The following is a 288,358-nucleotide window of genomic DNA, read 5'->3' as shown; positions in this document are numbered from 1 at the left end:
CAGCTAGATTTTTGCTTGTGAAAGACTTATATGTTCGCCGAAAACAGTTTCCTGTTTCTTTGGCATATGCAGTGACAATTCATAAATCTCAAGGTTTAAGTGTAGATAGTGCTTTGGTGAACATTGGAAGTTCTGTGTTTAAAGAGGGTATGGCATATGTGGCATTATCACGAGTCAGAACTTTATCAGGATTGTACTTGATTGAGTGTGATGAAACAAAGATTTCTGCTGATCTAGATTGTGTTAAAGAATACAATAGGTTAAGAAGAGAGTATGCTCCACATTTGCCTCAATATCCTCTGTTTGAAAAACGTGTGGTAGGCCGCAAAAGAAGAAATGAGATTAATTGCAGTGAGGTACTAGCAAAAAGGCAAAAAGTAGATAAAAGTGTAATTGTAAAGAGAAAGAAAAAGGATTCTGTTGAAGATGTTGTTGGATTTCAGTTTGAAAACAGTTCTGGTGTCAACTGCTATGCTAATGTAGTAGTTAATGTTGTTTTTTTCTTCAAAATTTACAAAAACAGATTGTTGAAAATCGGGATCAAACATTGTGCTGTTTATTGAATTCTGTGTTAGAGAAATGTAGCAGTGATAGAGCAAAAATAGAAAGTGTTTCAGAAATTAGAAATCTTCTAGACATATGTTCTGGTCAAAATCAATTTTCACAGATAATTCAGCAGGATTGTCAGGAATTTTTTATGTATATGTTTGATGTATTGCAAGATGAAGGAGTAGATATAAAAAAGATTTTTAACCTTTCTTATCAATGGCAACATGACTGTGATAACTGTACTTCATCAAGTACTACTAGAATAGACACTGAAAGATTTATATATTTGACTTTACCAGACTGCAAATCAGTGTCTTTCAATAATCTAGTTAAAGCAGCTGATCACAATATGGTGTGTACCCAATGTAAGTCTGCAATGCTGTCCACATTATTTCTACAAAGTTACGGTCACTATGTCATTTCAATGTTCCAACGATGTAGACCTGATGGAACGAAATTGACAACTTCTATTAAAAATGTTGTGGCTTCTCAGTTATCCATTTCAGGAAGAACATTTGGAACTGTAGCTATTATTTATCATGACGGTCCTTCAACAACATCAGGGCATTACACATGCTATTTAAAAAGTTGCAAAGGTTGGACCCTTTGTAACGATACTCATTTGACTTTTAAACAACGTTTGCCTTTTGACTTAAAAAATTCATATCTAGTGTTTTTAGATCCGAAATTTAAGTAAAGGTAATTGGCGTATGAAGACAGGAGCAGTTAATAAAGGTTAGTTTGCTATTTAAAATTATATTCAGAGTAAAAGTGATCAAGATAATATAAATAATTGATTTGTCATATAGGTACTGTAAGTGGATCTTATAGGAAGTGATATTAGTATTATTGGAAATGATGAACATGAGTAAGTCACAGATGGAATTAGGTAAATTTAAATATTATGAAAATGTTGTTTGAGCCTTTTTTTCAGAACGTCGGAAAAACGGTAATTTTAGAGTTTGTTTTAATTCATTTGAAAATATAATGATACATCTGACACTATTTGGCCTTAAGGAATGGTGAAGGAATGAGCAAAGAGTTATGACTGAAACGAAGGAGTATATGAAAATAATGAAAATATTTCAGATGTTCTTCAAGGTTGTCTTCTAGAAAGTCGATGAAATGGAATTTTTATAGAACAGCAGAGTATTTTCCAACGAAAAGGAACTTCATGATATACTATTTGGCCTAAAGGAAAAGTAAGTAAATCAAAGATTAGTGTACGTTTGTTATTTATAACTTTAGATGTTTTTTTTTAAAACACAATCTTTTTGATTGTGTTTTTTTTCCCGCTGTAATATGATGAGTAGTTTGAACTCACTTTTTTAAGTGAAATTCAATATATTCTGAGAACAGCAAAAATAAACTATGTAACATGTTGTACAAGTTAATCTATAGTTTGTATTCTGTAATTTAAATTGTATTTCCATTGTCTCACACTCACTTTTCTTTTTCCACCCTCTTTCAGCTCTTTTTACTCACTTATAATGTCTTTCTTTCACTCTCTTTCAACCCTGTTGTTTTTCTCCACTTCTTTCACAACCCCTCATTCTCATTTCAACTGTCTGCATCCCCTCTCTCCCTTGCATTACTATTCAGCTTTCAGTCTGTCTGCTTTACTTTCCTTTTCCGTGTTTTCCTCCTTTGCTCTTTTAGTAATTCCTCTTTACTCACTCACCAGTATTGTCGCACTCTATCACTATAAATCATCCACTCTCCCTCGTTTATCTTTGTTTCCTCCTTTCTTTTGACCTCTTCTCTCTATTTTCCGTTCACTACCTCTATGTACTCAGTCCCTCACTCTCCTTGTGTTATGTTCACTTGTGTTTATCTACCTTCTATCATTTCTCTTACAACAACTTCACTGCTCCTCTCTCATCGTTCTTCAACCTATTTCTTTTAGTCCGGTTCCATTACTACCCCTCATTTCCTTTCTTTCAATGTCCTTCTCTTTACTTTCATCACCAAATTAGTTTCTCTCATTACCACTGTTTTAGTAGTTTTCTCCTCTGTTTTCTTTTTTTGCTCCCTTACTCATTTCCTATGCTCACTCATTGTACTCCACCTCACTCAGTATTTCTCTTAGTGTGTCTCTTTACTAACTTCCTCACTCCATTTCCCTCAATCATTGTATATTATTATCTCTCTCTTCATCCCTTCACTCTATGACTGTTCTTCACTTACTCTCAGTTATCTTCTATTCCTCATTCTTCTAAATGCATTCTTAATTAGACTCTTTTCCATCTCTGTCATTATCTTTTTACTTACTACTGTTTCTTGACTTAGTTTTACTAACTCACATTGTTTTAGTATCTTTCTTACCTTCAGTTCATTTCTCTGTTCTTCTCTTCCTCTCTGTCAGTGAATCTATATGCCTTACTCTTAGTAATTTGCTCTGCTTCTATTTCTTTTTCTCTCTTTTTTTCATTCTACTTTACTTCATTTCCCTTTCTATGTCCTTCACTCTTACTTTATTTCTAAATACACTGTTATGATTTTTAACGTCTTCATTTGTATCTTTTAATTTAAAATACATATTTTACTAAATATAACTTATTTTTTCTTCTCTCTTTCACAGATACAAAGTCTAGTAAAAAAATGTAATTACAGTTACATTTATTATATGGTAAGTGTCACTACAAAAATGTAGTTTGTCATCACCCTTTGCTTTAAGCTCACTAATATTTTCTCAACCAACCTCACTCCTGTTTCTTTACTCTGCTTCCCTCACTCATTCCTATTCTCCATGTTTACTCCCCTTTCCCTATTTCCCCTCTCATATTCAACTTCTTTCAGTCCCTATTCTTTATTTCACTTACCCTCTGTTCCCTTCCTTTGCTTTTTCACTCATTCTGTTTTTCTTAATTATTTACTTCACTCCTACAAACACACCTCATCCCCCTCCCAACACATACACATACCTCTGACATACACCCCACATACACACCCCACACACACCTCATACATACACACACCTCCCCCACATAGACTACTCTCACACACACACACATTCCATACACACACATACATCCCACACACATACCCCCACACCCATACACCTCACAATATCTCACACACCCTCACCTCCACTCACACCGAAATACCCCACACACCCACACCCATATACACACCTTACACACCCACACCCCGACCTACACCCACTGACTCCCTATAAGTCACACATACTGCATTACTTACCTTTCTTTGCTGTGTCACTCAGACCCATTCTGACAGTCTTTCCTTTACTGTCTCTGTCCTTTCTTTTTATCACTCCCCATTTGTTATTCAAATTCGAATTTTTAATCCCCTTTTCACTCCTCTTTACTTATACTCACTGCTCTTTCCTTACCCTCTCTCACCGTTGTTCATTTATCCTGGATCCGTCACTACTCTTCATTCCCCATTTTTTACTGTTCTTTCTTTGTCTTTCAACACCCATTCACATTCTCTCACTATGTCTACTTTAGTCTTCTTCCTCTCTCTTCCCTTCTTTTGCTTCCTTATTCATTTTCCTTTTCTCACTTTCACCCTATTACACCTTTTCTGTTTTTTACTATGTGATAAACAATCCCTCTGTGTTTCTCCCTCTAGCTCTCTTTCTCTTAACATTACTCTCTTTGTGTTCTTCCCTCATGCTAACTTCTTCACACATTTTTTTTTTCTTTTTTTTTTTGGTGCGCTCCCCGGTGCGCGCCCCGGTGCACGTACCGATACGCGTACCCTGCAGAAAAAAGATTGACACAGATTCATTAAAAATATTGGTTTATTTTTATAAAGTAAAGGTAGTTCTAAAAAGAACTGTTTTTTTTCTTCTTTTTGTTGTTTTATATTTCTTTTATGTTTTTTTGAACATTTTGTACTTTTTTTGGCTTTTCTGAACACTTTTATATTTTTTTTGTATTTTTTATGGGGAGAAACAAAAAACAGGGAATTGTAAATGGCTCAACTGGAGCATAAAAAAAATCTGGAAAAATTAGTTTTTTTTTGGACACTTATGGTTATCACCAGCAACCATGATAAGTTCGATGCTTTGCTCACCATAGCAAAGTGTCTTGTTACAAAATTTGCATAAAATTTTGTAATCGCCAAACTTAGGTTGGATAGTAGCCAATGTGTCTCTTGCCCCCGAACCCGATGGAGTGGGTTGTTTTGATGTTGAGCGTCTAGACGTTGATGGGGGTAGCTTACTGCAGAGGTCCCTTAACTCTGCATTAGAATAATTGTTTGGATGCCAACGCATCATGTGGCGAATCATAGTATGATTCCCGAAGGAATACTTTTTGTTAGGGTTCCCCCTAGACAGTTCATCACCACAAATTAAACAAGTCACCTTTGCAGTGTTGACTTTCTTAAAACCCCTTGGGATTTTATAGAACTCACATATAAAGTGTTCTTTCGGTTTGTAGGGCTGTTTATCTTCAGGCAGGAACTCCCTTGACTGTGCCTCCTCTTCATCATCCTCCTCCTCTTCTCTTGACCACCAATGTAATCTTCTGGTGGTCTTTTAGATGGTGGTGGTGGTGGTGGTGGGGCAGATGCTCCAGCTGTTGCTGCTACTGTAGCCATGTTATACAAGTAAAGAGTACAGATAGAACTCCAAACAGGTCTTCCTCAGTCAAAGGACAAAGTCAGAATAAGGAAAAAAGGTGGGGCTTTCAGTATTTGGAAAACAAAACTGTTCTGAACCAATGAAAAGTGTTATTTTCAAGTCACATGATCCAGGCTTTAATCATTTGGAAACCAAAACTGATTTGCACCAATGAAAAGTGTTATTTTCAGATCACATGACCCGAAGCGCTTACGCTACGCGTCCCGGGGCGCACCCGTAGGCGCGCCCCGGGGCGCGTGGCGTAAGCGCGTCGAGACATTGCGCGATCGTATGCGATCACGTGCTTCCGGGTGCGCTTACGCAGTGCGTCATATGACGCAGCACGCGACTGCGCGAAACGTCACGATGTTGTTTTTGTTCGCGGGAATAGCGCTAACGGGACGCTCCCCGGTACGCGCCCCGGGGCGCTGCGTAACATTGCGCTTACCCGTGCGTTCACCGGTACACACCCCGGGAGCGCTCCGGGCAAAAAATATTTAAAAAAAATAAAAAAATTAAAAAATTTTAAAAAATTACATATTTATACAATATAAAATTCGTTATAAAAAATATTACTTTTCATACCTATAGAGATTTGCTATTAAAAAAACATTGAAATTCACTGAAAAAAACATAGGTTTCACATCAGTTATAGTTAGGAATTAGCATTAAAAAAAACTATTAAATTCCCTGAAAAAACCATAGGTTTCACACCAGTTATAGTTAGCTGGAAATTTTACTGGCATAAAACCATTGAAATTCCCACGTTATGGTTAGTTGGACTCACTATAACTTGCGCGTGCAATGCACTGCTGATGACGTCACATATTACATCACTCATGACATGGTCAGCGACATCACTCATGACATCACTGATGACACCATCCTTGTGACAGAGGGACAGACCTCCTTTCACTGTAATGTAACCCTTGAAACACATATTCAAAAATAGAAACTAAAATTTTCCAAAAAATGGAGATACCCATACCAGTTACAACAACCAATTAGGTAATTCCACCATCTATATACACATCCACTCATTCACCAACAGTTCTATATAGTCACTCATACATATACTCACTCATCATATGTAGTGATACACCTATACATCCTGTTACACACCGACAGTTATCCATAAGTTACTCACACACATACTCACACATGCAAATAAACTATTGAACATCCATTTATTTGCATATACAGCTATACACACACTACCACTTTACTTCTAAGGAATCTTACACATACTTACTCTTTTAAACAATCACTTATAGAAACACATACTGATTTAAACAAGAACTCTTACCATCCCTCACTCTCACATATACTCACTTATATACATCAATATTCACATATACTAGATTAAAACATATGTAGTTACTGATAAAAACACTAGTGAGACAGTCATTCACTCACTAACACACACATATACACACTCATCCACCCATACAGTCCTGCACATATGCTGTCTTCAAAACACATACAAAGAGAGTCAGTCATTCATGCATCTATGTGCTAAGTAATACCCCCACCAAACCATAGAAACACTCATACTGATACTAAGAAAAACATCTAATAACCCATATACATACACATGTAGCTACTCACCAACCCATGCAGCCACTAATACACAAAGTGAAACACTAATACATATATTTAAATATTTAAACATTACTCACTAATATTTATTTTTCAGAAAGACACACATTCACTGGATGGTGTCATCAGTGATGTCACTGACCATGTCATGAGTGATGTAATATGTGACGTCATCAGCAGTGCATTGCACGCGCAAGTTATAGTGAGTCCAACTAACTATAACGTGGGAATTTCAATGGCTTTATGCCAGTAAAATTTCCAGCTAACTATAACTGGTGTGAAACCTATGGGTTTTTCAGTGCATTTAATAGGTTTTTTTAATGCTAATTCCTAACTATAACTGATGTGAAACCTATGGTTTTTTCAGTGAATATATATATATATATATATATATATATATATATATATATATATGTATACACACATATAGATAGATAGATAGATATATAGATAGACTATTTTCAAATACATTTAATTTGAAACATTAATTGTAAAAGGAAGTCAAAATTAGCAACAATATATACAATGAAAAATATATAAATCTGTTACATTTTAAAAGAAACATACACATAATTGTTTTAATACTCTACACTAAATCTAGAAATAATGTATGCATATATATTTTTACAATTAAAACATATTTTAACAATGTAATACATTTACAACAATAATATTAATAATATATATATATGTATATATACATATATTTAAAGTCATATATGAAAAATTATAAAAACATGTTTCTAAAAACAATATAAACCTTTAAAGGACAAAACTTTAAATAATAAAATATAATCAATGGCTTGACACTGCAGTGTAAGGAACGTCTGGGGTAGATGCACTATGTTCTCAATGATCCTCTGTTCCAAGCTACCTCACAGCCTTACATTGGATTTTGAAAGAGAGTACAGCTCGAAAACGTCTTCAGGTAGTCGTGTTAGATGCATATTCAACCAGGTGTTAGCTTGCCTGTGATTAGTCAAATAAAAGATAAGGATGAGGAAGGGGAGCAGTACCTTTAGAGGTGACTCTCTGAAAAATAACCATCATTGGTAGAATTAATGTTCAGTAACATGCACATTGCTGTTCTATTTTGTCAGCACATTCATTGGTACTCCAGTGCTAAAAATGATATACACCTATTCTGGACCGCAAGGTGGCACAGCGATTTCACTGCGAAAATACCAAAATATCATCTCACACCAAACATCTCTTTTATATCTTTATGTATGCTTTTTACACAAGATTTACATTGGCAACAGTTGCTGTCAGTAATGTGACACGTAGATCCTAAGTGTTCATACAGGTTAACAGCAATTATAAAAATGTACATTCATTGAGAATGTAAATATAAGAATCTATTTATATGACCGTAGTGATGGGTCTGCAAATTAAAATAAACTTGACGGTACGTGTTGGAATAATTAATGTCAATTATCTCAGCAAAACAACTCAGTGAGGCAGATATATAACAGCTGGAGCATAGTTCAGGCCATGTCTATACCACAACATACAGTTATTTACGTTTCTTTTGTAAATATCAATGCAGGGGATAACAGATTACATTTAAACTTAGGAGACTTAGAAAAACGATCATGACACTTATGAGAGAAAATTAATAAACGAGCACCAACCACACATTATACAAAAAATAACGAAAACAAATAAATTCATGTTACTGCATTAATAAAAGCATGCAGAAAAAGTGTAGTTTAGATGATATCATTCATATAATTAATATAGATTGTTATATATTAATTAAACAAACAACATTTTATTAACGTGTGCTAGAAAATATATTAAATGGTGAACTCTCACATTATGGAGCTTATCTGTAATCATACTTAAGTGTCATTAATATGTGTGTAAAACTAATAGAAATTAGTTAATCATCAAGATTGAACCCAAATATGATAATAAATTTGATTTAAATATATTTTTCATATGTAAACGTGCGCACAGTTTTATGTCCTATGATCCTTTATGAGACGTTTATAGATTGTATTTCATACATGTACTAATACAGTGCGCTCAGAACACATTTAATTAATTAATGATTTAAATGTAAAAAACACTCTAATACATTTGAAAGTATAGAAGTCTGTCGTACTAACGTATTATTTGTGAATCATACTAAATGATTTCAAGTGCATCAAAGTCATACTAGAATCATGACATCTTATTGTCTCTTATAAATGTATGCTAAATAATTCAATAATTGTTACATTATATTAGCATGATTTAATATAGGTCAAACTGAATATGTAAAGTCTTTTGCCTTACTGCATCCACTCTTCATGATAGAATTCTTCAGTATAACAAGTAATGTGCAACAGTGTTGTCTTTCCTGAGTGCTCATGTACTTTACGAGATACATTGCTACATCTTAGTGATATAACTCTGCCTGCAAAACTGTCCTCTTGAACTTGCCTATGTGTTCTTGCTAAAGTAGAATTGTTCTAACGTTCTTCACACTGGATTGCTTAAGGACTGTGTAATGGCCCCACCTATGTTTCTGCATTTTGTGTCTTCTTTTTGTCACCTGACATCAATCCTATATGAAATGACAATGGACTGAGTGGTCTGACCAGATGAGGTGGCTCCAGGAAGTGTCACCCCTGGAACTTCAGGAATATAATATTGCCTGATTTAATGGAGAGGAAAGCTATTGGTTCCTCTTGCTGTCTGTACTGGACTTAGCACTCTTGATGGTGACAAATTCTTTGTGAAACTTTCCTTGGCAATCTTGACTTGCCCATTGCAGACTCTCCTGGCTTCTTTTACGAACTGACATATATGCCGTGTGTGATGAGTGGTCTCTTCCTTTTTGGGAGTCTGCTTGAAATGGCAGGTTTCATGTCACTTCCTGAACTCTTGAGCTTTGCTATCTTATTTCAATGTCTTATTAGTATCTGATTAACTGTCTATAAATGTGAGATTTTGATACACTTGCGTACCTTAAATTTCTGATAAACTAAACTAAATCATCATAACAACTCAGCTATCATGATTGTCTCTCTTTATTTGGGTGTGGTGTACATTCCTAATCTTTAACCAGTGACCAGAGGATATCATATTAGAGAGATCTCAGAACACCAAATACTAATGCTGTTATTTTGCATTGCTTCAATAGAACTTTCAGGCCCTCCTTAAGATGCGGGTCGGAACACAACCGACGACTTGTCATTTGCATCCACTGTTGCGGTCAAATGGACGCAGTTGGAGGCAGCAGTCGGAGGGACTGAACAATGCTTTCCGACGGGCTCATGGAGTAGAAAACTCCTCATAATCGCTGAGGAACTGTGTTTATGCTGTTGGTATTATGATGTTGGTTTCTGACAGCCTTTCCATGTCGGTCTTTCTGACATGAAAAGACTATCGGAAAATGACATTGGGGGCCCCTAGCAGGGCACCTTTCCTCCCCTGGCCCTCAGCTACTGGGTTTGGGGGGCATTGGTGGTGCCCCCTGTAAATTCCTGCAACATGTGGCAGGCACCATTAGGTGCCTGACACATGGTGCAGGGATTTTCACAAACTCCCTTTTCTCAATGGGAGCTTATTCCAAGAAAAACTGCCGCACCGTCGAGAAAGCCTGGCTCCTCGAACAGACCACAGACAACATGACCGCCCTCAAACACGCCACCCGCAAGCACCACCAGCTTATCTGCACCACCAAGAAGAAATCACTGAAGGAACGACTGGACAACAACACCCACGACAGCAAGGAACTCTTCAGCATCGTCAAGGAGTTCTCTAACCCCAGCACCGGCAACAACGACATCACTCCTTCACAAGATCTCTGCGACTCTCTCGCCTCGTTCTTCCACCGCAAGATCGCCGACATCCACAACAGCTTCAGCGCACCATCCACGCACCCAACCGTCGAACCAACGCCCCCCACCGCCACCCTCCGCACCTGGACCACGGTGACCACCGAAGACACAGCCCACACGATGAACACCATCCACTCCGGATCTCCAACCGACCCCTGCCCCCACCACGTCTTCAACAAGGCCGACTCCATCATCGCACCCCAACTCCGGGATGTCATCAACACCTCCTTCAACACCACCACCTTCCCGGAGAGCTGGAAGCATGCCGAGCTCAACGCCCTACTGAAGAAACCAACAGCGGACCCCACCGACCTCAAGAACTTCCGCCCCATCTCGCTCCTCCCTTTTCCTGCCAAAGTCATCGATAAGACCGTCAACAGACAGCTTACAGCCTTCCTCGAGACGAACGGATCCCTCGACCCCTCGCAGTCCGGTTTCCGAGCCAACCACAGCACCGAGACCGCCCTCATCGCAGCCACCGACGACATCAGAACCCTGCTCGACAATGGGGAAACAGCGGCCCTCATCCTCCTGGACCTCTCTGCAGCGTTCAACACTGTATGCCGCCGCACCCTAGTTCAACGCCTCAGCAACATCGGTATTTAAGAGAAGGCACTGGAGTGGATCATCTAGTTCCTCGCCGGAAGAACACAGAGAGTTCGCCTCCCCCCGTTTCGATCCGAGGCCACAGAAGTCATCTGCGGCGTACCGCAAGGATCATCACTCAGCCCCACCCTCTTCAATGTCTACATGAGACCCCTTGCAGCCATCGCACGCCAACACAACATCAACATTATCTCCTACGCCGACGACACCCAACTGATCCTCTCCCTCACCAGAGACCCCGCCACCGCCAGAACGAGCCTACACGAAGGGATGAAAGACGTCGCCGAGCGGATGAAGAGCAGCCGCCTGAAACTGAACTCAGACAAGACAGAAGTCCTCATCCTGGGACCATCGCCCTCCGCCTGGGACGACTCTTGGTGGCCCCCCGCCCTGGGCACCACTCCCAAGCCAACAGACCATGCACGCAACCTGGGCTTCATCCTGGACTCCTCCCTCTCGATGACCAGACAAGTCAACACCGTCTCCTCATCATGCTTCAACACCCTACGAATGCTCCGCAAGATCTTCCGATGGATCCCGACCGAAACCAGGAAGACGGTCACCCAGGCACTCGTCACCAGCCGACTGGACTACGGAAACACCCTCTATGCTGGAACCACAGCCAATCTACAGAAAAGATTCCAACGCATCCAGAACGCCTCCGCCGACTCATCCTGGACATCCCCCGACGCAGCCACATCTCCAGCCACCTGAGGGACCTGCACTGGCTCCCCGTCAGCAAGAGGATCACGTTCAGGCTCCTCACCCATGCACACAAGTCTCTCCACGACCTGGGCCCCAAGTACCGCAACGACCGCCTGACCTTCTACACGCCCACCCGCCAGCTACGTTCTACAAGCCTCGCCCTCGCCGCCGTACCACGCATCCGAAGAGCCACCGCCGGAGGTAGATCCTTCTCCTACCTGGCGGCCAAGACATGGAACTCCCTCCCCATCCATCTCCGGCTGACCCAGGACCATCTCGCCTTCAGGAGACAACTTAAGACCTGGCTGTTCGAGCAATAGCGGACCCCTTCCCCCAAGCGCCTTGAGACCCTGCCGGGTGATTAGTGCGCTATATAAATGTTATGATTGATTGATTGATTGATTGATTCTGTAGGTGGTTGCCACCCGCCAAACAATGTCCCATTGAGAAATTGGTGTTTCCAACCACACTATTAGGCCGATTATGATGGTGGTCGGAAAGGCTGCCACCGACAGTCAGATTCTCCTAGACTGTAACGGAACCCTTCCAACTGACTCAGTGGGTTTACATTCCGATCGACCGATCACAATATTTGTGGTCGGAAGATAAACCATGTTGTCATTCTGAATCAGTTCCGACGGGCTCCCGGAGTATCCTTGTCAGTCGGAACGGCATGGTACAGGCATATGGACAGTGTTTCCGATCTCGGGATTGCGATGTCAATTTCCAACAGCCTTTCCGAGTCGGCCTGTCTGACATGAAAAGGCTGTCAGAAAGTGACTTTGGGGGCCTCTATTTCATCCTGCAGCCTCCGGTTGGGGGCTGAGGGGTCTAAAACCATGCACTGTGTGGCAGGCACCATGGTTTGCCTGCAACAGGGTGCAGGGTTTTCCACACACCCCCATGTCCCCATAGCAGCCTGTGTTATGCTCGGTTGTTGGGTGGAACACAAGGTCCCATAGGAAACAATGGCAATCCGACCAAACAGTGTACAGTCGCATCATAATCGGTCGGTTGGAACCACCGACCGCGAGTCGGTGAGTCCCGATTCCGAGATGGTGTCGGTCAGAGCCTTTTGGACAGACATCATACTTGGCCCCTTAGTGCGGTCGGATTGTAATTCAGTGTGCAGAACCGCCGACCTATGGTTGGGCAGTTCCTTTACCGAAACGGTCTCAGTCGGAGGCAACTCCGACCCACATCGTAATCAGGGCCTTAGTGTGCATGATTTTGGCTCACCTCGGTTTCTTCAGGAGATTTGGACAATCTGTAATAATCCTCTATCTTTATTGTATCGTATTGAGAGAAATCTATTAGAGTCTAATTTCCAGTCAGTAGTTCAGTTATCCAATTCCTGGTCCTCATTAGATGACTGCTGGGACCCTTTTTACCCAACCCCTCTGGGCACAGAGCAAGATCGTGAGAGGATCAAGAGTAAGATAGAGGTATGAAACTCAGACAGGGAAACTAAATGACAATTATCTGATATGGACCTTGTAACGCTGCGACAATTCTGGTAGTTTGATGGATGGTTTCCTGTCCAACGTAGTTAGGATATAAGGGGGAATCCCTACTGAGATCCCTATTGAGACCCTGATTATAATTTGACCAAATCCAAAGCTCTATGTTCAGTTGAAGGTGACCAAGTGCCAGTGTTGGAGGAGTATTACGAAGACAATGAAACAGTGTTGTGAGTATTATTAGGGTTGCGTGTTGCTTTTGCTTAAGCTTAGATTGCTGTAATATGTTTGTGTGAGGTCATGCGAAGTATTTAGAGTTATGGATCAGTGAAGCGCTTTGTGTAGTACAGTTGAACTTGTTATCAGGTCCGAAGTGGCCTAATATTCCAGGATATACACCCACAGGTGGTGTCAGTGTGGCATATACTGTGTAAAACTGTCTGCTGTGGCTTTGAAGGTGCTGTGCCTGGGACGTCATCGGCACTAAGTGAAGGTAACTTTTACTTGTGAGGCTGAAGAATTACAATTGCTCTCAGTGCATAGGGAACAGTTGTAATGATTAGAGTGAGGTCAAGCTTGTCAAGACTTCACTTAGAGTGGTGTTAAAGATAGGTAGATTGGTGTGTTTATTGAACATTATGAGTGAGTGGATTCCATCTTTCCTTTAGTAGAGAAGACAGAAGCTTTTTGAAAACGCATGCATTTTTGTGAATATTGTTAGAAGAGAATGCGTAGGGAGGCTTGAGAATTGGATGAAATACACTTAAAAAGATGGACCGTTAACTTTTCCACCGTATGGAACATTTAACATTCAAATTCTTGAGAACTTACTAAGGCATTTATATGAGATCAAACCACCACCCAGACCCATGCAATTCAAACCCATAAATGAATCGGATCATAAAGCACACCAGAAAGAGACACAAAAGTTTCATGGATGATACAGAAATACATTTAATTGATATGTCCAGGCTAGATAGGAAGCACAGCAGAAAGCTTGGTGAAAAGACATAACTGAGGGAACTTGTATATATCCTGTATTTGTTGCAGAGAAAGAAGGAGGGAGGAAGTGTGAGGAAAAGAAAAAACATCTTGAGGATTCACTGACACAGGTTAACAATTATGAGAATGAGATTGATGATGACATTTTACATGAATTATTATTAAATCATCCTTCACCCTATAATGAGGATCAACCACAGAGTGTAGTAAATTCTTACGGGGGGAAACTCCAAGTGCACCTGCCATGCTGTTCAAAATTCCAAATTCGCCCAATTCTTTCCTGTCTGCGAACGATATTGCAGAAAGACCCACAATAAATAAACACACTGTGCTAAATGCTCCAGATGCTTTGACTGTCCCTGTGAATGAAGGCCTTGTAGTTCTGTTATACTAGTCTGAGAATAGGGGCCAAAATATACATACTTTGGCCATGCCTACTGGAATAAATGGTTCAGTCCCTATCACTACTGATCCAAGACCGGACAGATAAATCAATAGTCAGTGATTTAGACTTCAGCTGTATTTCCCAGTGGAATGAACACAGGTCCAAATAGAGAGTCAACTGTAACCTCTTCGAGTGGGAGGATTGGCAATGGATTAGAAACCTCAGTTAGGATCCTGGACTCTGGTGTGCCCCTTTTACCGCCCACTTCTATAACAGGTACTGAAGGACAAAGCGAAGATTTGCTTGGAAATACTCCTGAAAGACAGGCAGGCCCTACACCCAGAGAACTTGATGATTAGATCAAAGAAATAGCTCCTATGGTAGTAGTGGAGGGGCCCAAGCAACCAGTGCTTCAAAGGCAATAACGGATAAGACCTTAGATGTAGTAAGCCTCAAGGTAGTATTAGAAGAAATGATAATGCAAACTCTAAGACAAAGACTTTTAGAATGTGAGACCGCCTGGAATGAGATAGCAGATTAAAGATTTATTGACTACACTTAGAATTGGAAAAATGGGAAGGAAGATGGGCTAAAATAATGAGGCAATACAAAACCAGTTACCAAGGTTTTCAGTCTTTGAGGATGATAGAGGTTAGGGAGTGAGGATGCTTCCTATAAGAGAGATACCTGGTAGAGGGTATTCAGATGGTCCATGGACAAGACCATATATAATGTCCTTTACAAATTATTTCCCAAGGTTGGGAGAAATCCAGTTGAGTGGTACAAGCGAGTGGAGAGATTTGTGAAGGTTTCAAAAGTTCTGTTGCAGGATTTGGATACTCTATATGATTTTCTAGTTTTTGGTGCCTTATGGGTAGAATGCATAATTGCTATTGATTGGCCTGAAACTGAACCACCTTGACATCCACATACAGGTGCACCATCACCCGAGGTAATATAAAAGTACAATCAAGCTATTATCTATTTGAAAGGGAAAATGTCTCCTAAGGATATCCATTGGGTGAAAATTGACAGGACAACACAGGAATTAAAAGAAACAGTGCAGGCCTACTATGAACAGCTGTTGCAAGCAGTTAAACAATACAGTGGAATGGAAAATGTATCAGAGAAGGATATGGGACATTTCGTCTACCATAAATGGATTGAGGTCTGGAATCAGTAACATGATACAACAACATTTGATGTGCTGGCAAAGCAAGCCCATAGAATAATTTGTCCGATATGCCAAGTATTGCACGCACAAGCTCGATTCTAAAAATAAGAAGCTGAAAGTGAAGCTGATCATAGCTCAAATGAAAGCTGTCAAGATGGATTACAGTGGTATTGATGGTACTTTCACAAATATCATACATGGAGGTTGTCTGTTGAAATTCAGAATGAGAGTTGTAGAGGAGGACAACAGCAGGGTATTCCACTGCAAGGTAGAGGTAGAAGTGTTTCAATCGAGATGATAAAAAATGCTAATTTGTGTCACGTTTGCGGCAGATTTGGGCATTGGAAGCAGGAGTGTCAGTTTAATCTCCTTAGTCAGGTGAATGGACAGGTTCAACAGATTGGGAGTACGCATTCACAAGGAGGCAATATGGTACAGGTTCAGCAAAATCAAAGACAAAGAAATCAGAATCCAAATATGTCTCAAGCCTTGATGCCTTAAATTAATGGCCAGACGCAGAAATGCAGTTCAAACAAAAGGTTTCACGCAGATGCTCAAGCAGATTCGAATCGGAATGTAGCTCAACAATTTTTGATCCAAATTGATGATACGGATGCAGATATTTCCCAATGAGGGTGCCTGACGGGGAAGAGAAATGCATGCTTTGCGTATCCTTAGAGGTAGACCAGAGTGGTCCCTATGTGGATGGCATGGTAAATGGGTCTCTAAATCTCATTCCTTGTTGACACTGGTGCCACCCTTTCCACTGTGAGAACAACAGAAGTTCCAAACCTACCCCTCTCGGGAGAAAGAATCCAATATTTAGGAGTTTCAAATAAATTAATGTCTATCCCACTAACAAACCCTGTACCCATTTGAATTGGGTCCTTTGAGGCTTTACATCATTTTGTGGTGTGTGATTCAAGTCTGGTAAATCTATTAGGATGTGACTTGATGCGCAAGCTCAATTGCTCAATGTATTGTACACCAAAAGGAGTAGAATTCCATACTAATGATGAAGACATTGTTTTGACATTTTAAATTGGCTAAACAAAAATCTGAAGTTGAAGGGTTGTTTCATTTATTGACAAGTGACGATTTGTCCCTAGAATTTAGACATACTATGTCCATACTAATGATGAAGCCATTGTTTTAAAATTTTAAATTGGCTAAACAAAAATCTGAAGTTGAAGGGTTGTTTCATTTATTGACAAGTGACGATTTGCCCCTAGAATTCAGACATACCATGTCACCAGAAGTTTGGCATTACACAGGAAAAGACATTGGTCTGATCAGAGGAGTGGCTCTAGTATTGATTAAAGGGAAGCTTAATGTTGAATTTCATCATATTCATCGATACATTCTGAGTGCAGGAAGGATTGCTGGGATTACACCATTAATTAAATCATTAATTCAGCAGTGAATTCTAAAGGAAATCATTGGAAGTCCATGCAACTCTCCTATTATGGGTTACAGAATCCCAATGGGAAGTATCAGATAGTACAAACCTACACTGAGTTAACCAGATTGTAGTTCCATGCTGTCCTGTTGTACCAAATCCAGCCGTGATCATTTTTCAGATCCCTTGTAAAGCTGAATGGTTTTCTGTCATTTATTTGTATAAAGCCTTCTTTTCTATCCTGTTGCAGGATGACAGTCAATTTGTTTTTGCTTTCCAGTTTGACAATCGAGTCTTGCATAATGCTGAGCCCCTCTAGGGTATACAGAAAGCCCTTCAATTTTTACCAGATCTTGAAAAAGAATCTGGAGTCATTAGTGATGCCTAAACACTCTGTCCTCATCCAGAGCACCGACGACCTGCAGGTATCGTTAAGCATACAGGAAGCTTGCATATGTGACACCATCGCACTACTGAATCATTTGGCTGGGAATGGGCATAAAGTGTCACCATCTAAACTGCAGTTCTGCAAGAGAGATGTTCTATATTTACGACAGCACATTGAGAAGGGAGCCAGAAATGCACTGTAAGACAGTATAACTTCAATTCTAAAAATGAACCCACCAACAACATAAAAGGAAGTCCACATGATTTTGGGAATGTTTGGATATTGTGGACAAAGGATTCCCAACTTCTCTTGACAGCAAAGCCTCTTCAAAGGCTTATCCACAAATATGTGTCAGATCTAGTTCCTTGGAATGATGAATGCATGTGCTCTTTCACTGAACTGCAACATAGCCTTTGTAAAGCTCCAGCTTTGGGAATGCCTGACTGCAACAAAAGCTTTACCCAGTTTTGCAGTGAGCGCATAGGGTGCACATTGTCAGTGCTAGCTCAAATGCATGGCACTGCGCGTGGACTTGTGGCACATTTTTCAGCTACGCTTGATCCTGTAGCTACTGCCTTGCCTGGGTGACTTAAATCTATTGCTGCGACTTGTGTGAGTTTGGAACAGAGTGAGAACATTGTGATGGGACATCTGTAGAAAGTGATGTGCCTCATTCTCTCGAGATCTTGCTAACTTGTACTCGAATGCAACATCTCACTAGCAGCCATCTCACAAAGTATGAACAAGCAATTTTGAGAGCAGAGTATGTGACTCTGATGAGATGTACGAGTCTGAATCCTGCAACTTTGATGTCCTTGCCTGGAAATGAGATTGTGGTTGTGAAGCAGATCATGATTGCCTGGATGTGACTAAGTTGTGCACAAAGCCTAGACCAGACAGCCTAGATACTCCGTTATCTGAATCTAATTGCCTACTATTTGGGGATGGATCTTGCTTGCCTGATGCAGAGGGAAATCTTAAATCTGCATATGCTGTATGCACAGTTGCAGGTGTGATTGAAGATTCTTGGTTGCAGTGTGTATATTCAGCACAAGTTGACAAGTTGGTTGACTTGTCGCAAGCGTGCAATTTATCTGGCAAATTGAGAGTTACTATCTTTACTGTCAGCATGTTTTTGGCATTGTGCTAACTTCAGACAGTTATGGTCACAGCATGGGTTCATGACATCGTCAGGATCGGCCAATTGTAATGGGGAAAGTGTGTGGGACATCCTGCTGTCATTACAATTGCCTGCCCAAATTGCCTTAGTGAAGTGCAGTGCTCATTGGCAGGGCAATCATTAAGTCACAGTTGACAACTGCTATGTGGATGAGATCGTGCTCCTGCGGTCTAAGTTCTTACACCTTTAAAAGAGATCCCCTACGAGAGAAATCTGATACCATCCAGTGTATACTGTTCTTGTCAATAGTAGAGACCTGGGAGGAAGTGAAGGCATTACAAGATAAGGTACCAGAAGCATAGAGACAGTGATGGATAAGAGCAGGTTGTACACAAAGACAGGAAGATGAGGTTTGGATATTCACAGATGGGAGACCAGTACTGACAGATAGTTTGCTGCCACCCATGACACACCACTATGATGGTCCTTTATATGTTGGAAGGGATGCTATGTTGTGTCTCTTTTGCCAGACATGGTTCAATCCCTGATTCAGAACTGTAGCAGAGTCATTGGGTAATCGGTGACAGTGCTTAATTTGTATAATATAAGTGCCAGAGCCCTGACCAGGAGGCAACTGCAGCTTGCACCACCCATTGCCCCATTGCTGCCAGACCGTACCAAAACATCTACTAAAATCTGTCTAGCTTGCAAGTGCAACAGTTCAGATTATTTGAGGTCCCCAAAATGGCTAGGGAGTCAGGTATTAGTCATTTTTTATGTATATTGTATTCATAAATAACCTTCTTTTTACTTATCTCTAAATTATATGAGCAGTGCTACAATGTGGCAGACTGCCATAAGTACAGTGTTATACTGTTGAACATTGGTGTGTTTGTCTTTTGGCTCCACATGGAAGCAACTTATCTGTATTTGTAAATCGGACTAATAGGCGATTGACCATCACTTTGATCCCACAAAACCCTCCATCCTTGCATGCAATCACACCAACTCGCACCCCTTACCTCTCCCTCACCCCTTGGGGCACCAATTTGTGTTCTTGCAAATAAGCAATGTATTATTCATGCAATGTCCATTGTGATTAAATAAGAGTGTACCTGCATTATTACCTGACTTGGCTTATCTTTATGTTTTGAAAATTTCTAGTTTATCTTTTTCTTATAAGTAAACGTGTACTGGGACCCCGTCTCAATGTACATTCATACACCCAGGTCCCAGTGACATTAATTGGGTTTACCCTTTTCAGTAACGTACTAATCTAAGTGCAGTGTTGACAATTAAGTGCCGGTGTGAGCACTGGAAACCAATTAAGGGTTGGTGCCAAGCACTGGGAACCACCAACTCAAATTATGCACTGTTGGTGCATATTATCTCAACAACAAAATGTAGGCAAAAGAACACCAGTTGTAATGAATCATACAGGAGGGAGGACTCTTTAACAGGATGTAGCTTGATTTCATTGAGATGCCTATATGCCATGGACTGAGGTACATTAAAGGCAAGTCAATACAACGTTTATTGTGTAGATTACTTAAAACCAAGACAATTGAAAACATTTAAAAAGATGAAACATGATTATGCAAAGGCAGAAGAGAATAATGGTTCCTTACAAGACCATATAGTGTAGATGGCTTATTATGCATGAAAAAGGAAAACTCTTGGTGTACAGGCTTTCTCTCTACCTTCTTCCCTTTCTCTTATCTGTTATGGAAATAACAATTAAAAATGAGTTCAAAATCCACCATAAAATGGATTAAAAGTTTCAACTAAAAAGAGAACTCCGTTACAGCAAGGTCAAACTCTACTGTGCATCAATGTCCGTGATCCAAGAGCTAAGAGTTAACGGTTAATGATCATCTCAGTGCTTTGTTGGGAGTTTTTAAGGAAGTTCTGCACTGCAGTTCATTGCATGGTTACATGTTCTTATACCATGAATTAAGAAGAGTGGCTTTAATAAGGTTCAGCTGCAGTCGAGCAACGTCGGACAGCTGCACAGTAGATGTAAAAGAGTTTCCGATTTGTAGAGACTACACTTGACTACTTTAGAGAGTAACAACCAGTTCGGATTAAAGTCTTTGATTTGTAATGCCAGCATCCTTACTGCCAGGATTTAAGTCAGGCAAGCTTTCCCTATTGTGCAGTTAAGGTAAGGTTGTGCCCTAAGTCCAACTTGGCTGTCATTGTTGTATGACCCTGCCAGCGCCCTTAATGGTGATGTAGATCGAATTTTTTGCTGGTCTGTGGTCTTGGAAAGTAGTTTAGTCTGTTTTTTTAGTATAGTTTCTGTTGCAGTGGACGTAAGTGAAGAAGTGTTTAGAGTGGTCAGGTCGATTTGTGAAGTTTCTGCTGCCGTCCTTAAGTAAGTGGACCACAGGTTGATTTTATATTTGAAAATGTCTTGAAAAGTGAATTTCAAGGTACCGGGCATTGTCGTAATGTATCTAAGGTAGTACTTTATGAAAGACCCGATACTAGACCATACGATGCCCTCCAGGCCAAATTCAAGTCTCACCAAGGGTCAATGAGGTACATTCTTGTAATTGTATGTATGTTCTCCCGGTGGTGGAAGCTTACTCCACCCGCAGGAATGACAAATTGACAGTGGCCAAGTTGCTACTTAGAGAGCTTATAACGTGTTTTGGATTTCCAACTTCTTTAGAATCAGACTGAGGGAAGCAGTTTAATGAGGAGGTCCTAAAGATGTTATGTGCAGTATTACAAATTGATCATAAACTACATTATGCTTATTGTCCGGGAAGCCTCAGGCATAGTAGAGCAAGTGAAAGGAACATTAAAGTTCAGGTTGACAAAAGTGTATACTTCAACATCTCTGAAATGGCCTGATGCTATGCCTGTTGTGTTGGTGAGTTTGAGAAGTACTCCAGACAGAAGGACAGGTCTGTCCCCCATTGACATTATTATGGGGAGGTCTATGAGACAGCCTGCATTTCCTGTCACTAGACTGCTGAAAATTGCAGATGGTTTGGTGTTAGATTATTGCAAAGGACTGGCTGATGTGGTATGTCCAGTATCTCAGCAGGTTCGGGAAGCTGAAACTTCGCCTCAACCGGAGCAGTGCCACGACCTCCATCCCAGAGACTGTGTCCTGGTGAAGAAGCATGTACACAAGTCGTGCCTGGAACCTCATTGGTGTGGGACATTCCAAGTAATTCTGGTAACCACACCTGCTGTCAAATGTGGTGGTCTTCCAAACTGGTACATGCTGCCCACATGCGTCAAGTCCCATCTTCCCTCGAAGATACAGTGCCTGTTTCAGATGTGCTATTGGTTACAATGAGACACCTGTCTCAGGTTAGCCAAACTGTAGAGGGGGCGCCAGCTAATGGGACCCAGCCTAGACACCCCAGGGTAGTTGTCGCTCTTAATAAGTTCATCATCATCATTATCATCATCTTAGCACTGGTTCTGAAAAGGGTCTGAGAAAGTCAGCTCTTGTAGGTACAGAAGGGTCACGAGAAGAAGTGCTTGCTAGGTGAGAAATTGACCCTGCACTGTTGCAGTTGAAAAGCAAGAGGTAAATGGAAACCATTGGCCCAAAAGAAAAGACAGATTGAGATGCATCATAACTGAATGCCACGTACCACACACCATCACTTAAGCCTCTAGACAGTCCGAGACAAGAGTAGAAGCGAAGTATGAAACTCAGACAGCTAAACCAAATGTAATTATCTGATATGGGCCTAGTAACACCACACCAATATCAATGCAGGGGATACCAGATATCCTTGGGTCAGGAGGTTGGAGGTAATAGGAGAAAAAAGATGTCAGTCACATCATTGCCGAATATGAAGTAATTTATTCAAGCTGTTATTGTTGGGATTTGTTTCTGTCCTCACTTCAGTTCCACTCTACCTTTTACTAATGACAGCTGCATTACAACATATTTATGGTGGGATACTGGGAGGTCTAGGTCCAGATTTAGATAGATCACACACATGGTAGCAAGTAAAGTTGCTGCAATGAGTTGCAAGAACAGGAAAGAGCAGAACGACACCATTACTACTTAGATGTGGTGCTGTTCTGCTCTCCCTTCTTTGATGCGTTTTTGGCTGCCATGCACCAATGCAGAAACCCCATCACCATAGTGCAAAGGTGTCTGTTTTATGGGAACAATAGGTTTTGTAGTGAAAGACTTCCTTCTAGTAAAAAAAAACTATGCGTGAGGTTGTATTCCACTTTGTATGTGTGTTGTATAATTAAGCACACATGCAAACAATAAGGAGAAAGGAAAACATTTCTGCTCATATTGCCTGCCTGAAACAGGTCAAGGATTTTCACATTAATCCCTGGCTCCAATTCTTTACAGATATTGATTTGTGTAAAGATTCGTAGGTGTTTGCATTGGAACACTCACGCACCACAAATGGAACGCCCCCTTGATGCAAAGTAAAAACAAGGCAGCGCATCGCTCAGCTTTGTGTTACAGACCTACACAAATCAGGATTTGTGTTTTATTGTAATTCTCACCATAACACTTGCATCTGCGCTGCATAAAAAAGTAAAGCAAACCCAGTACAAGGAGTTTGTAAATCTGGGCCCCTCTACATATCCTATTAGTGCCACAAGTGAGGAACACTGAAATGTGATATCTGACATCTCCAATAAAGTAAAGAAAATAGTGGTCCAATATGTTGGCATTTCAGATTACAACCATGGTTAGACCTTGCATCCTTGGAATGGTTTTCCCCCTAACATTTTGCCTTCAACCCACCTATTTTTCTGACTTTTTTTTGCTGGATTTAGTACTGTGCACACTTTACCACTGCTAACAGCGCTAAAGTGCTAGTGCTCTCTCTTTAAAATAGAGTAGAATTGGTTTCTACCAAATTGGCATATTTAATTTACTAGTAAATTCCTAGTAAAATGGCACTGCCTGTGGCCAGGGCCTGTAAATTAAATGCTACTAGTGGGCCTGTGCACTTCAAAAGGGAACCTCTAGATTTGTCTCTCACTTTAAAGGAAGGCACAGGTATAAATATTGGCTCCAGCAATCTTGAGCCCAACACCTGGACTCTGCCATCTGTGAGTTTTACCCTGCCAAGTGGTGCTGCCCTTGTTGTGGACCCTTGAAGTGGACTTAAATGTGCTCTGCCAGCCCATCTGTGACTATACCTATACAGACACATCTCATCTGCTGTGCAGCACAATCCCGAGCAGAACAAATGCATCTTCTCTGCGGCAAGGTTTCTCCCAGCTCAAGGACTCTAAATCGACCTTGCAACCCGGATCCGAACGACTGTTGTGTGAAGCCTCGCATCGCACATGTCTTGATGACGATGCAGGTTATGGCATCACAGTCTCGCAGCTCTTCGGAACTGGCATTAAGCATCACAAGATCTCGTTGACAGGATCCTCTGCTACGCAGGACCTCACACCAGATTCATTGCCTCAGCTGCATGACGTGTTCTTGGCGTAGGACCTCACAACATTCCCCAACTATGATTTAAGGTAGTCTTGTTCAGCAGGTTTAACTGGGGCCCTGTAGCCAGCTTGTGCTCGAATGTGGCCAGCCTGAACTTGTGACTTTGTCCTGGTCCAGTGCGACCAGATGTCCACAGCTGGCACATTGTGCTTTTGCCGTTATTTTTCCTGGAATCTTTAAACTTGCATATCTCCGGTTCTACTGATTGGATTTTTCTTGGTTGTGTTTTAACTTTATTACTGTTTGAAGTGCTGCATAAATACTTTACATATTGCCTCTAAGTTAAGCCTGGCTGCTTTGTGCCAATTACCTAGGGTTGAGCATACCTTAATTTGGGGGTTTTTCATGCTGCACCATGACAAGGAATGTGGTTACTGCTTGAGTATGGTTGCACCCCCCTCAACCAGTGACCCAATTTCTCACAACCATGCAATGTGATTACAGTCTGCGTCTGGGCAGCAACATCATCTGCCCTCTGTCACAACTGCCATTCCAAATGGACAAAGCTTCATAGGTGTGTAGTAAGATCTTATGATGTGGCAGTTTATGTCTGCTGTAAGGTGACGGAGATGCGTCACATGAACGGAGATGCAACGGAATGGGGCTGCACAAGATTCGTCTGCGTCGCGTAAGTATTAGGATATACAAGGTAGGCGTTCCTATACCAAAACCAACGCATTTCCGATGCATGCATATTTACATAATTCCCCCGCGTCAACGCATCTATGAAATGCGTTATGCAAATGGGAAAAGGCGCTCGCAAGCCTACGCCTCATAAACCCAGGAGCAGGAAATGACGCAAATACCACATAAATTGAAAAAAAAAGTGCAGCAGACCAGTTTTGAAGCAGAGCAAGCAACACGAACCTCCTAATCCTGCAGCTGGGAGTTGCACCAAGAAGAAGACAACCACCCCCACAACAAATCCTACAACCTCACCCTCCACCATCATTACAAATGCAGCGCAGGAGAAGGTAGTGCATCTACCGTCCAAGGACAACCCTCATTGGACTCCGGGACGAACAAGTAATCAAAATGTATCGCCTTAGGAAAACATCTATTGTGACCCTGCTGTGGCAGATCACACCACAGTTACAGACTCCAAATGAAAGGGGCACCAACATCCCACAGCTGACAAAGCTACTGGCGGTTTTACACATGTTGGCCTCCGGATCATTTCAAACAACAGCAGCACAAGTGGCAGGGGTCTCACAGGCATCTTTCTCCCCCTTCCTTCCTTCGGTCTTGGATGCCATCATTCAGCTCACACCATGGCACATCTATTTCCCAAACACACACCAGCAGCAGATGGACATTAAACAAGGCTACTTTGCCATTGCTGGCTTCCCACATGTGCTTGGAGCAATGGACTGCATGCATATTCAGCTTGTACCACCTGCAGCAGCACACCTGTACCGCAACTGAAAGCACACACACTCCATCATGTCCAGGCCATTGTGGACCATCGAGGACTATACATCAATGTACTTGCCAAATACCCTGGGAGTGTGCATGATTCATATATTTTCAGAAACAGCATTGTCAATGACCGTTTCCAAAATGGACAATATTGTAATGGGCTCCTTGTAGGTAAGCAAAAGTTAATGTACCTACAAATATACTCCGCAACGATAGCTGGCACTCTGCCACATTAGATGCCCTCAGGTCAGAAAGATGCAAGAAGTCAATGTGAAAATGCAGAACCACATATATACTATAACCGCATAACATACAGTACAAAGCTGCATACACACAAAGTAGCATAACCTAAAGTTCCAAGGGACACCAGATAGGAATGCATGCAAATATCCTACATAAACGTTTGTAGATCAATAAGTCACACTGTTGACATATGCACACATGGCATCTAACACAAATTAACTTTTGAAAGGTGCAATGCATTGTAAGAAATGCATGGAAATAGCAAAAAAAATCTTAATATAATGGGCATAGGCATGTATGTGTATATAAGTGTACATATCAATTACACACAGGAAGCATGTATTGGTGCACCATGTGACAAACCTGTTCAGGGGCATCTCAAGCCTAATGAGTGACAATGCAGGGCCATTGACATCAAAGCATTGTATCAACAAAATGTGTCAGACCACTATGCCAGGCTACTGACTCTCTTTTGCACAAAATAAACTTCAGCCATACCCACATATTTAAATGTGCCCAGATGTGAAATGCACAATGTTTGAGAGTGTGCCACTAACCAAAACATTATAGGGAAGATTCACAAGGAAGTGCTGCAGCGCAGCAATGCAAGCCCTTAGGCAGTGCCATGCTTTGGCACTTCCAAAGCACAGGAATGCAACATATTTACAATGATGTGTTGCATGCCAGTGCTCTCCCCTGCACTTGTGCAAAAACAGATGCCATGAGCTGGTGCAGGCACACTCGCACCATAGGGCAAGGATGCCTGTGTCATGGGGAGATTGTTTTTGTGCACAAAGGGGCACCTTTCTGTCCAAAAATAATCACTACAGGCATTTACCTCTTCCAATGTGTGCTGTAGAATGCAGCACGCATTAAAATAGAAAGAACAAGGAGAAATGAAAACATTTCTCCTCATTGCACCACGCTACGGCACCCCTACGGTGGTGAAGCATTCAGACGCATTTCCTGATCTACGATTCCTACTAAATCAAGAAATGTGTCTTGTGTTATGTGTGTTGTGTGAGAACACCCACAGCAACACCCATGTCAGCACTATCAACGGAAAGTGCTGCGTGTGAAGGAGCTGAATTAACAAGGACAGGACCTGCCCCTGTACATTTGGGGCAGTGTAATGCGCTGCCAGTATGTCACTAAAAGTGATGTAATGTCAGTGTCAGGACCATGGAAAGCTGAGCAGCAACCTCAAACACAACATGTAATTGACACAGACGTAATTCACCATTACAATCTCCACAAACTTGACATACAAAACATGTCATTTATACTGATGTCACCCTAAAGTAACAAATTTCTACTTACTTTACAATTACAGCTGATCAAGGATATGGTCGTGGTTGATGACACCATTTGGAAATCCACAAAGTGCATCCTTCACTTTCACGAGCGCAATCCCTGTGCAGTTCCTGTGACCAGGAGCTTATTTCTCCTCGTCTGCTGCTCTGATCGGTCTCTGACCTTTTATACACACATGAGGCATATGAACTCGCATAGAAGCCCCCCCCCCGTTTGGCCCCGCCCACACACGGTATGGGGAGAAAGCACACCTGCCCAGCCTTGACAAAGCTCACGGTTGTTTTTGGGCTGATAATTTTTGTGACAGGAGCATTGTGCCAGAATGAACCAGGCCCTTCATATTTATCCAAGAAGACGCCATCGTATTGTGCGATACCTCTACTCAACTGGAGTACTTTCTACTGGCTAATCAGTAAGTGCTACCTCGTTGGGTAAATGTATAGGGCCTCATTTATGAAAAGTGACGCATCGCTGCGCGAAAACAGCGATGCGTCACTTTTCACTGCGCTCTCCCTGCGACATGATTGATGCGTCATATTTATAATATGACGCATCATGTCGCAAGGAGTTACAGATACGTCAGTATTTCTGACGTATCTGTAGGCACAAAAGTGACGCATTGCTGGAGTGTGTCACAAAAGTGACGCAACTCCAGCAATGCTTCCTTTCACATGGGGAAAGCCCCATGTGAAAGGGCTTGCGTCAGTCTTACGCCTGCTGTGAGGCAGGCGTAAGATTTTGACGCAACAGCATCCTAAAAGTGACGCAGTGAAATCTCATAGATTTCACTGCGTCACTTTTACGAGGCTTTTTGCGGGTGAACGCCCCCTCTGCATACATTATACCTGACGCAGGTATAATGTAGCGCAGGGGTTTACAAAGTGACGCATCTGCTTAGATGCGTCACTTTGTAAATAGTGCGCATCAGGAGGCATGTTTTACGCCGCCGATGCGTCACACAAAGTGATGCATCGGAAGCGCAAAACTCACGCAAGGCCTCATAAATGAGGCCCCTAGAGCTTTTCCTACACTACAGGTGCGTAAAGTGCCAGAAGAGTTGTCTCCAGTGACCATGTGTGTGTTACTGCCATCGCCCCGAAGGGCGCAGGGATCCCTTGAGTGAGCTGGCCATCCAAAGAAATAAGAAAATCCGCCCGCGTGCAAATTTGCGAATTTTCGTCAATTTCGTGAGATTCGCAGATCGCAAAATTGCCGAAAATCCACAAATTTCGCGTGCGGAACGGATATGAATATGTACACTTATCCCATTACGTACGGAAATGTTGGTAACAGAGCACAACACAACTCAACATTCAATCATGCAACATGTTGAGAAGGAATACACACAAGTACTATATGTGACACATCCCTTGCACAACACCTCAGGCAGATTTACAAGCCCCCTGCGCCACCAGTACGTCACTTTTCGTGATGACTGGTGGTGCATGGGGCTCCTCCATATTTACAAGGAGTGGAAAAGCCAACCTGCATGACTTTTCCTCTCCTTGTAAATACGGCCTCTTCACACGCAGCACTTTGGTTTGAAGGGGCGTTCCATGGTTGTTGCGGTGGGTGTTCCCATGCAACACCCATGGAACAAGACACGTCTCCAGGAGATGGGTCTGAATGCTACGCCACCCTAGAGGTGTTGTAGTGAGGCACAACAAGCTCCTCGTCTTATTCCTCTTTCAACGCATGCTGCATTCTACAGCACGCATTGGAAGAGGAAAATGCCTATAGTGATTGTTTTTGTGCAGGAAGGTGCCCCTTCCTGCACAGAACAATCTCCCCATGACGCAGTCATCCTTGCACCATGGTGCAAGAGTGCCTGCCCCAGCGCATGGCTGCAGTCTGTGCGGCGGTGCAGTGGGAAGCACAGAGATGCGACATTTTCTTGTGAATATGTCGCATCCCTGTGCTTCGGAAGTTCCGCAGCGTGGCGCAGCCAAAGGGCTTGCCAAGCCATGCTGCGGCACTTCCTTGTAGGTCTGCCCCCACATATATACATCTATTCAGTAACAAATCTGGGTTGAGTCACTCAGACCACAGAAAAGTGTTGCATCCAACCGTAAAGTGTCACACAGACCCAAGAGTAAAGCATCTACTAATCTGCCTTCACTCCCTCAGACCCCCTGAAACGTGTCACAACCAACCGTAAAGTGTTGCAAACTCTCAAGCGTAAAGCATCTACTAATCTGCCTTCACTCACCTGGTCCCCTTGAAATGTGTCGCACCCAACCGTAAAGTGTCGCAAATTTCTACACGTAAAGCATCTACTAATCTGCCTCCACTCACTCAGCCCCCCCGAAACGTGTCACATCCACCCGTAAAGTGTCGCAAATTTCCCTAGCATAAAGCATCTACAAATCTGCCTCCAATCACTTAGCCCCTCTGAAACTTGTCGCATCCACCTGTAAATTGTCGAAAATTCCCAAGCGTAACTATCAAAAACGGTTAGCCTCTGACCAAAGTGCGACGCAAAGTGAAAACCGTTACGCTTTGTAATGACAAATGCATGTTAACTCATGATGCTAAATGCAACTAACAGGAAACACAAGCAAAACATCATGCATGCAGATGTGAAATGAAGTGCAATTGAGTCAAATAAAAGACGCATCGTCTGAAACGTGACATGAAACGTCAAAACGTGTCACATCTAAGCAGGAAATAATGCAATGATTCTAGAATGTCCTAAACCAGGAAGTAAACAGTTACTTTCACATTCTCTTATTATCTCTAGGTATGTGCTTTGTGGAGGAGGCTGTTGGAGATTGTGGAGCTTGAGGGATGTGTTTTGCAGTGTGTTTTGTTAGTCCTCTGTGTATTTTGAAGGTTATTAGTCTGTCTTTTGTCACTTGTCAGTTGTGTGTGTGTCATTAATAGTTGCATATAGGGGTGTGTGTGTTTATAGGGGTAGTTAGTTGTAGTGTCAATATACGAGTGGGGTAAATCATTTTTATTTAGTCTATCTTCCTATAAGTTTCCTTTATAACTTTTTGTAAGTTTCCTTTTTTTTTTTAAATACACAGACCTGAGCATGTCTGGCAGGTCCAAGAACCTGACCAACAGGGAGTTTGGTAGCCTCATATGGCTGATCTTTCATTACCTGCCACGGATGATCAGCACAGGGGGCCAGGTGAGCCAGGGCTACACAGCAGCTGAGCACAAGCAGAGGTAGGGCCTGGTCCAGCAACATCTTGGCAGGATTTCTGATGTCCAACGGACACCCCACCAAATTAAGCACCGCTGGCAGGACATCATCAACTGGGAGGCTGACTTGCTGGACTATCTGGGCCTGGATGTTGGTGGGCCAGCTGGTAAATGTATATTAGTACTCACATTGTTTTTGTCAGAGGTGCACAGCTACACCATATCTTGCTATGTCCATAATTTCAGATAGATTCATTGGTGTTGCAATGGTGTTGGTGAAAATACATATGACCTCACCACCGCTGAACACCTGCACTTCCAGATCCACACCAACCCGAAGACCACCCTCAGAGGCACCCTGATCTACCGACCCCCGGGACCGCGCACACGATTCAGCGAAGACATCGCCGACTTCGTCAGCCCGCACGCTCTCCCCTCCGCCGACTACATCCTCCTGGGGGACCTCAACTTCCACCTGGAGAACAACAACGACCGCAACACCATCACCCTGCTCGACAACCTCGACAACCTCGGACTCAAGCAACTAGTGACCACCCCCACCCACCTCGCCGGACACACACTCGACGCCGTCTTCTCATCCAGCAAAGACGTCACCTTCAGCCACGCAACAGGACTCCACTGGACGGACCACAGCTGCGTCCACTTCACCTTCAGAAGAACGACGATCCACCACCTCCAGCAACAGGTTGCTCGAAGAAGCTGGAACAAGATCACAGCCGACCAGCTCACCGCCTCCCTGAGCCAGCACCCTCCCGCCAACTCAGCGAACCCCAGCCAGGCCGCCGACAACCTCACGAAGTGGATCAGCAACTGCGCGGACGAACTCGCCCCTCTGAGGACCCCGCCCAGCAGATCCTGCAGCAGAAAAACACCATGGTTCACCGACGAACTCAAGTGCTCCAAGAAGAACTGTCGAGCCCTCGAGAAAGCCTGGAGAAGGGAACCAACGACGGACAACATGACCACCCTCAAGCTCGCCACCCGGAAACACCACCAACTGATCCGCGCCACCAAGAAAAATGCATACAAGGACCGGCTGGACAACAACGCACACAACTGCAAGGAACTCTTCAACATCGTGAAAGAGCTCTCCAACCCCAACGCCGGAAACAACGACATCACCCCGTCGCAAGACCTCTGCAACTCCCTCGCGTCCTACTTCCACAACAAGATCACGGACATACACAACAGCTTCAACAACCAACCAACGCAAGCCACAACCGCAACGACGCCACCATCCACCACCCTCCGCACCTGGACCCCGATCAGCACCAAAGACACCATCCGCACCATGAACTCCATCCATTCCGGATCTCCGACTGACCCCTGCCCTCACCACGTCTTCAACAAGGCCGACGCTGTCCTCGCACCCCACCTGCGGGACATCATCAACACCTCCTTCGACTCCGCCACCTTCCCTGAGAGCTGGAAGCACGCCGAACTCAGCGCTCTCCTCAAGAAACCCACAGCAGACCCCACCGACCTCAAGAACTACCGTCCCATCTCGCTCCTCCCGTTCCCGGCCAAAGTCATCGAGAAGACCGTCAACAAACAGCTGGCCGCCTTCCTCGAGACGAATGGATCCCTCGACCCCTCACAGTCCGGCTTCCGAGCGAACCACAGCACCGAGACCGCCCTCATCGCCGCCACCGACGACCTTCGAACTCTGATGGACAACGGAGAAACAGCGGCCCTCATCCTCCTGGACCTCTCCGCGGCTTTCGACACTGTCTGCCACCGCACCCTAGTACAGCGCCTCAGCAACATCGGAATCCAGGAGAAGGCACTGGAATGGATCACCTCCTTCCTCGACGGAAGAACACAAAGAGTCCGCCTACCACCGTACAAGTCAGAGGCCACCAAAGTCATCTGCGGCGTACCCCAAGGATCCTCGCTGAGCCCAACCCTCTTCAACGTCTACATGAGCCCCCTCGCGGCCATCGCACGCCAACACAACCTGAACATCATCTCCTACGCCGACGACACCCAGCTGATCCTCTCCCTGACCAACGACCCCGCCACCGCCAGAGCCAACCTGCACGAAGGGATGAGAGACGTAGCCGAATGGATGACGACCAGCCGCCTGAAACTGAACTCAGACAAGACGGAGGTCCTCATCCTGGGCTCCACGCCCTCCGCCTGGGACGACTCCTGGTGGCCCCCCGCCCTGGGCACCGCACCCAAACCGACGGACCACGCACGCAACCTGGGCTTCATCCTGGACTCCTCCCTCTCCATGACCAGACAAGTCAACGCCGTCTCCTCGTCATGCTTCAACATCCTGCGCATGTTACGTAAGATCTTCCGGTGGATCCCCACCGAGACGAGGAAGACGGTCACCCAAGCCCTCGTCACCAGCCGACTGGACTACGGCAACGCCCTCTACGCCGGAACCACTGCCAAACTCCAGAAGAGACTCCAGCGGATCCAGAACGCCTCGGCGAGACTCATCCTCGACATCCCCCGACGCAGCCACATCTCCGGACACCTGAGAGATCTGCACTGGCTCCCGGTCAACAAGAGAATCACCTTCCGGCTCCTCACCCACGCGCACAAAGCCCTACACGACCAAGGCCCGAGCTACCTCAACAACCGGATCAACTTCTACACTCCCAAGCGCCTCCTCAGATCAACCAACCACGCCCTCGCCGCCGTCCCCCGCATCCGAAGAGCGACAACAGGAGGAAGATCCTTCTCCTACCTGGCCGCCAAGACCTGGAACTCACTTCCGACCAATCTGCGCCTGACCCAAGACCACCTCTCCTTCAGGAAGAAGCTCAAGACCTGGCTGTTCGAGCAGTAGCGGCACCCCCCCCCTCCCAGCGCCTTGAGACCCTACGGGTGAGTAGTGCGCTCTACAAATGACCTGATTGATTGATTGACCTCAAGGAAAAAATTGCATGTTGTGTGGTCACAGACACATATGTTGTTACCAATATATGTGATGTTGACATAGAAATGGTATGTTTTCACATACACAAGCACCAGTGCCAAAGGTAGAAATATTTATGTGATGCTTAATACTGTGGGGCTGATCTGTAAGAAACAAATGCAGCGCGGTGCTGCAAGTCATTTATCTACGCAAAGCAGCATTATCTTTGAAGTGCAGGCATGCAACAGATTTTCCACATTATGTAGCATCTCTGTGCTAACCCCTGTGCTGCCACACAAACTGCTGCCATGTTCTGGCGCAGGCAACCTTGCACAAAGGTGCAAGCCTGCCTGCATCATGGGGAGATTGTGTATGTGCTGGAAGGGGCGCCTTCCGGCACCCAAAACTAAGAATTGAGGTGAATTCCTCTTCCGATTTGAGCGATGGAAAAGGAAAAGGAAAAATCAAAACATTTCTCCTTGTTGCACCACGCTACACCACCCCTAGGATGGCGTCGCATCTTGATGCTTTTACAGATTTACGCGTTTTTGTAAGTCTAACAATGCATCAGTGGATATGCGTGTTGTGTGTGAACATCCACAGCAACCAACATGGAACATCCCTTTCACACAAACTACTGCGTTTAAAGGTGGCATAAACACAAGGAATAGAAAGTCACGCAGGCTGGATTTTCAGGTCATTGGAAATATTGAGCATGACCCAGCACCACCAGTACATCAAAAACAGTGAAGTACTGGTGGCACAGGGATTCTGGAAAATGTCCACATTGTATTCAAGTGCTCGAAAAGTTACACAGTTTGGTGCAGACAAAGGGCTTGTGGTGCCTCACTGCTGCACACTCTTGGATTTCAGGCAATATCCTGAGAAAATCTCATGATATACATAAGTCTGGATGTGTATGTAAGCATGAGGCATCAATCGACAAACCAACAAAGCATTGAAACCATAAGTGGGCTTCTCACATGTGAGGGTCTGAATGCTTGTGCAGTTTAAGAGTTGGGTCTTTACAGTTGCAATTGAGATGTGCAGGGTGGGGTCTGCGCAGGATGATTATTGTTAGCTCATTGAATGTGCGTTTGAATCATGCGCACATCCACTTGACGTGGAAAATGCCACTATTTGTATGCAGGTGTTTATTGTAAACTTTTAATGCTGGAGTGATGGCTGTAGCAGTTTGGTGGAAGAGGTTTGGGACAGGGGTCCATTTGTGATCATGAGTGGATGCCTCTCATGGTTGATGCGTTGTCTTGGGTGCTGATTTCCGTCTTTGATGAGATGGAGGGGTAGCTGAGGTTGCATGAGGATTGTGAGGTTTCATAGACCTGTATCTTGTATTGGAACTTATCCTAGACGCAAAAGACATCCGTGTAAAAGTATGAGCAGAGCTTGTTGTAGTGGTCCTGGGAGGTTGAGATGTCTGTATTACCAATGCGAGTTTGGCAAGTATAACTGATGATGCTGAATTTTAACTTTGCATTTCTGGAGTTTGTGAGGATTGAGTGTGGGATTCAGTTGCTTATTTGTAAGTACAATGTGTGGGTGGAATTTTGATGTGGTGTTCTTGCATTTGGATCCTTCTTCAAGGGATTTGCTGTTATCCAGCTTCGCCACAAAGTGTCTGCATGTGCATCACAATTTATGTGGGATGTATGGGAGCAATGTTGCCTTTCTGTGCTGCTGTGTGTTGGTGTCAAAGACTGGTGCAAGTTCATCTGCACATTTTGATAACTATCTGTGGGGTCTATTTAGAACAAAGTTTGCGTTGTGCAAGGTGTTGGTGGTATTTTGGTGTGTGGCTCATTAAAGTTGTTCCATGTTAATCTTCTGTCAGTTCCTTTGTGGTGTGCGTTTTGGTTTTTCATATGCAGATGTTGAGTTGACGTGGAGGTGTACACCGTGCTGGTCAGTCCATGGGGGTACGTGGTCTGGGTATGGTGGATGTGTTGATGTTCTGACCTGGCTTGTGGTTGTGGGTGGTGACAAGTTTTTACTGTCAGACGTTTTCAAGGTTGCCCTTGCAGTTGGCAAATCTGTTGGCACTGATGTTGTCAAGATGTGAGTTGAGGTATGTTACAAGTATGTAGTACATGTATGTGATGGCATGTTGTGCAATAATATTTGTGATGTATGTGGTGTACTTAGTTCAAGGACGGGATGGTCTGTAGCCAGGGGTCCCTCACAGGGTTGTCCTTGGGCTGGCCTGTATCTGGAAGCGAAGGTGTTTGGTGTCCAGCTTGTTGTGCTTGAGCTTGAGTTTGTGATTCAGAGGTAGCTCTTAAGTGCAATGGCATGGCCTCATACTGGACAGTTCTTCCAGGCCTTTCCTAAAATTTTAATATTAATTGGTGATGCAGTTGGCAATGTTGTTGGCAAAGGTTGCATTTTCCATGCTTGCTGTGAGTAACGCTACATCTGGTGCAAGGTTGTCGAGGATGATACAGCTCTCCATGGCTAGTCTTTGCAGGGTGGACACTTTGAGGAGGATGCATTTCAGGGATCCTCAATCAATCAATCAATCACAATACTTGTATAGCGCGCTACTCACCCGGAAGGGTCTCAAGGCGCTTAGGGGAAGGGGGCCGCTACTGCTCGAACAGCCAGGTCTTGAGTTGTCTCCTGAAGGCGAGGTGGTCCTGGGTTAGCCGAAGGTGGATGGGGAGGGAATTCCACGTCTTGGTCGCCAGGTAGGAGAAGGATCTGCCTCCGGCGGTGGCTCTTCGGATGCGTGATACGGCGGCGAGGACGAGGCTAGCGGACCGTAGCTGGCGGGTGGGTGTGTGCAAGGTCAGGCGGTCGTTGAGGTACTTGGGGCCCAAGTTGTGGAGAGACTTGTGTGCGTGGGTGAGGAGCCTGAATGTGATCCTCTTGTTGACGGGGAGCCAGTGCAGGTTCCTCAGGAGGCTGCGTCGAGGGATGTCCAGGATGAGTCGGGCGGCGGCGTTCTGGATGCGTTGTAGTCTTTTCTGTAGTCCTGAGTTGGGGCAGTTTGGTGTGTATGTATTGTGTGTGCAGTTGGTGGTAAAGGCCTGGGGGCAGTGTTGTCTAGATTACTGTCCAATGTTGTTGCTCTTTGTGTACAGGTAGTACTTTTGAGATTTCCCACTGGTACAGTGCATTGAAATTAATCTGAGTCATAGCTTATGGATTGTGGAGAACCATGATCTGTGGTGCTGGTTGTGTTTGTTATTTTTGAGGGCTGCAGAGGGTTTGGCTGTTGAGCAAATACTGTGCATGCCCATTGTGTGGATAAGCATCAAACACCATAATATTGTGAATGGTTTACGGATGCGGGGACGGAAGTCTGGAATCTTCATGGCGGAGGCACTTCGGGTGAATCGGCATCTGGAACGGAGGGGGAAGCAGGGAGCCAAAAGAACCACAAGACATGTGCAAGAAACAATGCAAAACTCACAAGCAAGGTCAAATCAGTGTGCAATCAGGCAACAAGATAGAGTTTTACATGCTTATGAATCTATTGAAGGACATGCAAACTCACAGGGATGCCACACATGTTTGTTTCACACTCAGTGAACAGTGATTTGGAATTTACCCAGAATTTACAGTGTCCAGGTGAGGGTGACAAAACATTGCTGTACCTAATGTAAAATGAGTTACATGGTCTGGTAATTACATGCATGTGTCACGCTAACTAATATTGTTTCCCTAGAATGTACATATGTCCGGAATTTATACATGATTGTACATCTGTTCATGTTTCTTATTTGGACCACTGCTGTATACACAGGGGGAGGTCGATACCTTTGAAGACCCCAACGCTACCAGTGAGTATCTAATATCATTGATTGTGATGTTGGTAATGTGCACGGATGGAAGCTAGACTCTGTATGTTGGCGCCTATAGTATGATCACTACTTCCAGCTGTAGTCTGAAATTTGCAAACACTCTAAAAGTCCAAAAACCATGATGAAACACAATGTGAATGTTGTACTTCGTGGAGACATGCGTGGACACATCAAAATCCATGACAGTGTCAGACAGGCCTTCGCTCTATCCACAATGCAAAATTGGTGTGCCAATTACCACTTAGACTGGAGTAGCAGAAGCCAAGTGGAGAAAGCAGTATCAAATGGCTGACATATGGAGAGGAAGGCATGCTGAACACAGTGCGCACTACATGTGGGTAGTGGTGTCATGCCCAATCGTTGGACAGGGAGTTGTTCTTGGTTTGCAGTGTGGGTGCAAGGTCGAAGTCAGCTGGTCTGGAGAAGTACATGGGTTGCAAGCTTTTTCATATTGATTTAATGTGATAACACAGAGAACTACGAAGCACAAATTGGCCATGCTCAGTGTCCATCATTTTCTCATGTCTCGTCACGTAATTGACGTTTTAATTGTGAACATGTTTAGTTCTGTGACTGATTTATATCATCCCTCCCCAAATGTCTGATGTATCATACTAGGAATATATAAACAATGATGAACTTTCAACTGACCATACTGCAGTCTGCCTTTTGTATTTGGATGGGGAAATCCTTGTGCTGTGTCAGTAACAATATTAAATTGTAATATATACAAATGACCCGTAGTTATGCCTTGCGATCTGCACATCGATATGTCAGTGAGTCATGTAATTAGCATTCAATTTGTAGCTCATCACATTTATCGGGTGCGCCTATGGTGCTAGAATACCTTCCCACCTTGGGTATATATCCACTAGTCATAGAACGTAGTCAATATGAAACTATCTACCATATGCACCGAAGTACATGAAAGCAATGTCACTATTATCCTTAATTAGTTATATGTTGAAAAAGGCAGGCACAATCAGTACAGTTTCAAGGATGATATTCAAATATGTAATCCACAGCTGTTAAAGTGACCAGTCATTCACTTTTATTCCATAAAAGACAACAAACGGCAGCCAACGCGTGTTTTGGACTCCAGGACTTTATCAAGGCTTCTCTCAAGAGTATTTTGAGAGAAGCAGGCAGTTTTATTTGAATATACGGAGCGAGTCGTTTGTGAGACAGGAATCTCCTTCAAAGTTGATTATATGTCTAACAGACTTGATTTGATATATTGAAGTATCACAGACCCACGGTCAAATTTGCTGTCTGTACTTGAGTTCCCAAAGAATTCCCAAAGATGATCGGATATGTAGATAACAATGATTCAAAGGCGCTTGTACCATGATGATCCTGCGCAGCATTTTTGCGTACCCGAGTAATGTCTGGACTGTAGAGAAGCATTTCTGAAATACAGACACTTCAACACATCCTTAAAACTGCACTGATTGATTGTCCCTTTTGCGCCATAGGACCAATTAGGGATAATAGTGGCATTGCTTTGGTGCATATGGTAGATAACAATATTAAATTGTGTCATCACACAAGTGTGGCACATCCTGTAATCCGAAATTACATTCACTGTCATGACAACGTAAGACTTATGTCATGATGCTGTATTGCATCCTTGATCCTTTATCATGAGGACTAAGTGGCTGTGATCAAACAGTATGTATGTTTGTGTGTCGTAGATTGAACAATATACTCAAAAACTAGAGTCAACATTTTGAAGCTAGGTGTTGGGACAACAAGCACATCTCTGTTTCCCAAAAAAAGAAATTGCAAGTACAGTACAATACTCTGCCATTGCCGATTAAGGATCACAAGACTCCATGACTTGTACATGGGGAGCCAGATAATGTGATGTTTATGATGATATGATCAAATGCCCTGATATCTGTTAACTGGTTAGTCATTCTGAAGGATTCAAAATTAATTCTAACAGGCTATACTAACCAATAGCCCATATGCATTTACTCTGTAATAATAAGTCAGTCGGCAATGGAGAAAGTTCAATCGTTTATTCAGCAAATACAAGCCCTGACAGGGGAGCCTCGGTCTACACGACCCTCGGAGGTGCGCAGAGGAGACTGATTACATGTTCGAAATACAAAGGATATATACGTTTCATGCGTTCAAGATGACACCCTACAAGGAAAGATACAACTTGTCTGAACGCCAAGAGGAATACCCATATAAGGCACAATTGATTGCTAGTAGCCTAGGCCTAAGCTATTCCGGGGGCAGGTCAGCAAGGTGCCTCCCGTCTATCTGTAGCCCGGGGAGTACAGGAACGGGCTCTGCTAGAATGTGCGCATCCCACAAGAAAGGCAGATGTGACCTTGGGTCTCCTTGAGCTACCAACAACTATGATAAGCGATCTGACTGCCGTCATAGTTTAGAGCAGCAAACGTGATCACGTGATTTCAGGGAAACAACGCGAGCACATAGGGAAACAAAACAAAATAGTTCTGGTTATATCAATAGGAACAAGCGAGTGAAAAGTGAATCAACGGTCACTCAAAGTTCATAGTGTATTCAAACTATGCAATGCAACTATGCGATTATATAATTAAGAGGTTACATTGAATATATCAGGCCAATAATGCATGGTATCGAAAACCCAACAATTCCTATGGCTCTACATAAATTGACTAGTATATTAAGTGTGGAAATGATTTATGTGCAATCATGACATTCAGCATACTGCACAGTATGTGATGAACAAAATCAGTTGTATTGTATTGGTTTGTGTCGGCCTCACAGTTACCAGATAATTGGCCCGAATTTTGGAATCATCACACATGATAGCATGCATTACCTATAAACTTCTGCCTGTCATGTACTGATTGACTGACACATGTTACCCTCTTTTCATATAGATTACATGAATGCGGAAGAGGAAGGGGTTTTCCGCATACGGTAGACCCGATACGCGCACATTTCCCAGGTAGCTAAGGGTTTCAGATGGGCCTGCCTGCAGTACGAAAAGCAGGAGGCAGCCAATACGTGGCTCACCAACGCCCCAGCCAAAAATGGCCAGACTAAAAGCCTGCATCCTGTAGCCACAAAAGCCCCAACCCCAGCACCAGGAGCTGTTGGACACCCCCCCTCCACATCTGGACAGTCAAGTGGACGCAGCATGGACCCTTTAGTAAAAAGGATGGATGGTTTGGAGCAAAAATTAGAGAATATGTCCCAGAAAATGGACATAATGAAGCAGACCCTGGACCATATAATCACCCTGATTTGAGGGCTGCTTGTATATATTGTGTATTATTTTTATATTTAAGATTCCTTTTATTGTACCTTTATAATTATTGATATAGGTAGCCATAGTTAGTTTAGTTAGGTGTTCATTATTAATAATGTCATACTTTTTTACCATAGGGTATTTTATTAATATTTACGGGTGGTGGGTCATTTAATGTGTGTTTACAAGTATATATTAAAAATAAATACTCCAAAAATCTATTTGTGTTTTTCTACATTTCTATTTAGTTCATGTATAGAATAAGTATGTGTATGTCTATTGTGCATTGATGTGTTAAGGGGGGTTGGGGATGATGTTTAGTGGTTCAGTGTGAATATAATTTAGCTTAGGATAATCAAGTTAAGTTAGGTAGGTTAAACATAGTTAGTTTAGATAGGTTTTAATATTTTAACAATAGTTTTTAAGGTAATTTAGGCAGTGTTTAATATTAATGTAGATTTAACTTCCAATCATGTTATTTACCAAGCTTGGACTATATTCTTGATGGTCAGCATTTAGTATGTTGTATGTGTGAGTAAGTGGGCACATGGACTGTGAACACAGATTAGTGTTTGAGTGCATTATATTTGTTCACTCTAGCAAGTTGGTGTTCCATGTCTGATTATATGTTCATGCTCATGCAACATCTGTGCTTCGATGTTTTGGGGTACCCACTCTTGGTCCGTCACATACATATGTTTTGGATTCTAATCATGAGTCTTTGGACAACCTCTGCATGAGCATCTATCACAAATCGGTCTCAGCTGGGTATGATGTTGCTATATGTAAGTAACATATGGGTTGTCTCATAAACAGATGTACAGAATGTACCCACCACACATTATCTCTCTCAGTGTTGTCATAGCTATAACATGTTAATGGACAAGTAGTCATTGTGTTACGAGTGGCTAATTCATATGACTGGACAACCCAATGTCTGTACACAGGCAGAGTTGAGTGGCAATGCTGGTGCATGTAGTACCCTGGTCACACCTTCACCACATCTTGCTTGCTGGTGTGTTTAAATTCTTTGGTCATACCAGTCATATTTTTGACACAACATCATCAATGTTGGATGTGCAGATTCTATGTCTACTTCCACTGCTATACGTGATTTTTTGTGACACACTAGCAGCGCTTTTTCTCTGCCCCGTATTTACAAGGACTTACCTAGACACCCTGCATTGACTTTGTTATGTTATGCTATGTTATGTTAAGACGTCTTGTATAGCACACAGCTGCCCCAGCAAAGGGGTGTCCCAGCACTGATAGCAGACAAAAAAGGAGGCAGGTGACAGAAGGAGGCCTAAATTGAAGAGGTGGGTCTTGATAGCCTTATGAAAGGCCAGGTAATTATCTGTGCTTCGAATGTGTACGGGAAGTGAGTTCCAGAGTTTAGCTGCTAGGGTGCGGAAAGAGTGCCCCCCAGCTCGAACCCTCCTTACCCGGGGAACAACCGCCAGGTGATGCCCTATCAAGCGGAGTTGGGGGTGTATGGTGAGAGCAGGTTGGGCAAGATGCAAGGAGTGGAGAAATTCAAGATCTTAAATGCATTGCAGAGGGACTTAAACTCCACTCATCTGGCCACCTGCAGCCAGTGATGCCGAAAAATGGAGCTGGTGGTGGAGCAGGTTCTAGGAAGACCAAGAAGAGTTCTGCCAGCTGCATTTTGGACCCTCTGCAGTCTCACAATCTCAGACATGTTTGCCCCCAGGTAGAGCGATCTGGTGTAATCCAGTCTTGACAAAACGGAGGACTGGAAAATAACCTGCCTGATGGATGGATCGAAAAAACCCAACTGCGGTTTGAGCCCCGTACTATACCAAAACACGTCCCTGCCACTTTCTTATTTTGGGCCTGGAAGCTGAGGGCTGAGTCAACCCAGGCACCTAGGGTTTTCACCACCTGTTTGGGGACGGTTGCACAACCAAGGGTAGCAGGTCACCAGCATTCACTCCATAGCTCAGGATCTTTCCCCACCAGCAAGACCTCAGACCTGTTGGCATTGAGCTGGAGGCTGTTGGCAGTTGTCCACCCCCCGACAGCAGCAAGATAGCTCTGAAACTTATGGGCGTCCTGCACACAGTTATCGGAGAGTGCAACTACTAACTGCATCTCATCTGTATATGATACTACTGTTTAGTTTAGTTCAGTTATTTAATTTGTAATGCGCAACAGATACCCAAAAAGGGTTTCCCGGCGCAAGGGACGGAAAGGTCGGAGAGCACAAACGGTCATGGTGGTTATTTATTGAAGAGCCAAGTTTTTAAAGCCTTTCGGAACTGAGCATAGTTGAGTTCATTTCGAAGAGTTGTGGGTATAGAGTTCCATGTTGCGGGGCCCAGGTGGGAAAAGGCTTTTCCACCCATCCTAGCTCGCTTGACTTTAGATACAATGAATCTCCCTTGGGTGGCAGAGCGGAGATTGCGAGAGGGTAGGTATGGGCTGACCAGGGATTGAAGATAACGGGGGGCGTAGTTGTTTTTGATTTTATGCATGAAACTCAATGCCTTGATTTGATTCTATTTTCTATTCTGAGCCAATGTAATTTACGTCTGTGAATTGAGACAGAGGAGGCTATCGGAACCTTACATAGGAGTCTGATTGCTGCGTTTTGTACTAATTGTAGTCTGTGGATAATGGATTTGTTTGCTCCTAAGTATAGGATGTTACCATAGCCGAGTCTGGATGTTATTAAATCTTTGACTACTGTTTTTCTGGTAGATTCTGGTAGCATCTAGCAGATTTTTTTTAACCATTTCAGAATGGTGAAACAAGTAGCTGCAACTTTGACGGATTGTGGGTGCATGCTACGTGAGTCGTCTATTATAAAACCTAGATTTTTTACTTGGGAAGACGGAGGAGGGAGGCAGCCCATTTCGGGGGGCCAGTTTATGGGATTCCAAAGTTCTTTTTCTTTTCCTAGAAATATAACCTCAGTTTTTTCACCGTTTAGTTTAAGGAAGTTTTGCTGCATCCAGTGTGCTATGTTGGTAAGACCAGTTTTGAGTTTTGAGGTGTCGCTTTTATTGTGAGAGGACAGGGAGATGATGATTCGGGAATCATCGGCATATGAGAAGAGAGAGAGTCCTGACTTTTCGGCGACTTCTGCCAGAGGTGAAACATATAGGTTGAACAGTAGGGGGCTCAGGATAGAGCCCTGAGGAACTCCATGAGTGAAGGAGAGTGTTTCTGAACAGACTGAATGTGAAAAAACTTGAAAAGTACGCTGATCAAGAAAAGAAGTGAGCCAGTGCAGAGCGGAGTCCCTTATGCCTAGTGAGTGTAGTGTATCTATGAGCACTTCATGGGATATGGTATCAAAAGCAGCGCTCAGGTCTAGCAAAATGAGCGCTACCGTGTCCCCGTTGTCCAGATGTTTACGTATCTTTTCTGTGACTCCTAGTAGGGTGGTCTCGGTCGAGAACCATGCTCTGAAGCCCGACTGGGAAGGGTGGAGGAGCCCATGTGTTGTTGTAAAAAGGTTGAGATGTTTATGTTCATGTCTTTCTAAAATCTTAGAAAAGATGGGGAGCAATGATATGGGGCGGTAATTGCTTGGTTCATCAGGGTCAGCATTAGCTTTTTTCAGGAATGGGTGAATCATGGCATGTTTCCAATCAGGTGGGATAGTCGCTTCCTTTAAAGAGGTGTTCAAGAGATTGACTATTACTGATAGTGAAGGGCCACTTAGCTGTTTGAGTATCAGAGCAGGAAGGGGATTCTTTGGTGATCCTGATTTGATGTTTTTCAGGTGTGTTGTTAGATCTTCAGCTATAAGTGCGGGCCAATTTGTCAGGGTGTGTTTGAGAGATGTCATTTTTCCCTCTGGGTTATGGGGAGAGCTGATGTTTGGCAGTGTGCTGGTGAATTGTGTGGGGACCGGACAGGCGGCCTGGGTTAGTTTGACCTGATTGAGTACAATATCTTGGTATTGGTACTGTGACCCCTCTACTCCTGGCCACCGCTGCTAATGGTTGGACATATAGATTGAAAAGTATTGAGCTCAGAGCTGGGCCCTGTAGCCCACCCTGTTTAATAGTGTAAACCATGGAGGTGATAGGGGGGCCGTTACCTGGAAGGTCCTCTCAGGAAGAAAAGAGGCAAACCAGCCCAGTGCAATGCCTGCAATGCTTGCCTCCTCCAACCTTTGCACTAAGATCTGGTGGGAGACCGTGTCGAATGCGGCACTGAGATCCATAGGATCAGTGTCGAAGTGTGTCCCTCATCCAGTGCTGTCCTTGTCCCTACAGCCACTTTTCACAAAGCTTTATTTGTGAATGGTGTGTTCCATGTGTGTTGCTGTTGATCTTCACACCTCACAACCCTGGAAGTAGACACATTTCCAGCTTTACAAGGAATCCTAAACTTGCCAATGTAACAGTATACTCCGCCACACTAGGGGTGGCAGAGAGAGGCACATTGATGAGCAAGCTTTTTTTTCTCCACGTTTCTGGACGTTTGAAGGTGTGCTGCAGTCTACAGCATGCATTAATTTAGCCAAAAGCCAGTTGTGACCATTTTTCTGTGAGGAGGTGCCCCTTCCTGCACAACTAATAATCTCACCATGACACAGGCATCCTTGAGCCATGCTGCAAGGGTGCATGCACAGGTGCATGGCAGCTGTATCAGCAACCGCCCGGGGAAGAGCACAGGAATGCCACATTTTATTGGATGTGTGTGGCATTCCTGTGTTTAGAACGTTACACAGAGTGGCACAGTCAAAGGGGTTGTTGTGATGCGCTGCAGCACATTCTTGAAAAACAGCACCTTATGACAGCATGTATTTTCACATTTGCATTGTCATGCTAACAGACATTGAGCAAGTACTTAGCCACTCTTTCACGCGAGTCTGGATTTCACAACAAACATTATACCCAGTGATATTGTGAAATGGTACAAACCTGACACAAGGGCACATTGTTCTTGGCACACAAGTAGTGAAGCAGCACTCGTTGACATGTTTGAGAGCGTTCAGTGAGAAAAAAAAAGATATATGGCACAGGTGATCTTGTCTGTCCGAATTTGTTAACAAACAAAAAACACAGGAGAGAGAAAGGGTTTTTTAAAGGGAATACTCCTGGTCCCCTTGGGTAAAGTAGGAGAAGTACACCCAGGAGACACCTCAATGTCTCCGAGGTACTGGGAGATGTGCACAGAAAGGAAAATGACTCCTTTCTTAAGAAGACCCCTCACTCAGCAACCTAGTTGGTGACATGCTTCATCATTGGGTCCCACCCAAATAGCCGAATGCTATCCAGGTGGGCTTCAACACCCGATTACAGTGGAGCAGGTTATTTTTCGTGGTGCGTGTCAATAGTGGTTTAAAAATTGGCCAGATTTAACTCACTACATTTTTTTATTCTGGAGCAACTGGACAATATTAAAAATTGTTGGTAAGATGCCGTTCTTGGTTAAATTGGCCTCCAGTATCTTCATACTGAGAAAAAGTGAATAAAAAAGTGGTCTACATGTTTCAACCTGATGGCGATAATACCAGGTTTTTGTCAGGACCAGTGAACGTGACCCGGGCGTTATACACTCGCTAAGGTGTACCCTACCCTTGGTCACTGCAACCCAACCATGTACTCACAGTCAGGTGTCCTTTAGTTCGATTGTTGAAAGGAAGAAATCTGAAAAGACAAACAGATAATCACACGTAAAACATAATACGTAGCTGTAATGTTGTCTAGAAGAATAAGTGCTCCTTTTGCTCCCAATCATGTGTATTTGAAAGTGAAAATACACGTGACGTGCGCCTCATGGAGTGTGAGGCATTGAATAGTGGTATTCACCTTACGCAAAATCACTTGAGTGCAATGACCAGCCGCTAAGTAATGAAGTACACCCCACTGTCAGCATTCATTCACGTAGGTGTTTGCGCACTCAGGCTAACGTGTGAAGCCGGTAGAGTGCGTATATTCCACTCACACAGTCAATCGGGGTATGTATTCAGCCCGTGAGTATATATTTAATCACCACTTTCATCAGTTGTTAAAAGTGGATGTCTACGTGCTCATTCAAATAAGTGAAGGCATAAAAGTAGATGCCTACATGCTTGTTTTTATAGCGTCATAATGGAGGTGCCGCGAATCACAGTTGTGGGAAAAATTGGGGCTTACTAGAAACGTGATGTGGCGTGCCACATGGAAGCCGGGGTTAAGGTGCTTGCTTTGTTACACGATCTGAAACAATGGACGTGGTATGCAATTGAGATAATCGCTATGCTCATGAAATGAGTTATGAGAGAGAGGGACACAGCGGAGCCCACCCGCGTCGGGTCTTGGTACTTACTGTGTGAAGCACAGTCACCAGCTGGTGCGCCTAACCTAACAACCCGTCTCAGCTTCCCGAGAATCACTGGAGCGGAGGACCATCACTAATTTAATGCGAGGTGCTTCCGGGTCCGTGACCCGGGGGCGTGGTGATGTGGTCACATGACCAACGTTAGCACGCTGGAAGGGGCGTGGTGCGTGACTCCCCTAGGAGGACCATGGAATGTGTCACTAGTAATGCTGGGGTCTAGCTGCAAAGGACTATGGTACTTGTAGGAATTGAATAAAGGCACGTACATTGGGCCATCTTTGGGCATTCGACCACTGAAATGTAATGAATGTGTGACCTTCTGACAGGACTATAAAAAAGGATAAACTGACTCACAAGGTTGGTAGTAAATGGAAAGTGAAATGTTATCCAAATATGGTTCCATAGATGCAAAACGTGCAGTGCTGCAATCAGATTAACTGCACTAAACTCGGGCCCCTAGGGCCAGGCTGGGGCTTCTTACTACGTTGGAAATTGTTGAAGCCCACTAGTTAATAGTCATTACTGCCTCATTGCGGTTATTAGCAGGAGGGGAGGACCAATGGGCATAGGTGTCGTCCCAAAATGAGCAGTACCAAGGGTATGAAAAATGCACTTGACTCTGGCCCCTAGGGTTCGGCTGGGAGTTATGGCTGGATGGGAGTGGTTACAACCCACTGGTTAATATTCAATAGTACCTCAATGCAGTTTAGAGGGAGAGGGAGACTGCAAGAGGAGCAGGGCAAGGGGACTTGTCACAACTTAACCAAGAGCAGGCTTATTTGGGAATGACTGAGGGGCATATTACCAACAAATAGCGATATTTATCGCTAAGTAGGCTTAGCGGCTTTTTTTTTATCGCCGCGCATCACCGGATTTTATCGCTGAGATAACGTGCTATTAGCAATGTTTATCTCAAAAGCGATCAAATTCCTGGCGATAGCGGCAAAATGCGTGAAATTCGCTGAGAATACAGCGATATTCATGCATTATCGCTAAAAGGGTATTATCCATTATATCCACCTACCATTGGATATAATGGCTAAGAACTGGTCTGAGCAGGTGTTAGTTTTTGGAGATATTCGCACTTAGCGAGAATATTTCCATCGCTATGCCTGTGTTGGTAATAGGTGATAGCGATGTTAGCGACTGCTTTCAGTCGCTAACAGGTTGGGTACGCCCACTTTGCATGTCATTAGCGATAAATATCGCTGAAATGCAAAGCGGGCCCCAAACCGCTCGCTATCGCCTACAAGCTGTCGCTAACTGCTGTTAGCGACAGCTTGCTAATAAGGCGATAGAATTATTGCCACTTAGCGGCCGAAAACGGCCGCTGAAGCGGTGATAATTCCCTGTCGGCCCCCTAGATAATATGCCCCTGAGTTACACAGAATGTTTTCATTTAACCCATATTTGTGAGTGGATAGCCTGTTAATCCACCGCTGTTCCTTCTCAAAAAGGTGTTGTTAGATTCTTTCTCCTGTTTTTATCTGTTCCATCTCATATCATTGGTTGTGTGATTGTTCCAGAGAAAATGCTCAGTGAGTTTTGTTGTAGTTTTTTGCACTTGATTGTGCTACGATGTTCACAAATTCTCTGTTTGACTTTCTTGCAGATCATATCCACATACTGTAGGTCGCATGGACACTTTATCAAATATACAACGTTGGTGCTGTTGCAGTTAGTGTGTGCACGTTAGTTCCATACTTTCCCGGGTTCAAGTGCTAGTGTTTTTGCATTGCTGGTTAAGTGGCACACGCTGCAGTTTCCAAACTGATAGTGACCTACCATGTTGGGTAGGCCCCATGCATTGGGGACAGTGGGTGTGGTCTCCTGTCTGGTTTCCTTTGGGCGGGTGCTCACTAAGGAGTCCTTCAAACTCCTCACTTTTTTAAAGTAGAACAGTGGTTTTTCCCAATTAAAATTGCCTGTATTGAGGATGGACCAGTGATTGTTAATGAATTGTGTCACTTGATTTGATGCTGTTCTGTATGTGGTTACACATGTCAATGGTATTTCCTCATTATTCTGCATTTTGTCTTCCAAGAGGGCCTAATTTTTCTCATTAAAGTACATTTTTGATGGTTGTCATACAACACCTGTGACGCAATGTCATTTTTGTGACCGGTCTTCCACCAAATCATCAGATTGTGGCTTGGTTGGTTCGGTAGCTGCAGGGTGGGTTGTCCCACTGCTACCACCAGCAGTGGCAAAGGAGGTGTGATGGAAAACATGTTCAGGTGAGATTAAGTTAGCCATTAGGGCATTCAGCATCAGTTGCTAATCACAGTCAGCAACTCCCCATGAAAAGCAGTCATGGTTGCCATGTAGAGGTCTTGCCGTTGCTGCATGTCTCTCATTCTCTCATCAATGTTTTGGAGGTGCTGGGTTACATCCCTGGTGGCACTTAGTGGTGGCATTTGAACATGCCTCTGATTCATTATATTTGAGATGTTTGCCAGAGATTGAGCTTGTCCTGGTGTTTGGGAGTAGCTGGCTTGGTCAGTACCAATGTTAGCCAAATCCAGATTCATGCTTCGCAGTATGGCTTGCAGGCTGCCACCCGTAATCTCCACAGAAACATGTACCTCTCTGAGGAGTTCCCGCTGTAGAAATACGGGGGTTCTGTGGAACTCTAGCTATGTATTCTCCCACTTTGTGCTGTTTCTGGTGGCTTATTCTGGTGGTGGTGGTGGTTGGGGTTCTGCTGGAGCAGCACCATACCGTTGTCATGCTCTGGAGGTGGTGTAGGTGAGTGTATAGTGGTAATTAGCTCTTCCAGTATGTCAGTGTCAATGGAGGGCAGGTTGTCGTCCATTTCATCAAACAGATAGATGTCATTCACCTATTGTGATGTTGAAGAAGCATTCTCTGAAAAATAAGGTGCAAATCTGTTAGTTGTGTTTGCATGTTCAATTGTAGTGCGGTTTAATAAGAGGCATCACATGTGGCTTATCAAAGCTGATCTTTGTGTCAAAGTCAAGCCATATATGTCCTGATGCAGACTGATGCTCAAGACTCATACCCACTTGCATGGACATTACACCACTCATTTTTAGCACAAATTGGTCCAGCACACTAATTCCTGTCGCAATTATTCAAAAGTAACCACAATTAAGTACAAATATAAATCATTCATAGCAGAATCAGTGGTCTTGTTTGAGTTAATTCTTTATTTATTCTTTAATAAAGACTGTAGCCGTAGCCAATGCGTTTCGTCCTTCACGGACTTGTTCAGGGCTACAAATAACATATACACATACAAAAATTATTAGACAAAATAAGTATACATTGTTTACAATTAAAACAACTTTGCATTTGGTACATTATCACACACTTATTTTCAGTATATACAATTTATACAATATTTACAATGACCTGTTGGTCCATTGATTACCAGATCATAACACATTATTGGACTTCTCCACTGATGCTGCTTCGCTTATATTTACAAATTACTCACATATAAATTATTACAAAATGATTGTAATGACTCATTGTTACAGTAGTGGTGCTGGTCATTGGTATTCATTGATACTGATCTGTGTACATACACTGCATTTGAAATGTTGCTCTTAGTGGTAGGTACAATTTTTGGGCAACTTCAATGCCAATTGTGAATTGGTGTGTGATACCAGGGGGTTGGCCTCTTTTCAAGCCAAACATACTGCCAACCTAAAGAGATGTGTCCATGCACATTTTGGAGACATTAGGGCCCATAGGTACAGGTACTCACTCAAACTACAACAAACAGTAGTTAGCGGAAGTTTGGGATGTGCCAGCCTATCGCCCACAAAGAACGAACTGTTAGTGATGTTATTGCAATACGTTGTGACATGGCAATATTTGCAGATGTCTGCAATAAAGACTGCCAGAAACACTGCAGTTAAAGCGCTAGTAATTACAGCATTAGTAAGCAATGACTGACAAAAGGCACATTAGCATCAAATGAAATCAAATTATTCAGCACTATTTATTATGGCATCAACAGTGTAAACAATGACTATGAGTCAATCTACAGTGATAACTAGGTAACTGACATTGTTTATCATGCAGAATGGATTAGCCTGGCCCCAGTACCTCACAGATTAACAAACCCCCCAAATGCCATGATGACCACCCAGAGACTAAAGGAAAGGCAGAAATCTGGGCTACACTACTGAGTACATGCACTTTGCTGAGCAATACCAGTGTGCATCACATCTCATTGGGCACTCTAGCTATGTGTTCTCCCACTCTGTGCTGTTTCTGGTGGCAGATTCTGGTGGTGGTGGTGGTCGGGGTTCCGCTGGAGCAGCACCATACCGTTATCATGCTCTGGAGGTGGTGTAGGTGAGCGTATAGTGGTAATTAGCTCTTCCAGTGTGTCAGTGTCAATAAAGGGCAGGTTGTCGTCCATTTCATCAAACAGATGGATGTCATTCACCTCTTGTGATGTTGAAGCAGCATCCTCTGAAAAATAAGGTGCAAATCTGTTAGTTGTGTTTGCATGTTCAATTGTAGAGAGGTTTAATAGGAGGCATCACATGTGGCTTATCAAAGCTGATCTTTGGGTCAAAGTCAAGCCATCTATGTCCTGATGCAGACTGATTCTCAAGACTCATTCCCACTTGCATGGACATTACACCACTCATTGTTCCAGTAGTGGTGCTGGTCATTGGTATTCATTGATACTGACCTGTGTACATACACTGCATTTGAAATGTTGCTCTTAGTGGTTGGTGCAATTGTTGGGCAACACTGCAATGGCAATTGTGAATTGGTGTGTGACACCAGGGTGTTGGCCTCTTTTCAAGCCATAGGACAAAGTTGGAATCCCTGGCTTTGTGTGATCACTATCACCAATAACCGAGAGTTTTCTTAGTGGGCCAGGTCTAGTTTCAGGCAAACAATAATATATGTTTTTCGCATATTGGACTAATTATTTCACTTTAGGCAAGATCTAAAAATAAACAGTTGAACCCATAAACTTTTCTACACAGACGAAATTATCAATCAAACAATTTTTTAAGTGATAAAAAAAGATCTTAAATTTTATTATTACACTCCCAAATTGGGTTACAATCTAAAAGGTTATACCACACATATAAAAACCATAATGAAATTCATAAGTCAAAGTTAAAACAGTAGTCGACGCAGCGTTTCGGTGCTTTTTTTCTTTGTGACACCTTCTTCAGGACTTTTAAAAAACAATTGACTCCAATATCTCTACAAATAAAATAAAGATATTTCAGTTTCATTTCTGTGCACAAAATTCAACCTACTTGCCTAGTCTCAAATGCCAGTTCATTATGTAGATATAATCTACTTGGCCACATTCATCAAAATTAGAACTATTACTTTATCTTCAAGAACACCAAATTACAAATATCTTGTGAATGCCCTGTGTAAAGTTGTACTTATATAAAGACTCAATAACAAAGTATTCCATTACGCTTCATGGTACATATATAAGGACCAACTGTATGGCCTATTCACTCTACCTGTTTTGTGTGAGCGATTGGTTGCAAAAAGAATTGCTTTCCACGAAGTTTCAGCATATATTGTTAGTAGCCCAGGCACCTCAGGTTTCCTTGAGCTCTGTAATTAGTCAATATAGAACCATGGTTCAGTAATGGTATTCTAAATATCATTTCTAGTGCTACTAATGACCGGATCTACATTAGTATCCTGTTACCTTTCTTTTGGAACAATGTGCTCTTCTGGTTACACGGAGGAGCCACCGTAAAATGATGATAAAAAGGAGCTTTTATGATTTATGAGCCTGGAATATGCAAAGAATATTTATTAAGTAAAATAACCAGTCTGAGTAATTGTTATTCTACTCAGTGCATGATGCAGTATACTAACCTTTTTTGTAGATAAAGGTTACTTCATTGGCAGAGCTTAACTTCTGCTCGTTTGGTCTATAAAGGTTTCTTCACGTTTTGTTATGGAAGCCACTCTGTACCGGAGATAAAAGGACCATATCTGGTTTTAATTTTCTAACGTTTTAAGCATGAGGATATAAACATACTCATTTGTTTTGTTTACATTGCACGGGTGCGCAGATTATTATTCAATAAATAAAACCACTATCCCGAATTGTCATTGTTAATGCGTGTACCCCTTCTTTCTATTGAGTCCGATTATATAGACTTGCTTGTTCCCTTTCACGCAGGCTGTTAGAGTTTAAAGGCTAAGGGTTTAAGTGCTCGATCCCTGCCTCGTGCTCAATCCCTAAGGTTGGGGTCTTTTAGTTGTAATTCCCTGTCGCTGGGTTTGTTCTTACCTTTAGGTCGGATTTCGGCCTCCCTGCTCCTCCGTGTTCGCGTCTTCTTTGGGATTCGAAGAGTCCCGTTTGGACGCTCTACCGGTACTTTTAAAGGTCTATGGTCACTTTTAACCCGGAAGTGCTTTTCTTATTAATGATATCGAGTCTTGTAAAATCATGAAAAATAAAAAATATGTAAGTTTTATTAATTGTTAACATTGTTAAGTGTTAAGACAACATCATTTTTTATATATAACGATGCTTGACACTAAAACGAGCACGAAGAAAACCGGAAGTTAATATCTCTCGGTATTCTCATAAGTATACATTCATTTTTCGCGCCCCCCAATTATTTAGATTTATTATACATGGACCGTAACGTTTGATCTTCGCTTTCTAATTTAACCAAGCTCTATATTTATCATCTATGGTATTAATGAATACATTTTACGTATCGGCCATCTTGGAATGGGCTAATGTTACCGAGTCGATCTCGAAGTGTCGGTTTGAATTTAGTTTTTAAATAACATTCCATGTATTCTCTGAATTATACTCATGTTTCTATTGGTGCCTCTCTACTCACTTGCAAAACATACACATGCTCAAATAAATAAACACATTTTTAACAAAGTAATTCTCCGTATATTGACATTTAAAGATCTTAATACTTTTACAATGTCTGTTACTGGTACACGTCATCAATTTCCGAGTATCAGGAAAGAAATACATTTACATATAGTCACAATGCAGTGTTTCATCATTATTCAGTGTATACACATTATATTATCACGTGCTTCATTTCAGCTTCATATTTGTACTGTGTATCATATTAATTTTCCTAACCACAGATCTTTATTAGTTTATACACATGTGAAGATAGAGCCTCTATCTAGGTGTTTTTATGTTCTAACTCCCTGTTATGTTGCGACATCGTATTCTTCAATATTTGACCCATGACATACAGATTTCTCCAATCCTGGGTTCTGTGCCATGAGGAGAAAACCCCTCGCAGTCTACTTTTGAAGACTGACCCTGTATTTGTCATGGTGAAGAGTGGAAATCAAACAGAATCTGACACCAATACAGAAGTTCTAAATACTCAGAGGATTAATCTTTAATTTATAGAATTAATCTCTCCCATTCCTCCCTATTGTTTAAACCGGTGCGGAAAGAGTTGAATAGGGACATGTAAAACTGTTCTCTTTTCTTTCTTTTGTTATCTACATTCCCGCCTCGGGTGTTGTGTGTGATGGCCTCTAATACACACCATTTTAGATCTTCTATTTTATGTTTGTGTGTTAGCCAATGTTCTACCAGGGGGGCCGATTTCTTTTGGGTTCTGATGGCAGATTTATGTTCAGTAATTCTGGTTCTCACTTCTCTCGCAGTTTCACCTACATATGCTTTATTACATGGGCATAGGATCATATAAATGAGATTTTTAGTTCTACAGTTCACAAAGTTTTTAATTTTGTGTTCTACTCCATTGTACCGGACAATTTTGTCTTTAATTAACGATTCACAGTTTGAACACATATTGCAGGCAAAGTTCCCAACGGGGAACGGAGTATTATTAATGGTATTTTGATTGTTCCGGGTCTGTTCTTTGAACGTGTGGACCAAGCTGTTTCTGATTGTTTTATTTCTCCTGAAGCTAAACATAGGTTTAGGGATCTTTTCACCTGGTCTATCATTCAGTAACATCCAGTTCCTATTTATAATGTTTTTAATTTTATTGCTGGCTGTGCTATAATTGGTTACGAAAATGAGTTTATCTCGAGTCTTGTCTTTGGTGTTTTTGTCATCACATTTCTCAAACAGTGAATCTCTATTAAAATATTTTGCGCGCTTGTATGCTCGTTTGATAAGGCTCTTTGGATAGCCTCTCTGTCTAAGTTTGTCTGATAGGACATCCGCATGTTTATTAAAATCTCGCATACTTGTGCAGTTTCTTCTGATGCGCAAATACTGCCCAAAGGGTATATTATCCTTTTGGCTGCTAGGGTGGTTACTTCTATAGTGTAATAGTGTGTTTCGATTGGTAGGTTTTGTATAGAGATCAACTTCTAAGGTACCACCATTTGATCTTATATTGATGTCCAGGAATTCTATTACCTCTTTGTTATAATTAGATGTAAACCTCAGGTTTTTGTCTCCTAGGTTTAACCATGTAATGAAATCGTTGAGCAACTCTATCGTGCCAGACCAGATAAAAAAAATATCATCGATAAATCTCGACCAGTGTGTAATATTTTCGCTAAACGGAGCCAATTCATTAAAAATATGCTTGTCTTCGAATGCCGCTACATAAAGGCAAGCTAGACTCGGGGCACAGGTGGCCCCCATGCTGGTGCCTTTGGTTTGTTTATAAAAATCATTTTTGAATAAAAAAATATTATTTTTTAAAATAATTTTAGCACAGTCTACAATAAATGTAGCATGATGATTTAAATCTGCCGAATCTGTTTTTAGGAGGCCCTCTAACATCTCGATGGTGTCGTCTTGCGGGATATTTGTATAGAGGGCCCCTATATCTAGAGTCACCAGCCATTGTGTGGTCCTATCGTATGCTAAGCCTTCAATTTTCTGAATCATACAGGTTGTATCTTTTATGTAAGCTTTCTGCCTAGTTACGATAGGTTGCAAAAATCTATCAATATATTTGCTCAAAGGTTCAGTCACAGAATTGATTGATGACACTATGGGCCTCATGGGTGGATTGATCATACTCTTGTGAACTTTTGGAAGCCCATATAGGGCAGGAATTATTGGTGCTTCGTTCTTTAAAAATTTATATTCATCTGTGCAGATGATCTCATCTTCTCTGGCGTAATCAAGGAGAGTATTAACCTTCTTCACCAGGGTGTTCCATTCAGATCTACTTGAGGAACAATAGTGTTCTTTATTGTTAAGTAGAGCCCTCATTTTATTGTCATAATCGTCAGAATTCATAAGGACAATACTCCCTCCTTTGTCTCCTGGTTTGACTGTTAGGAGATCATTATTTTCAAGGTTTTTTAAGGCCGTTCTTTCAAGTGGACTTAAATTATTTACGCCCCTTAAGGGGTGGGTTAAAAGTTCTGCAATATTGCTTTCAACTACTTTTTCAAAAAGGTCTACCTGTTTATTGACCATCCCGATATTGGGAGTCCAAGTGGATTTTGCTTTAAGCCCAGACTTGTTCAGTACATTCTCCTTTGGAGGTTTATCTCTAAAAAAGTCTTGTAATCTGATTTTCCTAAAAAACCCCTGTAGGTCTCTTTCTAGGTTATATTTATTGATTTTACTACTGATTGCGAAACCTAAGCCCTTCTCTAAGACTTCTTTCTCTGTTTCTGTCAGGACAGTGTCAGAGAGATTAATAATAGCGGCCTTGTGGTTTAGTCCCATTTCGGTTGGCTTCTGGTATAGTACCTCTTCTGTTGTTGAGGTTGAGGGAAGGACTTCCCTCTCCCCCTGCCTCTCGATTGGTTGTGCTGATTTTGGTGGTTCCCTCGACCACGTTGGCCTAAAAAAGATAGTGATTCTCTACTCGGTGTTGATGTGGATTCACCTCCTTTTGTTCTATCTGTTGTTTTGTCTTGTTCAGAATCTGTACTCGTGTACGAAGAATCTGACCAAGTTACGCGTTTTTTTGGGTATGTGCGCCAAGCTTGTTGCCCCTGCTTTCTATATGGGTAGTTTTCTCTTGGTCGGTCAAAGAAATCTTTCTGGGTGTAAGGATAAACAGTTTCAGTGTTATAATTAGTAACATCTTTGTTGAATTTGGTCATTTTCTTGCTAAATAGGTAATCCTTATAACCTGAGACATCCCTTTGAATTTCTTCTAATTTTTTCTTGGCGTCTTCTAATACTGTAGTGTCTAATTTGGCTTCTAAATCTGCTATTTCTTGTCTCTCAATGATTAAGATGGAGTTAGCTGTTTCGATTATTAGCAACATCCAATCCCTGCTGCATCTATTGGCAATCAGGGTCCAATTTTCTATAAACCCTGGGTGTCGAATAAATACACCGGGTTCATTCCTCACTTGGAGCCCACTGGGAATTATACCCTTTCTTAGGTAATCAATCAGAAAGTCAGCGTGTAACTCTGTACGTATCAGTTTCTTCTTGTTATTCCATAATTCCCTCCATTGTTCCTCATCATTATTGGTACTTGAGGTTGCAGTGTAATTTTTAGATGTGCCATTCACAATCTTATTAAACTCTTCTTCTGAGAACCCTTTGGTTTTTAAGGCATCCATATTTGAAAATTAATTGGATGCACTCAGTGGGCTAGTACCCAAGACGGATAGGTCTGTAATCAGAACGAAGCCTCCCAGCTAACAAGCTGTACAGTAAATGTGTCCAAACAAATTGGAGGTACCCCTGTAATCTGTGGCAGGGAGGGGGGTATAGCAATAGGACAAAGTTGGAATCCCTGGCTTTGTGTGATCACTATCACCAATAACCGAGAGTTTTCTTAGTGGGCCAGGTCTAGTTTCAGGCAAACAATAATATATGTTTTTCGCATATTGGACTAATTATTTCACTTTAGGCAAGATCTAAAAATAAACAGTTGAACCCATAAACTTTTCTACACAGACGAAATTATCAATCAAACAATTTTTTAAGTGATAAAAAAAGATCTTAAATTTTATTATTACACTCCCAAATTGGGTTACAATCTAAAAGGTTATACCACACATATAAAAACCATAATGAAATTCATAAGTCAAAGTTAAAACAGTAGTCGACGCAGCGTTTCGGTGCTTTTTTTCTTTGTGACACCTTCTTCAGGACTTTTAAAAAACAATTGACTCCAATAGCTCTACAAATAAAATAAAGATATTTCAGTTTCATTTCTGTGCACAAAATTCAACCTACTTGCCTAGTCTCAAATGCCAGTTCATTATGTAGATATAATCTACTTGGCCACATTCATCAAAATTAGAACTATTACTTTATCTTCAAGAACACCAAATTACAAATATCTTGTGAATGCCCTGTGTAAAGTTGTACTTATATAAAGACTCAATAACAAAGTATTCCATTACGCTTCATGGTACATATATATGGACCAACTGTATGGCCTATTCACTCTACCTGTTTTGTGTGAGCGATTGGTTGCAAAAAGAATTGCTTTCCACGAAGTTTCAGCATATATTGTTAGTAGCCCAGGCACCTCAGGTTTCCTTGAGCTCTGTAATTAGTCAATATAGAACCATGGTTCAGTAATGGTATTCTAAATATCATTTCTAGTGCTACTAATGACCGGATCTACATTAGTATCCTGTTACCTTTCTTTTGGAACAATGTGCTCTTCTGGTTACACGGAGGAGCCACCGTAAAATGATGATAAAAAGGAGCTTTTATGATTTATGAGCCTGGAATATGCAAAGAATATTTATTAAGTAAAATAACCAGTCTGAGTAATTGTTATTCTACTCAGTGCATGATGCAGACACTTCGAGATCGACTCAGTAACATTAGCCCATTCCAAGATGGCCGATACGTAAAATGTATTCATTAATACCATAGATGATAAATATAGAGCTTGGTTAAATTAGAAAGCGAAGATCAAACGTTACGGTCCATGTATAATAAATCTAAATAATTGGGGGGCGCGAAAAATGAATGTATACTTATGAGAATACCGAGAGATATTAACTTCCGGTTTTCTTCGTGCTCGTTTTAGTGTCAAGCATCGTTATATATAAAAAATGATGTTGTCTTAACACTTAACAATGTTAACAATTAATAAAACTTACATATTTTTTATTTTTCATGATTTTACAAGACTCGATATCATTAATAAGAAAAGCACTTCCGGGTTAAAAGTGACCATAGACCTTTAAAAGTACCGGTAGAGCGTCCAAACGGGACTCTTCGAATCCCAAAGAAGACGCGAACACGGAGGAGCAGGGAGGCCGAAATCCGACCTAAAGGTAAGAACAAACCCAGCGACAGGGAATTACAACTAAAAGACCCCAACCTTAGGGATTGAGCACGAGGCAGGGATCGAGCACTTAAACCCTTAGCCTTTAAACTCTAACAGCCTGCGTGAAAGGGAACAAGCAAGTCTATATAATCGGACTCAATAGAAAGAAGGGGTACACGCATTAACAATGACAATTCGGGATAGTGGTTTTATTTATTGAATAATAATCTGCGCACCCGTGCAATGTAAACGAAACAAATGAGTATGTTTATATCCTCATGCTTAAAACGTTAGAAAATTAAAACCAGATATGGTCCTTTTATCTCCGGTACAGAGTGGCTTCCATAACAAAACGTGAAGAAACCTTTATAGACCAAACGAGCAGAAGTTAAGCTCTGCCAATGAAGTAACCTTTATCTACAAAAAAGGTTAGTATACTGCATCATGCACTGAGTAGAATAACAATTACTCAGACTGGTTATTTTACTTAATAAATATTCTTTGCATATTCCAGGCTCATAAATCATAAAAGCTCCTTTTTATCATCATTTTACGGTGGCTCCTCCGTGTAACCAGAAGAGCACATTGTTCCAAAAGAAAGGTAACAGGATACTAATGTAGATCCGGTCATTAGTAGCACTAGAAATTATATTTAGAATACCATTACTGAACCATGGTTCTATATTGACTAATTACAGAGCTCAAGGAAACCTGAGGTGCCTGGGCTACTAACAATATATGCTGAAACTTCGTGGAAAGCAATTCTTTTTGCAACCAATCGCTCACACAAAACAGGTAGAGTGAATAGGCCATACAGTTGGTCCTTATATATGTACCATGAAGCGTAATGGAATACTTTGTTATTGAGTCTTTATATAAGTACAACTTTACACAGGGCATTCACAAGATATTTGTAATTTGGTGTTCTTGAAGATAAAGTAATAGTTCTAATTTTGATGAATGTGGCCAAGTAGATTATATCTACATAATGAACTGGCATTTGAGACTAGGCAAGTAGGTTGAATTTTGTGCACAGAAATGAAACTGAAATATCTTTATTTTATTTGTAGAGCTATTGGAGTCAATTGTTTTTTAAAAGTCCTGAAGAAGGTGTCACAAAGAAAAAAAGCACCGAAACGCTGCGTCGACTACTGTTTTAACTTTGACTTATGAATTTCATTATGGTTTTTATATGTGTGGTATAACCTTTTAGATTGTAACCCAATTTGGGAGTGTAATAATAAAATTTAAGATCTTTTTTTATCACTTAAAAAATTGTTTGATTGATAATTTCGTCTGTGTAGAAAAGTTTATGGGTTCAACTGTTTATTTTTAGATCTTGCCTAAAGTGAAATAATTAGTCCAATATGCGAAAAACATATATTATTGTTTGCCTGAAACTAGACCTGGCCCACTAAGAAAACTCTCGGTTATTGGTGATAGTGATCACACAAAGCCAGGGATTCCAACTTTGTCCTATTGCTATACCCCCCTCCCTGCCACAGATTACAGGGGTACCTCCAATTTGTTTGGACACATTTACTGTACAGCTTGTTAGCTGGGAGGCTTCGTTCTGATTACAGACCTATCCGTCTTGGGTACTAGCCCACTGAGTGCATCCAATTAATTTTCAAATATGGATGCCTTAAAAACCAAAGGGTTCTCAGAAGAAGAGTTTAATAAGATTGTGAATGGCACATCTAAAAATTACACTGCAACCTCAAGTACCAATAATGATGAGGAACAATGGAGGGAATTATGGAATAACAAGAAGAAACTGATACGTACAGAGTTACACGCTGACTTTCTGATTGATTACCTAAGAAAGGGTATAATTCCCAGTGGGCTCCAAGTGAGGAATGAACCCGGTGTATTTATTCGACACCCAGGGTTTATAGAAAATTGGACCCTGATTGCCAATAGATGCAGCAGGGATTGGATGTTGCTAATAATCGAAACAGCTAACTCCACCTTAATCATTGAGAGACAAGAAATAGCAGATTTAGAAGCCAAATTAGACACTACAGTATTAGAAGACGCCAAGAAAAAATTAGAAGAAATTCAAAGGGATGTCTCAGGTTATAAGGATTACCTATTTAGCAAGAAAATGACCAAATTCAACAAAGATGTTACTAATTATAACACTGAAACTGTTTATCCTTACACCCAGAAAGATTTCTTTGACCGACCAAGAGAAAACTACCCATATAGAAAGCAGGGGCAACAAGCTTGGCGCACATACCCAAAAAAACGCGTAACTTGGTCAGATTCTTCGTACACGAGTACAGATTCTGAACAAGACAAAACAACAGATAGAACAAAAGGAGGTGAATCCACATCAACACCGAGTAGAGAATCACTATCTTTTTTAGGCCAACGTGGTCGAGGGAACCACCAAAATCAGCACAACCAATCGAGAGGCAGGGGGAGAGGGAAGTCCTTCCCTCAACCTCAACAACAGAAGAGGTACTATACCAGAAGCCAACCGAAATGGGACTAAACCACAAGGCCGCTATTATTAATCTCTCTGACACTGTCCTGACAGAAACAGAGAAAGAAGTCTTAGAGAAGGGCTTAGGTTTCGCAATCAGTAGTAAAATCAATAAATATAACCTAGAAAGAGACCTACAGGGGTTTTTTAGGAAAATCAGATTACAAGATTTTTTTAGAGATAAACCTCCAAAGGAGAATGTACTGAACAAGTCTGGGCTTAAAGCAAAATCCACTTGGACTCCCAATATCGGGATGGTCAATAAACAGGTAGACCTTTTTGAAAAAGTAGTTGAAAGCAATATTGCAGAACTTTTAACCCACCCCTTAAGGGGCGTAAATAATTTAAGTCCACTTGAAAGAACGGCCTTAAAAAACCTTGAAAATAATGATCTCCTAACAGTCAAACCAGGAGACAAAGGAGGGAGTATTGTCCTTATGAATTCTGACGATTATGACAATAAAATGAGGGCTCTACTTAACAATAAAGAACACTATTGTTCCTCAAGTAGATCTGAATGGAACACCCTGGTGAAGAAGGTTAATACTCTCCTTGATTACGCCAGAGAAGATGAGATCATCTGCACAGATGAATATAAATTTTTAAAGAACGAAGCACCAATAATTCCTGCCCTATATGGGCTTCCAAAAGTTCACAAGAGTATGATCAATCCACCCATGAGGCCCATAGTGTCATCAATCAATTCTGTGACTGAACCTTTGAGCAAATATATTGATAGATTTTTGCAACCTATCGTAACTAGGCAGAAAGCTTACATAAAAGATACAACCTGTATGATTCAGAAAATTGAAGGCTTAGCATACGATAGGACCACACAATGGCTGGTGACTCTAGATATAGAGGCCCTCTATACAAATATCCCGCAAGACGACACCATCGAGATGTTAGAGGGCCTCCTAAAAACAGATTCGGCAGATTTAAATCATCATGCTACATTTATTGTAGACTGTGCTAAAATTATTTTAAAAAATAATATTTTTTTATTCAAAAATGATTTTTATAAACAAACCAAAGGCACCAGCATGGGGGCCACCTGTGCCCCGAGTCTAGCTTGCCTTTATGTAGCGGCATTCGAAGACAAGCATATTTTTAATGAATTGGCTCCGTTTAGCGAAAATATTACACACTGGTCGAGATTTATCGATGATATTTTTTTTATCTGGTCTGGCACGATAGAGTTGCTCAACGATTTCATTACATGGTTAAACCTAGGAGACAAAAACCTGAGGTTTACATCTAATTATAACAAAGAGGTAATAGAATTCCTGGACATCAATATAAGATCAAATGGTGGTACCTTAGAAGTTGATCTCTATACAAAACCTACCGATCGAAACACACTATTACACTATAGAAGTAACCACCCTAGCAGCCAAAAGGATAATATACCCTTTGGGCAGTATTTGCGCATCAGAAGAAACTGCACAAGTATGCGAGATTTTAATAAACATGCGGATGTCCTATCAGACAAACTTAGACAGAGAGGCTATCCAAAGAGCCTTATCAAACGAGCATACAAGCGCGCAAAATATTTTAATAGAGATTCACTGTTTGAGAAATGTGATGACAAAAACACCAAAGACAAGACTCGAGATAAACTCATTTTCGTAACCAATTATAGCACAGCCAGCAATAAAATTAAAAACATTATAAATAGGAACTGGATGTTACTGAATGATAGACCAGGTGAAAAGATCCCTAAACCTATGTTTAGCTTCAGGAGAAATAAAACAATCAGAAACAGCTTGGTCCACACGTTCAAAGAACAGACCCGGAACAATCAAAATACCATTAATAATACTCCGTTCCCCGTTGGGAACTTTGCCTGCAATATGTGTTCAAACTGTGAATCGTTAATTAAAGACAAAATTGTCCGGTACAATGGAGTAGAACACAAAATTAAAAACTTTGTGAACTGTAGAACTAAAAATCTCATTTATATGATCCTATGCCCATGTAATAAAGCATATGTAGGTGAAACTGCGAGAGAAGTGAGAACCAGAATTACTGAACATAAATCTGCCATCAGAACCCAAAAGAAATCGGCCCCCCTGGTAGAACATTGGCTAACACACAAACATAAAATAGAAGATCTAAAATGGTGTGTATTAGAGGCCATCACACACAACACCCGAGGCGGGAATGTAGATAACAAAAGAAAGAAAAGAGAACAGTTTTACATGTCCCTATTCAACTCTTTCCGCACCGGTTTAAACAATAGGGAGGAATGGGAGAGATTAATTCTATAAATTAAAGATTAATCCTCTGAGTATTTAGAACTTCTGTATTGGTGTCAGATTCTGTTTGATTTCCACTCTTCACCATGACAAATACAGGGTCAGTCTTCAAAAGTAGACTGCGAGGGGTTTTCTCCTCATGGCACAGAACCCAGGATTGGAGAAATCTGTATGTCATGGGTCAAATATTGAAGAATACGATGTCGCAACATAACAGGGAGTTAGAACATAAAAACACCTAGATAGAGGCTCTATCTTCACATGTGTATAAACTAATAAAGATCTGTGGTTAGGAAAATTAATATGATACACAGTACAAATATGAAGCTGAAATGAAGCACGTGATAATATAATGTGTATACACTGAATAATGATGAAACACTGCATTGTGACTATATGTAAATGTATTTCTTTCCTGATACTCGGAAATTGATGACGTGTACCAGTAACAGACATTGTAAAAGTATTAAGATCTTTAAATGTCAATATACGGAGAATTACTTTGTTAAAAATGTGTTTATTTATTTGAGCATGTGTATGTTTTGCAAGTGAGTAGAGAGGCACCAATAGAAACATGAGTATAATTCAGAGAATACATGGAATGTTATTTAAAAACTAAATTCAAACCGACACTTCGAGATCGACTCGGTAACATTAGCCCATTCCAAGATGGCCGATACGTAAAATGTATTCATTAATACCATAGATGATAAATATAGAGCTTGGTTAAATTAGAAAGCGAAGATCAAACGTTACGGTCCATGTATAATAAATCTAAATAATTGGGGGGCGCGAAAAATGAATGTATACTTATGAGAATACCGAGAGATATTAACTTTCGGTTTTCTTCATGCTCGTTTTAGTGTCAAGCATCGTTATATATAAAAAATGATGTTGTCTTAACACTTAACAATGTTAACAATTAATAAAACTTACATATTTTTTATTTTTCATGATTTTACAAGACTCGATATCATTAATAAGAAAAGCACTTCCGGGTTAAAAGTGACCATAGACCTTTAAAAGTACCGGTAGAGCGTCCAAACGGGACTCTTCGAATCCCAAAGAAGACGCGAACACGGAGGAGCAGGGAGGCCGAAATCCGACCTAAAGGTAAGAACAAACCCAGCGACAGGGAATTACAACTAAAAGACCCCAACCTTAGGGATTGAGCACGAGGCAGGGATCGAGCACTTAAACCCTTAGCCTTTAAACTCTAACAGCCTGCGTGAAAGGGAACAAGCAAGTCTATATAATCGGACTCAATAGAAAGAAGGGGTACACGCATTAACAATGACAATTCGGGATAGTGGTTTTATTTATTGAATAATAATCTGCGCACCCGTGCAATGTAAACGAAACAAATGAGTATGTTTATATCCTCATGCTTAAAACGTTAGAAAATTAAAACCAGATATGGTCCTTTTATCTCCGGTACAGAGTGGCTTCCATAACAAAACGTGAAGAAACCTTTATAGACCAAACGAGCAGAAGTTAAGCTCTGCCAATGAAGTAACCTTTATCTACAAAAAAGGTTAGTATACTGCATCATGCACTGAGTAGAATAACAATTACTCAGACTGGTTATTTTACTTAATAAATATTCTTTGCATATTCCAGGCTCATAAATCATAAAAGCTCCTTTTTATCATCATTTTACGGTGGCTCCTCCGTGTAACCAGAAGAGCACATTGTTCCAAAAGAAAGGTAACAGGATACTAATGTAGATCCGGTCATTAGTAGCACTAGAAATGATATTTAGAATACCATTACTGAACCATGGTTCTATATTGACTAATTACAGAGCTCAAGGAAACCTGAGGTGCCTGGGCTACTAACAATATATGCTGAAACTTCGTGGAAAGCAATTCTTTTTGCAACCAATCGCTCACACAAAACAGGTAGAGTGAATAGGCCATACAGTTGGTCCTTATATATGTACCATGAAGCGTAATGGAATACTTTGTTATTGAGTCTTTATATAAGTACAACTTTACACAGGGCATTCACAAGATATTTGTAATTTGGTGTTCTTGAAGATAAAGTAATAGTTCTAATTTTGATGAATGTGGCCAAGTAGATTATATCTACATAATGAACTGGCATTTGAGACTAGGCAAGTAGGTTGAATTTTGTGCACAGAAATGAAACTGAAATATCTTTATTTTATTTGTAGAGCTATTGGAGTCAATTGTTTTTTAAAAGTCCTGAAGAAGGTGTCACAAAGAAAAAAAGCACCGAAACGCTGCGTCGACTACTGTTTTAACTTTGACTTATGAATTTCATTATGGTTTTTATATGTGTGGTATAACCTTTTAGATTGTAACCCAATTTGGGAGTGTAATAATAAAATTTAAGATCTTTTTTTGATCACTTAAAAAATTGTTTGATTGATAATTTCGTCTGTGTAGAAAAGTTTATGGGTTCAACTGTTTATTTTTAGATCTTGCCTAAAGTGAAATAATTAGTCCAATATGCGAAAAACATATATTATTGTTTGCCTGAAACTAGACCTGGCCCACTAAGAAAACTCTCGGTTATTGGTGATAGTGATCACACAAAGCCAGGGATTCCAACTTTGTCCTATTGCTATACCCCCCTCCCTGCCACAGATTACAGGGGTACCTCCAATTTGTTTGGACACTCTTTTCAAGCCAAACATACTGCCAACCTAAAGAGATGTGTCAATGCACATTTTGGAGACAATACGGCCCATAGGTACAAGTACTCACTCAAACTACAACAAACACTAGTTAGCAGAAGTTTGGGATGTGCAGCCTATCGCCCACTAAGAACGAACTTTTATGTTATTGCAATATGTTGTGACATGGCAAGATTTGCAGATGTCTGCAATAAAGACTGCCAGAAACACTGCAGTTAAAGCGTTAGTAATTACACCATTAGCAAGCAATGACTGACAAAAGGCACATTAGCAACAATGAAATCAAATTATTCAGCACTATTTATTATGGCATCAACAGTGTAAACAATGACTATGAGTCAACCTACAATGATAACTAGGTAACTAACATTGTTTATCATGCAGAATGGATTAGCCTGGCCCAGTACCTCACAGATCAACAAATCCCCCAAATGCCATGATGACCACCCAGAGAATAAGGGAAAGGCAAAAATCTGGGCTACACTACTGAGTACATGCACCTTGCTGAGCAAAACCAGTGTGCATCACATCTCATTGGGCACGCCTACTACACAATGGCATACAAACCCATCTAAGCACCAATGAATTTCCGGCTCAGGGTGCCATTTGTGGCTTACCATTTGTGAGTCAACCTGGGATGCGGAGGTGCTGTGTAGTTGCTGGGCTGTGTTGTTGGGCATTGAAGCATTGGTGGTTTAGCCAGCCAGGCTGCATGGACGCATGTTGCAGACTTGTGTGAGAATACACCCTGGTCCCCCTTGTAGTTGTGAATGGTACCTGTCCTCCTGAGTGACAACGTAGGGAGGTACACATTGCATACCATGCACCAACAGTACACTGTGCTGCACAAAGGATATTGCCAATGGAGGCCAACACATATGTGCATCAGAGGCTGGAGGATAGTTCACTGGCCCTATGCTGTGGAGGGTGTGGACCCTGAGATGATGCTAACTTATGTTGCACAAGCACTCAAACTACACACATAATGGATGCATGTTGCATCTCCTTCATCGCGTGATTTCCCATCTGTCTTGGCAGTGAATGCTGCACCCAGGCTTGGGTATGCCCAGAAAGCTGAGGATCATGCTGGCTGAGTCATTGACTTTGTGAGAGTGCATCAGATAACACCCCTGTGTGGATGTTCAAGGGAGTGGAAGGTGTGATGTGTAGTGGAGGATGCCCATGGTATAGTGGTGCACAGGGGTAGCACATGTGGGTAGCACATGTTTCCTTTCTGGGTGGGAGGGTGATTGGGGCTTCTCTACTCACAACTAGGCCCAGGGCTCAGTGGTATGCCTACTGAAGTGCACATTGTCTGTTTATTTGTCCTCTCAGTCCACCCAGAACAGTCATGTGCACTTCCCTGTTTAAAATGCGGCCAGCATCACAGCGTGCATATAGTACATGTCCACCCCTCAAGCCTCTGTCCAAACGCACTGTCCCTGCGCGCATGAGCAATCACAACACCACATTGCAGCCCTGTGATTGACTTAGGTGAGGGAGCCTGGATGCTTCATGTCCCTTGAAGCAGACTCAGAGGCGCAGGTGCACAGATTAAAAGGGACCAGGCCTTGTTGCACATTTCCATTTGAATGTGATGTCAATTCCCTGCTCACACCCACCCTCACATCCATGCCCCCTCCAGTGTCTTTATGTGTGTTTACCTTCACCCAGCTGTCCAGTGCCCCCTACATCATCTCTCAATGCCAAATGCTGTGCAGCCATGCGAAGCAGGCAGACCAGTGATAAACAAAATGAATCTCTTTTGTTGCAAGGCATACCATTACATTGCATTCCAATATGATACATACCAATAGGTCTCATATTACAACAGTGTAGTGAGAGCTGGACAGGGTAGTATTGTAAATTACAGTGCCCACTACAGTGAGTGCAACCCTAAAATGAACACTTGTAACACATTACAACCCCAGATACCTGAGATTCATCTCAGACTCCCAGGACCACACTAGGTGTCACATTAGGTGCAGAAAACACCCTATTTTCAGTTTCCACCCCTAAAGACACCCTATTTTCATAATTGTACCCAAATGACACCCTTTTTTCATACATTGCCCCCAAATGATACCCTATGTTCATAATGTGCCCCAAAAGACATCCTAATTTCAATTTCTTGCCCCAAAAGACAACATATTTTCTAATGTTGACCCCAAAAGACACCCAAATTGCAATGTTTCCCCCAGAATACACACTATTGTACATGCTTTATCCCAAATGAAATCCTGTTTTGATTTTGTCAAAACAAAAATATGACACTATTGTCCATTATTTCTCCACAAGACAGCCTATATGTTAGATTTGATCACAAAGAAACTCCCTTACATTGTTACGTCACACCATGACTTATTACCTAAGCTGGAACTGATGAAACTCCATTAATTGCTTCACAATGTGTTGATATGACATGCAATATGAAGGCAACTGCATGCCTGTGGTTACTTGGAATTGACATTCCAATGTGATAACTGTTGTAATGTACATCTACCATGATGGAGGAAAGCCATAGATGAGACCGTATGCTACCATTTGCTTCTGGACCACACTAACCAGCTAGGACCATTCCTCTTCTACACGCCTCTACTGCAACACAAACACTCTCCTCGCAATCCACCCTGTATGCAACCACACCTGCCAACTTGCAGGACTGTATGCTTATCATGGACTCTGCGCAAATCGAATCTCAGAACAAACCTTCTTCCACATCAATACAACAGTTCCTTGTTCCACCCAGCAAAACAACACTCCACACATCCAGCTCAACTCCATCCTCCACAACATGCAGGCACTACACATGCACACTACAGATATGTCGCACAACCTTGCTGCTAACTCTTCATATGTCACCTACTTCACAAACACATGGACCCACCTTAGTTCTGGACCAGAAATCACCATCACCATCAGTGACGGCTATTTAATAACCCATGAGGCCCACCACGTCCATCAAGGAAGAGGCATTGCCATCTCCTATGTGGAAGTAAAACACTCTGACTAACCGTGCACTTTAATGACCCAGCAGTGACCATGGTATTACACAACGTAAAAAGCTGTACCAGGCAGAAAAACATCACTTTGGCACCTTCATTTGCAGGCCCCTGGTCCATGAACACCCATTCACCAATGCCATTGTAGCCACCATTGCACACCAAGCACACACACCCCCAACGACATTCCTACTTTGAGAACTCTAGATCCACCCGAACTACCCACTGACAAGAACACCACCGCCTCATGTGGGAAATGTCTGACATCAAACTAAGGCAGCTATTGGCAACACCAAGCTACATTGCAGGAGACACAGTCAAGCACATCTCCTCCACCAGTAGACAGATTCAGTTCAGTTCACAAACTTTATTCAGATAAACATTGTATCCATAAAAGTGTGACAATAAAATAACAGAAAAGAATAACAATACATAATAGTAGGAATTACAGTTGTATAGACACAGTGTCATAAAATGTAGATGGCAAATTGAGGCGAAAAATCATCAATAAGTAAATCACTAATATATAAAACCAATCCATTCGATAATTAAAAACTGTCCGTGCATAATTCAAACTCAGTGATTAGTGATTAAGCATTGTCTTGGGTGCCTTGGTGGCAATTCTCAAAAATGTGCTTAGACGAAAAGCAAGCTCTTCATCAGCCAGGGCAAGCATACATGAATAAGCAGAATCCAAACTAGTTGGCCTTTTCTTAGTAAAAAATGGGAGAAGTAGCCACTTAATATTCTTCATGTAGTATTTGCAGAAAAACAAAAAGTGTTGGATTGATTGACTACTCACCCCGTCACATGGGGCAGGGTAGTGAATCAAGTTTCGAGTGATAACCCAAAGAGGAAAACAATGCAAATGTAACTGTCCCAGCCCTCAGGTGGAATAAGAGGCTCCTTTCCCAACGACTCATAGGTAGGGTCAGATAATTTGGTAAGGGGTAGCAGAGCCGTTCGTAAGCGATATAACTGGAAACAGAGGGTTTCTTTGATTCCGGCACAATTGTCGCATTGCTGTATGAGGAGTAGAGAGCACTTCTAAGTTTTGTTTTATGTAGAGTTTCTGCTTCGCTTGGATTTAAGAAAATGCAGCCTTTATTGATGCTGCATAGGCTCTGATACACTCCAGATAACCAGGGAATGTCCATTCCCTTCTCACACTGCAAACAGTCTGTTATAATATTTTTAGTTAAGGTAGCTGCCTGGTTCTTCCAAACTGATAGCCAAAAAAGAGCTGGGCGGGCACGTATAAAATCCGATATATAATTTAAGTTCAGTTCCTTGTGGCAGATGTATTGTGGGGTAGAGATTGGAATACTCATCAGCTTTCTGCAGAACCTGTTTTCTTCCTGCTGAATATAGGAGCTATCTGCAGTGCCCCAAATCTCAGCACCCTACGTAGCCACAGGAACACATTGTAATTTAAAAAAAATGTAAATGGCTAAAATAGCACCTGTGTTCTTTGGGTGAGGAAAACTAAAAATAGAGTTAATGGTCTTGGAGAACTTGCTCCTGGAATGAGTAAGGTGCTCAGTACAGGAGCCATTGGCTGCGAAGACATCTCCAAGGTAAGGGAATTTACAGGTACTTGTCAACTTTTGATTGCCGGCAACAATAGAACTGAGCTGTCACAGGTCCAAACTATCAATATATTTGACAAAGGACTGTACTAGGATGCGTAGAGAATTAGGAGTGTGGACTATACAGATTCAATTACAGCCACACCACTATATTCACCTGGAACAACCATCATTGTGAATGTCACATATACCCCTTGCCCACCTGACACCACCACCATCATTGATCTACATCACAAAGGGATCCTGGACATCTAATCAGTTATCATTGAGTCCCTTGGCCCCAGCACTCTGCCTACGCTTACATACAATGACCCAGCTGCACATGTCCTCCACCTCCACCCATTGATCGCAACCAGCCCAAACACACTGGCACACCTCATGGGCGGACAGGCAAGATGTAGCACCATGTTGCATCTTATGACCTACGTTATGCATGTAGGCATATGCATGACCTGGTGCATATCTTTTATGTAGTCCTTGCACCAACTGGTCTTCACTTTGGACATTCACAAAAGTGAGGTACAGGTGGTGCAAGGCCCTACATAAATGATGTCCAGTATGTCTGCTCCATCAAGGATGGACATGGCAGCATTTTTCTGACTTTTCAAATGTGTTATTGACATATGTGTTTGACTTACATTGAGAATAGTTGTGATTGAGGACAAGTATAAGGAAAACAAGATGCACACATCAGACTGTGGCACAGGGACATTTCTAGCTGTAATAACCACCATAAACCATTACTGACGGCTGTGCACTTATTTTGACTTACCCGTTGTCTGCTATTCAGTTTCCCTGGTGGCACTGCCCTGTCCAGAGATTCCTGTTACAATTTCTTTTTGAATGATAGCTGTCACCAGCTCCTCCAGGTCATCCAGGACCTCCTGATCTGCTGGGCTGCCGCCTCCAGTTTGTGAGGCTGCCTTACAGTTTGCTGAAAGCTTTTCTTTTGTCTGGCGATTGCAGTCATGCCACTTTTTTTTGCAGTCGAGGCCGGTCCTCTTGGCTGGGCCCAGGCTTTTGATTTTCTGGACAATTCGCTGCCATATTGCCTCTTTTTTCACAAAAGGCAGCTTGGAACTAATGAACAGCTGGTGCTGGTAGTTGGTGACCTCCATCACCAGGATTTCATTGTCCTCATGGCTGAAGTTGGACTTATATTTTCTTTAAGCCCCAGGCTCAGCCTGGGCATCTGGACTTCTGCTAGCGGGGTTTGCCTGAGGATCCTGGCTACTGGTATGGCCTTCCTGGTCCATTGTTGGGTCCTCTGTGGTCCACAAATGTCTTTAATGGCTTTTGCGTCGCTTTCCCGGTTGCCTTTTGCCACTTCTTGCAGTGTACGCTGTTGCAGAGTCGTCGAAATGGCATTGCGTGTCGCAAATCAGTCTAATGTGACTTTTTCTGCAGTTGAGTCGGGCTGACTTGCGGCACCTACGTCAGTTTCTCTGAGTCAGGTTGCCGCGTTGCACTACGCTCCGGCACCTTGTAGATTTGGAGCATCTGCATTGACTTGCGTTGTTGCAGCGGCGAAACAAGATCTCTGACGCATCGCTGCATTACGGCAGCGATTCAGCACTTTTTGTAAATATGCCCCTTTGTTTTTAACCAGGTTAATTAATACATTTAAAATTCCATGACACCATACATAGGTTACTCATGAGGAAAAGGATAAGAACATTTCCAAGACAAAAACTGGAGAACTTTTAACTTGACATAAGTGAGTACTAGAAAATATAGTAGACAATACAGATCTGAATATACGTAAAAAATGACACACATGAGGCTGATATTTAAGTATAAGAGTCGAGAAAATGTGAGGAAAGAAATAAAAAAGTGAACAAAATATCCAACTAACTTATCCGTACTGATATGGTCAAATAGGGAAAGGTAAAAGACAACGAGAACCAAACTAGAAATGAAAAAATTCGATTGTAAAATGGGGGAGAAGGAAAGAAGAAATAGAGCAGGAGTAAGAATTGGGAAAAAATAGGAGAGAAAAAGGAGAACATAGTCTCCTATGAGAAATATATACAAAGAAGATGACAAGAAGCCAAAAGACTTTAGCCATAGTGATCAGAGACAGAAAGGACAATACAGATGAAAGGGGGGACAGAAAGGACAGATACTCCTCCAATAAGCAGCACCACGAATAAACTACTGAAATATGAGTATACAATGGAGGGACAATATTGGTGAAAAGGAAGCTGAACAAACACAGCGCAAGGGGACTTACTATACATTCGGGAGACACTGCAACCAAATGAAACATGGACGACAGAACTGATGTACGATGAGAACAGAGACAACATCAGCCACAATACGAATGGGAACTCGTGGAAAAAAAGCAAGAGAGAGGAGCAATTAGGTTTTACTTAGTTCCATTTCCTCTGCTTTATGCAAATGTATAAAGTTCTTAAGTTACGCAGGGTCTTCAAAAGTCATTGTTCTTTCTTTGCATGTAACTTTGAAAAACATGGGTGAATAAAACCATAACGAGCATTCATGGATCAAAGCATAGGTCTGAGGTCCAGAAATTCTTACCGGCGATTGGCTGTGGGTTTTGAAGCATCTTGACTAAAGAAGATTTTATGTCCCGACCAAAGCATCTCTTTACATTGTTTGGCTGCAGCAAGTGTCGCCATAAATTCAGAATATAGAAGAAAGTAGGAAATGATTCTTAATGGTCTGTTTGAGGCTTCTGCAATGCAAGGACCTATCCTGAGTGCTCTCTGGATATTAAGGTCAACAGTTTTTGATAAACCAACGATTTGTGTGATATGGATCTTCAAAAAAGAAATCATGTCATTGCCTTCAGATACTTCCGGAATACCATAATTCATAGATTGTTACGCCGATTTAGATTTTCAAAATCCTCTGTTTTTTCAAGAGAGCAACCTCTTTGGATAAAACATTCACTTTAGCGACAACATCTTGCGCATCACTAATTCTTTGTTCGACGTCAGTGAGTCTTAAACCCAAACCATACCATTTCTCTTCAATTCTTTGAAGTGTCGCAGTGGTATCTAATAGGCCTGGGTGTCAAATTCCGCTCCGCTTACGGAATTTTTGAAGTTTAGGCAATTTTGCGTTCCGCGGAGAACGCGAAATTGCCAACAATTCAGCAATTCGTGGCGTAGCGGAATAATTTTCTTGTTTGCGCTTTAAAAATGTGTTCTAGCACGTGCAATAACAGCTTACCGGGGTTCTGCGTTTGCCGACGAGCTTTCCTATCTGTTCACGTATGCCACGAGACTTTGGTAGCCGGTCGCGCAATCCCGCAAGAGTTTGTATTCGCGAACACCTATTTCTCCACGCCATGGGACACCACGAGAGTGTGCGATCGCGAACACATCATTTGCCGCGCCATCGTGCTCCGTGAGAGAGATTGCGATCGCGAGCACGTCACTCGGGTGCGTCATCAGACATCCGGTGGAATGTTACTGGAGCTCGCGATCCCGAACACGCACAATTTTCAATCTGGCGTAAAATAATATCTTGAGCGGCATTAAAACCTTCTATAAAATGATGATTTGGATGAAAAAACTCCTCAGATTGACATTTGCTGTCCTTTTTTCCCAAATTTGTTTAGGGGGAGAGGGAGGAAGTGCCACAGAGTCTCCGACTTCCTGTTCCTGTCCAGCAGGGTCCTTCAAGTGCTTTGTCCATCTCCTGGTCATTTTTCATTTGTATTGAAGGTGGAAGGAACACTCTTTGTGTCTGCTCCATCATTATCATTGGATTTGAGTACTTTTGGAGTTGAGATGTTACAAGTAAGTTGGTGTTGTTTTTTGTTTGATTTGGGGCATTGCAGTTCCTTCAACTACAATTTTGGTACTTTTCATCATTTTTTAAAACAAATAATTGTGGGTAGCCAGTAGGCCCAGAGCTAGGCACGGGTGGGTGCATGATGAAACAACTGTTCCTTTGCTGTGTGATGTATTTATTTATTTCAAACATAATTTAGGGCATGGATAGCATTGGATTGAATTGCAAAATGTGTATTCTTTGGTGTATTTCATTTTTTGGGTGTGTGTTAAGTAAATGCCTTAGTTGTGTGTGGTGTGTTGCAGACCTTGTTTAGCATTGTGGATTTTCATTTTTGCATTTTATTGCATTACAGGCAAAGCAGTGTAGTTTAGCATGCAGCCTTTGCCTGGCTATTATAGGCCTGTTTTCAGTACATTGTTTTCCAGGCCTCCTGCTTGTTGCTTGTGATTTGTGAGTGTTCATGTGGCTGGTGGCCATTTCTGATGGGAGTAATAAGTGTGCTGTTTTCGCCATTCAGGCCTGCATGGTTTTCCTATTGGCTTACTGCTTCCAGCCATCCCCTGTGCCAGCTGCAGCTCCCTGAATGATGTGAAGAGCAAATAATGTATTGCCAAACAGGGTTCACTTCCATTGCATTTGTATGTTTGTTGTTCTTCCTCTTCTTTCCTATCCTTCCTGAGAGTGTACACAGTATACCATGAAAGCCCTTGTTGACAAAGTCTCATAAATGGCTACACTAAGTTATATATTTTATTTCTTTGTTTGTACTAGTAGTAATTGAACCAAAACAACAAATGCAACATTTCACTAATGTTCTTCTCCTGGCTTCTTTGCTTTTAGGTGCACCAGAAGTCAGAGGAGGAGGTGTCATCATCATCATCATCACCCATTGTACTGCCAGACAGACGTCCTGCAGCGCACCACATCGCGTCCAAGTGGGACCACAGACATCTCTGCAACTTGTGCACCTATGTCCTGCTGACATCTGAAGAAGAAGATGGTACCAGGTCCTCCAGTACCAAGAAAGTTGCCAGTGAGAAGAAGAAGGAACAGAAGAAGGAGGTGGCAGTTGCCAAGACTAGTGTTTTGCCTTAGTTGTTTTTTGGGGGGAAAAATGTATGCCTGCAGCAGTGGTGTCTGGCGGGGATCTGCTGGGAGCAACACCTCCGCATCAGTGGGCCCACCCCACCAACCTAGGCCCAAGCCCATGAGTGTGGCAGAGGCAGCCAGTCTACTAAGGAGCAGTGATGTTAAAATGTCATATTCGCAAAGAAATACCCAATCAACGCACTCGCAGGTGGAAACTCAGCAGATAAGTGGGCAACAACAGCAGCAACCACAGCTGCAACCACAGCCACAACCACAGCCCACAATAGTAGTTGTTCCACCTGAAGTAGGGGCAGTTCAGGAAATCGAGCTTTTTGCAGACGAAGAGGAGCAAGCCACTGTTTCAGAAGATCCATTGTCTTCCAGACCCCCAGCAAGGAAAAGGAGGGTTAGTCCATCCACTTCTTCTTCAAGCCCCACTTCTGATGATCAAGATGCCACTTGAAAGCCACCAGCTCAGTCTGAGAGTGATGCACGCCACAAGACAAGGCTAGTGAAAAGGAAGGTTCCAGAAAGCCTTAGAGTTATGGAGGTAGATGTAAACAAGGGGGAGATGATTATGACGAGCTAGTCATCATGAACATCACTCCCGGCCCACAGAAGAAGGACACCAATATTATTAGACTTTCCAAAATTCCTGCAAGGGATGTAGCACGGGTACCACCAACACAAGTAACACCAACACGACCTCCGGCTTCCATATTTGCCTATGCAAAGGCCCGGCAGAGACCTACATCCAGCTCAACCATCACCTCAGTAGGTAGTGGTAGTGTAACTGCACAGAGTCAAATTCCAGGCACCCCCTCCTGTTCATCTGGTATTGAAAGTGGCACCTCCAGCAGCGCCAGAAAGTTCTCCTCCCCAGTTTTGGACTTCTTTTAGGTTAGCAGTAAGGAGGAGAATATTGCTCTATGCTCAATTTGTCGGCAGGCTGTTAGGTGGGGTAAGCTTCGTACAAACTTTGGTACCGGAGGCCAAACAAGTCATCTAAAAAAATACCACATTATCCAGCGGGAGGCTCACCTACTTCGCTTAGAAGAAATTAAAACTGAACCCATTGCTGTTTTTGGGGATGAAGAAGTAGGAAGGTAAGGGAAGGTATGATCGCGGTGGAAGGTCAACAAGAGGGAGACATTTCTAGCGCTGTCCCCACCAGTGTAGTGGAACGGCCCACATCCTCAGCAACCATCACAGTGGTACCCTAGTAAGTGTCAGGCTGAGACACCAATGCAACCGAGCACTGCAATGAGAAAAAGTGCGTCGTAGTTGAGCCTAACTGGGTATTAGAAGACACTGACAGGTGCGCCACAAAGGAAAATAATCCAGCCTATCATTGACAGCATGCTTAAGTCGGAGTGCAGTACCAACGCAACCACCCAACGGCAGGGTTGTAAAATGCAAAGCTGGCTAAAATGTTAGAGCTGGACCTTCTCCCTTTTTCATTTGTGAAAGGGATGGGTTTCCTTGAATTTGTGTCATCCATCTGCCCTAAATGGAAAGTTCCCAGCCGGTCCTATTTTGCCAGAGTTGCTGTTCCAGCACTACATCACAATGTGTTGGAATTAGTTGGACAAGCTTTGCAGCAGAGTGCTGTTCACAATATCCACCTGACAATAGACATATGGACCAGTTGTCAAGCCACTGATTACATGTGCATCACTGCACACTGTGTCTCTTTTGTGGGGGTTAGAGAAAAGCAATCTGAAGTATGTGCTGTTGACACAGCTGAGACTTTTAATGCTACTCGGAAACATGCAACTGTAGCCATGTTTGCCATGGAGAAATCTCATACTGCTGCAAACATTTTGGAAGAGTTTACCAGCAAGGTCTTTGAATTGCTGCGCCCAAGAGGGCTTAACATTGGTTTTGTTGCCACAGATAATGTCAGTAATGTACTTAAGGCCAAGGAGGTTGGTGCTTATTTCAGGGTTCCATGTTTGGCGCACTGCATTAACATTATAGTTCAATACTTTCTGAAAAAGAACCCATAGTCAGCAACTTACTGACCACCTGCCGCAGAATATGCACTCATTTCAGCCATTCTTTTAAAGCCCGGAAGCAGCTGAGGATCATTCAACATGGCTATAGAATTCCAGTCAAAGCACTCATTCAGGAGGTGGCAACATGTTGGAACTCAACGTATTACAGGCTTGACCGTCTGTTTGAGCAGTAGAGACCAATCAATGAATATGTCATGCGAAGGTTGGATGCTACTGTGAAAGGCATGACCCTTCAGATGGACCAATGGTGCCTAGTTAAATGCCTGAGGGAGATGCTTCTTCCTTTTGAGGTCTTCACACATGAAGTCAGCAAGGAGGACTGTACTATGGGCAAAGCTATCCCATTGTTGCACATGCTAGAGCAACACTGTAAGGAGGTGTCTAAAGCATACATAGGTGTGGAGGGAAAAAAGAAGCATATGAGTTGGTGGAGAGCTTATCATGTCACTTAACTGAAAATGGAAGGATGTAAACTAATATTTCGTCACAAGAACTTTACATTTGTGCCACAATTCTCAATCCACGGTACAAATCGGCACTGAACAGTAGGACATTACTCCCTTTTTCATAAGTGGATGTTGCCCGGTACAAAACTTGGATAGCTGAGGCAGCCAATAAATGGGAAAATGAACGGCTGGTAATTAAAGGCACGCTACTCAAACCCACAACAACAAGTACTGCAGCAGGGCATCAAGCGTCAAGTTCAACTTTAGAGCCTGAGGGCAGTGCGTTTGGCTCACAGCTGTCACCAACACCAACACTATCAACTACAGCAAGAACCGGATCATCAGCCCCAGTAAAAACGGCACAGGATTGGTATTAACAGAAAGGACTTGCTAGGTCCAGTGCTGTTGCAAAGACAAAAGAGGCCGAACAAAGTTTAACATCCCTGAACATTGAGCGGATGGTCCAGGCCTATATGGATCACCCAACATAGGACTACATTGATCAAAACCCATTGCGGTATTGGTATGGCAAAAGGGGTCAATGGCCAGTGCTCGGCAGGCTGGCGATAAACTATCTGGCTTGCCCTGTTGCAAGTGTCTCTTCTGAACGTGTTTTCAGTGCTGCTGGTTCCATTGTAACAGTGAAAAGGACCAGTCTCTCACCCAAAAACGTGGAGAGGTTAACCATGATCAAAATGAATCAGCAATTTAACCACTGAATTACACAATACATGAATCAACACAGGAAAAGGAGGACTGCGGCTCAGGTGACAGAAGTAGCGTGTAAGATGATAATTATCTACTTCTGGTTGAACCCCCAGAGTTTGAGAACGAGCTATACTTCCCTGAGAACCAGGCTTCAACTTCTCACTGTCTTCCTCCCTTATTCACTTTTATTTGTGTGTCTGTCTTTCTGGTTGAAAACGTTGAAATTCTAATTACAACATATCCATCAACACGTCTTCTAGTCTTTTATTGCCATATATGAGTTTCAGTTGTCTGCATTTCAGTCCACTCCTCCGAGTCCTGCTCCCTCATCCTCCTGAATTGCCCTAAATCTATTGCCCTCAAGCCAGTTGATGATTGGATGTTGCATAATAGAAGAAAAAAGAAAATCTTGCCTCGTTGACTCCCTCCAAAAGAAGTGGAACATGATGATTGATGACTACTATAGCTATCCTCCTTTCCGAGCCGAGAGAGACTTTCCATTAACTGAAGATGAGAAGGAACAGGTAATGAATGATGACATGCATTGGACGCTGACTAAGTGATTTGTGTTGTTGTTGTTTATAGTGCATGAAGTTAATTCATTGTGTATTATTATGTAATCTACACACTAAAAGTAACTCAAGGCAATGTTTGTTTCCCTTGTTTTTGAATAACAAATTTGCACTTCTACTGCAGGCCGATCCATTGCATTTTGAAAATGGAAAGGGGACTCAATCTATTCTGTAAACTGCACACTAAGTTGGACAACACCATGATGATGACCACAGTGACATAATATCTTCGCAGTCACTCAGTAGGATCCAAGATGATTGATGGAATAACTCAGGGCGTTTCATGAGTGTCATGAAGTCAACAACAACCACTACAGACCTACATGTCTTTGAAGTGGTGGAGTCGAGTGTGGTGGTATGACTGAGAGTGGTGCATTGATAAAGTCACTTAATTTGTAAAATGCTATGTTGCTGTGTATGTACTTTGTCTGTCTCTGTCAAAAAATGTACGCTAAATGGAGGATGGGTCACAGGTGGAGTGGGCCTGCTCTGTCCTGGTGTTAGAAGTTAATGCTGAAAACAGACTAGAGTAGACATGATGTATCCATGCCGCCTCTAACGGCGTTCTTGTTGCACACCATCATAATTTATGCCTTTTTTGTCTACTGATTTTTCAATATCACTTTTGTTTTTCCATCTACAATTACAGGCTGGCCTTTACCCTGTGCTATACTGGGAAAACCAGCTCACACTTACCTTACCAAAAAATCTACATCTGCAAGGCAGGCAGTGGTGTCACCCAAGATTGATGGCTGGCGCGTCCATGGAAGGGAGGACCAAGAGGAATGCCGAGATGCAACTTCCCATTTTGACCAGGATAACTTACAGTAACAGTATCAACTTTCAACATCTTTTAAATAATTTGATTCATTTTATGTCTTCAATCATTACTACGGTGTATTGTTGTTATTATTATGTTTGCTCTCTGCTTATATAATTCAATTCATCACTACAGCTATTTTTGAATGTATTTGTTATTTTTAATAGTAAGCTCGGGCCGGTACAACAGAACAGAAACTGTATGTAATTCGGGTCTCTCGGAGGGCAGACAAGCAAGGCAATTTGCATAATATACTGCTGCCCTGTACTGTCTAATTGTCTAGTAGTAGTTAGTAAGTACTACTTTTCATTAACCATCAAGTTATCATCACAATCATGCATGCATTTCCTTTTTCTCCCTTAACAGATTTATGGAGATGGTCATCTGCCAAGATTGTGTTTTCTTTTGTTGATGTCCATGCGTACTGTTTTTCTTTGTCAAACCTTTCCCCAAACCCCTCTTCCCAAACATTCATCAATACCCCGGGCTCTGTGACTTATTGAGGTGTGACTAAATTAAATGTACACCAGTCATTTATTACACCCTTGCTGGGGCGGATGTGGCAAAAGCAACACTAATTCAATTTCAAGGCAGGGCAATGATTTCTTCTGCTTGCCCACCCATGAGCAGTATATTTGCAAGGTATTTTTTATCAAAGGAACCTAAACCATTAGCATTAATTGCAGGCATTGATTGGATTTGTTGTCATCCTCCTACACAGCACTAACAGTTACGCTTGTGTGGAGTGTACTGTAGGCCTAGTTGAATGACTCGTGACACAACTAGAGTTTGTTGTAACTCTATGTACAAGGCTATCCACCCACAATTAAGTTTTATTATATTTTGGCATATTATTGTTTGGCAGTAAGTTCTGTACTGTGCTTCATTCTATTACTCCTCTCACAGTCTCTCTCAGGCGACTGACTGTCTTATTTTCTTTTTTTGCACATGCTACTGCCAGTGTGTATTTACTACTACCACCACAACCATGGCTTGTTTGGAAAGAAAACCATCATCACCATGCAGCCATCGCTGTGTCTAGGTTAAACATCAGTAAACAAAGAATCAAAAGGGGGGAGTGAAGAGGTAGCGCTAGAAATCACTCAGGTGGGCGCACCCTCCTCCCGTTAATGGTATAAATAAACAACAAGGTCCACCTCTAGAAGGTTTCCTGTGAGCCAGAGTATATCAGGCATACACAGTATTTGTTAAAATACCCCTCACACACCAAAAGGGCCCTAGGTGTCATGCTTCATCATCGGGGTCTTCCCGCCCGACTAGCGACTACGATGGAGCACTTAGATATTGTAAGTGCTATGTGAAGTATATTGAGTGAGTGTGAGTAGGGTCAGGAGTGATATGGAAAAGTGAGATTTAAAAGAATATCTGGCGTTATGAAAGCAAAGAATTCTTTAATAGTCATAGGCTGGTATCTTTAAAAATAGTATGGCGGAGACAATCTAGCTTAACAATGGGCTAGTTCTCCTGGTGTTGTCAACATGTTTCGAGGCTGACTGCCTCTTCGTCAGGACGGGGTCAGATCCCTCTGTCACTCACTAAGGTTGGCAACAATGTGTGCTATGTGTATATACAAGTGGATAGAATATAGATTATAATACAACTGCAATATGGCATTCAATTTTGAACAGTTATAGCCCTGTCAGTATTTCTGAGCCGTGGGCCTGCAAAGATAAAGTAAGAGCACTTAAGTATTTACTGCGCATCCCAGTGCGCGTTCATATATCACCTGTGGAAGGAAAGACATGGTGACATACATGGTGACTTTGCGATTGCCGGTAAAATACACTTAGGTGCTGTGACCTGTAGGTGGAAGAAAAAACACTACAAGACAAAACCAACACTTAACATAAAACACACTCACTATGTCGTGAAGTTCTGTACAAGTCCATACAATACAATATCTAAGTGCTCCAGCATAGTAAGGGAAGGGAAGAAGTTTGGGGAGCCATAATTTATCATTAAAATGTTTTCATTAATTCAATGTCACACACCCCTTTGAGTCCGGTTGCAGAATGCATAGACTAGTAGGAGAGAATGACAGTACTAGTAGGACAGGTCACTCAGTGAGGGGTACCGCATCTATCTGTTTGTGTGTTACAAAATCGGCAGATTATTAAATCCAACTCTGGGTGCGGCCCTGCCTGCAGCAGCAAGGAAATCATGTTTGTGACGTAAAACAGTACCCCCCACATTACATTAACAACGTATTGCTATGTTTAAGTAGAAATATATTTTAACCCGTAACAAGAAATAAACTATGTACAAAAATCCCACAACACCTAACCTGACCCTCCCCTCTCCCTAACCCCAACCAATGTCCAAAATGATAAAGTCCAACAAATGTCCAAAATGTCTATATACCCCAATGCAACGCTCAATTCCCACCCAAAAAAAGGATTGAAAAAGGGGCAATGCAACAGGGTCAAGAGTTTGGCAGGATCTTCGCTCTGCCTTCTCCACGACCTTTAGCCACTTCTTCACCTCCTCTAACTGCTCCTCTAGGCGCGCATTCCGGAGGAGCATGCGGCACGCATATGCCCCCCAGTTGCATCCACAGGTAGGGCAGCAGTGGTGGATATTGAAGGGCAGCGGCGGGAGGCTGCCTGACCGTGACACCACACACACCTGGAGGGGCCTGGCCGGGGCATTGGAGGAGGTTACAGTTGCCGCCGCCTCCTCCTCCGCCAGAGCCACCAGCCGTCGTATTTTCCAGCTTCTGGCGCCGGGACTTGCATGGGAAGGAGTATCTATATCAAGAAAAAAAAACAACTATTAACCAATACTCTTAGCAAAACAGTAACCCAAATTAATTAATTACACATAGTGGCACAGTTGCACTAGCAAGCATAGTACATAACATTTGTGGTATGTATCTATCCTCCCACTTCCTCAGCCTCTAACATTTGTGGGAGTTTCTGGCATTATACCAGCACTATGTATGAACTCGAGTACACAGTACAACAGTTTTCTTCTTCTCTCTTGTTTTGCCAAATTAACGTAACTTTGTTGTAGCTGGCATGCCAGCTGAGTCAGCCTGCGCCCAAGAAAAACATACTAGAGTCATGACACAGACTCACGTTAGTTTTATTTACTACTGTCTGCAGGTGGGGAAGCTCGTAGTGTTCTATTAAAGGTGGCACTGGCCATACTCTGTTACATCATGGCCAACTGCTTAATTTCACTTTCACCCTGCCCTGACTACCAGATCCAATGATCATTGCTTACATATGGGACAACATGAAGTACTTTGTTTTGATTGATTGTGTAACCAGCCGATAGGCTAACCATGGCAGGCTGGCTGACACAATCGAAATTAATTTAATATAGGTAGGGAGTTGTCCTCTGAGTCAGAGGAAGGCCCTTGATGATAACTACTACATACATACACAATATATATGCTGTGCTTGAAAACGACTGTGGGTCAAGGAAGTATTCTGAAAAAAAACCTTCGATTCTCCTCATCTTTGCTACTCTGGCGCAGTTTCTTTCATAGTCTCTTCAAACTAAGACTCTTCCTCCAGTGACAGTCTCCACCCATGCTATCTATGATGATACCATCCAGGGATCCATCCGTTCAAAGTAAACGTCTATCATTCTTCTTAGTCTCTCAACAAACCTTAGTTTGTTTCACCAACAAACATTTATTCTTTTTTTTAAACCACCCCCATGCGTTCTTACCTTACTTGCTTGCCTTGGCCCAGAGTTTGACCCAAACACCACTGAGTACTCTTTATATCCTCCCCCGTACAGTTTCACCCACCCAGGCAGGCATCTTTTCTTTCACCTTCCACTCATCCTTCAACCACCCATGCATCTGATTCCTATTAGCCACCTATGCATGCATCCCATGTATCCTTCTCTGCCAGTCATACATATTACATCTCGCCCATCCTTCCTCCTTCCACCCTTCTTTCCCTTTTCATTCAAAACACCCCTCAAGGTCATCTGATCTGACTTTTAGTCTTCTCCATAAAACTTTCACAGCTGAGTTGAAGTCAGATAGAAGAGGCCATAGGTTACTCAACTCCTGCCACTATTGCTAATGCTAAATAAAGGGTGTCTTCTTCAACCATTGTTCACAACAACTTCTTATTTACTAAGTACTTACTAAGTCTCAACAGTATAGTGTTCTGTACACCCTTGCAGTGCGTGTAATGTCAATAAGTACGGATAACTTACCACTGCCCACCACTGCTGATATCTCACCCCCTGCAGCCCCTGCAGCCCCTGCAGGTGCCGCATCCCCTGCCCCCTCCGGAATGGCCATGTCACCATCGCCACTGGCCCCGGCACTGATGGTTGGTAGTATGCCTAGAAAAAACATCAAAACATTTTTAGATGCCATAAATACCCCCCTATTTATTAGATACTAGTAGACACTAGTAGACACTAGTAGCTTTATGGTCTCTAGGGTCATGCTAGTCTCTTTGATAAGTTAGCCTGAGCCGCGCATCCTTTTTAGCTTTGTGTCTTTTATTTTTGCACACGGTACCCCGCAGATTGTTGTGTATGGAACTAAGAAGCCTTAGAGCCCACATGAGCTCATACTGCTACTGACTGAGCGCCGTGTATAAGTTTGAAAAACAATCACTTTGTTATAGAGTTCTGGTGGTCAGTCCATATTGCTTAGCCATAACATGCTACACTTTTGGCAGGATTAAGAAATGCTTGCACTAAACTAATACATACCATTTTTCTCATTACAGACGGAAGATTCCTTTCTACGAAACAGAGCTTTGCAGATCTTATGATGTAACCCGTACTTCTAGGTTCTTCTAAGGTGAGGGGTCCCCCAGAATTCGCTCAGAGATCTTAATTTATCATTTTATATAAACTATATTCCTGCCAAGGGGAGGGTGGTTCTTCAACCACTGTTCAGTTATCATGATTTCCCCTTTTGTCTTCTCTGGACTTGTAGTTTTAACAATGTTTATTGTTTTAATCTTATGCATTTTGCTGTTAGTGCTGGCCTGGCTCTTATAATTAGTATACTGTATTATAGAACAACATACAGAGCTTGTTATTTGAAAATTAACCTCTTTTGAACTTACATAGACTTTGTGGCATTTGGTGTGATGTGGATTGTGTACTTAAATTGCTTCCACGACTCTGAGAGGTCGGGAGTGTAGTGTTATGTTCTGGGCTGTCTAATCATTGGGTTTCTTCAGAGGGTTCGGGGAGCCAATGAGACACTATAGCTAGTCGGTCAGGGGATTGTGGGTGAGGTATGAGGAATTTCTAACCTCCTATCAACAACGTGCATAGTTCTGTATGTGCAGAATCCCTACAACAGTAGTAGAATGTACTAGTATCCTATAGAAAATAGTTAAATATGTGGTTGGGCATTTTATTCGTGGGAATTTTCGAAAAAGCCTCAAGATTAAGAATACTAGAAGAGGACAACCCAAAGGACTGGTTAGAGAAATTGGTGAATCTGAGTTTTATTTAAAATGTTTAAAATAAAGAGTGGCCACCTGGGCAAGCTTAGCTGCAGACAGACTAATAGTAGTAGTAGTAGAGTCATAGCAGAGGCAGTTAGAGGCAGGGATAACAAGAATTTAGAAACTGGTTGTCTAGATTGAACATTGAAGAAGATTTTGTAAAAAATAGAATTAGGAAATCGAAAAATATTTTAAAAAAATAAGGTGCTGGTGCAGTAAAAGTTAGGGAAGTACAATTATCAATATTAATAACAGGAGGACTTACTTGGGCCAGCTGCAGAGTCCTCGTTAGAGGAACGTTCCTGGCCCTGTGAGGCATCTTCCCCAGCTCCCGCCGACTTCGACCCTGTCTTCCTGCCCCTGGGTACTGATCATGAAAGAAGTAAGAAAGAAAGAGACAAACATGGATGATTGGTGTGAAAAAAATAAAATATTTGTTAAAACGCTCGAAAAAACATTTCTGGAAACAACAATTGCAATAAAATCGACCTATCTAAATCTGGTCGATTAGTATTGCGGGATTTGCGGTCCGTCCTGTTATTATTTAATATATTTATGAAAACTATTCCAGTGTTCCATTCTGATTCCAACATAGTAACTAAGCCTAAGTACCACCCGACCTGACCTAGCCCACCTATTCCAGACGGACCAATTGTTCGTTCACCAGGGGCCCGATGTAGGTAAATCTTTTTTACCACTTCTTAAATACCGATTCATACCGAATCGGTATTTAAGAAGTGGTAAAAAAGAGGAGGGCAGATGTAGGTAAATAATTACCGAATCGGAAGGAATCGGTATTTACCGATTCAGTAAATACCGATTCGGTAATGCCCATTGATTCCTACGGGCATTGAAGCCCATAGGAATCAATGGGCATTACCGATTCGGTATTTACCAAATCGGTAAATACCGAATTTTGCAAGGGTGCAGGGGGTGTCACTTTGACACCCTCTGGCACCCTATTTACAGCCATGTGTGCCATGTGGCACACAGACATGCCCTAAGGGCATGTCTGTCTGTCACATGGCATAGGCTAAGAATCTAAGATGGCCGCCTGGTAGGAGCTCCCGTTAAGAGCTCCCAGTGCTCGGGATCCCATTTAGGGCTTTATCCCTGTCAGCACCCATCAGCCCTCACGAAAAGTAACTGGAAAAACAATAAAAGTAACTGGAAAACAACAAAAGTAACTGGATTGCCCGTACTGCATGCTTACCTGATCGATGGAGGTTTGGAACCTGCAAAGCTACTGAACACTCGCCTTCAGGCACCCACATCGCGCTGCGGGACTGTGCGGCTGAAAATCCGGGAGCCGGGAGCCTGCTGAGCCTACACTTCCCCACGGATCATCGCTGCAGCAGAGGAATCCCTGCGGAATCGGAGGGTTTAGAGAGACACCCCCTCCCGACCGTTCCATGGCAGAAGACGCTGGTAGCTATGCCGGGACTGCAAAGAGGCGAGACCACGACAACGGACCCGCCCGCCCGCCCGCTCCACTGCACCGGAGCACAGGCGGTCTGATACTGGACTGAGCGGATGAGGTTTCAGAGAGCCTGCCTGCACTGGCTCCTACCCTGCGGATCACCACTGCGGCTGGACACGGCAAGCCCCCCAACGCGCTGCCGGGACTGAGCGGCTGAGGGTCCGGGAGCCTGCCTGCACCGGTGCGCGGAGCTTCGCAGGAGAAGACGAGCCATCCCCACTTGCCTATTCGGTTCCTGGCTCCCCCTGGCCAGAGGTAGAGCACGACAACACGGATGCCTGTTGCCTGGAGTCCGCTGCGATCGACCTGTGCACAACCACATTGTGGTTGCCTGTGAGCCAGTGTCCTCCTGCTAGACGAGTTGGGGCTGAGCACCAGAGGTATCCGACCCGCCTGAAAAACATGCCCGGAAGCGCCGGTCATAGTGGAGTCGGACCCGGACCGGGACCATCGCTGGCGCCGAACAGATGACGGGAACCCCACTGCGGAATGCTCCTGCCTGCCTGCAAGCACAGCCGAGACCCCTGGTGTCCCGTACACGGCGGGAGCCTTGCTGTCCTGCTGGCTGGTTGCCGGACTTCTGCTCCTGCCTGCCTGCAACTACCGCTGCAGTTCAACTGCAATCACCGCCGCAAACACCGCTGGTGCCCCGTTCAAGCAGGGTGCCGGGCTGACCTGCGCGGCGCCTGACTGTTGCTCCGGGGCTGAATCTGCACAACACGGCGACATTAGAGGAAGGTGAGCTCTGTGTCCACCCCCACTCCACAAACTAAGCTCTGCGTCCCCCCCTCTCAACCCCTTGTGGTATTATAGAGCCGCGACCGGGAACTAACTGTGTAGAGGGGAGGCAAAGCGCAGAGGAGTGAGAGCGACCCCATACCCGTGGGTACTCTCGGGGACAACGCAGAACTTTGTTCGCGAGCCCCTCAGCCGGATGCACCCCGTCACCCCCTCCCCCCTCCAATATAGAAAGTGAGAAAAGAGAGAGACCATCCCCATTGTCGCGCCTGCACAGGCGAGCTGGGCGACAAGGGCGTCCTCGGTGAGGCGCTTGCTGTGAGCAACAGTGGTGTAGCCTATATACATGATGAACACAAGGTTCATGAAGGTTTTTGCACGCAAATAATTATATTGAATGTGCAAAACCGACTACTACAGGGGTCCTTTGCATACTTTGCATGCAAGATTTTATGCCTGCAAGATTTTATTTCTCCGGACAAAGCAGTCCTGCTCTCTCCACCAACTAAAATGGCGGGGGCCATAAAGAAGAGCTATAAATCGCCTCCACTGCCCACCAGATGTCCATGAGGCTACATACCAAAGGGGCAGGGGTCACCAAAAAAGAGATAAGACGCTATCCTCTCCTCCCTGCAACACAGGAGCTGTTCTCTCTCCTCCCCACCAACAAACATAGATGAGGGACTAACCCGATCGGCCCCAGAGAAGAAAGGGAAACAAAACTCTCTAAAAGACATCCACAACAGACAAAGGACTACTACAAAGGATGCTTGTTTCTGTATAGAATACTCGGGCGGCCATCTTTGACTAGTCCTCCATTGAGGTGGCCTGCTTAGTCTAGTGGCCTCTTTAGTCTATTCTCAATTAGCGAATGTCTGCCTTTTATTGCAGTAGTACACTGCTAATGTATTTAATGCACCGATTGTTACCTCCTATATTCTTGGCCGCTCTCTAGTCGCAATTTTTGACTCATTTGGCGCTGTGTTTGCACCTGTATTTTGTTTCGATATTTCATTAATACTATATTTCTACTTGTATACTGTACATTCTTATAAGACTGCTATCGAACCGATTGCTACCTCATATTTTTGTAGATTTTTTGCTTAGGCTAGTGGCCTTTTAGCCGATTCTCATTAGCGAATGTCTGCCTTTTACTGCAGTATTACACTTCTACTTGTATTTAATGCATCGATGGTTATCTCATATATTTCTGACCGTTCTCTAGTCACATTTTTGAATCATATGGATCTGTGTTTGCACATGTGTCTTGCACCAGTATTTCATTAGTATTTTACTCCTACTCGTATACTGGACACTTCTAAAAGCTGCACCCATTTCACTTTCAATTTATTTATGTATCGCACCGATTGCTATCGCACCGATTGCTACCTCATATTTTGATATATCGCACCGATTGCTATCGCACCGATTGCTACCTCATATTTGTAAGCTGCACCCATCTCACTTTTATTATTGGACTGCACCAATTGCTACCTCCTATATTTGGATTGTCGCTGCCTACTAGTGTCACTTTTTGTTCCCATGTAATTTACTGCTTGCATTTGTTTATTGCACACGGGCACCACCCTTGTTCTTCCAACCATATCCACCTAAACCGCCATCCCAACATGGATCTCATCGGCAGGCACACATATAAAATCAACTATCCACCCGTACTCACCAAGAAAGCCGCTAAACGCTTCAAACACAACTGCTTGAGGTCTCACCCGGAAACTCCCTTTGCCGACGCTTACTTTTCACCGGTCAACGGATCCCAGAACACCGATATCATCTTCCACACCACACGCAGAGCGCAGTGGAGAAAAGCGTTCCTCTCCTTACTCACCGTTTCCTCCGCCAGGAAATCAGCATATGGCCTTACACTATCCATCATACCATCCCAACTCTTCCAAGGCAGGGCCACCATTACTATCTACAACAACGGGATTGTACTAATGCAATCCAGAGACAGGAACCTGGAACTACTAGACAACCTGTTCCCCGCCTTCAAAGAGCACCTCTCCAATGCTCGGACCGCCACTCTTAGCACCGCCAGTCCCACCACCCTTCACCACACAACACCCACACACAACACCTCTAACATAGTTCAGCTCCAGAACGACACGCACCTCACATTTACCCCCAGCACCCTAGTCAATATCCCTCCGGCTGTAACTACCACACACTCCGTAATCACAGACAGAGATCTCGCCCCACAATACATCGACGCACCCACCCTCCCTACCTCCCTGCGGACCACCATTCACACTACTCTTACCACACCCACTCCTACCACCCCTGACATCACAGCTCCCACACACAACAAGCATAACTTAGCTCAGCAACAGCCCGACGCTCACAACGACAAATCCCACCCTTTATCCCCACACCCCTTACCCCCCATCCTCAGCCCCCACTACCACCCACTAACGAAACACGCAAAACACGCCACCGTCTCAAATTCAACACCTTCTCCCCACAACAGGACCAGCTCGAACCACATCTCCCCCCCCATTCTCAGCCCCCATTACCCCTCTTGCACCCCCGCCACCATTAATATGCAATCATCCCCCGCCCGGCTCTCGCCGCCTACAACCAAGGTCCTCACCTATACCTCAAACCTCCTCCCTGCTCCAACAACACCACTCCCTACCTCAATGACTCCCTACCTCAATGACACCCCCGCCAAAAAAACTTTCCTTGGGGCCCATTCCACGGTGCCTAGCACGGATACCAGCCCCCCCCCGACCCGCATGTCATCTCCCAGACTTTGAACTCACCCCTGACGCACCCACCCCCCACCACCAGCACCTATCCCACGTTGGACTTGATTATGTCCACCCTCACCCAGATCAAAGAAGACATTCACAACATCAAAGAACTACTCGCCACACACCCCAAACACCCTTTACCTTCTACCACCTTCCCTCCCAACAGGTCTCCCTTCCCTCCGGACGACTCCCACACTCATCACTCCACACACCATGCTTCAATTCCTACTCGCAATCGCAGCAACCGCCCCAACAGGCCCCCCACCCTTCCTGTTGATCCTCTCACTCTACACTCCCCTCACTGGACCTCAATCCCTGTTCGCAATCGCAACAACCGCCCTTATCGCCCACGCAACCCTCTTACGGAACTCAAAACCCACACCCTCCTCAGCTCCTATGACCCAGCTCCCATACACCACTCATCCGCCACACACCTCACTATTCCCACGATAAACTCCAATCCCCTCAGATCCCCTACACTAAAGAACAGAAGCTCGATACCCAATAACCTTAGAAAAGTCCCCCTCTCTCTAGTACCCTCTACCTCCCTCGACACACCACGTCTCAAATGCACTCTCCTCAACTGCAGATCGGCCTCTAGACACTCCTCCGCCATCGCTGATCTCATCTTATCATTGGACCTTGACCTAATCATCATGACTGAAACATGGCTAACTGAATCCTCTACACCTATAATGGACATCCTGGTCCCGCCAAACTATCACATCATTAGACTTGACAGGCCCGGCAAAATAGGTGGTGGAATCGCATGCATACACAGGAGCAACCTCTCTGTTCTGAAAGTCACCTCCTCCTCCCTACCCTCCCCAACTTCATGTGAATACATATGCCTCGATATCATTAGTGAGGGAAAACCGATATGCTCTCTTCACGGCATTTCCATCCACCCGGGGACAACGCTATCTTCTCCCAACAAATCATGGATATGATCTCAACCAATTCCGGACGGCAGCTCACCCAAATATACCTCGGTGACTTCAACCTCCGCTGGAACGATAACAAGGACGCGGTGGTACATAGTCTTAAAAATTTCCTCAAGGCCCTTGACCTAACCCAAATATGCAACAGCCCGACCCACGAGAAAGGCTCTATCCTCGACCTTATCATCTCCAAAGAAGACTCTATCCAACTCGAATCGATCCAACCCTGCGACTGGTCAGATCATCATATTGTCACATTCTACATCAATGAAAAAGTCAAAGTTAACCCGGCTCAAACCATTAAGCCCAAAATTTGGAAAAGAGACCTGAAAAAACTCAAACCAAACTCTCTACCCCCTAACAGCTGCAATCTCCTAGCTCCCCCTGCCGGCATCTCGGACGTTCAATCCTTGACTGACCACTATCTCAACGCAATGACCACAATAATTGATGAGGCTGCACCTTTGCAACTAAAAAGAGTATCTTCCAAAATTTCCAACCCATGGTACGACGGGAGTCTCAACGAGGACCGACGAGCCATGCGAATGGCAGAGCGCACCTGGAGATCAGCTCCCTCTGCACTGCATCTAAAAACACTGAAGAAAAAGAGAAACGCCTACTTCAGGAAAATTAAGCGCGCAAAAACAGTTTTCTTCAGCCACCAGCTCGACCAAGCAAGGAACAGGCCGAGGAAACTGTTTGAACTAATTAGAACTCAATGCAAGGAACAACCCCAGCCACACAGCAATATGCACGAGGCACCCTCCTGTGAAGACTTCTCCACTTTCTTTATCCAAAAGACTGACAACATAAAGAGCGATCTCATCATTGACGCAAGCCTCTACTCCAAGCCTCATTGCATAGCGCCCACTGAACGGAAAAACAATGCCACATGGTCATCCTTTGTCACCTACTCTGAAGATGAAATAGAGAAACTGCTCAGCACCATTAAACCATCCAATCATCTCACGGACCCCCTCCCTACTAACGCTGTAAAGGACTTTATCCCTCTGCTCCTCCCACTCTGGACTAAAATTATCAACAGTTCACTTCAACAAGGAACAATCCCTGACTCCCTCAAAGTAGGACAAGTCACGCCTTTACTAAAGAAACCAACAGCCGACCCCTCTGATTTAAACAACTATCGTCCCATTACCAATATCCCCACTCTCGCCAAACTGTTGGAAAAATGCGCACAACTACAATTGACTAAACACATTGACCAGTTTGGCCTCCTCAATCCGCATCAATCAGGCTTCCGAGCGGGGCACAGCACTGAAACGGCTATGACTCACATAATTGACGACGCCCTTCAAATGTTAGATCAAAACGATACCTGTCTCCTCATCCTTCTTGATCTCTCTTCAGCTTTTGACACCGTTAAGCATGAGAAATTACTCGAACTACTAAACACAAGAATGGGGCTATCTGGGACAGTCCTCAAATGGTTTACTTCCTTTCTACACAACAGGTCGCAGAAATTTAAGAGTAACAACCTGATGTCCTCGCCTATACCTGTTTCGTTAGGCGTCCCACAAGGTTCCTCCCTATCCCCAACTTTGTTCAACCTAGTCATGGAACCCCTCACCACCTTGTTACAAGAGTCCAATATACACTTTCACATGTACGCTGATGATACCCAACTATATCTCAAATTACAATCCCCCAAAGACATTTTGCTCCTGAACTCAACGATCAGAAGCACCCAATCCTGGCTTGCCGATAATCATCTCAAACTCAATGCTCTGCAAACAGAGTTCCTTCTTATCTCACCTCCCACCAAGATCTCTACCACACAACTCTGGCTTAAAGACCTAACTGCACTCAATGTCCAACCCACTATCGTAGACTCAGCAAAATCCTTAGGCATTACACTTGACACCAATCTCAACATGCAGCAACATATCAGCAAGGCAACCAAGGGAGCGAACTTCCAAATAAATACCCTGAGGAAACTTAAACCCTTCCTCCCTGCCAATGACTTCCGAACTGCAGTACAAGCACTAGTCATCCCTCGAATAGAATATGGCAGCATCGCCCTCTGCGGACTCCCCCTAACTACTACTGCTCCACTAAGAGCTTCTCTAAACGCTGCAGCGAGACTCATCACTGGTTCAAGAAAACACTCACATATCTCCCCTGACTTTAAAAACCTGAACTGGCTGCCTTTCGAAGCCAGAATACATCTGAAAATCGCCTGCATGACGCATAAAGCTGTCCACATGAGCGCACCAAGCTATCTCACTCAGAAGCTGACAATCTCTGGTGGCTCTAGAAACACCAGAGGCACAAACAATCTTCTGCTGAAGCTTCGAAGATTCCGGAAGGAAAAAACTTATAAACGCTACTTCTCAGGAATGGCACCCAGGATCTGGAACTCCCTCCCCCCTGAAACGAGGCTTATCTCCTCCACTGCACTGTTTAAGAAAGAAGTAAAAGCTATATTCATGGCTAAATACACCTGAACTGCTATTCTGAACTTTGTTAAGACTCCGCGCTGCTCGGTACTCCTTGTTCGACCCCGTGGCTTATTTGTTTTATATGTATTAATGTTTTATTTGATTTTCTTGGTTGCCACGTGTTTGTACTACTAGCATTTTTACTTACCTGTTTGACTATGTTCCCTCATGCTCCCCTTTCCTATGTGAAGTGCTCTGATATCTGTAAAGATCTTGTTCGCGCTATACAAAACTTTCAAAATAAAATAAATAAAATAGGTGTGCATGCACACCTGGATTCGGTATTTCACCACCCAATTGGATTGGGTGGTAAAATACCGAATTCTGAAGGCCTGTAGCACTGTGAACAGTGCCACCTACATCTGGGATTTACCGAATCGGTAACATTACCGATTCGGTATTTTACAGAATCGGTAATTTTACCGATTCGCTAAATTTACCGATTCAGTGTAATAATGGCCCCTACATCTCAATGACCCATTTACCGGTCGGTAACGGCCGAATTCGGCCGTTACCGACCGGTAATGGCCACCTACATCGGGCCCTAAGTCTGCAAAAATGCAATGAAGGACACATGCATGCATTTTTGCTTACACCAAATTGTACATTTGTTTAGTTCCTGCTGATGTTCTGCTATGATAATAAGCCTATATTACCACCACTCAATAAACAAACCACCAAAGGTTCTACTAAGGACTGGGGTAAGCAGCACTCAGCAAGACATGATGTGACAGAGGATGTGTCACGCAGACCACTAAAAACCGTACCTAATAATGACAAGTAACTAAAATAAACCTATCAATTCACCACTATCTCTTCTTAGTGGCAGGAGGACAACGGAAGGACTACAGTGCCTCTAGCATTACCTAACTTAAGTTCTCTAAAGTAAACTCTTACATAATAATGCCAAGCTGCCTCACAGTTGCAAAGAAGTAAGATTAGTAGCACCTTGCACCTGTGTCATAACAATCACAGAAGATTTTAAACGTAATTTACCTGCAATGTAAGCAGAAGCATTCTTGCTGTTCGGGGAAAAATATGTATTCACAATATATAACACAGAGCAGAAGAACACAAAGTAGTAATGTTAAATAGCTACTCACCGAGCCCCGGGACCTCCACTCCTAGCAGGTCCAGCAGATCCTGCTTCCGGTCCAGGATATCGGACCATTGGTGCATCAGCTGGTTATTGGTGCGCCGGACTTTAGAGCAGCGAAACACTGCCCGGCGCACCTTTCCCCACTGCTGCCGACACTCCCGGAGCCAGTACCCAGACCCAGGTCTGCCCCCTGCTGCCAGGGTTAAGGGGAGGTGGTGCTGGACAAACAAATAGTGCGGCTACCTACGCCTCACCAAATAAGGCTGGTACATGCACCCCTTGTGGGTGCCGCCTTCTGCAGGGAAGGCGGTCATGGCTGTGGCTGTGAGCAGCCCTGCCCTTGCCCTTGGGCTTGCCCTCTCCCTTGGCCATGGCTCCGGGACTCTGGGGGGCGGGCGGAAAAGAAAAGGGAGGAATTAGAAAAGTAGGTAAAAGAAAAAGCAAATCATAGCAAAAGAGAAAAAAAAGTAGTAGAAAAAGTAACAAAAAGTAGTAAAAAACTCAAAATATAGATTCAGGAAAATAGAGAGATAGATAATAAATAACAAAGATGAAAAAAGTGTACAGAAAGGATTGCAAAGATAGAGGGAGGATAGAAAACTAGGCCCAGAACCATGCAATAGAATGAAAAACAAGATGGCCGCGCTCGTGGCGACCACGTGGGAAAGTTTGCGCGATATTTCCCACCCGGACACGCAAATAACATTGCAAACACGTAATACGCATTCCCGAACAGGAAATAGGCATCACGAATGGGCGGGAGAAGTAAAAAACAAGATGGCCACACCCATTAGCATAAATTTATAGAAAATGAGATGCACTCTGATTAATCCAGTCTGAGAATGTTGTTAGTTAAGAGCAAGCTTTAAAAGACTTATGAACATGGGAGGGGTTTTGAATCATGTTGTAAAAGAATTTATCGATTTTCTCTAGGATTTTGAGGTATACAGAGGCATGTTTAAATTTGTAAGAAGCATATTAGACAGAGCGTGTTCCTCTAATATAGTGAATACACCTTGCCTTTCATCACTGGGAAAGTTAACAGAAGTTATGGTTCTATACCGGGTAAAGCAGGTTGCAAATCGGGTGAAAAATGATTGCGGAAATGCACTCTGGGATATTGAGTAATTTAAGCTTAACTATTTAGCTTCTGTAGCTTTAACAAATGTTGGTTTATGTCATTAACAGACAGAATTGATCACCTGCAGTCACTTAATAAGGATCGCGATAGTGCGCTCAGGAAAGCATAATATGCTTGCAGTTAAATGAAACAGGCTTGCGAAGGCACGTTATGAAATGGAGAGAATGAGTCACTGTTTTTATTCGACTGAGGTTGTACGGCAAATGTTTACCTGATGTTTTCAAGATCTATCAGTACGCCATGGTAAGCGAAAGTTATTTTTGAATTGGTGGTGTATTTCTTCTAAAGACCAACAGGACTCGTAATGAAATTATGGGGAGCACTGCCATTTTTTGCAACGTGGAGTTACTCAGTATTGTTTTAGAGATGAGAATAACATAGGGATGTTAATATTCACCAGCTTTAAATGTTTGATATAAAGACGGGTCAGCACTGTTTTTTCTGATGTATGTACTTCGTTGTGTGACTATTATATACCTTGGCAGTACATTTGAATTAAATAAAACATTTTTTTGTTTTCCTACATGCCCCTGAAGAAGGGAGTGATATTTCCTGAAATGCATTGGGCCTTTTGAAAATAAATCATGGCATGAAATTCACCCTTTGCTCATGAGCTTTTTTGAGAATGGACGACATAATGGATTGAATAAAATGAATTGAATCAATAAGTGTGAAAAAAACGAAATGAAAAAATGACCGGATAAAATTGTGAAAAAGCATGAATATGGATATGAACTTCATTCATTGGATTCAATGGGCTGTGCAGCTTTGTGGGACCACAGGTGGTTCCCTCCGTGGTGGCGCACGCATTAGCAACCACATGAGCAAGTTGGCGACATATTTCAACGCGATCACGCAAAAACACATCGCGAGCAGGCGGGCCAAGCAATTCCGCAGGTTCACGGAATTTCCACGTGCTCACGGAGATTTTGTGCGGTTTCACAGAGATTTGCGAAGCGCGACTACGCAAGTTCCGCCCACCCCTAGTATCTACCATAAATGGACGAATATTTCTCAATTCTTCCATAATATCCTTTAAGGTCGAAGGTAGAGGTGATATATTCCGGGACGGAGGATCCTTTTTTGCCCTTATTAGTTTTACTAGCAGTTTCTTTATGAGCGGTAGCACTGGAACAAGAATTAGCAAAATCCATTTTCAAGGCAGAGAGGAATAACTCAGCCACTTAATAAAGATATTCTTGAACAGAAAAAGAAGAAGCTTATTTCTGAGCATATAAGAATAAGCTCTAAGTGTAGAGAAAGGTCTTAGGAAAGTTATAATTTTATCAGACTTGAGGTAAAAAAAAATCTCCCTATCGAGGCAGCTCTTGAAGTGAAAACAAAATGGTGGCCAAAAATAGAACTTTCCAGAAGTGAGAGGCAAAGCTCCACAAGCTGTCAGTTTGGATATATACTAGTTATGTAGGAGCCTTCCCATTTTTGGTGCTTCAGATTAGCTCAAATCTGCTTACAGACTCCTTCACAAATACAGAGCACATTTCAAGTAGGGGCAGCTCTCCTCAAAAAATAAGAAGGATTCCTCAAAGCACAAAATAACAATATTTGGCCATTCAAAAATGCCACAGTCAACCAATGCTGAATAAATCCAAGGAAACTCCCCTATTACAAAAAAAAAATGAAGCTCCATCAGGTGAGGAAAATGAGAGTTCAGGCTCTCAAAATGGAGGCCGGGACACTGAGCACCCCATGAGAAAAGGAGAATAAAGCCAAAAAATTAGACCGGTTTAAGGCCTAAAAACTTGCCTCTCCGCTCCCGGGAGCTTCCGGTGTCCATTACCGTTCCCGGCTTGCCACTTGTCATCAATTGAGCGCCCCTCTGTAACCAGCAATGTTCTGGGTGCCGCAGAGGATTTTACGGAATGCCCATCTTGTTTCGTCGTCGATTCCCTTTTGCCACGTTGACTCCAGGTTTTCCCTGGTCTTAATTTGGCACTGCCTCCTATTTATGCTGCCCTTTTAAATAGGGGGCAGCGTCAAAATCAATGGGTATTGCTTGCGGTGGAACGCCCACCGCAACACCCACTGCCCACTCCTTTCACACTAAACATTGCTTGAAAGGGGGCCTTATTTACAAGGCAGCATTAAGCCATGTTAAGTGGCTTAATGCTGCCTTGTAAATAAGGCAAGGCACCTATCTCCACAGGAACATCGAAAAAAGTGATGTTCCAGTGGCGATAGAGGCCAGCCGTGGTCGGTAGTGGGAGTACCTGCTGGGCGGTGACGTGGGGAGGGGGAGGGGCAGGGTGGGGGTATAGTAATCTATGGATTACGGAGGTTTACAGGTAAGTAAATATATAAATAAATAAAACGATCGCATTTGGGGATGCAGTGCACGCAACGAAATTCGTTTTATTTATTTATATGTTTACTTATCTGTAAACCTCCGTAATCCATAGATTACTACCCCCCACCCTGCCCCACCCCTCCCCACGTCACCACCTGGCAGGTACCTCCACAACCGACCGTGGCTGATAGAGGCTTGTACAAATGCCCCATTGATTCTAGCTCAAACAGATCAAAAGTTTCTAAAAACACTGCAACAAGTATGTCGTGTTGAGGAAAGCCATTTGAAAAAATAGACGGGCCACTTTTCAATTGCATATTTCTGTATTTGTGTGTTAACATGTTACACGTGAGGTGAACCTTTGCCCAGACATTGTTAATGTGTCAACAAGACAAAATAGTGTCACAAAATGTGCAGTAGTATGCTGCATAATTTTGCTTTCTCTTTATACATATTTAGTCAACCCTGGCTCATAATGTGATCCTAGGCTGTCACATTATTGCACTTGCCCTGCTTATACTCCCTCACTTCCCCATTTATGCCCATGAGGCATCTTTAACCTGGGTTGTACATCCACTGATATTCTAATACTGAGAGATTCACAGAACACTAATAATGCATGTCAAACCTAATCAGAAATACACACTACCTGTTCCCAGGACTGAGCCCCTTCACATAGCATTAAAACTCTTTGGTGCTAACAGTAGCCTAACACATGTATTTGGTTCAGCCCATTCCTGCAGAGAGTTGATGCAAATCCTGTTTTCTGCTGAAATGGCTCAGAAAAATAATGCTGATCAGTTTAACCAGCAAGCTGACTGCTTCAAATCCGAAGAACTAACTTCCACCAATCTTCATATTTGCAAGGTCAAGAAAAAGAGGAGCATTTACGTTAGTATGAATACGGCCGTATTTATATATACGTCACACATCCTATTTTAAACTGTCTAGAGAAGCATGGTAACTTTCATTAAGACCTACACTAGGACCAGGCCATGGCAGGTAACGTTCTAGTCATTTATTAATTTCACAGTAAAAATACGCCCCCTACAAAACCTGTTTTTCTATGCAGGTTACATGCTTCATCCCCTGTACAATAACTATAGCCGGTTGGGGGTACAAATATGGAGGGGTGTTGCTTCAGGGTTGTTGTTTGGGGTCTGACACCACCAAACAAATACATGCTTGGCTTAATAGATGAGTTTGGGGACTCTGAGTCGGGTCTCCTAATTCTATGTTGTTTTTCTTGTTAAACTAAGTTAACTAGTATATTTCAGCTTGCTCATTTGTTGGGTCAGGAATTTAAATATAGTTAGTGGCCAGTGTACAAAAAAGTAGCAAATATGCACCCATAGAAATACTCTTTGAATGGATACATATTTACTACTTTTTTGAATTCACAACCTTTGCCCATAGTAGGCTTGGAATACTACACCAGTCTCAGTTTTCCAGGCATACACTAGCAATCAAACACCCGAAAGGTGATGGGACAAAAGCTTGCACTGGTTTTACCACTGGCAATCCATGGCGGCAGCATTCTAAACTATTGTTTTTTTGCCCACTGTGCCACTCTAGATAGAGGTCGATGTCTTGCAGCTCTGCGGTTATCTCTGTACATTAGCAGGAATCCCCATCATGGTGGCCATCGCCAGTGTAGGAACATTTTGGTGGATGCCTCCATCAAGCATGACATTTTTATGTTTCAAAATCAAACTCCCAAAGTGGATGTATTCTTTTGAAATGTTTTAATAATACTGAGTTTTCTCCCATGGTGTAGTAGTAATTTGTATAATTAATACTGTCCCTAGCTGTCTGGATATACATTACGGTGAGGCACAGTAAAAAAGCCATATGACCATCCAATGATAATGTAGCTTACTTCTGATGACACCTACTCGATCGGGCCATCGGAGGAAGTTTTAAACTGATGGAGTCAATTTTATTCTGTCTTCATAAAATAGTGGCCCGTACAGCTCAAAATTGGGGGCTTTGGGGCAGACTTTGAGTTTGACAGACAGAGTAATCCTTTATTATTGCAACAGAATACCTGTCCACCACACTCTGTCTGCACCTCATGTGAACATTCAATTCCAAGCCTTGTTTTGATGGAAAATTTGAGATGTGCACCCCTGAATCTCATTAACTTAGCTACACTCCTGCTAATATGCCTTTTACCTACAGAGACCTGTAAACCTTTAAGTCGCTAGTTCAAACGAAAATATAATATATGTTTGTATTTTCTGGCTCTTCCTGTTCTCAATCTGTGGGTATCCCTTTCACCCAATGGTGGGAGTGGAAAGTGCTTCTATGGTTGTTTTAAAACTTTGTTTTTAGCACTGGTGCCACAAATAGCTATGCACATTACCTAAATGCCTTCATGCTTTTGTGCATGGTTACTCTCGCTTTTATCTTTTTTCCACTGAATAGTGTGGACTGAATCCTGCTTCTCTCAACCTCAGTGAAGTCCTTACATTCCCGTCCCAGTGGCCATTTGCAGCAGATCACCTGCATAACAAAAGCATCTTGTATTTGGTAACCAATAATTATGTGCAGGCCCCAGCTCTTTGTGTGATTACTGTCTTGCTTGCAGAGTGAGTTTTACAACAATCCCAAAAGAGATGCAGGATTGATATCTTTACTACAAAGAAGAGTCAAGAGCTATCTAAAGAGTCTCAGACACTGGGGCCTAGATGTACTAATGGGTTATGCAATGCAACACAGTGCAGCAAGGCAAGTTGCTGTGTTGCGTGAAGAGTAGAAAGATGAACTCAGCCATATGTACAAAGATATGGTGCTGGTCAACTCTCTCCCTGTGCTGGCAGATTCGTGGCTTCCCAGCGCAACTCAGGCACCCTTGCAGAATGGTGCAAGAGTGGCTACATTGTGGTCAGGATTTTTTTTTGTGCCAGAAGGGATACCTTGCTGCACTAAAACCGCCCTAAGAGGCTTATTCCCTTTTGTATGTGTACTGTAGAGTGCAGGACACATGCAAAGAGGAAGTAATGAGGAGAATTTTCTCCATATTTTGCCAAGGCTGTGTAGGCGCACTATTCAGACGCATACCTAGGTTTACTGACTTTAGTAAATCTGGGTTAGTGTCAAAATAAGGGGATGGCTTTATGGGACCGCCCATGCCTCACCCATGTAATGCCTCCCCAATACTGGATAACACAAGGCAGCCCAATGAGCTGTCTTGCGTTACTGTGTGGATGCAAAAAGACACATACCCACGCAAATATGGATTTGCCTAGCTTAGTAAATGTCACTTTAAGACTTGCATTACTTGCACCAACTTGCGCGGTGCAAGGACAACACAAGTGCTTAGTAAATCTGTGCCCAGGCGCATTATTGAGTACCTATCCGCGTGGGAGACCGCAAAGAAGGATTTTTGAACAGTGCACTTTGGCTCGAATCCCTGCCCTGCTCCAAATGCACCCAGCACTTGTCAGACAGTCTCTGGAGGGGCTTGAAAGAACCGGCGGCGGTCCCGCCACGCGGGAGACCGCAAAGAAGGATTTTTGCACAACGCACTTTGGCCCGTATCCCTGCCCTGCCCCAAACGCACTCAGCACTTGACAGACAATCCCTGGAGGGGATTGAAAGCACCGTCAGCAGTCCCGCCAGATAGAGTCTGGGCTGGGCCACCCCTTTTAGCTCTGCATAACTGGCCTCAGATCAACACCTTAGACTTCCTGACTGTGGTCATTTCACTGACTGCTCATTGACTGTTTTAACCATAGTATCACATAAACGGGGGCATGTATTAAAGTGAAGGAGGTGCACTGCCTACAAACTAATCGGATTCTGGGGCCTTGACAACTTTGCTTGGGTTGGGGGTGCTTATGATTTATGACATGGGAAAGAGAAAGCCACATAATTTAGTTGCTGGGTAACTAGTACATAAGGCTAAAGATACTAATATGTCATTGATGAAATATCTAACGGGGGCAGTGGGCGCGCTCGGAAAATAAATCTCAAATGCAGAGGAGGCCCTGAAGAAAGATCCACATGGTTCATCCTAAAACAGCAAGGACAAAACTCCTCCTCCTGGTGCGCTGGGAAGGGGGGGGGGTGGTACATCCACGCAACATGTCTGTGGAACCCCAAAATGGCTTGGCTCCAGATATTGTCCGATGAGTTTTCTCTGAATGATCCGGATGCCGAACCATTGCCACCGCCAAAAAGAGTGTGTACTTCTAAAAAGAAAGAAGTCCCCATAACCCTACTACTCCTGCCTCTAACATTAAAAAAATCGGCTCCCAAGTTACAAAAGGGGAAAGATTGTATACCCACCAACAAAGGTAAAGAACGACCAACAAGTTCCAAAAATAAAAGTAAAGGTAAAGGCCACCCCGCTAACGACCTGATAGGGATGATGAGTTTACCAACTGACCTTACCAAATGTATTAAAGAATCCATCGGCACTCTGGAGAAGAGATTGGATAAAATAGAAACAGGTCTGGAATCCATCAGAGAGTGTATAAAGGAAGTGATAACCACACATCCTGAAACCTGCGGGGCCGAAAGAAGCCATATACAGCCATCATTAGCTAGTTCCCTTGGATGCAGTAAGCAGATCTTTGAGACGGAGAGAACTAGTAGAGCTGTAGGACCCACAAAAATAAAGGATTCTCCATTCAGTAACCCACTCAACAAATCTGTGGAGGCGAGAGGGGGTGTGAGAGACACTAATGATGTAAGACAGGGTAATTTATTTCAACCTGACTCACATCCTAGTACAGGAACTCAAGCGGTAAATAATCAGGAATTTTCTCCAAAACATTTTAATTTAAATCTTCCCCCTGCTGCGGTTCCTTACACCCTGGTTTTGGTTAACGTCCCTCCTTCTCCCGAGGGTGAAAAAGAATCTTGGGTCACCCTGAGGAACAAAGCTATACATTGTATAGGGATTAAAACAGGCTTGACACAAGAGATGTTCGCCTCTTTTAAAATGGTGAGACGTGTCCCCTGGGTGGGAACTAGTAGAAAAAATCTTAAAGGGGATTGTGTTGTTCTCTCTCTGGGTTCCGCAGCCCTAGTTAACAAAATTCTTGTTCGAACTGGTGTGAATAATTTCATGCAAGAGGGTATTAACGTTCTTCCTCTAGGTTATTTCTATCAGCCCAGAATTTTTAATAAGAATACAGCCCTGCACCCAAGATCACCGTCTAATAGTAACTTGACTTATAAACTTGAGGTTACAAACAGATTTGGGCCCCTACAATTTCTTGAGGAGGTTGACTGACTCTAGGCCACAAAGGATAAGTATAATTCTGTAGCAAGCATGGTCCCAAAAGCCTATATGAGGATACGTTCTATGGAACCCTCTGGGGATTTGTATGTAGCACAGAGCGATGTTACTTGAACTAAGGACTCCTGAGGCGGAAGCCGGGAGTTTAGGGCTCCGATATTTTAAATAATCACTATTGTTACTAAGATAGCACTGCTTCTTTTTTAAATCACGCACTGGCACATATGTTCCTTTAATTGTTTCCCCCTCTCGCCGCACTCTCCCTACCTGTGGCTTTCCCTCCTGGGACTTTTGTGGCCTTAGGGAGCCGATTTCGGGCTCCTGCTGATCACCAGCCTCAATTCTTCTCGGCGCCGATTTCGGGCGCCATCTTGGGGGAGGACGATGACAGCGCTCTAGTGTTGCGGTCAATTTGGGGCCTATACACTATAAATTGGGCATAGAAAACCTGTCCCTCTGTTAGAACTAAGGACTCCTGAGGCGGAAGCCGGGAGTTTAGGGCTCCGATATTTTTAAATAATCACTATTGTTACTAAGATAGCACTGCTTCTTTTTTAAATCACGCACTGGCACATATGTTCCTTTAATTGTTTCCCCCCCTCGCCGCACTCTCCCTACCTGTGGCTTTCCCTCCTGGGACTTTTGTGGCCTTAGGGAGCCGATTTCGGGCTCCTGCTGATCACCAGCCTCAATTCTTCTCGGCGCCGATTTTGGGCGCCATCTTGGGGGAGGACGAGGACAGCGCTCTAGTGTTGCGGCCGATTTGGGGCCTATACACTATAAATTGGGCATAGAAAACCTGTCCCTCTGTTAGAACTAAGGATTCCTGAGGCGGAAGCAGGGAGTTTAGGGCTCCGATATTTTAAATAATCACTAGTGTTACTAAGATAGCACTGCTTCTTTTTTAAATCACGCACTGGCACATATGTTCCTTTAATTGTTCCCCCCCTCGCCGCACTCTCCCTACCTGTGGCTTTCCCTCCTGGGACTTTTGTGGCCTTAGGGAGCCGATTTCGGGCTCCTGCAGATCACCAGCCTCAATTCTTCTTGGCGCCGATTTCGGCCGCCATCTTGGGGGAGGACGAGGACAGCGCTCTAGTGTTGCGGCCGATTTGGGGCCTATACACTATAAAATGAACGCCACCTCCCGTCCGCGCAGCGGGCGCGCCGATGGCACGCCGGAGGCGCGCAAGAGGCAAGCCCGTCTGTGCCCGTCCGTGCCGGACTGGGCCGTGGGCCAGAAACTCTGGCCGTTTCCCCGGGACATCGTATCATCTATACACGGGAAAAACTTCTGCAATTAAAACCTACGAATAACCCCGTGGAACAGGTGAAATTCAGCCCGGATGACCCTTGGCTGAGACGCTATGGTTGGGCGGGACCCATGCATGAGAAGAGAAACGCCGGAAAAACTATGGCTCTCCTCAACATGGCACTTTTAAACTGTAGGTCCCATCCAAAGCATGCCGTTGAAATCAATCTACTGATCCAAGATTTGAAACTGGATCTATTGTTTCTAACGGAGACATGGCTGTCACCGAATTCAGGAGCAGATATTGTCACGGCACTCCCAGGGGGCTTCAGTATGCAATGCCAACATAGGCCTTACGGGAAAGGGGGTGGACTTGCGATAATACATAGAGACAAATTCATCTGTAGATTATCAGAGGGTGGTGTCAATGACTGCGAAAGCACTCTTTTTAGTTTGCAGATCACTCCGAATAAATCACTTTCAGGCCTACTAATATATCGCCCTCCGGGCAGTCCTGGTCAATTTACAGGATCACTTTTAGAGAACTCAATCGCCTTAGCCTCGGTTGCACCCAATTTTATCCTACTGGGGGATTTAAATTTTCATTTTAATGACCCAAGTGATAAGGGGGCTATGGATTCTAATCTTGAGTTGAAATCCCTTGAGCTGGAGCAAAAAAATAAAGACGCCACTCATATTAAAGGGCATCTTCTTGACCCCATATTCACAAATTTCTTACATTTGGTATCAAGGCCCCCCCCCCTCCCTCTACCTTGGTCTGACCATTTCTTGGTCCTATTTGAATGGCAAATTAATACCGACCTTCCACAGATTCAGGCGCCACGCACTTTAGAGAGAGTGTGGTCCAAACTCCCTATGGAAAGCTGGACTCACAGATTGGAGCAGACAATTCCCCTTTCGGATCCTGACCCCGTAGAGGCGTATAAAAACCTCTCAAACTGGCTCAATAGCTCCCTTGACTTCGTTCTTCCTAAAACAAATTGGAAAAAAAGAGCAGGATTTTTAAAACTCCATGGTACACCTCTGAACTTCGAGAACTAAGGAAAATTTGCAAAAAAGCAGAACGCACTTGGAGAAAAGACTGGGCCTCTCACAATAAATCCGAGTATAGAGCAGCAATGAGGACCTACAAATTATCCCGGAAATTGGCTCAAGCTGCTTACTATGAGTAGAAAATTAGAATTTCTTCTAATTCGTCTAGAGAGACATTTAAGATTGTTAAAGATCTCCTTAAAGCACCAAGTCCCCCGACCGTGCAAGAGGCATCGGAAGCTGGGTGCAATCAATTTGCCGCTTTCTTTGAAAATAAAATTCAAAATATACTAAAAACTCTGCTGCAGAACGACCAATCCTTTGACCTAGCTCACTCCTTGGCCTCTCCTTCCGCCCCTTGCCTTGACTCATTTGCTCCAATTTCTAAGGACGACCTCCTAAAAATTCTGCATACCGTAAAGAGTGGCTCTTCGAATGACCCTGCTCCTATGCATATTTTGAATCGGGTAACTGCCACCATTGCCCCAACAATCGCAGACCTTCTTAATGCCTCCTTTACTCAGGGAATAGTCCCGCCCAGCTGGAAGCGGGCCATGGTCAAAGCACTCCTTACAAAACCAGAGCTCGATCCCGCCGAGCTGACTAACTTCCGACCAATTTCAGCAAGTTGGCGGAGAAAACAGCTAATCAGCAACTTTCATCTTTCTTAGAAAATAATAAGCTGCTTCGCAACTCCCAGGGCAGGGAACAGTGTCTGCTCTTTTAGCAGTCAGGGAAGAGGCAAGACGCATCTTGGATCCAGGGGGATCAACGATGGTGATCCTCCTGGATCTAAGCGCAGTCTTCGATACGGTGGACCATAAGATCTTAATCCATCGTTTGAGCAACATGGGAGTGTCAGGTACAGCGCGGCAATGGCTCACATCTTTTTGGGAGAATCGAACCTTCCAGGTTTGGGAAGGGGCAGCACGCTCCAAACTAACCCCCCTCGAGTGCGGGGTCCCACAGGGCTCTTCATTGAGCCCTACCTTGTTCAATGCTTATATGGCCCCCCTGGAGGATGTGGTGAATCGATTTGGGATCAAAGTAGTCACCTACGCTGACGACACCCAACTGGTCGTCTCACTCTCCCAAGAAAAACACTGCATAGAAAATCTTCATTCTTGCCTCTCAGAAATCCACTCTTGGATGAATGGCTCACGTCTCAAATTGAATGGAGCTAAAACAGAGCTCATGCTGCTAGGCCACCATATAACATCCCTACCTAATTCCATCTGGCCTGCCTGTCTGGGACCTGTACCCACCCCAAAGAATGAATTAAAAAGTCTGGGGGTATGGTTGGAGCAGGATCTCACATTTAGGACCCAAGCAAAAAAGACAGCAGGCACTTGTATAGGGTTACTTCGTTCTGCTCGTAAGATTCTTCCCTTACTGCCAGAGCACTCGAGGAGACTACTTATTCAGGGACTGATCCTATCAAGACTGGATTATAGTAACGCCCTCTTCTTGGCTGCCCCCGAATCTACAATCCACACTCTCCAATGAGTCCAGAACTCTGCAGCGAGACTGCTCACTGGCACTTCCCGCAGATCGTCAGCCAGACCCGCACTCAAAGCCCTTCACTGGTTACCAATTCGTGAAAGGGTCAAATTCAAGTCCTTATGTATCGCTCACAAGTCCCTGCAGGGGACCGGACACCCACTTTAGGGCAGCTTGTCCGTTCATACAAGGCCACTAGATCGCTTCGTTCCGATCATGGCAATCTGGCCATTGTGCAGAGGATTCATACTGGGGGATGCCGTTTTTCAGTGAACGCAGCGACCCTGTAGAATGCTCTCCCACCCAGGATCCGGATAGAACGAGCTACTCGAAGTTCCGAAAGCTCCTTAAAACTTTTCTATTCCCCCAGGACTCCTAGACGCTGGTACTGTCCTTGGTATTCCTTGTTCTATAGCGCTGGGACGCTCTCGGGCAGCCATGCGCTCTACAAATCTATGTTCATTTCATTCAATTCACTTGTGGGGGTGCTGCAGTAGCTGATCCGCTCAATATAACCAACAATCACTATAATTATAATGATTTCCTGGTTCCTCATAATTTGAGTGAATTATCACTAGTAGGATCACTAAATGATGATCAGAACGACACATTAAGTAGGGAAGAATCTAAAGACTCATCACCCAGTGTAGTTGCTTACTCTAGTATGGTTGCAGATATGCAGAGGGAGGGGTGCCAAAGCCAGGGTGCAAGTTGTCAGGGGATTAATATTCCAGCCGTATCGGTCCCAGGGATTGTCAGAGTGGCTTTTTGGAACACTGCTGGCCTCCAATCTAAGGTGAATAATCCAGTATGGACAGATTTCATTAACAACTTTGATATCCTTTGTCTCCAGGAGACGTGGTTGCTGAATGAGTTACATATCAATGGCTTTAAGACGTTTCATATCCCAGCTATGCAGTCAGCCCACAGGAGACAAAAAGGGGGGATTTTTGTTTATATTTCTAATGTGTTAAGGGTCCAAAATATTAAAATGACAAAGTCAACCTCTTTTTATCAAATTGTCACTATTCAATTGCTTTTGCGAGTAGTTATGTTATATTATGTTAAAATAATTTTGTATAGCGCACAGCTACCCAACAAGGGTTTCCCAGTGCTGAACCTAACAAAAGAACAAGAAAAAGAAGAACAAAGACTGCAAAGAAAATGCAAACTATTGGTTAAATGACCATGTTTTTACCAGTTTACGAAAATTCATATATGAAGTTTCATTGTGAAGTGCATTAGGAAGAGAATTCCACATAGATGGACCAAGAAAGGGAAAGGAATGACCTCCCATTCTAGAAAGTTTAATCCTAGGCACCATAAATTTTCCTTGAGTGGTCGATCGTAATAGGCGGAAAGGTTGGTAGGGTTGGACTAGGGTTTGAAAGTATTTAGGAGTGGAACCAACCTTAATTTTATACATATAGCTCAGGGCCTCAAACTTAACGCGGTTTTCAACACTGAGCCAATGGAGGTTGCGCAAAACACTGGAGGTGGTAGATGTTTTATAAAGCTAACAGAGCAGCCTGGCAGCAGAGTTCTGTACCACCTGCAGCCTCTGCATAACAAGTTGAGGTGGTGGTTGTCAATTTTTACAATAATATAGATAGGGTCAACTAGGTGATGTTTTAAAAGGCCTTAACGATGATTTGTGCAAAATAGCAGTACCAAAAGGGATGGAAGTCATTATGATCTGGGGCGGGGATTTCAATACGAGCATATGTTCCCAGGTTGAATGTGGGTCATGTGGCACGGAAACAGAAGATAACGGCCATGTGGTCCACTTCGCTCACTCAGATTGGGGTGAAAGATTTAATGAAGTTATGGCATCTTTTGATCTTGGTTTCGCCAATTTGTTGTGTTCCCCATCAGTAGACTTTGGTTCTATGTTCATTGATCGAGGTTTTAATTCATTGATAGATTTTATCATTGTCCCAAACCGCTACGCAAATTGGTTCGATAAATTTACCACCCACACCAATGCTCTGAGTGATCACCTTCCATTAAGTATCAACATGGTGCTTCCCTCTACGAGTACCCAACCAACTTTAAATAGTCTGGTTTGGACCCAAGATATTGCCCTGGTTCGTCAAAATGGTTACTCTCTTCACTGGGGTAAGAAAGACCCAGAGGTGCTGAATAAAAAGATCATCACTGAGGCTATGGTCCCTATTATAGAGTGCCTGGAAGAAGGCACTCCTCATACCGATATACTGAGTGTGTTCTCCCTAATTTAACCAGCCGTACAAAATATGCTGAGTCTCCCCCACAAGGGCTCATCTAAAACGAATAATGGATGGTTCGACACTATGTGCACCAAAACATATTCCTCTCTAAAGGCTTCACTTCACAGAATAGTGAGAGATTACAAGGAAATTAGAGTGTGCAGGAAGGCTTACAATCTCGCCAGGAAAATTCAGAAGAAAGAAATTAAAGATCCCGCCTGGAACCACCTTTATAAGGCACCACTACGCAGGGATTGTACTTCCTTCTGGCAGGCAGTAAATGCTCAGTTTTTTGCTAACAATGAGGGAGCAAAGAGAGAGGTAGCTATCGATGAGAAATCGTGGATTTATTTTTTCTCCAAGGTTTATAGCAATTAGGCGAATGAGGATATTACCAAAGACCCATACTTACAACTATGTGGGGATTCCACTGTTTGTTCGCCTATTGATATCTATTTCACTCACGTGGAAGTATTGGCGGCCATTAATGCAAGTAAAGGAGGTAAGGCCCCAGGCCCAGATCGGATTCCGATAGATTTGTATAAAAGCACAACAGAGCTTTGGTCTCCCCTGTTAACTCGAGTCTTAGAAACATGCTGAGCAAAGGGTTTCATTAAAACATGGTTTGAGTCAGTGATAATACCCATCTTTAAAAAAGGGGACAGCGAAAACCCTGCCTGCTATCCACCCATATCCCTTTTAGACTCGCTTATGAAAATTGCAGGAAGGGTCGTTCTGAAAAAACTCCAATTGTGGGCCGTAGATAATAACATCCTAAGCCTGGTTCAATATGGTTTTAGGGAGGGGATGGGCACAATTGAGCAGGTTTTAAACTTTTCTATTTTACTGGGGAAGTACACCCAAGCAAAGGCAGGGAAGTTATTTGCGGTATTCGTTGATCTTATCGCCGCCTTTGATTGTGTTGACCATAGCAGATTATGGATAATTTTAGAGGACTTAAAAGTTGAGCCCGCACTGGTACAATTTTTGAGGCAATTATATGCGAGGGCCTCAGCTAATTTGAGATACGGATTAAGGGGAGAGTGCACAAAGTATTACCGTGTGGAGAGGGGTGAAAGACAAGGCTGGGTTCTGGCCCTGTTCCTTTTCTCATTATATACCAACACATTGTAAGAGGATCTGGTGGCCAGGGCGAGAGATCCTCCGCAAATTAACCACAAGCAGATTGTCTCTCTTCTCTACGCGGACAACGCTTTACAGAGAGCCCTCGCCAATTACATTGATTTTATGGATAATCGAGGTCTTAAACTCAATGTAAAGAAAACATTTGTGATGTCATGTGGGAAGGGGAAGAATAAATGTAGTAGTTTATCAGCCGGGAGTGGTAGAATAGAATCCACCGAAACGTTCTCTTATCTTGGTGTTTTGTTTGAGGACACAGGTTCCTGCGGATCGGCAGTCAAGAGCAGGTCCCTTCTGTTTAAGAGGTCGACCGTGGAGGTGATGAATTTCTAAAAAAAATGGGTAAAAGGCCCCCGGGATCCTACTCAAAATTTACCAAGCAAAATGCTTAAGCATCGCAATATATGGGGCGGGAGTCTGGGGTTTTTATGATGTCTCCCTAATTCAAGTTATAGAAAATGCTTTTTTAAGGTTTATCTTGGCTGTTCCCAAGAGCTCATCTGTATTTAATTGCCACAGTGAATTGGGGATTTCTCATATGTCCGACATAATTAAAATGCAACCAATTTTGCTCTGGCACAGAGTCTGGACCTCCTCCAGTCTAGGGTTGAATTTCGAAATCATTAAGGATTCAATTAGATTGGATCAGGTTAAAAAAAATCCCCTGGCTGAACTATGTTAGAACATTTTTAAATGTCTTGAGTAGACAAGATTATTACATAATTCCAGAAACCATGTGCTCTATTTCCAGGAACGAGTTTAAAGACTTATGCCTGACCCATCTTGAGTCTCTTAGAATGGCAGTGGAATTCAAAAAAAGCTCAGTGATCCAGCACCAACTGACCCTGGCCAGCTACTCCATTCAACCCTACCTAGTGTGGTGCACAGGGGGGTTCGATAGATATATTCTAACTAGGTTCAGGTTTGACAGTTTCCATCATTTCGGTACATTTCCAGTTGTCAACGACTGGTCCAGGGTTCTCTGTCATTGCACATGCAATAAAATATCCTCACAATCAACAATGCATGTAATCCTTTTTTGTAAATATTATTCTAAGGAACGTGCTAGATGGATTATGCCTATTTTGAAGCCGTAAGCTTGCGGCAATGTCGCCCGGCCTTCCTATTCCTACAACTATTGGATAACGTGTATTGTACTGGCATTATGACTGGACTTTTGAAAAGCATTTTGAGGAAAAAGAAAAGCATAACTGGTTAAATTTTAAATTGCAAATTACGTATTGTGGGGTCAGCTGTTTTTATGCTGTGTTGTTAATTTTTATTTGTATGAATTGTTTTTTAAACTCTGCTTTTATGATTTTACCAACTGTCTAAAATCAAATAAAGCATTTTCTGATTCTGATTCTGATTACCTATCCTAACAAAGAGGCACCTACTGACCTCCCAATGTGGAATACAATAGTAAGGCGTGGACTCTTGTACAGCAATTTGTTTTTTTTCCTATTTTATAATAGTTGTAATGTCTGTGATATAACATGCTCCTGTCATTGGCATATCCTTTGCAAACATAAGTGTATAGGAATTTAGCTAAAGGCCCTGAGTGACATTATCACTATGCTTAACTTAGGGTGAACAGTAGATGTTCACAAACATGTATCATAATTTAAGAATGGTGTATGCAAAACAGAGAATTAGTGCTTTATCCTGCTCTTCCTTTGTTTCATCTACTCTGGGGGAATACATATATGGGCATATTAGCAAGAACCTCGTTAAAATGAGTGTCGTTTTAGTGGCAGGAAACTGATGCTAAAACGGCGATAATGGGCTTGCTAATATGCATTATAGAATTTCAATAGAAGCCCAGGTTAGGTGTGCAGGACATCTAACCTGGGCTTCTATTGGAATTCTATAACGCATATTAGCAAGCCCATTAATGCCGTTTTAGCAGCAGTTTCCTGCCGCTAAAACGGCGATGATTTTAACGAGGTTCTTGCTAATATGCCCCATAGTTCACTAACAGGGCACCAAATGGATAGTTTACCTAAGTCCCTGTGAAAAGCAGAGCCTTCTGGAATCACAGATTCCATTCCCAGATTAGAAATTCTCACCCAGTAATTTTCCGGACCTTCACATTTGTAAAGAAGCACTGGACACTGAAAGGCAGTGGACATCAGCTCAAATGTCTGGCTTTGCATGTAAACGCTGGAGGTGCATGATAGCTCAAAGAACACTTTGTCACTTAGACCAGCGTAGAAGCTCGCTGTTGAAGTACAGTGAGAGTGTTGAGCCAGCATGCTGCCAATCCCGCCTGGCTGGAACTAGCTCTGCGGCCCGCCTTGCTAAAGCTCTCCTTGCCTGTTATTCAGCTGGGATTGTACTGCATGTAAACCCTCCAGGCAGCCCATGGAAGCAAGCGAGCCAGAAGAGAGCCAGAGCCAACTGTACTGCTCAGCATCAGACAGTGCTGGACTCCCTATGATTCACTGCTAATGACCATAGGTGATAGCAAACATCCCTAGACCCCTGCATATTATTCGACACAAAGCAGATTAGGGCTCCTTGAAAGGCTTCTGCAAGTGTAGGTGCCAAGAATGGCAAATCAGACAGATAGGCACATCCATCCCTTCCCCAACATTTATTATTTTTTGCATCATTTTGCCACTTCTTTTTGACTCATTTAAGGTAGATTCTGAACTTTGTGAATAATAAATCTTCAGGAACATTACAAGTGATAGCACATATTGTATCGTTTTTAGACAAGGACTAAGCTGTTTTTACTTTATTGTGTCTATATCTGCTCTACCTGCTGACATCTAGCCTCACATGAGATTATCCCTTTCATTGTCGATTTTAGGGTCTTTGTAGCAGTTTCGTGTTGAATTTGATATTGTGTTTTAGTGTTTTCAATTTATTTGAGTTGTTTATAGTTCAATATATTTTGATACATGAAATATTGCTGAAAGTATTGTGAGTACACAACTTTTTTTTTAAAGTTTGATTTTATTGAAGTATATGGAAAACAAAAAGAAAAAAGAAATCAGGGAATCAGAAAATCAGGGAAAACAGGAAACTGAAGAGAACAATCAAAGGTGGATCAATCAAAATATTATCGAGGGGGGTGGGGGAGGAATCAGGATGGAAATCATGTAGCATTGTAAGTATTACGGAACAATATAACCAATAGCATTCAAAATATCAAGGTAAGCAGTAAAAACATAAATAGTATAAACATTGTATGAACATTCAAGGAAAAAGGTTCAAGGTGGTTTACGGACCTCAAGAGAGTGGTATCAAAGGTGATGGAGGAAGGGGCATTGGAAGAGAGGTATTCAGATAATGGTAGCCAGAGGAGATCTCGCTTTATGGCCAAAGAGACAAGGGAGACAAAATTAGTGTCCAATCTATGATGGGTGAGTACACAACTTTGACTGGACAGTAGTAATACTTTACTGTTGATTTGACAAAGTATTACTCTGTGCCTAGGCACGTGGCCCACCCACGCCCTTGCGTTAAGCCTTGGACTTCTCGCACACCTGTACATTTCTGCTTTTATTTTCTAGCTGGGAATACAGAACAGGGCCGAGACCAACAAGGTTTTGCTTCCAGAAAACAAGTGTCTATGTTTCTTGTCAAAGCGGGATTGACTTCAAGGCTTTTGTCTCAAGCATCTGGTTTGACACAGGCCTTCACTCTGGCACCCCACATAATTGTAAATTACCCATCATTCCAGGGGCTGGTCAGATGTGTGTACCTGTCTGGGCAGCAGTATGCTTAAATTATTCTTTTTCCATACCCAGGCTTGTAATGTTCAGCCCAACCCTCATAGGGCTTGACGAAATGTTTCCTTTGGCCAAATTCACTCCCCATATTAGAGGCAGAGGTTCTTAAAAAATAACAGCTGTGTGTCTGACACAAGCTGCCTGTGTTGCTTCAACAGAAGTAGCCTTTCTGTCAGCTTCCTTCAGCTGCGGGCCACTGGATGTCTTCCCTGCAACGTAATACAGAGTAATGCTGAGCTTGAGGTGAAGGGGCACCCCTAAACATACGCAAGTTTTATTGTATGCACCACAACTTCCAGTTTGTCAGCAAGTATGTGGAAGCTGAATCTGTAAACCGCACAGTATCTTTGATCAGAACTGCCCACACCCTGTCTTAATTCTTGAGGAACAACTAATCTGAACACACTATTCAGCTGTGATTGTAGAAGCTTGAGGGCCTTGTTTACAGTTTGAGAGAGTGTTACTGCGTCGTAAACGTGACAGGTACCACTCGTGCCATATTACAAGTGCCACAGGATATAATACAGATGTATTAAGGCAGAAAGGATATTGGCCACATTTGTGACGGAGTGACCCATCCACCAAACTCTAATCCAAGCCATTTCTCACTTCACATTTAATGTTGACAAGCAGTTCTCAGTTCAACGAAAAGTCGGAATTTGTGGGTGAGTAATTTGCAAGTGGCTCTCCAAATCTTCCCGCTCACATGTTCTCTCCTCTTTAGCCCAACATTCTATTCGCTGTCCCGCATTTCCCCCATCTTCACCACCATCTTCTCATCCTCTGTCCGGAATGTTTATTAGTACTCACATTTTTTCCTCTCCTGCTCTTCTCGTAATCCCTCTTCCTTCAATCACTCTAATTTGCAATGCCACTGTCACACGCCCTAGTTCACACTCTATCACATCTCATGTAGTTGGCCCTTCGTCTCTTCTTCCCAGTTATCCAATTCTGTTTGAAAGCCCTAGCTCTGTATTCTCTTAGGCCCAGTTGTAAAAAGCATTTTTCAGGTCGAAAATGGCCCGATTAGCAGAATCAGTCAGTTAGCGACTGGAAAAATGCTTTTTTAAATGTACAAAATGCAAAATGCAATTTTGCATTTGTCATTCGGTATTTTTAAGGGGCATGTTTAGGGTGTCCCTTCCAAATACCAAACCAGTATGGTATGTATTACTGTTTTGCGACCATATTTCGGTTGCAAAACAGTAATACTACACAATCGCAAAGGAGAAGGGTTCCCAAAGGACCACTTCCCGATGCACAATTCAAATACAAAGATTTTAGGAGCAGGCAGTAGTCCCAAGGAACACTGCCTACTATTAAACATTGAAACTACAAAGTTTCTATGATCTTTTTTAATGTATTCTGTTTTCCTTTAAGGAACATGGGGGCATATTACCAAGCAATAGCGATAATTATCGCTATTGCTTGGTTAGAGACAAAAATTTACCGCTGAGCTGCGGCGATTTTTATCGCAAATAAACCTTGGTATTACCAAGGTTTATCGCAAATGCGATAAAAATCGGCCGCAATGCATGAATATCGCTGAAATGTCAGCGATATTCATGCATTATCGAGCTAATGCTCTTAGCCATGTTATCCACCTCCCATTGGATAACATGGCTAAGAACTGCTCAGGGCAGGTGTTAGCTTTTGAAGATATTCGCGCTTAGCGCGAATATCTCCATAAGTTGGTAATAGGAGATAGCGATGTTAGCGACTGTTTCCAGTCACTAACATCTTGGCACGCCCACTTTGCATGTCATTAGTGATAAATATCACTGACATGCAAAGTGGGGCCCAAGATGGTCGCTATCTCCTACTAGCTGTCGCTAACTGGTGTTAGCGACAGCTAGGTAATAGGGAGATCATTTTATCTCCGCTTTCTTGGCTTTTAAAGCCAAAAAAGCGGAGATAACCCCCCTTGATAATATGCCCCCTGGATTGCAAAAAAAGAAAGATTACTATTTCACTTTATAAAAAAAGCAACCACAGACATAGTGGTCTGCTGACCTACCTAATATGCATGATGTACGTCTAATTGCAACACACTAGGAAGGGCTAATGGATCTCAAAAGAGTGAGTTTCATACAATAGGAGTACCAATTTCCTAATTGCGATTCGGACAGAATTGCAATTAGGAAATCAGTATTCCCAATGTTAGTACAGCTAGCCCTTAGCTCCTTCTCCTTTACCTTGTGGACAGGGGCCGCTTTGCTGTGCCAAGACAAGAATATTCCAATAGCTCACCTCTTACATGCTAGGGCAGCAGGAGGGCACTCACTCAAGATTCAGGCATGAAGGAAATATTACTTAGAAAACTGTCCTCTTTGGTCGGCCCTTTTCAAATATTAACTGGTCACTTTTTAGTTGCTCATTGTTAGATTAGCTGTCAAACTGTAACTAATGAGGCAAAAACTTCATACAGCATCAGTGTTGTAAAAAGGCAAAATAGTGCAATAAAACTGTCACATAATGTGACATACTAAGCTGCATTATTTGTTTTTTGTTTTTTACATAATTTACTCGACCCTGTTCTATAATTTGGACCTCAATGCCTCATAATTCCACTGCTTAGCTCAGGAATCAGATGTGAAGACTTTATTTTGTCAGCTGACTACCGTATACTAGCTGAAATAGATATAAACATTTTAGTGTTCATCCTCTAGTAAAGCGTTTATTCTTCAGTAGCATCTTAGCTGCTTCTGTGTTTCGTCTCGCTAATAACCAGAGAATTCTTGACCAGAAAAATAATAATAATAATAATACTAATAATAATTGTCCTCATAAAATTCAATTTCTTTCTAAGATAAGTATGCCAGTGTGATCTCTGTCATATATTCATGCCAGCGCTTCTTATTAGATACAATCAAGAATAAACATTGACAGCACTTAGTTACTGGTCAGGAACGTGAATTATTAAGTAGGCACAATATACCACCATTGCTCTTTCCGAGTGAAGCAAACACACAAAAGTGATCAGAGGCTGCTTACAATCAGTCTAACTACTGGCAATCGCTTAGGGTAGCAATCGCTTAGGGTAGCACTTCAACCCATGGTTCCTTTGCCCACCAATCCACCTTAATTTAGACTTAGTCATTTGCAAATCAGTCTTGGCCCTGCTCCAATGGGAAAAGTCCAGTACAAATTGGCAGTCAAGGCCCTTCCTGAATCAGAACGCAAGCAATGCAGGATTGTTTTCTTCCTGATTGAGGGTTCTAAGTCGAATGTAGCTTAGTTGCAGGGGCACAGTAAGCACTATACACACACATCTGGGAATATCCTTGGCTACTTAAGGTGCTACATGAAACACACAAATGGCGCTGGAGCGAATGCTTGCAACAATTCTTACCACAGGTAATCACTCAGGCTGTCATTCCAACAGATCATTCTTTTGCCCACAATGCCACCGCAGTTTGGCCACATGCATGTGCAAATCAGTCTTTACTCTGCTCCAATCGTTTTCCTCCCATTTCGTTTGTGTGACTCATGTAACGCCCTAAGTGGCCAAGGGTATGCCATTGCTCACTGAGCACAATCCAAGCTACAGCTCACTGACGAGCCCTAACAAGGGTGAAACCAGCCTGATGTTGCATGTGTCCACTTCTGGAGGGGGCCTCGCCTGGTATTTCGGGATGAACTATTCCCATGACAAGCCCGATATGGAGAGGGGGTGAAAAACAATGGGCTGGAATCCCACACCTAGCGATTGCTAGCGGTTAGACTGTGTGCAAACCTTCCTTCCATCACTTTTGGGAGATTGATAATTCAGAATGGGCACCATAAAATAGGTCACAAAGTACTACATTGATTAAGAAAGCAAATTAATGACAAGGTGTGAGCATTTACTGAAGATAACCTGGTCCATAAAATAGTATCTGATGGATGCTGATGAGTGCTTAGTCAGTTTCTGAAATGCGACAACACAGAGCCCAGGATATAGTTGCAGCTGCCAAGCAAAGTGCAATAATTCGGGAGAGCAGTCTGAAACTCTTGTAGAATTATTCAAGCATGCACCATATTTATAGGCATGAGAACTTTTTACTACATATATAATCAGAACATTCGAGATTCGGGTTCATATCATAACGGATGTGCTACTCTCTGCATCCATAAAATGCTTTAAAGAACAGGAAGAATGGTAGTAAAGCATCCAGTGCGTTTTAAAATAGATACAGAATATTAAAATATAATTTGCATTGCAGAAGCAACAATACCACCCCTCCACACCCAGCAGAGAACTTACACGCCGCCAGATAATTGATGCAGAAAATATATTAATCCAAAATGAATCACCACAAAAAAGGGGATAAATATAGCAATTCCTATTACATCTGAAGGTTTGTATGTGAAGCTGTTTGGTACTGAAATAACATCGCCTTCATGATATGCATAGACAATATCTTGTGTTGAAGAGTCTCAAGTGACTTTAAATCTCACCTAAAAAAATACAACGAAATTACGGGATGTAAAAAGCGTATTGGACTACAGTGAGTCGATCGTAGCGATGCTGTGAAGTTGTTGCGAGCCCTAACGCATGCAAAGAAAGGGAGCCCCTTTGTAAGTTGTGCATTAACAAAGAACAATAATTTTGGTGCATGGGTAGTTAGAGATCTGACAGCTTTCATATAATCCCCGCCATGTATTTCTACGGGCAGAGACGTTTTAAGGCATGGGCAAAGTGGGCTCTGGCCCAGGGCCCCAACTTTTCAGGGGGACCCCAGAAAGCCATCTCTGTTATGCAAAGGATCTTCCCCTGATGAACTTGAATAATTCTTAAAGAGAATTTCTTTTACATCAAAACAGGACCCCAGATATGAGAAACGGGAGGCGTTTCATCAACGTCCCCTACATATTAGCCAAGATCATCTTTCCCTATTGCCATGACACAGTGAACATATTATATTTTGAACATTTCTGCATAAAGATCAAAACCACATCAATGACATGCGCTGCGCCGATAATGAAATATTTGCAGTTGTAACAATGTGCAGAGTGTTTCACCAGATGTTCAAGCCTCATCGTTAGATATCTGAAAACAGTCCACTGGCAATACAAGATACATAAAATAGTTGACATGTGAGATAGTGAGCAAACCTTTTGGCCTCATATATAAGGGAGAGCTGCATATTGCCTGCAGTAAATCACTCCTATTATTTGTTATCATACACAGGATTTGTACTTTTTTGTAGTACGAATCCACAGTACGAAATTAATAAAAAGAAATGTGGACAGTGTTGTTTATTGGGTAAAAGAGGCTATGGTTTGAAAATAAGCAGCACTTAGACGCTTGTTAATAATTGTCAGTACATGCACTCAGATGGCGTTTGGTATTAGTTTCAAGTTTTTTGTGGTGACTGGAATCAGTGGCCCCACTAGGGGGGTGCGCAGGGTGCAGACCGCACCGGGTGACACCATCTGGTTATGCTGCACAGCTCTGCAGCCTCGCCTCCGCTCTGTGTCTATTTAAACTTATCATGGTAACAACAAGAGAGGAAGGGAACAAAGGCGCTACTGTCCCCCTCTAGTAAATCAATAGAAACAACAAAGGAGCGTCTGCAAGCTTCTATAAAAGAAGTGAGCATGAAGCAAATTACACAGTCACAAAACTGGCTGTGAAAATAAACCTCTTGCGGTTATATCAGAAGGCCCTCACTCACCAACCTGGTTGGTGACATGCTTCATCATTGGGCCCCACCAGGAGTGGCCGAATGCCACCTTGGGTGTGCTTCAGCGCCAGGTTACTGTGGAGCTGGATTTTTCGTGAGTGAAGTATAAGTGTAAGTGATTTATAAAAATGTATCAATTGTGTCAAAAAAACAAATTTAATAGTTTTGCCAATTGTACATGGTTAAAAAAGATTGTGAAGGTGAAGGGTAATAGACCTAATTACAAGTCCAGATTTTACCCTGTGTTAGTTGGTCAACATGTTTCTGCCACAATGATAGATATATATCGGGCATTCGTCAGGACCAGTGGAAAAAGTGATTTATAAACCCCGGTGGTATGGGCGCGCTAAGGCCCACCCTATCCTGGGGTATCAATGGCCGGACCCCTTCTCGGGGTCCGGCCATTGAGGGATCATACAGGTACCGAGCGGGTGCCTAGTACAGAGGGCGGTGCGCCAAAGTGTTTCCACCCCCCTACCGAGACCCATGATGCTTAATACGATGAGCATACTTTAATAAACTCGGTTCCACTTTACATTTTTTGGAATCTTGAAACAGTGTTTTTGTTTTCTTTTTACACTGATACCCCAGGCTATTGTGGGCCTTAGCGCACCCATACCACCGGGGTTTATTAATCACTTTTTCCACTGGTCCTGACGAATGCCCGATATATTTCTATCATTGTGGCAGAAACATGTTGACCAACTAACACAGGGTAAAATCTGGACTTGTAATTCGGTCCATTACACTTCACCGTCACAATCTTTTTTAACTATGTACAATTGGCAAAACTATTAAAATTGTTTTTTGACACAATTGATAAATTTTTATAAATCACTTACACTTATACTTCACTCACGAAAAATACAGCTCCGCAGTAACCTGGCGTTGAAGCACACTAGGGTGGCATTCGGCCACTCCTGGTGGGGCCCAATGATGAAGCATGTCACCAACCAGGTTGGTGATTGAGGGCCTTCTGAAATAACCACAAGAGGTTTCTTTTCACAGCCAGTTTTGTGACTGTGTACTTTGCTTCATGCTCACTTCTTTTATAGAAGCTTGCAGACGCTCCTTTGTTGTTTCTATTTAAACTTATCCTCAGCGGCGCACGCACTATTTCAAAGCATATTTCATGTGTTTATTTCAGTCACTTTGAGAGAAGCCGAGAACTGTGAGGGAGAAACCATGGGGGGGGGGGGTGGAGAAGGCAAGACGGAAAGGGTTAAAAGAGCAGCAGGCAGGGGAGGGGGTGCAGGCAGAGGGGGAGGGATGGTGCAGGCAGAGAGGGAGATGGTGCAGGCAGAGGGTGAGATGATGCAGGCAGAGGGAGAGATGGTACAGGCAGAGGGTGAGATGGTGCAGGCAGAGAGAGATGGTGCAGGCAGGGGGTGAGATGGTTCAGCGGAGGGGAGATGGTGCAGGCAGAGGGGAGATAGTGTGGACAAAGCGAGAGATGGTGCAGGCAGAGGGGAGATGGTGCAGGTAGAGGGGAGATGGTGCAGGCAGAGGGTGAGATGGTGCAGGCAGAGGGAGAGATGGTGCAGGCAGAGCGAGAGATGGTGCAGGCAGAGGGGAGATAGTGTGGACAAAGGGAGAGATGGTGCAGGCAGATTGGAGATGGTGCAGGCAGAGTGGAGATGGTGCAGGCAGAGGGGAGATGGTGCAGGCAGGAGGTGAGATGGTGCAGGCAGAGGGGAGATGGTGCAGACAGAGGTAGAGATGTTTCAGGCAGAGGGAGAGATGGTGCAGGCGGAGGGGAGATGGTGCAGGCAGAGGGAGAGATGGTGCAGGCAGAGGGGAGATGGTGCAGGCAGAGGGTGAGATGGTGCAGGCAGAGAGAGATGGTGCAGGCAGGGGGTGAGATGGGGCAGTAGAGGGGAGATGGTGCAGACAGATGGAGAGATGGTGCAGGCGGAGGGGAGATGGTGCAGGCAGAGGGAGAGATGGTGCAGGCAGAAGAAAGATAGTGTGGACAAAGCGAGAGATGGTGCAGGCAGAGGGGAGATGGTGCAGGCAGAGGGGAGATGGTGCAGGCAGAGGGTGAGATGGTGCAGGCAGAAGGAGAGATGGTGCAGGCAGAGAGAGAGATGGTGCAGGCAGAGGGGAGATAGTGTGGACAAAGGGATAGATGGTGCAGGCAGAGGGGAGATGTGCAGGCAGAGGGGAGATGGTGCAGGCAGAGGGTGAGATGGTGCAGGCAGAGGGAGAGATGGTGCAGGTAGGGGGTGAGATGGTGCAGGCGGAGGGGAGATGGTGCAGACAGAGGGAGAGATAATGCAGGGGAAGTGGAGATGGTGCAGGCAGAGAGAGAGATGGTGCAGGTGGAGGGGAGAGGGTTCAGGCAGAGGGAGAGATGGTGCAGGCAGAGGGAGAGATGGTGCGGGCAGAGGGAGAGATGGTGCAGGCAGAGGGAGAGATGGTGCAGGCGGAGGGTAGATGGTGTGGACACAGGGAGAGATGGTGCAACCAAAGGGGAGATGGCGCAGGCAGAGGGGAGATGGTGCAGGCAGTGGGTGAGATGGTGTAGGCTGAGGGAAAGATGGTGCAGGCAGGGGGAGATGGTGCAGGCAGAGGGTGAGATGGTGCAGGCAGAGGGAGAGATTGTGCAGGCAGAGGGAGAAATGGTGCAGGCAGAGCGAGAGATGGTGCAGGCAGAGGGGAGATAGTGTGGACAAAGGGAGAGATGGTGCAGGCAGATTGGAGATGGTGCAGGCAGAGTGGAGATGGTGCAGGCAGAGGGGAGATGGTGCAGGCAGGAGGTGAGATGGTGCAGGCAGAGGGGAGATGGTGCAGACAGAGGTAGAGATGTTTCAGGCAGAGGGAGAGATGGTGCAGGCGGAGGGGAGATGGTGCAGGCAGAGGGAGAGATGGTGCAGGCAGAGGGGAGATGGTGCAGGCAGAGGGTGAGATGGTGCAGGCAGAGAGAGATGGTGCAGGCAGGGGGTGAGATGGGGCAGCAGAGGGGAGATGGTGCAGACAGATGGAGAGATGGTGCAGGCGGAGGGGAGATGGTGCAGGCAGAGGGAGAGATGGTGCAGGCAGAAGAAAGATAGTGTGGACAAAGCGAGAGATGGTGCAGGCAGAGGGGAGATGGTGCAGGCAGAGGGGAGATGGTGCAGGCAGAGGGTGAGATGGTGCAGGCAGAAGGAGAGATGGTGCAGGCAGAGGGAGAGATGGTGCAGGCAGAGGGGAGATAGTGTGGACAAAGGGATAGATGGTGCAGGCAGAGGGGAGATGTGCAGGCAGAGGGGAGATGGTGCAGGCAGAGGGTGAGATGGTGCAGGCAGAGGGAGAGATGGTGCAGGTAGGGGGTGAAATGGTGCAGGCGGAGGGGAGATGGTGCAGACAGAGGGAGAGATAATGCAGGGGAAGTGGAGATGGTGCAGGCAGAGAGAGAGATGGTGCAGGTGGAGGGGAGAGGGTTCAGGCAGAGGGAGAGATGGTGCAGGCAGAGGGAGAGATGGTGCGGGCAGAGGGAGAGATGGTGCAGGCAGAGGGAGAGATGGTGCAGGCGGAGGGTAGATGGTGTGGACACAGGGAGAGATGGTGCAACCAAAGGGGAGATGGCGCAGGCAGAGGGGAGATGGTGCAGGCAGTGGGTGAGATGGTGTAGGCTGAGGGAAAGATGGTGCAGGCAGGGGGAGATGGTGCAGGCAGAGGGTGAGATGGTGCAGGCAGAGGGAGAGATTGTGCAGGCAGAGGGAGAAATGGTGCAGGCAGAGGGAGAAATGGTGCAGGCAGAGGGGAGATAGTGTGTACAAATAGATAGAGGGTGCAGGCAGAGGGGAGATGGTGCAGGCAAAGGGGAGATGGTGCAGGCAGAGGGGAGATGGTGCAGGCAGTGGGTGAGATGGTGTAGGCTGAGGGAAAGATGGTGCAGGCAGGGGGAGATGATGCAGGCAGAGGGTGAGATGGTGCAGACAGAGGGGAGATGGTGCAGGCAGAGGGAGAGATGTTGCAGGCAGAGGGTAGATGGTGCAGGCAGAGGGAGAGATGGTGCAGGTGGCGGGGAGATGGTTCAGGCAGAGGGAGAGATGGTGCAGGCAGAGGGAGAGATGGTGCAGGCAGAGGGAGAAATAGTGCAGGCGGAGGGGAGATAGTGTGGACACAGGGAGAGATGGTGCAACCAGAGGGGAGATGGTGCAGGCAGAGGGGAGATGGTGCAGGCAGAGCAAGAGATGGTGCAGGCAGAGGGGAGATAGTGTGGACAAAGGGAGAGATGTTGCAGGCAGATTGGAGATGGTGCAGGCAGAGTGGAGATGGTGCAGGCAGAGGGGAGATGGTGCAGGCAGGGGGTGAGATGGTGCAGGCAGAGGTAAGATGGTGCAGACAGAGGGAGAGATGGTGCAGGCAGAGGGGAGATGGTGCAGACAGAGGGTGAGATGGTGCAGGCAGAGAGAGATGGTGCATGCAGGGGGTGAGATGGGGCAGCAGAGGGGAGATGGTGCAGACAGATGGAGAGATGGTGCAGGCGGAGGGGAGATGGTGCAGGCAGAGGGAGGGATGGTGCAGGCAGAGGAAAGATAGTGTGGACAAAGCGAGAGATGGTGCAGGCAGAGGGGAGATGGTGCAGGCAGAGGTGAGATGGTGCAGGCAGAGGGAGAGATGGTGCAGGCAGACGGAGAGATGGTGCAGGCAGAGGGGAGATAGTGTGGACAAAGGGATAGATGGTGCAGGCAGAGGGGAGATGTGCAGGCAGAGGGGAGATGGTGCAGGCAGAGGGTGAGATGGTGCAGGCAGAGGGAGAGATGGTGCAGGCAGGGGGTGAGATGGTGCAGGTGGAGGGGAGATGGTGCAGACAGAGGGAGAGATGTTGCAGGGGAAGGGGAGATGGTGCAGTCAGAGGGAGAGATGGTGCAGGTGGAGGGGAGAGGGTTCAGGCAGAGGGAGAGATGGTGCAGGCAGAGGGAGAGATGGTGCGGGCAGAGGGAGAGATGGTGCAGGCGGAGGGGAGATGGTGTGGACACAGGGAGAGATGGTGCAACCAGAGGGGAGATGGTGCAGGCAGAGGGGAGATGGTGCAGGCAGAGCAAGAGATGGTGCAGGCAGAGGGGAGATAGTGTGGACAAAGGGAGAGATGTTGCAGGCAGATTGGAGATGGTGCAGGCAGAGTGGAGATGGTGAAGGCAGAGGGGAGATGGTGCAGGCAGGGGGTGAGATGGTGCAGGCAGAGGTAAGATGGTGCAGACAGAGGGAGAGATGGTGCAGGCAGAGGGGAGATGGTGCAGACAGAGGGTGAGATGGTGCAGGCAGAGAGAGATGGTGCATGCAGGGGGTGAGATGGGGCAGCAGAGGGGAGATGGTGCAGACAGATGAAGAGATGGTGCAGGCGGAGGGGAGATGGTGCAGGCAGAGGGAGGGATGGTGCAGGCAGAGGAAAGATAGTGTGGACAAAGCGAGAGATGGTGCAGGCAGAGGGGAGATGGTGCAGGCAGAGGTGAGATGGTGCAGGCAGAGGGAGAGATGGTGCAGGCAGAGGGAGAGATGGTGCAGGCAGAGGGGAGATAGTGTGGACAAAGGGATAGATGGTGCAGGCAGAGGGGAGATGTGCAGGCAGAGGGGAGATGGTGCAGGCAGAGGGTGAGATGGTGCAGGCAGAGGGAGAGATGGTGCAGGCAGGGGGTGAGATGGTGCAGGTGGAGGGGAGATGGTGCAGACAGAGGGAGAGATGTTGCAGGGGAAGGGGAGATGGTGCAGTCAGAGGGAGAGATGGTGCAGGTGGAGGGGAGAGGGTTCAGGCAGAGGGAGAGATGGTGCAGGCAGAGGGAGAGATGGTGCGGGCAGAGGGAGAGATGGTGCAGGCGGAGGGGAGATGGTGTGGACACAGGGAGAGATGGTGCAACCAGAGGGGAGATGGTGCAGGCAGAAGGAAAGATAGTGTGGACAAAGCGAGAGATGGTGCAGGCAGAGGGGAGATGGTGCAGGCAGAGGGGAGATGGTGCAGGCAGAGGTGAGATGGTGCAGGCGGAGGGGAGATGGTGCAGGCAGAGGGAGAGATGGTGCAGGTGGCGGGGAGATGGTGCAGGTAGAGGGAAGATAGTGTGGACAAAGCGAGAGATGGTGCCGGCAGAGGGGAGATGGTGCAGGTAGAGGGGAGATGGTGCAGGCAGAGGGAGAGATGGTGCAGGCAGAGCGAGAGATGGTGCAGGCAGAGGGGAGATAGTGTGGACAAAGGGAGAGATGGTGCAGGCAGATTGGAGATGGTGCAGGCAGAGTGGAGATGGTGTAGGCAGAGGGGAGATGGTGCAGGCAGGGGGTGAGATGGTGCAGGCAGAGGGAAGATGGTGCAGGCAGAGGGAGAGATGGTGCAGGCAGAGGGGAGATGGTGCAGGCAGAGGGTGAGATGGTGCAGGCAGAGAGAGATGGTGCAGGCAGGGGGTGAGATGGGGCAGCAGAGGGGAGATGTTGCAGACAGATGGAGAGATGGTGCAGGCGGAGGGGAGATGGTGCAGGCAGAGGGAGAGATGGTGCAGGCAGAGGAAAGATAGTGTGGACAAAGCGAGAGATGGTGCAGGCAGAGGGGAGATGGTGCAGGCAGAGGGGAGATGGTGCAGGCAGAGGTGAGATGGTGCAGGCAGAGGGAGAGATGGTGCAGGCAGAGGGAGAGATGGTGCAGGCAGAGGGGAGATAGTGTGGACAAAGGGATAGATGGTGCAGGCAGAGGGGAGATGTGCAGGCAGAGGGGAGATGGTGCAGGCAGAGGGTGAGATGGTGCAGGCAGAGGGAGAGATGGTGCAGGCAGGGGTTGAGATGGTGCAGACAGAGGGAGAGATGTTGCAGGGGAAGGGGAGATGGTGCAGTCAGAGGGAGAGATGGTGCAGGTGGAGAGGAGAGGGTTCAGGCAGAGGGAGAGATGGTGCAGGCAGAGGGAGAGATGGTGCGGGCAGAGGGAGAGATGGTGCAGGCGGAGTGGAGATGGTGTGGACACAGGGAGAGATGGTGCAACCAGAGGGGAGATGGTGCAGGCAGAAGGAAAGATAGTGTGGACAAAGCGAGAGATGGTGCAGGCAGAGGGGAGATGGTGGAGGCAGAGGGGAGATGGTGCAGGCAGAGGTGAGATGGTGCAGGCAGAGGGAGAGATGGTGCAGGCAGAGGGAGAGATGGTGCAGGCAGAGGGGAGATAGTGTGAACAAAGGGATAGATAGTGCAGGCAGAGGGGAGATGTGCAGGCAGAGGGGAGATGGTGCAGGCAGAGGGTGAGATGGTGCAGGCAGAGGGAGAGATGGTGCAGGCAGGGGGTGAATTGGTGCAGGCGGAGGGGAGATGGTGCAGACAGAGGGAGAGATGTTGCAGAGGAAGGGGAGATGGTGCAGGCAGAGGGAGAGATGGTGCAGGTGGAGGGGAGAGGGTTCAGGCAGAGGGAGAGATGGTGCAGGCAGAGGGAGAGATGGTGCGGGCAGAGGGAGAGATGGTGTGGACACAGGGAGAGATGGTGCAACCAGAGGGGAGATGGTGCAGGCAGAAGGAGAGATGGTGCAGGCGGAGGGGAGATGGTGTGGACACAGGGAGAGATGGTGCAACCAGAGGGGAGATGGTGCAGGCAGAGGGGAGATGGTGCAGGCAGTGGGTGAGATGGTGTAGGCTGAGGGAAAGATGGTGCAGGCAGGGGGAGATGGTGCAGGCAGAGGGTGAGATGGTGCAGGCAGAGGGAGAGATGGTGCAGGCAGAGGGAGAGATGGTGCAGGCAGAGGGGAGATAGTGTGGACAAATAGATAGATGGTGCAGGCAGAGGGGAGATGGCGCAGGCAGAGGGGAGATGGTGCAGGCAGAGGGTGAGATGGTGCAGGCAGAGGGTGAGATGGTGCAGGCAGAGGGTGAGATGGTGCAGGCAGAGGGTGAGATGGTGCAGGCAGAGGGGAGATGGAGCAGGCAGTGGGTGAGATGGTGTAGGCTGAGGGAAAGATGGTGCAGGCAGGGGGAGATGGTGCAGGCAGAGGGAGAGATGGTGCAGGCAGAGCGAGGGATGGTGCAGACAGAGGGGAGATAGTGTGGACAAAGGGAGAGATGGTGCAGGCGGATTGGAGATGGTGCAGGCAGAGTGGAGATGGTGCAGGCAGAGGGGAGATGGTGCAGGCAGGGGGTGAGATGGTGCAGGCAGAGGGAAGATGGTGCAGGCAGAGGGAGAGATGGTGCAGGCAGAGGGGAGATAGTGTGGACAAATAGATAGATGGTGCAGGCAGAGGGGAGATGGCGCAGGCAGAGGGGAGATGGTGCAGGCAGAGGGTGAGATGGTGCAGGCAGAGGGTGAGATGGTGCAGGCAGAGGGTGAGATGGTGCAGGCAGAGGGTGAGATGGTGCAGGCAGAGGGGAGATGGAGCAGGCAGTGGGTGAGATGGTGTAGGCTGAGGGAAAGATGGTGCAGGCAGGGGGAGATGGTGCAGGCAGGGGGTGAGATGGTGCAGGTGGAGGGGAGATGGTGCAGACAGAGGGAGAGATGTTTCAGGGGAGATGGTGCAGTCAGAGGGAGAGATGGTGCAGGTGGAGGGGAGAGGGTTCAGGCAGAGGGAGAGATGGTGCAGGCAGAGGGAGAGATGGTGCGGGCAGAGGGAGAGATGGTGGAGGCGGAGGGGAGATGGTGTGGACACAGGGAGAGATGCTGCAACCAGAGGGGAGATGGTGCAGGCAGAAGGAAAGATAGTGTGGACAAAGCGAGAGATGGTGCAGGCAGAGGGGAGATGGTGCAGGAAGAGGGGAGATGGTGCAGGCAGAGGTGAGATGGTGCAGGCAGAGGGAGAGATGGTGCAGGTGGCGGGGAGATGGTGCAGGTAGAGGGGAGATAGTGTGGACAAAGCGAGAGATGGTGCCGGCAGAGGGGAGATGGTGCAGGTAGAGGGGAGATGGTGCAGGCAGAGGGAGAGATGGTGCAGGCAGAGCGAGGGATGGTGCAGACAGAGGGGAGATAGTGTGGACAAAGGGAGAGATGGTGCAGGCGGATTGGAGATGGTGCAGGCAGAGTGGAGATGGTGCAGGCAGAGGGGAGATGGTGCAGGCAGGGGGTGAGATGGTGCAGGCAGAGGGAAGATGGTGCAGGCAGAGGGAGAGATGGTGCAGGCAGAGGGGAGATGGTGCAGGCAGAGGGTGAGATGGTGCAGGCAGAGAGAGATGGTGCAGGCAGGGGGTGAGATGGGGCAGGTGGCGGGGAGATGGTGCAGGTAGAGGGGAGATAGTGTGGACAAAGCGAGAGATGGTGCCGGCAGAGGGGAGATGGTGCAGGTAGAGGGGAGATGGTGCAGGCAGAGGGAGAGATGGTGCAGGCAGAGCGAGAGATGGTGCAGACAGAGGGGAGATAGTGTGGACAAAGGGAGAGATGGTGCAGGCAGATTGGAGATGGTGCAGGCAGAGTGGAGATGGTGCAGGCAGAGGGGAGATGGTGCAGGCAGGGGGTGAGATGGTGCAGGCAGAGGGGAGATGGTGCAGACAGATGGAGAGATGGTGCAGGCGGAGGGGAGATGGTGCAGGCAGAGGGAGAGATGGTGCAGGCAGAGGAAAGATAGTGTGGACAAAGCGAGAGATGGTGCAGGCATAGGGGAGATGGTGCAGGCAGAGGGGAGATGGTGCAGGCAGAGGTGAGATGGTGCAGGCAGAGGGAGAGATGGTGCAGGCAGATGGAGAGATGGTGCAGGCAGAGGGGAGATAGTGTGGACAAAGGGATAGATGGTGCAGGCAGAGGGGAGATGTGCAGGCAGAGGGGAGATGGTGCAGGCAGAGGGTGAGATGGTGCAGGCAGAGGGAGAGATGGTGCAGGCAGGGGTTGAGATGGTGCAGGCGGAGGGGAGATGGTGCAGACAGAGGGAGAGATGTTGCAGGGGGAGGGGAGATGGTGCAGTCAGAGGGAGAGATGGTGCAGGTGGAGAGGAGAGGGTTAAGGCAGAGGGAGAGATGGTGCAGGCAGAGGGAGAGATGGTGCGGGCAGAGGGAGAGATGGTGCAGGCGGAGTGGAGATGGTGTGGACACAGGGAGAGATGGTGCAACCAGAGGGGAGATGGTGCAGGCAGAAGGAAAGATAGTGTGGACAAAGCGAGAGATGGTGCAGGCAGAGGGGAGATGGTGCAGGCAGAGGGGAGATGGTGCAGGCAGAGGTGAGATGGTGCAGGCAGAGGGAGAGATGGTGCAGGCAGAGGGAGAGATGGTGCAGGCAGAGGGGAGATGGTGCAGACAGAGGGTGAGATGGTGCAGGCAGAGAGAGATGGTGCAGGCAGGGGGTGAGATGGGGCAGCAGAGGGGAGATGGTGCAGACAGATGGAGAGATGGTGCAGGCGGAGGGGAGACGGTGCAGGCAGAGAGAGAGATGGTGCAGGCAGAGGAAAGATAGTGTGGACAAAGCGAGAGATGGTGCAGGCAGAGGGGAGATGGTGCAGGCAGAGGGGAGATGGTGCAGGCAGAGGTGAGATGGTGCAGGCAGAGGGAGAGATGGTGCAGGCAGAGGGAGAGATGGTGCAGGCAGAGGGGAGATAGTGTGGACAAAGGGATAGATGGTGCAGGCAGAGGGGAGATGTGCAGGCAGAGGGGAGATGGTGCAGGCAGAGGGTGAGATGGTGCAGGCAGAGGGAGAGATGGTGCAGGCAGGGGGTGAGATGGTGCAGGCGGAGGGGAGATGGTGCAGACAGAGGGAGAGATGTTGCAGGGGAAGGGGAGATGGTGCAGTCAGAGGGAGAGATGGTCCAGGTGGAGGGGAGAGGGTTCAGGCAGAGGGAGAGATGGTGCAGGCAGAGGGAGAGATGGTGCGGGCAGAGGGAGAGATGGTGCAGGCGGAGGGGAGATGGTATGGACACAGGGAGAGATGGTGCAACCAGAGGGGAGATGGTGCAGGCAGAAGGAAAGATAGTGTGGACAAAGTGAGAGATGGTGCAGGCAGAGGGGAGATGGTGCAGGCAGAGGGGAGATGGTGCAGGCAGAGGTGAGATGGTGCAGGCGGAGGGGAGATGGTGTAGGCAGAGGGAGAGATGGTGCAGGTGGCGGGGAGATGGTGCAGGCAGAGGGTGAGATGGTGTAGACTGAGGGAAAGATGGTGCAGGCAGGGGGTGAAATGGTGCAGGCGGAGGGGAGATGGTGCAGGCAGAGGGTGAGATGGTGCAGGCAGAGAGAGATGGTGCAGGCAGGGGGTGAGATGGTTCAGCGGAGGGGAGATGGTGCAGGTAGAGGGGAGATAGTGTGGACAAAGCGAGAGATGGTGCCGGCAGAGGGGAGATGGTGCAGGTAGAGGGGAGATGGTGCAGGCAGAGGGAGAGATGGTGCAGGCAGAGCGAGAGATGGTGCAGGCATAGGGGAGATAGTGCGGACAAAGGGAGAGATGGTGCAGGCAGATTGGAGATGGTGCAGGCAGAGTGGAGATGGTGCAGGCAGAGGGGAGATGGTGCAGGCAGGGGGTGAGATGGTGCAGGCAGAGGGAGAGATGGTGCAGGCAGAAGGGAGATGGTGCAGGCAGAGGGTGAGATGGTGCAGGCAGAGAGAGATGGTGCAGGCAGGGGGTGAGATGGGGCAGCAGAGGGGTGAGATGGGGCAGCAGAGGGGAGATGGTGCAGACAGATGGAGAGATGGTGCAGGCGGAGGGGAGATGGTGCAGGCAGAGGGAGAGATGGTGCAGGCAGAAGAAAGATAGTGTGGACAAAGCGAGAGATGGTGCAGGCAGAGGGGAGATGGTGCAGGCAGAGGGGAGATGGTGCAGGCAGAGGTGAGATGGTGCAGGCAGAGGGAGAGATGGTGCAGGCAGAGGGAGAGATGGTGCAGGCAGAGGGGAGATAGTGTGGACAAAGGGATAGATGGTGGAGGCAGAGGGGAGATGTGCAGGCAGAGGGGAGATGGTGCAGGCAGAGGGTGAGATGGTGCAGGCAGAGGGAGAGATGGTGCAGGCAGGGGGTGAGATGGTGCAGGCGGAGGGGAGATGGTGCAGACAGAGGGAGAGATGTTGCAGGGGAAGGGGAGATGGTGCAGTCAGAGGGAGAGATGGTGCAGGTGGAGAGGAGAGGGTTCAGGCAGAGGGAGAGATGGTGCAGGCAGAGGGAGAGATGGTGCGGGCAGAGGGAGAGATGGTGCAGGCGGAGGGGAGATGGCGTGGACACAGGGAGAGATGGTGCAACCAGAGGGGAGATGGTGCAGGCAGAAGGAAAGATAGTGTGGATGTTGGACTTTGGCCCTTAGGGCAGGTTCACCCCTAGACTTTTTGCTTGAAATGGTGACCTGGAGATGGTGATTTTTGGATTCTGCGCACTTTCACTGTGTCCCAGTGGAAAGTGCGTGCGCACTCTGAGTGCATGTGCTGAGCTAGGCCTGCCCGCCCATAGGAATGCATGGGGAATGTATGTGTCCCTGGTAGTTCCTGATGCGTGGGGTGTACAGGCTTGAGTCTGGTATGTGTGAACTCGTGTGAGTGAATGCTGCGCAACGGTGTATGCAGCATGTATGTGTCTAGTAGGGAAGCGCCATTTCTAGTCATGGCTGTACGTGTGCTGTGAGGGTGCTGGCGTGTGATTGGCTGGAGCTGGCTGGCATGCCAGGCTCCAGGAAGTCTGGATGGGTCTGCCCGGTGGTGAGTGGGAGATCTGCATGAGTAATGTGTGGGAGGAGTGTACCTGTGTCCTGGATGGGCTGGGTTTTCCCCACACAATGCTGGCTCCGCCCCCCTGTGGTGTGTCTAATGACCCAAGCCCTGCCAGTGAATAGAGAGGGTGGTTGAGGTAAACAGAGTACTCAAGAACCAGCTGCGACTGGTTCCGCCCCCACTCTACACCCTTAGACAAAGGAATGCACTGTATAAAAATGGGGCTGTGTCCCCACTGAAGTTGTTCTCTTCCAGGATCCTGAGGGGGCTGTTGCTGCTGCTGCTGGGCCAGAGGACCGCCACTTGGGCTGTCTCCCTGCCTGGAGACCCAGTGAGCTGGCTCTGGGCCCAGCCTTGCCCCCCCCCTGCCTTGCTGAAGGACCTTTGCTGGACTTTGTTGTCCTATAGCGCCTGGGGGTGCTGAATTGGATTGATAGCGCTGGGAGCGCTTTCCTTTTCCCTCCTAGCGCTAAGAGCGCTTTATTTAGCATTTAGCGCTGAGGGGCGCTTTACTTTTGGAAGCCGGAGCCCACCCGGCGTCGGCCCCGCTCCGTGACGAGTCTTGAGCCCCCTGGCAGGTGCCCACTCTGCCGGGGACATTGCCGCCTTTCGAGCGCGTGCCCACCGCGCTTCATGGTAATTAAGGCCGGTGCCCACCCGGCATTGCCCCTCGAGAGTCACCGCCGCAGCCCGGAGTGTTTTTAAAACGTTGCCGGGCCGCTGCCAAGTGCGACCCGGAAGTGGTTGGCCGGCCGGCCAATCAATGAGCAGGCCGACCGGAAGTCCCGCCCCGCAGCCGCGACCTGGAAGTCAGGCAGGCCGGGGGCAGGACAGAGAAACAACCGGACGCAGACGGGAGGCCACCCCGTGCTCCGGTAAAGGGAGAAGCCGGCGCCTTTCCTTGACCCCCCAGGCTCCCAAAGCGAGGGAGAGCCCAGGAGAGAAGGGAGAAGTCTGCAGAGAGAGCCCCGGGGAGCGGGAGCTCTCGAGAAGGAGACCGCCGCCTCGAGACAGCCGGTGAGTGGAGCTGACCGGGAGGGGGTGTGAGGCCAAAGTAGAGAAGGGAGGGGCGCCGGGACACGTTGTCGGTGTCCGCCCCCCCCTCCCCCCAGGAGCGCGATCCCGTGCTCATTGTTGTGGAGCCTGGCGAAAGGCTCCAGGGGCAATTTCTGCGTCTCGAGTCCCCCAGAGGGGGGGACTCCAACCAGGCGGCATTTTTGTGCTGAGCCTGCGAGGCTCCAACGACGGGGCATTTCTTTAACCCTGAGTGCCCCATTGCTGTGTTCAAGAGCCCTGAGAGGCTCTAGGGGCATCAGTTATTTTGAGCCGGGAAGGCTCAAGGGGGCATTTTTGAGAGCCCCGAGGCTCGTGAGTGCCTGTCTATTTGTGAGCAGAGCCCTGTGAGAGGCTCAAGGTGCCACCTATGTTTTCAGAGCCCAGAGAGGCTCAGAGGAGGCATTTGGTAGCGTGAAGAGCCCAGCGAGGCTCAAAGGGGCATTTTGATTCCAGAGCCTGTGAGGCTCCCACGGAAGGCTCAAACCTTGCTGCACCAGTGGCCCAGCACTTTGTGGGCAACTGCTCCGTTTAGGCCCCCCTGGACTTTGGACACAGGGCGTCCTAGCCCCCACAAGGCCAGAGGGCCTAGGGACAGTCACAGGTGGTGACTTACGTGAGTTTGGCGCAATTGTACTTTCTATGCACCTCTGAATGTATTGTTTATGCGTCATGTGCCTTTACACCTCTGAATGAATGTTATGCATTGCATCATGTGTTTTCCTCTTACACCCCTACAGGTATTGTAATACATAGGTGGTTGTTTTCTCCCTAGTACAGGTGGTGCTAGTGAGGTCCTGTTACCAGTAGTGACTGGTTGGGTGCTATTTTGTGCTAAAGTAAATTTATATTTTACCTTCTAAGTGCTATTTCTGAAAGTGCTACTTCTGATTCCTGACAGTGGTCCAGGTGGCCCTGTCTTGTAAATAATCCCTTGTAAATTCTGCCCGTGCCTCTGGCACATTGTAAAGTGTGTGTTTTATCTAATGTGTTTTGGTGTAATACAAAGGCTATTTTTATATAACCTTGTGTGGAGTTTCCTTTGTGGTGGGCCCTGGGAGTTGTTGCTGGGGTGCATGCGCAAATACTTAACTTACATCGCCTCCAAGTTTAGCCTTGCTGCTCGCGCCACGTTACCTAGAGGGTGAGTAGGGGTTATCTTGGCGTGTAACTCCCTTGCCCTGACTTGGGTGTGGTGGTCTCTGACTGACCTTGGCGAAAGCCCTGGCCAGCCGGGGATCCCATTTCCAACATTGGCGGCAAGCGGTGGGATAAGGATTTGTGTTTGCCTTGTACCTTAGTAGCGGCTGGCTGCACCACAAAACTCTGCATTTTAGATGACCACATTTTAGGGGATTGTATTGTTTTGGAAGTTTCATTATTTTCTTCTCCTGAAGAGTGTCATTTGATTGTGTTCAGTACATTTGTCCCCCGCCCTGCTTCCAGAGTTTGGTACCTGTGTCGCTTTTGGTCAGGTTGAGAAGTCAGGGGTGGTAGAAACTGCCTTACCGATCCGAGGGGAGGGTGTGTGTGGATGAATGGTGTGTTTTCCTGGACGCATGAGTATGAGTTCTCTTTGATAAGGAGATTGTTGAAGTTTTGGAATTGTGTACTCTTACTTCAGATTGTTAAGTCCCCTGTGTTGCACGTGTCTGTGAGCATCTTGCCAAGATGGAGTCTGCTTTTAATGTCTGGGGTCTGTTTTTGCATGAACTGAGAGAGTTTTGCGAAGAGAGAGACATTGCAGTGAATGAGTCAGACACCCAGTACCAACTTAGGGGTAACCTGATCCAATGGCAGAAGGATGACTGGGAGCGTGAGCACAGTGAGGAGAGGGCCCGGGTCTCACACCATGAGGGTGGTGGGTCAGAGGGGAGCCCTGAAGAGTCTGAGGAGGAGGAAGAAAATGATAGCACAGGGACGCCAGCAGATAGGGAGTCCCTTGCTGGGTCCAGCGTAGGAGGCAGCGCCTCATCCCTTTCCCTGTCCCCAGAGGAGCTGGAAGATAGGAGGAGAGAAAGGGAGCACCAGCTGGCTTTAGAAAAGCTCAGGTTGGAGCATGCCCAGGCTATGGCACAGCTGGGCATTAGAAAGGAACAGCTGGAGGTTAAGAAGCAACAGCTGGAGACCGAGAGGGTCTTAGCGCAGGACAGGATAGAGGAGGCTGAGAGGGCCGCCACCAGAGGCAAAGTAGCTCTGGAGGGTAGACTATCCCCTGCGCGCAGTGTTGAGTGTCTGGATCCCCCAGGGAGGGTTGGGTCCAGTGGTGGCAGCTATTTAAATCTCAGTCTAGAAAGTCCCAGTTCCCAGAGTATGGTTCCTGTTTCCCCAGAGGAGGAGAATAGGTTGAGGTTTAGGAACCTTAGGAAACCGTCTCATCAGTCTTGGGAAGACTTTGAGGATGACTGTTGTAGAGCCCTGTGTGATTGGGTACGGGAGCCCACGAAATGTGATTGGGACCTATTGCTCGATATGTTTCTCAGAGAGCAGTTGCTCAGTTGTTGTTCACCAGGGTTGCGCCAACACCTGTTAGGGTGTGGATTGTCTGAACCATGTGAGCTGGCAGAGGAAGCAGACCGCTGGGAAGGGACCAGAGGTTCTGTAGAGTCATTGGTGAGTGACTCCAAAAGTAGTGGGTCAGGGATCTTCCAGCCCAGCGTGGTGGAAGAGGCTCAGTGTAGCCCAGCTAGGTCCCTGGTTAGTGAGAAGGGTGTAGGGGCTGACTGCCTGGCTCAGTGGAGCAGGAGTCAGTGGGTGGCTGAGAGCCCCCAGAGGCCCGAAGCCCTGTCTCAGAACCTGGGTGGTTTCTTGAGGGAACACCAGGTTGGGGACCTAGGCTGTCCTGTTAGTCCATTTGAGGAGGATCTCCTAGTGAGTAGAGGACCTGGAGCGTCTGTAACCAGAGCTCCTGTGGTTCTAGAGTCTGGCAGTACCGCTCCGATAGGGAGGGTACAGGAGTCCAGAGTGAGGAGTGATTGGGGGAGTTCCCCAGTGGCTGGACCAGTGGGTCAGGGACTACCCAGTTGGGCTAGGTTCCCGTGTAGTGACCATGGTAACACCACTTCTGGTCTGGGGGATCTTCGCGCACTGTCAGGTGGACAGGGAGCGGGAGATCTGCGCCAGACAGACAGTCACACGACACATGGGCCATGTGTCAGCCTCAGGGGGATTGTGTGTGAGTCCCCAGAAGTCCTGGAGTGCCAGGCAATTGTTCCACCGAAGGTTTTAGACCAGAGGTTGGAAGGCCAGGTTCAGGATCAGCCTGACCTGAAGGGTAGGACGACTGTAACCAGTGTCCTGACCGGTTCTTCTTCCAGAGGAACTTCTCCAGGTGGGAGAGGGCAGACCTCTGGAAGGGGGTGCAGAGGGTGGGAGAGCCCACCTCTGACCCCGGTGCAACCTGAGTGGAAAAGCCCTGGGTTGGAATGGCGTTCTAGGGGTACCCCTCGCAGAGGGAGGAGGAACCCTAGGAGAAGAGGTAGGGGGAGGAGAGCCTTCCCTGAGACTCCTGGTCCGCCTGAGGTTGTAGGCCCTAGGCTGGAGTACCAGTGGCAGTCTAGTCCTGTCTTGCAGACAGGAAGAGTGGAGAATGGCTCCTATGTGCCAGGGGTTACTACCCCCCGCTCTGCGAATTGGCATGGACCAGTGGCACCTGGGTGGCCCAGGGCCTGGTCCTGGCCGCGGACAACTTGGGAGTACCAGTGGGGTAGCCCAGTTGGTCCAGACAGTGTGTTTAGAGGAAATCCCATGGGTTCACCGTGGCGTAGAACAGGAGGGTGTCCCTGCAGTTGCGGGCCTGCGTCCGTGTTCTATCGCCCCAAGCAGGGAAGTCCATCACGGTGGTGATTGGTCTCCCCTGCGTTTTGGCTGGAAGGGGGTTATGTTGGACTTTGGCCCTTAGGGCAGGTTCACCCCTAGACTTTTTGCTTGAAATGGTGACCTGGAGATGGTGATTTTTGGATTCTGCGCACTTTCACTGTGTCCCAGTGGAAAGTGCGTGCGCACTCTGAGTGCATGTGCTGAGCTAGGCCTGCCCGCCCATAGGAATGCATGGGGAATGTATGTGTCCCTGGTAGTTCCTGATGCGTGGGGTGTACAGGCTTGAGTCTGGTATGTGTGAACTCGTGTGAGTGAATGCTGCGCAACGGTGTATGCAGCATGTATGTGTCTAGTAGGGAAGCGCCATTTCTAGACATGGCTGTACGTGTGCTGTGAGGGTGCTGGCGTGTGATTGGCTGGAGCTGGCTGGCATGCCAGGCTCCAGGAAGTCTGGATGGGTCTGCCCGGTGGTGAGTGGGAGATCTGCATGAGTAATGTGTGGGAGGAGTGTACCTGTGTCCTGGATGGGCTGGGTTTTCCCCACACAATGCTGGCTCCGCCCCCCTGTGGTGTGTCTAATGACCCAAGCCCTGCCAGTGAATAGAGAGGGTGGTTGAGGTAAACAGAGTACTCAAGAACCAGCTGCGACTGGTTCCGCCCCCACTCTACACCCTTAGACAAAGGAATGCACTGTATAAAAATGGGGCTGTGTCCCCACTGAAGTTGTTCTCTTCCAGGATCCTGAGGGGGCTGTTGCTGCTGCTGCTGGGCCAGAGGACCGCCACTTGGGCTGTCTCCCTGCCTGGAGACCCAGTGAGCTGGCTCTGGGCCCAGCCTTGCCCCCCCCCTGCCTTGCTGAAGGACCTTTGCTGGACTTTGTTGTCCTATAGCGCCTGGGGGTGCTGAATTGGATTGATAGCGCTGGGAGCGCTTTCCTTTTCCCTCCTAGCGCTAAGAGCGCTTTATTTAGCATTTAGCGCTGAGGGGCGCTTTACTTTTGGAAGCCGGAGCCCACCCGGCGTCGGCCCCGCTCCGTGACGAGTCTTGAGCCCCCTGGCAGGTGCCCACTCTGCCGGGGACATTGCCGCCTTTCGAGCGCGTGCCCACCGCGCTTCATGGTAATTAAGGCCGGTGCCCACCCGGCATTGCCCCTCGAGAGTCACCGCCGCAGCCCGGAGTGTTTTTAAAACGTTGCCGGGCCGCTGCCAAGTGCGACCCGGAAGTGGTTGGCCGGCCGGCCAATCAATGAGCAGGCCGACCGGAAGTCCCGCCCCGCAGCCGCGACCTGGAAGTCAGGCAGGCCGGGGGCAGGACAGAGAAACAACCGGACGCAGACGGGAGGCCACCCCGTGCTCCGGTAAAGGGAGAAGCCGGCGCCTTTCCTTGACCCCCCAGGCTCCCAAAGCGAGGGAGAGCCCAGGAGAGAAGGGAGAAGTCTGCAGAGAGAGCCCCGGGGAGCGGGAGCTCTCGAGAAGGAGACCGCCGCCTCGAGACAGCCGGTGAGTGGAGCTGACCGGGAGGGGGTGTGAGGCCAAAGTAGAGAAGGGAGGGGCGCCGGGACACGTTGTCGGTGTCCGCCCCCCCCTCCCCCCAGGAGCGCGATCCCGTGCTCATTGTTGTGGAGCCTGGCGAAAGGCTCCAGGGGCAATTTCTGCGTCTCGAGTCCCCCAGAGGGGGGGACTCCAACCAGGCGGCATTTTTGTGCTGAGCCTGCGAGGCTCCAACGACGGGGCATTTCTTTAACCCTGAGTGCCCCATTGCTGTGTTCAAGAGCCCTGAGAGGCTCTAGGGGCATCAGTTATTTTGAGCCGGGAAGGCTCAAGGGGGCATTTTTGAGAGCCCCGAGGCTCGTGAGTGCCTGTCTATTTGTGAGCAGAGCCCTGTGAGAGGCTCAAGGTGCCACCTATGTTTTCAGAGCCCAGAGAGGCTCAGAGGAGGCATTTGGTAGCGTGAAGAGCCCAGCGAGGCTCAAAGGGGCATTTTGATTCCAGAGCCTGTGAGGCTCCCACGGAAGGCTCAAACCTTGCTGCACCAGTGGCCCAGCACTTTGTGGGCAACTGCTCCGTTTAGGCCCCCCTGGACTTTGGACACAGGGCGTCCTAGCCCCCACAAGGCCAGAGGGCCTAGGGACAGTCACAGGTGGTGACTTACGTGAGTTTGGCGCAATTGTACTTTCTATGCACCTCTGAATGTATTGTTTATGCGTCATGTGCCTTTACACCTCTGAATGAATGTTATGCATTGCATCATGTGTTTTCCTCTTACACCCCTACAGGTATTGTAATACATAGGTGGTTGTTTTCTCCCTAGTACAGGTGGTGCTAGTGAGGTCCTGTTACCAGTAGTGACTGGTTGGGTGCTATTTTGTGCTAAAGTAAATTTATATTTTACCTTCTAAGTGCTATTTCTGAAAGTGCTACTTCTGATTCCTGACAGTGGTCCAGGTGGCCCTGTCTTGTAAATAATCCCTTGTAAATTCTGCCCGTGCCTCTGGCACATTGTAAAGTGTGTGTTTTATCTAATGTGTTTTGGTGTAATACAAAGGCTATTTTTATATAACCTTGTGTGGAGTTTCCTTTGTGGTGGGCCCTGGGAGTTGTTGCTGGGGTGCATGCGCAAATACTTAACTTACATCGCCTCCAAGTTTAGCCTTGCTGCTCGCGCCACGTTAACTAGAGGGTGAGTAGGGGTTATCTTGGCGTGTAACTCCCTTGCCCTGACTTGGGTGTGGTGGTCTCTGACTGACCTTGGCGAAAGCCCTGGCCAGCCGGGGATCCCATTTCCAACAGTGGACAAAGCGAGAGATGGTGCAGGCAGAGGGGAGATGGTGCAGGCAGAGGGGAGATGGTGCAGGCAGAGGTGAGATGGTGCAGGCAGAGGGAGAGATGGTGTAGGCAGAGGGAGAGATGGTGCAGGCAGAGGGGAGATAGTGTGGACAAAGGGATAGATGGTGCAGGCAGAGGGAGAAATAGTGCAGGCGGAGGGGAAATGGTGTGGACACAGGGAGAGATGGTGCAACCAAAGGGGAGATGGTGCAAGCAGAAGGGAGATGGTGCAGGCAGAGCGAGAGATGGTGCAGGCAGAGGGGAGATAGTGTGGACAAAGGGAGAGATGGTGCAGGCAGATTGGAGATGGTGCAGGCAGAGTGGAGATGGTGCAGGCAGAGGGGAGATGGTGCAGGCAGGGGGTGAGATGGTGCAGGCAGAGGGAGAGATGGTACAGGCAGAGGGGAGATGGTGCCGACAGAGGGTGAGATGGTGCAGGCAGAGAGAGATGGTGCAGGCAGGGGGTGAGATGGGGCAGCAGAGGGGAGATGGTGCAGACAGATGGAGAGATGGTGCAGGCGGAGGGGAGATGGTGCAGGCAGAGAGAGAGATGGTGCAGGCAGAGGAAAGATAGTGTGGACAAAGCGAGAGATGGTGCAGGCAGAGGGGAGATGGTGCAGGCAGAGGGGAGATGGTGCAGGCAGAGGTGAGATGGTGCAGGCAGAGGGAGAGATGGTGCAGGCAGAGGGAGAGATGGTGCAGGCAGAGGGGAGATAGTGTGGACAAAGGGATAGATGGTGCAGGCAGAGGGGAGATGTGCAGGCAGAGGGGAGATGGTGCAGGCAGAGGGTGAGATGGTGCAAGCAGAGGGAGAGATGGTGCAGGCAGGGGGTGAGATGGTGCAGGCGGAGGGGAGATGGTGCAGACAGAGGGAGAGATGTTGCAGGGGAAGGGGAGATGGTGCAGTCAGAGGGAGAGATGGTGCAGGCAGAGGGAGAGATGGTGCGGGCAGAGGGAGAGATGGTGCAGGCGGAGGGGAGATGGTGTGGACACAGGGAGAGATGGTGCAACCAGAGGGGAGATGGTGCAGGCAGAAGGAAAGATAGTGTGGACAAAGCGAGAGATGGTGCAGGCAGAGGGGAGATGGTGCAGGCAGAGGGGAGATGGTGCAGGCAGAGGTGAGATGGTGCAGGCGGAGGGGAGATGGTGCAGGCAGAGGGAGAGATGGTGCAGGTGGCGGGGAGATGGTGCAGGCAGAGGGTGAGATGGTGTAGACTGAGGGAAAGATGGTGCAGGCAGGGGGTGAAATGGTGCAGGCGGAGGGGAGATGGTGCAGGCAAAGGGTGAGATGGTGCAGGCAGAGAGAGATGGTGCAGGCAGGGGGTGAGATGGTTCAGCGGAGGGGAGATGGTGCAGGTAGAGGGGAGATAGTGTGGACAAAGCGAGAGATGGTGCCGGCAGAGGGGAGATGGTGCAGGTAGAGGGGAGATGGTGCAGGCAGAGGGAGAGATGGTGCAGGCAGAGCGAGAGATGGTGCAGGCAGAGGGGAGATAATGTGGACAAAGGGAGAGATATTGCAGGCAGATTGGAGATGGTGCAGGCAGAGTGGAGATGGTGCAGGCAGAGGGGAGATGGTGCAGGCAGAGGTGAGATGGTGCAGGCAGAGGGAGAGATGGTGCAGGCAGAGGGAGAGATGGTGCAGGCAGAGGGGAGATAGTGTGGACAAAGGGATAGATGGTGCAGGCAGAGGGGAGATGTGCAGGCAGAGGGGAGATGGTGCAAACAGAGGGAGAGATGTTGCAGGGGAAGGGGAGATGGTGCAGTCAGAGGGAGAGATGGTGCAGGTGGAGGGGAGAGGGTTCAGGCAGAGGGAGAGATGGTGCAGGCAGAGGGAGAGATGGTGCGGGCAGAGGGAGAGATGGTGCAGGCGGAGGGGAGATGGTGTGGACACAGGGAGAGATGGTGCAACCAGAGGGGAGATGGTGCAGGCAGAAGGAAAGATAGTGTGGACAAAGCGAGAGATGGTGCAGGCAGAGGGGAGATGGTGCAGGCAGAGGGGAGATGGTGCAGGCAGAGGTGAGATGGTGCAGGCGGAGGGGAGATGGTGCAGGCAGAGGGAGAGATGGTGCAGGTGGCGGGGAGATGGTGCAGGCAGAGGGTGAGATGGTGTAGACTGAGGGAAAGATGGTGCAGGCAGGGGGTGAAATGGTGCAGGCGGAGGGGAGATGGTGCAGGCAGAGGGTGAGATGGTGCAGGCAGAGAGAGATGGTGCAGGCAGGGGGTGAGATGGTTCAGCGGAGGGGAGATGGTGCAGGTAGAGGGGAGATAGTGTGGACAAAGCGAGAGATGGTGCCGGCAGAGGGGAGATGGTGCAGGTAGAGGGGAGATGGTGCAGGCAGAGGGAGAGATGGTGCAGGCAGAGCGAGAGATGGTGCAGGCAGAGGGGAGATGGTGCAGGCAGAAGGAGAGATGGTGCAGGCGGAGGGGAGATGGTGTGGACACAGGGAGAGATGGTGCAACCAGAGGGGAGATGGTGCAGGCAGAGGGGAGATGGTGCAGGCAGTGGGTGAGATGGTGTATGCTGAGGGAAAGATGGTGCCGGCAGGGGGAGATGGTGCAGGCAGAGGGTGAGATGGTGCAGGCAGAGGTAGAGATGGTGCAGGCAGAGGGAGAGATGGTGCAGGCAGAGGGGAGATAGTGTGGACAAATAGATAGATGGTGCAGGCAGAGGGGAGATGGCGCAGGCAGAGGGGAGATGGTGCAGGCAGAGGGTGAGATGGTGCAGGCAGAGGGTGAGATGGTGCAGGCAGAGGGTGAGATGGTGCAGGCAGAGGGGAGATGGAGCAGGCAGTGGGTGAGATGGTGTAGGCTGAGGGAAAGATGGTGCAGGCAGGGGGAGATGGTGCAGGCAGGGGGTGAGATGGTGCAGGTGGAGGGGAGATGGTGCAGACAGAGGGAGAGATGTTGCAGGGGAGATGGTGCAGTCAGAGGGAGAGATGGTGCAGGTGGAGGGGAGAGGGTTCAGGCAGAGGGAGAGATGGTGCAGGCAGAGCGAGAGATGGTGCGGGCAGAGGGAGAGATGGTGCAGGCGGAGGGGAGATGGTGTGGACACAGGGAGAGATGCTGCAACCAGAGGGGAGATGGTGCAGGCAGAAGGAAAGATAGTGTGGACAAAGCGAGAGATGGTGCAGGCAGAGGGGAGATGGTGCAGGAAGAGGGGAGATGGTGCAGGCAGAGGTGAGATGGTGCAGGCAGAGGGAGAGATGGTGCAGGTGGCGGGGAGATTGTGCAGGTAGAGGGGAGATAGTGTGGACAAAGCGAGAGATGGTGCCGGCAGAGGGGAGATGGTGCAGGTAGAGGGTAGATGGTGCAGGCAGAGGGAGAGATGGTGCAGGCAGAGCAAGAGATGGTGCAGACAGAGGGGAGATAGTGTGGACAAAGGGAGAGATGGTGCAGGCAGATTGGAGATGGTGCAGGCAGAGTGGAGATGGTGCAGGCAGAGGGGAGATGGTGCAGGCAGGGGGTGAGATGGTGCAGGCAGAGGGAAGATGGTGCAGGCAGAGGGAGAGATGGTGCAGGCAGAGGGGAGATGGTGCAGGCAGAGGGTGAGATGGTGCAGGCAGAGAGAGATGGTGCAGGCAGGGGGTGAGATGGGGCAGGTGGCGGGGAGATGGTGCAGGTAGAGGGGAGATAGTGTGGACAAAGCGAGAGATGGTGCCGGCAGAGGGGAGATGGTGCAGGTAGAGGGGAGATGGTGCAGGCAGAGGGAGAGATGGTACAGGCAGAGCAAGAGATGGTGCAGACAGAGGGGAGATAGTGTGGACAAAGGGAGAGATGGTGCAGGCAGATTGGAGATGGTGCAGGCAGAGTGGAGATGGTGCAGGCAGAGGGGAGATGGTGCAGGCAGGGGGTGAGATGGTGCAGGCAGAGGGGAGATGGTGCAGACAGATGGAGAGATGGTGCAGGCGGAGGGGAGATGGTGCAGGCAGAGGGAGAGATGGTGCAGGCAGAGGAAAGATAGTGTGGACAAAGCGAGAGATGGTGCAGGCAGAGGGGAGATGGTGCAGGCAGAGGGGAGATGGTGCAGGCAGAGGTGAGATGGTGCAGGCAGAGGGAGAGATGGTGCAGGCAGATGGAGAGATGGTGCAGGCAGAGGGGAGATAGTGTGGACAAAGGGATAGATGGTGCAGGCAGAGGGGAGATGTGCAGGCAGAGGGGAGATGGTGCAGGCAGAGGGTGAGATGGTGCAGGCAGAGGGAGAGATGGTGCAGGCAGGGGTTGAGATGGTGCAGGCGGAGGGGATATGGTGCAGACAGAGGGAGAGATGTTGCAGGGGGAGGGGAGATGGTGCAGTCAGAGGGAGAGATGGTGCAGGTGGAGAGGAGAGGGTTCAGGCAGAGGGAGAGATGGTGCAGGCAGAGGGAGAGATGGTGCGGGCAGAGGGAGAGATGGTGCAGGCGGAGTGGAGATGGTGTGGACACAGGGAGAGATGGTGCAACCAGAGGGGAGATGGTGCAGGCAGAAGGAAAGATAGTGTGGACAAAGCGAGAGATGGTGCAGGCAGAGGGGAGATGGTGCAGGCAGAGGGGAGATGGTGCAGGCAGAGGTGAGATGGTGCAGGCAGAGGGAGAGATGGTGCAGGCAGAGGGGAGATGGTGCAGACAGAGGGTGAGATGGTGCAGGCAGAGAGAGATGGTGCAGGCAGGGGGTGAGATGGGGCAGCAGAGGGGAGATGGTGCAGACAGATGGAGAGATGGTGCAGGCGGAGGGGAGACGGTGCAGGCAGAGAGAGAGATGGTGCAGGCAGAGGAAAGATAGTGTGGACAAAGCGAGAGATGGTGCAGGCAGAGGGGAGATGGTGCAGGCAGAGGGGAGATGGTGCAGGCAGAGGTTAGATGGTGCAAGCAGAGGGAGAGATGGTGCAGGCAGAGGGAGAGATGGTGCAGGCAGAGGGGAGATAGTGTGGACAAAGGGATAGATGGTGCAGGCAGAGGGGAGATGTGCAGGCAGAGGGGAGATGGTGCAGGCAGAGGGTGAGATGGTGCAGGCAGAGGGAGAGATGGTGCAGGCAGGGGGTGAGATGGTGCAGGCGGAGGGGAGATGGTGCAGACAGAGGGAGAGATGTTGCAGGGGAAGGGGAGATGGTGCAGTCAGAGGGAGAGATGGTCCAGGTGGAGGGGAGAGGGTTCAGGCAGAGGGAGAGATGGTGCAGGCAGAGGGAGAGATGGTGCGGGCAGAGGGAGAGATGGTGCAGGCGGAGGGGAGATGGTGTGGACACAGGGAGAGATGGTGCAACCATAGGGGAGATGGTGCAGGCAGAAGGAAAGATAGTGTGGACAAAGCGAGAGATGGTGCAGGCAGAGGGGAGATGGTGCAGGCAGAGGGGAGATGGTGCAGGCAGAGGTGAGATGGTGCAGGCGGAGGGGAGATGGTGTAGGCAGAGGGAGAGATGGTGCAGGTGGCGGGGAGATGGTGCAGGCAGAGGGTGAGATGGTGTAGACTGAGGGAAAGATGGTGCAGGCAGGGGGTGAAATGGTGCAGGCGGAGGGGAGATGGTGCAGGCAGAGGGTGAGGTGGTGCAGGCAGAGAGAGATGGTGCAGGCAGGGGGTGAGATGGTTCAGCGGAGGGGAGATGGTGCAGGTAGAGGGGAGATAGTGTGGACAAAGCGAGAGATGGTGCCGGCAGAGGGGAGATGGTGCAGGTAGAGGGGAGATGGTGCAGGCAGAGGGAGAGATGGTGCAGGCAGAGCGAGAGATGGTGCAGGCATAGGGGAGATAGTGCGGACAAAGGGAGAGATGGTGCAGGCAGATTGGAGATGGTGCAGGCAGAGTGGAGATGGTGCAGGCAGAGGGGAGATGGTGCAGGCAGGGGGTGAGATGGTGCAGGCAGAGGGAGAGATGGTGCAGGCAGAAGGGAGATGGTGCAGGCAGAGGGTGAGATGGTGCAGGCAGAGAGAGATGGTGCAGGCAGGGGGTGAGATGGGGCAGCAGAGGGGTGAGATGGGGCAGCAGAGGGGAGATGGTGCAGACAGATGGAGAGATGGTGCAGGCGGAGGGGAGATGGTGCAGGCAGAGGGAGAGATGGTGCAGGCAGAAGAAAGATAGTGTGGACAAAGCGAGAGATGGTGCAGGCAGAGGGGAGATGGTGCAGGTAGAGGGGAGATGGTGCAGGCAGAGGTGAGATGGTGCAGGCAGAGGGAGAGATGGTGCAGGCAGAGGGAGAGATGGTGCAGGCAGAGGGGAGATAGTGTGGACAAAGGGATAGATGGTGGAGGCAGAGGGGAGATGTGCAGGCAGAGGGGAGATGGTGCAGGCAGAGGGTGAGATGGTGCAGGCAGAGGGAGAGATGGTGCAGGCAGGGGGTGAGATGGTGCAGGCGGAGGGGAGATGGTGCAGACAGAGGGAGAGATGTTGCAGGGGAAGGGGAGATGGTGCAGTCAGAGGGAGAGATGGTGCAGGTGGAGAGGAGAGGGTTCAGGCAGAGGGAGAGATGGTGCAGGCAGAGGGAGAGATGGTGCGGGCAGAGGGAGAGATGGTGCAGGCGGAGGGGAGATGGCGTGGACACAGGGATAGATGGTGCAACCAGAGGGGAGATGGTGCAGGCAGAAGGAAAGATAGTGTGGACAAAGCGAGAGATGGTGCAGGCAGAGGGGAGATGGTGCAGGCAGAGGGGAGATGGTGCAGGCAGAGGTGAGATGGTGCAGGCAGAGGGAGAGATGGTGTAGGCAGAGGGAGAAATAGTGCAGGCGGAGGGGAAATGCTGTGGACACAGGGAGAGTTGGTGCAACCAAAGGGGAGATGGTGCAGGCAGAAGGGAGATGGTGCAGGCAGAGGGTGAGATGGTGCAGGCAGAGAGAGATGGTGCAGGCAGGGGGTGAGATGGGGCAGCAGAGGGGTGAGATGGGGCAGCAGAGGGGAGATGGTGCAGACAGATGGAGAGATGGTGCAGGCGGAGGGGAGATGGTGCAGGCAGAGGGAGAGATGGTGCAGGCAGAAGAAAGATAGTGTGGACAAAGCGAGAGATGGTGCAGGCAGAGGGGAGATGGTGCAGGCAGAGGTGAGATGGTGCAGGCAGAGGGAGAGGGAGAGATGGTGCAGGCAGAGGGAGAGATGGTGCAGGCAGAGGGGAGATAGTGTGGACAAAGGGATAGATGGTGGAGGCAGAGGGGAGATGTGCAGGCAGAGGGGAGATGGTGCAGGCAGAGGGTGAGATGGTGCAGGCAGAGGGAGAGATGGTGCAGGCAGGGGGTGAGATGGTGCAGGCGGAGGGGAGATGGTGCAGACAGAGGGAGAGATGTTGCAGGGGAAGGGGAGATGGTGCAGTCAGAGGGAGAGATGGTGCAGGTGGAGAGGAGAGGGTTCAGGCAGAGGGAGAGATGGTGCAGGCAGAGGGAGAGATGGTGCGGGCAGAGGGAGAGATGGTGCAGGCGGAGGGGAGATGGCGTGGACACAGGGAGAGATGGTGCAACCAGAGGGGAGATGGTGCAGGCAGAAGGAAAGATAGTGTGGACAAAGCGAGAGATGGTGCAGGCAGAGGGGAGATGGTGCAGGCAGAGGGGAGATGGTGCAGGCAGAGGTGAGATGGTGCAGGCAGAGGGAGAGATGGTGTAGGCAGAGGGAGAGATGGTGCAGGCAGAGGGGAGATAGTGTGGACAAAGGGATAGATGGTGCAGGCAGAGGGAGAAATAGTGCAGGCGGAGGGGAAATGGTGTGGACACAGGGAGAGATGGTGCAACCAAAGGGGAGATGGTGCAAGCAGAAGGGAGATGGTGCAGGCAGAGCGAGAGATGGTGCAGGCAGAGGGGAGATAGTGTGGACAAAGGGAGAGATGGTGCAGGCAGATTGGAGATGGTGCAGGCAGAGTGGAGATGGTGCAGGCAGAGGGGAGATGGTGCAGGCAGGGGGTGAGATGGTGCAGGCAGAGGGAAGATGGTGCAGGCAGAGGGAGAGATGGTACAGGCAGAGGGGAGATGGTGCCGACAGAGGGTGAGATGGTGCAGGCAGAGAGAGATGGTGCAGGCAGGGGGTGAGATGGGGCAGCAGAGGGGAGATGGTGCAGACAGATGGAGAGATGGTGCAGGCGGAGGGGAGATGGTGCAGGCAGAGAGAGAGATGGTGCAGGCAGAGGAAAGATAGTGTGGACAAAGCGAGAGATGGTGCAGGCAGAGGGGAGATGGTGCAGGCAGAGGGGAGATGGTGCAGGCAGAGGTGAGATGGTGCAGGCAGAGGGAGAGATGGTGCAGGCAGAGGGAGAGATGGTGCAGGCAGAGGGGAGATAGTGTGGACAAAGGGATAGATGGTGCAGGCAGAGGGGAGATGTGCAGGCAGAGGGGAGATGGTGCAGGCAGAGGGTGAGATGGTGCAAGCAGAGGGAGAGATGGTGCAGGCAGGGGGTGAGATGGTGCAGGCGGAGGGGAGATGGTGCAGACAGAGGGAGAGATGTTGCAGGGGAAGGGGAGATGGTGCAGTCAGAGGGAGAGATGGTGCAGTCAGAGGGAGAGATGGTGCGGGCAGAGGGAGAGATGGTGCAGGCGGAGGGGAGATGGTGTGGACACAGGGAGAGATGGTGCAACCAGAGGGGAGATGGTGCAGGCAGAAGGAAAGATAGTGTGGACAAAGCGAGAGATGGTGCAGGCAGAGGGGAGATGGTGCAGGCAGAGGGGAGATGGTGCAGGCAGAGGTGAGATGGTGCAGGCGGAGGGGAGATGGTGCAGGCAGAGGGAGAGATGGTGCAGGTGGCGGGGAGATGGTGCAGGCAGAGGGTGAGATGGTGTAGACTGAGGGAAAGATGGTGCAGGCAGGGGGTGAAATGGTGCAGGCGGAGGGGAGATGGTGCAGGCAGAGGGTGAGATGGTGCAGGCAGAGAGAGATGGTGCAGGCAGGGGGTGAGATGGTTCAGCGGAGGGGAGATGGTGCAGGTAGAGGGGAGATAGTGTGGACAAAGCGAGAGATGGTGCCGGCAGAGGGGAGATGGTGCAGGTAGAGGGGAGATGGTGCAGGCAGAGGGAGAGATGGTGCAGGCAGAGCGAGAGATGGTGCAGGCAGAGGGGAGATAATGTGGACAAAGGGAGAGATATTGCAGGCAGATTGGAGATGGTGCAGGCAGAGTGGAGATGGTGCAGGCAGAGGGGAGATGGTGCAGGCAGAGGTGAGATGGTGCAGGCAGAGGGAGAGATGGTGCAGGCAGAGGGAGAGATGGTGCAGGCAGAGGGGAGATAGTGTGGACAAAGGGATAGATGGTGCAGGCAGAGGGGAGATGTGCAGGCAGAGGGGAGATGGTGCAGACAGAGGGAGAGATGTTGCAGGGGAAGGGGAGATGGTGCAGTCAGAGGGAGAGATGGTGCAGGTGGAGGGGAGAGGGTTCAGGCAGAGGGAGAGATGGTGCAGGCAGAGGGAGAGATGGTGCGGGCAGAGGGAGAGATGGTGCAGGCGGAGGGGAGATGGTGTGGACACAGGGAGAGATGGTGCAACCAGAGGGGAGATGGTGCAGGCAGAAGGAAAGATAGTGTGGACAAAGCAAGAGATGGTGCAGGCAGAGGGGAGATGGTGCAGGCAGAGGGGAGATGGTGCAGGCAGAGGTGAGATGGTGCAGGCGGAGGGGAGATGGTGGAGGCAGAGGGAGAGATGGTGCAGGTGGCGGGGAGATGGTGCAGGCAGAGGGTGAGATGGTGTAGACTGAGGGAAAGATGGTGCAGGCAAGGGGTGAAATGGTGCAGGCGGAGGGGAGATGGTGCAGGCAGAGGGTGAGATGGTGCAGGCAGAGAGAGATGGTGCAGGCAGGGGGTGAGATGGTTCAGCGGAGGGGAGATGGTGCAGGTAGAGGGGAGATAGTGTGGACAAAGCGAGAGATGGTGCCGGCAGAGGGGAGATGGTGCAGGTAGAGGGGAGATGTTGCAGGCAGAGGGAGAGATGGTGCAGGCAGAGCGAGAGATGGTGCAGGCAGAGGGGAGATAGTGTGGACAAAGGGAGAGATATTGTAGGCAGATTGGAGATGGTGCAGGCAGAGTGGAGATGGTGCAGGCAGAGGGGAGATGGTGCAGGCAGAGGTGAGATGGTGCAGGCAGAGGGAGAGATGGTGCAGGCAGAGGGAGAGATGGTGCAGGCAGAGGGGAGATAGTGTGGACAAAGGGATAGATGGTGCAGGCAGAGGGGAGATGTGCAGGCAGAGGGGAGATGGTGCAGACAGAGGGAGAGATGTTGCAGGGGAAGGGGAGATGGTGCAGTCAGAGGGAGAGATGGTGCAGGTGGAGGGGAGAGGGTTCAGGCAGAGGGAGAGATGGTGCAGGCAGAGGGAGAGATGGTGCGGGCAGAGGGAGAGATGGTGCAGGCGGAGGGGAGATGGTGTGGACACAGGGAGAGATGGTGCAACCAGAGGGGAGATGGTGCAGGCAGAAGGAAAGATAGTGTGGACAAAGCGAGAGATGGTGCAGGCAGAGGGGAGATGGTGCAGGCAGAGGGGAGATGGTGCAGGCAGAGGTGAGATGGTGCAGGCGGAGGGGAGATGGTGCAGGCAGAGGGAGAGATGGTGCAGGTGGCGGGGAGATGGTGCAGGCAGAGGGTGAGATGGTGTAGACTGAGGGAAAGATGGTACAGGCAGGGGGTGAAATGGTGCAGGCGGAGGGGAGATGGTGCAGGCAGAGGGTGAGATGGTGCAGGCAGAGAGAGATGGTGCAGGCAGGGGGTGAGATGGTTCAGCGGAGGGGAGATGGTGCAGGTAGAGGGGAGATAGTGTGGACAATGCGAGAGATGGTGCCGGCAGAGGGGAGATGGTGCAGGTAGAGGGGAGATGGTGCAGGCAGAGGGAGAGATGGTGCAGGCAGAGCGAGAGATGGTGCAGGCAGAGGGGAGATAGTGTGGACAAAGGGAGAGATGGTGCAGGCAGATTGGAGATGGTGCAGGCAGAGTGGAGATGGTGCAGGCAGAGGGGAGATGGTGCAGGCAGGGGGTGAGATGGTGCAGGCAGAGGGGAGATGGTGCAGGCAGAGGGTGAGATGGTGCAGGCAGAGAGAGATGGTGCAGGCAGGGGGGAGATAGTGTGGACAAAGGGAGAGATGGTGCAGGCAGATTGGAGATGGTGCAGGCAGAGTGGAGATGGTGCAGGCAGAGGGGAGATGGTGCAGGCAGGGGGTGAGATGGTGCAGGCAGAGGGAAGATGGTGCAGGCAGAGGGAGAGATGATACAGGCAGAGGGGAGATGGTGCCGACAGAGGGTGAGATGGTGCAGGCAGAGAGAGATGGTGCAGGCAGGGGGTGAGATGGGGCAGCAGAGGGGAGATGGTGCAGACAGATGGAGAGATGGTGCAGGCGGAGGGGAGATGGTGCAGGCAGAGAGAGAGATGGTGCAGGCAGAGGAAAGATAGTGTGGACAAAGCGAGAGATGGTGCAGGCAGAGGGGAGATGGTGCAGGCAGAGGGGAGATGGTGCAGGCAGAGGTGAGATGGTGCAGGCAGAGGGAGAGATGGTGCAGGCAGAGGGAGAGATGGTGCAGGCAGAGGGGAGATAGTGTGGACAAAGGGATAGATGGTGCAGGCAGAGGGGAGATGTGCAGGCAGAGGGGAGATGGTGCAGGCAGAGGGTGAGATGGTGCAAGCAGAGGGAGAGATGGTGCAGGCAGGGGGTGAGATGGTGCAGGCGGAGGGGAGATGGTGCAGACAGAGGGAGAGATGTTGCAGGGGAAGGGGAGATGGTGCAGTCAGAGGGAGAGATGGTGCAGGCAGAGGGAGAGATGGTGCAGGCAGAGGGAGAGATGGTGCAGGCGGAGGGGAGATGGTGTGGACACAGGGAGAGATGGTGCAACCAGAGGGGAGATGGTGCAGGCAGAAGGAAAGATAGTGTGGACAAAGCGAGAGATGGTGCAGGCAGAGGGGAGATGGTGCAGGCAGAGGGGAGATGGTGCAGGCAGAGGTGAGATGGTGCAGGCGGAGGGGAGATGGTGCAGGCAGAGGGAGAGATGGTGCAGGTGGCGGGGAGATGGTGCAGGCAGAGGGTGAGATGGTGTAGACTGAGGGAAAGATGGTGCAGGCAGGGGGTGAAATGGTGCAGGCGGAGGGGAGATGGTGCAGGCAGAGGGTGAGATGGTGCAGGCAGAGAGAGATGGTGCAGGTAGGGGGTGAGATGGTTCAGCGGAGGGGAGATGGTGCAGGTAGAGGGGAGATAGTGTGGACAAAGCGAGAGATGGTGCCGGCAGAGGGGAGATGGTGCAGGTAGAGGGGAGATGGTGCAGGCAGAGGAAGAGATGGTGCAGGCAGAGCGAGAGATGGTGCAGGCAGAGGGGAGATAATGTGGACAAAGGGAGAGATATTGCAGGCAGATTGGAGATGGTGCAGGCAGAGTGGAGATGGTGCAGGCAGAGGGGAGATGGTGCAGGCAGAGGTGAGATGGTGCAGGCAGAGGGAGAGATGGTGCAGGCAGAGGGAGAGATGTGCAGGCAGAGGGGAGATAGTGTGGACAAAGGGATAGATGGTGCAGGCAGAGGGGAGATGTGCAGGCAGAGGGGAGATGGTGCAGACAGAGGGAGAGATGTTGCAGGGGAAGGGGAGATGGTGCAGTCAGAGGGAGAGATGGTGCAGGTGGAGGGGAGAGGGTTCAGGCAGAGGGAGAGATGGTGCAGGCAGAGGGAGAGATGGTGCGGGCAGAGGGAGAGATGGTGCAGGCGGAGGGGAGATGGTGTGGACACAGGGAGAGATGGTGCAACCAGAGGGGAGATGGTGCAGGCAGAAGGAAAGATAGTGTGGACAAAGCAAGAGATGGTGCAGGCAGAGGGGAGATGGTGCAGGCAGAGGGGAGATGGTGCAGGCAGAGGTGAGATGGTGCAGGCGGAGGGGAGATGGTGCAGGCAGAGGGAGAGATGGTGCAGGTGGCGGGGAGATGGTGCAGGCAGAGGGTGAGATGGTGTAGACTGAGGGAAAGATGGTGCAGGCAGGGGGTGAAATGGTGCAGGCGGAGGGGAGATGGTGCAGGCAGAGGGTGAGATGGTGCAGGCAGAGAGAGATGGTGCAGGCAGGGGGTGAGATGGTTCAGCGGAGGGGAGATGGTGCAGGTAGAGGGGAGATAGTGTGGACAAAGCGAGAGATGGTGCCGGCAGAGGGGAGATGGTGCAGGTAGAGGGGAGATGGTGCAGGCAGAGGGAGAGATGGTGCAGGCAGAGCGAGAGATGGTGCAGGCAGAGGGGAGATAGTGTGGACAAAGGGAGAGATATTGTAGGCAGATTGGAGATGGTGCAGGCAGAGTGGAGATGGTGCAGGCAGAGGGGAGATGGTGCAGGCAGAGGTGAGATGGTGCAGGCAGAGGGAGAGATGGTGCAGGCAGAGGGAGAGATGGTGCAGGCAGAGGGGAGATAGTGTGGACAAAGGGATAGATGGTGCAGGCAGAGGGGAGATGTGCAGGCAGAGGGGAGATGGTGCAGACAGAGGGAGAGATGTTGCAGGGGAAGGGGAAATGGTGCAGTCAGAGGGAGAGATGGTGCAGGTGGAGGGGAGAGGGTTCAGGCAGAGGGAGAGATGGTGCAGGCAGAGGGAGAGATGGTGCGGGCAGAGGGAGAGATGGTACAGGCGGAGGGGAGATGGTGTGGACACAGGGAGAGATGGTGCAACCAGAGGGGAGATGGTGCAGGCAGAAGGAAAGATAGTGTGGACAAAGCGAGAGATGGTGCAGGCAGAGGGGAGATGGTGCAGGCAGAGGGGAGATGGTGCAGGCAGAGGTGAGATGGTGCAGGCGGAGGGGAGATGGTGCAGGCAGAGGGAGAGATGGTGCAGGTGGCGGGGAGATGGTGCAGGCAGAGGGTGAGATGGTGTAGACTGAGGGAAAGATGGTACAGGCAGGGGGTGAAATGGTGCAGGCGGAGGGGAGATGGTGCAGGCAGAGGGTGAGATGGTGCAGGCAGAGAGAGATGGTGCAGGCAGGGGGTGAGATGGTTCAGCGGAGGGGAGATGGTGCAGGTAGAGGGGAGATAGTGTGGACAATGCGAGAGATGGTGCCGGCAGAGGGGAGATGGTGCAGGTAGAGGGGAGATGGTGCAGGCAGAGGGAGAGATGGTGCAGGCAGAGCGAGAGATGGTGCAGGCAGAGGGGAGATAGTGTGGACAAAGGGAGAGATGGTGCAGGCAGATTGGAGATGGTGCAGGCAGAGTGGAGATGGTGCAGGCAGAGGGGAGATGGTGCAGGCAGGGGGTGAGATGGTGCAGGCAGAGGGGAGATGGTGCAGGCAGAGGGTGAGATGGTGCAGGCAGAGAGAGATGGTGCAGGCAGGGGGTGAGATGGGGCAGCAGAGGGGAGATGGTGCAGACAGATGGAGAGATGGTGCAGGCGGAGGGGAGATGGTGCAGGCAGAGGGAGAGATGGTGCAGGCAGAGGAAAGATAGTGTGGACAAAGCGAGAGATGGTGCAGGCAGAGGGGAGATGGTGCAGGCAGAGGGGAGATGGTGCAGGCAGAGGTGAGATGGTGCAGGCAGAGGGAGAGATGGTGCAGGCAGAGGGAGAGATGGTGCAGGCAGAGGGGAGATAGTGTAGACAAAGGGATAGATGGTGGAGGCAGAGGGGAGATGTGCAGGCAGGGGGAGATGGTGCAGGCAGAGGGTGAGATGGTGCAGGCAGAGGGAGAGATGGTGCAGGCAGGGGGTGAGATGGTGCAGGCGGAGGGGAGATGGTGCAGACAGAGGGAGAGATGTTGCAGGGGAAGGGGAGATGGTGCAGTCAGAGGGAGAGATGGTGCAATTGGAGAGGAGAGGGTTCAGGCAGAGGGAGAGATTGTGCAGGCAGAGGGAGAGATGGTGCGGGCAGAGGGAGAGATGGTGCAGGCGGAGGGGAGATGGTGTGGACACAGGGAGAGATGGTGCAACCAGAGGGGAGATGGTGCAGGCAGAAGGAAATAGTGTGGACAAAGCGAGAGATGGTGCAGGCAGAGGGGAGACGGTGCAGGCAGAGGGGACATGGTGCAGGCAGAGGTGAGATGGTGCAGGCAGAGGGAGAGATGGTGTAGGCAGAGGGCGAGATGGTGCAGGCAGAGGGGAGATAGTGTGGACAAAGCGATAGATGGTGCAGGCAGAGGGGAGATGTGCAGGCAGAGGGGAGACGGTGCAGGCAGAGGGTGAGATGGTGCAGACAGAGGGAGAGATGGTGCAGGCAGGGGGTGAATTGGTGCAGGCGGAGGGGAGATGGTGCAGACAGAGGGAGAGATGTTGCAGGGGAAGGGGAGATGGTGCAGGCAGAGGGAGAGATGGTGCAGGTGGAGGGGAGAGGGTTCAGGCAGAGGGAGAGATGGTGCAGGCAGAGGGAGAGATGGTGCGGGCAGAGGGAGAGATGGTGTGGACACAGGGAGAGATGGTGCAACCAGAGGGGAGATGGTGCAGGCAGAAGGAGAGATGGTGCAGGCGGAGGGGAGATGGTGTGGACACAGGGAGAGATGGTGCAACCAGAGGGGAGATGGTGCAGGCAGAGGGGAGATGGTGCAGGCAGTGGGTGAGATGGTGTAGGCTGAGGGAAAGATGGTGCAGGCAGGGGGAGATGGTGCAGGCAGAGGGTGAGATGGTGCAGGCAGAGGGAGAGATGGTGCAGGCAGAGGGAGAGATGGTGCAGGCAGAGGGGAGATAGTGTGGACAAATAGATAGATGGTGCAGGCAGAGGGGAGATGGCACAGGCAGAGGGGAGATGGTGCAGGCAGAGGGTGAGATGGTGCAGGCAGAGGGTGAGATGGTGCAGGCGGAGGGGAGATGGTGCAGACAGAGGGAGAGATGTTGCAGGCGGAGGGGAGATGGTGCAGGCAGAGGGAGAGATGGTGCAGGTGGCGGGGAGATGGTTCAGGCAGAGGGGAGATGGTGGGGACACAGGGAGAGATGGTGCAACCAGAGGGGAGATGATGCAGGCAGAGGGGAGAAGGTGCAGGCAGAGGGTGAGATGGTGTAGACTGAGGGAAAGATGGTGCAGGCAGGGGGTGAAATGGTGCAGGCGGAGGGGAGATGGTGCAGACAGAGGGAGGGATGGTGCAGGCAGAGGGGACATGGTGCAGGCAGAAGGTGAGTTGGTCCATCCGGTAAGTTTTGAGGGGGTGACACCAAGAGTTACCCGCACCGGGTGACACCAACCCTAGTGACTCCACTGGGGAGGGGGTCACAGAGGTTATTTGTAGTAAAGTTAGTGAGCTGCTGCTGTGTTACAATATTGAAAACATGTCACTATACCCGAATATTAGATGTAAACAAATTTAGAATTTGGGCCGGCGTGCCTGCGCACTGTCAATGACCTGGCCAAAGAGGGCTGGAAAGAGCTGAAATTAGGTCATAAATTCAAAGCTGTTCCAAACAGGAGCCACTAAATAACGTTTGCTCCTGGGCCCCCAAAATCCTTAAGCTGTCCCCGCCTACAGAGAAGGAGGAGCATAGGCCTTGGTGTAAGTTGGTCCTATAGAGAGATGAACTATGAGCACAGGCATTGCTGGAAAAGTTCTGCAGTAAATCCTATCCTGCCCAGCAGCTTAAACAAAGATATTTGGGCCGCCTTCCATGTCCTGGGAGGTTGTATAACCTGAAATGGACTGTAACAGAGTTGTGCCCTTACACACAGTCTGGAAACCTTCTCTTTGTGAAGGTTTCCAGCTCACCTTGGTGTTCATCTTATGATAATGTATTAACGTACAAGGGCACCGATATCAAGTTCAAATGGCAGTATCATGTGGCATGGTACATTTGCAGTTATAAATGCAGCAGCTAGTGCAGAGGACCCTTCATACTCCTTGCCCAGTGCTATTGTACCTACTGCACCAATAATAGCACTGCCCCTTGAGGATCGTCCCCAGGGTGGGTTTCATCTATGTTAAAGACGCCAAAAATACGTTGTGCATCTAGTAAAGGTGTTCAGACAAGGAATGTGGTTCTTGCCTTAGAAGATAAAATATGCATTGAAAAATAATAAAGTCACTATTAATTTTTGTCAGAATTGGGCTAAAAATACTGAATAGGAAAGACATTTGATGTCTGCTTCTGATATAAGTTAAAATGAGTACAAGCAGAAGAGGACCAAAACTGGAATTTTATATTTTGGGGAGTTTTATATAGCGCATATACATCAAATTTCAAGTTGTGAGGCGTTCCATGGGTGGAGCATGGTCGTTCCCATGCATACCCCCATAGATTTTGGTGCATTACCAGATTTACTAAAGCTAGTTTACCTGAGAATGCATCAAAATTAACCCTGGGCGGTGAGTTCCGCTACGTTCACGGAGTTTGCAGAGTTTTCTGCACTCTGCGATCCGTGGAGCAGGCGCGCGAAGAGGAGTTTTTTTCCTCACTAATGCTCCAACCTCACTCCCACCTCGCGCACCCACCTCCCCGCTGAATTTTTCTTTGCTCGCCATGGTCTAATTGGCGAGGGCAGGCAAGAAAAATCAACCTCCTAGCGAGATTTCTGAATACGGGAGGCCAGATTTCTCAATGGGAGTTGTTGCGGCAGGACGCGACCACTCGTGTTGAGAAACCTGTTCGTGTTGAGAAAGCTGCTGCTCGAGTAGGAAATCTACTTGAGCAGCAGAATGGAAGCTGTGCCCTCTTGCGCTGCACATAGTGCCATTCACCATGATTTTACAGTGCGGGACAAACACTCGGTGCTCAAAATCACTGCAAACGGTATGGCCCTAACTCACTCTGCCACAGAACTCCACGTAGCGTGTCTGAGGTTTTTTGTCACTTTGTGGAGTTCCGCTATGCGGAACTGCGCGAACTCCGCCCAGGTTTAGTCAAAATTCGACACCTTCCTCAATGAGGTGTAACTATGTAGCAAGGAGAAATATCTTTATCCCGCCTCGTTATTTCCTCTTTCCATGTGTACTGCAGAAATAGAAAGAGGAAAATGCCTCTAAGGATTGTTTTTCTTCAGAAAGGTGCCACTTCCGCCACAAAACCAATCCTGCCTGTACATAGGTACCCTTGCATTATGGTGCAAAGGTGCTTGTGTTGGTGCGAGGCTGCACACAGTGTACCTGATCAAGGAGAGAGCAGGCTAAGCAGCGTAGCGCACAACTTTGCTCGTGGCCCTGCTTTACTTGAAAGATTGGTAAATGTACCTGGAATTCTAAGCTTAAAACAAAGAAGAAAATGTGTAGGAATCAGCACATATACAGATAGCATTCCTTGTTATTTAACCATCCTGGAAATACCAGGCTCTAAAGTAACAGTAATTCTGGTGCAGGGAAATAACAGGGAATATTTTAAACAGCAGTTAACAAAAGTCTTTCTTTTTAGAAACAATACATTTGCTCCACTAGAAAAGGATGTCAAAAGAGGCTGAGAGTAACTTAATAACTTCCATTAAGTAAAATTATTCTGGATTTGAAAAGGAGTTGGGCTTATTTTTATCTAGAGCAACCTTATAAATGTTTAAATTCAAGTGTCGAGTGATTTTTTTTGCTCGCGTCTTTTCATATTTGATCAATGTGAATAATTCCTCAGAGGCAGTACTTCCATCATTTCTGAAGCAGGGACTAGAAGCTTCCTATCTGGATACCGAAGGTGGGATCTCACCCGTAACCTCGTTTTCAAAATAGCTTGAAAGCCAGACCTAGGACACAGCTGTCAATATTTTCTGTTAATATTGCCCATCCTTCATATTTTTAAGAAAGGAAAGTAGGCAATCTTTAGTATTGCACATTTTCAGATATTAGTAATTTCTTTTGATTTGCTGATCCTGATGCCCATCTCTTTAGAGGATGGCAAAGTGTGATATTGAACATAATTCAGAAGGAGCAGCTCATAAAAAAGAACCATCGGAGGTGACTCTGGGTTACCGCGGAGAAATCATACATATATTTTTCTTGCACGAAATAAAGGTGGCCTAGCTGGTAAACCAGTAAAACCACTACATTTTTCAAGATTTACCATCCAAAATAATGAACTGAAAAGGGCAAGGTCGAGAGATAAAGCTTTTTAGGAAAATGAAAAGTATCTTAGATCTGACATGAATGCGAAATATAAGTAGTAATATAGAAACTCTAGCTCTCCGGCTACAGGTTCATTAATGATGTTCCAACACTCTCTTTGCATGCACTTTGGAAATCAGAAGCAACTATGGGGCATATTATCAAGCAGGGCATTTAAATTATCGCCGTTTTAGCGTCAGAAAACTGCAGCTAAAGCGGCGATAATGGGCTTGATAATATGCCCTGGAGAATTCCAATAGAAGCCCATGTTCACACCAGAACATGGGTTTCTATTGGAATTCACTAGGCCATATTATCAAGCCCATTATCGCCGCTATAGCGGCAGTTTTCTGCCGCTAAAACAGCGGTAATTTTTAACGCCCTGCTTGATAATATGCCCCTACATTTCATATTTTTAGTCTGTCAGATCATTATACTCAGCTTTCTACTCTTCGTGGGTGACCTGCAGCACAAGATCTGATTCTTGAAGCAGTTTGCGAGTGACTTGCAGGCGCTAATTGGCCATTTATTAATACAAACAAGTTTTCCTAATCAAAAAAGTTGGCTTGGCATTAGTATAAGTATTTGCTCAGGCTCCTATTTTCGTGTGAGTAAATTTCCGAGTTGGATGGGAGGTCGGCGTTACTGAGAGGAAATGTCCTGTTAAGTGTGTAAAAATCTAAAAACTCAAATGCTTGTGTGTATTCAGGAACTTGCTTCTTGCCCATTCCTACCTGTAAATAATTAGGGTACAACAGTGTGCCAAACGATATCAGTCACCCGGTGAAGATCTGTAATCACATGGTGGCAGGGAAAACAAGTTGGAAGCCACTGCATAGTGTAGACTTACAGCTCATCTTTTGAGGCTTTGAACAGTGAATGCCCATTATGGGGCTTACAATCAGCCCAGGACATCAGCGACGGCCTGAGCAGCTTTTTTTGTAGAGGAGGGGGTTTGATGCCGAGGAGGGGGCAAAACTGTGCATGCATTTATTGGCAAGAGGCCCCTTCCTTCCTCACACATGGGGGCATATTCTCAAGGAATTATCACTGAGTTAACAGCACTTTATCGCAGCCAAAGTGGCAATAAACATATCACCCTATTCACAAGCTGGTGCAAACAGCCCATATCACTAGTTTACCTACAATAGCAGCCTAAAAAAACATCGCCAAAGATGACCGCCGCAACTATCGCTAATGATATGCAGAGTAGGTGTTCCTGTGCCAAAAGCCGCAACAACACCACTCCGCAACATTCTCACGACCAGCTAGATCAGCAATAAGAAACAAAAACAGTTGATAAGGCGCGTTAGCAGCAGGAAACTAACACCTGCTCTGACCTGGTGTAAAGTCAGACGACCGCCTGCACCAGAAAAGGGAGCCCTGCCCAGAGCCACACCTGAAGCGTAACAGATGCTATGGAGCCAACGATCATGCAGCTGGGAGCCCCAACAAGGCCACTACAACCACCGCCACCAACCCCAGGAACCCCCTCCCTGGCCACCCCCCCGAGCGAAGACATGCCACTTCATCTAGACACAACATGTACGAAATAATCAGCCTGATGTCGCACAATCACATTTGGTGACATGCAAGTGTTGTCACAAAAATGAGCATCACACGTTCACCTTTTCATTAAAAAACAAAAATGTATTTAAATAAACACAGAACAGAAATGAAGACACATGGCCGCTCTCCTCAGGACCATCTGTAGGTCACAGCCTGCAAGACAAAAATCCAGATGAGAAGTTGTGACTTGAGCTCATCAAAGGACAGAGTGAGATCGAAGGAGAGAGAAAGACACAGAGAGGAGAGAGAGGAAGAGAGGGAGAGAGAGAAAGATGGAAAGAGAGAGGGAGAGAGAGAAAAACAGAAAGAGAGGGGGAGAGAGAGAAAGACGGAAAGAGAGGGGAGAGAGAGAAAGACGGAAAGAGAGGGGAGAGAGAGAAAGACCGAAAGAGAGGGAGAGAGAGAGAGAGAAAGACAGAAAGAGAGGGGGTGAGAGAGAAATACAGAAAGAGAGGCAGAGAGAGACACAGATAACAGAAGAGTTGGACAGGGAGAGAGAGTGCCGACACTGCGCACCCAGGTCGCACTGCTCACCTGCTGACACAGGTGTGTCTCCAACCACGTGCCAGTATGTAGTGCAGTTCACCAGGTCCCACATCTGGAACAGATTCGTCATCTGAAACAGAGTCCAGATACATGAATGGCAAAGTACATACAATTGCATACGACATCATCGCCTGTCCTCCGCTGCACATCCAGGCAGCTGCACCCCAGCCCCTACCACCACCCAGCAGTGCATGCCCGCTCCAGCGTACCCAGGCCTCATTGCCCACCTTCCGCCACTGGCGTGTCACAATGAGGGACCACCATGTGCCAGTGCAAACCCCAAGACCGGGGCCCGCGAACATGGCATCATCCACATCATGCACCCCCGCTCCATGGGCCACCAGATCTCACATTGACCAGGCATCAAATCAGGCTGCACACCGCTCAGCCCTTGAGGTGCCACTAACTCTGTGATCCGGGAGGCGATGCCATGTGGCAGTAGTCCCGCGCTGTCTGCTGGCTCAGGCCTACACTGCGGTCCAGCAGGGCACACAAATCCTGAGCAGTCCGGACCGCCAGGACGGGGCATCATTGCACACCCGCTCAGCACTTAAGGTGCCCCTACCTCAGTGCCCTGAAGGTCACTGTCCCATGGCGGTGTGCCTGTGCCGGCTGTAGTACATCTGGTGCCACCAAGTCTGTTCCCCGCAAGTCATGGACCCTTTATGATTGAATATCGTGGTGCGCATACCAACATGTCCCCTCCTGGCCGTGGGAATGCGATGTTGCAGGGCCCTAGGGCCTCATGCCTCCATGAAAACCACACAGATACATCCAGATAGAGATTGGAAAGGGCGTCGAGCATGTGCGCCCGGCCCTTTTTATTGGCAGGGTCTCATGTCTTGTGACGTGTGTACTGGATGGGTGTGGTGTGGGTGTACACCAGCCATGAGGGAGTGGCTGTGGCATGCTGACAACTAGACCTGTGACCAGCAGATCACTACAGAGAAGACCTGGGACATGTAGCGTTGCCGTCCCCCCTGTGAACCTAAGAGGAGTGGGCTGGCCTGGCATATGCCAGTCTAGAGTAAGGGTGTGAACAATGACCCCGGGGCTCTGACCGTGATTCTGTACTGGGCTGGACAAGGAAGTAACTAATGCTTGTGTCCCTGCGACACCCGGACCGCATTCGGCAATGTATCACCATGTGACCCAATTTTTACCACATGAGCCACACTTGAAAAACCATAGACATGACACATCTGTGTGATTAGGAATGTTTAATGCACATTTAGTGGAGTGTTGCATCTGGAGCAGTACAGGGCCATGCAAACCCCACTTCACATTGTTGCCCCGTGGAGGGCCAGCCAGAGTCCTTCAGGGAATGACAGGTCCAAAGGAAGAGGAGGAGTTCAGTCCGCAGTCTGATTGCTGTGTATTTGGCGATCAAACAGAATATGGCAGTCAAAGTCGAGGTCCAAGGTGAGTGTCGCAGAGTGCATTGGGGGACAGTGGAAGGTGATGATGCAGGGGGCAGAACAAGCAGAAGCAGGCCATATGGCGGAGATGAATGCTACCCCGTCCTTACCACTAAGGCAGAATCATCCGCATCTTCGTGTACTGCTGTTTCATGTGCCTCAGGTGTCGGTGGTGCTAGCCCGTCTCCAGCACTGTGTGGCAGTGACACCTCAGGGGCCGGAGGTGGGATGTCTGCAGCACTGTGTGGCACTGACACTTCAGGGGGCGGGGATGTGGATGTAGTGGTAGCAGCAGCATTCATCAGCGCCAGTCCTTGTGGCAGCAATTCCATGAGGATGGTCTTGAAGTCACTGAGGAACCTAGCTCCACTCACTGGTGTGCAGCCATGGCAGCCGCTATTTCCGCCTTCGCCCGCTCCATGGTCTCCATTAACCTCCGCATGTTTCCCAACTCCCGTGTGACATCGCTAGAGCCACTCTGACTGGACAGTTATTCTATTCTCTGAGTCAGGGCTCCAGCAATATCAGCTATGGTCTGTTGGAGAGCATGGAGTGGACTTTGGGTGTCTGTTATGGACTGTGAGTGGTCTCTGATGGGACTTAGACACCGACATATGGCATCTAGTTGGGCTGCCATGCGGTTAAAGCCCACCCACAACTGTTCAGCCAGATTCTCCTGGCACCTCAACACACGGTGTTGGAAGGACATGTGTTCTTCGTGGGAGTCCTGGGAGGCAGCCGTGGTGGTGGGTGCTGCCTGCTGTGTGGTCTGTGTAGGAGGTGGGGTCCCCTCGATGCAGCTGGGCTGCCCAGCTCCTGGAAGTGGGCTGCGGAGGCCGTCCATGAGCTGTTGGTGGGCCTCGGAGTCGAAGCTGTGGCGGTCCTCTTCGTCATCAGAGAAGAGAGGTTTGGGCTACTCTGCAGGAGGTGTTGATTCTCCCTCTGCAATGTGAAGGGGAGATGCAGTTTAACAATGTGTTCACATGTATGTGTCACATTGTACATGTTTACATACAGAATGCATGAATGTGTACATTGTGGCTGTTTGGGAGGAGCTGCCTATTTGATGGGGGTCAGTGGAGATTTCGACAACATAACGGATGCGTGTTTGTACTTGTACATTGTCAACTCATATTTCCCTGTAATGCCAAATGTGATTGGCCAGTGTCTACACCCAGTCGGCACCATTTGTGTCCTGTGTTCTGTTGTGGACATGTTGCGGTTTGTACCACATTGTTGTCAGTGTTGATGTGCTCTGCATGTTATGTGTGTGTGTGCTTCATTTCGGGGGAGTTGCCCCTGCAGCTCTGATTTTGCTGCCCCTTCTCTAGTGCATGCGATGTGCTACTGACTTCTGTGCTTATGCAGTGCTGAGATTTTGCATACTTTGGTATATTGGTCTCTTGGTGGGAGTTGGGGGCTGGGGCATTGTCTGTCCGCAGATGTGCTCAGCTCAATTGACATTTGTGTGCCATTGTGCCCATCTCACCCTGGTGCTGTTGTGTCCGGTCACGTTGAGCAGTGTCCGGTCCCCCAACTCCTGCCACGTCTCCCCACTGATGACTGTGGACACCATTTCCTCCATGTCATCCAACTCCTCCTGTGGCGCAGGACTCCCACCTCCAGTCTGCATTGCTGCCTTCCGATTGTTGGTGAGTTTCAGCTTGGTTTTGCGCTTGACATCATTCCAGCACCTCCTGACCTCTTCCATTGTCCTCTTCAGCACTCCCACTGCATTCACCTTGTCCACAATGGACTGCCATAGTCCATTTTTGGTTGCTAATTATACAGTGGAGGTGACGAACAGTTGTTGATGGTATTCGACCACCTCCGTTATTAGGAACCTGTTTTCCTGAGGACTGAACCGTATCTTCCTTCTCTTCTTCTCCTTGGCCTTCCCTGACCCTGAGGTCCCTGGCTGGTCCTCTGGGGGGCTGATAGGGTTCTGGCTGTCCTACGTAATTTCTCCGGACACATCCATTGTGCTTCGCTGTTCTTTGGCATTCTTTTGTCTGTTTTTTTCTACTTTTATGGTGATTTTTCCCGTCTGACGTGGGTGAATTGCAGGCCTATCACTAATTTTCGCTCATTTTTGTATCGCGAATGGCCTCATCGCAGCTTTTTTTGTGTTTGTGTTTGTATTTTTGCGGCGTCACGTTGGTTTTAATGCGGTCATTTGACATGTTGTTGTAAGACTATGCATGGTACCACTGTGTTGTGAATACTTAGTTAACACTGCGTAATTTTCCCTTGATAGACTGCGATGTTGAAAGTTGCTTTAAGTTAATTTTGCGATGGTTATCACACGTTCTTGAGAATATCCCCCGTTGTATTCACTAGGTGTTGGTTTCATTCTTTGAATCTTTTTGTGGTGTATCACATAATGACTGTTAGTCGCCCATACTCTTGGTTCAACTAAACTTCAGAAGCAGTGATCAGCCTACATGCTTAAGTTTAGACACTGTCAATAGTTCAAAGTTGGAATGGCAAGGTGGCAAAATGCATGCATCGCATGACTAAAGACTATGTGAACAAGCATTTACAATGCAATGGTCTCGGCATCATTAAAGGTAGAGCTATTGGCATTGCTCATGACATTTCTTTTTTTTTTCTTTAAATCATAAATAAATGGCATTGTCATTTACATTGTCAATACACACCACTCTGCACTCAACTGCACTGCACTCACCTGCACTGCACTCACCTGCACTGCACTGCACTCAACTGCACTCACCTGCACTGCACTCACCTGCACTGCACTCACCTGCACTGCACTGCACTCACCTGCACTGCACTGCACTCACCTGCACTGCACTCACCTGCACTGCACTCACCTGCACTCACCTGCACTGCACTGCACTCACCTGCACTGCACTGCACTCACCTGCACTCACCTGCACAGCACTCACCTGCACTGCACTCACCTGCACTGCACTGCACTCACCTGCACTGCACTGCACTCACCTGCACTGCACTCACCTGCACTGCACTCACCTGCACTGCACTCACCTGCACTGCACTGCACTCAACTGCACTCACCTGCACTGCACTCACCTGCACTGCACTGCACTGCACTGCACTCACCTGCACTGCACTCACCTGCACTGCACTGCACTCACCTGCACTGCACTGCACTCACCTGCACTGCACTCACCTGCACTGCACTGCACTGCACTCACCTGCACTGCACTGCACTCACCTGCACTCACCTGCACTGCACTCACCTGCACTGCACTGCACTCACCTGCACTGCACTACACTCACCTGCACTCACCTGCACTGCACTCACCTGCACTGCACTGCACTCACCTGCACTGCACTCACCTGCACTGCACTCGCCTGCACTGCACTCACCTGCACTGCACTCACCTGCACTGCACTCACCTGCAAGGCACTCACCTGCACTGCACTCACCTGCACTGCACTCACCTGCACGCCACTGCACTGCACTCACCTGCACTGCACTCACCTGCATGCCACTGCACTGCACTCACCTGCACTGCACTCACCTGCACTCCACTGCACTGCACTCACCTGCACTGCACTCACCTGCACTCCACTCACCTGCACTGCACACACTGCACTCACCTGCACTGCACTCACCTGCACTGCACTGCACTCACCTGCACTGCACTCACCTGCACTGCACTGCACTCACCTGCACTGCACTCACCTGCACTCACCTGCACTGCACTCCACTGCACTGCACTCACCTACACTGCACTCACCAGCACTGCACTGCACTCACCTGCACTGCACTGCACTTCACTGCACTCACCTGCACTGCACTCACCTGCACTGCACTGCACTCACCTGCACTCACCTGCACTGCACTCACCTGCACTGCACTGCACTCACCTGCACTGCACTCCACTCCACTGCACTCCACTCCACTGCACTCCACTCCACTGCACTCCACTGCACTGCACTCACCTGCACTGCACTCACCTGCACTGCACTGCACTCACCTGCACTGCACTCACCTGCACTGCACTCACCTGCACTGCACTGCACTCACCTGCACTGCACGCACTGCACTCACCTGCACTGCACTCACCTGCACTGCACTCACCTGCACTGCACTGCACTCACCTGCACTGCACTGCACTCACCTGCACTCACCTGCACTGCACTGCACTCCACTGCACTGCACTCACCTGCACTGCACTGCACTCACCTTCACTGCACTCCACTGCACTGCACTCACCTGCACTGCACTGCACTGCACTGCACTCACCTGCACTGCACTCACCTGCACTGCACTCACCTGCACTGCACTGCACTCACCTGCACTGCACTCACCTGCACTGCACTGCACTCACCTGCACTGCACTCACCTGCACTGCACTCACCTGCACTGCACTCACCTGCACTGCACTCACCTGCACTGCACTCACCTGCACTGCACTGCACTCACGTGCACTGCACCGCACTCACCTGCACTGCACTCACCTGCACTGCACTGCACTCACCTGCACTGCACTCACCTGCACTGCACTCACCTGCACTCACCTGCACTCACCTGCACTGCACTCACCTGCACTGCACTCACCTGCACTGCACTGCACTGCACTGCACTGCACTGCACTCACATGCACTGCACTGCACTCACCTTCATTGCACTGCACTGCACTCACCTGCACTGCACTGCACTCACCTGCACTGCACTGACCTGCACTGCACTGCACTCACCTGCACTGCACTCACCTGCACTGCACTCACCTGCACTGCACTCACCTGCACTGCACTGCACATACCTGCGCTGCACTCTGCACTCACTACTCTGCACTCTGCACTCACTACTCTGCACTCTGCACTCACTACTCTGCACTCTGCACTCACTACTCTGCACTCTGCACTCTGCACTCACTACTCTGCACTCACTACTCACTACTCTGCACTCACTACTCTGCACTCACTACTCACTACTCTGCACTCACTACTCTGCACTCACTACTCACTACTCTGCACTCACTACTCACTACTCTGCACTCACTACTCACTACTCTGCACTCACTACTCTGCACTCACTACTCTGCACTCACTACTATGCACTCACTACTCACTACTCTGCACTCACTACTCACTACTCTGCACTCAGTACTCACTACTCTGCACTCACTACTCTGCACTCACTACTCTTCACTCGCTACTCACTACTCTGCACTCACTACTCCCTACTCTGCACTCACTACTCACTACTCTGCACTCACTACTCTGCACTCACTACTCACTACTCTGCACTCACTACTCACTACTCTGCACTCACTACTCACTACTTTGCACTCACTACTCTGCACTCACTACTCTGCACTCACTCCTCTGCACTCACTCCTCTGCACTCACTCCTCTGCACTCACTCCTCTGCACTCACTCCTCTGCACTCACTACTCTGCACTCACTACTCTGCACACTCACTCTGCACACTCACTCTGCATTCACTACTCTGCACTCACTACTCTGCACTCACTACTCTGCACTCACTACTCTGCACTCACTACTCGGCACTCACTACTCTGCACTCACTACTCTGCACTGTGCACACTCACTCTGCACTGTGCACACCGCTGATATCATGGAATCTTCCACCACACTTTCTAAAACTCTATAGTCCGAAGCATAATAGGCACAGAACCAAAAGAAGGGTAGACATTGCTTAAAATAATCTTATTGTATTTATGAGAAGCAAAAGCGAGACTGTGAAATGTGCTGAATATCAGTTTGTTACGAATCAACAGAGTGGAGTTAGAGAACCAAGAAATAGTAATTTAGAATCCGGGTTAGAAGGAGTAGTAATCACAAGCTGAGGATCAACGGGCGCGAAACAGCGTGGTGGGCGCGCAGGAGACGCAGCGTGAGCGTGCACATCAGCTGAAGATCGCTGGAGAAGACATCGAGCCTGCCTGCTGCCGTGACTGACCCGCTGCAGAGGGAAAGAGCCCGGTGAGTGGGGGTAGAGGGGGGGGGCGGCAGAGAGGGAGTGGGCAGAGAGGGAGGGTGTGTGTGTGTGTGTGTGTGTGCGTGTGTGTGTGCGTGCGTGTGTCTGTCTGTGTCTGTCTGGTGTGTGCCTGCCTGCCTGCCTTTGTGTGTGCGCGTTCACAGACCCTGGTCGGCTCGTGCACCGCTCTGTACTCCCTTGCGAGCTTACATGGCGACAATAGTTCTCGTTGCCGAGACCTAAAAACATGTTCTTCAATGCTTTGGGAAAGGTGTGGTGATCAGGGGGTTCCATTTCTTGCCGATGCATGAATTACAAATGTTTCTTAGAGGAATGGAAAGTTGAATCTCCAACTTTGCGACTTCTTGTATATTATTATTTCAAGTTGGTGGAGCATCATGTAACAGATTTTGGTCTAGGTTACAAAACTGTCGCGGAACAAAGTGCAGCACTTAAAGTTGCTGCACTGCTTTCCGTGGCAAGGAGAGAGCAGGATAGCGTCATATCCAGAGATGTGGCATTCTGCGCTGAAAGCACACACCTTTGCACCTTGGTTCAAGGGTGTTTGTGTGAGTCTAGTATAGGTTTTATACTTGAAAGGTACCCTTCCAGTGCAAAATACTTTGCTTAGAGCAAATGTAAAACTTTTCCTACTTTGTATATGTGCTGAACAGTGCAGCACCAATGCAAAGTTGGAAGAGAAAGGAGAAATAAAAGTAGTTATCTTTTCAATACCTGCTTTCAAGTGGTGTTAATTGTTTGCACAAAACCATGTGTACTTTTCTTAGTAGATAGGGTTTTACATATGAAAACCATGAGTTGTCGCATAGGAACGCCTATGTACCACCCATGGGAAACTGCCTTGATGCGGTGTAGCGCAGAGCAGTGCTTCACGCTGGCTTATGTTAAAAACCAATGCAAATACCAATTTCTTTTGGTTTTTAGATCCCAAAAAGGACTTAGAGTTAGGTCTGTATTAAAAAAGTAATGCAAAACCTTTTGAAAGCAGGACCTTCATATGGTGTAATATGCACAAATGTTCCCTTGCAGGTAAGATGATCGTATTCCATGTTGTGCTTGATGGACAATGTGGCTGTCCTTGAAGAAGACTATTCTGGCAATTGAAAGCCGGTGAACAGAGTGTAAGGCTGTTATAGATGGTGGAGTTCTCTTTCTGCATTTTTTAGGAACACTTAAATGTAGTTGAGCTTATATAGCGCACAGCTACCCGCAGTGGGTTTCCTGGCGCTTGCTTAGGGAACCCTTTCTGGTATTCCCCTGTGAGATAGCAGGGTATCCACAAGGTGAAAGTCAGGCATCCTGCCGCGAGGGGCCGTTGTGGAGATTAAGCAAGCTATTGCCCAGAGTCGCAGAGCGTGAACCCGTGAGTCGAGGAGGCACCAGGGCGAGAATTATTGAGTCTGTGGAATTTTTAGCCCAAGACCCCGCCAAGGCGGGGAATTGAACCCTGGTCCAGGACCGATCTCAGCTTCCGGGTCTGCTGCCTCTAACCCCTGAGCCACACTTCTCCACATAATGTGTGCTTGTAAAGCGCATATTCACTGTGTAGTATATCTTGGCGCTGAATAACAGATGTCTATTGTTACCCAAGTAAATGTTACTCATTTTAGTTCCATTGCAGCCTGTGATGCAGTGTTCAAAAACACCATGCTTTTGGAGGCACCTTTGTAGTCGAGAGACAAGATACAACAAATGTCAGGGTTGATAGGAACAAGTGATCCAAGTCCAGGCAAGCACATTTTTTTAAAATATTGTCAGTCAGTGTGTTGTGTTCTGAGACTGTGATCAGAGTCGAAGCTCATTTCAAGGCTTTTCATTGTGTATATCAGTAAAGATGTGTGTTAAGTTGCATTGTCCACCAATCTGGGCATTGTGAGTCTGTGATATTGGCAGTTAAGTATTTCTGTCAGGTTTCACTGTTATTTGCATTGAGCAACTTGGCTTTTATGTATAATAATAAACAATAAAGGCTAAAATGAACGTAAAAATACATGCTCAAAGACCAATAACAAATCAAAGGGTCCTGAAAAAAACTATCAAGTATTAGGCAAAAACGGAGGACAGCAGAGTAAAGAAAACAGGAAAACAACAGTTTTCACCTTGCAGAAGGTGGGCAGGTCAGTCGTAAATATCCGCTTTACAATTAGGGAAAACAGATGTATGACATTACAACGCATGCTTTTACATCGCATGCTTTTACAACGCGGTTTTTACAACGCATGCCTTTACAACGCATAGTGCTTTTAGGCGCTGGATAGTGAATTGTTTAATTTACTATTCCAACTCCAGTCCCCGTGGATAGTAGGGAAGGTGTTGGATAGTACATTAAACCTATTCCCTATCCTAGAGCGCCCCCCAGCGCAATGCGTTGTAATGGTTTGCGTTGTAAAAGTTACGTTGTAAAGGCACTGCGTGGTAAAAGTTGCATTGTAAAGGTTGTTTACCAGGGAAAACACATGTCTGAATGGCTGTGCCACTCACTTAATCCAATCGAAGGAACCTTCCCATGAGGAATTCTAAAGGACGAAGTCCTGTCTCATCATAGTTAGGAGAGGTGTTCAATTATGTGGTCTTTTTACCTTCCTGAGGATGGTCTACCACCGAAACAGGTTAATTCTGAATGACCTCGGTCTATGCTCGTCTGCTTTTCCCCTCTTAAAAGACTATGGGGCATATTTACAAGGGCTCTCCAAAAAAGCGGAGATAAAACGAGCGCTCTATTTACAAGAGGCTGCTAACATGCATAATCGCATGTTAGCACCCTTTTTTCCCAACACCTCCCTTTGCATCTCCAATGAGATGCCAAGTGGCCGTTACTGGGAGTACCCCAGATGGACTACCTTGCAAATATCGCTGATGTTTACATCGCAATATTTACAAGGCAGACCACATGATTTTAGCACACATTAGATTTTGGCGAAAACGCCTGTTTTCACCAAAATCTAACGTCAGCTAAAATCCTGACTTAGCCATCCCTAACATAGGAGATGTATTATGCTGATAGGACCCTGTGTGTCGTATCATCAAGGTTATTGCCCTTTTGCAGGGAACATCGCTGGAAAACCAGCGATGTTCCCTGCAAAAGGGAGATAACCTCGCTAACTCTGAAATCTTTATCACCCTGGAGTAACGCGTTCAATATATTTTATCTTTTCTACTAGTTGTTTCTGCTGTTGAAAAGAGTCAACCTTGAAGTTTTGGTGGACCACAGAGTGTCCGTTAAGACCAGCTCCGTTTTTAAATTTGCATTAAGCTAAAAATACTATTTTGATGAGGCTAGACCCTGTCTGTTGTGGAGGCTTCGACATCTTGGTTGGACAAAGAAAGGATGCTAGATCTGGCAGTTCTTCTGCCTTTAAAATTCCTCCCAGAATCTTGCCCATCTGAGCCTCCACTTCGAGCAGGACAGCAAAGGGAGCACAATGATTTTTTTTGTTGATCATTGCGCTGGCATCTGTCAAATGTGTTCCTATTTCTTTGTACCTTTTTCTCATTAGTGGGTACCGTGTTGAGTCTCGCTAAGTAGAACATCTTTCTTCTATGGTCTTTATTGCTTTTAGGTAGTCACTCATTTCGATGGTGTCTTCTGAAGGTTCAAACCACCACATGTCCTTTTTCAGTGTCATCTTTGCCTTTTGTACAGATTCTGAAAACCTACTTCCAGTTTCTGTTTTAGCCAGATCTTAGGAAGGTTTCTTTCTCTCATGGTCAAAGAGAGGTTTTTCCAGACCTAGTTAGTAATAAGCAGCATATGAACATTTTATAATTTTCCTTTACATAATGATACACAATTCCTCAAAGAGTACGTGATTTATGTGAAAAGCAAAACCTGCATTTAGTCCTTTCGACGTTTAGTTTTAAAGGGTTTCTTGTGATTGGCTCATAGTTTGCAGAGAAGCTAGTCAAGGGCAGTCATTGTCTCAAGAGGGTTTCTCTATTAGCTGGAAACGAGTTTTCCTGTGTAGCTTTAACAGATTAGGCTAAGGGATTTGACAAGATAGGATAGATGACTTCAGTAGATATTAATTAAAATTGTACAACGTTTTGTGTTGATTGGATGAGATGAAAAATTGACTCAAGAGGATCTGTAGGCCATTTGAAAAGAATTAGAAGATGTATTCCAAAAGCTTTTGCTGGGCCCCAATGTCTTACAGGGAGATAAGTCACATCAAAGCCCTGTAAGTTGTACAGATAAATCCAGGCAACAGATTCGTTCTCTTTAGGTGATTCTGTCCACAATATGCTCATCTGGGCTGCAAGGAGGAGCAACTGCTGCTCAGTGTAGTAGATGAGGTGGGTAAAAATAGATTTTCAAGCAACTTACCACGTAACTTTCCATTGCAAATTTTTCTGAAGTTGTGTGGATTGTTTAGGTGTAGACTAAACTTCTTCAGGACAGGCTTGACGTAGGAGGTCATATGCTTCACTTGGTAGGTTCTCTGAAGGCTTTGAGTTTGTTTTGAAAATACATTTGAACTGCAAATTAGACTGTTAGGATTAAAAAAACAACATGAAAATTACTGGGGGCATATGTCATCTGGGGTGTAGATTCTGCATAGAGGTAACACCCTTCTGGATGTAGGTGCCAGACAGCCAGTAAAAAGAACTAAAAATGGTTTTGATCCAGAGGTGAAGAGTCCATGAATTAGGGGTGGAGTTGTTAGAGGTGGTTGCTGCTTTGGCAAATGGGAAGAGGGGTTTATATTCAGTCGCATGGAGTGTAGTGGGAAAGAAAAGACAGAGGAAAAGGGAAAGGTTTTTGTGGGGATTGGCATGCAATGGTTTGAGGCGGAGAGGAAGTGGATGGCTTCAGAGGTGAAAGAAGCGGGGTAGGAATAAAGAGAGGAGCAGAGAGAAAGCAACTTGGGAAAGTTGGAGAGCTAGTTAATTAGAAAACGTTTTCTAGAAGAGGGTAGAAGGAATGTTTGCGGGCATTGGTACTAGGTGAGTCATGGAGTGAAGTAAGAGAGACAGGCTAGTATGGTGTTGTGCAGTAGAGGAGTATGGGGATTTTGAGCTGTGGGTCAGATAGGTGGACAGGGAGAATGAGAATGTTGTGGATTGGAATGTTGAGAATGGAGAGAAGAAATGGTAAGGTGAGGGCCTTGATGGTGTTACTAGGAATACACAGTATAGGGAGACAGATAAACAGTAGAGGTGTGCAAAATTGCATGATGTTTTCCATTGAAATGTTGTAACATTTTATTAAAAATATGGCAATGTATGCATAAGTACTTTTATGGCACGAATTCTGATTTTCTGGTTTCACATTATATATTAAATATACTTTGTGGAAAACGTCACACAAGACTTTGACTTCGACAGGGAACTAGCTCGTCGAAAATGTCTCTTCATAGGACGGATATTGCAAAATATTTAGAAATTTCACAAATTTAGGAATTTTGCAAATTTCACTCACAAAATTAAAATTTTACCCAGAACTGATGTACAGTAGTTGTGGGTTTGAACGTATTGATTATGGTGATTGCGATGGCTATATGGTCATTTGTGTGGCTAGCGACATAACTGTGTGGTACAGGAATGCTTGGTTTTCACATAACGTGTTGAGAACACTTCTATCCTGATGAATCTATAAGGGTCACCCCGGTGTAACCAAGTAATTGCAACTAACTTACACAACACTGAATGCAACCCACCCTGCAGGTGGATAGGTGGTACTAACAGAGAGTCAGCTAGGTTAAACCTCATTTCCATGAATCATTAATGGATTCCTACACTAGGAACAACATTAATGTAGCGTGCAGCACCATTCATAAGCAAGTCCATGTTCAATGGACCACGACGCCTGCTCGAGTATAGCAGTGATTCTCTCACAGTAGCATACAGACGACTGGAGAATTCCAATAGAAGCCCATGTTCACACCAGAACATGGACTTCTATTGGAATTCTCAAGGGCATATTATCAAGCCCATTATCGCTGCTTTAGTGGCAATTTTCTGCCACTAAACCGGCGATAATTGTTTACGCCATTCTTGATAATATGCCCCTAAGTTACTTAGAATTTGGGAACCAGAGAAAAGTCAGAGGTCTTGGATGCATTAAAGGCAAAATTGCGAGGTTGTATAATTATTTTTTTTTTAGCAAAAAAACACTCTATTATTGAAAAAAAAACCACAAAAAATTGGCTACACTTAAACTGAATGGCTCTTTTTGGGAATTTCCCAAAAATGTCTTGCTGTGAATTATTAAGCATGACTTCATAGAAAATAGATTTGAAAAAAAGAAAAGGGAAACATTAGAGACCTAGGGCCAGATGTAGGTGGCCAATTACATGTCGGTAACGTCCGAATTCGGCCGTTACCGACCGGTAATTGGATTTTGAGATGTAGGGCATGCATTTACAGAATCGGTATTTTACCGATTCTGTATTTACCGATTCGGTAAAATTACCGAATCGGTAAATACAGACTCGGTAAAATACCGATTCTGTAAATGCAGATGTAGCTGGCACATGTCAGAGTGCCACAGGGCTTTAAGAATTGGTATTTTACCACCCAATCCAATTGGGTGGTAAAATACCGAATCCAGGTGTGCATGCACATGTGTGCATGCACACCTGTGCCATGAGACACACAGACATGCCCTTAGGGCATGTCTGTGTGCCACATGGCGCACATGCCTATTTTTGGGGTGCCAGAGGGTGTCAAAGTGACACCCCCTGCACCCTTGCTAAAATCGGTATTTACCGATTTTGTAATTACAGAATCGGTATTGCCCATTGATTCCTATGGGCTGCAAGGCCCATAGGAATCAATGGGCAATACCGAATCGGTATTTTCAGAATCGGTAAATACCGAATCTTAACGATTCGGTATTTACCGAACCTGAAATACCTACATCTCCCCCCCTCTATTTTACCACCTCTTAAATACCGATTCGGTATAAATCGGTATTTAAGAGGTGGTAAATTAAAATTACCTACATCTGGCCTCTAGAATGGTGGTTAGTCTGTAATTTAAGAATGCAAAAATTAGTAATCTAGTAAGTGACAAACTAACAGTCAGGGAAACAAGAACGGAGAGAATTGTATTACAGAGAAATTTGGTTGCATAATATCACCGGTGGTTTTATCTCAAAATAAGCTCTTATCTTTTATTGACTGACCATGCTTCCATATATAAGGTGGACGATGTGTTAAACAAATTAATTGGAAATAGACAAAATTGGAGGTTGCGAAGGTGATAAGCAAGCTTGAGCGTGGAGGTGAAATCAGATGATTTTAGAAGCATAGCACAAACATGGGAGAAAGGAACAGACATCGATTTAATTGAGACCTGGAGAAGCATATGAAATTAATTTTTGAGATTATTAAAGGGGTACATTTTAAGAGGATGCAATTTCACACAAAGTGATTTCCAAACAAAACGATAGCTTTCCTCCTTCAGTTTGATAGTATAATAAATCCAAATTATGATTTAGGTGCTCCTTATTAGACATGGTCAACTAGTTTACTATTGCATGGTCATACCCAATTTTGTCACAATTTTGGGAGGAAATATTCAGGAATGTCAAAAACAAGTTAGAAGTGATGATACAGTGGGTTCCCATGATTGTATTAATGGCCCCGCTCCCTGTTTAGATTTATTTCCCTTAAGAGGAGAACACTTATGTTATGTTGCAATGTTGGTTGTTAGATAATTGATAGCTCAAAACTGGACATGTTCCAGAACTTGATAAATGGCTTAGAAAGATGGAACAGTGTATGAAAGTGAATGTATTTAGAAAACAAGAAAAGGAGATTGGGATGAATGTGTAACAATATTAAAGGACTTTTTGGGATCTTGTAATAAGCACTAGCACTTTTCAGGTCATATGAGTCTACATTTGCACTTAGCAATTTGAGATCGACAAAATCACCACATTAGGGTAATTTGATAGCTTAGTTCTCAAGGTTGAATTGTCTTATTGTATGAACTTCTAAATGGTACTTGTAGCCCCGATATTAATGATTCTGTTCATAATAAATTATTTCTGTTCATTCTATTCAGCGTCAGGGTAATGCTGCTCCGATTAAGGTAAAAGAAACCGAGTAACTTTACATTTAGGATATAATGTTTTTTCCCTTTTTAACTGTGGATATAAGAACACTTACACAGTTGTCTAGTTTAAAATGAATTATTGCTAACGTGTTTATGAAGTGTGACTTAAATGCAAGTTGGCTGTAAAAATACTCCTCAATAAATAAAAATTTAAATATATAAGATAAAAATAAAAAACATTAGTGTGGCACACAAGATTATAAAAGAGCTAATCAGTAATCTATGAGTTTTCCCTAGGAGTAATGTAGCTGTGATCCCAAGAAGTAACAACTAAAGTACCCAAACACTCAATGTTCTTAATCCAGGAATGAAAGAGATTTGACCCAGTGATCCATAACATGCGGCCAATAGAATAAACCTTATCTCAAAAAATCGCCACAAGGAATCCGTGATTGTGTGGCCATGAGTGGCACAGCTCACATGTGGTTACACATAATTTACCTACAAAATCTATTCCCTGGAGTGCTGTAGGTGTATCCCAAGAGGTTACACCTGATTACCAAGCAAGCTGTTGGGGCCACCCAGGAGAAACACATGTGTGTCCAAGGGAGACAGAGCTTTAATAAATGTACACCTAATTTACTCTCAATATCTTAATATAAGAATAAACTGTTATTATGAAGTCCAGTAGGAGGCATTTAAAGTGTTGTGATATTTTGATTGGGGATACAAAGCTTAATTTTAAAAGGACCTTTACATATCTGGCTATCATGTTTGACATACATGGAACCTGGAAACTGGCAATTAACACCAGAAAGCTACACTTTATGAAGGCCATCACTGAGCTTACTGACTTTGCGACTAAACTTGGTAGGATGCAACTCAAGGAAATGTTAAACATTTACAGTGTAAAATGCTTACCTACTGCTTCATAAGGGGTTATACTGACTTTTAACCCCATCAAACGGTAGAAAATGCCTTCCTTAGAAGACTCTCCAAAGTAGACCGGTGGTAATTTGCCACAAAGAAGTTGGGGTCCCCTTCCTTTGTGATGCTGTCAGATCCTATCCCATTCTCCTCATAAAGTCTGGAACTCAGAGGCCACCACCCTTAACTACGAGAACATTAAAGACTGCCTCAAATCATCCTCTCATTTACATATTCTCTGGATGAAATTTGTTAAAAATCATTGTTAGGCCTGGGACACCCTGAGTATTTTAACTCTCATGAAACATTGATGGTGAATAGTAAAAACGATCCGAAATAGTATTTTCACTCCTTGTTGAGAGTTTAAGATTTACCACAGAGGTGTTAAAACCAAGGGGCACATTAGGATGGCGGACGGACACCCTTTTGGAAAACGGGACCGCCCGCCTTAAGGGCGGGGGTCCCGGGAGTGCCATTAGGATGTGCCCGCCACAGTGGCGGGCACATCCTGTATTTTCAGCATTGTGGCGGGAGGTGCTCTCTGCACCGCCCACCACAATGCTGAAAATGCATTGCAGCATTTGCATGATGAAAGCACGGTGCCTGCCGCTTTCATTAAGCAAATGCAGGAGGGTACCATAGGTACCCCCCCGTGTGGACCCCCCTACTGTGCTTCACTTTGGGGGCCTGCAGTGGGCCCCCAGAGTGAAGTCCGCCTGCCTTTCCATGGCGGCATTGCCGCCATGGAAAGGCATTGAAAAATGCCCATTATAATATGGCTGGCGGTGTCTGATAGACACCGCCACCATGTTATCCCTTTTCTGCCCCGGCCGCAAGGCGACCGGGCGGAAAATAGGCGGGCGGTGTTTCCCACCGCTGCGGTCCCCTCCAACATCGTAATATGACGGGGGGAATGCAGCGAAGGATGTCGGGCGGATTGCCTCCTGCTACCCTGGCGGAGGCAATCCGCCCGACATCCTAATGGGCCCCCAAGTGTTCAAACAACACAGATGACGTTCCTTACTTATGAGATTCAGTCCTAACTTAACTTTGTTCCGATCCTCAGACATAGATTTCTCTGAACTAGATTTGGAATTGATATTTTTCATTGTCTGATTACTTTTCCCTCTGTTAATGATTCCTCAAAAATACTTGTTACGTGCAGCATTGGCGAACCCTACCACTGTCCTTAGCGGCAGGGCGGCTCTTTTCAAGATAGGGCAGACGTTATGCCTGAAGGGAATTGTGAATCACTACTATATTCGTGACAGAATGATCCTAAGTGGCCCCCTCAAACAGCTGTAGTTGTCTCATGCTGGAGAGAGGCCAATCAGGCCCTAGGTTGGCATAACAAACTGACCAGCAGAACACCATTGTTGTCTAGTGCAGGATTGATGTAGGTGGCCTCGCTACAAGGGTTTACAAAATGGAAGACCATAGGAATAGAGAGACTTAGAGACATGTGGAGTGATGGAGCCCCACTTCCATTTGAGGACCTACAGATGGAGTTTGAGCTGGCTGAGACTCAAAAGTTTCATTATTTGCCATCTTAGTTAAATGGAGATAATCTCCTTCCTGACTATTCGCCCCTGGAGGACAGATTATTAATTGACCCTATCCCCGAGAAAGCGATTTCAACAATATACTTGAAGCTCATGAATAACCTGCCCGACGCACTTGCAGTATTACGAGCCGCCTGGATTGACGACCTGGGCAATATAGAGGATGAGTAGTGGCAGGAGGCGCCCCAGGGCCTGAGGGAAATAGCAATATGGGTGCGTTTTAGACTGATCCAGCTCTGGATTTTACATTGCTCATACTACCTTCAACGCTTTCTGCACAAGCTTGGCAGGGCACCATCACCACAGTGCATCCGAGGGTGCCACGGTGAGGGCACTTTCTCCACATCCTGTGGGAATGTCCCAAATTGTGCGATACTGGAGCAGGCTCACAACAATTATGGCCAGGGTGGTGGGTATTGAAGTGCCACTAGATGCAAAGTGGCATCTACTGATAATTAAGGGAGAGACAGATTGGCCCAAGTATATTACTATATGGCTCGCCTTAGCAGGGGGATCACAAAGCGTAATATTGCTAAGGGATGGGGGGCGTCCCTTTCCCCTTCAGTGGCAGACTGGGAAAAGAACGTAGATTGGTGCCAGAGGGCCGGAGAAACCGTCAACAAAAGCAGAGGGTGCATAAAAAAAATGGGAGAAGGTATGGGCTCCGTGGCGAACTTACAGGGGAGAGATGATGGGCCCTGTTGAAGCTGAAGAGGCCTCAGCTGATTAAAAAGTGGTGCTCTGGTGATGTGGCTACCCCCTTGTCTGTATGTTGTATTCCATCCCACCCCGATATCTGTCTTCTTAAACCAATGTAATTGTATCCCTGAAGTGCTTGCATTCACATATGCTATTGTACTGTCTTTTGAGCTTTTCAATAAAAAGAGTTTAAGAAAATATATATATATATACTTGTTAAATGCCCTTGCGACAATGTATTGGATCAAACTAGAATGCATGCTGCTCTATTCTGTAAATGTTACAAAGGCTTGAGGAAGAAAATATTACCACCTTGCGTGCAAGAATATATACTCACCCAATGTCGTCCATCATACTTGTTTTTACAGTATGTACCCTCGCCTCCGACACCATGTCCAGATATCTATCACTTGTGATCAATCAGAGGGAACGTCTATCTGTCTGCAATATTTATGTTATATATCAGGCTGAACGCGTTCTGAGATTCATTGAATTATAATGGCACTGTTGTGTATATTCAGTATTCTTATCCCTTTTCAAAATATGTTATTCTATTTTACTTGTTATACATTGTGTATGGCTTTTATGATTTTACTACAGAATTGAACAAAGCTAAAAAAAAATTACTTCGACTTTATTCTCAATCTGTGGGGGTTTACTCAGGAAAAGCAAAGTTCCAACCCAAGGAGAAATCACTGTCAAGAGGTTACAACTGATTTCTACAAATGATCTGTGAAAGCAATGACGGTGCGCCCTATTAGGTTTCAACATCTTTCTGTTCCATCCCGTGCAGGTTTTGTGGGGCATTCAAAAGAAACTGGTGGCTGCACATGGAAAGCACCCAACCTACATTTACATGTGTCACAGATATAATAAACATGGTCTTGAGATGTTTCCAGGTTATGAATGTGGATTGATCCAAACAGGTGATTGGGTGAAAGCTAAGTCAAAACTGTCTTCATTTGGGAGGATATTTTATGGAAACATGAATCAGTAATACATGATTGATCTTCTCTGGAGGCTACACTATGATAAATACAGTTATTAATATTGATGGGCATAAAGCTTTGTAGTTACAATTCATATCTTGCTTGTAACATCTTATAGGTCGGTTGAGCCATTATGATATTGGATAGAGCTAATGTAAGGAACTCTACTTCTTATTAAAAAGTGTTATTCACTAAGTGCATTGTTTTGATTTTTGAACATGTAATTGTCAAGCTTTTATAAATGTGAATGTGTAGCAATAAAGATCAGGTAGCCGAGATGTAGATTAAGGTGATTTATTTAGTCTTAGTTGCAGGTTGGGAAGTTCAGGTAGAGCAGCCCCACCAGGAGCAGCGTGCCTGCTGCTCAGCCCATACTCCAACTTTCACACCTCCCCTCACAGGCACCCAAACATTACTTTCAATATCACCACAACGTCATTCCACGCAGCACATTCACACTAGCTGAGCAGCTAGAGAGAAATACATATACAGGATACTGCATATTCTTCCCACTTTATATAGCACAAAACATGAAACTGCAAAATGGAATAAAGTACTGACAAGAAGAACCATGAAAAGGGATATTACTCCAAAGTACAATAATGCAATAAAGAATAAAGCATTAACCAGAAGAACCACAATAAAACAATCCAAAAAATAAAGAAGATAGATAGATAAATATACAATGGAGAAGCACAATATACCATTGACAAATATAGAAGAAAGCATAGATAAAGAGAAAATGAAGAAGATGCAAAGATACATTTTTAATATACAAGAGAAAATGAAGATGTATAGATAACTATACAAGATATCAAACATCCTCCCCCTTTATAAAATGTATAAAATAAAACAGAAGAGGAAGCCTTTTCTTTAATACCCTTGTTGCTAGGTAGCAGATGGTGAAAGAACCCTAACAATTCACCTCAGCATAAAGAATAACAACAAAATTGCACCTATAATCACAACTAGTCACTCCTACTGACCAGACAAGAATGTGAGGTGGCACAACACAGTACGAAATACACTAGCCTTAGGCACAACTCACACACTTCATAACATAGAAGTAATGGGTGAAGTATGCCCGACCAAATGTCCCCCAAACAAGGGTATGTAGCAAAACATGTAGCAGCAGATAAGAAATAACCATGTAAAAATGGGTGAATACCACCCATAAACATCCCTCATGTAAGGGTCTGTAACATAACCTGTAGAAATGGGACTTTCACCCAATACATCATAGAATGGTGGGATGCACACCTTTTCTTTTTCCTCGTCATCATAATGTTCATTGTGTTTAACAGCTTAAGCTTATGTAGGCGTGCAAGCACGGTCCGCGCCCTGTCCCATTGCGCTTGCAGTGAAAACTCAACACGTAGGAACCACATTTTTGGAACCATTCCGGCTGCACAGCCAAATTCTGGACTATATGAATCCAATAAATCAAATATGCAATTTTTTCTTCTTTGTACTCCTTATTATAATTCATGTTCTCTGTCAACTTTTCACGTTTTCTCGGTCGATTTATTTTACTCATTCATCTGACATACTGCAAATGATAACTCAAGCACAAGAGGAGTGAAAGTTTTCGCATGTCACAACTTTATTGGCATCACCCAATGCATTTCGGGAATATAAATTCCCTTCGTCAGGGGTATCTACAAAGCAAAAAATATATAATCAAACACCACCAACAGTGTACATCCTTGCAGTTGTTCTGGGTAAGAGGTCACGTAGGGAGTGGATTATGGGTGGTTTCTTTAAGCGCTGCTGTGCAGGGGTTTGATAGAGAGGGTACTAATGAAGAGGTGGGGGCATGAAGTTGGGGCATGAGTAATATGAATATGAGGGTAATGTTCCATTCTATGCTGATATGGGCGCCAATTTGAAATTATCAACTGATTGCTTTTCAAGTTTTTTTGCAGTCTTTTATAAAAGTGGCAATGCAAGGATGTACACTGTTGGTGGTGTTTGATTATATATTTTTTGCTTTGTAGATACCCCTGACGAAGGGAATTTATGTTACCGAAATTCATTGGGTGATGCCAATAAAGTTGTGACATGCTAAAACTTTCACTCCTCTTGTGCTTGAGTTATCATGTGCAGTATGACTGATGAATGAGTAAAATAAATCGACAGAGAAAACGTGAAAAGTTGACAGAGAACATGAATTATAATAAGGAGTACAAAGAAGAAAACATGGCATATTTGATTTATTGGATTCATATAGTCCAGAATTTGGCTGTGCAGCCGGAATGGTTCCAAAAATGTGGTTCCTACGTGTTGAACTTTCACCCAATAGACATCCCTTGTGCAAGTGTCTATAATGTAAACATTAGATATGGGACTTGCACCCATTTAGACGTCCCTCATGTAAGGATATGAAACTTGATCTGTAGAAATGGGACTAATATCCATTTAGACATCCCTCGTGTAAGGGTTTGTAATAAAAATTGTAGAAATGGGACTTTCATCCGTTTCCAGCCCTCATGTACGGGCGTGTAATAACTAACATAGAAATGGGTGACCCCTACCCACCAAGACATCCCTAATGTAAGGGCATACAGGCTAAATTAAATAAATGGGCAATTCCCTCACATAGAGTAATCCCATGTGCAGCAGCTAAACTGGCACTTGGTAGGCAACGGAGTTCCTTTACAACTTTGGCTCTGAGAGAGCTACACTGGTTGCCTATAAGGGAAAGGGTTCACTTTAAGTCCCTCTGTCTGGTTTTTAGAGCGGTGCATGAGCTAGGTCCTTTTCCTCTGCAGGAAAGGTTTACATGGTATCAACCCATAAGGCAGCTTCACTCTTCTAGTCTCGGCCTATTGACGGTCACCAGATTCAAACGGTCTAGGTTAGGAGGAAGGGCATTCAGCATGGTTGTTGCCCGTCTGTGGAATGAACTCCCCCAGAGCCTTAGACAACTCAACTCCCTCCTAGAGTTTCACAGGAACCTAAAAACCTGGCTCTATCCCAAGGCCTAAGTCCCTGTTCTTTTTCTCTTTGCTGTGACCTGCCTCCACTCTGGTCATCTCTTATTAGTCTGAAGTGCCAGGATACCCGTAGGGGGACAGCATGCGCTATACAAGCTCAAAAATCAATCAATCAATCAATCAACCATGTGTAAGGGATTTGTAAAGTTGAATGTAGAAATGTTTTAAAAATTCTCACCACAACACATAAAAATTTACACTAACGCAACGTTACCTTGCTCACCGTAAAGAAACATACACCATTAAGACAAATTGCCTGAACACGATGATACAGTGACAGTCACATGAATATCAATGGAAACCAATCTTCCAACACACATACCGAAATTAAACAACACTGTATACAATACACTTCTTTGAAACCGAACGTCTTGCTGACACTAAAACAATGGACACAAACCAGAACACACACATAGAACATTATTACTCAAAGAAATATGGCACAATAGGTATAATGATATCAGCAAGGAAGCACATATAACACGCATGCCACCAATGGAAGTAGTGAGCATAGCCTCGGACAGTATAAAGGTATGTGAATGACAAACTGAATAATGAAAATGCATCCTACATGACAATCAACTGCAAATAATGAAATCCAAGAAGGCCAAAAACAAACAATGTGACAATCAAAAGTAACAAATGGCATATACTTGAATGAAAGGCATACATTTGTAATAAAGAAGAACAGCCATAAAGCTGGTAACCCATGATAGTGTCACTGGCGAGGGACATCTCACTCCAAGCCATAAATAGTGTTAAACCATGATTGGTCACTTCACGTAGCACCCGCCGTCAAATAAGACATTGTCATGCACCCCAAACAGCCTTTTGGCATGAGGTTGGCACTACTCCTCCAGAGCTCCATCATAACTCTGGAAACTGAAAGACAGTTATCGAGTTTACAAGTGCAAACAAATAAAGTAGCTTGCAGATTGTTGAACAAACCATGTACAACGTGTGCCAGTTCTCGCCTAAGAAACATTCCCATCCATGTCTTTGCTATGATGCGCAAGGCTTCAAGAGGGTTTGTGCATCACCATGCGTGCTCCAAGAAAAACAAAACAAACTTAATTCATGCCTGCTCCTCGAGCTTTCGAGTGTAGTGGACCGGCGTTTCACAGAACAAAGATAGCGGTGCACAAATGAGCTCAGCGTCGGCAGACTCAAGGTGCATGAATGCACCAAACATAGCACACGAAGCACGCGTTCCAGAGGAGACGTCACTGATGGTACCACTGGATCTTCCTGCGGACCCCGCTCCATGAGTACGTGTCGGCATCCTCGTGGGTGCTTTGACACAGGTAAGCCTCGCTCCTACCTCGCGCATGAATAACGGTGCGATCTGGGGATCAAGCACTTTCGCGATAGCCCAATAAACTAGCACTTAGACTCAACATCTCCAATATTTCCAAAATAGTCAAAACAGTGCGCACCAATGGAGTTTATAGTTGGTATGACTCCTTGCCAAACACAGCTCCGTGACCTCTAGACACTCCTGAGGGTTTGTTATATTGACATAATGTCACTAGTATAAGCTGTCCACCAACATCTGTTGAATTAATACTGCCGGCTTCTTCCATGAAAAGCTCAATATACTGGACCATGTCTTTTTACATGTAGAAACTCAGGAATGTACATGACAGAAATACGCCCAGTTTGGGGCCATCCGGTGTGAAGGACACTGGTGAGGCTGTAGCGCTGGAGGGCATTTTTTCTGTCTCTGTACTTTTAGTTTCCTCAAAGTTTTCTTTAAAGTTACATTCTCTGTAGTTTCTTCAGGCTTAAATTTATTCAGTGGTTTCTTCTGAAAAATTCTACCAAGCATGGTTTATTTTTCCTTAAATCGTCACCAAAATGTAGTAATGAAGATCACATAGCCGAGATGTAAAATAAGATGATTTATTTAGGCTTAGTTGCAGGTTGGAATGTTCATGTAGAGCAGCCCCACCATCAGCGCCCTGCCTGATGCTCAGCCCATACTCCAACTGACACACCTCACCTGACAGCCCCCCAAACATTCCATTCATCTTCCCTACACCAACATTCCATGCAGTACATTCACACTGGCTGAGCAGCTAGAGAGAAAGCAACAGTATAAATAAATACACAGGATACTGCAGAATGCAATGTTCTAATTGTATGTTCTACAACATTAAGAATATTAAACATGTAAAACAAAAATAAAAAAAAGAAAGAAACATGTTGGTCCTTTCTTGAAACCTTTAACTATCTGAAAAAGTCTATTGCTGCTCATTCTAGTTGGCACTTTATCCACCTCAAATAATCCCTGACCTCGCAAATAACTGCTTTATAGATCTCACTGGATAGCACAGCTGTCCGCTAGACCTATTGTTTTCACTGTAGAGAAAGTGAGCTTTGGTCTGGCATCTTGTACCTTTGGTTTGTTTGGGTCAGCAGCATCCTTCAGCCACTTCAGTCAATGCTTTGAACCTTTGTCAATCTAGTACCATCCCAGAGGAGAATTCATCTCTTACCTCAAGTTAGTGGCACTTTCTTGTAACATTCTACCTCCTAGTTAGACTGATACAACAGTTTGGAGAAAAGGCTCAGTCCTTTTCAAGCAACATTTTCTGCATTATAAACAAACTCTCTCAGTGAGATCGAAAGAAGTAAGTGTGTAAATGCTCACTATTATGGGGCATATGTTAACTTCACACCAAATGACTACTTCAATTCTGAAAATGCTGCATTAAAATAAAGAAATATGGTCTTTAAAAATACCACCTTTAAAATATAATCAAGCTTTAAAATTATTTTCTGATGAGCTCTGTCATTTCTTGTCTTGGGCTCCCTCCTCATTTACTGAGATGGGATTAGCCACTTTCAATTTCATTTTGGTTTGTTTTGACTGTTTGTTCTGTATGCCACAGTTACCCCTGTTTCATGGAGATAGTAGTATGTCCCATTGTGCTCCTACTTCAGTGTCTCAGGTAGCATTTGTCACTTTCATTCTTCTCCTTTCTCACTGGTTGCATGTGTATAATTTTTCAATTATACGAATAAATATCCACCATCTTAAAATACAGTTTCCGTGACCCATAATAACACCTTCCTCAAAAACAACGGTACAGCAGAAGCTGAAGAGGGATGAGAACATTAAGGAACATATTTTTTCCTGTGAGCATGAAAAAATATATATATATATTTGTTATTCATTTAAAAATAATCTAGCATATTCTGTTTAAAAAAAGCAAAACCTGTATTTCTTCAAACATTTTGTGCAATATCTAAATCAAAGACTACAAATGATAACATCAAAGTTTTGATATAAACGATTTACAAAAAATTTTAAATGCTAAAAATAAATGTCAGTGACTTTGACTCCTTTGCGGGTTTAAACAAAAAATATCTGTATAAGACTATTCATAAGATCAAAATCTACTTTAATGTTGTTGCTAATCTTTGCAGTTTTAGCCGTGATTGATTTGGCAAGGGTGATGACATGTTTTAAACGACTGTGAACTCTTCTGTTGCAATATTTAGTACATTTATGACTTAGGGGGAATATTAATAGAATTTAGTTGAAGAACGCCTCTTTTTGCAAGATCACGTTCATTTGTTTTACTTATGCTGCTAGATCTTTTGACTTTGTGCACTGGAACTCTGGTAATCAGGCCCCAATGCATGTTCTTCGACCCTAAAACATGGGTAAATGGCTATACTCCTAATTGGCATATTTATCTTACCAATAGGCCCCTAGTATGATACAAAAGTTATCCAGGGCGTGGACGTTAAGTATCATTACTGAACAGCACCCATTGTGCTACCCACTACCGTGACCGGGCAAACATGACTTCAGAACTACAACCGGAGCCTGTGTCTACAGTTTTAAACCTGCAAATTGAACTTGTCAAAATAACCCCTTTTGACAGACCTAAACTCACCATATTAATTTTAGTGAGCCATCCCTAGGTAAGTCTTAATGCCCATAAGGCACAGTGTATTGTTTTTAAAAGTAGGACATGTAAAAGTTTAATGTTAACCATGTCCTCACGGTGAATAGGCCCCAAAGGCTATTTTCAATGTAGCAGAGTGAGTTGTTCCACAGAAAAGCACTGGGATATTTTAAACTTGATAAAGTCATCTCCCCCATTTTTTGATTTTTTTAAACTATTTTCTACAAGCCCAGTTTACTGGCAAAATTTAATTTGTAATAAATATTTTGGAAAATGTACTTTTAGAATGTTCATTTTTCCCTGCCTAAAGAAGTCCATTTGCATGAGCTTCAAATGTCACCTGGAAGCTGAATACCCCCCTTGATGATGTGTGAATTTTCTCCCAGAGCTGAGACAAAGGCCATAGGTGTGTGGAGGTGTTCTGTTCCTCTAGGAGGATGATCATCTGGGCCTTCATTAATTGCAAACAGGCCTACCTTATCACAGGCAACTGTTAGTTCAAATCTGGGCAAAACACTCTTTTGTCCACCTAGTTAGACAGGCACCAGTCCCATTAGGAGAGGAGCTGCCCCCATAACTGGATTTGAGTGAACACAGAGGAGAGGTTGCTCATTTCTATGGCCACACATCTGGGGAATCCACAGGAGCTCTGCACAGGGCAAGAACTGTTCTGCCATCTTCATTTTAGGTAGCTAGGGGGATTGTGTGATTGTTTGCAGTCGCGCACTTAGGAACTACTGCAATAGTTGGTAGGAGTACCCCAAAAAAGTATTTCCTTATTGATCATGCAGGGGCCAGGCGTCACCCCTAACCACAGGCTAGTGCCAGGCATAAATTTGCCACCCTTGGGCACCCTTTTTAGAACACCACTCAACCTGTGAAAGAAACTGAAGAAAGACTGTTCCTGCTGTTGAGACCTGTGAGGAGACCTGAAAGGCTGTACTTTCACCCACTAGCACCCAGGACTAATAGGTGGACTCTAAGGATCAGTTGGCAGAATTTGTAATAAGCTACTGGTACACCACAAGCTGCTAGAAGTCCATTTTAGTGAACAGGTGGCTGGCCAATTCCAAGTGTGCCTGCCCTTTGCCCTGCAGGTGGCTTGTGCTGGAGTGAATCTTGACACTCAAGTGCTGTTCGTGAAGCCCTGGGACCCATGTCTGTGTCAAAGTGTACTCCTCCTAACATCCTGAAAAGCTGGGACTTAGATACTTTTTGTCTCCAATGTGCTCTAGAGGACCAGGACGTATCTGCCAAGTCAATCTGACGAAGGTGCACTGTGTCTGGGCCAAAGATTAGGTAGCTCCCACCTAGAGCTTTTCGGGTTCAGCAAATCTATTTCAGCAGACCGATTTGGGTAAGGTATCTGGTCTTGGGAAGCACTTTACATCTGCAGCTAGCAACCTTGCCTCATTGGAGGAAATCTAAATTAAAAAAGTCAAAACATGCAAATTATCACTGGGCAAAAAAAACTAAATTATGTGGCCCCTGATGGACCTTTCTTGGGTGCAAATTTTAAATGTCTTCTGCTTTGAGCTTTCCTGTTAAAAGTCAGTGGCTTCACAGCTTCACGGGGAACTTGTCTGAAAGCTATCTTGCCACATGGAGCTCATATCGGCCACAGCTTGCTGCTTTGCCCCGCTGAGGATTTTTGACTTCCATTTCAGAGACTAAGGGACTGATTAGGATGGTGTGGAGACCGCCACTGACAGGCTGTCTGTGGCGGTCTCCGAGCCATTCTAAGCATCTTTCCCACCCGCCCGCCAGATTCTGATGTCGGGCGGTGGGCTGGTGGTTGGAAAGCCCAACCACCATGGGCCCAACAGTAGCAATCATTCCAATTGCCTGTCGTATGGCTCTGCATCCCCAGAATGGTGGCGGTGCCTACCAGGCACTGCCATCGGGATAACAATGTCTCTCCCAGCCAGCCTATTCATGGCGGTTCACTCGCCATGAAAAGCTGGTGGAAAAGGACATTGGAGGCTCACAGTGAGCTCCCCTTCCACCCCTCCCCACAGACGTGGGACCAGTGGGACACCTATGTGCCCCCCTAAATACCCCTGAAGGTAAGTTGATATAGTGGCAGGGTCAGGCTAATTACTCTCAGCTCTTCAAGGCCTGAGGTCAACTCTGCTGTAAATCAAGGATTCTTTTTATGTTTGGGATTAATAAAACGATATGTTGTTCTTCTTATTAAAATCATGTCCAGTCAATCAGGCATTTGCTCATCCAAAGTAGTCAAAATATCATTTATATTTGTAAGTATTACGGTGCAACTCTGAGAAGACAGATATTGAAATATCTGTGTATATTTTAACCATGGAAGCATGTTTCTTATCTCTGAATTTATTCAAAGTTTCTCCTATTTGAAATATGACAGCTTAAATTTTTGTAGGGTAAATTGGACTGTCAAGTGCTCTGATCACCGTAAATGGATACATTCCCTGATTGGACAAGGCAGAAATGGGGAGGTAAGCATGGCATCTAATAGGTGTCCTGATATATGTGTGGGTTTCCGATTTATTAGAGATAGGTTAAAATATTCAAGTATTTAACAAAGTCCAGATCTGGTGGTCTAGTATGCATTTATTTTAGCCTGAGAGTATGTTTGGTAGTTTATGTATGGTAAGTTTAGCATTCTAGTTAGAAATAGTAGGTATATCTACAAGGTAGGTTAAATGTGGTAGGTAAGTACTTTCAATGAGGTATTTTAGATGATATTAAAAAATATGGGAGGTATAGTAGGTAAGGTATGCCAAACTAGTCAGTGTCTATAGGGGCATGAACCAAGGCTCCTTTCTTAAGATTGCATGTTGTATGTTGTGTGTTCTGTGTAGTAAGCATGATGATGTGTGGACTTGTCATACAGATTATGCTCTCACTAACTAAATCTTCCCCCTCAAGGAAGAGTGTTATCAAAATAAGTCAGAAGATGACGTTTGCCTTGTAAGAGGTGAGCTTAAAAGCCATATTCAGCAAAATAATGCATAGTAAATACTTTTAGCAATGAATGATTATTTCCATTACATGGTTAACAAAGCCTATATATGTGCATGTTTTTATTTTGCAAGCTTAAAATGGACTAAATCCGAAATATTATCATGAAACAAAGCAAAAGAGATGATTGAGTGATGGCAAATAGTAAAATGGTCTTTTGTTTAAGATGTCCTAAGGCATAAAAACAGCCAGCACATTTTAAACCCTAAATTAGCATACAAATGGTGCAAGGTAAATACATTAAGGGACAAAAACTAGTTTATCTATTAAAAGTTACAAATCAGGTTGTATCAGCAGTCAAACAAATGGACTACTTGATGCACCATAATCAAAACGTAATGGGAGTAAAGGGTACAATATAACTAATCCTCAAAACCCCATGTCCCTGATGGATGGCTTTTCCAAGTAATGGGCAATCATGGAAAACACTTGAAAACAATAGTGGAAGGCAGTTGACTCACTGCCCTACTCTTTGTCTGTGCTTCTTGTAGTTATTCTGAACAATTAATGACATGTTTTTTCAGAAAGCTGAAGATGACTGTAATCAGACATAAAGAGTAAATATGCAGGTTGAGTAAGAGTTGCAACATAGCTAAGCTCTTGCCAGACAGTTTTAGAAGCATACGCACATCCTAGAAATTAAAAGTTGCCTCAAGGTAGTTTTTTAATTAAAATTGTTCAAAATGGGTGATGGCAGAGGTCTGCTAAACTTTGGCTGAAATTCTGAGCAGGAAGAAATGAACATTGTCAAATGCCAATAGGTTTCACTATTCCAAGACTGCACACAGTATAAATTACCATTTACCAGCATTAAGTCACAGCAAGCATGCTACCAGTGATGTATTGTGTTTGATTGCATATTGATGCTAGAGGCCTTTTTGTTTTGTTACATGATGATTTTATTAAAATGTGAATGTGTACCCTACTGCTAGAACACTATTGGAGGTGTGTGAGAGTGCTTGTGTTAGTGTGTGTATTAGACCTGGGCCTTTCTGCGGGGTCATCCCCAAACATTTTGCCTTCCTCCTCCCCTTTTCTTACCTTGTTTTTGCTGCGCTAAGGACTCTGAATATTTTATCACTGCTAACCAGTGCTAAAGAGCATGTGCTCTCTCCTTTAAACATGGTAATATTTACTTATAGTCAATTGGCATATTTAATTTACTTACACGTCCCTAGTAAAATGGTACTATATGTTCCCAGGGCCTTTAAATTAAATGCTACTGGTGGGCCTGCATCACTGATTGTGCCGCTTACTTAATTAGCTCTTTAGACTTGTCTTAGGCCTGCCATTAATCAGCCTATGTGTGCAGTTTAAACTGCCATTTGAATCAGCATAATAAACCTGTTGTCAGGCCCAAACCTTCCCTTTGTATTCATATCATTTAACCCTAGGGTAAGCCCTGGACAGTTCAGAGGGGAGGGTGCAGTGTATTTAAAAGGTGGAACATGTACCTTTAAGTTTTACATGTCCTAGTACTGAAAAACATTTTAATTCATTTTTCACGACTGCAAGGCTTGTCTCTCCCATAGGATAACACTGAAGTTACCTTATTACATTTTATAAGTGTAATTTTCCAATGGGAAGAGTGAACTGGTTCATGTTTGGTGACTCTGGAATCCTAATGTAAAATCCTAACATAGTGAAGTTGGGTTTTAATTACAATTCTGAAAATGGCACTTGTAGAAAAAAGAATTATACGATAAATGTTTCTAGTGGCATAGGTTAAGCACTCAGTTACATATACCGAGCCGGTGTTTTTAATCCACAAGCTTGTGTGATTTATTTCACTATTATTCTCATATTTTGAAAAACAATGTATACATTAACATCATGTCATCTTAAAGAACACAATTTCAACAATTTGACATTACATACAAATGATTGTGTGACATTACATGAGAGACATTCGAAAATTAATAAAGTAATCGAACATGAATTACCAGTCCCATGTTGAAAAATAATCACACTAGGGCGGAGATCTTCTTAAATTAACAGACATCAATAATCTACATTTTCCTGCCTGTGTGTGCAGCTCTTGGACTTAAAAATCTGAGTGTTCACACTAGGAAAGTTATTATTTTTTAACTTTTCTCCTTGGGCGCTCATGAGGGCGACTTGTCCCAGATGCTGGGGACAACGCTTTCCAACCCCATATTCCTTATGGGGTTTTCGTGAGGACCTGGACTTGGTGCTTTCTTATGTGGAATCTGCTCCTCCCAAACACGTTTCCAACGCCATATTCCTTATGGGGGTTTTGTCAGGGCATTTTCTTTCCTTAGCTATTTGATGATTGCAGCCTGCCTGGGTCAAATGACTCGTTCTAGCTGACAGTTGGACTTTGTGTGTTCCTCCAAGACAGCCACGCACAATTAGACCTGAAGATGGACCATCACTGGTGTAGTGTCTTGTGATTTAGAGATTGTTAGACCTGGCACCATTGGCGTTGGTCTCCCTTCCAGTTTTTGCTGTTGCCTCATGTGTTTTTGCTGATGTTAGATGCTTTGGGCACTGGGCCACTGCTATCCAGTGCCACAGTGCAAGTGCTCCCTATTGTAAATTGATGTACTAATCAGTGGTTCCATGTTTGGCTATTTGGTTTATTTGTCAGACCCTAGTCTAGTGCACTGAGTGTGCCCAGAGCGTGTAAATCCAAATGCTGCTGGTGGGCCTGAAGCACTGGTTGTGCCACCCACAGAAGCAGCCTTGTAAAATGTGTCTAAGGTCTGCCATTGCAGAGCCTGAGTGCAGTCTGGTACTGTCATGCTGACTGGGCAAGTGCAAATACTTGCTAGTCCCTAAACCTTCCCTTTTTTCATATCAGTCACCCCTATGGTAGGCCAAAGTGCAGGGCAGGGTGCATTGTAAGTATAAGGTAGGACAAGCCCTGGTGTATGTGGCATGTCCTAATAGTGAATTACAGCCATTTTCGATTTTTACTATTGCAAGGCTACCTGTTCTCCATAGGCCAGAATGGGCTGTTAGAGGTATTATATTGTATAATCCTAACTGTCTCAGAGAACATGGTGGAAATTCGAGTTTAGTATGCCTGAACTCAGAATATTAAAATACATCTTTTAGTGAAGTCTATTTTAATATTCTGTGTTTGCAAATACCACTTTTAGAAAGTGGGTATTTGCTTGTCTAACCATTCAAACCTGCCTCTGCTAGGTTGTGTATTCCTATGTCTGGTTTTGAGTGTGACAGGGCTGGGGAATTCAAGGAGACAGGCTGAGTCACCCAGTGGTGAATATAGAGATCTGCATCTAGATGGGAGGGAGGAGTTGCACCTGAACCTTGAATAGGGCTGTACCTGCCTTCCACAATGCTGCCTCCACCCACTGGGGAGCGGCTGTTGTCTCTGCCCTGCACACTGAAAGAAGAGAAGGAATCCTGTAAAGAAAGTGCTCCAGGACTCTACTTGCCTTCCACAATGTTGGCTCCACCTCCTGTGGGGCGTCTGATGTGCATGCCCTGCACTGTGAAAGCAAATTAGATCACTTTGGACTACAAGAAGAAACCTTTACTGAGGAGAGGAACCTGAAGAAACTGAGGAGAGACTATTCCCAAGCAGAAGTGCTGCTTGGGGGACTGGCCTGCAGTGGTTGCCTTACTGCCAAAGGAAGGAGAAACAAACTTTGTGCACTTTGCTTTTAACTTGTGAAGGATCTCCAGAGGCTTGGAAAAGAGCTTGCCTCCTTCTGAAGTCTCAGGGACAACATACTTCACCCCCCTGAGTTTTTCTGGAAGTGCCTGCCGCTGTATTGGGCCTTCTGAGGAACTGCGTGTCGCAAGGAGCTGGAAGCACGACTCAAGGAGAAGAAGTGTGTCGCCGTCGCTGTGCCTGCTGTCACAACTCCGAAGGAGGGTGTCGCCCCTGGAACTGTCGCACTGCACTGCATCAGAGAGAAGCGTGCCGCAACAAAGAGAAAGCATGTCGCTGCTGCTACCGTCGCAACTCCAAAGAAGGCGGGTGTAGCCGCTGTAGTTGTCGCACTGCACCGCATCAGGAGAAGAATCTCGCAACGAGGTCGGAGCGTGTCGCCGTCGCTGTGCCTGCCGTCGCAACTCCGAAGCCAGAGGGTGTCGCCGCTGGAACTGTCGCATTGTACCGCATCGACCAAGAGCACCTTGCATCCCCGAGAAGCGTGCCGCCGTCGTAGCTGCTGCCGTCGCATCTTGGATGTCGCCGCTGTAGTTGTCCCATCGAGCGGAAGCTTCAAGCATCGTGGAGAAGAGCGGCACCGCTGGAGCTGTTGCCGTCGCAGCGTAAGGGTGTCGCCGCTGCAGTCCACGCATTGAACCGAGGACTTCTCGCATCCCCAAGAAGCGTGCCGCATCTGGAATATCTTCACGTCTTTATTTCTTTGTATTTGAACTTTGCCGCATTTCCCATTGCTGCGACATTGCTTGTCGTGGAAGCGCAATGCAACTTAAGGTACATTGACGCAGAGTGTCGCATCTAAGAACTGAACTGAACTAAGCTTAAATCTACCAACGTAATGTAATCATAGTGTGTATTTTTGTCATTTATGGTCTTGTGGTAACTCTATATAAAGTCTACTTATTTTTTATATAAAACCTGTGTGGTGTCCATTTGTAGTGTTGTCACTGGGTTACTATATGTGGTCACAAATTCTTAACTTACAACGCCTCTGAAATAAGCCTTGACTGCTCGTGCCACGCAGCCTAGAGGGTGAGCAGGGGTTATTTTAGGAGTGTAATCCCCTTGTCCTGACTAGAGGAGAGGGTCCCTATTTGTCACAAGTACCTACCTGTGCCAACTAGAGACCCCCAAATCTAACAGAAATGAAGAGACCCTTTTGGTTCCTGGCAGACTCAGTAGAACAGTTACTTAAGTGAGTGGGTGTGGGTGATACAATTCATGATGTACAATGTTCTGTTAAAGGTTGCAAGCTGCTGAAAAAAGGCATGTAATACCTAGCTCTGTGTGTGGTGTAATCATTGCATGCCCCCATGCTCGGGAGGATGCTACAACTGGCAATGAGATAGGGGTTACATAAACCCCGTGACCCAAAGCATAGTGAGTGCTCTTCCTGTGAGTTTGCCGTGGTCCAGCAAAGTGCTCATGTGTGCCACGTGTGCCTCAGTTGTAGTGAAAATCAACTATAGTCATATGTGGAGTAAAAGCACCACTCCGACCAGTGCACGGCCTGTGAAGAAAGTGATGGCCATATAGAAAGCTTCCTTGTCATTGGCTAGAACTTTGATGATTAAGTCGAGACAAGAGACACTGCTTGACAATGAGAAACAGAGATGTCATTTATATAATATGACAAAGCTAAAAGCTGCAATAACCAGATACAGAGAAGAGCTAGGGGCAGTGATAGCTGAGTGAAAGAACTTGCTAAGATTCAAAAACCTTTGTGACGCAAAGAAATGTTAAAGGCAGTCTAAACCAGATACAAAGCAAAGAGGCAAGAAGGGTGAATAACCCTTGCAAGAATCAATGCTGCTACTCACCACCAAAGAAGAAGACAGAGCCTCACAACCAGATAGTGAGCGCAATGACCCAAATGAGTGTATACATGGGCTGCTTCGATGCCACTGCAAAGTCAAAATTCATACATATCATCTGTGAAGGATAAACAGACCAAAGAACAAGCACCAATTCATGTATTGCCTGGCACTTCCTCAAGTATATGTTTACTCAGTTTCAGTACTGATGCTGACACGGGGCTAATTTCTGTAAACTACAATGTCAATGCTGTTTAGACCTGTCATGCTTGGCATGGTTTTTCCTGAAAATTTGCCTCCTGAGCTCTTGTCTTGCTGACTTTATGTTTGTTGGCTTTAGGATTTTGGGCACTTTACCACTGCTAGTTAGTGATAAAGTGCAAGTGTTTTATATTCTAAATATGATGATATTGGTTTATCCACAATTGGCATATTTGATTTACGTGTAGGTCCTAGTTAAGTGCACTACATATGCTCAGTGCATATAAATTAAATGCGACTAGTGGGCATGCAGCAGTGACCTTTTAAACATGGCTCAGGCCTGCCACTGTAGAGCCTGTGTGTGCAGTTTAAATTGCCACTTCGACCTGGAGGTTTAATGTACTTGCCCAAACCTCCCCTTTTATTACATATATGTGCACTTTAAGGTATGCCTAAGGCAGCCCAATGGGAAGGGTGCAGTGTATTTAGGAGGTAGGACATGAACATTTGAGCTTTACAAATCTTGGTAGTGAAAAACTGCTAAATTCATGTTTCACTACTGCAAGACCTGTCTCTCCCATAGGTTAACATTGGAATACCAATAAATCATATTTTTTTTGTGTCATTTCCAATTTGGAACAGATAGTGATGCAAAAAGGTAAACCTAGACATTTGGTCTCAACGAAGGCCAAATATCTAAGTTTAGGACTTTGGGAATTCACAAAAGGGCGTTTAGGAGTACTATATTCATGTCTGCATTCAGACCGGATCACCGCTGTGGAGTGTGGGCATACAGATAGTACTCGCAAATGCCATTTGTGAAGTCCCAAAGTCATAAACTTAAACTTTTGGTCTAAGTTTAGACCAAGCATCTAAGTTTACCTTTGTAAATCAGCCCAGGAATTTAGTATCACTGGACTTACAATTTAAAATCACAACTTCTGGTGAAGTCAGACTTTAAAATGTAAGTCTGAGAATGACACTATTAGAAAGGTGCCATTTTCTTACTTTAATCATTCTGTGCCTCTGCCTGTCTCTGAATACACACCTGGGTTGGATGACAGCTGGGCTGTGTGCATTCCCTCTAGAGTGCCACACACAAAGGGAGCTGAGCTGTGCCATGCATATCCTGATGGCCCATCCCCAGGCTGATGGGTCTCCCCAAGCTAGAGTGAGAGGGAGGAGCTGACACTTGCAACTGATTAGCGCTGTGCCTGTACTCACACAAAGAGCTTCATGCTCCCCAGTAGTGTATCTGGAGTAAGAGGAGGAAGGGCAGGAAAGGCAGGGACCTTGTGAGCTTCAAATAAGTTTGCCTTCTTCAAAGACTAAAATGGATATAAACACTGGGCCTCTGGCACCATGTACTCGGTTCACTTTTAGGACTTGAGGAGACTCTGCCGGGAACAGGGGCTACCTTGCAGGAGGGACTGCCACTCTGCTAACTGCCTAGGTGTGTTGGCCTTTTTTCTGCTGTGTTCTGCCCGACAGTGAGAATGACTGGATCTTCCCTTAAAAACCTCTTAACTCCAAATGCTTGTTGACTCGCCCCTTGTTCATAAAGTCTCAGGGCCATCAAGGACTTCTGTTTCATCTACACTACTACCAGACTCTGACATCCGTGAGTCTGGCAGCCAAGCCCTGCAGAAGATTGGTGCTTTACACTTAAAAAAGCGATGATTCTGACCTTCAAGGTGTTCTCGGTGCTCCAATGGATAAAGGCCAGTGCTTGCTCCCAATCAGCAGCTGAGCTTTGCACGAAGGACCCATGCTTCATTTCCGACCTGCGGCAGAATCTTGACTAGAAGCAGCATATCACACATGATGCTGTATTCCTTTTCCTGTGCGTTGCCTGGGCAATGTCGTTCATCACCAGCAAATCCCCAAGGGGAGGCCACATCAATGCGACGCTTCAACTGTGGTGGCTTGTCGTGCACCACCTGCAAACCCTGAGGGGGGAGACCACAGCAACACAGGCCTGACCCCAAAGCCAACCACCTTGCAGACTTGCGGGTGAAAGGTACTGTGTGCCCCAAAATCCACAAGGTCTCTGTAGCCTGCACGCTATCGCGGGTGGCTGAACTGCCATAATAACACTGGTCTTGAGAAACCTGCTGAGTACTTTGATTCTAGTGGTGGTTGAGCACTGTTGCAAGCAGGAACATTACCGGGGACATATCTACTGATCCCTGCTTGGATCTGTACCATTTACTGTGCGGAACATGATTGGTTTGAGTACTGTGTTTCCCTTTATAATTTTAAAAGGTCTGAACTTGAGCTCCTTGAGTTGGATTGTTGTTGTTTTGGTTTTTTCAGCAAAAAGGATACTAATTTTCTATACCAGTGTGGAGTCTTTTGTGGTGTTTTCATGTTATTACTGTATCCAAGTTTTGCCCAAATACTTTACACATTTCTTCTTAAGTTAAGCCTGACTGCTCTGTGCCAAGCTATCAGAGGGTGCACAGATGTATTTAGGTTATGTATCTGACTTACCCTGACTAGGGTTCTGATCCCTACTAGGACATGGTACAAACTTCTGCCAACTAGAGACTTAGGGCCCGATTAGGATCACGGTGAATCCGCATCCTCCGGGCCGGCGGAAGCCACCGCCGGCCCGGAGGATGCGGATTCACCGCTGTGGACACCGAAAAGACCCCCGCCAGATTAGGATGGCTGGGTGGGTCATGTTTCCGTCCGCCGCTTTTCCGACGCAGTCGCCTTCCGACCGCGGCGGAAAAGCTATAATATGGTGGCGTGTCTATCAGACACCGCCAGCCATATTAGGATGCCGGCGGGGACATGCTTTTCTACGGCGGGTTTTCCGCCGTAGAAAAGCATTTGGACATTGGTGTTTGGGGTGTTGGGGGGTGCACATGGGGGGTGCCTATGGTACCCCCCAACATTTACATGCACAAAGCGGCAGGCACCCCGCGGTGCCTGCCGCTTTGTGCATGTAAATGTAAAACATGCAGTTTTACCATTGCTTGAAGCAGCACCCGCCGCAATATTAAACATACAGGATGTGACCGCCTGGGTGGCGGTCACATCCTGATTTGCACGGAGGGACCGCTGCTGCCCCTGCGGACGGTCCCTCCACCTCTGGGGTGGCGGACGGACGCGGGTCCGTCCGCCATCCTAATCGGCCCCTTAATGTCTAACAAATGCCCATCATGAGATAGTGAATTAGATTCCATCATTCTTTTATGGCTGTGAAGACTTAAGGCAGTGAAAGTGCAACTTTAAAGACATCATCAGGAGGCTGTTGAGAGAAAACTTGAGGTACTATTAAAGCACGACTTCATTGAGCGATCCACTGTTCCAATGCCATGGGTATCACCCTGTGATGGGAATGAAGACATAGGGGAAGAAACTCTATATCCCTCTAGTTACATACCAACTGAAGCCCTGTTCCTTTCCGCACAGACTCCATGGACTGCCTGTGCCTTTAAGGGCCAGGCTGAGGGGCTCACAGGGAGATAAAAGGAATTAGAACGCACGCCTGTCAAGTGAAAGCAGTGAGAAGTAAGGTGCAGAGCGCAAAAAAGAGAATACAATACAAAACCACTTTCTGAAACCCAGTTGGGGTTCTCTTTTTTAATTTTTTTGTAATTAAACCGATAAAGTAACTGAATTAGAGCGGTTAGAAAGAAACGTTAGTTTCAAACACTCCGTTTTGGCCCGAGGAGTTTTTCTTTGGTTTGCTGATATCTTCCTTCGCAAAAGCCCTCCCCTATAAGGTTTTATTGAAACTTCTGTACATTGGTTTCTCTACCTCCGAGGGGTGTGTCCAACCTGGTGGTCCTGGCATATTCCTACCTGTGAAAGATCATAAGGGGGAAAAGAAGAAGAAGGGACTTGTTATCATTAAAGATTCTCACATCCCTTTATTGAAAAATAAAAGAGGTCTATAAACGAAAACTGAGTACTACGGCATCTCTTTCTGTTTCACCCGCTGTAAGCTGACACACCCATGGTTGTAGTGCTACAAAAACAACAGTGGAGGAGCACCTCTGAATGGATAGACACCAAACGAACAAGGTGATTGAAAGATAACTTCAAGGTCCACACATTGCTGAAGTGGTTATGTAGATCAATGGAGCTAAAGTATTTTCCCACCTTAATTCAAACTAAGGATATGACCAGCTCGAACTGGAAGAGAATTTCAGGTACATTACTATCTGTACAACTTGTTGGTTTATTTAGAAACAAAAGGCTATGTTTCAGAGTGTTATCAGCTGCAGAAAGTTTTCAGGATGTCATTCAATGCCTAATACATCCGGTTACAAATGCTTTCAATTACAGTAATGACATCCTAGTTTTGGGGCCACGCAGAAGAAACATGATAAAGCTCTTGTGTGTTGTATACTTGTTAATGCAGGTCTCACTTTAAATGCGGCAAAGTGAGAGTTTCATTGAACCAAACTCAAGTTCTTTGGCCATTTCTTTTCTGATGGGGGAATGACTCTGGATCCAACTAAAGGACAAGCCTTGTCAATCACTTCTCCCCCACAACCTGCAACTATGCTGTGAATCTTCCTTGGTATGGCACGTAACTGTTCAAGGTATATATGTGATTTTGCCACTTTAGGTGCCCCGTTGAGAGCAGGAGACTTAACAAAATGAAATGTCCCATTTCAATGGTCAAATGAATGTGAGCAAAGCTTTCAGAAAATCAAGGACTCTGCCAACTGTGAGTGTACCCTGCCAAGTGGTGCCATCCTAGTCCTGAATCCTTGGAAGTGGACGTAAAGTGCTTAGCCAGTCTCTGTGGATCCAGTGGAGCCAATGCATCTCCTTTGCTGTGTTGGGCAACCCCGAGCAGTACAGACTCATTTTTGCTACTGTGTGGATTGGACCCGTCACAAAGACCTGCTTCTCTGCCCCAGACCGCATTGGCCTTGGAACCTCCACTGCATGACAAATCCTTGGCACAGACCGTTGCATCCCCCACTTACGGCAACATCGACAATTACACCAGGATCCACATCGCAGCCTGGCGTGACCAAATATCCACAGTTGGCACTTTATGCCTGTTGGCGCTATTTCCACTAAAAACTATAACATTCAATATCTGTGGTTCCAATAATTTGATATTTGTCATTTTGGTTTTGCTTTATTTATGAAAATCTACTCTATTTTTCTAACACTTTTGTGGGCACCTTTTGTGGTGTGTTTTCACTGTGTTACTGTTTGAAGTGTTGCACAATTCCTTTACACATTGCCCGAGTGCTCTGCATCAAGCTACCTCAGGGTGAGCACAAGTTAGTTTAGGGTTTGCTCGTGACTTCACCCTGAGGAGAATCATGTTCAGGAGATCATACTGCAGTACTGACAATCCGCCGCCATAAAGCTAGGACAAACAAGCATAATGACGGTAAACCTACGACAATGCCACTTCTCCCTTGCAGCATATAGCTGTTGCTTTCTGCAAGTTGCCACTTCAACGCCCTAATCATATCCGTCACCTTCACTAATTAAGCTCCTAACACCAAAGCCTGCTTCATTAAACCAAATTTAAAACTAATCTATGCAAAACCTGTGGATGAAGGTAAACCCTTTCTTTCCATGAGTCATCGGTTCTACACTGGCTGACCCACATGCTTTTAGAGACATTATTTGTGTATGGGTTGACCATGCTGAAAGGTTAGTAAATTTTACTCTGAAGTGGTTACACAAATTGCACCTTAGTGGATGTCATGGTTATGCTTAAAGAAAACAAGGCGCATCACATCACAATGCAAAGATTCCAGGCCTCATTTAAAAAAAAATTATGTGGCACCGCAGGCCCTTTTGCGTTGCTTAGCTGTGTCATTTTAAAAGCACAGGGATGCATCGTATTAACAACAATACGATGCATCCATGTGCTTTTTCCTGCGCTGGCACACAATTGGCAGCCACGAGCCAATGCAAGCACTCTTGTGTCATGTTGCAAGGGTGTCTATGTTGCGGGGATAATTGTTTTTGTTCAGGAAGGGACAACTTCCTGCACAAAAACAATCACTAATGGCATTTTCCTCTTTTTATGTACAGCACGCATGGAAAGAGGATAAAACGTGGAGAAATAAAAGTATTTCTCCTCGATGCGCCACTCCTACACCTCCCATAGGGATGCACAGGATTCTGACACATTCCGAGCTTTACAAATCTTTGTAAATCTGGGAATGTGTCTGCTTCCATGGATGTTACATGGGAACACCAACAGCACAACCATGGAGTGCCCCTTTTACGCAGAGGGGGAACATCCATTACGACGAAACTTTAACAACGCGGTACTGTTACCACGCTACTTTTACGACGCAAGTCGTTACGACGACTTGCGCTGGGGGGCGCTCCAGGATAGTAAATCATTTATTATCCAACTCCTTCCCTAGAGTCCACGGGGACTGGAGTTGGAATAGTAAATAAAACTATTTACTATTCAGCGCCCCTCAACGCAAGTCGTTGTAACGACTTGCGTTGTAAAACTAGCGTGGTAAAGGTACGCGTTGTCAAAGTACGCGTCATACCGTCATACATCCACGCAGAGTAATGCATGAAAGGGGCCCGTATTTATAAGGCCATGTACATTCATGCTGGCTGACTTTACATGGCCTTGTAAACATGGGCAGGTACACTGCCCCGCTTGGGCATCAAAAGACAGTGGCTCCGGCAGGGCTATGGCCTACAAAATGTGTCCCTATGCATTTTTTGCTAGCAGGTGCATACACCATGGAAATACTGTTAGCTAATATATTATTATGAATGGGTGGTGTGAGGGTGTACGTAACTTTGATGAGAACACCGTTTTACCCCTGCCAGTCACCTATTGTTATTTTTAAATTGCACATACCTTCATGAATGTATTTTATAGCATAAAATGAGAACAACTGAGCAACACATAAAATGTAGTTTTACAACCTCAATTGTAGTGCATTTGCAGGATGGAGTGTGAGACCTTTGTTTTTTCAATCAAACAGATTCAGTAAGATTCACAATTTCAGAGGAAGCCGGGAAAAGATAAGTTTTTTGATGATGTGATGAAATCTGATCAGGCTTGAATATTTATAGCCGTCTGTTTCAAGGTGGATCAATCAATCAACGCTGTCACATTTGGGAGTTTGTAGGCCTTGGTTGACTAATTTTGATTATTTCCTCGCACATGGAGGACGGTACTTTCTTTTGATTAACAGAAGAGCTCTTATCTGCATGCATGGTGATGTTACTATGTGAAGGTAACACAATTTATGTGAAAGGGCACGCAACATCTTCTTTAGACTTTTGCTTCAGTGATATGTTTAGCTACATAACTAATCTCACTCTTAGAGAGGGGAAAAAATGCATTTAAATGTTTTAACATGGGCGGTTTCTCCATTTGGGCTGTGCCTCTCTGAAAATTCCTACACATTCCCATTCAAAATATAAAATAGATCGATTTATTTAGAGATACGAACATATCTCTAAATAAATTGATGTATTTAAGTCTGGGTTGTCTGTTTCAGGCTGCCTGCCCCACCTCGCTCTGAAGCAGGAGACGGAAGACAGGCAGTAAATCAACATTCTTAACATGGCATCACACAGGGCTTTCTGTTTTAAAGCCCTTCATTGCCATTGAGGTCTCTAGTTGCATGCACACTGTAGGCCAGTACCGACATAAGCATCACAGTTTCGGGCGTAGGATACTTCATCCCTGCGTGATTTCAGAGGTCCGTCATTCAAAGACATAGATCCCACCCTTTCGTCATACGTGAGAGTGGATGTAAGCATGTCTGATCCGGTGCCTTGTTCTCAGTAATGGTAAGTGAATGCAAGTTAATGCTGTGTTCTGTATATTCTGTTGAGACCCTCATCATGCTAATCTTCCCCACAGTGACACCCCAGGCCCTTGCTAAACATTGCTCACTCCTTTAGAAGTGGAGCTGTAGCATTTGCTCCCTTGTGAAATTGATTCAAATGAGGCGCAGGGTTTGCTCTTGTTCCTTTGCGAAATGGATCCAAATATCCAAGTCAGGTCCTAAGCGAGAGATATGTGCTTACTGTGTAACATGTGCTTACAGTGGCCTGTTCTCTGATGTATACATTGAAACTGGCCCTGTGTACATGCCCCTAAGTTAACACTGATGCTAAAAACATGGATTGACTTGCAAACAATGAATGTTAAAAACGTTGAGGGGATGCATTTCAGCGATTTATTTCCTCTCATATTTTACATGCTTTACTTAATCTTGCATTCCCCACGAGTTAGCTATTTCATAATGTTTTTATTTGTATTGTTTTCTGTGCATACTTTGAAGCTTGAGCCATTCCAGGTGTTTCTGATGGGCTTTGAGTCAGCGCTCATGCGCTAAGACTAAAGCCAAACAAAGTGCCTGTCAGTGAGTTGGCCTCTCTGCAGAGCACACAGAACTATGTTTGTGAATGCCATTTGCAACTGAAATTCTGTGGATATGTGTGTGAAGGGGGTATACTGATGTCCAAATATTTGCAAGGCAAAAGTAAGAAAAATTAAAGTGCTTAAATTTGAGGGACTGCAGTGCATGTTGGGGGAGGTGAAGTGACAGATGCGAGGAAGTTAATTCAGGGAAGAATGAAAAGAGGATGCTGGAGGGGAAAGAGAGGGTTAAAGATGTGCAGATGGACAACATTGCAGAGAAAAAGAGGATACATATCTAACCTAAAGCACACATAATTAAAGGCCAAAACTCCCTCCACAGGCCTCAATGCTATTTAATTCACAGACTCAATATTTCAGAATTTAAACATTTCCAATGTTATTTATTTATAAGAAATCATTGCAGTTACTTATTTATCTTAAACAGCTAACACCCAGTGGCAAAGCCAATCATACTGACAGGCTTTAGGCGTATGTCAGTTACTTTGTCATTTATCTGGATAAAATTACATCTCAGAGAGAAACCAAAATACCAGTCTGATGGCACACTATGGGAATCACTGAAATGTATTTGGCATGTTCCCTTATAGAGAGCAACCACTTTTTTCATCTCACTTAACGACCTGTCTGCACATATTTCTATATGACTGGGTGCAGCTAGCATCTGTGGGTGCTTTTTGAAGTCTGGTTAGAGCATATTTTTCCAAAGTAAATGCTGCATGCAGTGCAAGACACTGGGCAAGTATACATTTTAAAGTGCTTTGGTTGTCATGCAGGACAATTTACACATTACAGTAACTGTTGAACCAATTAATGCAAGAAGATATGGATCAGTTTTTAATGTGTTTAATATTTTAACACCATATGTCCCCACTGCTTAATAAGACTTGCTTCTCTACATTCATTTGCTTTTAAATGCCCCATTTTCCAATCATTTTTTTATTTCTTTCACAGGAAAGGGACTCCCCCTGGACCCAAGGTTTTTTCCATAGAACTTGATCATATTGCTTGCTATATGTAAATCATGCCCAACGCTTATGCCTCACCACTTTCAAATGTCACCAGCTGCCACTGTGTTTTAAAGTGTTCAATTATAAACATTTGAGAAAGTAGGAAAATACTTAACAGTTCACATAGCAGAGTGAAAAGAAAAAATATATAAATTATGCCAGATATTTTTTGCACACTGTCCTTATGCTCAAACTTGCAGAATGCAGAACACAGACTCAAATCTTTTTGAGCTGCACAGCTATTGATGTTGTTCCAATTGATGAGCCCATATAATTATCATTGCCTAAATACCCTGACTGTAAATATATTGTCATATGGAAGTGTACCCTATAAATCAACATGATCATTGTAGATGTCAACGTAGATGTAGTAGCTGCTAGTACCAATTCCTGGCTCATTGAAGCCATCAAGAGCTGCCTGCCACCGTCCCACAAAAAAACAATTACCCACAAACCCCAAGCCCCTTGGTTTAATGACCAATTAAAAACAGATAAATCTCACTGTAAAAAATTAGAGAGAGCATGGAGAAAGGATTACTCTCCCACTGCAGATCAGGCCTACAAAAAAGGATTGAAACGCTATCACAAAGCGTGCCGCCAGGCTAGAACCATCTACGTCGCTAAAACAATAAACAACGCCGTAAATAAATCAAAAGTGCTCTTCGGGCTAGTCAAGGACTTAGCAGGATCAGGCACAGTGGCCGGACCTCTGCCCCTGAATAGTTCCCAGTGTGAGGAGCTGGCCCAGTTCTTCACTACAAAGATTGAGAAAATCTATCAAGACATATTTGAGCAAAATGAGGGTAAAATGTCCCGGACCATCGACATTAGTCCTAGCCCCACGAGCGTGCAGCCTGTTTCATATGGCCCCCTGGACGAATGGCCAGACCTTAACTTATCTTCGATATCAGTACATCTGGCTAAGATCAAATCTGGCTCACCTAATGATCCTTTTCCTGTCTCTGTCCTCAGACTTCTGGATGAGCCTCAGCTTGTCAGGATTTGCTCTACGCTCAATGCCTCACTACATCAGGCCAGTGTTGGAAGCACGCCATGGTTTCCCCTCTGCTGAAGAAACATATGGTGGATCCTAAAATCCCCGCTAATTTTAGGCCAATTTCATTACTTCCTATCTTTTCCAAAGTATTGGAAAGACACATCTACCAGCATTTGGCCCTGTTCGTCTCAACCAACAATTTGTTGCATGACTCCCAGTCAGGGTTTCGCCCATGATTCTTGACAGAGACTACACTCTTGGGAGTCACTGAGAATCTTCGTCGTATGCTCGACAGAGGGGACACTGCCGCACTGATTCTATTAGACCTCAGTGCGGCCTTTGACACTATCTCCCATGCCATCTTACTTAGAGCACTGGGCTCTTTAGGTATTTGTGGCAAAGCCCTGAAATGGTTTGAATCTTTCTTGGCTGATAGGACTTTCCAAGTTTTCTCCCACTCCTCGACGTCTATGGTCCATGCCTCCCCATTTGGAGTTCCCCAGGGCTCAATCCTCAGCCCTCTTCTTTTTAATTTATATGTTACTCCGCTAGCTCTCATTGCGAAGCGTGCTGGGCTCACGTTATTTACCTATGCGGACGACTCGCAGATTGTCTTCTCCCTCTCTCAACTGCATCAGTCCCCCACTTCTCTCCTTCAGTCGGGGCTCAGCGAAATACCCACTTGGATGAACCAAAATATGCTGAAGCTCAACGGGGGGAAAACGGAGATTCTTATCCTTGGAAATAGGCCTGATCTGTGGTGCTCCAAACACTGTCCAGCGGAAATGGGCCCCATTCCACCAACATCTGCGCACATCCGCAACCTAGGGGTGACCAAAGATCAGGGCCTTACAATGCAGTCGCAAGCGATGAAAGTGACGGCCACCTGTTTTGCCATCTTGCGTTGGTTGAGGAAGATACTGTGGATGTTGCCGTCCTACACCCAGAGGTCTGTGGTCAACGCCTTGGTGACCTCCCGGTTGGACTACTACCTGGGGGTTACTAAGGCGGTTACTCGTCCCCTCCAAATGGTCCAAAATGCTGCGGCGCGCCTACTCTGCGGCTGCAAAAGGAACAAACCCATTGCAGGACATCTCAGGGAACTTCACTGGCTCCGAGTGGAGAGCCGTGTGAAGTTTAAAGCCCTAAACTACATGTACAAAATAAAAGCAGGCACTGCTCCAAGATGTTTGCAATCTCTGGTGACGACATATTCTCCAACACGCCCACTGCGGTCGTCCACTCAAGAACTTTTTTGCGTACCTAAGGTAAGACTTGCTAGGATGGGCGGGAGGTCCTTTGCCGCCATAGGTCCTAGGCTCTGGAATTCCCTCCCGCTTGCCATTCGTGCGGAGAGCTGTTACGGTCGTTATCGTGAAGCAGTTAAAACCTGGTTGTTTAACCAATAACCTATTTACCACTGTATGTTGCTCCAGTCTCCATTAACGCCGGGAAACCCTACTTGGGTAGCTGTCGCGCTCTACAAACTGAATAAATAAATAAATAAATAATCCCTGTGGTACAGGGGCACCAAAATGGGGCTTAGATGGCCTGTGAACTAAATGTTCGCTGCTGATAACTTTAGTAAATTGGAGGTCACTCATAGCCTTGAATCCTGCCATGGTCAACTTTCAATTCTTATCAGATTGGAAAATTACGGGCCATTAAATTGTTTAACAGTGATATCTATCATTCACAATATGTGCAAACTGTTACCGCTTACCATAAACCCCTACAGAACTTACAAGCAAGACCTAAAACTTAACTTTAAAAAGCTGATAATCACTTATCAACATAAATATTTAACAAAAAACGAATTATCAATAAATACATATGAATTATTATTTAATTAAATGTAATTTACTTATCACAATATACCCCTACAATATATACAACACACTCCTAAAATGTAACAAACAAATTACTTACACACTAACATAATACATTTCAATGTTAACAAAAATTATCATCAATTAAAGAATGAATTCTAACCTAATTAAAATTTTATTTACTTCCTACCATATACCCAAAAAAAGAACCCACATCTAAAATGTTTGTTACACAAATTAATTACACATTTAACATAATTAATGATACGTTACATAACCATTATTAAATAAAAATATGAATAATAATTATTTAGAATTAATTTACTTCTTATCCTCTACCTCTTTAAACCCCTCGACCCACACCTAAAAAATTTTTTTACAAACTCATAATTATCAATTAAATAATTCATATTAATTAACAATTCATTATTAAATAATTACAATTAAATTATTTACTAACCGTTATCCCTATAAACCCCCAAACCCGCACAAAAAACGTATATTTAACCAAAATCTTTAACACTATTAACATAATTATTTATCATTAAATAATTAATATTAATTAACATTTAATTAGTAAATAATTACTATTACAATTATTTTTCACCTGTACCCCTAGAAACCCCATAGCCGCCATATAACATTAAAAAAAAATATTTACACTATTAACATGAAATAATGTTAGTTTAAATAACAATATTAATTAAAAAATAATTAATAATTTATTATAATTAAATTACTTACCACCCTGTGCCCCTAAATACTTACAACCCACTACGGTACTAAAAATAACAACATTTACTTAAATTAAATTTAAAACTACTGAAAGTTTTATAAATACTTTAAAAAACATAAACCATACTTATACAAAAAAAATTACATCACATACATTTAAAATATATACCAATCAAATATACATAACAATAGTACATTTTTGTAATCAATATTAATGACTTCTTTGTTTTAAGAATTGACATTGCTTACCTTAAAAAAGATGTTCTTGATAACAATATTTTTGCTGATTATATTTCCATGTCACGATATTTTTGACTCAATATTTTTTTCACGTCGATATTTCAAACTCGAAATTTTGTCTCAGCACCAGTATATTATTATCAAACATAAATCTTCAATAAATATTTTATACATTTTAATGAAATCTCAATGGTATAAGGGATGGTTGAAAGAAAAAAAATTGGAATCATCATTAGTTGAAAGGAGGACATTATTGTCAATGCAAAGTTGGAATGAGAGGTCCTCTTTTAGTGTAAATGTTTCTTTTATATTAGTTGCTGCAATTCCAGGGGCAGGAGCTGTGGACCGCAGCATAGCCCAGCCATCGCCTTCCCCATGCAGCAGTCTTGGGGAGTAGACAATACTCCTCTCTGGAAATGCATATGTGTGTCCTGCACTCATGCTTCCCTTCAATGAACAGGCCCACGCGCTGACACCTTCTGTCGGCTCAGAGTAAGTGGACATTGTTAACTGTCTTTTTGCTGTGAGGGGGACTCTTCTATTAGAGCCCTAGATTTCTCCACAACAGAAAATCCTTCTGGTGTGAGCACTAGAAGAATTTAATGCCCTCAATGCGAGGACGAGACGTTCAAATCCTCCTCACTGGGGACATTTGCGACAAAAATGTCTCATCCCATGTCTTTAATTGCGTGCCAATACATAAGAGTTCTATTTTATCTCACACAATATTGGAATCTGTTTATCTTAACAAACTCTGATCAATATATGCCTAGTTGATATATCTGAAACTGTACATAAAATTCCCAAGTCTAAATATCCTAAAATACATCCACTACTTATTTTCTTGCTGTTCTTCTTTGCCTAAAGCTGAAATATTAACGTGTTAAAGGCACTATATATTGCTCTGTATGGGATATCTAAGGGAAAGCTCTGCCTAATATCAAGGTAGAACAATGATATGCTTTCGGAATTCAAAGTGGGGCTAACTCAAGACACTTTTTGAGCTTTTAAAGTAAGAATTTTATACAATTTTTTCTTGAAGTATAAAATATAGGAATATAAACAATGAAGGTAATTTGTGATACTAAAAAAATGATCAGAAACACAACCCACTTTTTAGAACATCACACTTTTGCAACCTATCTATTTTTAATAGATAAGAGGCAGTTTTTTAATGTAATTAAAGCATCTTGTGGTTTTGCACTGTCATTTACAGACAGCACCTTTCCCATTGAAATGCCCACAATATTTAGACAGACGTAGAGTTTTACTGATAAAACTGCGTAGCACGTGAATGATAGTGTGTGGAAATAGGGTTTCAGTGAATAGACAGGGGCCTATTATGATGTCAGAGCGACACCATAGCGGGATGAAATCCTCCCAACTGTTAGTCAGCAGTTCCACCCACCGAATTAGGATGTGACTGCCCTAAGGGTCGTCGGAAATATCAATTTTTCTATCACAGCTTGTGCAACTGCCAGAAAAGGGCCACAGCACAAGCTGCAATACAAAAATGGATGCTTTCAAACATCCATGCACCTTGTACCAGGCACCATGCAATGCCTGCCACACAGTGCATGGATGTTTGGGGGCACCACAGGCCCCAGAGCAAAGGCCTATGGGGGACAGGTGCCCTGCAAGGGGCCCCCAAAACTCCCTTTCTGTCTGCTTTTCTATGGCGTTTGGACAGACAGATGGAAAGGGACATTGTAATCCCTATGGCAGTGCCTGAGAAGGCCCCACTCTTATTGTAGGGATTACCATCCCTGCACTGCTCCGACGGGCTCCTTGAGCCCTTTGGAACACTACTGGTCGGTCCCTCCCTAGAAGCCTCCTACTGTCGGATAGTAGTCCGATGGTTAAACCACGTCAATGGATGTTGGTGGACCTGCCACCGACGGCCTGTCAGTGGTGGGCCACCGACAACAGAATGAGGGCCTAAATATCTTGATTTCTTTGAGCCTATCAAAATCTCTCCTACCACCACCCTTCAGAATTACAAAAAAAGTTATTCATGTTTGCTTTCCTCACTGCTGGATGCATACAGTTAATTTACATGTATTTACATTTTGCTGTTCATTGACTTTTTTTTTATTTATTTTGAATTGTAATCATATTTATTGTTACTTTTTGGTATGGAGAGGGTGGTGGTAGTCAAAGAGGATGAAAGCATGCCAGATATTGTTTTGAAATATTTAAATGAAGGGAAGTGACAGCGCTGTTTATGATGAATGAACTAAGAGCACTAGTTGATGGTGCAAAGGGAGCACTGGAGCGTTGTCCCCCAGCTAAAACACACAATAATGAGGATTTGCTATTGTACCTGCCGCAGCAGAGAATAAAACAAACAAGCTGACAAATCTGTCACTTCAATTGTTTTAATTTCCATTGTCTGTATTGACAGCGCAAAGTGCTTGAAATCAGCAAATGGAGTAGGATAGATCTGTGAAATGTGCATTTTTGAGGGGTGCTTTGCATTTAAGCTCCCTTCAGACATTCGCAAGACATATACATGCTGCCAAAGCTGGGGATGCTCAGACATGAGTCCCAGGCTCTCCACACCACTGGAGTCAAGCTATCCAGGCTGATGAAGGCTGATAGCCAGAAACCGGTCCTTGGATGCTTGATTCCGGTCTGGGAAAGACATGGCTTGGCAGTTCGGACTGGACTGTTCCCATGAGGCACAGGGTCAGAGCTGATTTGCATATAGCCAGTATCTAACCCAGGGTGGTGTGGAGTGCAAAAAAACGATGGATTTAGGCCCGGATCCTTGTACTGGGGTGAATGTATGACATTGTTCTACATTCTGTCCATCAACTGTGTTTTTTGCAATTTCACCCTGAGTGGGCTGGGGATGCTCAGACGTGAGTCCCAGGCTCTCCACACCACTGGAGTCAAGCTATTCAGGCTGATGAAGGCTGATATCCAGAAACCGGTCCTTGGATGCTTGATTCCGGTCTGGGAAAGACATGGCTTGGTAGTTCGGACTGGACTGTTCCCATGAGGCACAGGGTCAGAGCTGATTTGCATATAGCCAGTGTCTAACCCAGGGTGGTGTGGAGTGCAAAAAAACGATGGATTTAGGCCCAGATCCTTGTACTGGGGTGAATGTATGACATTGTTCTACATTCTGTCCATCAACTGTGTTTTTTGCAATTTCACCCTGAGTGGGCTGGGGATGCTCAGACGTGAGTCCCAGGCTCTCCACACCACTGGAGTCAAGCTATCCAGGCTGATGAAGGCTGATAGCCAGAAACCGGTCCTTGGATGCTTGATTTCGGTCTGGGAAAGACATGGCTTGGTAGTTCGGACTGGACTGTTCCCATGAGGCACAGGGTCAGAACTGATTTGCATATAGTCAGTGTCTAACCCAGGGTGGTGTGGAGTGCAAAAAAACGATGGATTTAGGCCCAGATCCTTGTACTGGGGTGAATGTATGACATTGTTCTACATTCTGTCCATCAACTGTGTTTTTTGCAATTTCACCCTGAGTGGGCTGGGGATGCTCAGACGTGAGTCCCAGGCTCTCCACACCACTGGAGTCAAGCTATCCAGGCTGATGAAGGCTGATAGCCAGAAACCGGTCCTTGGATGCTTGATTCCGGTCTGGGAAAGACATGGCTTGGCAGTTCGGACTGGACTGTTCCCATGAGGCACAGGGTCAGAGCTGATTTGCATATAGCCAGTATCTAACCCAGGGTGGTGTGGAGTGCAAAAAAACGATGGATTTAGGCCCGGATCCTTGTACTGGGGTGAATGTATGACATTGTTCTACATTCTGTCCATCAACTGTGTTTTTTGCAATTTCACCCTGAGTGGGCTGGGGATGCTCAGACGTGAGTCCCAGGCTCTCCACACCACTGGAGTCAAGCTATTCAGGCTGATGAAGGCTGATATCCAGAAACCGGTCCTTGGATGCTTGATTCCGGTCTGGGAAAGACATGGCTTGGTAGTTCGGACTGGACTGTTCCCATGAGGCACAGGGTCAGAGCTGATTTGCATATAGCCAGTGTCTAACCCAGGGTGGTGTGGAGTGCAAAAAAACGATGGATTTAGGCCCAGATCCTTGTACTGGGGTGAATGTATGACATTGTTCTACATTCTGTCCATCAACTGTGTTTTTTGCAATTTCACCCTGAGTGGGCTGGGGATGCTCAGACGTGAGTCCCAGGCTCTCCACACCACTGGAGTCAAGCTATCCAGGCTGATGAAGGCTGATAGCCAGAAACCGGTCCTTGGATGCTTGATTTCGGTCTGGGAAAGACATGGCTTGGTAGTTCGGACTGGACTGTTCCCATGAGGCACAGGGTCAGAACTGATTTGCATATAGTCAGTGTCTAACCCAGGGTGGTGTGGAGTGCAAAAAAACGATGGATTTAGGCCCAGATCCTTGTACTGGGGTGAATGTATGACATTGTTCTACATTCTGTCCATCAACTGTGTTTTTTGCAATTTCACCCTGAGTGGGCTGGGGATGCTCAGACGTGAGTCCCAGGCTCTCCACACCACTGGAGTCAAGCTATCCAGGCTGATGAAGGCTGATAGCCAGAAACCGGTCCTTGGATGCTTGATTCCGGTCTGGGAAAGACATGGCTTGGTAGTTCAGACTGGACTGTTCCCATGAGGCACAGGGTCAGAGCTGATTTGCATTTAGCCAGTGTCTAACCCAGGGTGGTGTGGAGTGCAAAAAAACGATGGATTTAGGCCCAGATCCTTGTACTGGGGTGAATGTATGACATTGTTCTACATTCTGTCGATTAACAGTGTTTTTTGCAATTTCACCCTGAGTGGCCTGGGGATGCTCAGACGTGAGTCCCAGGCTCTCCACACCACTGGAGTCAAGCTATCCAGGCTGATGAAGGCTGATAGCCAGAAACCGGTCCTTGGAAGCTTGATTCCGGTCTGGGAAAGACATGGCTTGGTAGTTCGGACTGGACTATTCCCATGAGGCACAGGGTCAGAGATGATTTGCATATAGCCAGTGTCTAACCCAGGGTGGTGTGGAGTGCAAAAAAACGATGGATTTAGGCCCAGATCCTTGTACTGGGGTGTATGTATGACATTGTTCTACATTCTGTCCATCAACTGTGTTTTTTGCAATTTCACCCTGAGTGGGCTGGGGATGCTCAGACGTGAGTCCCAGGCTCTCCACACCACTGGAGTCAAGCTATCCAGGCTGATGAAGGCTGATAGCCAGAAACCGGTCCTTGGATGCTTGATTCCGGTCTGGGAAAGACATGGCTTGGTAGTTCGGACTGGACTGTTCCCATGAGGCACAGGGTCAGAGCTGATTTGCCTATAGCCAGTGTCTAACCCAGGGTGGTGTGGAGTGCAAAAAAACGATGGATTTAGGCCCAGATCCTTGTACTGGGGTGAATGTATGACATTGTTCTACATTCTGTCCATCAACTGTTTTTTTTGCAATTTCACCCTGAGTGGGCTGGGGATGCTCAGACGTGAGTCCCAGGCTCTCCACAACACTGGAGTCAAGCTATCCAGGCTGATGAAGGCTGATAGCCAGAAACCGGTCCTTGGATGCTTGATTCCTGTCTGGGAAAGACATGGCTTGGTAGTTCGGACTGGACTGTTCCCATGAGGCACAGGGTCAGAGCTGATTTGCATATAGCCAGTGTCTAACCTGGGGTGGTGTGGAGTGCAAAAAAATGATGGATTTAGGCCCAGATCCTTGTACTGGGGTGTATGTATGACATTGTTCTACATTCTGTCCATCAACTGTGTTTTTTGCAATTTCACCCTGAGTGGGCTGGGGATGCTCAGACGTGAGTCCCAGGCTCTCCACACCACTGGAGTCAAGCTATCCAGGCTGATGAAGGCTGATAGCCAGAAACCGGTCCTTGGATGCTTGATTCCGGTCTGGGAAAGACATGGCTTGGTAGTTCGGACTGGACTGTTCCCATGAGGCACAGGGTCAGAGCTGATTTGCATATAGCCAGTGTCTAACCTGGGGTGGTGTGGAGTGCAAAAAAATGATGGATTTAGGCCCAGATCCTTGTACTGGGGTGAATGTATGACATTGTTCTACATTCTGTCCATTAACTGTGTTTTTTGCAATTTCACCCTGAGTTGGCTGGGGATGCTCAGACGTGAGTCCCAGGCTCTCCACACCACTGGAGTCAAGCTATCCAGGCTGATGAAGGCTGATAGCCAGAAACCGGTCCTTGGATGCTTGATTCCGGTCTGGGAAAGACATGGCTTGGTAGTTCGGACTGAACTGTTCCCATGAGGCACAGGGTCAGAGCTGATTTGCATATAGCCAGTATCTAACCCAGGGGTGTGTGGAGTGCAAAAAAACGATGGATTTAGGCCCAGATCCTTGTACTGGGGTGAATGTATGACATTGTTCTACATTCTGTCCATCAACTGTGTTTTTTGCAATTTCACCCTGAGTGGGCTGGGGATGCTCAGACGTGAGTCCCAGGCTCTCCACACCACTGGAGTCAAGCTATTCAGGCTGATGAAGGCTGATATCCAGAAACCGGTCCTTGGATGCTTGATTCCGGTCTGGGAAAGACATGGCTTGGTAGTTCGGACTGGACTGTTCCCATGAGGCACAGGGTCAGAGCTGATTTGCATATAGCCAGTGTCTAACCCAGGGTGGTGTGGAGTGCAAAAAAACGATGGATTTAGGCCCAGATCCTTGTACTGGGGTGAATGTATGACATTGTTCTACATTCTGTCCATCAACTGTGTTTTTTGCAATTTCACCCTGAGTGGGCTGGGGATGCTCAGACGTGAGTCCCAGGCTCTCCACACCACTGGAGTCAAGCTATCCAGGCTGATGAAGGCTGATAGCCAGAAACCGGTCCTTGGATGCTTGATTTCGGTCTGGGAAAGACATGGCTTGGTAGTTCGGACTGGACTGTTCCCATGAGGCACAGGGTCAGAACTGATTTGCATATAGTCAGTGTCTAACCCAGGGTGGTGTGGAGTGCAAAAAAACGATGGATTTAGGCCCAGATCCTTGTACTGGGGTGAATGTATGACATTGTTCTACATTCTGTCCATCAACTGTGTTTTTTGCAATTTCACCCTGAGTGGGCTGGGGATGCTCAGACGTGAGTCCCAGGCTCTCCACACCACTGGAGTCAAGCTATCCAGGCTGATGAAGGCTGATAGCCAGAAACCGGTCCTTGGATGCTTGATTCCGGTCTGGGAAAGACATGGCTTGGTAGTTCAGACTGGACTGTTCCCATGAGGCACAGGGTCAGAGCTGATTTGCATTTAGCCAGTGTCTAACCCAGGGTGGTGTGGAGTGCAAAAAAACGATGGATTTAGGCCCAGATCCTTGTACTGGGGTGAATGTATGACATTGTTCTACATTCTGTCGATTAACAGTGTTTTTTGCAATTTCACCCTGAGTGGGCTGGGGATGCTCAGACGTGAGTCCCAGGCTCTCCACACCACTGGAGTCAAGCTATCCAGGCTGATGAATGCTGATAGCCAGAAACCGGTCCTTGGAAGCTTGATTCCGATCTGGGAAAGACATGGCTTGGTAGTTCAGACTGGACTGTTCCCATGAGGCACAGGGTCGGAGCTGATTTGCATATAGCCAGTGTCTAACCCAGGGTAGTGTGGAGTGCAAAACAACGATGGATTTAGGCCCAGATCCTTGTACTGGGGTGAATGTATGACATTGTTCTACATTCTGTCCATCAACTGTGTTTTTTGCAGTTTCACCCTGAGTGGGCTGGGGATGCTCAGATGTGAGTCCCAGGCTCTCCACACCACTGGAGTCAAGCTATCCAGGCTGATGAAGGCTGATAGCCTGAGAAACCGGTCCTTGGATGCTTGATTCCGGTCTGGGAAAGACATGGCTTGGTAGTTCGGACTGGACTATTCCCATGAGGCACAGGGTCAGAGATGATTTGCATATAGCCAGTGTCTAACCCAGGGTGGTGTGGAGTGCAAAAAAACGATGGATTTAGGCCCAGATCCTTGTACTGGGGTGTATGTATGACATTGTTCTACATTCTGTCCATCAACTGTGTTTTTTGCAATTTCACCCTGAGTGGGCTGGGGATGCTCAGACGTGAGTCCCAGGCTCTCCACACCACTGGAGTCAAGCTATCCAGGCTGATGAAGGCTGATAGCCAGAAACCGGTCCTTGGATGCTTGATTCCGGTCTGGGAAAGACATGGCTTGGTAGTTCGGACTGGACTGTTCCCATGAGGCACAGGGTCAGAGCTGATTTGCCTATAGCCAGTGTCTAACCCAGGGTGGTGTGGAGTGCAAAAAAACGATGGATTTAGGCCCAGATCCTTGTACTGGGGTGAATGTATGACATTGTTCTACATTCTGTCCATCAACTGTTTTTTTTGCAATTTCACCCTGAGTGGGCTGGGGATGCTCAGACGTGAGTCCCAGGCTCTCCACAACACTGGAGTCAAGCTATCCAGGCTGATGAAGGCTGATAGCCAGAAACCGGTCCTTGGATGCTTGATTCCTGTCTGGGAAAGACATGGCTTGGTAGTTCGGACTGGACTGTTCCCATGAGGCACAGGGTCAGAGCTGATTTGCATATAGCCAGTGTCTAACCTGGGGTGGTGTGGAGTGCAAAAAAATGATGGATTTAGGCCCAGATCCTTGTACTGGGGTGAATGTATGACATTGTTCTACATTCTGTCCATCAACTGTGTTTTTTGCAATTTCACCCTGAGTTGGCTGGGGATGCTCAGACGTGAGTCCCAGGCTCTCCACACCACTGGAGTCAAGCTATCCAGGCTGATGAAGGCTGATAGCCAGAAACCGGTCCTTGGATGCTTGATTCCGGTCTGGGAAAGACATGGCTTGGTAGTTCGGACTGAACTGTTCCCATGAGGCACAGGGTCAGAGCTGATTTGCATATAGCCAGTATCTAACCCAGGGGTGTGTGGAGTGCAAAAAAACGATGGATTTAGGCCCAGATCCTTGTACTGGGGTGAATGTATGACATTGTTCTACATTCTGTCCATCAACTGTGTTTTTTGAAAGCTCAAATCACGGCATCATGTATGAAGATAAGAACCTGCTCGGGCGGTGACCCCTTTCTGCCATCAACAAATCTGAAACCAGGTTAGAGAAGGGAGTGAAGCAGGATCAGTCTTAGTCCTATATTGCCTTCTGATAGGGCTTTCAACAGGCTTGCTTTCAGTGGAATATGTGTCTGATGCCCAACAGATGCTCAGAGGGAAAATCTGTGGAGTTCACCAGTAAAGGTAAGTGGAGCAAGTCTGTGCCACAGTAAACTGCAGGTTCCCCACAATAGACTGGTCCTTGGATGCTTGATTCCGGTCTGGGAAAGACATGGCTTGGTAGTTCGGACTGGACTGTTCCCATGAGGCACAGGGTCAGAGCTGATTTTCATATAGCCAGTGTCTAACCCAGGGTGGTGTGGAGTGCAAAAAAACGATGGATTTAGGCCCAGATCCTTGTACTGGGGTGAATGTATGACATTGTTCTACATTCTGTAAATCAGCTGTGTTTTTTGCAATTTCACCCTGAGTTGGCTGGGGATGCTCAGACGTGAGTCCCAGGCTCTCCACACCACTGGAGTCAAGCTATCCAGGCTGATGAAGGCTGATAGCCAGAAACCGGTCCTTGGATGCTTGATTCCGGTCTGGGAAAGACATGGCTTGCTAGTTCGGACTGAACTGTTCCCATGAGGCACAGGGTCAGAGCTGATTTGCATATAGCCAGTGTCTAACCCAGGGGTGTGTGGAGTGCAAAAAAATGATGGATTTAGGCCCAGATCCTTGTACTGGGTTGAATGTATGACATTGTTCTACATTCTGTCCATCAACTGTGTTTTTTGAAAGCTCAAATCACGGCATCATGTATGAAGATAAGAACCTGCTCGGGCGGTGACCCCTTTCTGCCATCAACAAATCTGAAACCAGGTTAGAGAAGGGAGTGAAGCAGGATCAGTCTTAGTCCTATATTTCCTTCTGATAGGGCTTTCAACAGGCTTGCTTTCAGTGGAATATGTGTCTGATGCCCAACAGATGCTCAGAGGGAAAATCTGTGGAGTTCACCAGTAAAGGTAAGTGGAGCAAGTCTGTGCCACAGTAAACTGCAGGTTCCCCACAATAGACTGGGCCTGGAATAAAACCCTCAGAAGGAGGATACCCGATTCCCCTTAAATGTTTGGGGTTTGTTCACTTTAGTCAAGGCATCTACTTACACCCCACAAACTTGAAACTTCACCTGATACCGTGCCAGAACTGTAGGTACAGTTTTTTATTTATATAATATTACAATATAGATATTTTGGGAGAGGCATGGGCTGAATGAAATAGGAAAGGAGTGTAAAAGAGCCATAAGGAGGAGAAAAGATGGTGCATGTCTTCACCATGACTCCTCTACCCCATACCAGATACCTTTGAATGTTTATGGGGTCGATTACAATGACGTCTGAAAGGCTCAGTACAGCATCCAATTCGGTCGAATCCAATTCAGAAGCCTTTTTTCCGACCGACTCAGACACATTTTTGGACGACCGATCAGGATGTCCTAAAAGCGTTCAAACTGTCTGACTCAGTTCCGAACGACATTCAGAGTAACAGTGTCATTCGGAGCTGACAGGTGCAGGTCCACGGGCCCCATTTTCAGACAAGCAATTAGGATATTGGATTCTGACAGCCTTTCTGAGTCGGTTGTTCCAACACGGATCGGCTGCCGAAATCTGACTTTGGGGGCCCGTAGCAGGCCTCCCTTTATCCAGGGCCCTCTAAATCAGGCCCCTGTGGGTACCAATGGTTCCTCACTTTCCCTACATGCACAGTGTGGGTGCAAGGTCGCCACCAACCACCCCTTTTTTCAATGGGAGTCTGTATTCTGGTTCGAAAACATGGGCTCCCATTTAAGTCAATTGGGGTCCGACTGAACGGTGTTCGACACACAGTAATCGGTCAGTTGGACTCCCCGATCCGAGTCGTTTGGAAAGACTTCTGAAACCGATTTAGTTGGACTGCTTTCTGGACGGGATCGTAATCGGCCCCTAAGAGTTGCAACTTTGCACATGCATTTCAGCCCTTTTTATGAGTTGGGGTATTTAACATGGAGTAATAACTCTGGGTGAAAAACCACAAGTCACAATTCTGGGGCCGATTATGATGGTGGTCCGACCACAACCGGCATGTCATCGGTTGCGGTCCGTTCGACACATTACAATAACTACAAGCTATACCTATATCTAAATAACTACAAGGTCAAGAAAATTAAGAAGTGATCACTTTCAAAAACTGTGTGGACAAAATAATTATCAGCAAATGGATCTATTGTTGTTGTAACATTTCTATAAGTGGCACTTTTAGAATAGTAACTTAAACCCAACTGTACTATTAAGGAGGATTTAAATTACAATTAAATTGAATTGAAACAGCATCTCTCTACCTGGTGTCAAACTGAAGTGATCACGTTTGCAATGTAATAAGGTAACCATGTGTAAGACTACAGGAGAGATAGTCTAACAACAGTAAAAACAACTTGCACTGCCAGGATAAGTAAAGTGTGAATCCACATGTCTTACTTTTTAAATGCCATGAACCATGTCCTAGGGGTGTTTAGCTATTACCTTTGGGGTGAATTATAAGTAAGATTGGCAAAAGGTTTATTTTACCAGGTCGAAATGGCAGTTTAAAATTGCACTACAGGATGTAGTAGCAGGCCTGAAAAATGTCTTACAGTGCTGCTTTAGTGGGTAATACAGTGTGTGCCCACTAGTAGCATTTAATGTACAGGCTGTGGGTACATGTAGTACCATTTACTAGGGACTTCAAAGTAAATTAAGGGTGGACTTAGTTCTACCTGACACCGTTGCGATCTTTAAACAACAAAAAACATTGGCCAGGAAGATAGATTCTAAAGATAAAATTTAGTACCACTTATCCAATAGATCTAAGCGGACAAACTTTTCATTTAGTATTTTTTACTCAGTTTTTCATTTTCAAAAGCAGCGTTCATATATGTCTGAAGGATGATACCATTTCAGTAGCAAAATTCACATCAAAATCCAATATTCAAAACACAAATTAGACAATCACTGTGAATGAAACATATTTACATTCACACAATATATACAAAAACACAGACAAAAACTGCCTTTCTTCATTCAATGTTTAAGGCACCAGTCCTGATATAAAAACAACAGACAAGCAAGGGGCTGTTTCGTATTTTTGCTAGCCTGCCTGCTTGATTATGCTGGAACCTAATGACTACTAGGGTCAGAGCTCAGGTAGATTTTATCTACAATTAGCATCCTGGTTTGCCCTTCCTGAATCTTCTTCCAGCATCGAGTCAACGCGTTTCGAACCCACGTGTTATTTAGGGGTTCTCCTCGGGACCTGGACTGGGAAACTGTCCTGTACTGAAATGTAGCCTTGACGGAGCAACAGTATGTTCTCTCTCAGGGGCACTGTAATTCTGTATTTCTTGGGGTAGAGATGTTCTTTGGTGATTGCAGCTTCTAGGGGTGGTGCCTGATACCGTATGCTCATAGACGGAGGAGGTGCGATTAAATCGCGATGGAGGTGGGAGTGTTACTTCATGTCCTGCCGGGCGTCCGCTCAAAGTTCGGCATTCCGTGTCTCTCTCCACTCGTCGCTTCCGCGGACGACGCGGAAGCGACGAGTGGAGAGAGACACGGAATGCCGAACTTTCGGGGATGCTCTGGTATTCAGGGTTTTAGTCAGCCTGGGACGCGTTCCACAATTCAGGAGGACTTACCACATCCCTCCCAACCAGAGGAGGGTATTCTCCAACCTATATGCTCCCCCGCCTGTGATAGTAAAGGGAAGGCTAAGGGGGGAAGGCTGCCTCCTCGATAGTACCGGAAGAAAGAGCTGGTTGGGCATCGATACGTTCAATGGTGGAGACAGGGACAGTAGGAGAGGTCACCCTAATAAGAGGAGTGCAAGGCACCCTGATGCCGAGTCCAACTACCCTGCACCTCCCACCAGAAGCGGCTCCATATGTGGTGGTCTTAGGAAACATACCTGTGCTAAAGCCAGGTGTTACAGAGGATTTCCACCAATTGAAGAACAAAGTATTGCATTGGCTGAACACCAACACGACCCTGGGGATAAGAGTGCAGGGGTATATCAGCATGGTGTGGAGAGTTGCCTGGATAGCGGGATTAAAAAAGAGTTGTGGTGGTAACTGTGCCATAATCAATTTTAATCGATTACCCATGGCAGCGATAATCCTCAATGTAGCTACTTTAAATACTCCCTTCTGTCCTGCCATGTCCATAGGGGCCCTCCCCCTGGGCTTCTTTTACTGTCCCATGAACTCCGTATCATCCTCCGGACCATGGTGCACAAGGAGGCCTATCATTCAGGTCAAAAAGGGGGGAGCAACTGGGTTTTCAGTAGTTTCCCTCTCAATTTCTTGTCCCCGCCTGGGATTCATGTACAACTGTGATTGACTCTCAGTACTAGTACATGTGAATAGGACGGCTTCCATCTCACATGCCGCACCTATTATTTTGTCAAAGGGTCTTCTAGGGATAATTCCATGGATGACAATCACTGTGAACCTATTTCATGGAACATAGCCGGTTTGGGAAGCAAATTTCTTGACCCAGGATGGAGTGGTTTCGTAAAAAAGTTTGATGTCATTTGTTTGCAAGAGACTTGGGCCACTGAAAACTCATTTTTTATGGAGGGATATAAGTTCTTTTTTGTGCCAGCCACCTCTTCGAGGGCTGGCCAATCCAACGGTAGTTTGATTGTATATGTTGAAATGTAGTATTGCAGTGTTGGTGTAAGGGGGGTGTTCCCAGGGCCCACAAGTTAAGCACAGATAATCTGACTATTATAGAAACATTTCATTTATTGAGAAATTTTCTGAATTAAAACCGCAATCATTGCACAATATTATCAGCGAATTTAAAAAAACATTGTATAAAAACAATAGTTAACAACAACACTTATTGTAAAAAAGAAAACACAAAGGAGAATTGTCCACAAAGTGGATGACCGTTAACAAGATGTCACTATGACCTGCATAATTGTGACAGACAGAAAACTACATGACATGAAATTCATCAATTCTTATTTGTACATCCAATTATTACTCTGAGATCCTGTTTCTTATACAAAAGAAATTAATATTTTGAAACAGAAGATTTGTTGAGGCATTGTACTAGTGGGTGCGTTGACGCGTTTCGATGGTTCCTTCTTGATTATACCATCTTTATCAAGACAATCTTATTTGTTCTGTCTTCAGGTACTAATATAGTTTCATTCCCTCTTGGGTTGGCCAATTGAATCTTTCCTTATTTTTGTTAGTTTGGGAGGATAAAATAAACCCGATCTACCTTGAGAATGCGTGGAATTCTCGCAATTATCCTAAATTCGGTAGTGGGGGGAATACTTCTATTAGGGTCCGTTGATACTTCTGTTTCACTTGCAAAAGTCTAAGTGATCTCCAAGCTCCCTGTGGGGCAGTAATTCAAAGCTGTCTCCTTCCGTGGGAGTCAAGATGGTTGTTGGTAGCCTTTGTAAACATCCGGCTGTTACTGGACCACGTGATTCTGGTCTGTTCTCTACCGCCGTGTTGTATTTCCGTATTGCAGTGTTGGCCACAGATAATCAATGGTTGCAGGCCCTATTACTTTCAAGTGGTCCCTGTAAACTATTGCTTCTGAACTTTTATAACGCCACATCGTCTCTTCCCGAGGTTTGTATTGTCTCCTTGCTAGGCGTATTCTTGAGTAATCTCAACATCTCCACCTTCCATACGATGCAACTTGTGTTGACTGGTGACTTTAACATTCATTCATGTGGGGACCAGAGACACCAGGGCAATGGGGGTATGGTTTGCCCCCATCTATATAGGTTGCACCTAGAACACAACTGTCAGTGGGACATCCTAAATGTCCTTTTGAGCGAATTTGATCTTTTATCAGCAATGGGTAAATTGGATCCAGGCCAGACTAAAACTTTCCGTACTTTTTACGGGAACGGAAGTGATTCATTTATTTACTTTACTTTTGTTTCCACCCCTCTTTTTTATCTTATACGGAAATTTTCTACTGAAGCAAGTATTTATAGTGATCATAACCCTTTGTGCACTAAAACTAGCTGGCCCCTATTAGCCCAGAAAGAGGGGGAAAATAGGGGGGATCACTGAAAGCTATAGACAGGGCAGATGGCTTAAGTGAGCCCAGATAATTCCTGTTTTTTTTCAAAAGACCCCATCTAAATGTCAATGGGAGTTACAGACATGCTTGACAATGCAATTAGCGCCAGAAGTAGTCATCCATGCTTTTTTCCCATGCTTTTGCTGCCATATCCCGTTTGATAGCTGAATTATTGAAGGCTCCTGCCACCAAAGGGCATTTACATTGGGACCCAAGATGGTTTGATTCCGCCTGCTCACGCACGTCTAGGAAGCTAAAGGAAGCAAAATGAATCATTCAAAGAGATGTCTGCTTAGTAAAAACTTGTAGAAAGCAGTACAGAGAGGCTCTGGCTAGGCCAAAGAAGGCACTGAAAGAAGAAGTGTGGAAAGAGAGTATCCAGGCAAGTACCCTCAAGAGCAGCACCAGGTTTTGGGGTATTGTTAACAGTCCTTTTCTAGCCTTGGATACTGGAACCGTCCTCGATGCCTGTATTACCGAGAACAAATGGGTTGACCATTTTGAGGATATGTTGCTGTGTTCATCTGGCCAGATCGTTTCCTGTGGAATAGGAGGGGGCATCTGCCTTGTCTGTTTCAGAGAGGGAAGTTAGGTCTTGAATTGTGAGGTTGTCTTGTAACAAGGCCAATGGACCAGATGGGATTTCTCCTGATCTTTATATTTCCATATATTTGGAGTTGTGGGCCCCTGCTCTTACCTCAGTTATTATTGTAGCTGTAAGAGCTGGTTCCCTGGTTTCATGGGCCATTTCTACCATCCTCCCTGATTTTAAAAAGGGAACAGAGACAGCATGCACAGTTACAGGCCAATCTCCCTGTTGGATTCAGTAGTAAAAGTGGTTGGACGTACCTTATCGGATAGGTTATCTTGCTGGGCGGATGAAAATTACATTTGTCAGACATTCAGGACGGTTTTTACCCTGGCAGGTTGACTTTTGACCAATATCTGAACCTGTTAATGATCCTATTACACTACACTATTGCCAGTTCTGGTAAAATCTATCTGGCATTTATGAACCTGTCCTCTGCGTTCGATCGTGTGAATAGAGGCAAGTTGTGGCAAATGTGACTATCTATGAGGATGGAAAGTAGGATATTGTCTTCTTCCTACAAGATCTTTATCGAGAAACGAAGGCCGGAAGTTAGATACTCCAATGATTTCAAAGTAACCTTGCAGTTCTCAATACATAGAGGGGTCCGACAGGGTTGTATTTTGGCCCCTTTTTAATTTAATTTATATATAAATCATTTAGAGAAGGAACTATTGGAGACCAAGGTGGAATATCCAAAAGTGGGACAGCGTGGTCTTCCCGTCCTCTTGTACACAGATGACATGATCCTGATGGCCAGGGTAGAGAGGGCTTTGCAAACATTGCTTAATTCGTTTTTCCAATTTATGTAAGAGCAGTACCTGTTGCTCAATGATTCAAAATTCAATGTGATGCAAGTAGGTGCTCGACCGAGTAGGCCCTACACTTCTAAGGTTTGGTCCTGTCCAGTCCCCAGGACATGTGTGTCTTTTCCTATCTGGGGGTTCTGTTGGACACCAAAATGAACTGGGGGCCCTTAAAACTTGTAAGAAAAGTGATCTTACTAGCGGCTATTTTGAACTTTACCTCCTGATTAGGTAAAAGGCCGGTTGGGGTAATACTGCAGCTTTATAGGGCTAAGTGCATCACAAAAGTGTTTTATGGAAGTGAAATCTGGGGCGACATTGCCCTTGATGACCTCACAATTGCCAAAAATATCGTTTCGAGATGGCGTTGGGTATGAGCTGTCTCACTGATTTGTTGGTTTTTCGCTCCCTTTTAGTATGGTTACAAATTTTGACCAGCAATGGGATTTCATGAAATAAATCAATCTTAAGGGACTGAATGGCTCTTGATCATGCCTCCCATACACCGTGGCTCAAATACATCAGGAAGTGTTTATTGAACTTGGGCAGAGCAGCCCTTTCTTCACCCAGATTTGTGTACAAGAAGGACCTGGTCGGTATCAAGGAAGCCTTCTTTAGACAGCAGTCAGTAGACAGGGAAACTAAGAAGCTCTTGAAGCCTATTGTACATTGTTTCATTTTGCTTAGAACCACGCGCACGAATGAACCTTATTTACTGGGTTTTCTGAACTCCTATGATCGTCTTCTATTGACTAGACTCCGGCTTGACCCTTTTCATCTTCTTCTTGCCCACCGAAGAGGCCTGTGTAAGGGACAGAGGCTGCCCGCCCTTTGGTTGCGATGGTACGTCTCCACAGGACTTGCTTAATTTATTTATATTTTTCAGTTTTTATGACTTACCTAGGAAGTCTTTTATCATCCCGATCTTGAAAAAAGCTAACTTTAGGCAAGTGCGTCCCGCCTCAATCTTTTAATTAATGCTTTCAGGTAGTACAGCTTTCCACAAGCTTAGCTTTTAAAAATCTGCAGTAAGACTTAGAAGTAGCGGTGATCAATTTGTGGGTTTTTCCAGTTTCTTTGGCACGCTGTACTTTGTAAAGTTTGATACATTCTGATTGCCTATTACCTGCCCACATTGTCTCTATATATATCATTATCAGTCACTATATCAGGAGGCAAGCTTTTATTTGAGGTAGTTTGTATTTGTATTTATTGTGTGCTTTTATGGTTGTTGTGCAGGAAGCCGAATAAAGTTGATTTGATTTGAAAAACATTCTAGAATTTCCTGCCAAAAAAAGCACTGGGTCACATGCCTAAAATATTCACATTAGAGAGAATTGTAATGTAAAAACTATGTACAGTTTATCTCCCGATTCTTTCCTAGATGACAATCTGATTAGGGTCTTCAAAACAAATATGAATTCATTGCTGTTTGATATATCAATAATTCTTTAAAATAATTCTTCATAGACCTATGGTTTCTGAAGAAGAGCAGGTGCCCATAAAACTGTGTGTAGAAAGAAATTTGAGTTTTAAAACTTGCTGTTCTTGAGGCCTTCCTAGCCAAACATATCATTCCATTTCGTAACTTCATTAATGATTGGTGTTTGATCAACGTCTATCATAAATGATAAAACTCAGAGCATTTCGCATACATTGCGTTTAAGATTACATATTGAGGGGCTCACTTATGGGAAAGTCATGCAGTGCAGCACAACTAGTTACCCTTGCTGTGCTGCCCTGCATGACAGAGAAAGGGCAGGAATGTGCTGCATTTTCTGGCAATATGGCACATTCCTCTCCTTTTTCTTGTGTGTGTGCCCTTTTGGCAGCCTAATGCCAATGCAGGCACCCTTGTAAAGGTGCCTGCGTTACATGAAGGATTTTTTTTGTGCAGGAAGGTACACCTACCTGCACAAAAACATTCTTGGAAGGCCTATTCCTCTCTCTATGTGTGCTGCAGAAAGCAGCACACATAGAAAAAGGAAGAAATTAGGAGAAATAGAGATATTCCTCCTTGTTACTCTTCCCTTGGAAAGGTGTAAAATGTTGGTGCATCCCCAGGTTTACAATTTCTTGTAAATCTGGGGATGCTTCAATATTCATGGGAGTTGCATGAGAACACCCATGCAATGCTTTCTTAGTGCAAAGTAATGCAACACATCAATTTGCGCTGCGTTGCGTTAATCCACATTTTTGCAGCCAACCAGAGCCACCAAAAGTGGCTTTGTGTGGCTTCAAAAAAAATTCTTATGGTTTGTGTCACTCTTGCACCACGTTGTACAAGAGCAACGCAAGTGGCCTCATAAATAGACCCCTGAATTTGAAGGTTATTAGTTATACCAAACTCATTTCCTAACTGATTGAACATTTATAATTAAGGGTTTTCTGTTATGCTACAAGATAAACCATGTTACGAAAACCTGTTGGTAATTGGTTTTATTTTTCAGATGATATTTGTTAGACAAGCAGGGGCACCATTGGCATCCAATAAAGAGTGAAATGGTATTGATTCAGTTTTCATTCCCACTGTGTTCTCCGCTTTCAGGCCAGACCTAGAGTGATGAAGTTCAGAGCAAAAGCAGGTCCTGCATAGCCTGTAACATCTTGTCCTCAAAACATGTCCCCAGTCTAAATGCATTAGTGTATTGTATTATTGTGGCCTCTAAACCTACACACCCTACCGTATACTAGGGACTTACAGGTAGGTTGTCAGTACCAATTGTAATTACACCTAAGTATCATATATCTTTTAACAGAACACTGGTTCTTGGACTGGTTAACAGAGCTCAGGGCACAATCTGAGTCAGTAACCAACAATGGGGGCAATCAGGACAAAATGGATGACTTTCACACATCTGGTATTTCAGGGAATGTCTTTTTACACTTGATAAACTGAAAAAGATAGAGAACACTATAGCAAGGCATCTACTTCACCTTATTTGAATGACATGACACATGAGATTTTGGAGTTATTGTCTCAGCTCAATTTGGTGATGAGTTTGTTGAAAAATTTGGGCTTTGTGAAAAAGAAAGAGAAGCCAATATCTGACAACAGGAGGAAAATGGAGCTCCTGCATTTTCAATTAGAGACTATGAGCTGGGTGTTAAAGTTACATTTGTCAACAATATTGTTTCAGTGGTCATTAAGCAAAACTATATTTAGTGTAAGGACTTCTTCACATGTGATTGTCCTACTCTCAGCTTCAATTTAGGCAGTTATCCTTGGACCTCTGTAATTTTGGGATCGTCAGCTTTTGCAAGCTTATTAGAGACTTAGAGGCATGGAACAGTCATTCTACTTTAGAAACTACACATACCAACTTGGGTTCTGGGGATCACATGGGGAATATGGAGAAGGAACACCATTGGTATTTAATGAAAAAGGATGTGCTATCAGTCAGAGGCCACATAGATTAATGCACTTAAGTGTGCACTGCTGTGGTGCCTGCTGTCATTTTAAAAGCCAGCCGTGCCTTGCAGGCTGCTTTTAAAATAAAGCCATGTCCAAATTCAACCTTGGACTTAAAGGTACTTCCAAGCCCCTAAAATACCTTATTTTCACATGTAACTCATGTTAAAATAGGAATGGACATTATAAAAGATATTGTATATGCCCTTGTGATGGAAACACTGCCAATTTTGTTTCCCCCATTATAGTATATTAGCTCCTTGGGCTAACACAGGAAGGCATTATTTGACATTAATAAAGTCTATATTTTGACAAGATTGAGCTAAATGGATACTTCAAAGTATGAAAATAGTAGTTGCAATACACCCAGCAACTTATCAAGGTTGGATTTATTATAACTATTATACGAAGGAAGTAATATAACTACGTTACTAAAGTTACCCAATTCAGCTCTGTAGCAGCCTCTTATGATTGACCAGCCTTTGACAGGCTGAGCCAAGCAGTCTTAAAGAAGTGGCCTGAACTGAGATGAAAGAGACATCTTGTGGGAGGACAGGTAGTGGGCTGGGTAGCCAAACTGGTCTTCAGAGGGAGGAAGACAGTGAGGACAGGAACCGGCCCACCCCCACTTCCTGCACCCCCAACCAAATGGAAGCCCCCTGTAATTCAATTGGGAGAGGGACTGGAAGGGGTGTGGAGGGAAAAGTTATCCACACCTCTGAGTGGGTTTGGCCGTACCTGAATCTCCATGAGAGATTTTTGCACTTCAGATTTTTGTGGAATAGCGCTTTCTGGGGCAATAACATAGCACACTTCAGGGGAAGTGGTCATCACGGAGGGTCGCAACCTGCATCCCATTGGTCAGGGTTTCCCACCTTCTAGCAACCCAGAAACCTGGATAAATATGGGAGAGCTGCCCAGCAACTGTGATCTATGCCTAGAAACAAAAGGAAGTAGAATAAGAAGGACTGCCCTGCTGAAACCCTGGTCTGCACCAAAGTGGACAGCACCTGCTGCACACTCTGGGCTTCACAAAAGCAGACTTTGCCTTGCTTAAACATTTGAGGAGTGGACTCCCTGAAAGCAACATGTACGAAAGATCTTGAAGACGTTATCTGCATTAAGTCCACCAACAAAATCCCGCTAACCAACATCCAGTGGACTTTTAAAGATTTGTTCAGGTGCGTAGTAGGAATTGTACTAATAACTCTCCAAGGAACAACTCAGAGCTTCTGAAATCTTGGCTGGTGTTGTGGATACTTCAAGACCCTAGAAGAACATCCAAAAGTTTGCAACCATTTGGAGAATTTTCGGTAAAAAGCTTCATAGGTTGACCGACCTGTCCTCGAGAGACAAGCCCGAGATATCGAACTGTGACTTGGCCTGAAATCCAGGTTTGGTCAGCTAAAAGCTTTGGAGCTCTTTGCGTTTACGATGAGTACCAAGACCTCCAGGAGTCACCTAGGCATTGCATGCAAGCAAGTCACCATTATTGAACAGCAACCCAGCCTGATGAGGAGCCTCGCTTGACTTCGAGAGATAAAGCTTGAGAAAAGTGACTGTGCCAGAAGGTAATAACATGACTGGGCACTACTGCTCATCGTATCCGGCCTGTGTTCCATCACGGTTGGCCTGAAACTTTGACTTTGTCTCGGTCAAGCGTTTCCAGATGTCCCAATTTGGTGCTTTTGGCTTTTAGGCAGTAGAAAGCACATTTTCACATTTAATCTTCGAAAATTCATATCTCCGGTTCCCTATATTTGGATTTTTGTTACTTTTATCATTTTAATCATACAAATATTTTCTATTTTTATAAATTGGTGTTGGATTTTTATTCTAAGTTGTGTCTTACTTATTTACTGTTATGTGTGTATTTAAATGCTTTACACACCTGTCTCCTAAGTTAAGCCTGAATTCTCGTGAGCCAAGCTACCAAGGGTTGAGCAAGGACTACTTTATTAAGACTTTACTGGACCTTATTAGTGTTTGTGGTGTTGTTACTAGCTGTAGGTACTACCTGCACCTATTAACAAACCACCTTCCAAAACAAGACCATTTTCAAAATCTAAACATGACATGAAAAAGATTAAAGCAGCCTGTAGTCTCTGTAAATATCCTTGATCTCAGTGTTCACATTGTGAAAAAGTCTATTTATCATGACTTTTAGCACTTGAAAGGTCAGTAAGAGAATAGGTACCATAATCACTCTATATTTATTACTTCCTTTAAAGACAATGATGTGGACATTATGTCAAAAAACGAATTCAAAATGTGTGTTTGTACTGCAGAGCAATATAAATGACGCTAGACAATGACATCCCAAAGATACATTCAGTTTCAGGTAATGGTTTATTTTTAATCTGTGTTTATTATTAAAATGTAACAGTCACATCTATACATTGGCACATTAGCCCCAGTTGCACAGTTCTGGAGAGTTGACAATTGCACATCAGCACTCTATACATAGCGAGACATGATTATTAAGTCAGTATACAGTGAAGTTGGATCGTCAAGGGAGGGGAAAACAGGGGGATCACATATGTTTCCACGATATACATTTCACCTGTCCCAAACAGCCAACCACGTACTACATAGACAGTTTTCTCCCTAACCATACATCAATCCATGTCCCCCTTCCAGGCAGCTAGTGTAGGCGGTGCTTTCGAGTCCCATAAACGAGCAATGTTTCTTTTGGCCATCATTTACCCCAACGTCGTCCATAGCTTACGCTTGCTGTTGAGATCTGTGGGTTCCCACACACTCAAGAGACACCTCTTGGCTTTGGGCCTTATCACAACTGCCAACACTGTACTCATGCTCCTGTGCAGCTTTCTCCAATATTCCTGAATCCGCCCATACTTCCAAATAATGTTTAGGAAGGAGCCCTCTAGGCCACATTGCCTCCTGCATAGCCCATCACTTGCCCTACCCATGTGCACCAGTCGGGGTCCAGAGACATAGATTCTGTGAAGAATTTTATGTTGAACAAGGCGAAGCCTGGATGAAATTGTGACCTCACGTGGGGAGGCCAATGCTTCCTGCCACTCCTCATCATCTAGTTCTAGCTCATCCCTCTCCCATTGCTCATGAAGGGGTACGAGCGGATCTGGAGCGTTGTGGACGAGTTTCTTATAAGACAGCTACCTGCCTTGCCAACCAGGTAGCTGTCAAGCAGTCTGTCCTCCAATGGAGAGGATTCTGGAGGGGAGGAATTCTCTGGAAGGTTAGATTGGAAAGAGTGCTGGACTTGCAAGTATCTGAAATACTCTGTGTTAGCTAACTGATGTGTTTGCTGAAGTGAGGTGAACGAGACCACCTTGCCCGACCCCCAGAGGTCACCTATTTGCGACAACTCAATGAGGTCCCATTTATCAAACCCTTTCATTCTCACAATGGTGCAAAGTTTCTCCGCATCCCATGGTGGAGTGGCTAGTGTGCGTTCATGTCCCATCGCAGTCTAGGATTAACTATGTGCCAGAGTTGGACAGAATGTTTTGTGGGTCCTGTTAACAGATATCTTTTGGGTCTAGAGTAGAGAGCTCTGTTAAAGTTTCCCCCAGGGAGTAACCATCTGCCCATCCTGTATTCAGGGTTGTCACCAAGATAATACGTGCAGTGGCTAACAGCCGCCGGATGGGCCGCCCAATATTTTCTTTTTATGTCTGGGAGCCCAATGCCTCCGTCGTACCACCCGAGCGTGAGTTTGTTTAGCGCTATACGTGGTCTACCTTCCCACAGCAGGTCCCTCTGGATGCTCTCTATTTCACTGAAGAACCCAGTCGGGTCCAGGTCAGTGGAGTTTTTCAGGACATATAGGAAGAGTGGAAGGGACATCATCTTGAAGAGTGAGCTCTTCCCAACAGTGACAGCGGCAGCGCCTTCCAGAACACAGCATCTCGCCTTAACCTCTGTAGCGGGGGGAGAAGGTTATGTTCATAGTGAAGTTTAGTGTCAGAAGTGATAAAAATGCCCAAGTATTTGAACCCCTCTGGTGCAACCTGTATGGGGCATCCCCGAGGTGAGGAGGGAGGGTCCCCATGGAGAACATAGAGCAATGACTTACTCCAGTTAATTTTGTACCCAGAATTCTCCACACAGCTGGTGAATTATCAAGAACAATACAGAGTGACTTTTGAGGCGAGGCGAGGCGAGATACAAGAGAATGTCACCGCATACAAGGAGATGCAGTCCTCCCAACCTTCCGCCCATTTGCATATGCGAATAGCTGGATCTTTACGAATCCAGGCCACCAACGGTTCGAGGGAGAGAGCATAAAGCAAGGGCGAGAATGGACAGCGCTGCCGGGTCCCTCGGCCAAGGGTGAATGCATCGGAGATCTTGTTTGTTTACTACCTCCTCTGCCAGTGGGTCTGAATAGAGGAGCTTTACCCAGCCAATAAAGTTGGGGCCAAAACCCAACTTTTGCGAACCATGAATAGGTACAGCCCCTCAAGTGTGTCCAATGCCATGGTGGCGTCCAGCGAAACCACTACCGCGTCCTCTTGGATAGTGGGCAGTCACCCAAGTTCCCCCTGCAGTCACCGGAGATTGAAGGTTGTGTTTTGATGAGGAATAAGGCCAGATTGATTGGAGTTTACCAGTTTGCATATAACCTGATTTAGTCAGCCTGCCAATAACTTAGCTAAGATTTTGGGTTCTGCGTTTAAAAGGGAAATGGGCCTATTCATCTCTTGGTTGCCCTTCCTTGTGTATGGTGACTAACGTTGCTAGTTGTTGATCTTGCAGGAGTTGGCCACGGTCTCTACTCTCCTCAAACATGTTTTTGAGTGTGGGGCCAACTTATTGGGTTTGAGCTTGTACAGCTCGATTGGCTGTCCGTTTTGGGCCAAGGGCTTTTCCCGGTTGGAAGTTCCTCATCGCCAGTGCTATTTCATCAGTCATTAGGGCGCTGTCTATAGTCTGCTGATCTTCGGCTGTGATAGTAGGCAGAGCGATGTCTATATGGAGTGCCGTAGAGTCCTCCTCTGGCAAGTCTGAACCGCTCTGCTAAAACCTTTTATAGTGGCCTGCAAACTCGTTAACTATGTCCTGTGTGTCTGTTAACACCGTGCCGGAGCTATTCTTTAATTCCGGGACCAGTTTTGCGCACTCTCTTTCCGATCTAACAAAGCAATGAATTCCGCTTGGTCCCCCTGGTCATATATTTTGCCGTCCCTATCTCTCACCAGAATTATGTCCATTTTTTCCAATTGCAATTGATGGAAAGTTTCCTCTGTATCCCCTCCATCCACTTCTTCCTCCAGGCAGAGGAGATCATGCTCGAGGTGAGCCATGCCCTTGAACTTTTCCCTACGCGACCCTGCAATGGCTGTAATTAGGGGATATGTGGATATCCGAAAAAAAAATTGGAATCAGCAAAAGCCAGACTACAAACAAAGTTTTGAAATGATTTGTTGCAAACAATAATGAATCCAAAAAAGGAAAGGATGATTTTTGTTACAAAATTCTCTACCGAATCCAGACAGATCAAACACATCATAAGCACCCGTCGGGAATTATTACAAAATGAACAAGATTTTAAAGGATTGTTTCAAGAACGACCATTATTTGCACACACAAGAAGTAACAATCTTAAAGAATTGTTAACACGGCAATATACTGGGGCAGTAAATCCTGGAAGCGCGAAGGCAGGGATAAAAAAATGCAGAAATTGCACTTACTGCAATAACGTCATCGAGGGAACAATTATTGTGCACCCCCAAACAGGCAAAAAAATCAAACTCAGAGATCAAGCTGACTGTAATTCGACATATGTTGTGTACAGCATTAAATGTCCTTGTGGGAATCTGTATATTGGCAAAACAGAGAAGAAGGTGAAAGTTTGAATTACAGAACACAAGGGCCGAATTAGAAATAAATTCCACCACGTCGAGTTTGGCTTTACATTGGGGAGATCACAATCATACTATCCCACAACTGCGTTTCCAAGTTCTAGAAGTAGTTGAGCAAAGATCAGGAATATGACAGCGCTAAACGCCTTTCACGAAGGGAAATCTTGTGGATCAAGTTTTTGGAAGCAATAATACCCAAAGGGTTGAATGATAAATTGGACATGATTTGCTTTTTATAATTACTGGATGTAAACAGACAGGAACACACACTGACATGGAATCTGGCATGTCGAACAAATTTATTTGGAAAACATTTTTTTGCATCGTGGAGGCAGTATACTAGGCAATAGAACATCAGTGACATAACAGGCATAAACATGTGCACTAGGTTCTCTTGGGAAAATAAAGCATGAATACAGGCTAAAATATGCAGATTAGGTCCCCTTAGGTAAACAACGTATTAACATAGGCAACTTAATATCTTACTGTTAGATGGGGAATTTTGCGCATATAAGTAAAAGAAATAGGAAGGTTTTAAATACCACGTTTGTGACAAATATCTTGTTGTTTTATATAAGTTGTAGCATGTACTTTGCAATCAAGAGTCATCATTCAGCATTGTGAACATCAAAATATGTTTTTGTTCAATCACAAGCAACACTGTTTTCATTGTTGTTGATGGCACTTATATTTATATTTGCAATCGTTGCATGAATTTCCTTTTTTCTGCACTAATTTTGTTACACACAAGTCGCACTCAGAGTTAGACATCAGAGCTTGTTTTTATTTTGTGACCTAGCGCGATGTGATAGACATAGTAGAAGGACCATTGGAAGCACACACAGATTTGTTGGTTTGCAGAAACGACTAGCAACGTTGACTGTTTTTTTTTTGTGGCGTTCATTTTTTTGTAACAATCTCCGCGTTTCGTATAATTTTCAGAAATATAGGGCTTCCAAGTAATAGCATTCAATAGCTATTATTATCATTATATCATGGCGGTGATTTTCGTTATTACGGGCGCAGATGGGGATGGTCCTTCGTCTGTGTCGTCGATTGGAACGTTTGAAATATGGCGCAGTCGAGAACGTTGTTTTGAGAACTTTGAAACCAAAGGGAGGGTTTGGGCTCAATGCAGTAAGGTCAAGCCTCACTTAACTATATGACAAAACGAAATACCAGTACTGCAATTTTATCTTTAGACCAAATGAAAGGGCATAGTGAAACATAACACCATATTCCCCAGACTTCTTTTTTTGTCTGATTTGAATCTTTATATTTTTATTCTTATTTATCAAGGTAACATTTTTCAGTTATTTTTTTACACCATCATCACATTTATGTACATTTCTTAGTGTTTGCTTTTGTTGACACAACCTAAAATAAGCAATTACATGTATTCTATCCTCTCACACCTTCCATACCAACATTCATACTGACTCCTTAGAGTCTACTACAATTGCTATTTACACCATATACAATATTACATTCACTTATACAAAAAGATTTCAATTGAAAATTAAAGACAGCCTTGGGATGACTTTTTTCAAGTTAGGAAATTAGACACTTTATGAACGTTCCTAAGGCTGTTTGCAGGGCCGGTCTACGCGTTTCAAACACCCTTATTCGAGGGTGTTCTCATCAGGACCACATATCTGGAAAAGAGGGGGAAGGTTTTTTTAGATTGACTGCTGGGGGCATTTTTTTTTTTCGCACTTCTAAAAGCTGATCTGGCTTACGGCTATCTTGTCTCAGAAGAGGATGAGGGACTCTGCAAGAATTAAAGCACAAAACCTAAATTTACCACTGTGCACCTACAACCACACTGATTGCATGTTTACACACTAACCACGTCGCCAGACATCATTTTGTGCGATAGTTGTACTTACATTTTGGACTAATCTGGAGTACAAGAAGTTGGTTGTGTAAGAATACTGTGTTTTCTTTTCCTATAATGTGAGGAAAGGGGGCGGAGGGAACATCAGTTGTCTTAAAGTCTCAGCGTATTAGTGAAATGTAAAGTAATTTCAGAGACTTAAGTGCGAAGCGCCAGAAATTCATTAATCTGTTACGAGCCTTAGCCATGTGTCTTTTTACTCTGTTCTAGGGCTCTTGGACGAGATGCACTGCAGAACAGGGGACACAACGGGTCCGCTCATGTGCAGAAACAGGCCAAACACATCGAACAGACCAGGAAATCATTAGATTCATACGCACGGGTATAACCTCACATCCGTCACATAGTCCAAAAGTCCACTGTCCCGCATCAATTTGGCAACACCGCCCAAACAGTCACAATGTACAGTGTCATACAGTCTGCATGTCAACAAGAACAATGCACAAACATACATGTCAACACAATGTCAACATGCAACTCCCTTTCACATTGCAGAGGGACAAACAACCCCTCCAGTAGACCAGACCAGACAACCCCTCAGTGATGCTGGAGAGAACCACCACACCTTCGACACTGACGCCCTACAACAGCTCATGCACATCCCAGGCAACCCACCACCAGGGAAGACAAGCTACATAGTGGAGAACCCAGGCCCTGCGCAGGCCACACAGCAGGAAGCACCCGCAAGCACGGCTGGCACCCAACACGCCACCGAGGCATACTTCACATACAAATGCCAGATATCAGAATGCAGAAAGGAGTTGGCTGAACAGGTCCGGTTGGGTCAGGAATCATGGAAGCTGAATAACATTACATACGGGGTCTCCAAGTACCATCAAGGAAAACCTGCACCACATAAAGGAGACCCACACTGCAACAGAGACACATGCATTTGCACATTTCCTGTACTGAACAACGCCCAGAGCCCCGGAATTACAAATCACACACCCATGCTGGACCTCCGTACAACGTCCCAGTACAATTCCCTCACGTAATGAGTGGCTGACGTGAAAGCTACCTGTCCAAGCACTAACACGCTGCCTGCGAGGACATGGCTGTGTCCGCTGTGTACAGCACAATGTAATGTTGTAGGGCCCGGGCCCTCATGACCACACAGACACACGCAGATAGTTTGTGAAACTGGCTATGGGCACATGCGCCGGCCCCTTTTTTGGCAGGGTCACATGTACAGTGACGCCTGTGCTGGATGTGTGTGGGGTGAGTGTAAGCCAGTCCTCATGGAGTGGTTGGTGCTGCCAACAAATACAATAGCGAACACTATGAAGACGGAAACAGTAAACACCAGCATTACAGAGAAAACAGCGGTGCATTATGGTGTAGCCGGAGCAAGTAAAGAGGCCACCAAATGAGCAAACAGAAGTGTCTGTGAGTTGCAGTGCACTGATGTTGGGGCACCAAAGCTGAGCGCGCTCATGTGAACAAAATGTCTAGGATTGGGTCCCTTCGGGATATTCCTGATGCAGCTGCAGTGGGGGGAGTCACACCTGCATCGTCTTACCCATCATCATTCCAGGTCTACCACACTGCCTGAGGAGACATTGCTGTGTGAACTCGCCCCAGCACATAACCAAATCAGTAATGGACCATGATCGTGGTGCACTGAGTTAGTGGCACCTGGAGTGCTGAGCAGGGTATCAGGTAGATGAAGGCATGAACGACAGGGGTGAGCTACTCCTTTAGTCTCTATTAGATGGTGGTTGGAGTTGGTCCTGGCGATGGTGGCATGTGCTTCCTGCGGTGATGTGGCGTCTGGGCCGATCAGGACTCGATTTGATGTGTGAGCCCTAGTAGGCCGCAGATGAGGCCGGAAGCATTGGACAGCACAGACCCACATACACATGGTGTTGACGACCCCAAGGCCATCGTCTCAGAGGCCATCCAATATTCAATCAGATAGGGTCCCTGACTTGAGCTGCACAGAGTTAGTGACCCTGGATGCACAGCGGCCGGAAGAGGTACCCCGCCATGGGGCGGTGCCTTGCGGTGCACTGAGGCAGGGCTATGCGGACTGAGCTGGTCCTCATTGATGTGTGAGGTGAATGTGGCGGAGGGTTGCGGGGGACAGTGGAGGGTGTCCCACAGGGCATGATGCTGAGAGCATAAGCGGTCCAGAAGCAGAAAATGGAGGAGTGGAGTGCTACAGCCTCGTTTCCACCAACATTTCAGTATCAGCTACAAGAGGATGAAGACAACCCCCCAGTCCATTGACTCAGACGTCACCAAAGTTCAACCAAAGAGTGTCCATGAATGTACTCTGCCATTGAAAAATCGATGTTCAGTTCCAATTGTGTGACCTACTCACGGGCACCGTAGACCGAGGGCAATAGTCTGCGTGAGCCCACAGAAATGTGCGTTTGTGATGCACTACTAAGACCTGGTGGCACCACATCGGAGGGAGTATAGTGACATCAAATCAGCCATAAATATTGTTCCATATTGTGCCATAGTGTTTTCAAGACCCAGGGCCAGATGTAGGTCGGCAAATACCGGTCGGTAACGGACGATTTTGGCCGTTACCGATCGGTATTTGCAAATGGAGATGGAGGGGCCTTCAAATTTACAGAATCTGTAAATTTACCAATTCGGTAAATTTACCGATTCTGTAAAATACCGAATCGGTAAATATACCGAATTGGTAAATCCAGATGTAGGTGGCACTTCAAACAGTGCCACAGGTCATTACCGATTCGTTATTTACCATGTAATACTATAGATGGGGACTAGCGGTAGCGGGAATGGGGAAGGAGAGGGCTCCGAAAATCTACAAGAAGGATGCCTAAAGTTGAATATAGCCGGGTTAAAAAATAAGCAACTAACTCCAGAGTGGGCCGCCTTTATGGCAACACATGATATATGCCTTACGCAAGAGACCTGGGCACTGGAAGAGAGCATCAGCTCGACTTTCGCAACATTTGACATCTTGGCAGTGTCTACAGGAAGAGGCCGTCCATCGGGTGGGTTATCAATTTGGATAGGTACCCACCTGGGTATCCAGGTGACCCAAATACAAACAAACTCCTTGGATATACAGTGCGTCTTATTAAAACCCACAAGCAAACCCAAAGTAGCAATAATAAATATTTACTCGAGGTCATCCAGGAATGGGCAAGAATCTGAAACAATTAAAGCCCTGAATTCCTTTATCCAGGGGCTAGACCCCTCTATGTCAATAATTCTTGGGGGAGACTTTAATTGTCAATTCGAGCCACTGGGTAGCCTGGAGCTGGGTGAGCAAGACAAAGTTGACGCACTTTGGCATATTCCAGAGCTCAATGCTACTCCGGTCAGGGCATGGACTCCTTTAGCTCTTCAAATAAAATCCTTCTCCCTTGAAACATCCCTGCGGGCGTGCAATGGGAGATTGGATCCTGATTGCCCAGCTATAGCCACGTTCAATCGAGTAGGTCAAACATCCATCATTGATTACCTCATGGTGGATGCTAAGAATTGGGACAAGCTAAAGGAATTTAGGGTCGTACAAAGACATGATAGCGACCATAATGCACTGGTTTTAACTCTTAAGCCGGGGTCCTTCGGTTTAACTAACCCTGAACCCAAACCCGCTGCGATGATGCCTCCCCTCATGTTGGCTAATAATAGAAGGAGGGTTAAATGGCCTCACCTAGCAGATTCACCATTCCGGCTAGCAAAAAGTTACCAACGTGCAATCCCACTTATAACCCAGATGGGTGACCCATCCTGCAGGTATCAGGCAGTGGAGACACATAGGCAGCTAGTTACGGCATTGGGGTACGTGTTCTACCCTGTAAGTGGAACTAAAAGGCGTGTCCCGAAATCTCACCCCTGGTTTGATGATGCATGCAAAAAACTAAAAAAGGAGCTACTTGCGGCAATCAAATCTAATGACAGAGCGAATATTAGGGCAACCAAACTGCTGTATAAAAAGGAGCTCACTAGGGGTAAGAGGGAGTGGGCAGAAGCCGGGTGGGAAGAACTGACAGGTGCCCTCCTGGCAAAAGATGCCAAATTATTCTGGGCAATAGTTAATTCTGGTGTGAAAGAGGGAGGGGAGGCTCTCCTACCAAACATTGCTCCGTTAGTTTGGGAGGCGCACTTTGCTGCGCTTTACACTAGCCCCAAGACTGACACCAGTGAACATTTAAATGGGGCAGAGATATTGGTGCCAGATGATGCCCTCCAGATGCCCTGAGCCCCAGACCTCCCGCACGAGTTTCGACTGCGGGGGGCCTCTTACTTGGGCTATCCGATAGGTCAGTGGGATGCCAGGGCGAGGGTGGACCCTGGAGACATTGAGAGTATCTCAGTTAAAGAGGTTGAATTGGCGATCAGCAGGCAGCTACCTAACAAAGCCCCAGGCCTTGACAGATTACCTGGAGATCTTTTCCGCTCCCAGCCAAAAATCTGGGCGCCGTACTTGGCTGTTTTGTTTAATGCGGTCCTTTGGGGAGCTAAGTTACCGGACAGCTGGGCAGGGGCCGAGATTGTCCCAATTTTTAAGAAGGGCTGCCCTTTAGTGCCATCAAATTATCGACCGATTAGTCTCTTGGATACTTCACAGAAGCTAATGGGCCGAGTCCTCCTGGATAGACTGCTGGAGTGGATGGAGGAGCATAAAGTATTGACTACCCTTCAGGCCGGCTTTAGAGCTGGAATCTCGACCCTGGACCAAATGTGGCTGCAGGTCCTTTTTTGGAAGACGGCAAGAGTAGAGGGTGGCAGCCTCTACCTTGTCTTCGTAGACCTGCGGGCCGCTTTCGACCTTGTCCCCAGGGAGAGTTTATGAAGGGTCCTGAAAGAACTAGACCTCCCGCCCTATCTATTAGACGTCCTGAAGCGTTTCCATGCAGGGAATTACGCCCAGGTGAGATGCCGGAAGAACGGGGAATTATCAGCTCGCTTCCCCGTGACCAGAGGCGTACGCCAGGGCTGCGCCCTGGCTCCCACGCTCTTTAGTCTTTATATAAATGGCCAGGTGAGTGAATTGGACAATGTCAGGGACAGTGATGCTCCATGGTTGGCCACTGGTTGGGTGCCTGCTCTGATGTTCGCAGACGAAACCTTGTTGTTGTCTCGAACATCATCAGGTATCCAGAGTGTTTTGGACGGTTTTGTATCATTCTGCGCTTCGAGGGGATTGGAAATTAATTTAGCAAAGACGAAATTTATGATCTTTCACCCCCCCAAAGCGCACACGCCCTAACCCTGTATTAAATGGTGTCCCGCTGGAAAGGGTGAGAACCTTTGTATACCTGGGCGTTGCCCTGACTAAAGATTTCGGTTGGGGCCCACAGGTATCCAAAACTGCTCTGAGATTGTCGCAGATCGTAGGGGGCATTGGCAAGTTCCAGAGAACAACCCTGTTTAAGCCACTTGCCCCAGCCCTTGAGATTTATGGGACACAAGCTAGACCAGCTGTGACATACGGTGCAGAACTCTGGGGCCATAAGAGTACACCAAGCCTTCTTAAGGTGGAGCAGGCCTTTATGAGGAATTTGGTAGGCCTCCCCCAGAGCACCCCGCTCACACCCCTGAGACTAGACCTAGGTTTAGAGTCCATCTCAGAACTGCTAGCTGCTCGACCTCTCCTGTATTGGAGAAGGCTTTGGACAGTACCTGAGCTCGAGGATTATAGAGTTGAATTCACTGCAGTTTGGGGGCAGTTGAAGAACAAGAATATTCCCTGGCTAGCCCATATTAAAACCCTTGCACATCAAATTGGTATGCCCCAATTATGGGAGACCCCGGAGGTGAGCTGCCCGGAAGTGAAGAGAATAGAGCTCTTGGCCTCCTTGAGACATTACAACCTAAGTCTGCTGTATAGCTCGACAACTTTGGGCAGATTGTCCACAGAATTTTTGCAGGTAAAACTCGTGTCCAAGAGGGAGGAGTTTTTGGACTTAATACAGCCCCCCCTTGCAAGAAAACTCTATACACAATTAAGACATGGTTGCCTACCTATTGGGGCATTTACTTGTAAATGGGATGGACGAAAGGAGGGAACTTGCCCAGTCTGTAACAATATTAAAGAGGATATTGTTCACGTTTTATTCTTCTGCCCAGCTTATAGTATAATACGGAGATGCTGGTTGGCACCGTTATGCAGAAGTTTTGGCCTAAGGCAATGTGCACAAGCTGCTAGAATTTTAAGATATGCACCTCCCCTCTTATTGTGATTGCGGTTTCACGATTTTTACATGGTATGTGACGCAGAAGGCTCACTCTAATGAATTGTGATGAATTGTGATTAATTGTGATGTTTGCTACCTTTCTTTTGATAACTTACTGTTTAATAACTTTTTAACCATGTATTCTTAATTATTTATGTATTTTATCTTGTGTATGTACATATTTATCTGTGCTTTTATGGTCTATGACCGCAATAAAGTTATCATTGATTGATTGGAAATAACGAATTCCTGTGTACATGCACATCCGTGCATGTACACCTGTGCCATGTGGCACACATACATGCCCTAAGGGTATGTATGTGTGTCACATGGCACACAAGCCAAAATCAGGGGTGCAAAAGGGTGTCAAAGTGACACTCTGTCACCCTTGCAAATTCGGTAATTTTACCGAATCGGTATTTACCGATTCGGTAATTGACATTGATTCCTATGGGCCTGTAGGCCCATAGGAATCAATGTCAATTACCGAATCGGTAAATACCGATTCAGTAATTACCGAATCATACAGAATCGGTAAAAATTACCGAATTTTTACCTACATCTGATTTACCGAATCTAGAATACCGAATCGGTAAAATTCGATATTCTAGAGTCAGTAAATCAGATTTATCTACATCTGGCCCTCAGTTCCAAATGTGTGACCTACTAGTCCGCTGTGAATGTCAGTAGAGTACGTCAACTAGGAAGGAGTACTGTGATGGTCGTAGCAGGTTACCAGGTTCGCGTGCCTTGGGCTTGAAGCTTGCACCAGCATGTGGTGGGCCCTCTTCAACACATGCCGGTGTCGGCAGGTGAGTAGTGAGGCCTGGGTGTGCAGGGGTGGGCAAATCAAGTTCGGGAACCAGCAGCCTGGGGAGCTGCAGGAGCACAGGATCGCAGGCCACACCACTCACGGCGACAGCATTGGCCTTGTGGCGGCCTGAGGGGTGCCGCCCTGACAGAGATGTTGGGCATTCTGGAAGAGGACCATGCCCAGAGCTACGTGCTTTTGATTCACACCCCTACGCTGGCCTGGCATACGCCGGGCCAGCCCACTCCGCTCACACTTACGGGAGGGACGTAACAAGCTACATTTCCGCGAGCATCTCCCAGTGGCTGGGGTGACATGGTTGCATCCACTGTCCAATACACTCCATACTCCAGCGGTGTATGTCGACATGAATATGTGTGTTGTCTGCATACTGCAGTCATCACATCCACACTTGGCAATGGGTACCTTCTCATTCATGGGTCACTTGCCTCCTTAGCACATGGCTGGGTCCAACCTCGCCCGCATTCAGCTATTGTGTGGCTAAGGTGCCATAACATTGATGGCTCATGTACATAGCTGGCCCAGGTTCCCACAGTAAGTTGTGCTGTCGTGTCTGGTGGGTGGGCATATTGTTTGGCATGTTGTAAGTGAGTTTGTAACATGTGCATTCCCAGTGTTGTGTGTTGCATGATTGTGGAGTTGAGGTGTGTGTTGTGTTCATTTGGTACTTGCCAATGAGCTGTGCATTTCCTTTAACCCTGGGCGTAGTATGCGTAGTGGGGCTACGCGAAGCTACGCAAAGTGGGAGAGAAACTACGCCCACCTACGCACTTCGCGTAGCCCCACTACGCACCACCTGTCGCCCTCCCCTACATACCCAATTTCTGCAAATAGTAAAAGAAAAGTAAATAAAAGGCACTTACCTTGTCCGCTGTGTCCCGGAGCTCCCTCTTCTCATTCGCGCTCGTTCCCGCCGCCGTCTTGGATACCAATGCGCGAGAAATGCGCATGCGCGGGCGGCCACGCATGCGCATTGGTATCCAAGACGGCGGCGCGAATGATCGCGAATGAGAAGAGGGAGCCCCGGGACGCAGCGGACAAGGTAAGTGCCTTTAATTTACTATTCTTTTACTATTTGCAGAAATTAGGTATGTAGGGGAGTGCGGGAGGGAGGCGGGTGGTGGGCAACTTCGCTACGTCCACGGAGTGGGCGTAGTGTTGCCTGCTACGCCTACTTTGAAAAAAGGGCGAAGTAGGCAACACTACGCCCACTCCGTGGGCGTAGCGAAGTCCTTCGCCCAGGTTTAATTTCCTTAGGTGCCATCTCGGTAGCGCTGGTTGCTGATGGACTGTGGGGAGATGTAGGATTCATGCACACTGCCTGGGTGTTTGTTATCGACTTTGGTGGAGATTTCCCAGGGGACCGCTATTGCTTGCACATTGATGGGATGCGTGTGCTTTTTGTTGCGGTTACTGTGTGCAGTGTTGCCAGGGGGCAGCAGTAGTACATGTGTGCAGTGAATTGCACCCACAACGTGTGGGAAGCCAGCTATGGTGTAGATGCCTTGCTCGGTCTCCAGCTGTTCCTGTGCAGTGTGGGGGAAGTATAGGTACTGGGGTACCAAGCTGATGATGGCAACCAGGACAGGTTATGGTATGTTAATTTATAATTGTAAAGTGCCAAATCACCAATGGTCTGTAAGCGCTACAAACCATAAACCCAGGAGTGCCATAATGCTTGCGAACAGAGCAGAGCTTGGGGTAAGCTTATCCAAAAGCCTCAGTAAACAAAATAGTCTATAGTTTCTTCCTGAATGGAATGAGAGTCACCTCACCATGCAGACTCTCTGGGAGCTCATTCCAAAGCTGGGGAAACACAACCGAGAAGGCACGTCCCCCCCAAGGTTTTTCTGTTAAAACGTGGACAAGCCAAGAGGTGTGCTTCTGAAGAGCGGAGACAACGACCACGTACATAAGGCATCAAACGGTCTTTAATTTAGCTGGGTGCCGCACCATTCTTAGCATTTTGTGCAATGCACAGACCCTTGAATCTGATACTCTGCTTAATTGGGCGCCAGTGTAGGTGTTGTAATAAGGGAGTGGCGTGAGTTTTTCTCTGCAATTTAACAATCAGTTGTAATGCATTGTTTAAGACCACCTGGAGTTTCCCCAAAAGTTTATCGGGGAGGCCTATATTATTATTATTATTATTATTATTATTTCATTTGTATAGCGCATAAATCACCCGATGGTCTCAGAGCGCTTGCAGAGAAAGTCCTATCAGAAACCCAAACAAAGCAGAAGCAGAACTAAAATAGCCATGTTTTTAACTGTCTGCGGAATCTCAAATAGTCAGGTTCCATCCTAATCTGGATGGGCAGGGAGTTCCATGCTTCCGGAGCTGTTTTACTGAAGGCTCTGTCACCGTTTCTAGCAGTGCAAACTCTGGGGACGCTTAGGAGGAACTTGGTGGATGATCTAAGTGTTCTCACCGGGTGGTAGACCTTAAGTTTTTGTTCTAGGTAAGCTGGGCCATGCCCATTGATGGATTTGTGGACCAGGCAGCATAGTTTGAATTTGATACGTTTTAATATTGGGAGCCAGTGCAAGGTTTTTAAGCAGGGTAATGAGGGGGTACGGGGAGGAAGGTTAAGCACCAATCTGGCAGCGGTGTTTTGTAGGACCTGTAGACGGGCCAGCACGGTGGTATTTGTTGATGCCAGGAGGGCGTTCCCGTAATCAATTCTACTAACAATGAGTCCCTGTACTAGAGGCATATGGGCTGAGAGGGTAAGCCATTTAAAAAAAATTCTCAGCCTACGCATGAGGCCGTAGCTGGTACCTACAACTTTATTAATATGTTCAGACATAGTCAGTTTATTGTCGATTATTACCTCTAAATTTCTCACTGAGGATTTGGGTTTGGGGCAAGGGCCAAGTGAGGCTGGCCACCAATCCTCGGACCAGATTTTATCCGCCTTTCCAAAGAGCAGAATCTCCGTCTTTCCTGCATTCATCATTAAGAAGTTTCTGGTCATCCAATCCTGAATGTCTACCATGCAGTTTTTGAAGCTCAATTTGGTTACGTCCGGGTTCTGATTGATAGTGATCAGAATTTGTGTATCATCCGCGTAAGACACGGTTCCAAAACCGTGTGCTCGAATGACCTTAGCAAGAGGGGATACATACAGGTTAAAGAGCGTAGGGCTCAATATGGACCCCTGTGGGACGCCCTTATCGTTCTCATAGTAGTTAGAGGAGTGGGCACCAACTTGAACCTTGGACCGTCTGTTGGTCAGATAACTTTTTAGCCAGCATAGTGCGGAGCCTTCGACACCAACCTCAGCAAGACGCTCTAAGAGAGTGTGATGCGAGATGGTGTCGAAGGCCGCAGACAGGTCGAGCAAGATTAGTATGGCTGATTGGTTGGAGTCTAGTGTCAATCTTATGTTATCCACAACTTCAAGGAGGGCAGTCTCGGTGCTGTGGAACGCCCTAAAGCCTGATTGTGACGGATCCAGGAGCCTGTTTGTCTCTAGATGTGATTTGAGGTGTTTATTTATCAAGGATTCCATAATCTTACCAAACAGGGGAAGGAGTGAGATGGGCCGATAATTAGGGAGTGATTTAGGGTCTGCTGAAGGTTTTTTTAAGATTGGTCTAATTACTGCTTCCTTCCAATGTAATGGCACAGAAGAGTAAAGTAGGGACTGATTTAACGTTTTCGTTAAGGCCGGGATCAAAGCAGGAGCAACTTTAGATAAGATTTGTGGAGAGGCAGGGTCTCCAGGGGCTCCCGACTTCATATATAGTAAGGTTGCCTCAACCTGTGCTTCAGTGAAAGATGGGAATTCCCTAAGTGTGGGAATAGAGTTGTTAGGATCCTTGCAGTTGCTGGTGGACAAGCCTGCCTGACAGGTAGGAGGTGACCGAGGAAAACGTTTATGAATTTCATTAATTTTGTCGTGGAAATATACTGCCACAGACTCTACCCATTCTTTGGAATCATCGAGTGGTTGCTGGCTGGCAGGGGGGTTGGTAAAGTTTTTCACTATATTGTATAGCTCTCTCTGTGAGTTGGATATATATATATATATATATATTCACTGAAAAAACCATAGGTTATAGACCATATATAGTTAGGAATTAGCATTTAAAAAACCTTATTTTACTCACACAAAACCATTGAAATTCCATATATAGTTAGTTGCACTAACTATATATCGCGCACCCGCAATCCACTGCTGATCATGTCACATATTACATCATACATGACATGGTCAGTGACATCACTGATGACATCACTGATGACATCACTGATGACATATATATATATATATATATATATATATATATATATATATATATATATATATATATATATATATATATATATATATTACCTACTGGCGGTCGCCAGTAGGTATATATAGTTAGGATTTTTTCCCTATGGGATTTTTGAAAATTCTATGTCTAATAACTTTGGCGTTTGTGGACGGAATTGGCTGAAATTTTCTGGAAAATTGCACATTTTGTTTCTGAGCAGCTCCTGGAAATTTGGGGGGGGTTCGTCCAGGGGGGGTCGAGAAAAAAGGGGGGTCCCAAAACGTGTTTTTAACATTGAGTTTTCCATAGGGCGGTTGGCCTCACTTTTAGCCCGAACGGCTGAATGGATTTGCATGAAACTTGGCAAAATTGTAGGGACTGGTAGCCCGATGTGCCTTTTCTAGGTCTCAATATATGTGCTCCAGTGGATTTTGAGAAATTAACGTTTAAAAAAAGATATATATCTGTAAGCGCGCTCTGGGCAGCGCTCCGGTCCGCGGACCTTAAGCGTACCGGAACTTCGCGTAGCTAAGCTGATTGGCTCTCCGGTGTCTGTCAACATTCTAAACAGTCCGGAGCGGCCGCCATCTTGTCTCTCGGTAGGATTGAGAGACAAGAGGAGGCCAAAACAAAGGGGGAAATAACCATAAGGGGGCATACTAGATCCTCCCTGACCCCCTAGGTTTAATGTGGAGGTTTTAAAAGGGCCCCGCGGGGCAAAAAAAAAAAAAAAAAATTTTGTTTTTTTTGCGTGGGGAGCGCCCGGTCCGCGAACCGGGAAGCGTTCTGGGCAGCGTACTGCAATGAAAAATGAATGATAGACTTTTCAAATGCTGTATGTTAATTGATTGTTGGTTTTGTTGATTATTTTTTATTTTCTTTATTTTTTAAGCATTTTTTTTTATTGTGATTGTGTTTCATAATTTATTAAACTTTCTAACATTTCATTGTCAGAAATTTCATAATTATCATTGAATATACATTGTAGTCTCTGAGGGTGTAAAATGTCCTCATTTTCAAGGAGGTTATCTACTGCTTGTACACATTGCAGTAGTTCTTTGTCTAAAGTTTCATCGAAAAATTCAATATCATTTTCATCATTGATTTCTTGGCTGCTCTCTTGCAGGACAATTTGAAATTCAACTTTCTGTTCGCCTTCCATTTTGCCTGAAATTTAGATTAAAAAAATATATATTAGTAGAGATAGGGCACTGTTGGGATTAATTTTGGGCAATGTATAGTATCAGAGTGGAAGTAGGAATATAAAAAAGTGTATGTGATTTAACGTAAGTAAATTCATAATTATACAAGAGAAGCCTAACTCCATCCATAACTATAACAGAGAAGTCTATCTAAATCTATAACTACTACAGAGGGATAGTATATAACTATCAGAAAAAGTTTACCATATTAACTTATAGTGCACAATATACTTCAGTTTTAAAAATAAAAACTTACCTTTAGATAGAAGTTGAAGGAATTAGTGAAAATCCTATTGTAGTAGTCAAAATGGCTGTGTTTTCTTCTCTTCCTTTATATATATTCAGGTATATAACCAATCAAATGTCAGGTAAAAAAAGTAGAAAATGAAAGTAACATTTTAATTGGTTGTCAATTCCAACACTTCAGATGTGTTTTGTGAAGTAATTTACCTCACGGTATTTAGAGAGGTCTACAGGCTAAATGGCTAAATGGAATTCCAATCAAATTTGTGAAAATGGTAGGGATTGGTATGTAGTATGAGCTAGTCTATATTTGGTGAAATTGTCTCCAGTGGCTTTTCTGTGAACTACTTTCCCACCTTTTTTGATGGTGCGCTTCCCAGGGAGCGACCCGGTACGCGAACCGTTGAGCGCCCCGGTTCGCGAACCTTAAGCGTAACGGGAGTCCACCATTTTGTGTTTCGGTCGAATTAAGATACAAGATGGAGGGCAAATAATGTTCAGAATGGGTAGAAGGGGGCACGTTAGACTTATCTTGACCCCCTAGGTTTTGTGAGGGTGGCTGAGGAGGCCCATATGTGCGAAAAAAAACCATTTTTTTTTTAAATTTCCCGAGGTTAGCTCCCGGTTCGCGTACCGGGTAGCGCCCCAGGGAGCGTACTTTGTTGAAAATTAGTGAAAAATGTTAGAGTAAAATAATAATTGTGAGTGATCAGATGTAGGGTAGCTCTGAGAAGAGCTTTTGGGTTTATGGTACATTTAGGTACTTATAAGTAGGTACCAATGCGCATTCTTAAATTCAGAGTGAAAATTCTGTTGCCCTCATCTGAGAAGTGAACTCCATCTCCTCTGTAGATATCTTGCATGTAGTAACGCAAGTTATTGTTGTACAGGGAGCCCATTCCATGGTCTCTCATGTAAGCTGAAACAGATTTGTTTACATGCTTCCTCGACTTCTCAATTTGTGGACAAAATTGGTTTGACCACCTCCATTTCTGTCTTTGGCATATATTTGAATATACCAAGGCAGTCTGAGGAAAAAGTGCCATTAATTGCTCAAAGGTGTCCTTTAAAAGCATTTCCAGACCTACACCAGTCAAAGTGCCCAAGTCATTACCTCCACAGTGCACAATTAACAGGTCAGGTTTGGGCAAATGCATAAAGGTTTTCACCAATGGTATCAATTGGTGACATTTTAATCCTCTGTGGCCAAACCACTTAATTTCCACATCTTGTAAATTGAGGTTAGGTAAATTCCTGTTTTCAGTGTACCTTTGAGCCCAGTGAATATAACTATGTCCAACAATCCAGACAGAAAACATGGTGAGAGAAGGTTCTCCTGCAGTCAGATGAAGTGTGGCAATGAAATGGCAGTTGAAAAAATGAGAGTTTAAAATGAAAAAAACTGTGGAGTTTCTGTGTTCATGAAGCAGTAACAGTGATTGGTGGATTTTGATTGCTGAAAACAGAAAGTTAGGGTGCACGGATGAGTTATTTGAAAGATGTTTTTTGAATGGTCAATAAAAAATCATTAAATGAAAGAATGCACTGGATATGCAGGTGCACTGAGAGTTCAGAGTTCAATTGCAACATTGTTGTGTGAACTTGCAAACACCAGAAGTCTTCCAAGAGGTGGTTGCCATGCAGAAAAGGCAGAAAGGGCAGAGGGGGGGAGGGTTTTCATTTGAAAAAAAGTGAGGGAAGAGTTTTGATTGGGTGACATGAGAGATATGTGTGAAGAATTACAGCATTTCTGTGCTTTTGATAGCTGCAGACTCTGGAGTGCATACCTTTTGCTCTGATGAAGACAAATTGGTGTGTTTCTGAGACTGTTTTCAAACTCAAAGTATTTGCTAAGGTGAGAAAATATTTCTTTAATTTAGATAGAGAATAGTGTGCTTTAAGGAGAAAATTATGAATTATGTGGCGCAAATTGCTTGTAAATATGCTCCCACCTGTGCAAGGAAAATTTAGATTTTTAATGTTTGTGTTACATAGCCATGTTAAAAGTGATACAAACATGCTGCAAAGACAATTAAAAAACGCTTTTATGTGTCTTAAGGACATTTTAAGTAATTTTCCCATGTGCAGTGTTTTGAAATTATGATTTGAAAATCGTTTTTGGGGAAAAGGAATTGTTTTTAAATTTATGACAAGGACATAATGGTGTATGCTTCTTTATAAGGCAATTGACTGTCCCTGATGTTATTTTTCCCATTTTAATGTAAGACCTTTCTCTGTGGCGCAAATTGCTTGTAAATATGCTCCCACCTGTGCATCGCAAATTTAGATTTTAAATGTTTGTGTTACATAGCCATGTTAAAAGTGACCCAACCATGCTGGAAAGGCAATAAAAAAACACTTTCATGTGTCTTAAGGACATTTTAAGTAATTTCCCTGTGAGCAGTGTTTTCAAATTATGAATTGAAAATCGTTTTTGAGGTAAAGGAATGTTGTTAAAATTTATGTGCGCCATATGCCCCCAAATTTCTTTTTCAGGGGTGCAGCAGGGTGTTATTGAGACACCCCTACACCTTTAGAAAAATTCCTAATTTGCGATGAGCTAATTGCTAATTGCAAATTGCACCTTCTTTCATATGGGCATCCTGGCGCATGGAAATGAATGGGTAATTTGCAATTAGCAATTTGCTCATCGCAAATTAGGAATGGTAAAGAATCGCTATTTATTCCTTAAAATTCGCTATTTTGGAAATGCAAAATAGTTATATGATACATATGGCGGTTGATGTCTAACAAGATAAGAAGCTTAGGGATAGATTTATGATGACTGGCGCAATGAAGTGGACATCACTTACTTCATTGGTAGAGCTTTACATGTATTATGTCCTCTGTATTCTTCATCAAGCGTAACTTTAATCTGCAATCCTGAGTAGGCCTCACCTTAAACAAACCTCTGGATAGGCCACATCTTATCGTCATCCTGAATTAATCATTTAAAATGCTAGGGACAGATTTATGATAGGTGTATGCCTCTTTTGCGCCACTTACAAAACACTGTCCATGGGGAAATGACTTAAAATGTCCTTAAGACACATGAATGTGTTTTTTTAAAGCGTTTGCAATGTTTTTGGGTCACTTTTAACATGGCTATGTGACTCAAACAGTCAAAATCTAAATTCACCATGCACAGGTGGGAGCATATTTACAAGGAATGTGCTCCATGGGGAAAGGTCTTATAATGTAATATGGGAAAAATGACATCAGAGACACTGAAATGCCTTATAGAGAAGCATACACCATTATGTCCTTGTCATAAATTTGCAAACCATTACTTTTCCCCCAAAACGATTTTCAAATCATAATTTGAAAACACTGCACATGTGGAAATGACTTAAAATGTCCTTAATTCAAAATTTGCTATTCCTTATTTTGCGATTGCACTGAAGGATTTGCAAATTTTGCGATTCCTTAAATGCAATGTATCGAACAAAAAATATGTAAAAAATGACATTAAGGATTTGGAAACTACCACCAACTTCTAGTTGGTGGTAATTTGCGAATTCTTTTCAAAAAGCATTTTTTTCCAAAGAACAAAAGGTGCCATATGACGCCCATACATGCCCTTAGGGCATTTATGTGCGCCATATGCCCCCAAATTTCTTTTTCAGGGGTGCAGCAGGGTGTTCTTGAGATACCCCTGCACCCTTGAAAAAATTCCTATTTTGTGATGAGGTAATTGCTAATCGCAAATTGCAACCTTCATTCCTATGAGCCTCCTAGCCCATGGAAATGAATGGGTAATTTGCAATTAGCAATTTGCTCATTGCAAATTAGGAATGGTAAAGAATTGCTATTTATTCCTTAAAATTCGCTATTTAGGAAATGCAAAATAGTTTGATGGTACATATGGTGGTTCATCTGTAACAAGATAAGAAGCTTAGGGATACATTTCTGATGACTGGCGAAATAAAGTGCAAATCACTTACTTCATTGGTAGGCCTTTACATGTATTATCTCTTCTGTATTCTTCATCAAGCGTAACTTTAATCTGCAATCCTGAGTAGGCCTCACCTTAAACAAACCTCTGGATAGGCCAAACCTTATCGTCATCCTGGATTAATCATTTAAAATGCTAGGGACAGATTTATGATAGGTGTATGCCTCTTTTGCGCCACTGTGCGTCACTTTTATGATGCAGCGGCGGTGCAAAAGATTTGCTATGAGGCGACAAAATTACAAATTGATGCTTTTAGGCAGATATGTCATGGTGTAAAAAAAACGTACCACATGAAACCGATGCAGCAGTGATGCAAAAGATGCACCATGTTGCAAGACAGGCCTCACTTGGGGCCATATGTATCAAGCTAATTAGCATTCGCAAAGATCAAAATTCTGCGAATTTCGGCCTTTGCGAATGCTAATTAGACAAATGGTATGTATCAAACAAGTTTGATGCAAAATAAGGAATAGCAAAATTTGCTATTCCTTATTTTGCGATTGCACTGAAGGATTTGCAAATTTTGCGATTACTTAAATGCAATGTATCAAACAAAAAATATGTAAAAAAATGACATTAAGGATTTGGAAACTACCACCAACTTCTAGTTGGTGGTAATTTGTGAATTCTTTTCAAAAAGCTTTTTTTCCAAAAAACAAAAGGTGCCATATGACGCCCATACATGCCCTTAGGGCATGTATGTGCGCCATATGCCCCCACATTTCTTTTTCAGGGGGTGCAGCAGGGTGTTCTTGAGACACCCCTGCACCCTTGAAAAATTCCTATTTTGTGATGAGCTAATTGCTAATCGCAAATTGCACCTTCATTCCTATGAGCCTCCTAGCCCATGGAAATGAATGGGTAATTTGCAATTAGCAAATTGCTCATTGCAAATTAGGAATGGTAAAGAATTGCTATTTAATCCTTAAAATTCGCTATTTAGGAAATGCAAAATAGTTTGATGGTACATATGGTGGTTCATCTGTAACAAGATAAGAAGCTTAGGGATACATTTATGATGACTGGCGAAATAAAGTGCAAATCACTTACTTCATTAGTAGGCCTTTACATGTATTATCTCTTCTGTATTCTTCATCAAGCGTAACTTTAATCTGCAATCCTGAGTAGGCCTCACCTTAAACAAACCTCTGGATAGGCCACACCTTATCGTCATCCTGGATTAATCATTTAAAATGCTAGGGACAGATTTATGATAGGTGTATGCCTCTTTTGCGCCACTGTGCGTCACTTTTATGATGCAGCGGCGGTGCAAAAGATTTGCTATGAGGCGACAAAATTACAAATTGATGCTTTTAGGCAGATATGTCATGGTGTAAAAAAAACGTACCACATGAAACCGATGCAGCAGTGATGCAAAAGATGCACCATGTTGCAAGACAGGCCTCACTTGGGGCCATATGTATCAAGCTAATTAGCATTCGCAAAGATCAAAATTCTGCGAATTTCGGCCTTTGCAAATGCTAATTAGACAAATGGTATGTATCAAACAAGTTTGATGCAAAATAAGGAATAGCAAAATTTGCTATTCCTTATTTTGCGATTGCACTGAAGGATTTGCAAATTTTGCGATTACTTAAATGCAATGTATCAAACAAAAAATATGTAAAAAAATGACATTAAGGATTTGGAAACTACCACCAACTTCTAGTTGGTGGTAATTTGTGAATTCTTTTCAAAAAGCTTTTTTTCCAAAAAACAAAAGGTGCCATATGACGCCCATACATGCCCTTAGGGCATGTATGTGCGCCATATGCCCCCAAATTTCTTTTTCAGGGGGTGCAGCAGGGTGTTCTTGAGACACCCCTGCACCCTTGGAAAAATTCCTATTTTGTGATGAGCTAATTGCTAATCGCAAATTGCACCTTCATTCCTATGAGCCTCCTAGCCCATGGAAATGAATGGGTAATTTGCAATTAGCAAATTGCTCATTGCAAATTAGGAATGGTAAAGAATTGCTATTTATTCCTTAAAATTCGCTATTTAGGAAATGCAAAATAGTTTGATGGTACATATGGTGGTTCATCTGTAACAAGATAAGAAGCTTAGGGATACATTTATGATGACTGGCGAAATAAAGTGCAAATCACTTACTTCATTGGTAGGCCTTTACATGTATTATCTCTTCTGTATTCTTCATCAAGCGTAACTTTAATCTGCAATCCTGAGTAGGCCTCACCTTAAACAAACCTCTGGATAGGCCACACCTTATCGTCATCCTGGATTAATCATTTAAAATGCTAGGGACAGATTTATGATAGGTGTATGCCTCTTTTGCGCCACTGTGCGTCACTTTTATGATGCAGCGGCGGTGCAAAAGATTTGCTATGAGGCGACAAAATTACAAATTGATGCTTTTAGGCAGATATGTCATGGTGTAAAAAAAACGTACCACATGAAACCGATGCAGCAGTGATGCAAAAGATGCACCATGTTGCAAGACAGGCCTCACTTGGGGCCATATGTATCAAGCTAATTAGCATTCGCAAAGATCAAAATTCTGCGAATTTCGGCCTTTGCGAATGCTAATTAGACAAATGGTATGTATCAAACAAGTTTGATGCAAAATAAGGAATAGCAAAATTTGCTATTCCTTATTTTGCGATTGCACTGAAGGATTTGCAAATTTTGCGATTACTTAAATGCAATGTATCAAACAAAAAATATGTAAAAAAATGACATTAAGGATTTGGAAACTATTGTGGTAAATTGGTGGTAATTTGTGAATTCTTTTCAAAAAGCTTTTTTTCAAAAAAACAAAAGGTCCCATATGACGCCAACACATGCCCTTAGGGCATGTATGTGTGCCATATGCCCCCAAATTTCTTTTTCAGGGGTGCAGCAGGGTGTTCTTGAGACACCCCTACACCCTTGGAAAAATTCCTAATTTGTGATGAGCAAATTGCTAATCGCAAATTAAACCTTCATTCCTATGAGGCTCCTAGCCCATGGAAATGAATGGGTAACTTGCAATTAGCAATTTGCTCATTGCAAAATAGGAATGGTAAAGAATTGCTATTTATTCCTTAAAATTCGCTATTTAGGAAATGCAAGATAGTTTGATGGTACATATGGCGGTTCATCTGTAACAAGATAAGAAGATTAGGGATAGATTTATGATGACTGGTGCATCACCAGGGATGTGTCAGTCATCCTGCGCCGCTGTTCCGCCACCCATGGTGTGCTGCATTTACAATGCGGGGCATCATGGGGCAAAAATGGCACAGATGCGTGATGTATCTGTGATGTAAAGGTAGTGATTGCTGGAGTTGTATCGCAAGTGCGATGCAGCTCAAGCAAGGCTCAGGGGTGCCCCATCTCCACAATGTTGCATCAAGACCTATGCCTGCTTAAAGCAGGCGCAGGGTTTTGACGCAGCTTTCTCCTATCTGATTGTAAATACGGCACACCATGGGTGGCAGAGCAGCGGTGCACGTTAACTGGTGCATGCCTGGGGATGTGCCATTTAACATAAATCTGCCCCTTTACATTTAAGTATGTGCAGGACACACAGAGTCGGTGAGGCTTATCCAAGGTTAAGAAGAGATGAGTCCTGTTCACTGAAAAATTAGACATAGTCTTCACCTGATCAGCATTGCTGGACATGGCTAAATAATAGCTGCAAAATATTACTCTTGTTAAACAATTTTACTATTATAATCTCTGAGATTTGTCTCTTACTCTGCAACATCTCATTGTTGTTATCTTTCTTTAAAGATAAAGACAACATCAACATGAGTGACAATCTGCAATCAGTTGATTTTGACCTCATCATTGAACTTGTAATTGAAACATCAGTGGATGTTGATCCATTGGATGATTTAAATCCTGAGGATGAAGAAGAGCGTGATGAGGATGCAGATTTGTCCGAATTATATGACATAGGGTGGGAAGCTGACCTGCTTGAGCCTATGGAAATATAAACATTTATTTTTAAAATGTATAATTAATAAAAAGTAAAAATGTAAACCGTTTAATTTAAAAATAAAGACACCTTCAAAAACAGGTTATGTGTAGTGTCTTCAATAAAATATTAAAATATGCTCATAAAATTAGATCAGATTCACATATAAAATAGCACAGGTAACATAAATATAAATGTCATTTCTTTTCTGCTATTTCTGTATTGTAAATTTGCCAAGGACTAAAAAATCTTCTATTTAAAATGTCAAGTAGTGTGTTAAGTTTTTGATCATTGTTATTGATTTACTGTTTGGTAATAATGGTTAATAACATTTTTTATTATATTTTACCACAGATTCAACTGCAGATCATTTCAAGATTTCACCATGCCAACAATAGAAAGACAGAGAAAGGCTGCAAAACGTCAAAGACAGCAGGTGAAACAAAATAAGCAGCAGTCCTCTAACAAAAAGATTTGTCAAGTCACGAAGAAAGCACCGGGTAAGAGCACAAAATATTTCATAAGAAATATGTGTAGTAAAAAAAATATTACTACAGAAAATGTTTCAGTCCATAAAAAGATAAGCAAATCAAATGGAAAGGAAAGGCCAATCAAAAATGTTACTGCTAGAGCAAGAGATAACTCTGTGCATGATAGTAGAAGGAAACAACAGTTTAGGGACATTCGTAAACGAATGTTCCGCAACAGGATAATTGGCAATTTGTTAACAAATATTAAGAAAGGTCAACAGAAACTGGTTTTTTATAAGAGAAAAAAAAAAGTTGAGAAAGTTATTGATCAGGCATTTGAAATTAAACGTAAGTTATTTATTTTGATAATCAATAGAATTAGGAAGCTAAACAAGGCAATTTATGATTTCAAAAGAAATAGTAGATGGAAGAGAAAAGTTAATCGTAGTAATTTTTGTGAAGTTTTTTCTGGAGAATGGATGCATAGTTCAAGCTGTGAGGCATTTTTTAATGAGGAGAGTTATTTCCAGGATAATGATTTGGTGCATGCAGTTGACACCAGTGGTTGTGCTTATGAAGTGAAAGATGGTTGTCCAGTTGAAAAAGAAAAACTTGTGACAACAGAGGCAGAAAAGGTGTTAGGTAATGAGGTTTTAGGAAGACGTGCTAAGGGTCCTGTGTACACCTGGAAGTGTAGTAGTATTTGCAGTGTGCGACAGGATTCCATCAATTTGCTTTGTGATTTTGTACGGTCATTTAATAAGAAAAGTTTGAAGCAGAAAATGAAGTTGTTGCAAGAATTAGATCCTTGCAGAGTGAGAGAAGTGACAGGTTTGCATGGTCATTCACTGGCTTGTCTTTCCAGGAGAGTATGCCAGAGTGTTTTTCATCATTTCAGGATGCTAGCAGTGCATCATAATAAAGTGAGGAAATTAGTTAGAATGTTGTATTATGCTAAGAGTCCAGCAATTATGCTTAAACAATTATGCGCTGCTCTTTTGCATGGTTCTGAAATAGATGTGAAGAACATATGTGAAGAAATTGAGTTTTGTTACTTTGGAAGTAAAGAGGAGAATGTTGAAATTGACCCAGAAGAACAGGGTAATGTGGAAGATAGTGTACAGGTTTCCAGTACAGATAATTTCCAGAGGGAAATTGCGATGTTTCAGGTGAAATCAAGTGAGAGGCCTAATTTCACTTGTGTGTGTTGTCGACGCACTTATTATAAGAATCAGACTAAGTTAGTGGATTTATATGCAAAAAGTGAAAGGGAAAATAATAGTGAATGGAAGGATTTTGCAACATACTTGATGGTAGAATATTGTTTTGATTTGGGATTTGATCAACGTGTGTGTACTTATTGTTGTTGCAAATTAAATCAAAACCAGATGCCTGCTAGAGCAGTTCATAATAATCTGGAATTGGTTGAGATTCCTTCTGAATTGAAGGATTTAAATACTTATGAATCTATTTTGATTCAAAGTATCCATCCCTTTCAGGCTATTGTAAGAATGGAGCCAAAGACAGGGAAATTGCCTCCATCAGATTTACAGAGAGGATTAAAGGGAAGAGTTGTTTATTTGCCTCTAGATTTGAAGAAAAACATTAACACAATTGGAGTAGAAAAAGTGGAAGAGGAACCTCTGGTTATCTTAGTTAATGGGGTTCCGACAAAGAATAAGAAAATATGGCAAGATTTAGTAGATGTTAGGAAAGTTAAAAAGGCAACATTGTATTTGAAAAAAAATAATAAATACTATAAGAATGTATATGTTGCAGAAGAGGAAGTAAGTGAGGAAGAGGATAGCGATTTGTGTGCTGGTCAAATTGAGAAAGTAGAACCCTCTACTAGTGAAGAAATATATGAACATTATAGTGTTCATCCTTTGCATTCCAAGGAAGTCATGGGGAATGCTATTGAGTTGTTTCAAATGAAACAAGCCAAAGGGAGTCCCATTAGTGTTTGGGAGGAAAGTTTGGAAGCTCCGTGTTTCCCACAGCTTTTTCCAACAGGTCAGGGAGGAAGATATGATGAGCGACCTCATCAAATTCCTGCTTCTGAATACCGGACTTTGCGATTGTATGCAGGAGATGCTAGGTTTCGACAATGCATTCCCTATTTGTTTCATCTCCTGTTTGAAAGCGATCTGTCTGGACTGTCATATGCAGTGAACCACATCTTGAAAAGTGGTATACACATGCAAAACATCTCGGCAAGTGACTTTATGGATAAAGTCAATGTCCAAGACAGTATTTTGGATTCTCACCTGATTAATCTCATGGCGTGTCAGCGTGGTACTAATGAGTACTGGTACCGTCGTCATGGTGATTTAAAATGTATGCTGAGGAACTTAGGTACTCCCACATGGTTCCTCACTCTGAGCTGTGCCGAGTATGGCTGGGAAGACTTACTTGAATTTCTACGAGAGGCAAATGCTAACGTAGATAACATCGAATTCAAGACACCCGGAGAACTGTGCTCTTTGGATCCAGTCAATGTATGTAGGTACTTCAATCATAGATTTGAAGCTATGATGTCTTTCATCATGAATAAGAAGAATCCACCTCTTGGAGAGGTGTTGGATTTCTTTTGGAGAAAGGAGTACCAAGCAAGAGGTGCTCCTCATATACATATGTTGCTGTGGATCAAGGATGCACCTAAATTTGGAACGGATCCAGAAGACTCAGTGATGAGTTTCATCCAACAGTATTCTACGTGTGCTGTTCCAAACGCAAAGGAGAAGAAAAGCCTAAGAGAAAAAGTTCTGCGTTTCCAAAGCCATCGATGTGGAAAGTACTGCCGTCGTAAATTCCGAAACAAGGACAAGTTCTACACCAAATGTCGTTTCGGCTTTCCACGACCGGTGATTTCTAAAGGAAGAGTAAACAGTTTGATGTCTTCGCTGCGACATAATGTCATGAAGAAATCACCTAAAAACACATACAATTTGAAGAGGAACGAAGAGTCCAAGTACATCAACGACTACAACCCGGTGATTTTGTCCATGTGGAATGCTAACATGGATATACAGTTTGTGGCTGATAACTGTATGGCTGTGGCTCGGTATGTGACGTCTTACATCACCAAAAAAGAGAAGACAGAATTGAAGGATATGTGGGAGGACATTTCCCATGAAAAGAGCCTCAGCAAGAAGTTGTACAGTTTCAGTCTGAAGATGTTGTCGCATCGAGAAATTGGAGCTTACGAATGCTCTGACCGGTTGTCTTCAGCAAGTCTCTATGCCAAGTCCAGGAGTATCGTTTGGGCGAGTCTTGGTCTTGCTGCAACGCGTAATCGAGTTCTGAAACCTGTGCGGGAAATTGAGTATTTGGCGGAAAAGGAGCCAAACAGTACCGACATTTTGAAGACCAACATGTTGGATACATATTATCCAAATAGAAGCAGTCACCTCGACAATGTTTGTCTGTATGAGGTTCTTCAAAATTACATATTCAAGAGGAACATCAAAGAAGATACTGAGAAAGGAGTGTATGCTGTAATAGGAAGTGAGGGATGTCTGGTCAAGCAAAGAAAATGCCACTTGGTAAACCATCGAAAATTGAGTGGCGAATCTCCTGAAAAAAAGGAGTTTTTCTATTTAGCACTTTTGCAACTTTTCAAGCCTTGGCGTGCAGAAGAGGAACTGCTTGGAGATTTCCTCTGTTACGAAGACTCTTTCAATGCCGCCAAGGAGACCATAGAATGTCCTGCTTTTCCCAAATATGTAGAAATGTTGAATGCGGAAATTGAGCAGGAAGCAACGATTGCAGCCGAGATTGCCAGAGACAGTTCTCAGGACAGTCAGAGTTCTGCTTCATTGAGTCAGGATCCACTAGGAGGACCTGTTATCGAAAATGAAGCTGCCACTGCCATGAATGAAGTGGAAAGAGCCATGGCACATGCTCAGGAGGATGCGGTTAACTTAGAAGAGTTGGAAAGTGATGGAGCGAGATAGAAAACAAAATTTTGTTTAAACTCGCAAAATCACATTTCCATAACATGAATAAAATTATTAATGATTTGTGATATGTCGTACTAATACAACTTAGATTAAACTTTACACGTGGGGGGACTAACATGTGTGCTCATAAACGTGCATATTTGTTGCATCTTTTTGTTCGTGCAAAATAATAAAATAATTTATTGTTTTCGTTTTTGTCATTACTAACTGCTGCAAACTTAAAATAAGCATGTGCTTGTTTTGCTTTTCCTTGTCTGTGTGATGTCATTTCTACTATTCTAGGTGCATATGGGTCTCATAGAAAAACGGAGACTGGTAAATATAAACGCTGCTTTATTTGTTTGCAATGGCTAGGTAACATTTTGATTAATCGGGTGGGTTAATTAATTAGTAAACCATGGGGTGGATACAGAATCTACATTATTTCTTACATTAATACTTTTCTTGTGTTTGTTTTATACTAGAAAACATAAGTTGCCTGCTTTTGGGCCTAGTTATTTGAACCGCAGAAAAAGAGCTGATCTATAATTCTGCAGAAAGTCACGAGACGCCCATTCTGAATTAAAACGTTTATTGAAGCTGCATTCACAAAGCAAAAACTGATGAACTGACATCATTCCGTCGGACATTGGCCAAGGTCGAAAGTGAACTTTTTGTCAGTCCTTAACTTGGCATCCGCGGAAGTTGTACTGAAAGGCTATGGAAGCTGCGAGGATGACTTAATACAAAGTTGCAATCGCAGGAAGTTTCTGGCTTCACGTGGAAGAGACAATGGTCTTTGTAAGACATGATTTTGTGGAACTTTTTAAGAATCGGGTGACATGTCACTTGTCACTCTCAGCCAATGGGACGTCGAGGATTTCTGAAAATTTTCCTTTGCTAGTTTAGTTAGCGTAGAAAGGTATAAAAAGTCATGCCCTTAGGGTTGGGCTGGCTGCTGCTTTCTGACTTTCCGATGAGAGTGATGTGCTGCTGGACTTTGCGTGGAGCACGTAAGAATCCTCAAAGATCTTTACTTTAATTTCTATCTATTTAGCTCAGTTAGGGAAATAGGTTTTAGAAATGCTAAACTTTATATAATTTCTTTAAATTGATTCAATTGCTTAAATTGTATTTTTCTCATATTTCTTACCATCATGCTTGCTATATTGCAAATAAATTTCATTTATAAAACTTTCAACTTATATACCATAATTTAGAAAATAAAATCTTACTTTTGACAAACAAGCTGGTCTTGGTTATTCAGAAGTGTAGGTTACCTTTAGCTAGATCACGTCGCCTATGGTGGTCGTTTAAATGATTGGGTTTTATTCTAATGACAATATTCTTTCTGCAAATGTATAAATATGTATATAGTGTGTAGATAATGTGTATATAGATTTATTCTGACCACCTGATTCAGTAGGCCCAAAATATATCAGGTTCATAAATGGGTCCATATTAGTATAGAATTTTGTTTATAGGTTATGAAGTTGGGTAGCGTAGTTTATGATATATTTTCTATAGCCCGCTGGATCAATTCTCTGGTAGCAGAGGATGGTTGCTAGGAGGTAACCAAGGTAATATGTTGGTTGCTAAGAGTTACGTCATGGTATGGAAATAGGATCGATGTTTTAACACATGTTAAGTTCGTTTTTCGTGCCTATCTGTAAGCTATACCGGTATAGATTGTGTGGCGAGAATTTAGTCACGCAAGCCATCTGTTCAGTTTGTAGTGATATCGCCGAGTATCACAAGAGGTATCGCCGTGTACCATAGTGTTGTCGCCGAGCAGCACAGTTTTAGGGCTAGGTCTGAATCTTGTATAGTGAGGATTTTCTAAGAAATCAAAGCAGCATGAGAATAGGGACAAAGCGCCTTCCATAAAACTCACTGTGATGAGAGTATTAGTTATTTCCGAGCTTAAGTGAAGGGTAAAATTAACGTCGGTGCATGATTATCTATAAACAGGTTAGAGTCCTGTACGGGTACATGTTTCATATCTATAAACAGGTGAGAGCCCTGTACGGATAACGTCGTTGTTTTGCTAACGGTGCATGAATTCTATAAACAGGTGAGAGTCCTGTACGGATTTCATGTGTGTTTGAATTTAGGGAATTTTCCGTGTGAAAGTGCGAGTTTGAATTGTATTTTATGTTCAAGTGGAACTCTTAGAACTTTCACTTCGCGGTGGGTTCAGAGCAAAGCGAGTTCATAATTATACGTGTTAGAAGGGTGGGGTAAGGTTACTCTACTGACAATTGAATATTATCCTTAGTGTGAATAGCGCCGTCTATTCCGAAGTGTGGATACTTGAATGTATGTAAACTATCCTAATTAGTGAAACGAACAGATGTTGTCTTTATAAGTCATTGTTAAGAATTAAATTACACTGAAAAGTGTCCTTAAAATGGCGCTGTGAAAAGATTCTGTGAAGGAGGGGTAAGCGCCAGGAGTGAGAAGCGAGAAACCGCAGCTGCTGTGTACGTCACAGAGCCGCGCTGGGATTGGGTGACCTACGTCACAGGTTGTATTCTGATTGGCTCCTGAGTCTCTGACGGCCTGTGAGATGATTGGTCCTTCGAAAAATTTCTAAATTTATTGGTTGAGCTGAAAAGTGACGTAGCTCAACTGCCATTGGCTTGTTGGTGTGTTTCGCGCACGGATTGGTTGTTTTGCGGAACATCCCGGAAATAATTTACGAACGATTTTGTGAATTAAATTTAACTTTTAAAAATGAGTTATCATTTTAAACATGTTGAGAAAAAGACAACATTATTTCAGAAATTTAAGAATTTATTTTCACCCGACAAGAAAATCGAAACGCGAGGTGGTAAACTACTTCATAAGTATAAAACACCTGCAGCGTACATGGAAGGTGAATACGGATATCATACTGTCTTATGGTTCGACAGTTGGAAACGCTATACTAAAAATGACGGTGTTTTAGCTTGGCCTGATGATGGTTCATTTAATGTAAGAGTCTTAAGAAATTTACGAGAGAAAATGAATGCTCTTGTTCCAAAACCGAGACCAACTCAATTTGAAGCTTTAGTTGAGTGGGAAGACGAGATGTATCAGTTACAAAGAGAAGCTAGTGGAATTAAAAGACCTTCTAAAAATCCATCATGGAAAAGAGAAACTCATGAAGATAGATTGCGAATGTGGAGACAGGGAAACATGAGTGAAGGATTATATTTAATTCATGAAATGGTAATGGGTTCTCCTACAGGGAAATCTATGGAAAGTGAATCTGAGGATGCAGTTATGGAAGAAATATATACAACTGCTAGAAAGAAACAGCCTAATCAGCCTTTGAGACCTCCTAGATCATGGTCTACTCCGGTGGTTTCTACTGAAACTTCACCGAGTGCACCTCCAATTAGTGAAGCTCCTAAACTTTATCCAAATAATAGTGAAATCACTGAAACACCTAGAAGATCAGAATTTGAGAATGCTCGAAATGAAGGCAGACATTTTTCAATGACTCCAAGAGCAAGGGAACCTCCAAAAGATTATGCAAGAGAGACAAGAAATGTTGAGGATGTTGATTATAATGAATATTTGAGGTCTAAAGAAGAATTAATTAAAAGAATGACAAGAGGCATGGAAGCTGTCACAGTTCCAGTAACAATAGGTCCTGTTCAGCCTGTATTTGATCAAAGAGATACAAACAAAAATGGATTAACTATTCCTTTAAATACAGAAATTCAAAAGCCTACTGAAAAATTTTATTCAGACTTGACTGAATTAAACACTTCTAGATCGAGAATGCCTGATTTAACCTTTAATGAGGATTTATCTCCAAAAACACCAATGGGTGCTATGTCAGATGTAGGAAGTCCTGAAGTTAGGGTAACCACACCAAAACTTGATGTGGCCAAATTAAAAGCGAATATAGAAGAATTAATAATTGGAACAATTGGCCCAGATAGTTTAAATTACTATCGGGATGATGAACTACTATTCATTTGCAAAAGTATTCAGTGGAAAACGAAAAATAAATATGATCAATTAGAGGATCTAGCTGCAGAACTTGAAATCGATGTAAGTAAACAAAAGAATTTTGCAAAACATTACAGATTAGATTTTTCAGAAAGTGACATTGAGAGTTTGAACTCAATGGGAAGAATAGTTCACATTAAAGATTTAATTGTCTATATCAAAAAGCTAGGAGAACTGAACAAATGGAGAGTGAAATGGACCAAAAGGAAGGAAGATGAAAGATTAGAAAAATTGTCAAAACAATTTCCAATGAGAGAAGTTGCAGGTGGAGGATATGTTCATGTCCCATGGTCGAGACAAGACATTCTGTTATTCACAAATGACTTTCCAAAATTAAGAGAGAAACCAGTTGAGTGGTACAGGCAAGTCGATAGATTTATCAAAGTGTCAAAAGTTCTATGGATTGATTTGGATGGATTTTTTGACATTGTAGTTCCATCTGATCTTTGGACAGAATGTAAAATATCTATTAGTTGGCCAAAAGCTGAACCTGAGCGAATTAAAGAAACAGGTGCCCCAAATCCACTTGTAATGGATTTCTATGAGAAAGTAATTGTTTGGATGAAAAACAAAATTCCACCCAAAGAAGTTGATTGGGTTAAAATAGAAAGAACAGAACAGGAAACAAAAGAATCAGTTCATTCTTTTTATGAAAGACTATTGTTAATCTTTAAACAATACAGTGGTTATGAAAAATTAGATGAAAAAGACATGAGTCATTTTATCTATAGATTTGTTTATGGACTAAAACCTGAAATTGGAGAAATGATCAGAACTAGTATTGTCGGATGGCAAGCACTATCTGTAGATGATATACTAAGAAAAGCAAAATATTGTAGCGATGAATTAGAAGTAAAACAGAAGAAGCTGAAGGAGAAAGCCATGTGGGCTCAGGTAAAGGTGGCTGAGCAACAGATTGCCAGCATGGGAAATAAGAACACTAATTTTGTTCAAACTGGAAATACAAACCAGATACAAGGAAAGTTTAAAAGTAATAATTTCCCAAAGAAATTTAGCCCAAAGATAGAAGAGCTGAAACAAAGATTACCTTGTTTTAATTGTGGCGAAATTGGACATTGGAGGGACGAGTGTCCTCATCCTCCTAGAAACTCAAAGAATCCCTTATTGAATCCACAGATGCAGAATGGTGTTAACCTGCAGCAACAGCTACAGATGCAACAGGGGTTAAATGAATTTAATATACAGCGACAGTTACAACAACAGCAACAACAACAGGTGAATAATTGTCAAGACCAATTGCCACAACCACCTTTTCCGAATTGTGGGGGAGTTCAAAAATATAATCCAAACGTGGGATTTCAGGGATGTGAACAGGTAATAAAACCACAAAAACAGCAAAGGCAGCAAAAGGTTCAAATGCAAAATGCTTCACAACAATTTTTATTAACAGAAAGTCAAGACAGTGATTCTGATGATTATTGCTGACGGTGCCCGAGAGAGGAGGAAGAGTGTGTTGTTGGAGCCACTCTTGAGGTTGACCAGTCTGGTCCTTATGTAAACGGGAAAGTTAATGATGTAGACATCACTTTTCTAGTGGACACTGGTGCTACCCGTTCTACTGTTAGATCAGTGGAAATTGAAAACCTACCTCTCTCTGGGGATACCATCCAAGTTGTGGGAGTAAGTAATCAGCAAATTAAAACAGACTTAACTGATCCAGTACCAGTTGAAATTGGAAATTACAGAGACAAACACAGATTTGTGGTTTGTAATAGTAGTCCAGTAAATCTATTAGGTAGAGACATCCTATGTAAAATGAATTGCAGAATATATTGTTCTCCTGAAGGAGTTGAGTTACAAACAATGGAGGAAGATGGTTTGTATAGAATGACAATGATGATGATGGAAGCAGAAGAAACAAAATTGTTTCCTGCATTTGAAGAAAAGGATTTACCTGAAGAGCTAAAGGAAACAGTGAAATCTGAAATATGGGATTTTACTGGGAATGAAATGGGTCTGATGAAAAACGTAGATCCTGTTAAAATTGCATTGAAACAGGGAATAGAATTTCCAAACACTCCACAGTATAAAATGAAAACAGAGACAATTGAAGGTATTACACCTATAATTGAAAAGTTAATCAAGCAAGGTGTATTAAAGGAAATGAAGAGTAGCTCTTGTAATTCACCAATTATGGGAGTTAAAAAGTCTAACGGAACATTTAGGATCGTACAAGATTTGAGAAAGGTTAATCAAATTGTCATTCCATGTTGTCCTGTGGTTCCAAATCCAGCAGTAATTCTATTTCAGATTCCACATGATGCTGAATGGTATACAGTCATTGACCTTTGCAATGCATTCTTTACTGTTCCCTTACACCCAGACAGTTATGAAATCTTTGCTTTCAGATTCCAAGGTAAGACCCTTGGATGGACAAGAATCCCTCAGGGCTATACAGAAAGTCCTTCAATCTTTAATGAATTGTTAAAAAGATCATTAGAAGATTTAGACTTACCAGGTAGATCTACGCTGGTGCAGTATATTGATGATTTGTTAATAGCTGCAAAGACAAGAGAAAATTGTGTAACCGACACAATAATTCTGTTAAATCGCCTTGCAGAAGAAGGACATAAAGTGTCCCCAGCGAAACTACAGTTTTGCAAACAAGAAGTAAAATATCTTGGTCACAGAATTGCAAAGGGAAAAAGACAAGTAACAATAGAGAGAATAAAAATGATTCAAGCAATGTTACCGCCAAGAACACAAAGACAGGTCAGAATGTTCCTGGGAATGGTAGGTTACTGTCGACAATGGATAAGTGGATTTTCAGTAATTGCAAAACCACTACAAAGACTGACCAAATCAGATGTAAAAGATCCAATTATTCTCAATGATGCTGAGATGGAATCTTTTGAGAACCTGAAAAAGAGCTTATGCCAAGCTCCTGCTTTGGGTATGCCAAATTATGAGAAAGATTTTGAACTGTATTGCAGTGAGAGAGAAGGATGTGCATTATCTGTGTTAATTCAGAGACATGGAAATTTAAAGAAACCTATTGCATACTTCTCTGCAGTTCTTGATCCAATTGCAAAAGCATTACCAGGTTGTTTGAAAGCAGTTGCAGCTACAAGTATCAGCCTTGAACAAAGTGAAGGAATCATAATGGGATTTCCTGTAAAAGTTTTTGTGCCTCATTCAGTTGAAATATTACTGACAAGAGGTAAGACTCAACATTTAACAAGTAGCAGATTGACAAAGTATGAGAAAATCATACTGGGAGCAGATAATGTTTCGATTTCAAGATGTTTGAATCTGAATCCTTCTACATTACTGCCTGATTCCGAAATTGTTGATGACATTGAGACAGAACATGAATGTTTAGATGTCATGGAATTCTGCACTAAACCCAGAAAAGACATCAAAGACAGACCTCTGTCTGAATCGGATTTTGTCTACTTTGTAGATGGCTCATGCTTAAGATCCGAAGGAGGTGTCTTGAAAGCTTCATACTCAGTTTGTACAGTTGTAGATGTTGAAGAAGCATCATGTCTTGAAGGAGTTCGTTCAGCACAAGTGGCTGAATTGATTGCTTTAATTCGTGCATGTGAAATATCAAAAGATATTAGAGTTACCATCATTACTGATAGTCAGTATGGATACGGAGTTGTGCATGATTATGGACAACTCTGGTCACAAAGAGGATACATGACATCAACAGGATCGCCAATTAAAAATGCAGTTTTCATTAGAAGATTAATTGAAGCAATACAATTGCCAAAAGAAATTGCCATAGTCAAGTGTGCAGCGCACACTAGAGGAACTGATTATATTTCCAAGGGAAATGCCTTCGCAGATGAAACAGCAAAGTACTGCGCAAGGAAAAATTATTCTTACAATCGGAATAGGAGTAAAGAAACTGATTCAAATTCATTAATGCTAACAACTGTTGTAGAAACATGGCATGAGATTAGGGATTTACAAAATGAAACAGATGATGAAGAAAAAGACCTATGGTTAAGATCAGATTGTAGACCACGTGAAGAAGATGGAGTGTGGGTTTACAAAGATGGCAGAATAGTCTTACCAAATTGCTTGATTGCTGACATGGCCAGATTATATCATGGTCCTGCACATTTAGGAAGAGATTCTATGGTCAGACTTTTTAGAGAAACATGGTTCAATACCAAATTTAGAACCATTGCAGAATCTTTTTGTCAAAGGTGTTTGTCATGCCAACAAATGAATCCAAACAGAAAATCAGTGGTGGGGACAGGAATAATTGGTCGAGAGGGTGGTCCCTTTACCAGGTTACAAATAGATTTCATTGAAATGCCCTTACACAACTGTTTAAAATATGTACTTGTAATTGTATGCTTATTCTCAAGATGGGTAGAGGCTTTCCCTACACGACATTGTGATTCAATTACAGTAGCAAAACTAATGCTCAGAGAAATCATCCCAAGGTACGGTTTTCCAGTCACTATTGAGAGTGATGGAGGAAGCCATTTTGATAACAAACTGTTGAAATTAATTTGTGAAGCTTTGAGCATTGAGCAGAAAATACACTGTGCATACAGACCAGAGGCATCAGGTGTAGTCGAACAAATAAATGGAACTATCAAAAACAGAATTGGAAAAATGTGTCTTGAGACAGGTGTTAAGTGGACTGATGCTCTTCCACTTGTTTTGATGTCATTAAGAAGTACACCAGATAAAAAGACAGGTCTGAGTCCTCATGAAATTATAATGGGAAGAGTTATGAGGCAAGCTTTTGTACCTGTAGGTAAACTGTTGAGCATAAATGATAGTGCAATTTTGGATTACTGTAAAAGGTTATCTGATATGGTAACTTCTGTGTCTAATCAGGTGGGAACTGAAGCTCAATCAAATGACAAAGTTTTGACACATGATCTGAGACCTGGAGACTGGGTCAGAACGAAAGTACATCGGAGAAGGAATTGTCTATCTCCTAGATGGCAGAAACCTAGGCAGGTAATCTTGATCACTACTAATGCTGTAAAGTGCAGAGGATTGAAGCGCTGGATTCATCCAAGTCATACTATTCCAGTACCAACTCCTGAGAGTTCTGATGTTGAAAGTGATACCACAGATGATTCTGATTCTGAAGCAGAAGACAGAACAGAAGGTGAAGTAATTCCAGATTCTGAAGATCGACAAGAAAGTCGACATCTGGAAACTGTGCCAGTGAATGGAAATCTGACAAGAAAAGACTTAGAAATAATTGAAATAGATTCTGAAGGAGAAGAGAATCTGTTAAAAGGAAAGATAACTGAGGATTCGGTTGTCTCTATTGAAGACAAAGAAGCTGAACCAAAAGAAGTTTCAGACCAGGAGAGTATCGAAAGGCAGAGAACAAGCTCTGAAGTAAGGAACAAAAATCCAAAATCTGGGAAGCTAGAGGTAATTGAGGAAGAGGAGGAGAACGAATTACCAAGTACCAGTGATGGAAGACAAAGTGAAGTTCCTGAAGGAGTGAAATTGCCGAATAGAGAAGTTCCTGAGTCAATTGAAATTTCAGACTACGAAACTGAAGAAAGTGACGTGGAAGGTGGAAGTGAAAACGGAAAGAAAAGGACTTGGAAGTCAGAATCAAATAATTCTGAACCAAAGAAGAAGTACGTGAGAAAAGCAGACTACTGGCCTGGTGGAAGATTGAGAGTAAGATTGATTAAAAAGCCAATAGAACAAGTTGAAGAAATCAGTAGTCAAAAGAGTCCAGGAAAAGAAGTTGGAGTTGGAAGAAAAATTGAAGTGATATCGAGAAAAGGGAAGAGAATAATTAGACCAAACCAGAAATACAAGTCTCCTGAGTGGACTTACTTAGTAATTCCACCTGTTATTGACATATATGATAGTAGTGAAGAAGAAAACGAGATCCAAGAAATTAGTGACAATGATTAAAGTACAAAATTATTAAATTGGCAAAAGGCTGAAGAAATCCTGTTAGTTGACACAAGGTCGAAGAAAAACTGTTTAGTTGAAGAAAACTTATGTATGACATAAGGTCGAAGAAATCTTGTTTAGGGTCATAAAAGAAAAATATATTTTAAAAGGGGGGTGTATATAAATTTTAAAATTTATTTTTATTTTTGAGGCTAAAACTAACCTAAAAATGCCTTATGTTAAGGAGAGCACTTCAAAATGTTCTGTTTTTAAAAGATGCTGTAAGATGACTCTGGTGTGTCTGCTCATTTTAGTTCTGCTCTGGTTAGTACTAGCTGTGATTATACCTTTAGAAATGAATAGAGAATTACACAAAGTTAACTTAACAAGCAAAGCTCTGGTTAGCCAAACTAAACATAGTGCATCTGCAAAAGTAATTGATCATCAGCCTAACATCCATCAAGATAAATCAATAGGTGATTTTTCAAGCAATACATTCACAAAGCTTTTGAGTGAATATGTAAAGGTAATGGATGCAAAGGACTGTTATGTCTGTGTTAAGTTACCTGCTTCTGTTTCTGAGGGAGTAACATATAATATGCTTCCTCTCACTTATGCTGTAACATGTAGTGTATTAACTAGTTTATTTTATCAAACTGGACGTTTAGAATATTACTATTCAAATTATGATGAAATTTTTGCTAATGTTAAGATTGATAATGTTTTAAATAAGCATAAGAAAGCAAAACAATTGAGAGAATATTTCCTTGTTACTAACGAACTCACTTACGAGTATGCTTACAAGAATAATCTAACATGTAAATTAAGTGCTGAAGGAAAGAAATTTTTGAATATGGTTGAGGAGAGAAGAGCAATTTATAAGAGAAATGAATTAGTCAAGCAGACTAAGTCATCCTTCTGGCAAAAAGAGGATGAGAAATTAAATGGCAAAATGCTTGAAAATATTGCAATTCACATAGACAAACCTGTTAGTGGAAAGCTTTGCATTAGAAGAGATAATACACTTTTTGATAATTATTTTGTAGGTGCAAGCAACTGTGAAGATACTTATCAGATTATGGGAGGTTGGGGATTTAAAGGTGGAAAAGATCCTATATTTCCTGGAATTTATTTTGTTTGTGGTGACAAAGCTTACTATAACCTTCCAGACCATTGGTATGGAACTTGTTATGTGGGAATTGTTTTTCCTAAAGTGTTTCATGTTGACAGAGATTCAGAAGGATTGTTTAAAATACATAATTATGTAAATAGAGCTAAAAGAGAAACTTTTACTGAAGTTCTGGGAGATATTTTTCAAGCTGTAATTCCTTTTGTTGGTATAACCCTAAATGCAGGGAGAATCAGAAAATTGTCCACTATAGTTGATAGATTATCAACTGACACTGCTGATGGATTTCAATTAGTGAATGTTGAAGTTATTGCTATTAGATCGATGGTAATTCAAGATCGTCTTGCTTTAGACATACTCCTAGCAAAAGAGGGAGGAGTCTGTGGCATTTTACATGTCCAACATTGCTGTACATATATACCGGATGAAAGTAAGAATATTGAAATGTATATTAAGAATATTACACAAATGCATTCAGAATTAATTCCTTTAGAAGAAGAAGATTTTACAGGGAAACTTTCAAAAAGGTTTCAAGCAATTAAAAACTGGTTTCATAATATCGGAAGTTCAATTCTTGGCAAGATTCTGGCACCTTTGATTATAATAGTATTCATTTTTATTTTGACTAAAGTAGGTTGTTTGTTACATAAAAGAAAGAAACAGTTAAAGGAAAAGAAGAGAATTTATAAACTGAGAAAAGAAGAGGAAAGGGAGATCGAGTTACAGGAGTTACATAGAGAGCGTCATGTTAATTGCAAAGATTATGCTGAAACAGACTTTTAGGTTTACTAATACAATTGAATTTGAATCGATTTCTTAAAAATTTAATTTACCAAAATTTTGAGTGCTGGTGTGGTGATTTGTTAATCACCAGATGAGGGAGTTGATGGAGCGAGATAGAAAACAAAATTTTGTTTAAACTCGCAAAATCACATTTCCATAACATGAATAAAATTATTAATGATTTGTGATATGTCGTACTAATACAACTTAGATTAAACTTTACACGTGGGGGGACTAACATGTGTGCTCATAAACGTGCATATTTGTTGCATCTTTTTGTTCGTGCAAAATAATAAAATAATTTATTGTTTTCGTTTTTGTCATTACTAACTGCTGCAAACTTAAAATAAGCATGTGCTTGTTTTGCTTTTCCTTGTCTGTGTGATGTCATTTCTACTATTCTAGGTGCATATGGGTCTCATAGAAAAACGGAGACTGGTAAATATAAACGCTGCTTTATTTGTTTGCAATGGCTAGGTAACATTTTGATTAATCGGGTGGGTTAATTAATTAGTAAACCATGGGGTGGATACAGAATCTACATTATTTCTTACATTAATACTTTTCTTGTGTTTGTTTTATACTAGAAAACATAAGTTGCCTGCTTTTGGGCCTAGTTATTTGAACCGCAGAAAAAGAGCTGATCTATAATTCTGCAGAAAGTCACGAGACGCCCATTCTGAATTAAAACGTTTATTGAAGCTGCATTCACAAAGCAAAAACTGATGAACTGACATCATTCCGTCGGACATTGGCCAAGGTCGAAAGTGAACTTTTTGTCAGTCCTTAACTTGGCATCCGCGGAAGTTGTACTGAAAGGCTATGGAAGCTGCGAGGATGACTTAATACAAAGTTGCAATCGCAGGAAGTTTCTGGCTTCACGTGGAAGAGACAATGGTCTTTGTAAGACATGATTTTGTGGAACTTTTTAAGAATCGGGTGACATGTCACTTGTCACTCTCAGCCAATGGGACGTCGAGGATTTCTGAAAATTTTCCTTTGCTAGTTTAGTTAGCGTAGAAAGGTATAAAAAGTCATGCCCTTAGGGTTGGGCTGGCTGCTGCTTTCTGACTTTCCGATGAGAGTGATGTGCTGCTGGACTTTGCGTGGAGCACGTAAGAATCCTCAAAGATCTTTACTTTAATTTCTATCTATTTAGCTCAGTTAGGGAAATAGGTTTTAGAAATGCTAAACTTTATATAATTTCTTTAAATTGATTCAATTGCTTAAATTGTATTTTTCTCATATTTCTTACCATCATGCTTGCTATATTGCAAATAAATTTCATTTATAAAACTTTCAACTTATATACCATAATTTAGAAAATAAAATCTTACTTTTGACAAACAAGCTGGTCTTGGTTATTCAGAAGTGTAGGTTACCTTTAGCTAGATCACGTCGCCTATGGTGGTCGTTTAAATGATTGGGTTTTATTCTAATGACAATATTCTTTCTGCAAATGTATAAATATGTATATAGTGTGTAGATAATGTGTATATAGATTTATTCTGACCACCTGATTCAGTAGGCCCAAAATATATCAGGTTCATAAATGGGTCCATATTAGTATAGAATTTTGTTTATAGGTTATGAAGTTGGGTAGCGTAGTTTATGATATATTTTCTATAGCCCGCTGGATCAAAAGACAACTCAACGTTGAGCAGAGGAAAATATATGACGAAGTTACCAACCAAATAGATCATGGATTAAGTCATGACAAGAAAGAGTGCTCATGTACGTCGTTGAAGCCTGTCCGACTGTACGTGAGTGGAGAAGCGGGAACTGGAAAAAGTTTCCTCATTAAAGCAATTTCATGCTATTTGCAGGAAAGGACAGAGTCATCGCTGTCTTGTGTTGTCACCGCTCCAACTGGACTGGCAGCACATAACATTAAAGGGATTACTTTACATCGTTTACTGATGCTGCCAGTGGAGCATGACAACAAATTACAATATCACAAGCTATCTGGAGATGCTTGTTTTGAAGTTTCAAGAATCTTGAGGAAAATGAAACTTCTTATCATTGACGAAGTAAGCATGGTTTCCAATGTCATGCTTGCCTTTGTGCATTTGAGAATGCAAGAAGTTCTCAAAACAGAGTATGATGTGTTATTTGGTGGCAAACACATCATTGTTTTCGGAGATCTTCTGCAGCTGACACCAGTGAAAGGGCAACCTGTGTTCAAAATGCTCACGCATGAAGATACCAGGAAGTGCCTAGGCAGCATTGGCAACGTCAATATATGGTTAAACTTCAATTATGCTGAACTGCATGAAAATATGCGTCAGGCGAAGGATGAAGTTTACAAGACTATTCTACAAGATGTTAGAATTGGAAAAGTGACCGAGCATGGGAAAGAAGCTTTACATGCACGATTACTGTCAAATTTATATCCAGAACAAGATGTTGTGCCTGAGAATATTTTTCAGAAAATTACTGATAAGAAATCTGGAATATGTTTGATGCCAACTCTTGCAGAATGTGCCAAATTCAACAACAAAATGTTGCATTTAGAAAAGCAAGAGATTGTGAAACTGGAAGCTATTGACAGAGTAGAGCATATGGGATCAACAATTATTTTGTCTGAGAATCTGAAAACAAAATTGGATTCATTAGAGAAGAGTATATCTAAAACTGCAGGTTTTGAAAAGACTCTGAATGTGTGCTTGAACTGCCGTATAATTTTAAGAAGGAATTTACATGTTGAAAGAGGTCTGGTAAATGGATCAATGGGTAATGTTGTTGATTTTGTAAAATACAGAAATAGAGATGGAATTGAATTTTTAAAAATTAAATTTGATGGCATTGAGGAAGTACAGCTAATTGGTCGTTGCTCTGCTAGATTTTTGCTTGTAAAAGACTTATATGTTCGCCGTAAGCAGTTTCCTGTTTGCTTGGCATATGCGGTGACAATCCATAAATCGCAAGGTTTAAGTGTAGACTGTGCATTGGTGAATATTGGCAGTTCTGTGTTCAAGGAGGGTATGGCATACGTGGCATTGTCACGAGTTAGAACTTTATCGGGATTGTACTTGATTGAGTGTGATGTCACAAACATTTGTGTGGATCTAGATTGTGTTAAGGAATACAATAGGTTAAGAAGAGAGTATGCGTCACATTTGCCTCAGTATCCTTTGTTTGAGAAACGTGTGGTAGGCCGGAAACGAAGAAATGTGACCAATACTGGGGAGGTTGTAGCAAAAAGACAAAAAGTCGATGAACCTAAAATTACAAGCAGAAACAAAAAGGATTCTGTTGAAGATGTTGTTGGTTTTCAATTTGAAAACAGTTCTGGTGTCAACTGCTATGCTAATGTAGTGGTTAATGTTTTGTTTTCTCTAGAAAATGTAAAAGAAGAGATTGTGGTCAATTCTGATCAAAGATTTTGCAGTTTGTTAAATTCTGTGTTAGAGAAATGTAGCACTGATAGAAGAAACATAGAAAGTGTGTCTGAAATTCGAAATCTGTTAGACAGATGTTCAGGCCAAACACAATTCTCTCAAAATATTCAGCAAGATTGTCAGGAGTTTTTAATGTATATGCTTGATGTATTGCATGCTGAAGGTGTAGATGTAGATCAGCTGTTTGGGCTTTCTTATCAATGGCAGCATGACTGCGAGAACTGTATGGTATCAAGTACTACTAGTGTAGACTCAGAAAGATTTATATATTTAACTTTGCCAGACAGTAAATCAGTCTCCTTTAATAAGCTAGTAAAAGCAGCTGATCACAACATGGAGTGTAGCCAATGTAAATCTGAAATGATGTCCACATTATTTATACGAACATATGGCCAGTATGTCATTTTAATGTTCCAACGATGTAGGCCTGATGGAACAAAATTGACAACTTTAATTAAAAATTTTGTAGCTTCGCAGTTGTCAATATCAGGAAGGACTTTTGTAACTGCAGCAATTATATATCATGACGGCCCTTCAATAACATCAGGACATTACACAGCTTATTTAAAGTCTAGAAATGGCTGGTCATTCTGCAACGATTCTGTTTTAATTTTCAAAAAAAAATTGCCGTATGACCTTAAAAACTCTTACCTGGTGATTTTAAAACCAAAATTTTAGGGAAATAATCTTGGGATGTGCTCTGTGGAATTTCAAGAAGTTCTAATGGCTCCTACACAATTTGGCCTTGAGGATAAGTGTAGTTCAGAGACATAAGTTCTAACCATAAGACTGGACGTCATGGAGAAATAAATGCACTTTGAATGAGTTCAGAAAAACTATTTCTTTTTATAAGCTAATTGAAGCAGCCAATCAAAACATAGAGTAGAGGGAATGTAAGTCTGCAACGCTGTCTACTGTTTTACATTGCTTTGTGATTGAAAGTGATGTAGAGAATTAAATAATTGTAGTAGTCATAGAGTTAGTGTAAGTCTGCTTCATAGTAAGCAGTATCAGTGTCATAGGAAATGTAGAACATGACTGAGCAAGAAGGGGAAGATATTACTATTCCAGGATTGTGAAAATGATCTTCAACATTTTAATTCTGAAAGTTGCGGAAATGCCAAATGACGGGATTGGCTTACAAGAAATCCAAGAGTTATAAATGGGTCTGACAAGATTTGGCCTTGTGGAAACTTGTGGTAGAGAGCAAGAAGTCATTTATTGCATGTAACATGTTTTTAAAAACGATGGAGATTTTCTTTCAGAAAGTGGCGGGCTGAAAGTAATAACAGCACAAAAGAGTGTAAGCTGTTCATAGGACATCCTTTGACGTCATGGAAAGTAAGTTAACTTTAAGGAGTTCTGAATTCTGATTTCTTATGTTGTATGGGTTTTTTAAACACAATCATTTTGATTGTGTTTTTTTTCCCCCGCTGTTATATGATGAATACCTTCAAGTCACTGTTTTTAGTGAATTTTGATACATTCTGAGAACAGCAAAAATAAACCATTTAACATGTATAATTAAATCTGTACTGTTTGCATTTATGATGTATATGTAGAACTGTGTAGGAGGCATGGAGAAGGTGAGGCTTCTGTAAGTGTCAAAGTTGTTGCATGCAGTGCTGCACTTCTGCGTATTCTTTCATATGCTAGACTACATCTGCACAATGAGATACCTAAGCAAAGGAAACACAAGTGATGTGATTGTGAAATGAGCAAAATAAATTGCACGTATTTCAATTACATCACCTGTGTTTCCTATCATTACGAATCACATTGTGCAGATCAAGTTTAGGTCTGTCCAGGGAAACATAGGAGGTTTGGACTTTGTTCAAGAGTGCAGTGGACATGACTCACTTCATTGGTAGACCTTCACATGTATTATGTCCTCTATTCTCTTCAACAACTCGAAATTTCATCTGCAACCCTGAGTAGGCCTCACCTCAAACAAACCTCTGGATAGGACACATCTTATTGGCATCCTGAAGCAATTATTTAAAATTTTAGTGTCTTGCAACACTTTTCTGAGACAACAGCAATGCAAAAGATGCACCATGTTTTAAGATAGGCCTCACTTCATCTGCATCAAGATACTGTTAGTTTAAAATGTATATCTTTAGGACTATGTAGGGGGCCGGGAGAAGCAGAAGCTTCTGTAAGTGTCAAAGTTGTTGAAAAACTGTTTGTCCTTCAATCTTTTCCCTTGTCTTTTGTAATTTTTAAATACATGTTTTAATATTTTTGAAATGTTTGTTCTCTCTTTCACAGATTGAAAGTATAAAAACAAAAAGTGAGTAATTTAACGACAATTATAAGGTAAATGCTTTGTACTCTTTTCGTTACATTTCTATCACATTCACCTACTATTAGTTCCACTGCTTCATTTCTTTAACCCTCAGTTTCCTGCCTTTGCTACTTCCCTCATTCCTTTCTCTATTACCTACTTACTCAACTCCTTCCACTCTTTTTCTCAGTCCCTCTCTTCTCATAGTTCCTCACTCTTGTTCACTCACTCCGTCTCTATTACTCTTAGTGTCTTTGACTGATCACTCTATCACTACTTGTTCATAATGCGTTCTCTGTGTAGTTGAAGCACACTAAGGGGCATATTATGAATACAGCCAATAAAATTATTGCTCTTTTTATTGGCAGAAAACTGGTGCAAAAGTGGTTTTAGCGGCAGTTTTCTGCCGCTAAAAGCAGCTTTAGCGACACATTTCTGCCAATAAAAGCTGCAAAACTTTTATTGCCTATGTTGATGATATGGCTCTATGTTACTTACATTTCTTTGCTGTTTCAATTAATCTTTTTCTGTTATTTTTTGTTTTCTGTTTTCTATTTTTTCTCTCTGTTATTATGTTTTAATCTTATTTTGAACATTCACTCACATTCTCCAAGAAACTCTTCTTTGTTAATGTTATACTCTCTTTTTTTTTCTTTCACTTCGTTATCTATTTTGTTTTTCACAATTATACCCTCTTCCGTCTTTTCTTCGGTAAATAGATCTATTAAACAGTATCTCTTCTTTACTCCCTATAGCTGTCTTTCTTTTAACATCACTCTCTGTTTACTTTCCTTATACTTACTCTTTTTTTTTTTTTTTGGGTTAGCTCCCGGTCCGCGTACCGGGAAGCTAACCCGGGAGCGAACCAAAAGAAATAGAGCTTGCCAGAGTGCTAAACATTCTAGCAATTTTTTTTGAAAGGGAAGGTAGTTCTGAAAAGAACTTTTTTTAAATATTTTTGTTGTTTTATATTTTTTTTTATTTTTTGAACATTTTTTGTTTTTTTTGTATTTTTTGAACGATTTTATATTTTTTGGGTTTTTTTGGGGGGGGGGGAAACAACAAAAAACAGACGTTGAAAAGGGCTCAACAGGAGCAAAAAAAAAATTACTGGGGGCGGTTAGGGCAATCATGGTGTTCATACGCCAGGTTTATAGCATTGATGCTCATGTTGCCACACGCTAACAACGCACGACAGTGCATACAAGAGTGTATCATGTGGCCAAAATTTTCTTGTATATTTGGCACAGTTTCCCGTGCCTCTTCTGGTGTTAATGCAATTGGTAATCTTGGTCTGGCCACAGGAGTTGGTCTTGGATTGTCCTGCATATCCCTTATTTCCGCCCGGCTGTAATTTAGTGGATGCTTCCTTGTCATGTGCCTGTGCATTGTGTGATTTCCGTAACTATATTTCTTGTCCGTCCCTCTTGATAATTGTTCTTTGCATATGCGGCAGGTGACATACCTCGCATTGACTTTTTTTTGGCCACGAGGGATCGAATAAAACTGCCAGATGAAACTGGCTTTCTTTCTGGAAACCCGGGGCACCTCTTCTAAGAACTGTGGTTCTTCTCCCTCCTCATCCATTTCTTCATCTTCCTCCTCAGTGTTGGTAATGACCTGGGGAGGTGGTCCTCTCTTCCCATGAGGAGGTGGAGGTGGTGGTGGGGGTCCACCAGCTGAAGCTACCAATGAAGCCATTTCTCATATAGTAGTAAAGGTCTTCCTCTCACAATGATGAAAGTCAGAGTGAGGAAAGAAGGAGGGGTTTTCATCATTTGGGAAAAACAATACTTCTCAACCAATGAAAAGTGTTATTTTTAGGTCACCTGACCTAGCCTTACATCATTATGAAACCAAAAGTGAAATGAACCAATGAAAAGTGTTATTAACAAGTCACATGACCTGTTATGCTTACGTTACGCGCTCCGGTCCGCGCCCCGGATAGCTTCCGGGTCGCTGCGCTTCGCGCCTCGGTCCGCGCCCCGGTGCACTTCCGGGTGCGCTAACGCGGTACGTCACAAAACGCATTACGCGGCAACGCGATACGTCGCGTTTTCACGACGCGCCGCGGATCGCTTCCGGGGAGCTGCGTTTCGCGCCTCGGTCCGCGCCCCGGGGCACTTCCGGGTGCGCTAACGCAGTACGTCATAAGACGCATTACGCGGCAACGCGATACCGTCACTATGTTGATTTCTTACCGGTTCGCGGACCGGGTCGCGGCTTTAAATTGAGCTAACGGGAAGCTTCCCGGTTCGCGGACCGGGAGCGAAACAAAAAAAATATTTTAAAAAAATTATTAATAAACATATAAAATATATTTTTGGATTTAAAGAAGAATACATTTTACAGCTATAGATGTTAGCTTTTAAAAAACCAATGAAATTCACTGAAAAAACCATAGGTTATAGACCATATATAGTTAGGAATTAGCATTTACAAAACCTTGAAAATTCACTGAAAAAACCATAGGTTATACACCATATATAGTTAGGAATTAGCATTTAAAAAACCTTATTTTACTCACACAAAACCATTGAAATTCCATATATAGTTAGTTGTACTAACTATATATCGCGCACCCGCAATCCACTGCTGATCATGTCACATATTACATCATTCATGACATGGTCAGTGACATCACTGATGACATCACTGATGACATCTCAAATGACATCACTGATGACATCACTGATGACATCTCAAATGACATCACTGATGACATCACTGATGACAACATCCAGTGACTGTATGTTTCTGTAAAGTTAAAATATGTCTTGCATATTGAAGAATGAGTGGATGTATAAGTGTCTGAACAAAGGATTTAGTAGGTGCATGACTGACTGTATGAGTGAGTGATTAAATGTGTCTCACTGAGTGCATGGGTTAGTGACTAAACTGTCTTAATTTGTGCATCATTATGTCTGTTGTTCTGTAAACTGCTGCATGTGTTGATCAGTAGCTATATGATTAACTATATGGGTCATTAATTGGTTGCCCAAGTAATTGTATGGGAGACTGAGAGTGTTTATGGGTGGCTGGGAGGTGTATGACTCTCTGCATAGATGTGTGAGCAGTTGATTCACTAGGTGTATGGGTTCAAAAGTGCATGTGGAAACATCTGTATGGGCGGTTGACTGTGTGCATGAGTGTATTGGTGAGTGAATGGATATCTCAGTGCTACATGTCAAAGTAAGTACATATGTAAAACACAGTACATGTGAGAGTTGACATATATAAATAACTGTGCATAAGAGCCAGTGAATGTGTGAGTGGCTGTATGGATCATTGTGAACTTGTATCCAGGATTGTATAAGTGAGTCAATATGTGTTAGTATATGTTTCAATAAGTAAGGTGTGTATAACTGTATAGTTGAGGAAATGGAGGTGTAATTGATTCTTTGCATGACTGACTAGGTGTGTGAGTAACTCCATGGATGAGTGACAGTCTGTGAGTGTCTGTTTTCACTGAGTGTATATAAGGTTATATTAGAGTCTGAAGAGGTTCATCGTATTATCACATGAATGATGTCATCAGTGATGTGATCAGTAATGTCAAATGAGATGTCATCAGTGATGTCATCAGTGATGTCATTTGAGATGTCATCAGTGATGTCATCAGTGATGTCATTTGAGATGTCATCAGTGATGTCATCAGTGATGTCACTGACCATGTCATGAATGATGTAATATGTGACATGATCAGCAGTGGATTGCGGGTGCGCGATATATAGTTAGTACAACTAACTATATATGGAATTTCAATGGTTTTGTGTGAGTAAAATAAGGTTTTTTAAATGCTAATTTCTAACTATATATGGTGTATAACCTATGGTTTTTTCAGTGAATTTTCAAGGTTTTGTAAATGCTAATTCCTAACTATATATGGTCTATAACCTATGGTTTTTTCAGTGAATATATATATACATATATATACTGTATTGCCCTAATCCTGGTGTGACAGGCTTAAGGCCGCCACCACAGCACGCATAGTCGCAAATGACAGAAAGGGTATAAGTTTCCGCAGTGCCTCATCAATCCCACGCAACTTCCCAATACCACAGCTACTTGCTTATCCATCATTAGCATGGAATCTAACCTACTACCCAGGATCTTGACAGCTGGCACCAGTATCGGAGTGGTTCCGAGCTCTTGTGGTCAGAAGAGGCTAGACCAGGGATTAGCCGCTGTGGCAACAGCAAGGACCTCCGTCTTGTCTAGGTTTACTTTGAGTGAATTCAAGGTCATCAAGTTTTTGGTAAATAGAAGGATGTTCTGTACCTTAAGATGTGCCTGGGGGGAATTATCAATGCGAATGATTAGCTGGGTGTCATCGGCATAGTTGTACACCTGACAGTCCAGTTTGGCCAATGCTCCTATCAGAGGCTGGAGATAGATATTAAAAAGCAGGGGGGACAACACAGAGCCGTGCGGAACCCCACAAGGCAAGGCACTGTGCCTAGATGTATATTCCCCTATTTGGACTTGAGGAACTTTGATAGGGCTCCTCTGATTCTGGCAGTTGTTGGTTGGAAGGAACCAGAGGCCAACAGGTGAAGCACAGTCAGCAGCTTTGTCTGAGGTGGGATGTTGGTTGTCCCTTTGAACCTGTGGTGTGTAATGTCATTCCCTGGTATTGGGTGTGTGAGGTTTGTGCATTTTCAGGGGGTCGCTGTCTTTCCCTGCACTGCCTCAGTGTTTGTTGGGGGCAGTGGGGCTCCCAGGGGTTGGGGTGTGGTCCTGGGGGTGGTGGCAGTGGGTGTTGTGGCCCTCTGGGGTGTCCGGGCTGCAAGATCAGTTGCTCTATGGCCTCTGCTGCCCTTCAGGTGTAGCTCTGGGCTGAGCTCCCTTTTGTGGTGCAGGCTGACTTTACACCAGGTCGGAGCAGGTGTTAATTTCCTGCTGCTAACGCACCTTATGGCATGTTTTGTGGTCTTTTCACAGATCTGGCTAGTCATTGAGAATGTTTTGGAGTGATGTTGTCACGGCTTATGGCACAGGAACACCTACTCTGCATCTCATTAGTGATAGTTGCCGGGGTCATCTGTGGCTATGTTTTTTGTGGCTGATATTGCAGGTAAACTGGTGATATGGGCTGTTATCACCTGCTTGTGATTAGGGCATTAGTTTTATCTCAACTTTGGCTTTGATAAAGTGGCAATAACGCGGCAATTGTTACTTGAAAAAATGCCCCAAAGATGTTTGTCCTCGTTACACCAGCCTCAGCTAGGCGCAGGGTTTTGATGTATATCCAGGTCTGCAAGTCTTTGTAGATATGGATTTGCATCGAAGCCAGTGGGTGGATGCATGGGAATGGGGGTGCACATGCACCACCCAGCGAACGTATCCCTGACACAAGTGTTGCAAGGCAGGACATTGTGCTACGTTGCATTACATTTTGTTACAAACCTAAGCATGCGAAACCTTTGTAAATCTGGACCACAGTTTTCCTTTTACCATTGTAAGCATGGGACAAGCCCAGAATGCGTGATGTAGTTACCTGAAAAAGCAGTATTTTGATAAATGTAAACCTCATGACATGGGACAAATTGACTGTTGATATTTATGCTGATGGAGGAACACAGTGGAACCTGCCATCTCGAATGTAAACCATGGCCCTTGTTTAAAGTTCATAGGGCAGGGTACTGTGTTAGAAATGTGACGGCTGTCCCGTCTACTGTGCTACAAGTACATTAGTCACTCGCCTGCCCAAATGCTAAAGTATGCACTAAAAATCTACCCATTACTGGTTGTGAATCAGCTAGAGTTCTCATTAGGTTCTATTTCATGCTGTTTTTCCTTCATGTTGCAAAGGCTTAGTCATTTATTCTTGTTCCAAATGAGAAGCATTCAAACATCTCTGAAACACTTAATGGTGTGGAATATTTCCTAGTGAGGCAAATAAGCAATTTTGAGGAACTGGTGTATGGCTAATGCTCAGTCAAATGTGATCTCACAGAGCTTTTATTATAATAAGTTCAGTTTACATTATTTTTCATTCACATTTTCAATCCTTAGCAAAATGTTAGAAGTTGTTCGTCCTTTTGAATTATTGATTTACCTGCCTGCACGCTGTTCTCAGTGGTTGGTATATTATTGTTGCAATTTCTATTATACTGGTGATAAGAAAAACTATTTATATTATTAATACGATTCTCCTCAACAGTGCTTTGATTGACCTGCTAAGCACATATGCTGTTTGTGATGTTAGTATTGTTAATTTGTGCATGCCTCGCAGTGGGCATACATTTTGTAATTCAGTCTAGAACATCATTCTCCTGCCAGAAGGTCAAAAGCGCAACATGTAGCAAGACACAAAGAAATTGTGTTGCACTTTCTTGCTAACCCAAATTTCCAAGACCCGAATGCTTGGTGTTTTTTTTAATTTGTTTTGTTTATATCCTTAGCTCTTTGTGTCACTTGAGCTGTAATCACCACCGCCTGCGGAAAGATGAGCGCGCAGGTGTCTAATACAAGTATATGGTGAAAACTAAGAAAGAACAAAACAAGTAGTGAGAAAGTCAATATGTTTGGGGTGTTGTAAGTATTTTATTTTATTTTATTCTATAGCACTAGCTAAAGCTGGTAGCAACATGAAACATTAATAGTTATTTTTTTTGTGGTGTGCTTATTTTTTCTGCATGTGATATGACTGTTTCTGTAACCGAGATCAGGTAGTTTCTGAGACAAAACTATGTTTTTTCTTTACAAGGTGGATAGCTTTGATTTCCCAAAAAGTTGGCCTTCTTTACTGCTGTATATGTGTGTGTGTGTGCTCACCTATTTTACAGTACATTGCTATTAGGTCAGGACACAGATCCTCAGAAGTCAGACTTTTCCCATGTGGATTCGTTGCATGGGAAACTACCCAACAATAAAATTGCATACAAAATATCCGTATGCTGAAAGATACTTAAATTTACTGAATGGAAATATCTCAAGAGGAAAATCTAAATCTGCTATTCTTGGTTAAGTGGTAACCCTGCAGGCATGAAGCGTTTGTACGTCAATTTACCAACACAAATCATCGCCATAAGGGAATTTTAAGTGTAAAATAGAAAATCGCAAGCCAAAAGCACTCTAACATATAGCACAAGCACAAAAATAAAAATGTACCAAGCGTAATTTTTCAATATTATTAAAATAACACACACATATGGTAACTGTGAGGTTATGGGTGTACTATATGCTATGGTTGTGGCGCCTTATCGTGGAGTGTGCTCGCAGATACCATCTTGAGTCCGGTCAGTATCATTTACTAAACCTTAGCTCAACCCTGGACAGTTGTGGGTGATAGCAGTAAGGCTTGGCAAAGGAACTGTGGGCCTGATTACCTTATTTTTGGCGCAGCGCTGCAAACCATCCTGCTGCACTGCCCTTTGTCAAAAGAAAAGGGCAGGAATGCGTTGTTTCTATGAGATAAGGCTCATTCCTGTCTTCTTTTACTACGCTGGTGCTCAAATAGCTGCCTTGTGCCAGTTTGTTTTTGTGGAGGAAGGGACACCTTCCTTCACAAAAACAACCCTTATTCCACCCCTGGGGAGGCTAGGCTTTAGACGCATACCCAGGTTTACAGCATATTAAGACCCTTCTTCCTAGTCAGGGTAAGGGGGATGCACTTCTAAAATAACCCCTGCACATCCCCTTGCTAGCTTGGCACACGCAGACAGGCTAATCTCAGAGGCAGTGTGCAAAACATTTCTGCACACATGCAGTAATACAGTGAAAACACTATAAATGGACACCACATCAATTTAGAAAAATAGGTCATTTTTTTTATCTAAACCAAACAGGAGCAAAACAACAAAAATCCAACACACAAAAATCAAAATAAGACTTTTAGAAGGAAAAAAACAGTTCTGTCCGTAGCAAACTGTAGATGAAACACTTTCAACACAAAGTAACTTGGATGCATCACAATCATAAACGAAAACTGCCACAGAGAAGGTGATGTATCAGTTCCTCATGCCCAGGGAAGGTAATGTGTTGGTTCCTTATATTTTAGGAAAAGGTGGGTCCCCTGCATTTGGGTAGATTGCCAAGAGCTGTGAAAATGCAGTAAATCTTTACAACATGTCTTGAGCAAGAAAATATATGGTTTAATTGCAGGCATATAGAAACACACTAGTAACTTAATCAAACAATATAATAGACAGTCAGGGCCGGACT

The sequence above is a fragment of the Lissotriton helveticus genome, chromosome 2_1, assembly GCF_964261635.1.
Source record: "Lissotriton helveticus chromosome 2_1, aLisHel1.1, whole genome shotgun sequence".
Taxonomy (NCBI): Eukaryota; Metazoa; Chordata; class Amphibia; order Caudata; family Salamandridae; genus Lissotriton; species Lissotriton helveticus.
Note: the sequence above shows the minus strand (reverse complement) of the source record.